The sequence below is a fragment of the Ranitomeya variabilis genome, chromosome 1 (assembly GCF_051348905.1).
Source record: "Ranitomeya variabilis isolate aRanVar5 chromosome 1, aRanVar5.hap1, whole genome shotgun sequence".
Taxonomy (NCBI): Eukaryota; Metazoa; Chordata; class Amphibia; order Anura; family Dendrobatidae; genus Ranitomeya; species Ranitomeya variabilis.
This window is the reverse complement of record NC_135232.1, coordinates 647,646,108-647,909,287: the sequence shown is the minus strand read 5'-3', so window position 1 is coordinate 647,909,287 and position 263,180 is coordinate 647,646,108. Positions and strand designations below refer to the sequence as shown.

Genomic DNA, 263,180 nt, shown 5'->3' with positions numbered 1-263,180 from the left:
ATGTGGCCCAGGTACTCGATCTCTCTCTTGAAGAGGTGGCACTTCTTTGGCTTCACCTCCAGGTTATGAGCACGCAGTCTTCCGAGTACCTGTCCAAGCAGGGCAAGGTGTTCTTCGAATGAGGCCGAAAACCCAATGATGTCATCCAGATAGATCAGGGTAGCCTCAAAATTTAAGTCTCCCAAACACTTTTCCATCAGCCGTTGAAATGTGCCTGGAGCATTGGAGAGCCCGAAGGGCATCCGGTTAAACTCGAACAGCCCCATAGGGAGGATGAAGGCGGTTTTCTCTTTGTCTTTCTCTGCCACGGCTACTTGCCAGTATCCGCTTGCTAGGTCCAGGGTGGAGAAGTACTTGGCTTTCCCCAATGCTGTCAAGGATTCCTCGATGCGGGGCAATAGGTACGAGTCTCGAACAGTGCAGGCATTGAGTTTCCTGTAATCTACACAGAACCGGATGGTCCCATCCTTTTTCTTGACGAGCACCACCGTGGCTGCCCAAGGGCTCTGACTACTCTGCACCACTCCTGAATCCAGCATCTGCCTCAGTAATGTTTTCACCTCTTGATACATCTTGGGCGGGATCTGCCGGTATCGTTCTCGAATTGGACAAGCTTCCCCAGTCGGTATCTCATGTGTGGTGGCTTCAGTACAGCCGAAATCTTCGGCGTGACGGGCGAATGCGGCCTGATTTTCCCACAGCATAGTTTCTATTGCTTGCACACGCTCAGGGACCAGAGCCTTCACATCCACTTCCATTTGATCAAGGATGACCCGTCCACTCCGGGGATGGCATCTCTTCGTCCCCCGCAGCAACTGCTAGGGTCCACCCCACACCTTCTTTTGCTGATAAAGACATCTCCTTCTGACTCACCACTTTACCCTTAGGTAGGTACACCAGGGCCAGATCTGTCCCTCGTGGCAAGGTGACCTCCCCGGGGCCCACATTCAAAGCTCTTATGGGGACATGTCCTCGCTGGACCACAGCTATAGTACGAGCTATCATGACTTCTTGGTCCACTCCTCCGCCTACCACAGGCTGAACAACCACTTCCAACCCATCAAGGTTGCGGTGAGTCCCCACTGGAAGGTATACTATAGTTTCTCGCTCGGGAGGTAGGATTACAGGTTCTTTACCAGGAGCCCTGATGACCCCTACCGTCTGATAAGATGGCACACTCTTCTGCGTCCCACAGACGCGGATCATTCGTTGAAGGCCTTCTTGAGTAGGCTTTTGTGTAGTAGCCTTCTTCCAATATCCAGGTCCCCATTTGGTAAACATAATCTGATCGAGTTCACGTAGGATGTTCATTCCCAGTACTACAGGCACATCTTCCTTGATAGGCTCAGGGACTAGCAGGATCCCTTTTCTCCCAACTTCTTGCCCAGAGATTCAAATATTCATCCACACGACCCCTGTGACCGGGATCAGTTGTTGGTTGGCAGCAAATAACCGGATCAATGTCTCTTTTTCTGGCTTGGCCAGGTCCTGGAAATGCTGCTGGAAATTCGCTTCTGGCATTGTTGTCACTTGTGACTCGGTATCTATCAGGCAATCCACTGGAACGCCTTCGAATTCAGCAAGAAGGATGGGGCTCCCAGCAATCAAGTGTCCCTTATGATATGGAGCGGCCTCTCTCCTCGCCTCCCCCGCAGAGTGCCGCACTACTCTTTGGGATGGTAGTTTAACTGCGGCTTCCGCTGGCCTTGAGTATAGTTCCGACAGTCTCTGGTAAGGTGCCCCCATCCTCCACATTCCCAGCATTGGATGCCTCCTCCTCACCAGGGGATACCTCGAGCCTGTCCTCGTGCCTCCGATGCCTGACGGGAGGGCACTTGCTCCCACTGATCCCTTATCGGTCGGGCTGAAGTATGGTTGCATGAGTACGGTGGGTCAGACTGTTGTAGTTCCCCCACTCTTCGCTTCATCTGGGTAAGTTTCTCTTGCACGTTGACAAGGGACCGCTGCAAGTCTTGCACCACCTGGACCAGCACCTCCTGATGGTTTGGGTCCCCTCTGGTATTGGCGCCCTGGACACGCATCACCCCAGACGCATAGCTTTCTTCTTTACTTTGGGCCACTGTTTCCGCCAGGATTTGACGAAACGTAAGAGCCGGATCTGCCCGGACCCGTTCTGACAGTGCTCGCCTCAAGGATGTGCTGTGCAGTCCCAGAATGAATTGCTCTCGGAGTATCCGGTCTTTAGAGCCCATGCCGCCAAATCCATCCACCTCCTTTCTCTGCACCTCTGCTAACACTTCTTGCAGTGCTGTTGCATACTGAGAAATTCCTTCTTCTTCCCACTGCAGCCTAGAGAAAAATTTGGCGCGAAGGTGTTCGGCGCTAGCAGTCTCGCCGTAGATCTATTCCAGGAACTTCACTAGCTCCTTCAGGGTACTGCGGGTGAGTTCTGGTTGTAGGCAGATGTTTCTATGGGCTTCTCCCTCTAGGGCAGATAACGCAATGTCCACTTCAAGGTCTGAGCTGATGTTATAAATCTTCAGGGTGCTTTGCAGCCAGGACACCCAGTCGGACAGTGGCATATTGTTGCCGTCAAACTTTGGTAGCACACTAAATATGGTGCCCATAGGGAGTGTCCTTGCAGGGGTTCCACCAATGCCCACAGCATCTCCATTAACATTAGCATTCCCGCCATTGCTGTCTGCTGCCTCCATCTTGGTGACAGTACCCTGCTCGCAGCGCCACTTGAAGTGATGGCCGGGGGACCACCACGGTGCAGGAAGACTACTGTACACAAGATGAGGTGCAAAAAACAAAGGGTAGATTTATTGGAAGGCAAGGAATGAAGGGAATGAGGAAGATGCAAACAGGGGTATACAATGGCAAAAGACAATTTACAAGAGTAATAAACTTTATCTTTTCCGTAAAATAGCACGGTGCTCCGACTATTACAGACTTAAAATATGTCTAACAAGCAAATGTAAACAATAAACAAGTGATGATGCTACTCTACGTATAACCTCCCTGGCCTTTACTAAGCAGGCCACACCGCTCCCGTGTTCTGACTATTGAAGCCTACTCTAGGCCCTGTAAGAGTCATGTCGGTCTGGTAGTCGGGAGCAGGTATATCTCGCCCAGGTATTTGTCCTATGTGAATTAGGCCGCTCAGTATCTTCAGGATACCGAGGGGTTAATAAGTGCAGGAATAAAGGCTGACCAGCTGGAGGGTTCAGGTGTCAGCCTGGGGCACACAGAATGCCTGTCTGTGTGAGACAAACGTGAGTGAGAGCTGTGCTCATTATCTGTGTAATGTTAGCTGGGAGGGAGAAGCCCCCCCAGTTGTTAGATAGCAACGTATTTGTTTAGTTAGCGCCGGACAGGCTAGGATTTATTTTTATGTTTTGTTTTCTGTATTTGCTTTCACTTTAATAAACCTGACCTGAGGTCAGTCAACTTGGAAACCTGCTGTCGCCTCAGAGTTCAATGCACAAACCACGTGACCTTTGACCCCAGCAAAGGCGATCCCGGAGTGTTTTGTCACATTGTGGTGGAGAACGCGGGCATCGCGTGGCACAGGCGACAGTATGGAAGACGTGGTGAAAGCCCTAGTACAGTCCACTGCCATACAGCAGCAGGCCACTGCGGCACAGCAGGAAGCTAATCGCTTGATGGCCGCACAGCTGAAAGAGTTACTGGACATGACGGCTGCAGACCACCAGCTTCTCCAACAGGTGGCGCAACGCTTGATGAGCATGCCTGAGGTTGACCCGGAAGCAGAGTCCAGGAGGATCCATGTGAGTCGATACTGGCAAAAGCTGACCGCGGAAGATGACGTCGAGGCGTACCTGACAACGTTTGAGCGGACGGCGTTGAGGGAGAAGTGGCCGAAGGCACGATGGGCCGATTTGATTGCTCCGTTTCTCTCCGGCGAGGCCCAAAAAGCTTACCATGACTTAGACCCGGAAGTCGCACAGGACTTTGAGAAGCTGAAAGTTGAGATCCTGGCCCGGCTGGGTGTGACGACGGCTGTCCGTGCACAGAGGGTACATCAGTGGACCTATCAGCAAGATAAACCGCCGCGATCGCAGATGTTCGACCTGATCTACTTGATAAAGAAATGGCTGCAATCCGAGGTACTGACAACTCCGGAGATAATCCAGCGGGTCGTTCTGGACAAGTACCTGAGAGTACTACCACCGGCGCTGAAAAAGTGGGTGAGCCAAGGAAATCCCGCGACAGCGGATCAACTGGTGGACTTGGTGGAGCGTTATTCCGTGGCGGAAGGACTTCCTGATGATACCGCTACTACCCGAACTGTACCTCCTCCTCGTGGAACCGGTAAGACTGTTCCAGGGACTGCGGGGGAAGGAAAATTGCCAAAAACTGTGGGGGAGGAACACGGGACTGCTCGCACCCCGAGATCAAGGGTGTCGGACTCTGGTTTCAATAGGGGGCTTGTTATGTGTTTCCGTTGCAATGAGAAGGGCCATGTTTCTGCGAACTGTCCTGTTACCACTGAACCCATGCAGTGCGACGTTACGGACTCTAAGAAACGCATGTCTTTGGTTACACGGGCTAGTAAGTGTGAATGCGGGTCAAAATGATACAGTAAAACATCTGTGTGAATTGTCTGTAGATGGGAAAAATGTTGTGGCATTACTAGACTCTGGAAGTGTGGTGACTCTAGTGAAAGCCAGTCTGATAGCACGTCCAACTAGTCCGTCTGACAAGTTTTCTGTAACGTGTGTGCATGGTAACACCTGCTCATATCCTACAGCGGTCATATGTATCTCCACTCCCTATGGGTCTGTGCAACACAAAGTGGGACTCGTTCCCGCATTGTTACAGGATATAATCTTGGGCAGGGATTTTCCTCTTTTCTGGCAGTTGTGGGAGAATCAGTTGCTCCTTCACGGTAGCTGTGACCGTGAATCTTCTCCCATGCTACCTGGAGGTCCCGAGCTCCTGGAGGAGACCCCACAGGAAGATGCTGCTGGGGAGATTAGTGAATCTAACCTTCAGTACCCCTTCTCAGTTATGGCGGGGGAAACTGGGGAAACTGAGGAAACTCAGCGAGAGGCGGAGGCAGACAGCCATCCCGCACCCTGCCTACCAGATTTGGGAGTCCAGTTGGATGACTTCCACAGCGAACAAATGAAAGATCCTACCCTGACTCAGGCTAGGATAAATGTAAAAATGATAGATAGCGTACCCGTAGAACCTGACACTAGGCTAGCGTACCCGTACATGGTTCTTGAAAATGATTTACTCTACCAGGTAGAAAAAAAAGGGGAAGACACTGTGCAGCAGTTAGTAGTACCCAAACCTTATCGGCGGAAGGTACTGGACCTGGCCCACGGACATATAATGGGGGGACATCTGGGGGTACAAAAAAACCACAGAAAGAATATTGCATTGTTTTGTGTGGCCTGGAATACACAATGATGTGCGTAACTATTGTGAGTCCTGTCCAGAGTGCCAAATCTCGGCACCTAAACCTCGGTACTGTAGTCCTTTGGTACCCCTCCCTATCATTGGGGTCCCTTTTGAGAGAATTGGGATGGATTTGGTTGGGCCCCTTCCCTGGTCCGCACATGGGCACCAACATATCCTCGTCATCATGGACTATGCCACTCGCTACCCGGAAGCCATCCCTTTGCGTAACACTGCTACCAAAACGATCGCCAAAGAATTGGTGCAAGTGTTTAGTCGGGTAGGAATTCCAAAACAGATACTCACCGACCAGGGGACTCCCTTTATGTCGAGGGTAATGAAGGAGCTCTGCAGACTCTTACAAATAGATCCGTTGCGTACATCTGTCTATCACCCTCAAACAGATGGGTTGGTTGAGCGGTTCAATAAAACCTTAAAACAGATGCTCCGGAAGGCAATAGACAAAGATGGGAAGAACTGGGATTACTTGTTACCCTATTTGCTGTTTGCCATTAGGGAAGTTCCCCAGTCTTCCACAGGGTTCTCGCCTTTCGAGCTATTATACGTCCGTCGTCCCTGTGGACTGTTGGACGTCGCAAAAGAAACCTGGGAAGGTCAAGTCACTCCCTTTAAAACGGTGATAGACCATGTAACGCAAATGCAGGACCATATTGCTGCTGTCATGCCCATTGTTAGGGAACATATGTTACAGGCCCAGGGAGCCCAGAGGCTAAGTTATGATAGAGGCGCCAAGGTCCGTACGTTTGCACCCGGGGATAGGGTGTTGATCCTAATCCCTACGGTGGATAGTACATTTCTGGCGAAATGGCAGGGCCCCTTTGAGGTCATGGAACGAGTTGGAGAAGTGAACTATAAAGTGCACCAGCCTGGTAAGAGAAAACCAGAACAGATTTATCATGTGAATCTGATAAAACCCTGGAAAGACCGCGCTGCCCTAACAGCGGATCTGCCCCGTCAGGTTTGCTCACCTACCGTACCGGAGGTGCAGATTGCCGAGAGTCTCTCTGAACGACAAAAATCTGAGGTTAAGCAGTTTTTGTTACAGAACCAACAGTTTTTCTCGGAAAAACCTGGCCAGACTAGGCTAGTGAAACATGAGATTGTCACAGAGCCTGGTGTCACAGTTCATGTGAAGCCGTACCGGATTCCGGAAGCACGCCGTGAAGCCGTCTCCCGGGAGGTGAAGGCAATGTTGGACTTAGGAGTCATTGAAGAGTCGCACAGCGCCTGGTCCAGTCCAATCGTGTTGATACCTAAGCCGGATGGCTCTATACGGTTTTGCAATGACTTTAGGAAACTGAATGCGGTTTCTAAATTTGATGCCTACCCTATGCCCCGGGTCGATGAGTTGATCGATCGGCTGGGTAAAGCCCGATACATTACGACCCTGGATCTAACAAAGGGGTACTGGCAGATCCCTCTGGCCGAGGCGGCCAGAGAGAAGACGGCATTTGCTACACCGGAAGGGCTGTTCCAGTATATCTACATGCCGTTTGGACTTCACGGAGCCCCAGCAACGTTCCAGAGATTGATGGATCGAGTCTTGAGGCCCCACAGGCAGTACGCTTCTGCCTACCTAGACGACATCATAATTTACAGCGTGGACTGGGAAGCTCACCTCCGGAAGGTACAGGCGGTGATTGATGACCTGAGAGACGCAGGCTTAACGGCGAACCCCAAGAAATGTCACATCGGCCTTGAAGAAGCCCGATACTTGGGCTACGTGATTGGCAGAGGAAGGGTTAAACCCCAGATCGACAAAATACAGGCAATTCAGGGCTGGCCGCAACCAGTGAACAAGAAACAAGTTCAAGCTTTCCTGGGCATTGCCGGCTATTATCGCCGGTTCATACCCAACTTTGCGGCCATGGCTACCCCCTTGACGGATCTTACCAAAGGGAGGGATTCCGTCATGGTAAAATGGACCTCAGCGGCTGAAGAGGCCTTCCACAGTCTGAAACAGGCTTTGTGCTCTCAGCCCGTACTAGTGACTCCTGATTTCAGCAGCAAGTTTGTGGTGCAAACTGATGCTTCTGATACTGGTGTCGGAGCTGTACTTTCCCAGGTAAGGGACGGAGTCGAACACCCGGTCCTCTACCTCAGTCGGAAACTGAATGTACATGAGCAGAGGTATGCCGTGATTGAAAAAGAGTGCCTAGCCATCAAATGGGCTCTCGACTCCCTCAAATATTACCTGGCAGGTAGGAAGTTTAGGCTGGTCACGGACCATGCCCCTCTCAAGTGGATGCATCTCCACAAGGACCGTAATAGTCGGGTAACCCGGTGGTTCCTTGCCCTGCAGGCTTACTCTTTCACGGTGGAGCACCGCCCCGGGGTGCAGGTGGGGAACGCTGATGCCCTGTCCCGAGTACACTGTTTCGAGAGTATTCTTGCTCGACCTGAGTGGTCTGAGCAGGGGGGGAGGATATGTAAGAGTCATGTCGGTCTGGTAGTCGGGGGCAGGTATATCTCGCCCAGGTATTTGTCCTATGTGAATTAGGCCGCTCAGTATCTTCAGGATACCGAGGGGTTAATAAGTGCAGGAATAAAGGCTGACCAGCTGGAGGGTTCAGGTGTCAGCCTGGGGCACACAGAATGCCTGTCTGTGTGAGACAAACGTGAGTGAGAGCTGTGCTCATTATCTGTGTAATGTTAGCTGGGAGGGAGAAGCTCCCCAGTTGTTAGATAGCAACGTATTTGTTTAGTTAGCGCCGGACAGGCTAGGATTTATTTTTATGTTTTGTTTTCTGTATTTGCTTTCACTTTAATAAACCTGACCTGAGGTCAGTCAACTTGGAAACCTGCTGTCGCCTCAGAGTTCAATGCACAAACCACGTGACCTTTGACCCCAGCAAAGGCGATCCCGGAGTGTTTTGTCACAGCCCTAACAGGTGCACCAAACAGGAACAAACTCACGGTGATGTTGGAGAATCAGCTCCAGTCCCAGAGGGCCCCCAGCAGTCTATACGGTGGTGTACACGGCTTTCTGTCAGCTCTGTGAAGCATGGTCTTCTCCTTGCTTCTGGATCCTAGGGATGTTCCTGGTAACTGTAAATCCCTTTCTCTGTATCTTCGTGGCTCTCTTGCAGCTATATCAGGACACAGTTCTTCTCTTTTTCAGCTGTCAGCGCAAAAAGTCCTCTCTGCAGCAGCCTCAGCTCACACACGCTGCTCCAGCTCCACACCTGCACTCTGCCAGACTAGTTCATTACAACGATTATTGCAGGGGAGAAGCAGAACATTCCATCACTCCAGACAAGGGGGTGCAGCCTCTTAAAGTGGCAGCGTGTTCCTACTGTCCATAACAGCACCACCCTCTTACAGCTCTATCTGGTTAATGGTAGAGTGGGTGTAGGTATGGCTTTGGCATACCTTGTGCTTATCGTTTTATGGCCTTTGAGCTTTTTAGTGTTTTGAATTGACTGTATCTCCAGATTTTTTAACTGAAGATTACTTGGCATTTTATCTTGCAGTGATCCTAGGTGTATGCATACCCCTTTTCTTTTTTTTACTGATTTTTGGCATGTTGGTAGCTGATTCAGGGTGTTGCCTACCTTCTCCCTGCTTTCTTCTATCTACAAATGAATTGCACTGTTGCAAAATTCAGATGCTACAACAACTAACTGAAGACAATCCCAGATGGGTGGCTAGCAGTTGCAGAATAGTTGACACAACAACATCAGATAAAGCCATTTTTTCCCCTAATAGGTGGTGTTCAGTGATTGCAAGAAGTTTGGCAGCTGCCCTTTCGGTAATGGGAGGCCCGTTTGGATGACATTGAGTGAAATGCTCTGCAATGACAAAAGTAGTGTGTTCACCAGAAATGACAACAATCTCAATACATTCTGCTTGGGATAATGCCATCCTGTATAGAAGAAAAATCATTGTTTCACATGAGAATGATTACTGCTACGTTAACATGCAGCACACCTTTGTTTCCTCCAGGACAACCGAGACACAAACCGGCCATAAGGATAAAATGCCACACTCTTTATCAGAAAGATACCAAATTGACATATAGCACTTCACATTAACTCCTTCTTGCCATGATGCCATTGTCTTCCCCCCTACAAATGCACAGTGTACACAGAAAGCTGCCAATCAGTGGTGTGGGCGGGGTTATACAGGGCTCAGCATTCTGAGCTCTGCTGGATCTGCAGCAAAGAATCAATGATTTATCAAAACTGCTGCACCTAGTAATTCAAGTGATACATTGCCGGAATTATGGGCTCTGCCCCTACATCATGCTGCTCTCAGATGGGATAGCACAATTTCGGAAAACCTTGTGACTAATTGTCTTTAAAGAATAACATATAAAAAATGATAATGATTTAGTTACTCTTTAAATACAGTGCTGTGACTACTGGGGAAGCTATTTGTTTGTTTTTTTTGTTTATTTTCTAACTTTCTACGACTTTTTGGGACCAATGGTCTGAGATTTGTCAGATTAAAATAAATGTATGCATATAGTAGAGCTTCAGCGGGTCTCATTCCTGCTGGCTCTTGACTTTTTGGAGCTGAACTCTAGAACAAGGATTTTTTTGTTGTCAAGGCCTGGCATTATCAGTTGCCTGCGTGCAGTCTCTGGGTGCAAATAAGAGTGCTTACACTCACCAGCAGCAAGCAGAGATTTTGCAAATGATAAGGAATTAATTACAAATATTTATTAAAGCATATAATGTTTTCCTTATGTAAAACCAAAACCCAAGAAAAAGAATGATATACCCCACTTCATGTAAATAGTAATAGTACATGTAAATAACATAAGGTATGTAGTTAACGCTATTTTGATCAAAAAAGCATAAAAGTCAGACAAGTTAGGACCGTCCCGGTGGGTAAATATTGTTGGAATGGCTTTTATGCTTTTTTTTGTTTGTTCGTTTTTTGTATTTTTTTTCCTTAGGTTTTGTTTATGAATTGGCCACAGTGTGAACATGATCTTACACTTATCACGTACAGTATATCATCTTATATTACAACTGAATTCATTGTTTTTCCCTATATAAAAGCAGTAAACTCCTGTGGTGCTAGACGTTCCATGCTTTCTTTTTTTCCATTATTCTACTTATTTTTTATATTAGCTTTTGTATTAGACATTCCAGATACATAGCGTACTGTAATAATTTCTGATAAGGAATCAAAGCAAATTCCTTGTTTTACAATATTCATTCCTTACGTTGTAGGCCACGGCGATGGTCAATCATGTGTGACACAGAGTTATTACTCTGAGGATGATCTGATTTCTTGGCAAAGAAGGGAAGACAATCCGAATGATTCAGCTTCCATTGATTCCTCTGCTGTCATGCGTTCCTAAAAAATCAATATTTTTTCCTGTACTGTGATGTATGAGAAAAGATTGTCAGGCTCCATAATGAATTTTGGCCTTGATATAAGCTTCTTAGCCCTTTGATGTGTGGTCGACATTTTTCCCATTTTTTTCTATATAAGTGTTATTGGTTTGATCATGCGATCATGCTCCTCACCCTGGCTTAGTTACCAGTATAAACACCTATGCTGCCCACAGTGACTGCCATGGCCTTGTGCCCGGGAAGCACTCAGATTATCGATAGATCCTGTTGGTTTTCTCAATAATGCAGACAGAGCCTTAAAGAGATATAACAAAACAAAATACAAAACAGCAGTACAGAGGAAGGGGGGTAAAACAGCATATTATTTGTGTATGTTCCTCAGGGACCTGATCCGAAATCCCAAAATGTACAACTAGATAAGAGAACAGAAGCAGCACTTAGTGAGAATGGTCTGTTTATTCACCCGAAGGCTCTAATGAGGGAAGAAACATTGCTATGGCTGAAGAAATGGAACATTCACACTGATTGCGGCTTCTACCTTCTTCTTTAGACCATAAAATGTCTAATGTTAGAGGGAATAATTGGCCCTTTCTTAGAGCTGTGGTGAAGTTCTGTTTTGAGACCTCTTAAAATATTTTACTAGGTTATAATATGAGCATGTAATATTCCCGGCAGGCACCATCAGCAGAATGCAAGCTGCCGTCAGTCTCTGCTATTGGAATCATTGCTTCTCATAAAGAGATATATTCCTATAAAATCATAAGGGACTTCTTATAATTGATAACCTTTAAAATTACTGTAAAAGGGGTTTAAGGTAATTTACTAGTATAGTATAGTGGAAAAGAAATTGCTGTCAGAGGCATATTATGCAGCCCCTGGACCACAATGCAAAAATTATACAAGGCCTTCTCCGCTACTGCCATTTGTCGTTAAAAGGAACCAGTCTTGAGATTCACACCGTCTGAACCACGGGCAGCATGAATCAGAGCCTGGCTGCATTATTGCACCAGTGTATGTTTTAAAGCTCATTCAGACGTCCGTGCAAATCAATCCTAGATCTTACCGCAATGCACAGACCCGACCCGATAGTCTCATGTATTTCTCTGAAGTTCTCCCGCTTGGGTCGGGAGATCTGCAGCCAGGCTGTGCATCGTGGCCTGATCTCAGACCGATTTGCATGAATGTCTGAATGAGCCTTTACTGTGAAATGCTGCAACGTTTCACACTTACTTTAAAAAGTCAGCAACAGACTACGCGTCTCAAATTACTAGTCCAAGATAGATACCTTGCGGCTTTTCCCTGCTTCACTCCCCATGACTGACAGGTCTATCTCTATATACACATACATAGGGAGAGCCCTGTCAGTCTAGGGGAACTCGGTGAGGAGAAACTACCTTGAATTAGTCTTCTAAGATGCATAAACCACGGACAACTTTTCAAATGATATTTTACTTGAAACTCCACAACCAGGGTCTGATTCTTGCTGCCCCTTACTGCTGGATAACGGCAGCATGTGGTAGTTTAGATTTTAGATTGCTGAGACTAGTTGTCCCTTTCCTGGCCACCTGGGTTTTGCTGAAATGAGCTGGTAGGTAATTAGCTCTCTGCTGGGAGCCATGGCATGGGGTCTCTCTTCTATATAAACCCAATTAGACCATATCTGGCTGCCAGTAATTCAACTTGGCCAAGACCTGGTCACTATGGTCCTTTGCTCCTGTGTTTTATTTTGTTTTTCTGACCTTGGTTTGCACTTCGACCACCTGCTTGCTTTACGATTTTGTCCTCCACGCAACCTCTTGGTATTGGTATCTCGTGACGATGCCTTTTGCCTCCAGCTTGCTCGACCGACCGGTCAGCAGCTGACTCTGTGGCCCCTGCCAGGGGTCTCCATGTAAGTCCAGATTCCTGTAAAGAGGTTAAAGGGTGAAGGCCAGGGCAACCCCCTATGACCTGGTAAGCAGAGTGGCTTGCTCTAAAACTGTCCTTTGAAGCTCTATTAACAGCTGCTTGGCTTCCTCGAACACTGCACCCATAATGGATGTATTTGGCAATTTATATCCCCCCTTTAAAAGCAGTGCCCAATTCTAGGCTGCCACTTCTATCCAAGTACAGCAAGTGTAAACCTCTTTATTCAATGCAAAAGGTTAAAAAACCGGAACATTTAAGAAAGTGAAAAAGATGTTTTGTCTCTCTTGGGAGAATATCTCTGTGTGCAGAATTATTATGCAACTAAATGCAAAACATCATAAATTTTCACATCTGAATTGTTTATTTTCATCTATTACAGTGAGAATAATAACCAAACGCAAAATGTACAAAAATACATTTCTGACATTTCAAAACAAATATCAGTGACCAATATAGTGATATAGCCGCCCTGCTTTTAAATAACAACCATAAACCTTCCTTCCATTCAGTCTTGTCAGTTTCTTAATCTGTTGATGATCAATTTTTTAGGGCAGCACCAACCACAGCCCCTAGACACTGACCAGAGAAGGCAGAATAAATTGTGATCTATTTCACCAACGTGTGAGGCGCTGTCTTTTATATCTTTAGCCACAGAAGGCAGAATAAATTGTGATCTATTTCACCAACGTGTGAGGCGCTGTCTTTTATATCTTTATACATTGGATTACATACCAAGAAGGACTCCTTGGCTGAGACGTGCGCTTTTTATATGGGTAATGTTGACCCTGCTTTTCCGATGAGGTGCTGTGTTCCACTGATTATGCTATAAACTGACCAGAGAGGTGACTGTTTTTCTTCATCATAAATCTCCATTTTAAGAAGGGCCCACTAGTTCTCAATAGCGTTTAGGTCCGGTGAGGAAGGGGCCATGTCATTATTCTTTAATCTTTAAGGCCTTTACTGACAGCCGAGCAGTGGAGACTTCAATGCTGCGATAGAGCATTGTCCTAATAAAAATTATGGTTTTCTTGAGCTTTGCAGACTTTTCTTGAACCACTGATTGAAGAAAGTGTCTTCTAAAAACTGGCAGTAGGTTTGGGAGTTGATTTTTACTCCATCTTCCACCTGAAAAGGTCCAACTAGAACATCTATAATACTACTACCAATAGCAGTACTCCACCTCCACCTTGCTAGTGTCTGAGAAGAAGTAGAGGTCTGTGCCTGTTACTAATCCAGAAACGGCCCATCCATCTGGTCTGTCAAGAGTCACTCATCAGTCCATAAAACCTATGAACAATCTGTCTTTAGATATTTCTTGGTCCAGTCTTGACGTTTCCACTTCTGTGTCTTTTTCAGTGGTGGTCGGGTTCAGCATCCCTTACCTCGGCCATGTCTCTGGGCACTGAACACCTTGTACTTCTGGGCCTCCAGAGAAGCTGCAGTTCTGGAATATGACAGCGCTGGAGGATAATGGCTTCCTGGTCGCTTCATGGCTGATTCTTCTCAAATCATTGGCATGTAATATGCATTTTTTTCGTCAATGTATTTTTGCCACCTTGTTAACAATTTGCATGCAAACCTTTTAACAGTTCTGTGATCATGCCCCAATATCCTAGCAACTTCCAATAGTGCTGCATCCCTCTGTAAGATGTAAGATTTAACAATGTTTTACTTTTCAGAATCCGTTAAACCTCTTTTGTAGCCCCCTTTGCCTGAAGAAAACAAGCTACTGTATTTTTCGGATTATAAGACACTCCGGATTATAAGACACACCCCAAATTTTGAGGAGAAAAATAGGGGTTTTTTTTAATAAAATGGTGGTGCTTCTTACAATCCATGTGTCTTATTGCTTACCGGGGGTGGTGGCTGCGGTGAAGTGGGGTCCCAGGGTCGCTGCTGTAGGTGGCAGGAGTAGGGTGATGCTGCAGGCCGCAGGTTGGGATGAGGGGGTGTTCCGATGTGCGGCGCGCCACTGCGGGTGTCCGGTGCTGCTTTGTGTCTCTGGTGCTGCTGCAGGGGGTCTCCAGTGCTGCTGCGGGGGCCTTCAGTGCTGCAGGGGCCCTGCCGACATTTTGTGAAAGGCCAGAGCCCCCTCCGTTCCATGGTTTTCTATGCGGTGGACTCCGGGAAAACAGCCGCCGGGGGCAGCGCATGCACAGATGGAGATCTCGGCACCAAAATCTCTGGAGATAAGATTTCAGCCCTGAGATGTCATCTCCCAAGATCTTGGTGCCGAGTTCTCCATCTGCGCATGCGGCAGCGATTTTCTCGGGGTTCACCGCATAGGAAACCATGGAACTGCGGGGGCTCTGGCCTTTCACAAAATGTTGGCAGGGCCCCCGCAGTGCTGGACACCCCCACAGCACCGCCGGGCACCTACAGCACCGTCAAGCACCCCCTCATCCCAGCCTGCGGCCTGCAGCAACGGTACAGGTAAGGTATATCCGCATTATAAGACACACCCCCATTTTCCCCCAAAATTTGTGGGAAAAAAGTGCATCTTATAATCCGAAAAATACAGAACCTAATAATTCTGTATCCTTAGGCCTCATCCTCCTCATTACACAAATACACATTACCTAATCTCCTTCATCTAATAAACATTCAAGTATATATAGCGCAGTATTTGAAAATCTGCATAAACATGATGATATGGTCAGATTCATGGCTTGCCTAAAAATTGTGCACAGAATGTATATCTATTCTGCACTATGTGTTCATTTTTAGACTCTAATAAAAATTTTGTATTTTTATAGATAATTGTCTTTTCTTTTTCATGTCAATTTTCCCCCACTGGAATAACATGCATGCACCAAATGTGCTACGAAGGGAACTCCTCTTAGGACACTTGGCACATCTTGGGCTGTCCATACGGCACCCACTGTGTTGGTGAAAATTTCCATTATAATACAGTAATACTTATTGGCACAAAATAGGGAAATTTGTGACCTTTTTTTTTTACAACAGTAAGCTGTCACAAATAGCTTAGTAAATCTTCACCTAGAAAGTTGTTTTATGTCTATAGCTCCTATGCAGAACTAAGTGTCTTCCTTGTTTCAGACTGCAGGATTAGACTATACAAGGGTAGTTTAGTGGTCTATAGCTAGACACATAGGTCGGCACATGAGCTGTAGGCATAACATTCATATTGATAAGAACATCGCCTCTATGTAGCAGAGCCGATTGGGCTATGACAGCTTCTAGTCTCCTATGAAGACTATAGAAGCATGCCAAAAGTAAAAAAAAAATGTTATTAAAAATATTTAAAAAAATATAAAAGTTCAAATCACCCCCCTTTCGCTCCATTCAAAATAAAACAATAATAGTAAAATCAAACATACACATATTTGGTATCGCCAAGTTCAGGATCGCCCGATCTATTAATAAAAAAAGGATTAACCTGATCGCTAAACGACGTAGCGAGAAAAATTGTCAAAACACCAAATTAAGTTTTTTGGGTCACCGCGACATTGCATTAAAATGCAATAACAGGTGATAAAAAAATTGTATTTGCACTAAAATGGTATAATTCAAAACGTCAGCTCGGCATACAAACAATAAGCCCTCACCCGACCCGAGATCGCGAAAAATGGAGACACTATGGATATCGGAAAATTATGCTATTTTTTTTTTTTTTTTAAGTTTTGATTTCTTTTTCACCACTTAGATAATAAAGAACCTAGAAATGTTTGATGTCTATGAACTCATAATGTCCTTGAGAATCATAAGGGCAGGTCAGTTTTAGCATTTAGTGAACCTAGTAAAAAAGCCAAACAAAAAACAAGTGTGGCATTGCACTTTTTTTGCAATTTCACCGCACTTGGAATTTTTTTCCAGTTTTCTAGTACATGACATGGTAAAACCAATGGTGTCGTTCAAAAGTACAACTCGTCCCGCAAAAAAACAAGCCCTCACATGGCCATATTGACAGAAAAATAAAAAGTTATGGCTCTGGGAAGGAGGGGAGCGATAACTGAAAACGCAAAAACGAAAAAGGTCCGGGGGTTAAGGGGTTAAAGACTTTTCTAAGCCTAACCAGTAGCCTGACATCACTGTATTAGTATTCATTTTTAATTTCCCACACGTTGTTACACACCTGTCCTGGGTATCTCATGCTCCGCTTCATTCCCCTGGGTCTGCTGCCCTCTGTTGTAATCCACGTAGGGCTTTGCAAGTTGCCAGACATGCCTCAATTACAGTACATCTGCTCCCTAGGCCTATTTAAGGCCCATTTAGACACACACCTGTGTCCTGGGACTGAGATGCTAGACCTCTCTTTTCTGTGCTTCACCTTCTGTGCATTCTGTGTTTTGATTTGCTTCTTTCTCGGCTGGGTTCCACTTCTTCCATCCTGCTGCTCATGAGATTCCCTAGGGTGCCCAGCATTTGCTGCCCACTTGCCTTCCTGCTTGCTGCATCAATGCTCTGGCCTGAGGCTTGTGCATGTGCCCACCCAGACCCGAGGCTTAGAGGACCCATCTGACCTGGTGAGCCTAACACAAGTCTTATCAGAGAAATCTGTTACAGCGTTTGTCCTGGATGCAGATGGTCAATCACACAAACCATCTGACTATGTGACTGCTCTTCACATTCTACGTCGTTTTTATTGTTACATTTCTGTGAATTTTATACAAATCAATGTAACAAAGGCACCAAAACAAACAGAAATTAATCATTTTTTTAGTTGTTTTTGCTTTGAGTGGGGAAGAATTGATGTGACAAGTTTCCAGAAACCGTGCTATTACCATTGGCAATGTACAGTGTATCGACCGCAAGCATTCATGTGTGTATTTTATATTTAGAAATTATTAGGTTCCATAATATAATGGTCTAAAAAAAGAAAGTTATTCAGTTATAAGAGTGTTATGACCTTACCTGATTCTGACGTACAATAGTAAATCAGAGGCTCTCTGTTTGGATACAGGCGTCCCTGTCCTGGTCATGTGGAACATATATGGCTTGTGGTACGGCTATAAAAGTACTTGTTCCCCAATAAACATGATACTTTTCAAGTCAAGCAACATCTAAAGCAGTGGTCCCTAACCTCAGAGATGGTCACAAGCCCCATCCAGCACCACCATGCACCCCTCACAGTGGTGACACCCCGAGTGCCCCCTCACCAGTATTATGGCTGCCACTCAGAAAGCACGCCCAGACCTTGTGCCCCTGTCCCTTATTGTATACTTACATCCAGGGATTTCCATCTGTCCTCTGTGCGGCATTTTGCGGCATTTTCACTTTACGCACTCCCACCTCACAATTGCATCTGGTTTCAAACACCCCTCTAACTGGCAATATCTAACTATCTCTAGTCTACCATATGTAGGGTATGTAGGGATCATAAATACTTGGGTGTTTTACCCTACACATGTTGGCTTCTCTAGATACCAATAACTATTGATTATATGGTTTGTGTATATTTCCTGGATTGGGCTCTATGTATACTTGGCAGCACCTTATATTTCTTGTAATATACTATTATCTAATTAATGTATTTGATTATTTGGATGCGCAAGCACTTTACAGTATACTGCCCTACAGGATCTAAATATATTTATCTTGTTATCAATTGTTTTTTATTACCAGTTATCCACTTTGGAAATATTACTGTTTAGTTCTTACATCCTTCTTTGTCTTCCCCGTTTTCTCTCCATTACATGTTCTTTTTCATCCCATGCACTTTGTGCTCCCTGTATGTACGTGGCACTTTGGTGTTGCTCTTTCCCCCATTGTAAATAACAATATTTTGCTTTTTACTTGTTATGTTTTTATGAATTATTCTAATAAAGATTGTTGATATTTTTGATGCACTCTTGCGTCCAATCTCTGTTTGGGTCCATATATCTCTTTCTACCATTCCCCAGCCAGTATATGTGCATCCAAATCTCCCCTTCAGTGCAGGTCTACTCACAAATGTCTCCATCTGGACACTTCTTCTTTATAGCCGTTTGCTAGACCTGGTGCTAATGCACAAAGTCAACAACTGCCACAACCCTCACATCATGGAGCTGTGAGCCACAGTTTTGGAAAAACTAACCTGAGGTATAAGACTTATGCAAATCAGGCTGAACAAGTACTGGGGGCAAGTCAGTGCACTTGGAGGCAGAAATCTAAGTGCATTAACACCCCCCAGTGCATTTTTAGCCTGATTTGCATATTGCTTCTACACTAGATTTTTCATGACTGGCACATTGACTCTCTACATAAAAGATTCAGCATAATTCGTAATGGTAGATACCACTCCCCTGGAAGAAGCTACACAGCGAAACGGCGTTCGTTGGGCGAGGGGAACGCTCTGCAGCAGTTAACTCCTTACACGCTGCAATTGCAGTACTATCCTGGGCATCCATTGATTGAAGGTAAAACACTTCTTGCTAAATTGTATTATACAGTAGCATGTTCCCACACACACACACACATATATATATATATATATATATATATATAATTCCTTCGGATGCACCATATTGAACACTTATTGATTTTTTTTCTGTGCTATCAGCACTGGAGAATACCTTAGCGGTCACATGCACCTTTCCTTGAACAGCACTTAATATTACTTTATGCAAAACTTGGTAGTGGAAAACATAATACATATTATTGTCTTTACCAAGTGGCCTCTTTCTTTTACGCCTTGGCATGCTGTCCTAAGTACCTAAGGCTTTAATTCAGTTGCTATGCCATACAAAGATGTATACATAATTTTACTGCTGTAGGACCACCCCCCTCCTTATTGGAGGCTTAGCTCCCTGACTTTTTAATTGATTTTATATGTTAAAGGGAACCTATCACCCCGTTTTTTTCGGTATGAGATAAAAATACTGTTAAATATGGCCTGAGCTGTGCATTACAATAGTGTAGTTTGTGGACCCCGATTCCCCACCTATGCTGCCGAAATACGTTACCAAAGTAGTCATTTTCGCCTGTCAATCAGGCTGGTCAGGTCGGATGGGCGTGGCTTCTTCCCCCAGATATTGCGTAGTTTTCCGTTGGTGGCGTAGTGGTGTGCGCATGTCCAACGTCCCCAATCCTGCACGGGGGGGTGAAAATAGCAGCGATGTCCGTTATTCCATTGGTGGTCGGTGGGCGCGGCCATCTTCCTTTGGCCGCGCGTGCGCAGAAGCGGCGCTCTGCTGGCCGCGGCTTCAGGAAAATGGCCGCGGGATGCCGCGCGTGCGCAGATGGAGATCGCGGCGGCCATTTTCCTGAAGCCGCGGCCAGCAGAGCGCCGCTTCTGCGCACGCGCGGCCAAAGGAAGATGGCCGCGCCCACCGACCACCAATGGAATAACGGACATCGCTGCTATTTTCACCCCCCCGTGCAGGATTGGGGACGTTGGACATGCGCACACCACTACGCCACCAACGGAAAACTACGCAATATCTGGGGGAAGAAGCCACGCCCATCCGACCTGACCAGCCTGATTGACAGGCGAAAATGACTACTTTGGTAACGTATTTCGGCAGCATAGGTGGGGAATCGGGGTCCACAAACTACACTATTGTAATGCACAGCTCAGGCCCTATTTAACAGTATTTTTATCTCATACCGAAAAAAACGGGGTGATAGGTTCCCTTTAATGTCACCTAATAAAGATAACAATTTTATTTCACTTTTCTGACCTCTCACTTCATTTTTCGCATGGTATCTACCATTACGAAATATTTTGAATCAAGTATCGAAGTGACTTTCTGCCTATGAAATTAAGGACCATGAGATTAACTTCTCTACATAAAAGGTATCATTTTAATTGGGGGACAAGGGCCTATATATCCATACCACTACTTCCATTAGTAAAAATGTAATCACAGGTTCCCTGTAAAAGGGTGTCCTTACCCTATTGTAGGAGCAATCTGTAATATTAAAGGGGATGTTCGGCCTTAGAATGACTGCAGACTTGCAGCCTGTATGATACAGACTTGTGAATTCTAATATCTGGCGCGCTGCACGCTGTGAGGTTTCTCTGGTGTGAGCGAAGGGAGCAGGCAGGCGCGTGACCACAAGTATATGATTTGCTTACATTCAGTCACATGCTGAATAGACGGGCACGGCCTCTCTCAATACAAGTGAATTGAGTGAGGAAGGATACGTCTAGTCTGAATGTTGCCGGAAGTATGCAGATCGCATACTTGTGGTGACATGACCGCGCTCATCTGGTACCAACAGTGGAGAAACCTCACAGTGTGTGTGTGATGTGAGGTTTCACAAGTCTGCAGTCACATAGAGTGGCTGCAAACTTGTAGCCTAAGGCCAGGCAACCTCTTTAAGCCTCACCAGCTGCGCAGGGAACTGTTATGCTGTGCCATTCAAGTGAATATTTTTTGTACTGTACAGTGTAGACTGGAAATCCTGCAACCTTCTTCATTCTGAGTTTTGGTAGGCGTCTCTGCAGTCGAAAACCCGCAACCAGTATCAGAAAGTGAAACTCAGGGGCATAACTATAGTTGATGGAATGGGTTACAGATGCACCCAGGCCCTGGAACCAAGAAGTTGCAAAAGGTTCCTTTGGCCTATATGAGAAGGTAAATGCTGTCTTCGTAGTGATTGCGATAGTTGGGGGCCCAGTACTGGGACCTCCAAGGCTTAAGTTACACCACTGGTGCTGTAATATCTTTGTGGCAAACGATCCCTTCTCATAGTGAGGAAATCTGGACAAGTCAATCACGCTTAGCAGCTATAAGATATTTGTACAGGTCACGTTCATATCAGAAAGGCACAACTTTGAACCAGATTATTCGTCCTTTGCTTGTTATCCATATGTCATAATTCATATCGAATGACTTAATGACAATTATCATAAAAAATGTGCCCCTTTACCCTGTCTGTGCATTTAATGAAGAAACAAAAAAAAAACACACAAAAGGAAAAATGCTGCAAACACAAGAATTCCTTAGGAATTAATCTTTTAAAGAAAATTGTTTTTTTTTGCATAATCATGATCCTTTTCAAAATGCAAAGAATCACACTATGTTAGAGAGAACTCATGGAACCGAGAAAATCCCCAAATAAACCACATATTAAATGTCCTTGAATTAGAAATAGGGTAATGTCTTGTCTCGTAATTGTAAAGAGAAGAACAGAGTCATTTACACTCTAGTGTGCCTACAGGTTCGCGACGGCCCGGCCGAGGAGGTTGTCGTGGTTGTGCCCGCGGCCACATTGGATGTAGACGGAGAGTCCTCATCTGTCGAGTCTACTTGGTCCTCTCGCTGGAGGCCGAGGGAAATGTGACTCTGCAGAGCTGCCGGTGTCAACCACTCTTTCGGTAGGCAACTCTGGAGAAAGGGTATGCATGAGCTAAAGTAAGCTAAACGGTTCACCCAACGTGGGATTTCCTTTCCACACAGCATCTGGAAAACAGTGTAAACCAGTATGAATGTCAAGCTTACACCCAATATGACAAGCAAAATCAAAATTGCAGGACTAGGACAGCAAAATGTATCTTTCCCCATGGTGTCCTCAAGTATGGGGCACAAAGTGTTATTCACAATTGCAGAGATGAGTTCATGGACATCCTTATATTATTGGCACCTTTATTTCACATCTCACATCGGCAATGGACATGTGATTATATGTAACACCGCTGTCTGGTCTGTTCATGCCTTTTCCACCCACCTTTTCCACCACAGCAGTAATCCAGTAAGACTCCCTCCCCCTGAATTAAAATGAGAAAGAAAAAGAAAACTGGGGGGGCATCGTTGTCATGTTTAGAGTCGGCCAGGGAGCTTAATGCAGATGAGTGTAGCGCCAGGGAGGTGGGGGTCACCATATGTCACTAACCTCGGCCAGAGCCGCAGAGAAATGATTGCAATTTTTGTGCATTAGGTGATAGGCGTTTCCCTTGTATTCCTTCCCCAGCTCCTCCATGATGTTATCAATGTCTTCTTCTGTGAAATCTGTTGTGCCAAGTGCTATAGCTTCCCTGTGGGGGACACAAATAAGAGCTGTGCATTAATTATGCCTCGCTGAAAAAAAAAATGTGTTGCATTCTAAAGTTAAGTATTGTAAAGCAACATTATTTGTTATGGCATATTAAAGGTTAATAGGATGATGACAAGAATGCTTTATGGATGAAAATGGTGGGTAGAAGAAGGGCAGGGTAAGTATGCATATTATTTCTGCTCCAATATTTCCAGTACTGTTTGCAGCTGTCCAGCTCTAGTGTGCACACCATCCTTGTCCTCCAGAGGCAAAGACTTCTTGTGACCCCAAGCTATAGGTCCTACAGGTGTTAGCACTCATCTAAGGTTAAAGTATTTGTCTGCTATTTCTCTGTGGTTTTGACACAGCTAAACCTGGAAGTAGTTGGTCCCTTAAGTTGCAAGGGACTAGAGTTGGGTTAAACTGAGGAGTGCTGGAGCCCTAGGAAATTTTGGATTTTTCCCTTTAACCTTTTGTTTTTTTGCCAGGACACATCCTCAGGATAGTCACTATTAGTAATGGCCAACAGACAGAGAGGGCAGATGGTAGACAAGATTCAAGATCTGAGTACAATCCAGGCCAGAATTGTTAAGATTACTCTGAAAAATGCATTTACACAAACAGAAACAGTAGAATCATTTCTACCCAAGAAGGATTTTTGAGGGAAAAGTATCTTAAAGAGAATCTTTCACCAAATTGTTATCTTGAAGCGCTGTGGAATACGTTGGCGCTATATAAATAAAGATTATTATTATTATTATTATTGAACTGGACACAAAATGTAATTGTAGCTGCAGAGTGGATTAAGACATTTTATTTTCAATTTCTCCGCTCCATTACAGAGATGTTAGTAATCAAAGTGTTTGTCACCCAATGACTTAACGTTTCTCAAATCCAAGTGGGCGTTACCAGACAGTTTTCACTGAGGGCGTGTACTTCTTCTCTCAGTATGATGCTGACCAATCATATGCAGTCAGCAACACTCAAAGGAAAGATGAACACTCCCCCACCATAGCTTAGAGCTGGTTTCTCAGTGTGTGAGATGTAATTATACAGCTCTGATCTCCTGGGCTACCCTCCTGCATGAGTAGGTAGTATAGCAGAGATGACAGTGCTATCAGACGATAGCAGGGAGCAGTACAAGCTCTCAGTGAAAACTGTCTAACACACACTTTAACTGAAAAAAGTTAACTCATTAGGTATACAATATATTGATTGCTAATATTTCCACAACAGAAAGACAGAATACAAAAAAAGTATTTTATTTTTCCGCTCAGCATCCACTCTTAAATCCTGTGTCCTGTTCAACATGAAAAATTTGATGATAGATCTTCTTTAGGTATGCTGGCTTTGCTGGTCTTTTGTGGAGGAAGAAAGACCAGTGTGCAACCTGGAGGCGAATCAGGAGAGCATATCTTATCTGTGGCCCTTTGACAGCAGCAGGAAGCTGGCGTTCGATGAGGATGAGCTAGGGACTAGCAGCCACGGCAGTGGGAAGACATGGTAGCTTTAGTACTTGTGTGCTATTCTCCTGTCTGTCTACACAACAGCAGTAGTTATAATATACAAAATCTTACTTGAATTTGAAAGTCTCTCCAAGTTCCACCGCACTTCCAGGTGTGATCTCAAAAATGCCACTAAAGGGGTAGGGATGTCCTCCATAGGCAAACTCTGTAATTAAAACAGTAGACAAAAAGTATAATTTAAGTAAAAATAATACACAGTGGTATCTGATCCACTGCATCAATATTTATGAGGGTAACTGCAGTAAACAATATCCCCATTCAGCATCATACCAAGTTTACTGTGAGGGGTCTTGTTTTTTATCTGTTAAACGCTTTTAAAATTGTGTACTCAATGGAAAACCCACTTAATACTTTTGGATCGGTGCAATGTTTATTAAGGAGATTTGCCTTCATGTGAACATATCTAAAATCAGCAAACGTATAGTATACACAGTTACTAATCAAATTTCAGGCAATGTTGCAGATAATATTATGAGGTTTGAGCCCTTCTTTTTTTTGAAGAAAGAAAAAAGTTTTGGACTGCATTCAGCTGTAACAGCTATTGATGACTTAATTTCAGAATGCTACAAAATTATTATTATTGTCATAGATAATATTGGAAATGCTAGTGATCTTTGCTGAACACAGAAGTATCACATACTGTTCAGTACCGAAAAGCACATTTTGCTTCCCACTTTGGGATCTCCTGATGAAGCGGGAAGCGAAATGCACATTGGGGTGCTGGACAGTGCATGGGACTTGGCATTCCATCATGGTGTTTGGTGGGTAACTTTGGAATGTGATCAGTATGGGAATAGGAGTATTGACAGTGACATAACTTGAACAGATTTAACCCAATTCAAAAGCCCAGAAGGACCCCTAACTATGTTCAATAGTCTTGTCACATGGGCCAAAGGAACCTTTTGGGCCATCCTAGGCTCCAGGCCTGGGTACGACTGCAGTCCCAACACCCAAAATTTTTACACCCCCTGAGTATTGATGATGTTGGGTTAAAGGGAACCTGTCACCCCCAAAATCGAGGGTGAGGTAAGCCCACCAGCATCATCGGCTTTTCTACAGCATTCTGTAATGCTGTAGATAAGCCCCCGATGTATCCTGAAAGATGAGAAAAAGAGGTTAGATTATACTCATCCAGGGGCGGTCCCGGGCCCAGTCCAGTCCGATGGGTGTCGCGGTCCGATCCGGAGCCTCCTATCTTCATCAGATGACGTCCTCTTCTTGTCTTCATGCTGCGGCTCTGGTGCAGGCATATTTTGTCTGCCCTGTTGAGGGCAGAGCAAAGTACTGCAGTGCGCAGGCGCTGGGCCTCTCTGACTTTTCCCGGCGCCTGCGCACTGCAGTACTTTGCTCTGCCCTCAACAGGTCAGACAAAGTATGCTTGCGCCGGAGCCACAACGTGAAGACCAGAAGAGGACGTCATCCTATGAAGATGGTAGGCCCCTGACCGGACCGCGACACCCATTGGATCGGACCGCCCGCCCAGGTGAGTATAATCTAACCTCTTTATCTCATCTTTCAGGATACATCTGGGCTTATCTACAGCATTACAGAATGCTGTAGATAAGCCCCTGATGCCGGTGGGCTTAGCTCACCGTCGATTTTGGGGGTGACAGGTTCCCTTTAAGTATTTGGATGTTTGCTCTTTCAGGGTAATTCACACCTAGAATTGTGATTAAATTACACTTATACGTGGATATGTTGCTACACCACATAGTGCAATAATAGAGAGTAATTATAGGTTATGGTTTGTGTAGTAGGTATTTAGCTATATACAGTATACATTTTTAATCAATGTCCAGAAAAGGACTTTGTAAAGAATAATATAATGGACGGTACCTAGAGAGAGCCTGAAACACGAGTATGAGAGCCAAAGCCGTCATCTCGGGGTCGGAGCGAGATGTATAGTAATCATGGAAGTCAATCCCAACCATATTAATATGCATGCTAATAACATGAGGAAACATGCTATAATTCTCGTTCTGGAAAATCAGCATTCAGCAGGATTGAAGGTCTCAAAAAAAAAACACAACACCAATTCATCAACCACCTGACATTAAGAAGCAGAAGGACCAATTTTGTTCCTTTATAGCATCAAGTTCAACGGTAAAGTGCAGTCTGAAGTGTTAGATATTGAAGCAACTGACATTAGCACAGCTGGATGAACTGCTGTATAAGAGGTCTTTAGAGAAAATGTGCCACTGGGCTCTTGATTGTTGTTAAAGTCAAGGCTTTTTATACAAAATTTCTGATGACTGCAAAAACATCAAGAACCGAAGTGACAAATTGTTTCCAACTGAAAGAGAACGCTGATGAGACTAAAGTCTTTTGTTTGGATTTGCCTAATGATACATGATGATACCACCGGAAAACTGATATACATTCAACAAGAATTGTAATTCCTATAAGTCTTACTAGGTTTGTGCAGAATTCAGCAGTCAGTCTACTGCAAAAGTCATAAATCTACTGATCTGAACTAGCTGTTTCTAGCAGAATAAAACGTCATCCGTCATATCTCCGGGATACAGCCATGAAAACCTCCAGAAGGATGTTACTTCTGACCCATTTTTTTCAACCCTATCATCCTTTTCTACTATCTAGATGTTTGTTTTAATCACATAATTGGTCTCATCTGTGTCTCCTTAATATACGGTGATCAGTCATAAAATTAAACTATGGAAAGTAAAAAACATTGATTATCTTGTCACAATAGCACCTGTCAATAGGAGGGATATCTTAGGTGCAAGGGAATAGTCAGTTTATGAAGTTGGAAAAGCAAACCTAGGTGTCTAAACAACCTTGACTAGGGGAACATCATTGTATATTGATCCTGCATCCTGATGCACCTAAGCATAACTGAAGGAGCTTACTGTTAGGACTTGCATAAAGAGTAGCTAGACTTTTTTTTAATTTAATTATCCTCTAGACGTTGCAAAGGTTTGATTTTTTTCTACTGTAATATACTACAATACCTTATTTTGCCTCCTTCTCTTCCAACCACTTCGTTTCAATTGGGTATTTTGTGCACAACTTTTTTTGTCTTTTTTTATTATTATTTTTCTGAATATTAAGTAATATTTCATAAAATATTTAGTTTTATTCATGGATCTCTTCATTTGGCCATCTCTTACATTGGTTGGCTATGTGTTTTGCAAGTTTTTGAAGTGCCATTAGTGTGAAATTGGTGTTTGAAGTGCCAATATTTTGATTTATTCACTTTGTTTCAGTGCTTATTTTACGCTTCTTTAGAAGCTGCTTTCAACTGCAACAGCAAAGACCTGTATATTATATTCAAATAATGTGTGTATGGGAATTCCCCTATCTGATTACATGGAAGAGGGGCCGCTGAGAGCCTCTGACATGGGAATTCATATGCTCAGACTGTTTGAATGTTATGTGCGGATATTTGTTAAGCAGCAGTGGAAAGCAGCTTTTAAACAGCATAAACTGGGCACTGAAACAGCACCAAAGCATAGTGTTTTGGAGAGAGGGAAGCAAAATAAGGTTGTGACACAGTTTTATAAGTGGTAAAGTCTATATTATCACACGGTGATTCAAACAGGTGCAGAGAGAACTCAAGTCCACAACACTTGGTGTAAATATTAAACGCAGCTTAAACAGTCTATAGGGAACTTCAGAGGAAAATGCAAACACGCAGAAAGTCTATGAAGCACAGTTATTCTTGAGGATACTTGACACGAATAAGTCCTTGTCTTAGTCCAAACATAGATAGATATGCTTATAAGGCAGTTCAAGCAATGTCTTATCTCAACCAGGAAGGCCTGGGTGATAATCTCAGGTTTAAGCAGAGCAGCAACAGCTTACATGTCCAGCAAATGCAGATGGAAGTAAACACGAGCAGCAGATGAAGGAGGATTACTGGAAACTGGTATATGCAGCAGGAACTCAGAGCAGAGTAGCAGGATAAACACACAGGTTCACAGGAGCAGGTATATAGCCAGGGAGTAATCAGAGGTCAGGAGCTGGATGCAAAGCAGAATACTCTAGCACAGACTGAAGGCTGGGGTGGAGTCTTATAGCAGGAAGACACAGTGCACATGAGACCAAATACGCCATCTTGGAAAAGGGCAGTAATGCACAAAAGGTAAAAAATGTTCAGAGTCCTGACATTACTCCCTCCTTAGAAGCAGCCTCAGGATGATCCTGGACCTGGTTTCTCAGGGAATCTCTGATGAAAACGAGAAATCTTCTGTTGGGCATTGATCTTCTCCACAGGTTCCCAAGAGTCTTCCTCAGGGGGATATCCCTGCCATCTTATCAGATATTGAAGCCGATTCCTGCGAATCCTGGAATCAATAATTTCCTCCACCACAAATTGTTCTTGCCCATCAATCACCACAGGCTGCGGAGGTGGCACAACACGTCCCTAGAAGGTATTAGGAGATACAGGCTTTAGTAAAGATACATGAAAAACTGGGTGTACCTTCATAGTCCTAGGCAGCTTCAGCCGGCAGGCCACAGAGCTCACAATACCGTTGATCTTGAAAGGGCCAATGAAATTCTGTCCAAGTTTTTGTGAAGGAACGTTTCACCTCAGATTCTTAGTTGCTAACCACACGGAATCTCCTACCTTGAACATGGGTGCAGATTTATGGAATCTATCAGCCGATCTCTTATAACGTTCTTGAGCTGTGGTCAGGGATTCCTTCAGAACCTCCAGATTTTGTCTCATCACAGTCAGCCTTTCCTCCACTGCCGGAACCGGAGAATTAACTGGAGACCTAGGTAAAATACACGGATGATAACCCAGATTGGCAAAGAAAGGTGTAAATTTAGTGGAGGCGCTCTGAGAATTATTATATGAAAATTCGGCTAACGGCAGAAACTCCAACCAATCATCCTGGAGATGGCTGACATAGCATTTTAGATATTATTCCAGCGTCTGGTTGGTATGCTCAGTCTGACCATTTGTCTGGGGATGGTAAGCGGAAGAGAGACAGACATTAATATTGAGTGCAGAGCAAAACCCCTTCCAGAATCTTGAAGTGAACTGTACTCCACGGTCAGAGATGATCTCATCCGGAACCCCATGCAACCGAAAGACATTCTGTATAACCAAGTTCACTGTATCTTTAGCTGAGGGGAGGCCGGTGCATGGAACAAAATGAGCTTTAGTCAGGCGATCAACTACCACCATGATTGTATTCATGCCCCCCGATGTAGGCAGCTCCACAATAAAGTCCATTGATATAGACCCCCAAGGGCGGGACAGAACAGGTAATGGTTGTAGAAGACCCGTAGGTGCCACATGAGGAGTCTTGTAACGGGCACATACCTCGCAAGAGAGAACATAGTCCTTGGTATCCTTCAGGCAAGTTGGCCATCAGAAGAATCGGCTCAGGAACTCTTGTGTCTTCTGTACCCCCCTGTGACCAGCCAACTTGGAGTCATGTACCAACTTGAGGATCTGCAGACGGACGACCTCAGGGACGTAGATACGTTGATCTCTGAACCACATGCCACCCTTAAAGACAAGATTAATATCCACAGGTAGGTTGGCCAGAAATACATCACCGTCATAGGCCTCCCTGCACTCCTTCCACAAGTCCTGATCGTGGATAACTCTGATGAAATTGGCATCAGATAGAATGGTCTTGGACAGGGCTCCAGGTACGGAATCCGCAGCATGGATTCGGGATAAAGCATCAGCCTTCCCATTACGAGAACCTGGACGGTACGAGATAACAAAGTTAAATTGATTTAAAAATAAGTTCCAACGAGCCTGACGAGGAGAAAGACATCTAGCGGATCTAAGGAACTCTAAATTGCGATGGTCAGTTAGCACTATGATCTGTTGTGCAGCTCCTTGCAGATGATGCCTCCATTCTTTGAAAGCCGCAATAATAGCCAGCAATTCCTTGTCTCCCACGTCGTAATTTTTCACTGCTGAGGTTAGTCTATGGGAAAAGAAAGCACAAGGATGTAGCAGACCCTTCTCTCCAGTTCTTTGGGAGAGATTAGCCCCCAAAGCATTATCAGAAGCGTCCACCTCCACAATGAATGAAAGTGTTGGATCTGGGTGTATCAACAGCGGTGCTGATGTGAAACAGATCTTAAGCCTATCAAAAGCTTCTTGAGCCTGTGATGACCACTTAAAGGGCTTTCCTTCTTTGTCAAGGAAGTAATGGGACGGACAATATCAGAAAAATTTCGAATGAAGCGTCTGTAGAAATTTTAAAAACAACAAAGGTACACCGGCGCTGTCCTAAACTGCTGTACTGTGTGAGCTGCTGGCACCCTGGCAGGTGGGATGTGCAAACCTGCCCAAATAAATGACCAACCAGAAATAAAACAAGAGACTGCCGCGCTCTAACACAGATGGATGAACAAATAACTGCGTAACACTGCCCACCTGGTTATGCTTGTGTTTACACGTGTCTGCACAGTCCCGGAGCTGAAGCAGCAACACCGGTTCGGTGTGCCCAGAGTCACTGGTGTATCCACTACCTTTGCTGGGTCATTGGCCCCTGTACATGCCCGTCTTCTACGGACAGGTGACGTCACCGCTCAACCACGCCCCCCGCACACCCCGCTCACACACGGCGGCGCCTTCGGCCGAGGCACACCGCCGATCAGCACACGCAAGCTTTCCAGGAGCCACCTACGGTGTTTAGGGAGGACGCTCCCCATCTGCAGACCCAGCAAAGGTAGTGGATACACCAGTGACTCTGGGCACACCGACCCGGTGTTGCTGCTTCAGCTCCGGGACTGTGCAGACACATGTAAACACAAGCATAACCAGGTGGGCAGTGTTACGCAGTTATTTGTTCATCCATCTGTGTTAGAGCGCGGCAGTCTCTTGTTTTATTTCTGGTCTGTAGAAATTTGCTAAACCAATAAAACGTTGGACCTCCTTAACGTTCTTGGGTACCAGCCAGTCAAGGATAGCCTGAATCTTACCAGATTCCATGTTCAGCCCCTGGGGATAGATGATATAACCTAAGAACTGTATCTCAGAACGATGGAACTCGCATTTCTCCGGCTTGATATACAGATGGTTCTCTTTCAGACGTCTTAAAACAGCTTTGACATGTTCTTCATGTTCCTGTAGAGAGTCAGAAAAGATTAGAATATCATCCAAATAGATCACCACAAACTGGTCCAACAAATTTGAAAATGTCATTAGCAAGGTGTTGAAACATTGCCGGGGCATTACAAAGCCCGAAGGGCATCACAAGATATTCAAAGTGTCCATACCGGCATCGGAATGCTGTCTTCCACTCGTCCCCTGGACGAATACGCACCAAATTATAAGCCCCACGAAGATCCAGTTTAGAGAACATCTTAGCATGGCGGACTCTTTCCAGTAATTTGGGAATCAGAGGCAAAGGGTAACGGTTTCGTACGGTTACCTTATTGAGTTCCCGATAGTCAACACAGGGTCTCAGGGTCCCATCCTTCTTATTTACAAAAAATATAGGTGCCCCTGCTGGTGAGGAAGAAGGATGTATGAAGCCTTTGGCCAGATTTTCATCAATATACTCCTTTAAGGCTTGAAGCTCAGGTGCCGCCAAAGGGTATACGTTACCAAAAGGAAAAGCTGTCCCAGGAAGCAGCTCAATGGGACAGTCATAATGCCTGTGTGGAGGAAGCTGATCTGCATTCTTCTTGTCACAGATGTCAGAGAACTCTTTATATGCTGGAGGTAAAGAAAATACCTGTACATGTGGTTCCGTAGCCGTGGACTCAGGGACAGCTTCTGTTAACGATGAGTTGCTCCTTGTTGGAAAGATAATCTCCTTGGTCTCCCAGTTGATACTTGGGTTCTGAGAACGCAACCAAGGAATGCCTAAAATCACAGGAAAATGAGAAGAAATTAGCAAGAAAGAAAGTTGCTCCTGATGATTAGGCTCCAACAAAATTTCAAGGGATACGGTCTCCTGATCCACAAGCCCGGAGATTAAAGGTGACCATCCACTGTTTCCATGGTAATTGGAGAGGCTCTTTGCTGAATTTCAATACCATGTTCCTTGGCAAATGCGATATCCATGAAATTGCCACCTGCACCTGAGTCAATCATAGCTGCACTGGAAATCCACTGTCCTGAACACAGGATCTTAATAGGGAGAGAACAGTGAGAGTTCTTCTCCTTCAGCTCCTTGGGGGTGAAGTCATAGAAAGTGAATGGAATACAGCGTTTAAAGGCAGGCTACATTCAGAGATGTCAGATTCATCATCACAGTTGTCATACTCCCCTACTGCTGATAGCACCTTGTTAGGCCGTCTAGGACACTTAGGACAATTGATTAAGAAGTGGTCAGACTGGCCGCAGTAGAAACATAGACTTTCACGAAGGCGATGCTCCCGGCGCTCATTGATCTCGCGCCTCTGAACGGAATCAATTTGCATGGGCACCTCCTCCACCCCCCGAGAGGTTTTACCTGCAGGCTCTTTGGAAGGAAGGGAAAAGTTAGAAATACGGTTATATGCAGCAAACTTCTCCTGCCTACGCTCAGAAAGGCGAATGTCTATGCGCACACAATGCTGTATAAATGTTTCTAGCTCTTGTGGTGACTCAGAGCGAGCTAGTTCATCTTTTATAATACTAGAGAGACCTCTTTTAAAAATAGGCAATTGTGCATAACTGTCCCAATTGGTATCTACCGCTAATCTCCTGAGTTCAGTGGCATACTCAATAACAGAACGTTTAGCCTGTTGTAAAGACAACAAAGCAGATTCAGCGGTTGCACGGCGATTAGGGTCATCAAACATTAATGCCATAGCGGCCAAGGAATCATCCAAGTTATTTAACCGTGGGTCACGAGACTCAATCATCGGATTCACCCAGGCGAGCGCTCGTGAGGTCAGTAGCATTATTACACACAATACTTTGGAGCTATCAGTAGGAAAACGGTCAGCATGCACATCAAAATATAGCATACATTGATTCACAAAGCCACAAAATTTGTCGCGATCACCATTAAATCTGAATGGGGGCAACTTAGGTGGGCTAGCTGGTGGCGGTTGCCCAGAGGGTAAAGTCATTTGTGCAGCTATTTGCGTGCTTATGTCCTGAAAAGCCCGTCCATACTGGGACTCTATGCCAGGAAGTTTGTTTTCCTGGGCTGCCATGCGGTTGCTTAAGTCCTGCAAAGTTTGTCCAAACACTTGTTGATTGTGTTCAAAGCTTCCAAACTTCTTTTGCAGACCTTCCACATCTTTCTGCAGTGATCTAATTATGGAAAACACCTGCTCTAATCTGCTTTCTGCAGTCATTGTTCCAGCAGTCTCCTTTTTTTTATGGCTAAAGTATCCTGTAATAATTATAGGGGATAACTCAGGAGACTCTTTGCGTGGAACAAGACAACTACAGGACACAGTTTTATAAGTGGTAAAGTCTATATTATCACATGGTGATTCAAACAGGTGCAGAGAGAAACTCAAGTCCACAACACTTGGTGTAAATATTAAACGCAGCTTAGCAGTCTATAGGAAACTTCAGAGGAAAATGCAATCAAGCAGAAAGTCTATGAAGCACAGTTATTCTTGAGGATACTTGACATGAATAATCCTTGTCTTAGTCCAAACACCAATAGATAAGCTTATAAGGCAGTTCAAATCATATCTTAGCTCAACCAGGGAGGCCTGGTTAATAGTCTCAGGTTTTTGCAGAGCAGAAACAGCTAACATGTCCAGCAAATGCAGATGGAAGTAAACACGAGCAGCAGATGAAGGAGGATTACCGGAAACTGGTCTATGCAGCAGGAACTCAGAGCAGAGTAGCAGGATCACCACGCAGGTATATAGCCAGGGAGTAATCAGAGGTCAGGAGCTGGATGCAAGGCAGAATACTCTAGCACAGACTGAAGGCTGGGGTGGAGTCTTATATCAGGAAGACACAGTGCACATGAGACCAAAGATGCCATCTTGGAAAAGGGCAGTAATGCACAAAAGGTAAAAAATGTTCAGAGTCCTGACACTACCTCTGGCTCTGGACATTCCCTGCATATGTAAGCTACACTCTCTATGTTATCATTAGTCTGCTGACTTGGAACTTAACCCTTGGTTCATTCCTCCTGGTAAGAACTGTGTTTTTGGAACTTTGTTTATGGACTTGTTTCTGGACTGTGAGTTGCTACGTAATCCTTCATTTACTCCCCCCCGGTGGGAGCTGTTGGAAACAACACCAGTAAAATACTTATGTGAACCTGTTTCTGAACTTACCTGTGTTTATGCCAAATCTGGGATCAACTTGTGAACTAGTTTCTGGACTTACCCGTGTTCATGCCACACCTGGGATGAACTTGTGGACTTGTTCTGGACTTCCCTGTGTTTACTTCATACCTGGAATTGACTCTTTCTGCACCGACAGTGTTTGGATCTGCACCACGTCACCTGTCACACTCACCTTTTGCTCACCTTGCTGAGGACTCTGCCTTAAGAATTCTGCCGATTTACTGTATATATTTCAAGGACTCGTTTCATTCCAGGACACTGTGGGTTATCAGTATATTGTTTTGGGTGTTATTGCTGTTGTACAAATACACTATTTGCACTAAAGAAACCCGTCTCTGTCTGTTCATTGCCCCATGCTATCAGAATCCTTGAGTTCCTACAATAGTATTACATTAATGTATGTTTCTATGTGCAGTGCAAAATTAGCATTATGTTTCTTTGGAAGAAAACATTTTGTCGAATTAATTCAGAATCTGACAAATAGTTCCCGATGAAATAAAAGGCATACAGAGGTCCAGTAGAGCCTCATGGAAGTCTAAGAGTCGCACATTAGGTACAATGTCTGATTAATTCAGACATGTAAGTGCATGAGCCGTTGTGCCAAGTACAGGATCTGTGGGGGTACTGTATGATGAGCAGTTTAAAAGAACACCAGAGAATATCTTTGGAAGGATGTAGTTAAATTAATTAACACTGTCCTGAAAAAGGAACTACCATATTTTTCGGACTATAAGACGCACCGTACCATAAGACGCACCCCAAATTTGGGGTGAAAATTGCAGAAAAAAAGATTTCTTATAAGATGGGGGTCCGTCTTATTGTCCGAATTTAAGATCTCTTACCTGAGGGCAGGCAGTGGCAGAGCAGGGTCACAGGAGGCATGGTGTCAGCGGAGGTGCGGTGATGCTGAGGCGCGGTGGGCGGTACGGCGTGCATGGTGTCCATGGGGAGGCTGTGGCGGCGGCAGATGTGCGGTCCCTTCCACATTAGAGGTGACGCCGCGGCCCGGTATTGAAGGAGTGCAGCAGAGCTGGGTGAGTCACGGTTTTCCCGGTGGCGGCGGCCGTCTTCCTGAGGCCGCACGTGCGCAGATTCAGTACTCTGCTTCCCAGGGCTTCAGGAAAATGGCCGTGGGAGGCCGCGCGTGCGCAGATGGAGATCGCGGCGGCCATTTTCCTGAAGCCAAAATCTGAATCTGCGAACTCGGCTTCAGGAAAATGGCCGCCGTGATCTCAATCTGCGCACGTTCGGCCTCCCGCAGCCATTTTCCTGAAGCCCCAGGAAGCAGAAAACTCAATCTGCGCACGCACGGCCTCAGGAAGATGGCCGCCGCCACCGGGAACGCCGTGACTCACCCAGCTCTGCTGCTCTCCTTCAATACCGGGCCGCGGCGTCACCTCTAATGTGGAAGGGACCCTGCTCACGCCATACCGCTCACCGCACCACATCATCCCCGCACCTCTGCCGCCGCCACACTGCCGGTAAGCCTGCATTCCAACTAAAAGACGCACCCCCCATTTTCCTCACAATTTTTTGGGGAAAAAAGTGCGTCTTAGTCGGAAAAATACGGTACTCCTTCCACCAACGGTACTTCCTTAGGTGATAGGCCAATCAATGCCTATGGTAAGATGTGTCGGCTTATAGATTATATTACCATGGCAACTAGAAACCACATAGTTGGGAAATGGAAAACCAATACTTTATCGATGGCCAAAGACAGATAAATTTAATTATGCTATGTGAAAAAATAGAAGCCACCAGATCCGATTCTCTGGAAATCTTCTGAGGTATTTGGAACCCATGGATCCAGACTCAGACTGATGGCGACGTTTCCAGAATAATGTCACTATCTGTATAAATTAAAACATGGATACTACTAATTGATGACTAGGACGTACGTCCTACACGAATTATAGAGTACGTCAACATAACCCCCAAAGCTATTACCCAAGATTTTACATTCCTTCCCTTTTTTTATTTATTTATTTTTTTGCTTTGTTTTGTTTGTCTGTTTTATTTTTTTTCCTTTGCCTTTATTATTAATACAATGCAGCTAATGTTATACGAATGTATATTTGTTCTTTCCAGCTAAAATTAATAAGTCAAGGATATTGCATTAATATTATTTACATTGATATACTTCCCCCTGCGAGGGGATCCTTGTACTTCATATTCCTTGTCATTCATGTTATTCTGATAATATCTGCAATAAAATTGTTGAAACTGTGAAGAGCGGAACAAAAATGGTTATCTCAATAAACCAAAAAGAATTTGTGATCAATATTGACCTGTCCATTCAAGGACATTTTAGCTATAGTGTGAAATCCTATTTTTTGTTTGTGAAACTGCCACTTAGGCGAAACTGTACTGTTTTGTTTGTTGTGAAACTATCACATAGCCGAAACTGTTTTTTTTGTCTTCTCTTTTCTCTCTTTGTTTAAACAGGCAAAACTTGTATAACCACTGAAACTACCTGTACAACTATATAAAGAGGGGATAGCACCTTGAAGGAAGGCGTGCATTCAGAGGCTTCCCAGTGATATACTATACGAGACGTGTCTTGTGTATTATTTCTGGTGATTCCCCACTTCCAAAGGCTGCTCCAACTGAGTGTGGTCCCGACATTTCCTGGCGCCCGAACAGGGACCCGAGGTCTGTGTACTCCTTCAAGAACACCGGCAGAATACGAACGAAAAGAGAATCTGGGATAATGGACGGCAGATGAATAAAAACCTGGCCAGGTAAGAGACACTGTTAGATCTCTTATATCTGCCCTGCACTGTCCGTAAGATTTTCTGTGTCGTGTCCTTTAGCGGGTAGTTCTAGTAGAGGAGGATACCTATAGCTCGGGTTCTTGAACTACTTAGAAATTGACCACCTCACGGAGTACGGCATTGAATGAGAGTGAATGTGAATAGAAGGTGTGTGGAAGTTGGGAATAGCCCTATAAGCCGCCCAGGGTGTTGAAACAGAAGAAGTGACTGTCCCACTGGGCAACGTGGTTGCGTCCTTTCGGGGAGACCTCCGCGCCTATGTTCAATCTCTGATCCTGTCTTTGACGAAAACCTGGTGACGGATAAGTGTATGATAGTATGAGCCCAGGACAGATAAATTAGCCTGGGACAAGATACGTTGTATTTTGATCCTCTGTCTGGTTGCATTTGTGTTGTTTGCTATAGGTGTAGGAATCAGGATTTTCTTACATCAACACGGTACGCAGAAGCCGTTAAACATCCTAGCTCCTTAGGAAGAAGGTAACGAAGTATTCTCATACCCAAACGCCACCTAGGGCAAGAAAAGAAAAAAGCTCAGGATAAGAAAATGGGGAATAAGCAAACAAAGTCGGAACCAGAAGAATTAGATATCTATCTAATATATAAAGCTGAATGTGTGTGTGTGTGTATGTATGTATGTATGTATGTATGTCCGGGATTGGCATCTGAACCGTAGCAGCTACAGCCACAAAATTTTGCACAGTCACACGTCTGGACCCCGAGAGCGTCATAGGCTATGTTGTGAGGTGAAATTTTAACCCCGCGCTTTCCAATTCACCAAACAATTTTGCCCCTATCTACATAATGGGGAAAAAGTGAAAGGAAAAGTGTTGGAGGCGTCGCAGCTACAGGCACAAAATTTTGCACAGTCACACGTCTGGACCCTGAGAGCGTCAAAGCTATATTGTGAGGTGAAATTTTAACCCCGCGCTTTCCAAGTCACCAAACAATTTTGCCCCTATCTACATAATGGGGAAAAAATGAAAGGAAAAGTGTTGGAGGCAAATTAACAGCTGCCAGATGTGAACAAGGGGGACTTAAAGAATGACAGCGATGGCACCAAAGAGTATATACTGTACAGTTGCTAAGGTGGGGCCCCAACATGGGATAATCACACCACCACGGGGATATGAACACACACACAAAATGCGCCACACACTACCACGTGCTCGAACACATATACCACCCTCAGTGCACATTTCACCACACATACACCAACCTCGCCACATAAAAGTAGAAACACAAAAGTCGCCGCTCAAAACTCGCCACGCGCAAAACTCTCCACATGCAAAACTCGCCACACGTGCAAAACTCGCCACACGCAAAACTTGCACACGCAGAAAAATTGCCACACGCAGAAAAATTGCCACATGCACAAAAGTTGCAACACATGCAAAAGTTGCCTCACACAAAACTTGCACATACTCAAAAGGCACCACACATAAAACTCGCCACGCGCAAAACTCGCCATGCGCAAAACTTGCTGCACACAACTTGCTACACTAACCTGTCACATGCAACTCGACACACAAAAAGTTGCTACACGCATGTCGCCACACAAAACTCATCTCACAAAAGTCCCTACATGCATGTCGCCACACGCAACTCAACACACACAACTTGACACACGAAACTCGCCCTAAAACACACACAAGTCTGGTATCCTTCAAAAATAAAAATCTGATTAATAAGCAGACAAACTACAAGAGCAACAAATGTACCATATAGGAATCCGGCAGCTGTCAGTCACATGACCAGTCTATTATGTGTATGTGTGAGCTAATATATACTGCCAGGGGGTGGGCTTACTGTTGGCTGGGGATTTATCAGGCTGCCATTTTAGCTTACAAATACTGAGGTAAAAATACTGACCAAATAACGTGTGAACGAGGGCTAATACAGGAGGAGATGGCATACAGCTATATACTATATACAGGAGATGACACACAGGTATATACTATTTACAGGGGAGATGACACACAGGTATATACTATATACAGGAGGAGATGACACACAGATATATACTATATACAGGAGAGATGACACACAGGTATATACTATATAGAGGAGGAGATGACATACAGGTACATACTACATACAGGAGGAGATGACATACAGGTATATACTATATACAGGAGGAGATGACACACAGGTATATACTATATACAGGAGCAGATTACCTACAGGTATATAGTATATACAGGAGGAGATGACACAGGTATATGCTATGTATAGGAGGAGATGACATACAGGTATATACTATATACAGGAGATGACACACAGATATATACTATATATAGGTGAGATGACACACAGGTATATACTATATACAGGAGATTACATACAGGTATATCTAATATATAAAGCTGAATGTGTGTATGTATGTATGTGTGTATGTCCGGGATTGGCATCTGTACCGTCGCAGCTACAGCCACAAAATTTTGCACAGTCACACGTCTGGACCCCGAGAGCGTCATAGGCTATGTTGTGAGGTGAAATTTTAACCCCGCGCGTTCCAATTCACCAAACAATTTTGCTCCTATCTACATAATGGGGAAAAAGTGAAGGGAAAAGTGTTGGAGGAAAATTGACAGCTGCCAGATGTGAACAATGAGGACTTAAAGAATGAGAGCGATGGCGACAAAGAGTATATACCGTACAGTTGCTAAGGTGGGGCCCCGACATGGGATACTCACCACACACGGGGATATGAACACAAACACAAAATGCGCCACACACTACCACGTGCTTGAACACATATACCACCCTCAGCACACATTTCACCACACACACACACCAACCTCGCCACATAAAAGTCGAAACACAAAAGTCACCACTCAAAACTCGCTACATGCAAAACTCGCCATATGCAAAACTAGGCTCACGCAAAACTCGCCACACGTGCAAAACTCACCTCATGGAAAACTCACCTCATGCAAAACTTGCACACACAGAAAAATTGCCACATGTACAAAAGTTGCACCACATGCAAAAGTTGCCTCACACAAAACTTGCACATACTCAAAATGCACCACACATAAAACTCGCCACGCGCAAAACTCGCCATGCACAAATCTTGCTGCACACAACTTGCTACACTAACCTGTCACATGCAACTCAACACACAAAATGTTGCTACACGCATGTCGCCACACAAAACTCATCTCACAAAAGTCGCTACATGCATGTCGCCACACGCAACTCAACACACACAACTTGACACATAAAACTCGCCCTAAAACACACACAAGTCTGGTATTGTCCTTCAAAAATAAAAATCTGATTAATAAGCAAACTACAAGAGCAACAAATGTACCATATAGGAAATACGGCAGCTGTCAGTCACATGACCTGTCTATTATGTGTATGTGTGAGCTAATATATACTGCCAGGGGGGAGGGCTTCCTGTTGGCTGGGGATTTATCAGGCTGCCAATAGCAACCAATCACAGCTCAGCTTCTATTTTGCTACAGTTAATTAACCTGAGCTCTGATTGGTTAATATAGGCAACAAAGACATTCTCAGTATAACAAAGCTAATATATGTTGTGAAATGCTTCTATTTGCTTAGTTTTTGCCTTTTAATAATTACATTTCTATCTATTTGTTTTGTGGTTTTTGTGTGCAGAATAAATTTTTGTTAACACATTCTATTTTGCTAACAGCAGTCATTAACCCGGGCGAAGCCGGGTAGTACAGCTAGTACTATCATAAAGGAGAGAAGTGGTGAAGATGCCACTAAGGGGCTGAGAAAGATTTTTAGTAAGTTTGGAGTTACTAAGGCAGAAGCCTTTAGTAGAAAAAAATGGGAAGGAATTCAGGAAAAAAAAAAGGCATAATCAGAGACAAGAAATGGATAGATCAGATCCAAGCGTTGATTGATGTCTCTAGGGTAGCAGAAAAAGAGGGATGGACATATAATCAACAGAATAAAAAGTGGTGTATTAGACCCGCAGGCTATGGAGAAAAACAAAATGTGGAATATAAGAACACCCCACCCCCATACCTTAACCCACATGCCCCATCTTTTCTCCAAACACCACCTCAAAGTTTAGCCGGACCAGGAGGATGGGTATGTCCGCACTGTGGACAACAAAATCCAGACTGGAGAAATGATTGCCTAGCCTGTGGTACACCTAGACATGGCGCTGTACTTGCCCCTGTTAGGGTAGTACCAAGACCCTTCAGGGAACCTGGTGCTGACGGAGTAATGGGAACTAGATATCACCAAACTCGACAATATTTCCCTTGGTCCCCCGCTGAAGGCATGTCTCTCTTGCATAACGCACCAAATCCCACCCAGTGTCCAGTTAGATTTGCACAATATATACAGCAAATTATGCAGACTCACGCTGGAGTTTGGGCAGATGGAGAAGAATTATGTAGAATGGAAATGACTCCTGGACTCTTCCAGGAGCTATTAGCAAATCTACAGGTACATAGGCCCCAGGCAGGAGATGGTGCCTTACAAACGATAGAATCAGGTACGCAATTTGTAGATCACTTAATGGTTTTCATGAGGGAAAAACAGAGGCAGAGAGGAACAACGGGAGTGGTGGCTCAGAAATCTGGACAATCAGTAGACGAATATTATCTAAGTGTAGAAAATAATTTCAGAGATGAAGGCATGGATCTAACCGCTTCAGGAATGATGAGGTTAGTTACAAAAACCTTTATAGATGGATTGTCTCCAAAAGTGAAGGAAAAGCTTAAGGCCGCAACCCCTGATTGGAGAACCTTGGAAGACCCACACCTGGCTAGACAGAAAGCTGTAGGGATAGAAATGGACTTAAGAGAAAATTCTAAGCCAGTAAGAATTGCACAGGCTAATACTGGCTCTGCTAATCAAAAGTTTACTTGTCATTACTGTAAGAAGCCAGGACATTTCCAAAGGGAATGTAGGAAGAGAAAAGCAGATATAGATTCAGGAACCTTTGTACCCAAAAATAGGATAAATAACCCAGCGCCTGATCAAACAGACAGCTCAGAATGACTGAAGGTTATGCAGGTCTCTCTTCCTTCTAGAAGACCAATAATACAAGTTGAGGTTGAGGGTAAAAATGTACCTTTTCTGATAGATACGGGAGCAACATCCTCCATTTTAAATCAAGACTTTTTACCATATCCTGACAATATATCCTCAAAGGTAACATATGCAGAAGGGTATGATGGTAAAATTCAGGCGTTGCCCTTTACAAAACCTTTAAATGTGAGCTTTGGCCCTAAAACCTTTGTATCCAAATTTTTATTTGCTAAAGGTGCACCTACCTGCTTGCTGGGTACTGATGTCTTAAGTAAAATGCACGCAAACATCCATTTTAGAGAAAATGGCACAGTTATGCTGACCATCCCTGAAGATGCAGAAACTCTGGAACAATATGTTAGAATACAGGCAATGGAGGATTTTCCCGAAATTTACACTCAACAAGCAAAAATTGACTTGTCTCGGGTTCCTGACAGCCTATGGGCAAAAGGAGACACTGATGTAGGATTCTTATCAGTAGCTCCTATACTGTTAGAAACTGCCCCGGGAACCATTTTACCTCAGCTTAGGCAATACCCCATCAGCGCCCAGCAAGAACTGGCGATTTCTCAACAAATTCAGGATTATGTGTTACAAGGTGTTTTGGTAGAAATCAGGTCACCCGCCAATACACCCTTATATCCTGTCAAAAAGAAAGTTTCCTCCAAAGAAACTATGGTGAAATATCGCATGGTGCACGACCTACGGGAAATCAATAAGGTTTTGGCACCGGTCACCCCTGTGATACCGAATCCTCATACCTTACTGTCTCAAATTCCCAGCACTGCTGCATATTTTACGGTAATTGACTTATCAAACGCATTTTTTTCTGTGCCACTACATAAGAACTGTTGGCATTTGTTTGCCTTTACATTCAAGGGTAAACAATTAGCATGGACAAGATTGCCACAAGGTATGGTACACTCACCAACTTTGTACTCTGAAGCAATGCAGACCGTGCTGAAAAATTTCACCCCAGAACCAGGAGTAGTCATTCTACAGTATGTAGATGACTTACTTATTTGTTGCCTTGATGAGCAGACGGCAGTTACCTCAACTGTTAATTTCTTAATTTTCCTAGCGCAAGAAGGCTGTAAAGTAAATAGACAGAAACTCCAGGCTTGTCAACAAACAGTCGTGTTCTTAGGTCACTGCATATCACAGGGCATCAGACACCTCACACCTCAACGTACGGAAGCCATACGTAACATGCTTGAACCCAGGAATCACAAACAGCTGCGTGCTTTCCTGGGTATTGTTTCACACTGTAGACAGTGGATCATACATGCAAGTCAACTCATGCAGTCTTTATATGACTGTATTGCCAACACGCCATATTCACTCAGTGATGAGGCTAAACAGTCATTTTCCTCTTTGAAAACAGCACTGGTATCAGCTCCGGCTTTGGGACTCCCAGACTACACTAAACCTTTTCAATTGATGGCAGCTGAGATATCCTCACATGCTACAGGGGTGCTCACACAAAAACATGGAAACAAACAGAGACCTGTGGCATACATATCAGCTCATCTGGACCCTGTAGCTAGAGCCGCACCTTCTTGTGTAAGAGTAGTAGCCGCAATTTCACTGTTATTAGATAAAGCTTCTGAGATTGTTCTTGATCACCCACTTCTAGTTCAGACCACTCATGATGTACATGGCATTCTTAGCCAGGTCCAACCTAAACATATTTCAATGGCCAGACACCTCCGCCTCCAATGTTCCCTACTACTGCCGCCCAACATTTCCTTTGCCAGGGTTCAGACTCTTAATCTCGCGTCTTTGCTCCCTTTAGAGTCTGAGGGGGGTACCATACCTGAGGAAACTGCACTCTCCAACTCCTTTGACCCATCAGAGTCAATGCATGATTGTGTACAATTAATGGAACAAGAGACTCAGGGCTTACGTAATGTACGTGACAAGCCACTCTGTAATGCTACATTTGAACTTTTCATAGATGGCAGTAGATATGCAGATATGAATGGACAATTTCATACAGGTTATGCGGTAGTAACTCAGCATGAAGTGCTGAAAGCAGAACCTCTCCCTGCTAATCAGTCTGCACAAGAAGCAGAACTTAAGGCATTAGTTGAAGCTCTAAAAATAGCCAAAGATCAGACAGCAAACATATACACTGATTCTAGATATGCACATGGCATTATTTTCGATTTTGGCGTAATATGGAGAGCCAGAGGTTATATGACTGCTTCAGGCCAACCTGTTAAACATGCCTCCCTCATTAGACAGATTCTGGAGGCAGCACAAGAAACTAAAGAAATAGCGGTGATAAAGGTAGCTGCACATGTGAGACTCGACACCGAGGAAGCCAGGGGTAACGATAAAGCCGACAAAGCAGCAAAACAGGCAGCACGTAAACCCTTACATCATGCCCACACACTAGATAGCTCTGAAGATGATGAGGAGAGATTGAAGGAAGCTCAGAAACAGGTAGACGACGAAGAACGAGGGCAGTGGCAGAAAAAAGGGGCAGAAGATCAGCAAGGATTATGGAAAAAAGGAACTTTGTTGTGTTTACCCAGAGCCTGGTACCCCGCAGTGGCGAGTGACCTCCACCTACCTACGCATGTATCGGCAAACGGTATGACGCTCAAGGTAAAAGAAAGGTGGTTGGCTCCAGGCTTTGGTAATTTCGCTCGGAACATGTGTGCTGCATGCGCTATATGCCTGGCACACAATCCAGGTCAGACCATTAAAACCCCAACCAAGCATCATGTAAGACCACTGTATCCCTTTCAAAGACTCCAGATCGACTACATCCAGCTTCCTAGGTACAATGGATACGAATATGTGCTTGTGTGTGTGGACATGTTCTCAGGGTGGCCAGAGGCTTATCCAGTTCGTAAAGCCTCAGCAAAAACTACTGCCATTAAAATAGCACATGAACTGATACCCCGTTAAGGCATGCCTGAGGTGATCGAGTCAGATAGGGGTACCCATTTTACTGGAGAAATATTCCAGAATGTTATGAAAATGTTGGGAGTAGAAAACCAGTTTCACACTCCGTATCACCCACAGAGTTCAGGTAAAGTGGAAAGATTAAATGGAACAATAAAATTAAAAATCCAGAAGGCCATGGCAGAAACAGGAAAGCCTTGGACCGAGTGTCTACCACTTGCCCTGTATTCCATCCGAAACGCCCCAAGGGGGAAGGCTAAGCTGTCACCACATGAGATTCTTTTTGGTAGAGCAGCAAATTTGGGTTGTTATTTTCCACAACAACTGATGTTGAATTCTGAGACTTTAACTGCTTATGTACAAGAATTACAAAAACGTTTAACTAAAGTGCATTCGCAAGTTTTTGCTTCCCTTCCAGATCCAGAAAATCTCGAAGGAGGCCACAAGTTGGAACCTGGTGATCAAATCTACGTGAAAAGACACACCAGAAAGACTCTGGAACCGAGATTTGACGGACCTTTCCAAGTCCTGTTAACAACTCCAACAGCAGTCAAGCTTGAAGGAAAGGCATCATGGATACATGCAAGCCATTGCAAAAAAGCAGTATAAGACTCATGATATTGATGTTAATAATGTTAACCTCAACGGAGGCATGGGAAAGATTGAATTCTCTAGCCCCTTTGAACAATAGATTCGTACAACATCATAGAAAATTAGTGCATGATTTGTTAAATAATACGCAACCCCTGGCAGATTGTTGGATCTGTACCCATTCACCAGTATCAGCCACAAGTATACCTTTTCTAGCAGTTCCCGTGTCAGCTGAAGAAATATTCGCTTGGCCTAATTGTTCAGACAACCTGGCCAACAACCAACCTGGCAATACTAGACTATGGAATACTACAATCGCCATACCAGTTGTGGGATGGGTAGAATTTCCTTGGTGGCAGGGCAATCTTACAGGAAAAATAGGCAACTTACAATATTTAGCACTCAGAGGAGGAGCATGGGTACCTAGGAATAAGACTGGATTAACTGATTTAGGACAGGTCCCCACTGAAAATCTACAGCTCAGTTTCAGTACAACCACCCCTTCCTCTGATGCTTTCAAACCTACAGTATTGGAAAGGTACATACATAATAGAAAATGGGAACATTCCGAGTTGTTCCCCCAAGGTGATGCAAACAGTTGTACAAGTAAGCCGGGGAACCTGGTTTGTAATGAATCCGATGAGTATGTCAACGGAATGCATGTATGTGGGAATCCCGCAGCCGGGTACTGTAGCCCCTTGGGACAAAAACCCTCTTGGTGTATGCTTCAGAATGTATCTAGTTTTGTGGATTTGGCTCACAGATTGGTATTGCAGCACTCAGCTTTGTGGGATCTGCCTGAGGGTACATTTTGGATATGCGGAGAAGGAGCATATAAATGGCTTCCCGTAGGTATAAAGGGTACTTGTACATTAGGACGCCTAACCCCGGCTACTTTCATAATTTCGAACAAACAAGTGAATATGCAAGCCATGCCCAAGCACACACTGTATAAAAGAGCTGCAGATAACTCACCACGTCCTTCGGGGAGGCCACATATAGTACAAATGGGAATTCCCAACAAAATTGCTAGTACCATTTTTATTTATCCTATGTTAACACAGATGTGGGATAAATTAGTTAGAGCCACGGATTATCTAGATGACCAGATTTGGGATATATTGGACATATTAAATACTAGTATAGCTGTACAGAATCAGCTTATAATAGTCACTAACCAACATACCCTGGTATTGGATTACCTAACTGCCTCACAAGGGGGTATGTGTCAAATCATCGGACCCACCTGCTGTCATTATATAGACCCGAATAGTACTATGAGTATGAGATTTAAATTAGAAGACGTACAACGACTCAGGGATCAGTATGACAAAGACAATGACCAAAATAAGGATAGCTGGTGGTCAGATACCTTTTCTTTTCTTAACCCGGCCAATTGGTTCAGGGGGATCGGTGGGTGGGTTACCGCGATTATGCAAAGCCTAATACATACAGTTATAGTTATTGTAATTATATATGTATTATTCAAGGTTGTACTCAAGGGTATCTCGGTATGCACAAATAAATTTTGTGTAATGGATGCGAGAATATAAAGTTTTTTTTTTGTAATATCACAAAAAGAATGACTAAAATAATCGTCTATATGACAAGGTTTTGAATGGAATATGTCAAAGGGGGGATTGTGAAGAGCGGAACAAAAATGGTTATCTCAATAAACCAAAAAGAATTTGTGATCAATATTGACCTGTCCATTCAAGGACATTTTAGCTATGGTGTGAAATCCTATTTTTTGTTTGTGAAACTGCCACTTATGGCCCCGTCTCACTAAGCGATTTACCAACGATCACGACCAGCGATACGACCTGGCCGTGATCGTTGGTAAGTCGCTGTGTGGTCGCTGGGGAGCTGTCACACAGACCGCTCTCTCCAGCGACCAACGATCAGGGGAACGACTTCGGCATCGTTGAAACTGTCTTCAACGATGCCGAAGTCCCCCTGCAGCACCCGGGTAACCAGGGTAAACATCGGGTTACTAAGCGCAGGGCCGCGCTTAGTAACCCGATGTTTACCCTGGTTACCAAAAAAAACAAACACTACATACTCGCCTTTCGGTGTCCAGGTCCCTTGCCGTCTGCTTCCTGCTCTGACTGAGCCGCCGTACTGTGAGAGCAGAGCGCAGCGGTGACGTCACTGCTGTGCTCTCACTTCTCACTGTACGGCCGGATCTCAGTCAGAGCAGGAAGCAGACGGCAAGGGACCTGACGGACATCAGAAGGCGAGTATGTACTGTTTGTTTTTTTTGGTAACCAGGGTAAACATCGGGTTACTAAGCGCGGCCCTGCGCTTAGTAACCCGATGTTTACCCTGGTTACCAGTGAAGACATCGCTGGATCGGTGTCACACACACCGATTCAGCAATGTCAGCGGGGCCTCAACGACCAAAAAAAGGTCTAGGCCATTCCGACACGACCAGCGATCTCACAGCAGGGGCCTGATCGCTGGTACGTGTCACACATAGCGAGATCGCTATGGAGGTCGCTGTTGCGTCACAAAACTTGTGACTCAGCAGCGATCTCGCTAGCGATCTCGCTATGTGAGACGGGGCCTTTAGGCGAAACTGTACTGTTTTGTTTGTTGTGAAACTATCACATAGCCGAAACTGTTTTTTTTGTCTTCTCTTTTCTCTCTTTGTTTAAACAAGCAAAACTTGTATAACCACTGAAACTACCTGTACAACTATATAAAGAGGGGATAGCACCTTGAAGGAAGGCGTGCATTCAGAGGCTTCCCAGTGATATACTATACGAGACGTGTCTTGTGTATTATTTCTGGTGATTCCCCACTTCCAAAGGCTGCTCCGACTGAGTGTGGTCCCGACAAAACTAAAAGAACATCAGAGAATGAGGTCATGCACTAACACCGCACTGAGCAAAATATTGGGGCAGATTTATTTATAGGCAATACTGTGTAATTCTTAGTGCAATCGTAGGCTAGACAGTCTTAAAATGTGCCAGGTTTATCATAGTGGTTCAGTCTGTTTATCTAATTTTAAGACTCTAGTCTAAAGATCCCAATACACATTAGATGGATGTCAGTCGAACAATGATTCGGCCAATCATTTGGCCGGCAACCATCTCATCTGACTCTCCCATACATGAGCGCTCATTTGTTTGAGTTACCTGTCTTCTCTATGAGCAAGCTGCCGACTGACACATCAACTGGTGGCTTATCTTTTGGGAAACAATGCGATTGACAGTGTGAAATCGCCATACCTGAGCGACACCTCCTCTGACCAACAGTTGGCTGGCGTCGCCATACACACTAGATTGCTGGCCATATCGGCGAGTTCGGCCACATTAGTGTAACATGTATGGGGGTGTCTTAATTTTACACCACCGACTTTATGCCATGATTTTGGTGCATTTTTATGTGCTTCATATAGTACCCCATTTTCAATGTGGTCACTTACCCTCATCAGACCAGACTTGTCTAGTAAATTTGATACAGGTAAAGGAATTTTTTTTTTTTAGAAAATTATGCCAGAATTCTGGTGCAATTATTTTGATAAATCTCTCCCAGTATATCTATTTTTTTCCAGGAGCGCTGGAGTAATAATGTACTATTTATCCAATTACTCACAAATAAGCCTTTAACAGAACGATGGCAGTAATGATAATGTTCATCATCAGCAGTAGTCATCTCCCACAATAGTATATGTTTGTAGAAAAGCACATCAGCTCTTTAATCTGCCAGATCCTACTAAAATAACAATCTTACAGCCAACCATACTGTCATTTTAGTGCCATTTAGTTGAAAAAGTCTTTACAAAATATCATTTATCTCTAAATCTGTGCCAGAAAAGCTACTGATCTCCACATGGCAAGCCTTGTCGCTTCTGATTCAATTTCTCAGATATTTTTCCCTGTTAACATAGTGTTTGACAAGAATTAGCAAATGTGAACATTGCAGTATCATATACCATCTGGAATCTAATAATAATATGATCACTTTTCTCAAATAAATTATCCAAATTTTGTCAGTAATCGGGCGGCTAATAATATGGGCAATCTGGACTGTTTATCCGGCCCTGAGGCTCCTGGGGGGCCCATAGCCAAATTACCCTCATGTGCGGCGGGCAGGAAGAGATCCCTGCAGCTCTGCTGCCTACAAGAGAAAATGGTAGCGGAGCTGCAGTGATCCGTCCTGCTTCCTGCCTGCGCTTCCTGTCTCACACAGCAGTCAGCAGCGCGACTGGATGACATCATTCAGCGCCGTGGCCGCTGTGCCAGTGAGGGGAAGCTGCTGTGTGTAGGTGGAGGAGAGGGCAATGATGGGGGAGAAGGCAATGATGGGGTGATGGGGAGAAGGCAATGATGGGGGTGACAGAGAGGGCAATGATGGGGTGGTTCGTGAGAAAGCAATGATGGGGTGGTGGAAAGGGCAATAATGGGGGGTGTGTGAGGAGGAAATGATGGCTGTGAAGGAATGGGCAATGATGGTGGTGGTGGTGGGGGAGAAGGCAATGATGGGGTGATGGGGAGAAGGCAATGATGGGGGTGACAGAGAGGGCAATGATGGGGTGGTTGGTGAGAAAGCAATGATGGGGTGGTGGAAAGGGCAATAATGGGGGGTGCGAGAAAAGGCAATGGTAGTGGTTGTAAGGACAATGATGGTCATGGTGGAACAGGCAATAATGGGGTGGTGGGGAGGAGGAACTGATGGACGTGGTTGAATGGGAAATGATGGGGTGGTGGGGGAAAAAACAATGTTGATGGTGGAAAGGGCAATGATGGGGATGATGGAGGAGGAAATGATGGAGGTGGTGCAATGGGTAATGATGGGGTGGTGAGGAGAAAGCAATGATAGAGTGATAGAGATGGTGGAAAGCGCAATGATGGGGGTGGAGGAGAGGACAATAATGGGATTCGGGGGAAGAAGACAATGAGGGGTGTGGGGGATTGGGAAGGGAGGAAGGGGGATTTATAATGGATTTAGGAACAGGGGGAGGTGTACGAAGACATTATTATCGCTTATTATGTTTAACACAGTCCCTTAGTATATAGCATACTCACTTATACATAGCACAGCTCCTTGATATATAGCGTACTCACTTATTATGTATAACACAGTCCCTTAGTATACAGTGTACTCACTTATTATGTATAACACCATCCTTAGTTACATAGTTTCCTCTTTTATCATGTATATCACTGTCCCTTATTACATACCATCCTCTCTACTTATTTATGGTGTTGTCCCTTATTATATAGCTTCCTCTGCTGTTATGTATAGTGCTGTCTCTTACATAGTGCATTCTTGTTATTTTTGTTATTCACAGTGCCCTCTTTTATTACATAGTCCGCTCTCTTGTTAGATATAAAATGACAGCTGATGGAGGAGTCGATCCAGTCCATCATCTCCTCCATTAGAAAAGAAGCTTTCCCATGCTCCATTAGCCATCATTGCATTATATATCTAACAAGAGAGGGAGGTATGTAATAAAAAACAGGGCTCTATATAATCCACTATATAAGGGACGGTGCTGTACATAGCAAGAGAGGTCACTGTATAAGGGACAGCAATATACATAATAAAGGAGACTGTGTAATATTTATATATACGTAGCTTTGTCGCCATAAAAGGACGAGGCCCAGACACATTTCTTGCACAGGGGCCCCAAGCTGTCAGTGTCTGCCCCTGAGCTGTGCTGTGCCGTGTGTCTTTAAATAAATGTGTGCTCCGCCATCACTCTGTACATGACTCCTCCTAACTCCTCCTTTCTAGTCCTGCCCTGCTCTCAGCTGAACTCTCTGGCTGGATTTGCATAAGGATGCCACGCCTCCTGGCTGACGTAGCTTTCCAGCCAGAAAGAGCAGTGTATACTGGGCCCGGCCGGAAGTAGTTGCACATGTGAGGGCAGCTACCGGTTGTTGGAGGCGGAGCAGGAGGAGCTGAGGCTGTGTGGAGACGCAAGAAGGTGAGCTGGGCCTGACAGTGAATTTTTTTTTGGGGGGGGGGCATTCAGACTTTTGCTATGGAGCCCCATGATTTCTATGTAAGTTCCTGCTCTTAGACATTGATAAGTGACTTCTGGATTGTGCAATAAAACACTGGAGCGATCTGACAAGTCACAATTTTTGGAAGTGCATCTGAACAGCAAGGTGGATTGCTGTTGAGGGGAGATAGAGAGAAAAAAAAATATCTATAAATCTTCAGCACAGCGAGTGTGAGCGAGCTGAGTGTGACCTGAGCGTAAGTGTGAACGGCGGTAAGTGTGTGACTTGTGATTCAGTGAGGAGGTATTTGGAAGGCCTTTAACAAATACCTGTGTGAATTTGTGTGAGTTGCTGAATTGGGAGTAGCTATATTCATAAGGAGTTAACTTAGGGTGGGGGCTCATAATTAAGGGGATATAAGGGGCAGCTGTTTGGGGCTCAAGTCCTTTTTGGAAGTGCATCTGAACAGCAAGGTGTTCAGCACAGCGAGTGTGAGCGAGCTGAGTGTGACCTGAGCGTAAGTGTGAACGGCGGTAAGTGTGTGACTTGTGATTCAGTGACTTTGGAATCAGGGAGTTTCCAAGGGAGGAATTGCTTCTGTTTTTTTTTTTTTTTTAAATTAATACTTTGTATTTATTTTTAATTAACGTTTCTGTGTGGTGCAATCCCCATTAGGAAATGTGCTCCACAATTGTTAATGCCATCCAGTGCACATCTTGCCACATGTATGCAGTCCTTGACCAGCTGGTCGAGGGTGCATACTGCTGTGCGAGATGTGAGCACATTGTGCATTTGGAAACCCAGATACTGGATCTAAATGTGCAGCTGGCAACACTGAGATCCATAGACAATATGGAGAGGAGTCTTCTGCTCACAGAGCAGACGCTCAATGGGATAGATGAGGAGGGGGATGGTAGGATGGAGCTGCAGGACAGTGTGGCAGTTAGCTGGGTGACAAATAGAAGGCGGGGTAGAGGGAAGAGTGCCAGGGAGGCTAGTCCTGATCTGGCACACCCCAATAAGTTTGCTAAGTTGGCAGATGAGGGGGGTGCCAGTACAGGGGTAGCACTGCTGCAGCCAGGCATGTCCTCTGAAAGCCGGAGGAGTGACTGCTCCAGTAAGGAGGGAAATAGGAGAACAGGGCAGGCCAGACAGGTGCTGGTAGTGGGGGACTCAATTATTAGGGGAACAGATAGGGCAATCTGTCACAAAGACAGGGATCGTCGGACGGTGTGCTGCCTACCTGGCGCTCGAGTCCGACACATCGCTGATCGGGTGGACAGATTACTGGGAGGGGCTGGTGAGGACCCAGCGGTCATGGTGCACATTGGCACAAATGACAAAGTTAGAGGTAGGTGGAAGGTCCTTAAAGATGATTTCAGGGAATTAGGCTGCAAGCTGAAAGCAAGGACCTCCAACGTGGTATTTTCCGAAATACTGCCTGTACCACGTGCCACGCCAGAGAGGCAACGGGAGATTAGGGAGGTTAATAAGTGGCTCAAGAATTGGTGTAGGAAGGAGGGGTTTGGGTTCCTGCAGAACTGGGCCGACTTCTCAGTTGGCTACAGGCTCTACGCTAGGGACGGGCTGCACCTCAATGGGGAAGGGGCAGCTGTGCTGGGGGAGAAAATGGTTAGAAGGTTGGAGGAGTGTTTAAACTAGGGATTGGGGGGGAGGGTATTCATTTTATAGGAGGGGAAGATAGTGCAGATACAGACCTGGGCACAAATAAGGAAGTTGGGGGTGGCGGTGGCATGGGGGGTGGGGTTAGAACAGTTAGTAATTTAAGAAAGAATAGAGGTACAGAGAGTAACATCAAGTGCATGTATACTAATGCCAGAAGCCTCGCCAACAAAATGGATGAATTAGAACTAATGTTGTTGGAGCATAATTATGACATGGTGGGGATATCTGAGACGTGGCTGGATGAGAGCCATGACTGGGCTGTTATCTTGCAGGGCTATAGCCTGTTCAGAAATGACCGTACAGATAAGCGAGGGGGAGGGGTGTGTCTATATGTAAAATCTTCCTTAAAACCCATCCTGCGTGATAATATAGGTGGATTTAATGAAAATGTAGAGTCCCTGTGGGTGGAGATAAGGGGAGGGGGAAAAAATAATAAATTACTGATAGGGATTTGTTATAAATCTCCAAAAATAATGGAAGCAATGGAGAATATCCTCGTAAAGCAAATAGATGAAGCTGCGACTCAAGGAGAAGTCATTATTATGGGGGACTTCAACTACCCTGAAATAGATTGGGGAACAGAAACCTGCAGTTCCAGCAAAGGTAATCGGTTTTTGACAACTATGAGAGACAATTACCTTTCACAACTGGTTCAGGACCCAACAAGGAGGGGGGCACTGCTAGACCTAATATTAACCAACAGGCCAGACCGCATATCAAATATAAGGGTTGGGGGTCACTTGGGGAATAGTGATCACAAAATAATAAGTTTTCGTGTATCCTTTAATAAGATGTGTAGTAGGGGGGTGACAAGGACACTAAACTTCAGGAGGGCAAATTTCCAACGGATGAGAGAGGATCTTGGTGCAATTAACTGGGACGATATCCTGAGACACAAAAATACACAAAGAAAATGGGAGACGTTTATTAGCATCCTGGATAGGACCTGTGCACAGTATATACCGTATGGGAATAAACATACTAGAAATAGGAGGAAACCAATATGGCTAAATAGAGCTGTAAGGGGCGCAATAAGGGACAAAAAGAAAGCATTTAGAGAATTAAAGGAAGTAGGTAGTGAGGAGGCATTAAATAAATACAGAAAATTAAATAAATTCTGTAAAAAGCAAATCAAGGCAGCAAAGATTGAGACAGAGAGACTCATTGCCAGAGAGAGTAAAAATAATCCCAAAATATTCTTTAACTATATAAATAGTAAGAAACTAAAAAATGACAGTGTTGGCCCCCTTAAAAATAATCTGGGGGAAATGGTGGATGAGGATGAGGAAAAAGCCAATATGCTAAATGACTTTTTTTCATCAGTATTTACAAAAGAAAATCCCATGGCAGACAAAATGACTAGTGATAAAAATTCCCCATTAAATGTCACCTGCTTAACCCAGCAGGAAGTACAGCGGCGTCTAAAAATAACTAAAATTGACAAATCTCCGGGCCCAGATGGGACACACCCCCGAGTACTGCAGGAACTAAGTACAGTCATTGATAGACCATTATTTTTAATCTTTAAAGACTCCATAATAACAGGGTCTGTACCACAGGACTGGTGTATAGCAAATGTGGTGCCAATATTCAAAAAAGGGGCAAAAACTGAACTCGGTAATTATAGGCCAGTAAGCTTAACCTCTACTGTGGGTAAAATCCTGGAGGGTTTTCTAAGGGATACTATACTGGAGTATCTGAAGAGGAATAACCTTATGACCCAGTATCAGCACGGGTTTACTAGGGACCGTTCATGTCAGACTAATTTGATCAGCTTCTATGAAGAGGTAAGTTCCGGACTGGACCAAGGGAACCCAGTGGACGTAGTGTATATGGACTTTTCCAAAGCTTTTGATACGGTGCCACACAAAAGGTTGTTACATAAAATGAGAGTAATGGGGATAGGGGAAAATATGTGTAAGTGGGCTGAGAGCTGGCTCAGGGATAGGAAACAAAGGGTGGTTATTAATGGAGCACACTCGGACTGGGTTGCGGTTAGCAGTGGGGTACCACAGGGGTCAGTATTGGGCCCTCTTCTTTTTAACATATTTATTAATGACCTTGTAGGGGGCATTCAGAGTAGAATTTCAATATTTGCAGATGACACTAAACTCTGCAGGGTAATCAATACAGGGGAGGACAATTTTATATTACAGGATGATTTATGTAAACTAGAAGCTTGGGCTGATAAATGGCAAATGAGCTTTAATGGGGATAAATGTAAGGTCATGCACTTGGGTAGAAGTAATAAGATGTATAACTATGTGCTTAATTCTAAAACTCTGGGCAAAACCGTCAATGAAAAAGACCTGGGTATATGGGTGGATGACAAACTCATATTCAGTGGCCAGTGTCAGGCAGCTGCTACAAAGGCAAATAAAATAATGGGATGTATTAAAAGAGGCATAGATGCTCATGAGGAGAACATAATTTTACCTCTATACAAGTCACTAGTTCGACCACACTTAGAATACTGTGCACAGTTCTGGTCTCCGGTGTATAAGAAAGACATAGCTGAACTGGAGCGGGTGCAGAGAAGAGCGACCAAGGTTATTAGAGGACTGGGGGGTCTGCAATACCAAGATAGGTTATTACACTTGGGGCTATTTAGTTTGGAAAAACGAAGACTAAGGGGTGATCTTATTTTAATGTATAAATATATGAGGGGACAGTACAAAGACCATTCTGATGATCTTTTTAATCATAGACCTGAGACAGGGACAAGGGGGCATCCTATACGTCTGGAGGAAAGAAGGTTTAAGCATAATAACAGACGCGGATTCTTTACTGTAAGAGCAGTGAGACTATGGAACTCTCTGCCGTATGATGTTGTAATGAGTGATTCATTAATTAAATTTAAGAGGGGACTGGATACCTTTCTGGAAAAGTATAGTGTTACAGGGTATATACACTAGATTCCTTGATAAGGCGTTGATCCAGGGAACTAGTCTGATTGTCGTATGTGGAGTCGGGAAGGAATTTTTTTCCCCATGGTGGAGTTACTCTTTGCCACATGGGTTTTTTTTGCCTTCCTCTGGATCAACATGTTAGGGCATGTTAGGTTAGGCTATGGGTTGAACTAGATGGACTTACAGTCTTCCTTCAACCTTAATAAAAAAAAATAATAATAACTATGTAACAATTTGACAACAACTGGAGCGCCATCGAGAACAGAATTAGAAAACGGCTGGTAAGTATTAGACTAAGGGCAGGGAACTTAGATTAGTGGCATTACTCCAGCTGCAAATAGAAAAAAAAACAAACACTGGAGTGGTGTTTTCCACTCGTCCAAAACAAGGAAAACAAATTTAGTGCTATAGAGGTTGCATTGAAGCCTGCTACACACATACAGTTGTGCTAAAAAAGTTTACATACCCAGGCAAAATTTTTGTTTCTTCGCTTTTTTTTCAGAGAATATGAATGATAATACTTTGTTTCAAGATGCACAATAAGGAGGCACTGGAAGAAAAATGTGCTGCATGGTCGAGTCACCAGAAGAAAGCCATTACTGCGCAAATGCCACAAATTAAAAAAAACTTCTGGAACAAGGTAATTGGAGTCATGAGACAAAAATTGAACTTTTTGGCCACAACCATAAACGTTACATTTGGAGAGAGGTCAACGAGGCCAAAGATGAAAGGAACACCATTCCTACTGTAAAGCACGGAGGTGGATCGCTGATGTTTTGGGGATGTGTGAGCTACAAAGGCACAGGAAACTTGGTCAAAGTTGAAGGAAAGATGAATGCAGCACGTTATCAGCAAATAATGGAGGCGAATTTGCACTCATCAGCCCGGAAGCTGCACATGGGAAGTACCTGGACGTTCCAACATGACAACGATCCAAAACACAAGGCCAAGTCAACATGTCATTGTCTACAGCAGAATAAAGTTAAGGTTCTGGAGTGGCCATTTCCGTCTCCTGACCTCAATATCATTGAGCCAATCTGGGGAGAGCTCAAGTGCGCAGTTCATGCTAAACAGCCCAGGAATTTACAGGAACTGGAGGCTTTTTGCCAAGAAGAGTGAGCAGCTTTACCATCTGAGAAAATAAAGAACCTCATCCACAACTACCACAAAAGACTTCAAGCTGTCATTGATGTTAGTGGGGGCATTACACGATATTAAGAAATGGGGTGTGTGAACTTGTCATCAAGGTCATTTGGATGTTTTGGGTTGTCATTGTGATTTAAAAAGAGAAATTACAATAGTTTGACAATAAATGGCTTCACCCAACCACTAACCATGAGTTGAGAAAAAGTTTTGGTGTTATCATTCATATTCTCTGAAAAAAGGCCAAGAAAGCATAAATTCTGCCGGGGTATGTAAACTTTTGAGCACAGCTGTAAGTATATTTGAATTTCACATACATACAGTCCAATCTCTTTACAGCACGGTATAAAGGTGGAGAAGCTGAGCAGAATGATATACAAGTTGTAGTAGAAGATTCCATCTAACTTGTTTGCTATTCATTTAAAGCCCTGAAATTTGTATGATCAAGACACCAGTGGGAGGTCCTACTCATTGATTGACAGTGATCTCTGCAAGCACAGTCATACAGGGAAACCTGTTAATCACTGAGTAGGACCACCCACTGGACTCATATATATACGTTTGGGATATAAATGAATTGAATTAAAGTTTTGCTGATCCTTTCCCACAAAAATGTACATCAATATAATCAGCTTCTCCTGCTCCATAACCCCAGATGCCATTCTTAACATGACAGCTTCACCTTTAACTACATTTCCATGCAACCTATACACCTGAAATAATCAAACCCCGCAGATGATGCTTTGTAACATTTAGATTTTTGATCGATTCCTTTTAGAAATAATAGTAAAGGTAAATATTAACTAAAATCTGAATGTGATGCAACTTTGTCACGTTTCTGTCGGGAACCCTGTCTGACCTGTCACAGTCCCGTGTACAAAAAAGAGAGGCATAAACAACTAGCCTTGTATTCAGGGGCACCGCAGACAAATGGAGCACAATTTATGTCAGCAACATTGAATAAATGACTGGGGAGTGAAGCTGTAATTATTTCACAAAGTCACCGACTTGACATTTCGAAAACTGTGAAGAAGGTGAATATAGATTAGTGGTGGTGGATGGGCAGCAGGCTGTGGAGACTCCGGATAACATGTAGCTTCAGGATTAATGTATTTCTCACTTTAATGTAATTACATCCTATGAGAAGGATGAAGGCACATTTACTACTGCGTTTAACTAAATTTCACCTTACGTTATCCATCTTTCCGTACCACTAAATCTTCCGCAGTGCAGCGCGACTTTATTTCAGCTGGGGGGGTGGGGTGACCATTACCATTAACCCCCAATCAGACAGACACCGGTAATTACCCATCCAGTCAATTATGAACAGCTATATTTTGTAATGATGGGAACAGTTTTACCAGGAAGAAATTGTTGCCATGACAATCAGAAATAAAACCTTTTACCGGGAGGGATTTGTAAAATTCTTATTTACTACAAATAATAGCCATGCCTTTTGGGTTGATTGCGCAAATGACTTTTTTTGCTCAATTGAAAAAATAAAAAAAACAGTAGGCCAGTAGGGAAGCAGAGTTCGCTGGTGGAATTATTGGTGCATTCAGTTTAACAATTTATGAAACCTGATATTTGGTATCCTGCTAGAAAAGTGCCCCCCCCCTCCCATTTACCTTAAAGGGAATTTGTCAGCCCTAAGGGGCTGCAGAACATATTATGTCATAATGGAGTATAAATAGAAAGGTATTAAAGTGCTTTATTAGAATTAGAAAAGTAGTTAGCCTAGCGCCCTAATACTCGTTTCACCCAGCTTCATCAGGGGACGTGTCCAGGAGTGAGTCCCACTGATGAAGTTAGGTCATGAAATGATTGATTCATAGTGTTCAGCAATTTTATAGTATAAATGTGGGGTCATTTTACAAAGGACAGAATGAAATAAAACAATCATAAATGGCCAACATGCAAATCTTTCACTTACCTCTCCCATAGATTTCTATTCCAGAATGAAACACTCCAATGCCCAATGTTGAGGTGTATTCATTAATCCAGTACTGAAAAAAAAAATAGTGATCAGTTGGTTACACATTAATAACCTTTCAATTAATCTCATCATTAGAAAAAGAAGGATTGTTCAGTGGTTTTGGATGGTAATTGTCACAGGGTTACGACAACAGAGTGGAGCCAGAAGACCGCATTGTCTGCTTGCTCCTACTCCGCCGCTGAGAAAAGGCACTTTTCCTTCATATTAAATGTGTATATTTCTTCTGGCAGAATAGGGGTTATTCAGCCATGTTAGAAATCCCTGTGCTCGCTTAGCCAATCGTTTTCCCCTTATAATCTGGGCTCTGCTACTAATCCTTGTCAGAGCTAGCTTTATTGCTGCATGGCTAATGGAGGGAATGGAGTTGGTATGAGAAGGATGCTGGGAAAGTTATTAGTGATTGTTGTTTGCTTTGTATGCGTGGTAATTCCTTATCCTTCTCTATTTTGTTTTTTTTTCCCGTTTCTGCACACCCAGGTGGATTCCTCTGTTATATGTGAGTGAATATTTTGTGTGTCTGGAGTTTTTCATTAACCCTTGTCTGTGTTGCCCTGTTTATTGGGTTGGTGTACCACGGTGCACAGTAGCGCCCCTTCTTCCATGGGTGGGGGAAGGGAACAGACAGAAGGGCCAACTTATGAGATAAGGCAAATGCAGACGCCCTGGCATCTTCACCATCTGAATGAAGTATCCCGGGGAGCAGGGCAAGCTAGGGTGCCCCCTAGTGTTAGAGCCAGGAAAGGAGCCCCTGGCCTCTGGTCACCCAACAGCTGTGTCGTGACATTAGTATTGGGAATAATGTCTAACTTTAAAGTTTTAACTTTTCAATGTTCAGCAAAATTATACCACCAGTTTTTATAGTAAAATTTTGCTGGTGGCTAGCAGCAAGTACCATAGAGTGATGGAGGTTTTGATTTGTGTTATGATTTTTCAAGTAACAAAAACTAAAAACAGTCCAGTACATCCTAACAAAAGAAAGCAGATGTGAACAGGTGCAAGCTGCCATGACTGCATCATACACAAACAAAAGGATACAGCAGCACTCTGTAAGAGCTAGGATGTATGCAAACGTGAATAGATGACATTTGGACTGCAGTACTGCTATACTGAATAGACATAAAAATTATGGCACTTAGTTCACAAATTAGCCAGTTTACGCATTTGTCTATGGGCTAATCTCCGTCATACATCAGGGTTGGTAATAATAATAATCTTTATTTTTATATAGCGCTAACATATTCCGCAGCGCTTTACAGTTTGCACACATTATCATTGCTGTCCCCATTAGGGCTCACAATCTAAATCCCCTATCAGTATGTCTTTGGAATGTGGGAGGAAACCGGAGTGCCCGGAGGGCAGAGCAAAGTACTGCAGTGCGCAGGCGCCGGGGCTCTCTGACCTTTCCCAGCGCCTGCGCACTGCAGTACTTTGCTCTGCCCTTAACAGGGCAGAAAAAGTACGCCGGAGCTTAAGCCGCAGCGTAAAGACAAGAAGAGGACGTCATCGAATGAAGATAGGAGGCGCCGGACCAAGATCGCGACGCCCATCAGACCGGACCGCACGGGGACCGCCCCTGGGTGAGTATAATCTAACCTCTTTTTCTCATCTTTCAGGATACATCTGGGGCTTATCTACAGCATTCCAGAATGCTGTAGATAAGCCCCTGATGCCGGTGGGCTTAGCTCAGATACAATTTTTGGGGTGACAGAGTCCCTTTAAACACCTTCCATTCAGCAATCTTTTCATTCCAACTACTAATGGAATCACAGTGAACTACAAGGTTCTTCAGCAAGATCCACCTTTCTCAGTAACCTAGGCATACTGAAAATGTAATTTACAGGAGTAAGCTATTAGGGAATGGTGTAATATTCACTTCTAGTTCTCTGTGGTACTTTTCACAAAGAAATCAATTACAGAAGGATTGCTAAACCGGAAATGTTCTGCTACCGTTCTACCTACATTTTACAGTAGTCAGGGTTTTTGTAACAATTGAAACATATATTAGGATTAAACACTATATAGGTAGTATCCATACATACAACATAAGAGCCAAGATAAGAGTTTAGAAAATCCTATTAAGAAACAAAACAGATAATTCATAATCCAATTATTCTTGCAAAGTGCCCTCTCTGGGCAAAGTACTGCAAAACAATAAAATAAGCATAAAGGTATTAAAATCATAGTTATAGGATTGCAACATAGAAAAATAAATGTCATCTTAAAGATTAATTTATCACATACACATACTTCAGCACATACTGAGAAAGCTCTAGACTATGGTTGGGGCGTGTTCTTTGCTTTGGGTGTTGCTGCCTTATGATTGGTCAGCATCGTGCAGGGAGAAGAAGTACACACCCTTAGTGAAAACTGTCTGATACACCCACTTGGACTTAAAAAACAACTCATTAAGTGCTAATTCTTTTCATTCCTAAGAGAGGCAACGTTAAACAAATGTTTTAATCTACTCTGCAGCAACTATTACATCGTGTGTTCAGTCAATTTGGTGAAAGGGCCTCTTCAAAGTGTTATCTGACCTTTTGAAAAACCCCAGAAATAACTTTATACTGGTCAAAATAGTAAATATGCAAATTTCATCTTTTAAACCCTTTTCACTTTTGAACCAACATTATTGCTGTGACCAGCTCTAAGTACTTGTGGCCAGCTCCTGGAAGTTGGGCCCTGACAATATAGGAAGTGATTGCATATCCTAGTGATATGCCCTGAGTTCCTATTGTGGGAAATCCCTTTGGGGCTCTGGAGAGCATTCTGCATAACCAACTTATTTATGAATTATTTTAAAAATATTAAGATTTGAGAGTCCTCAGTGGTTGATACCTTTTAATGGCTAACTGAAAAGAAGATAACAAATTGCAAGCTTTCGAGACTACATACGTCTCTTCATCAGGCATAGACTAACAGAAGACCTGAATAGTCTTGAAAGCTTGCAATTTGTTACTATCTTTTCAGTTAGCAATTAAAAGGTATCAACCACTGAGGACTCTTAAATCTTAATACTTTTCTATCTACTGGCTAACACTGTACACATATATATTTTTAAATAATTATTTTTATTATTTTTTAGGATTCTGTGTACCAAACAGTTTAGACAGTAGCAATTATCTAACGTATATATGGTGTTTTTGCTTGCATCAATCAATGACGTAGTGTGCCATGGCATTCTTCATATCTATATATATGTTCCTGGATGTACTTACCTTATCCCCAATAAGTTTAAAGACTTGATCTGAAATTCCATAATTCCACGTCAAAATCATGATCGTAATTATGTTCTTATTTTACTTAGTCGTGATAGTAACAGCCATAGTTTTTTTGTATTGTGATAGTTCTTGGATTATCTTTAATGAGTAAAATACTACAAAGCCAGTATAACATAAATCATGTACTATTTATCAGTATGCTATCAAACAGTCCTCTATATCTCAAATTATGGCACTTCAAAATAATCTTTCACCAACTGTGGACTTACATTACTTTGGCCACATGAAGAGACCCATGTAAATATGTTAAAAATTCAATCTTTATTTAGTCTATATAAAATAAAAACATAACCAGACCAAACATAAAACACAAACAGAGTGTCCAAGGAATGGATAGAGGAATCTCCAACCTATATACACTAATAATATATAGTCCAAAATGGATCAGATACCAGTAACCCTGCCTGATGCGATATAATCATTAATGTCTTAAGTACCGTAATCCCAAAAATGTGCAGGTAGTAATACACTACAAATGAAGTCACTGCTAGTGGAAAAAAGAGACAATGATACGCCCATTACTGGTTACGCTTGCGTGTCACGCGGCGTTCCAGGGAGCGCAGACTCAGAAGTGCCTTTTCATCCAGGAAAGAGATGGAAGCGTCAAGCGCCGTTGAGCAGGATCGACATCCGTACTTTCACTCCCTGTGGTGACGCGCTGCTATTTGGTTGGTGGGACGTTACTTAAATAGCCATCCTTTTCTCACTGGGTTACGCCCCTGGAAGAAGCTTATGGGCGAAACGCGCGTCGGGGCGCACTAGGAAGGATCAGTGGACTCTCACCTATACCTTATACCGCTACCTGTCTTTGGTCATTTTATCTTGTAAATAACTATGGCTTCTGCATTATTATGGCTGCATATGCCCATGTATGTTTGATATTTCTGTCACATGTTGTAAACAGTGTTTATTTACATAGTGTCTTGGGCATGTAGTGGCTGCAGGTGCTACGTAGTCAGACAAAATCCATTGTCTCTTTTTTCCACTAGCAGTGACTTCATTTGTAGTGTATTACTACCTGTAAATTTTTGGGATTGCTTAAGACATTAATGATTATACCGCATCAGGCAGGGTTACTGGTATCTGATCCATTTTGGACTATATATTATTAGTGTATATAGGTTGGAGTTTCCTCTATCCATTCCTTGGACACTCTGTTTGTGTTTTATGTTTGGTCTGGTTATGTTTTTATTTTATATAGACTATTTATCAGTATGTAGAATGCTCAGGAAGGCAGCGCAATAATACCAGATAACACATCACGCCAAGCTTCATGGTCTGGTGCTCCCTGATACGGGTAACATTCACAGCACCTGCTTAGCATTTCCGAAACATTGATAAATGACTTTCCACCAGCCATTTTAGTGTGATGATATTTCTTTTAGCCTGGGTGACTTTTTAATTTCACTGCCGGTATCTGAAGCGTAGCCGCTGTGCTAGGATACATCAGAGAACGAGCAGACAAAAGTATTGGGACACCTACACATTACACCTACAAGAGTTTCTATAACAAGCCATTTTAATTCCATTGATATGGAGTTGCCTCCCAGCCCCCTTTAAAGGGAACCTGTCACCCCGTTTTTTCAGTATGAGATAAAAATACCGTTAAATAGGGCCTGAGCTGTGCTTTACAATAGTGTATTTTTTGTCCCCTGATTCCCCACCTATGCTGCCGAAATACCTTACCAAAGTCGCCGTTTTCGCCTGTCAATCACACTGGTCTGGTCAAAAGGGCGTAGTGAAATGGCTGTTTCTCCCCCACCTCTTGCTTATCTTCCCGCCGTTGGCGTAGTGTTTTGCGCATGCGCAACTGCCGAATGCACTGCGCAGCGGCAGACAAAGAGCGCGATCTGCGCTATTCACCAGCTTTTCCGTCTTCCTGAGGCCGCGCGTGCGCAGATGGAGTGCTCTGCTGCCCGGGGCTTCAGGAAAATGGCCACGGGATGCCGCGCGTGCACAGATGGAGATCGCGGTGGCCATTTTCCTAAAGCAGAGATGCGAACTCGGCTTCAGGAAAATGGCCGCCGCAATCTCCATGTGTGCACGCGCGGCATCCCGTGGCCATTTTCCTGAAGCCCCGGGCAGCAGAGCACTCCATCTGCGCACGCGTGGCCTCAGGAAGATGGCCGCCGCCACGGAAAAGCTGGTGAATAGCGCAGATCGCGCTCTTTGTCTGCCGCTGCGCAGTGCATTCGGCAGTTGCACATGCGCAAAACACTACGCCAACGGCGGGAAGATAAGCAAGAGGTGGGGGAGAAATAGCCATTTCACCACGCCCTTTTGACCAGACCAGCGTGATTGACAGGCGAAAACGGCGACTTTGGTAAGGTATTTCGGCAGCATAGGTGGGGAATCAGGGGACAAAAAATACACTATTGTAACGCACAGCTCAGGCCCTATTTAACGGTATTTTTATCTCATACTGAAAAAACGGGGTGACAGGTTCCCTTTAAAGCTATAAGAGCCTCCAGTCTTTTGGGGAAAGCTTAGTACATTTTGGAGATGTCTATGGGAGTTTTTGCCCACTCATGCGGAAGATGATTTCTGAGATTACGCACTGGTATTGGACAAGAGATTCAGGCTCACAAACTCTATTCCAGTTCTTTTCAAAAGTGTTCATTGGGGTTGAGGTCAGGGATCTGTACAGCCAGGCATGTTCTTCCACACCTAACTGGTCCAATCATGCTTTTTATGGACCTTGCTTGTGCAATGGGGCACAGTCCCATTGCAGCAGAAAAGGAGCTTCCCTAAATTGTTACCACAAAGTTGGAAGTTACAATTGTACAGAATGTCTTGGTATGCTGAAGCATTAAAGTGGTTGTCCAGCCTTAGTGAACAAGTCTGCAGTCAGTGTACATGCATTCGGTCATGTGTTGACTAGACATGGATGACCTCACTCAATGCAAGTGTAAACATGCCTAGTCAGAATGTGGCTGGAAGTATGCGAATTGCATACTTGCTATCATATGACTACCTGATCTTGAGTCACATAGAGTGACTGCAGACTTGTATCCCAAGGCTGAACATCCCTTTGAGATTTGCGATCACTGGAGATAAGTAACTTAGTGCGACCCAGAGAAACATAACTCAATACATTATCCCTCCTTCACCAAACCTTACAGTTTGCACAATGCAGCCAGTCTGGTAACGATCTGGCATTTTCCAAACCCAGACTTGTCCATCAGATTACTTATACTGTATATAGGGGGCTCATACTGCACATAGGCGGCTGTGTGGGACTCATATTGTATATAGAGTGGCTCATGCTGTATATTGAAGGGTATGTGGGGCTCATACTGTACATAGGAGGCTATGTGTGGCTCATACTGTACATAGGTGTCTATGCGGGGCTCACATTGTACATAGGAGGTTTTGTGTGGCTCATACTGTACATAGGAGGCTATATGGGGCTCATACTGTACATACGAGGCTATGTGGGGCTCATGCTGTATATGGGAGGCTATGTGGGGGCTAATGCTGTATATAGGAGGTTATGTGGGATCATACTGTATATAGAGGTGGTTCATGCTGTATGTAAGGAGGCTATGTGGGGCTCATGTATATAGGAGGTTATGTGTGGGGATCATGCTACAGTATATATGGGATACTATGTGGGGCTCATACTGTACATACGAGGGTTTGTGGGTGCTCATACTGCATTCTCACCTACTGTATTCTCACCCATCCCTTGTAGATTGTGAGCCCTCGCGGGCAGGGTCCTCACTCCTCCTGTACCAGTTATGACTTGTATTGTTTAAGATTATTGTACTTGTTTTTATTATGTATACCCCTCCTCACATGTAAAGCGCCATAGAATAAATGGCGCTATAACAATAAATAATAATAATAATATGGGAGGCTATGTGGGGCTCATACTGTATATGGGAGGCTATGTGGGTGCTCATGCTGTATATAGTGATGTTATGTGGGGGCTCATAATGTGTATGGGAGGTTATGTGGGGCTCATGCTGTATATAGGGAGGCTATGTGGGGCTCATCCTGTATGTAGGGAGGCTATGTGGGGCTCATACTGTGTATAGAAAGGCTGTGTGGGGAACATGCTGTATATAAGAGGCTATTTGTCAACTCACACTGTACATAGCAGGCTATGGGGGGCTTATACTGTACATAGGGGGCTATGTGGAGCTCATACAGTATATGGGAGGCTATGTGGGGCTCATATTGTATATGGGAGGCTAAAATTTTAGTAGTGAATCACTCATTACAACATCATACGACGGCAGAGAGTTACATAGTCTCACTGCTCTTATAGTAAAGAGTCCGTGTCTGTGATTATGATTAAACCTTCTTTCCTCCTGACGTAGAGGATGCCCCGTCTCAGGTCTAAGAGTAAAAATGTCGCTAGAAAGGTCTATGGGGCTCATACAGTATATAGGGGTGGCTCATGCTATATGTAGGGCTTATGTTGTATATAGGAGGCCATGTGGGGCTCATGCTGTATATGGGAGGCTATGTTGATCTCATACTGTACATAGGAGTCTATGTGGGCGCTCATGCTGTATATAGGAGGCTATGTGGGGCTCATACTGTATATGGAAGGCTATGTGGTGGCTCATGCTTTATATAGTGAGGTTATGTGGGGGCTTATGCTGTATATGGGAGGCTATTGGGGCTCATTCTGTATATATGAGACTATGTGGGGGCTCATCCTGTATATAGGTGGCTATGTGGGGCTCATCCTGTATATAGGTGGCTATGTGGAGGCTCTTCCTGTATATTGGAGGCTATGTGGGGGCTCACACTGTTTATAGAGATGCTATGTGAGGCTCATTCTGTATATAGGGAGGCTTTGTGGGGCTCATGCAATATACGGGAAGGCTATGTGGGGCTCCTTCTCTATATAGGAAGGCTATGTGGAGGCTCATGCTGTATATAGGAGGAAGCAGGGTATCAATCAGTATATAGGAGGCTATATGGGACTTATGCTTTATATGGGAGGCAATGTGCAGCTCATGAAGTATATGGTAGGCTACGTGGGGCTCATGTTATATAGAGAAGTCTATGTGGGGGCTCATGCTGTATATAGGAGGCTATGTGGGGGCTTATGCTGTAAATAGGAGGCTATATGAGGATAAATACTGTATATAAGCGGCTATGTGGTGGCTCATATATTATATAGGAGGGCTGTGTGTGGGCTTATATGGTATACAGGGGGATGTCATCAAACTTAAATCTGCTCAATGTTAAGTGATACAATTAATATAAAATAATTATAATTGAAATATTAATATTGAGCAGAATTAATTTGAGACTATTGGTTCAGCCCTCCACAACAGTCACAGTCTCTCATGTGGTCCCTTGGGAAAATTAATTGTCACCCCTGCTCTAGTACATGTAAAGTCTTCCCCTTGCCATTTATGTTGACTTTTTTTGTGGAAGTGCTGAGATTTCTAGTGTCTACTTTGGTAGTTCACTTGGCGGTACATGGAGGTAGAAAACAGAAATACTGTCTCTTTAAATCTTCTGTTGGTTTATTATATGGCAACATAAACCAACAAGAAGGGGAAAGTAAACACAGCCCTGCAGGCAAAAACAGGAAAACAACAAAGAAAACAAAGTGCTGTAACAGAATCCATACATTTGCGGGTAGCAGCCCGCTCTGCAGCCACACGTTCAGTCTTTCCTACTCAGGAGACAAACCATTGGAGGTCCTCCCTCCAGTCCTGCTGAACAAAGACTGCCTCTGGAGCCCAGCAATTTAAGCTCCAGACCATGTGACTCCTCCCCCATGTGACTGAACTCATGACTGTGACATCACACAAAAGTGAAAGTTTAGCTGACAGCACAACTGACAAAAAAGGATGCCCGTCCTAATTCCACCGGACCCAAGTGGAGGAGTACATACCATAAATTGAAGTAAAGGACAGCATCCAATCCAGGTGAAAAAAATTCCTCTTTATTGTGCCAAATGCAACGTTTCAACCCTTAAGGTCTTTTTCAAGCTTGAAAAAGACCTTAAGGATTGAAACGTTGCATTTGGCACAATAAAGAGGAATTTTTTTCACCTGGATTGGATGCTGTCCTTCACTTCAATTTGTGACATCACACAAGTCTTGTCAGCACATAGTGGTGCCGACTCTGCAGGTGGAGATAAGGTGGACATCCTCCCACCCACTCTATTGATGTCCGCATAAAAACTTGCCCATTTATGCAACTTAGCTTAATCCTCACAGCACTTCGTGTGCTGGAGGAAAAACTCTGGGTTTTATATGACTGATGCCAGTAAGCGTAGTGATACATATCTCCCCTCCAGTACTTTACCAGTGACTTTGTCACACCACCTATCCCACTAAATAGCACAATAGTGTGAAAGTTTACATTGGACACAAGCATTATAATTAAGGATTGATAAGATGCTTTTGTGCCCACTATTTAAGATCTATCACAAGAACATAACCGCAATTCAAGAGCTTCAATCAACTTTACACAATCAGTTTTTCTTCATTAATCAAGCTGCGAAATGCAAATCTAAAAAAAAATCGATTCAATGATTACACTGTGAATGCAAATTAAAATGTGTTAATAGCAAATCTATTTGATTAAAATCTGTGATGAAAGGGCCTGATAGGAAGCAGCGAGACAGTGGTTCGATACTATGGAAAAAATAACATTCATGTGTCTTGTGTTTCATGTCCATTGACGTACCATTGTGTCCCAGATCGTGTGTCCGCAAAATAATCAAAAAGACTTCAGATTTTGATCTGAGTCATGGATCAGAATCACTTATATTGGTTAACGGGTTTGTGAAAATCATGGAGAGCCAACGGATATGGTTAGGAGAAGGTTTGCAAATGTAGGGGGGGCATACTAGAAAATCCCTGATGGTAAAAATAGGACACACTAAATAAACACTGATGAAAATCAGTCTGCTTTCTTTTCGCATGAGAGAACAATGGACCTCTGAATGAGGCCTTACAAGATCAGGGACACTCTATGAAGGCAGGTTTGATTTGAGCAACAACCCTGGACTCCATTTTTACTGTACATTTAACGCATTAAAAACAAAACCTAAAAAACAACATCGGAATTGCAGTTTATTTTCACCATTTCACCGCACTTGGATTTTTTTACCCATTTTCCAGTACATTGTGTAGTAAAATGAATGGTGTCATTGATAACTACAACTTGCTAAGCCAAAAATAAGCTGTCATATGGCTGGGTTGGCGGTGAATAAAAAAGTTATGGCTCTTGTAGCAAGAAGGTAAGGAAAAAAGAACATGCAAAAGGCTGAAAATCCAACAGTCAGAAAAGGTTTAATCCTTAGGCTAAAACAAATTTATATTGCATTTATTTTACTTGCTTATATTTCCCCATCATATTCCACAGCGCTTTACAGACATTATCATCACTGTCCCCATTGGGGCTCACATTCTACATTCCCTATTAGTATGTCTTTGGATTGTGGAAGGAAACCAGAGAACCCGAAGGAAACCGATGCAAACATGGGGAGAACATACAAACTCAGTCAAAGTCACCGTATTTGTTATGGTGGCCAAAATTTTTAATCTTTATTATTTTACATTATTTATAATATGCCTTAAGGAAGAAAAGTTGTTCAAGCTTAATATTAAATTTTCCTTTGCAATACTTGTACTTTTTCTTGTGCTTATGAAGCGAAGGCCGGGGGACCACCACGGTGCAGGAAGACTACTGTACACAAGATGAGGTGCAAACAACAAAGAATAGATTTATTGGAAGGCAAGGAATGAAGGGAATGAGGAAGATGCAAACAGGGGTATACAATGGCAAAAGACAATTTACAAGAGTTATAAACTTTATCTTTTCCGTAAAATAGCACGGTGCTCCAACTATTACAGACTCAACATATGTCTAACAAGCAAATGTAAACAATAAACAAGTGATGATGCTACTCTACGTATAACCTCCCTGGCCTTTACTAAGTAGGCCACACGGCTCCCGTGTAATGACTATTGAAGCCTACACTAGGCCCTAACAGGTGCACCAAACAGGAACAAACTCACGGTGATGTTGGAGAATCAGCTCCAGGTCCAGGGGGCCCCCAGCAGTCTAATATGATGGTGCGCATGGCTTTCTGTCAGCTCTGTGAAACGTAGTCTTCTCCTTGCTTCTGGATCCTAGGGATGCTCCTGGAAACTGTAAATTCCTTTCTCTGTATCTTCGTGGCTCTCTTGCAACTATATTAGGGCACAGTTTTTCTCTCTTTCAGCTATCAGCACAAAAAGTCCTCTCTGCGGCAGCCTCAGCTCACACACGCTGCTCCAGCTCCACACCTGCACTCTGCACAGACTAGTTCATTACAACGATTATTGCAGGGGAGAAGCAGAACATTCCATCATGCCAGATAAGGGGGTGCAGCCTCGTAAAGTGACAGCGTGTTCCTTACTGTCCATAACAGCACCACCCTCTTACACTTAAAAAAGGAACGGATGCGATACCTAGGCTTCTTGCCATTTCTGACTGATCGTAACTTGCAGCTTGTCTATTTTAGCAAAGTCAGCAGATCGCTATTGAATGTGGAAGGCCTGAAGCTCCAAACAAAAGTTAATATGTTTCTGACATGAATTCAGACTTATTGGATAATATTTATCAGTTTATCCACATCATTGAAACATGTTCAAGTGGGTGCAGAATAAAGTTCATCATTTGACAACTGTCAATCATAAAATAAAAGTTTTTGACAATACACGGACTTAAAGGTAAGTTATCATCAGAAAGTGACCTATTGTTTAACTCATATTTTTGTGTTAAATGTATATTTCGCAATATTTTATTTCCCTTCACAATAGTTAATAAAAACATAAAAATAGAAATTTTGCCATTTTCACACTTGCCAAAGGGACTATTTTAGACTCTAATCTCCTGTAGTTTCAGGTAACAACACATGTACATAGTTACAGTGCCTTGCAAAAGTATTCGGCTCCCTGGAACTTTTCAACCTTTTCCCACATAAAGGTACATAACATAAAGATACCAAATGTAAATTTTTGGTGAAGAATCAACAACAAGTGGAAGAATGGGCAAGAATTTCAGTCTCTCAATGTACAAAACTGATAGAGACATACCCCAAGCGACTTGCAGCTGTAATTGCAGCAAAAGGTGGTGCAACACAGTATTAAGTTAAAGGGGCCGAATAATATTGCACGCCCCACTTTTCAGTTTTTTAATTTCCCAAAAATTTAAAATAACCAATAAATTTCATTCAACTTGTTGTTGATTCTTCACCAAAAATTTACATTTGGTATCTTTATGTTTTAAGCATGGTATGTGGGAAAAGGTTGAAAAGTTCCAGGGAGCCGAATACTTTCGCAAGGCACTGTATAAGTATTCACGCACTGCTCAAAAAAATAAAGGGAACACTTAAACAACAGAATATAACTCCAAGTGAATCAAACTTCTGTGAAATCAAACTGTCCGCTTAGGGAGCAACACTGTTTAACAATCAATTTCACATGCTATTGTGTAAATGACAACAGATGGAAATTATTGGCAATTATCAAGACACACTCAATAAAGGAGTGGTCTTGCAGGTGGGGACCACAGACCACATCTCAGTACCAATGCTTTCTGGCTGATGTTTTGGTCACTTATGAATGTTGGTTGTGCTTTCACACTCGTGGTAGCATGAGACGGACTCTACAACCCACACAAGTGGCTCAGGTAGTGCAGCTCATCCAGGATGGCACTGTAATAATTATAGGGGATAACTCAGGAGACTCTTTGCGTGGAACAAGACAACTACAGGACACAGTTTTTTAAGTGGTAAAGTCTATATTATCACACGGTGATTCAAATAGGTGCAGAGAGAAACTCAAGTCCACAACACTTGGTGTAAATATTAACCGCAGCTTAAACAGTCTATAGGGAACTTCAGAGGAAAATGCAAACACGCAGAAAGTCTATGAAGCACAGTTATTCTTGAGGATACTTGACACGAATAAGTCCTTGTCTTAGTCCAAACATAGATAGATATGCTTATAAGGCAGTTCAAGCAATGTCTTATCTCAACCAGGAAGGCCTGGGTGATAATCTCAGGTTTAAGCAGAGCAGCAACAGCTTACATGTCCAGCAAATGCAGATGGGAGTAAACACGAGCAGCAGGTGAAGGAGGATTACTGGAAACTGGTGTATGCAGCAGGAACTCAGAGCATAGTAGCAGGATAACCACACAGGTTCACAGGAGCAGGTATATAGTCAGGGAGTCATCAGAGTCAGGAGCTGGATGCAAGGCAGAATACTCTAGCACAGACTGAAGGCTGGGGTGGAGTTTTAAAGCAGAAAGACACAGTGCACATGATACCAAAGACGCCATCTTGGAAAAGGGCAGTAATGCACAAAAGGTAATAAAAATGTTCAGACTCCTGACAGGCACATAAATATCCCAGCGTCTGACTCAGGCTGATACTGGGTGACTGTTTACTACTGTTCTTCCAGGCTCTTTGTAGCCTGCGCTGATCAGCAGCGAGCAGATCTTTCTGGGACTATGTCCTGCTTTTCCCATACTGGACATGCCCATGGGACGACCTCCCATTGGAGGTCGGGGGTCACATGCGCAGGTCCTGAAGCGGTTCCTGTTGGACCACTAGGAAGGTCCTTGAGTGCTAAAACTATAAATGGTTTGCATGGCTGCATGGCCATGGGTTAGTATCAAACCAATGTTATGGGCTCAGCGCCAGTGTGGTCATGGTTGTATGTGGTCAGGGTTTGGCTGAAATAAGCCCCTAGAATACCGGCACCTCCGGTGAGGAGTTTTTTGTGTATGTGGATTCAGGGCTGGAGTATAGCCATTAGAATTCCGGCTCCACCAGAGAGGAGTTGCTTGTGTGCTATTCTGACTGCATGACCACTGTTGGCTCTATTAGGTAGCTGTGATCTCCTGTGGGGTTAACAGGGCACGGCGTTCTCTTTTCATAGTGAATCTGGGAAGTAACAGAATTCGCTTATACCGCCATATAGTACCGCCTGTTACTAGCAGCAGGTTTCTCTCCTGCACGGTGGACCCTGGGTTGCGAACGCACCTACTGTCTCATATATATACTGTATATATTCGGTGCATTCCGCCAACCCTAACACCCCATGAGGTGAGATTTTGCATGGTGCCCCAGATCGATGTTGATTTCCCCAACAGTTGTCTCCTTCTCGCCCAGCGTCTTACGTATGGTTTTGTAGCCCATTCCAGTTTTATGCAAGACTATGATCTTTTCCCTGACATCCTTAGAAAGCTGTTTGGTCATACCCATGTTGTAGAGGTTAGAGTCTGACTGATTAATTGAGTCTGTGGACAGGAGTCTTTTATAAAGGTGACTATGTAAGACAGATGTCTTCAATGCAGGTAACGAGTTGATTAGGAGTGTCTAACTGGTTTGTACGAGCCAGAACTCGGTTGGTAGGGGATCAAATACTTATTTCTCACTGCAAAATGCAAATAAATTTATATAATTTATCCAATGTGATTTTCAGGATTTTATTTTTGATATTCTATCCCTCAGTTTTAAATTAACCTACCCTTAAAAATATAGACTGTTCGTGTCTTTGTCAGTGGGCATGCATGTAGAAAAGCCGCGGAGACACCATCACGTGTTTCTCAACGCAAGCAATGAATAGCCAGGTCTTTCACCAGGAAGGAACAATCACGGGAAGGGCAGCATCCAATAAAGGAAAACCACCTATGCCAAAACATGGTATCCATCCACAGGCAGCTGTTTCGGGGTATTTGCCCCTCATCAGTGTTCCTTCCCGGTGAAAGACCTGGCTATTCATTGCTTGCGTTGAGAAACACGTGATGGTGTCTTCGCGGCTTTTCTACATGCATTTGCATATTTCTGATAAGGGATGGGGGCAGTGTTCTGGATCACTACGTTGAGAAACACGTGATGGTGCCTCCGCGGTGTTGGATGTTTTGATCTCCACGAGGTCATTCATCCTTATGTTTATAGATTTGTCAGTGGGCAAACTTACAAAATCAGCAAGTGATCAAATACTTATTTCCCCCACTGTATACCGTACATAAATAAATACGTTTTGATTTATCGTATGTGCTACAGGTTATGAATATTTACTGTGAATCGCAGAATTCCACCTACCAATGTACCTTCATTACCCAAAGGTGAGTAATATCTGCCTTAATGAGTTTACTTGTCCAAGCATGCATCATAAAAAAGCAGAAGGAGATGCACTTATGTTGGATATTGCAGGGTGCCAATGAGGCCTCTCAATCTGGATTCTCACCTGGTATAAATAATGTGCTGAAGTCTTCTTTCCTGTAATTTTGTAAACTGTACAAGGAGAATAGTTCAGTAATGAAGTGTCGCCCACGCACGGCATTTCTAGAAAAAGCTTCGATATATAAATAGTGTTTCTTGGCTCCTTACAAGGTGACTTTTAGCTTCTTTGTGTTTCTTGCCGTAACTACATATTATGACAGTTGTTTATTCCAATGAGAACAGATGAAAATTGTGTGCACTCAACATAGAGGTAAATGACGGGAAGCCTGTAATGTCTTCCCTCTACACTACACTTAGGTGTATAATTACCAGTAGAGATGTCTCTCTGAAGTGAAAAGAGGGCACGGAAATAAATAATGCAATGCAGCACAAAATACACAGATTGGATGATGTCATGCACTTGGCATAAAATGTTCTCCCGGAACAAAAGGACAAGCACATTTATGATATATGAGACTGTGATCATCTGATGGAGACGAGGCATGGGATGAAGGCTTTCTTTTGAGATAAACTGCCAGTCGTGAGTATCTACAGCCTTTTTGTAATCCTCTAGAGCAGTGTTTCCCAAATTTCAGTCCTCACAGCCTCCAACAGGTCATTTTTTCAGAATTTCCATAGTATTGCTTAGGTGGTGGAAGTATCATAAAAGCATCAGGAATTCTCTCATCTGTACAGCACTATGGAAATCCTGAAAGCATGACCTGTGGGGATCCGTGAGGACTGCCGTTTGGGAAACGCTGCTCTAGAGGTTGTCCCACAACCTGTGCTCATCAGCACAGGGTTGAAAAATGGGCTTGTGCCATTGGGCATCGTCCTTTTGGTCACTCCAAACCTTTATGCATACCAGCCCATTTCTTTTTCTCTTTGGCAATCAGCCGTAGATTATGTAAACAATTATGGAGACTTTCAAAAAAGATATACTAGGACAGGTTGGAGTAATGTTCTTGGGTGAGGGTTCACCTTTATTAGTGGTGTTACGCCATATTTTTGGAGGAAGAGTGCATGGGTAAATTAGGCACACGTACATGTCGGTTCCAGTCTTCCCGCTCATGTACTATTGTGGCATATTCCCTTTCCATAGTAGATTTTAGTGTGATTTCATCCATTTTACGATGATGTCTATTTTAGTGCATTTTTTTTGTGTAGATATTGTATTCATGGTCGCTTTCCAAAAAATTGATGTAGGTAGGGCTGGAGAACTGTAAAAGATAATATATGAAGACAGAGCAGTAACCACAAGAATACCAGGGTACATGAATAATTATTACTATAAAAGAGCCTAAACCACCTGATCATCTGGTTTAGTAGAAATCTATTAAACGTTTACTTCCCCATTGGTTCATTAGAGATCACTAGATCAAGATTAAACCAATTAGTATATGAACCGGACTATATGTCAGATTTCTCAACCAAGGCAAAAAATACCCCTAAAATATACGGTAACTTTTATTTAATTAAGTAAAATTACCTATAGGTCAGGGTCAAGAGAATTAGAACAACACAGTCTTAACATTAATACAAAAGATGAACTAGGAGGGGTGAACTTTCCCTTCCTTACCCTACCTTACCGCTGAGGTTGGCACCCTAAGTTCGACATGATGCCCCCACACAATGTCGGCTCTCCCTTGTAACCCTAAAAGGAGGAACTAACAGAAACAACCGTCACCAACATCAATAATAAAGTGCTATTGTGCAATAAAGTGCAATACTTTAGTCTATATCACTACCAGTTCTTTGTATTTTTCAGAGATGATATGGCAATGATATCAACCCACATATTTTCAGTTCCACCATTTTTTCCTAATAGGTTCCAAGTATGAAGCTAAACCCATTAGAGCATATGTCGTAACTGATGCAGACAATAAAAGTGTATTATCCCATAAATATCATAGCAGTGGTCAGAAAGAAACAATGTACTCATCCGATTTAGTCATGCAGGCCCATTTTGACTCATTTTCCCCAGGATAGTAGACCAGGGTTCATCAGGGGAAGAAAGTGGCTTCTAGATGAGCTGCGTCTCATAATGACCGCTCACAATAAAGGGTTCCCATTATCATCAGGGTTTAGTAATGTTAAAGGGGTTTTCCATTATTTACATCTGGCGCTGTCGGAGCCACTAGCAGCTGATTGCTAGGGTTCTGGATATTGGACCACCACCAATTTAATATTGATGACCTGTAATGAGGTGGAAAATCCCTTTAATATCAGATAATTATATGAAGAAAAATAAAGATCCTGTGCTATAAGGTTTTAGCAGAGGAAATTACTACAAGAGGATTGGACATGTTTGGGTAAAGTATACATTGTATATCAAAGCTCCAGACAACAATGTCAGGTCTCGTGTAGGAAAGTGAAGAAGAAGAAATGAAAATGTAACAACGCACACAAGCTAGGAATTGGTTGGGGGTTTGTCAGGGATTTACAAAGATATAAGTTTATATGAATTTCCTGGATTGGAAAAATTGAATTAAAATCCTTATCAAATTACAACTCTGCGGTATAAAACAGCTTCAGTGATCTCATTGCTCATAGATCGGACTAACTAGAATATTTTGAAAAGTTAGATGTTAATTATTAACTAATTTAATATGAAGAATTAAATATACATTTAAGAACATGTCCAAGATGAAAAAAGAATAGAAACAGGTCCCCACTCATATCAGTAGGCTGTGTATGGAATTGCAACTCAAGCACATACAAATGAACATGACTAAGGTGTCATTCTAGACTTTTGTTATCCCAGGCAAAACCTTTTACAATTACTATGACAGAATATATACACTGCTCAAAAAAATAAAGAGAACACTTAAACAACAGAATATAACTCCAAGTAAATCAAACTTCTGTGAAATAAAACTGTCCACTTAGGAAGCAACACTGTTTGACAATCAATTTCACATGCTGTTGTGCAAATGGAATAGACAACAGATGGAAATTATTGGCAATTATCAAGACACACTCAATAAAGGAGTGGTTCTGCAGGTGGGGACCACAGACCACATCTCAGTGCCAATGCTTTCTCGCTGATGTTTTGGTCACTTTTGAATGTTGGTTGTGCTTTCACACTCGTGGAGACGGACTCTATAACCCACACAAGTGGCTCAGGTAGTGCAGCTCATCCAGGATGGCACATCAATGCGAGCTGTGGCAAGAAGGTTTTCTGTGTCTGTCAGTGTAGTGTCCAGAGGCTGGAGACACTACCAGGAGACAGGCCAGTACACCAGGAGATGTGGAGGTGGCCATAGGAGGGCAACAACCCAGCAGCAGGACCGCTACCTCAGTCTTTGTGCAAGGAGGAACAGGAGGAGCACTGCCAGAGCCCTGCAAAATGACCTCCAGCAGGCCACATATGTGCATGTGTCTGCACTAAGGTTAGAAACTGACTCCATGAGGATGGTCTGAGTGCCCGACGTCCACAGATGGGGGTTGTGCTCACAGCCCAACACTGTGCAGGACGATTGGCTTTTGCCACAGAACACCAGGATTGGCAAATTCGCCACTGGCGCCCTGTGCTCTTTACAGATGAAAGCAGGTTCACACTGAGCAAATGTGACAGACGTGACAGAGTCTGGAGATGCCGTGGAGAGCGATCTGCTGCCTGCAACATCCTTCAGCATGACTGGTTTGGCAGTGGGTCTCAGATTGCCAAAGCACTGCATGCATTGTCCAGCCTAAGGCTTCTTTCACACTAGCGTCGGGCTCGGCCCGTCGCAGTGCGTCAGGCCAAGGCTACCGACGCTAGCGTTGTATACGCCGCACAACGGGGGCAGCGGATGCATTTTTCCAGCGCATCCGCCGCCCCATTGTGAGGTGCGGGGAGGTGGGGGCGGAGTTCCGGCCGTGCATGCGCGGTCAGAAAAAGCGGACACGTCGCACAAAAAAACGTTACATGTAGCGTTTTTTTGTGCCTATGGTCCGCCAAAGCACGACGCATCCGTCGCACGACGGTTGCGACGTGTGTCAATGCGTCGCAATGCGTCGCTAATGTTAGTCAATGGGGAAAAACGCATCCTGCAGACAACTTTGCAGGATGCGTTTTTTCGCAAAAACAACGCATTGCGACGTATTGCAAAAAACGCTAGTATGAAAGTAGCCTAAGACACTCACTCCACTCTTCAATGCACCCACCAAGAGCAGAGGGGAATTTCTTAGGCTGGACCATACATGCAGTAATTTGTCAATCTAAGACACTCTCCCAACTCTTGGATGGACATGGACCCACTAGGGGCTGGAGGAGTGTCTCAAAATTTCACAGTGTATAGAGTAATTTGAGAAGCGGTCTGTCAATTTACATGCATGAAGTAAGGCTGTAAATTGGCAGAATCATATCAGAAAGGTTAGAAATGGCTTGGGGCTACCATATTTGCGATGGGTAAGTGTTGGCCTCAGAGAATTACACACCAGCAAATAAAAATTGCAGCACCCAACGGCTGCATAAATAATGAATAAATACAGTGGGTACGGAAAGTATTTATACCCCTTTACATTTTTCACTCTTTGTTTCATTGCAACCATTTGGTAAATTCAAAAAAAGTTCTTTTTTTTCTCATTAATGTACAATCTGCACCCCATCTTGACTGAAAAAAAGCAGAAATTTATTAAAAAAGAAAAGCTAAAATATCACATGGTTATAATTATTCAGACCCTTTGCTCAGTATTGAGTAGAAGCACCTTTTGCGCTAGTACAGCCATGAATCTTCTTGGGAATGATGCAACCAGTTTTTCATACCTGGATTTGGATTTGGAAATCCTCTGCCATTCTTCCTTGTGGATCCTCTCCAGTTCCATCAGGTTAGATGGTGAAGGTTGGTGGACAGCCATTTTCAGGTCTCTCCAGAGATGCTCCTTTGTTATTTTAGCTGTGTGCTTAGGGTCATTGCCTTGTTGGAAGGTGAACCTTTGGCCAAGTCTGAGGTCCAGAGCACTCTGGAAGAGGTTTTCATCCAGGATATCTCTGTACTTGGCCGCATTCATGTTTCCTTCAATGACAACCAGTCGCCCTGTCCCTGCAGCTGAAAAACACCCCCATAGCATGATGCTGCCACCACCATGTTCACTGTTGGGATTGTATTGGGCAGGTGATGAGCAGTGCCTGGTTTTCTCGACACATACCGCTTAGAATTATCACCAAAAAGGTCTATCTTCATCTCATCAGACCAGAGAATCTTATTTCTCATAGTCTGGGAGCAGGGCCGCCATCAGGGCATGACAGCCATGACTGGCGTATGGGGCCCGGTGAGCAGAGGGGGCCCGCATCGGGCCCCGTCTAATCTGCTCACCGGGCCCCCCCCTGCCGGCGCTGCGGGCCCCCCCCCTGCCGGCGCTGCGGGCCCCCCTGCCGGCGCTGCGGGCCTGCGGGACACTATTGACGTGCGGGCCCGTGCCCGCACGTCAATAGTTAACAGCCGCCGCCAGCCAGTCAGAGGCTGGCAGCTGACTTGAGCGGCCGCAGTGCGCAGTCGCCGGCGTCTGACGTCATTGTCAGCCGCCGGCGAGTGCGTCTTTCACCTGCGTGGAGGAAATGAGGTTCCCCGCCGCAGGAGCATGGCAAGGTAAGAACTTTTTTTTTTTTTTGAGAGCGGCGATCCCAGGGGGGGTGGGGCCCGGGGAAGAACGCTGGACACGCTGGGGCAGAAAGCTGGACACGGACAGAGATGCTGGACACAGGGACAGGGGGCAGAGATGCTCGACACAGGGACAGGGGGCAGAGATGCTGGACACAGGGGGCAGAGATGCTGGACACAGGGGGCAGAGATGCTGGACACAGGAGGCAGAGATGCTGGACACGGGGCAGAGATGCTGGACACAGGGGGCAGAGATGCTGGACACAGGGGGCAGAGATGCTGGACACAGGGGGCAGAGATGCTGGACACGGGGCAGAATGCTGGATACAGGGGGCAGAATGCTGGACACAGGGGGCAGAATGCTGGACACGGGCAGTATGCTGGACACAGGGGCAGTATGCTGGACACAGGGGCAGAATGCTGGACACAGGGGGCAGAATACTGGACACAGGGGGCAGAATGCTGGACACGGGGGCAGTATGCTGGACACAGGGGGCAGAATGCCGGACACAGGGGGCAGAATGCCGGACAAAGGGGCAGAGATGCTGGACACAGGGGCAGTATGCTGGACACAGGGGCAGAGATGCTGGACACAGGGGCAGAATGCTGGACACAGGGGCAGAGATGCTGGACACAGGGGCAGAATGCTGGACACGGGGCAGAATGCTGGACACAGGGGGCAGAATGATGGACACGGGGCAGAATGCTGGACAAAGGGGCAGTATGCTGGACACAGGGGGCAGAATGCTGGACACAGGGGGCAGAGTGCTGGACACAGGGGGCAGAATGCTGGAAAAAGGGGCAGAATGCTGAACAAAGGGGCAGTATGCTGGACACAGGGGGCAGAATGCTGGACACAGGGGGCAGAATGCTGGACACAGGGGGCAGAATGCTGGACATGGGGCAGAATGCTGGACACAGGGGGCAGTATGCTGGACACAGGGGCAGTATGCTGGACAAAGGGGCAGTATGCTGGACAAAGGGGCAGTATGCTGGACAAAGGGGCAGAGATGCTGGACACAGGGGGCAGAATGCTGGACACAGGGGCAGTATGTTGGACACAGGGGCAGTATGTTGGACAAAGGGGCAGTATGTTGGACAAAGGGGCAGTATGCTGGACAAAGGGGCAGTATGCTGGACAAAGGGGCAGTATGCTGGACACAGGGGCAGTATGCTGGACACAGGGGCAGAGATGCTGGACACAGGGGGCAGTATGCTGGACAAAGGGGCAGTATGCTGGACAAAGGGGCAGTGATGCTGGACACAGGGGGCAGTATGCTGGACACGGGGGCAGAATGCTGGACACGGGGCAGAATGCTGGACACAGGGGGCAGAATACTGGACACAGGGGGCAGAATGCTGGACACGGGGCAGAATGCTGGACACAGGGGGCAGAATGCTGTACACAGGGGGCAGAATGCTGGACAAAGGGGCAGTATGCTGGACAAAGGGGCAGAGATGCTGGACACGAGGCAGAATGCTGGACACGGGCAGTATGCTGGACAAAGGGGCAGTATGCTGGACACGGGGCAGAATGCTGGACACAGGGCAGAATGCTGGACAAAGGGGCAGTATGCTGGACAAAGGGGCAGAATGCTGGACACAGGGCAGAATGCTGGACACGGGCAGAATGCTGGACACGGGCAGTATGCTGGACAAAGGGGCAGAGATGCTGGACACGGGGCAGAGATGCTGGACACAGGGGGCAGTATGCTGGACACAGGGGGCAGTATGCTGGACACAGGGGGCAGTATGCTGGACAAAGGGGCAGAGATGCTGGACAAAGGGGCAGAGATGCTGGACACGGGGCAGAATGCTGGACACAGGGCAGAATGCTGGACACGGGCAGTATGCTGGACAAAGGGGCAGAGATGCTGGACAAAGGGGCAGAGATGCTGGACAAAGGGGCAGAGATGCTGGACACAGGGGGCAGAATGCTGGACACAGGGGCAGTATGTTGGACACAGGGGCAGTATGTTGGACAAAGGGGCAGTATGCTGGACAAAGGGGCAGAGATGCTGGACACAGGGGGCAGAATGCTGGACACAGGGGCAGTATGTTGGACACAGGGGCAGTATGTTGGACAAAGGGGCAGTATGTTGGACAAAGGGGCAGTATGCTGGACAAAGGGGCAGTATGCTGGACAAAGGGGCAGTATGCTGGACACAGGGGCAGTATGCTGGACACAGGGGCAGAGATGCTGGACACAGGGGGCAGTATGCTGGACAAAGGGGCAGTATGCTGGACAAAGGGGCAGTGATGCTGGACACAGGGGGCAGTATGCTGGACACGGGGGCAGAATGCTGGACACGGGGCAGAATGCTGGACACAGGGGGCAGAATACTGGACACAGGGGGCAGAATGCTGGACACGGGGCAGAATGCTGGACACAGGGGGCAGAATGCTGGACACAGGGGGCAGAATGCTGGACACAGGGGGCAGAATGCTGGACAAAGGGGCAGAATGCTGGACAAAGGGGCAGAGATGCTGGACACGGGGCAGAATGCTGGACACGGGCAGTATGCTGGACAAAGGGGCAGTATGCTGGACAAAGGGGCAGTATGCTGGACACGGGGCAGAATGCTGGACACAGGGCAGAATGCTGGACAAAGGGGCAGTATGCTGGACAAAGGGGCAGAATGCTGGACACAGGGCAGAATGCTGGACACGGGCAGTATGCTGGACAAAGGGGCAGAGATGCTGGACACGGGGCAGAGATGCTGGACACAGGGGGCAGTATGCTGGACACAGGGGGCAGTATGCTGGACACAGGGGGCAGTATGCTGGACAAAGGGGCAGAGATGCTGGACAAAGGGGCAGAGATGCTGGACAAAGGGGCAGAGATGCTGGACACGGGGCAGAATGCTGGACACAGGGGGCAGTATGCTAGACAAAGGGGCAGTATGCTGGACAAAGGGGCAGAGATGCTGGACAAAGGGGCAGAGATGCTGGACAAAGGGGCAGAGATGCTGGACACAGGGGGCAGAGATGCTGGACACAGGGGCAGAGATGCTGGACACGGGCAGAGATACTGGACACAGGGGCAGAGATGCTGGACACGGGCAGAGATGCTGGACACAGGGGGCAGAATGCTGGACACAGGGGGCAGTATGCTGGACAAAGGGGCAGTATGCTGGACAAAGGGGCAGAGATGCTGGACAAAGGGGCAGAGATGCTGGACAAAGGGGCAGAGATGCTGGACAAAGGGGCAGAGATGCTGGACACAGGAGCAGAGATGCTGGACACGGGCAGAGATGCTGGACACAGGGGCAGAGATGCTGGACACGGGCAGAGATGCTGGACACAGGGGCAGAGATGCTGGACACAGGGGCAGAGATGCTGGACACAGGGGCAGAGATGCTGGACACGGGCAGAGATGCTGGACACAGGGGCTATGAATGATGCTGGACACAGGGGCAGAATGGAGATATGGGGTATGATGAAAGACATGGGGGCATGACTGGAGACAGATGGGGCATGATTGGAGACACTGGGGGCAGAATTGGAGACAGATTGTGCAGGATCATGGGGCAGGATGGGGAGATCATATGGTGCAGAAAGGATACTCATGAGGGCAGGATGGGAGAACATATGGCTGACGCCAGGAATGAGACGCACGGGGGCCAGGATGGGGAATATTATTACCATAGGGACTAATTAAGGGATATTATTACTGCAGTGATGTATTTATTTTTTGAGGACACTGTTTTAAATGAGGGGGCGGTCCTGTTACTGTGTAGAGTGACACTATGTCGCCTCTTTTTCTTTATGCGGTGTGTTGTGAATTTGGATTCTGGGCTCCCCCGGTGGCCGCTTGTGGAATTGGACTTGTCATCCTCTTTCCTGTTTCACCTGGTTCCATCAGTAGTGGGTGTCGCTATTTAAGCTCATTTCTCTGGTGGTTTCTTGCCGGTCAACAATGTTATCTGATGCCTCTCAGTGCTTGTTCCTGCTTCTGACAACTACTAGATAAGTTGGACTTTTGTCCATGTTTCGTTTGCCTATTTGTTCCAGTTCACAGCTGAAGTTTTGTTACTGTGTCTGGAAAGCTCTCGTTGATCAGGGATTGCTACTCTGGTGTTATGAGTTAATGCCAGAGTTTAAGGTAATCTCTGGATGGTGTTTTGTTAGTGTTTTTCTGCTGACCATGAAAGTATACTATCTGTCTTCTGCTATCTAGTAAGCGGACCTCAAATTTGCTAAGACTATTTTCCTGCTGCGTTTGTTGTTTCATCTGAACTCACCGTCATTATATGTGGGGGGCTACTGTCTTCTTTGGAATATTTCTCTAGAGGTGAGCCAGGTCTTATATTTCCCTCTGCTAGCTATTTAGGTCTTAGGCCAGAGCTGGGCATCTAGCAATAAATAGGAAATGCTACCTGGCTATTTCTAGTTGCGCGGCAGGCTTAGTTCATGGTCAGTATAGTTCCATCTTCCGAGAGCTTGTCCCTCTATAGGCTTGCTATGATCTCTGCTTGCAGAGATCATGACAGTTTGACCGGCCAATAAAGTGTTAAAGACCCAGGTTGAGAAAGGAGAGTTATAAGAAGTCTGCTGGAATTTTTTTTTTTTTTTTTTTTTTCCCTCCAGTTTGCCTTGCTGCAGTCTTTTTTCTCTCTCTCCTCCTCATCTCTGTATGGCTCTGTGTGCACCTGACAATAATGGATCTTCAGAGTGTAACTGCGGGTTTGAATAATCTCATCACGAAAGTACAAAATTTACAAGATTTTGTGGTACATGCTCCAGTATCTGAGCCGAGAATTCCTTTGCCGGAGTTCTTCACAGGGAATAGAGCTAGCTTCCAGAATTTCCGAAATAATTGTAAGCTTTATTTGTCCCTGAAGTCTCGTTCAGCTGGAGACCCTGCTCAGCAGGTTAGGATTGTGATTTCCTTGCTCAGGGGTGACCCTCAAGATTGGGCCTTCTCATTGCCAGCAGGGGATCCTGCGTTGCGCGATGTGGATGCGTTTTTTCTGGCCTTGGGCTTGCTTTATGAGGAACCTCATTTGGAACTTCAGGCAGAAAAAACTTTGATGGCACTATCTCAGGGGCAAGACGAAGCTGAGGTTTACTGCCAAAAATTCCGTAAATGGTCTGTGCTTACTCAGTGGAATGAGTGCGCCTTGGCGGCAACTTTCAGAGAAGGTCTCTCTGATGCCGTTAAGGATGTTATGGTGGGGTTCCCTGTGCCTGCAGGTCTGAATGAGTCCATGACAATGGCTATTCAGATTGATAGGCGTCTGCGGGAGCGCAAACCGGTGCACCATCTGGCGGTGTCTATGGAAAAGACGCCAGAAAGTATGCAGTGTGATAGAATTCTGTCCAGGAGCGAGCGACAGAATTTTAGACGGAAGAATGGATTGTGCTTCTATTGTGGGGATTCTACTCATGTTATATCAGCATGCTCTAGGCGTACAAAGAAGCTTGATAAGTCTGTTTCCATTGGCACCATTCAGTCTAAGTTTATTTTGTCTGTAACCCTGATTTGCTCTTTGTCATCCATTGCCACGGACGCCTATGTTGACTCTGGCGCCGCTCTGAGTCTTATGGATTGGTCCTTTGCCAATCGTTGTGGTTTTGATTTAGAGCCTTTGGAGACTCTTATTCCTCTGAAGGGGATTGACTCCACCCCATTGGCTAATAATAAACCACAATACTGGACACAAGTAACCATGCGTGTCAATCCGGATCACCAGGAGATTATTCGTTTCCTGGTGCTGTATAATTTACATGACGATTTGGTACTGGGATTGCCATGGTTGCAGTCTCACAGTCCAGTCTTGGACTGGAGAGCAATGTCTGTGTTGAGCTGGGGATGTAAGGGTATTCATGGGGACTTACCTTTGGTTTCTATTTCGTCGTCCATTCCCTCTGAAGTCCCTGAGTTCCTCTCAGATTATCAAGACGTCTTTGATGAACCCAAGCTTGGGTCGTTACCTCCGCACCGTGATTGCGATTGTGCCATAGATTTGATACCGGGTTGCAAATATCCAAAGGGTCGTTTGTTTAATTTGTCCGTGCCGGAACATGCTGCTATGCGGGAATATATAAAGGAGTCTTTGGAAAAGGGACATATTCGTCCATCTTCTTCTCCCTTGGGAGCTGGGTTTTTCTTTGTCTCAAAAAAGGACGGCTCTTTGAGACCATGTATTGATTATCGGCTTCTGAATAAGATCACTGTTAAGTACCAATACCCATTGCCATTGCTTACTGATTTGTTTGCTCGTATAGAGGGTGCTAAGTGGTTCTCTAAAATTGATCTTCGTGGGGCGTATAATTTGGTGCGGATCAGGCAGGGGGATGAGTGGAAGACCGCATTTAATACGCCCGAGGGCCACTTTGAGTATTTGGTCATGCCTTTTGGTCTTTCTAATGCCCCTTCAGTTTTCCAGTCTTTTATGCATGATATTTTCCGCGATTTTCTGGATAAATTTATGATAATATATCTGGATGATATTCTGATTTTTTCTGATGACTGGGACTCTCATGTCCAGCAGGTCAGGAGAGTTTTTCAGGTTCTGCGGTCTAATTCTTTATGTGTGAAGGGGTCTAAGTGCGTTTTTGGGGTCCAGAAAATTTCCTTTTTGGGGTATATTTTTTCTCCCTCTTCCATTGAGATGGATCCCGTCAAGGTGCAAGCTATTTGTGACTGGACTCAGCCCTCCTCTCTTAAGGGTCTTCAGAGATTTTTGGGCTTTGCCAACTTTTACCGCCGATTTATTGCTGGTTTTTCGGATGTCGTTAAACCACTGACTGATTTGACCAGACATGGCGCTGATGTTGCTAATTGGTCCCCTCATGCTGTAGAGGCCTTTCAGGAGCTTAAGCACCGTTTTGCCTCTGCCCCTGTGTTACGTCAGCCTGATGTGAATCTGCCTTTTCAGGTTGAGGTTGACGCTTCGGAGATCGGAGCTGGGGCAGTGTTGTCGCAGAAAGGTTCCGACTGCTCCGTCATTAGACCTTGTGCCTTCTTTTCTCGCAAATTTTCGCCCGCAGAGCGGAATTATGATGTTGGGAATAGGGAGCTTTTGGCCATGAAGTGGGCGTTTGAGGAGTGGCGCCATTGGCTAGAGGGGGCTAAGCATCAGGTGGTGGTATTGACTGACCACAAAAATTTGATTTATCTTGAGACTGCCAGGCGCCTGAATCCTAGACAGGCGCGCTGGTCTTTATTTTTTTCTCGCTTTAATTTTGTGGTGTCATACCTACCGGGTTCTAAGAATGTTAAGGCAGATGCCCTTTCTAGGAGTTTTGACCCGGACTCTCCTGGTAATACTGAACCCACAGGTATCCTTAGGGAGGGAGTAATTTTGTCGGCCGTTTCTCCTGATCTGCGGCGGTCCTTGCAAGAGTTTCAGGCGGATAGACCGGATCGTTGTCCGCCTGATAGACTGTTTGTTCCGGATGATTGGACCAGTAGAGTCATCTCTGAGGTACATTCTTCTGCATTGGCAGGTCATCCCGGAATTTTTGGTACCAGGGATTTGGTGGCAAGATCCTTCTGGTGGCCTTCCCTGTCACGAGATGTGCGAGTCTTTGTGCAGTCATGTGACATTTGTGCTCGGGCCAAGTCTTGTAGTTCTCGGGCTAGCGGACTGCTGTTGCCCTTGCCTGTTCCTAAGAGGCCTTGGACACACATCTCGATGGATTTTATTTCAGATCTGCCTGTTTCCCAGAAGATGTCTGTCATCTGGGTGGTCTGTGACCGTTTCTCTAAAATGGTCCATTTGGTTCCTCTGCCCAAGTTGCCTTCTTCTTCTGAGTTGGTTCCTCTGTTTTTTCAGAATGTTGTCCGATTGCACGGTATTCCTGAGAATATTGTTTCTGACAGAGGTACCCAATTTGTGTCTAGATTTTGGCGGGCATTCTGTGCTAGGATGGGCATAGATTTGTCTTTTTCATCTGCTTTTCACCCTCAGACTAATGGCCAGACCGAGCGGACTAATCAGACCCTGGAGACATATCTGAGGTGTTTTGTCTCTGCTGACCAGGATGATTGGGTTGCTTTTTTGCCATTGGCAGAGTTCGCCCTCAATAATCGGGCCAGCTCTTCCACCTTGGTGTCCCCGTTTTTCTGTAATTCGGGGTTTCACCCTCGATTTTCCTCCGGTCAGGTGGAATCCTCGGATTGTCCTGGAGTGGATGCGGTGGTGGAGAGATTGCATCACATCTGGGGGCAGGTTATGGACAATTTGAAGTTGTCCCAGGAGAAGACTCAGCGTTTTGCCAACCGTCATCGTCGTGTTGGTTCTCGGCTTTGTGTTGGAGATTTGGTCTGGTTGTCTTCTCGTTTTGTCCCTATGAGGGTCTCTTCTCCTAAGTTTAAACCTCGGTTCATCGGCCCTTATAGAATATTGGAGATTCTTAATCCTGTTTCTTTCCGTTTGGACCTCCCTGCGTCCTTTTCCATTCATAACGTTTTTCATCGGTCGTTATTGCGCAGGTATGAGGTGCCTGTTGTACCTTCAGTTGAGCCTCCTGCTCCGGTGTTGGTTGAGGGTGAGTTGGAGTACGTTGTGGAGAAAATTTTGGACTCTCGTGTTTCCAGACGGAGACTCCAGTATCTGGTCAACTGGAAGGGTTACGGCCAGGAGGATAATTCTTGGGTCAATGCATCTGATGTTCATGCTTTTGATCTTGTTCGTGCCTTCCATAGGGCTCATCCTGGTCGCCCTGGTGGATCTGGTGAGGGTTCGGTGCCCCCTCCTTGAGGGGGGGGTACTGTTGTGAATTTGGATTCTGGGCTCCCCCGGTGGCCGCTTGTGGAATTGGACTTGTCATCCTCTTTCCTGTTTCACCTGGTTCCATCAGTAGTGGGTGTCGCTATTTAAGCTCATTTCTCTGGTGGTTTCTTGCCGGTCAACAATGTTATCTGATGCCTCTCAGTGCTTGTTCCTGCTTCTGACAACTACTAGATAAGTTGGACTTTTGTCCATGTTTCGTTTGCCTATTTGTTCCAGTTCACAGCTGAAGTTTTGTTACTGTGTCTGGAAAGCTCTCGTTGATCAGGGATTGCTACTCTGGTGTTATGAGTTAATGCCAGAGTTTAAGGTAATCTCTGGATGGTGTTTTGTTAGTGTTTTTCTGCTGACCATGAAAGTATACTATCTGTCTTCTGCTATCTAGTAAGCGGACCTCAAATTTGCTAAGACTATTTTCCTGCTGCGTTTGTTGTTTCATCTGAACTCACCGTCATTATATGTGGGGGGCTACTGTCTTCTTTGGAATATTTCTCTAGAGGTGAGCCAGGTCTTATATTTCCCTCTGCTAGCTATTTAGGTCTTAGGCCAGAGCTGGGCATCTAGCAATAAATAGGAAATGCTACCTGGCTATTTCTAGTTGCGCGGCAGGCTTAGTTCATGGTCAGTATAGTTCCATCTTCCGAGAGCTTGTCCCTCTATAGGCTTGCTATGATCTCTGCTTGCAGAGATCATGACAGCGGTGTAATGTAGAAGTTGGGAAAAATTAAGTAATGTGTTCTACAAGCGGAGCTCGAGATAACTCTGTTATTTCCTGCAGAGACGAGTCCTGGCTGGAAGACATGATGGCGGTCTGTGCTGGATGAAAGATGAAGGACTTCACCTAGAGACGTCACTGGTAAGTCAGTGTTACCTATACACTGACACTATACACTGTATACTATATACAGAGCTCCTGTGTATAATTTCACTAGTGATCACTGTATTATCTGTACACAGACACTGCATACTAAGTTCAGATCTCCTGTGTATAATGGCACTTATGGTGATAGTGTGGTGCTTTTTTTTTATTACTGATCAGAATTGTAGTATTCAGTCACTATGTGGTGGTAATATGTGGTCTGGACATGGTGTTGCGGTATTTGTCCCTTGTATGTGATATTATTCGATCACTGTGGTGGTAATATGCGGTCTGGTCATGGTGTAGCGGTATTTGTTCTTTGTATGTGATATTATTCGATCACTGTGGTGGTAATATGTCATCTGGTCATGGTGTAGCGGTATTTGTTCTTTGTATGTGATATTATTCGATCACTGTGGTGGTAATATGTCATCTGGTCATGGTGTGGCGGTATTTGTTCTTTTTATGTGATATTATTGGTCATTTTAAAAATTGAAAAATAAATAAAAATATACCTAAATTGTATTGCATATTTTAACAAATATTTAATAGGTTACAGCAGAGTAGGGCCTCACCAAAAGAGTCTACCGTGTTATGGTGGCGGCTTACAAAATCTTTTGGCCAAAACAAAAGCTGCCGGCTATATGTGTGATCTGGTGATGGGAACTGTTAGGGTATGTGTCCACGTTAAGTAAACGCTGCGTGTTTGACGTTGCGTGGGGCCACAGCGTCAAACACGCAGCGTCCAGATGTTCCAGCATAGTGAAGGGGATTTTATGAAATCCCGTCTCCACTATGCGTGGTAACACGCACCCGGCGGCCCTGCGACTCCGGACATGCGGCACGTCTTTTAAGATCGCAGCATGTCCATGTTCCTCGCGGCAGCTGCGCCGCCGCAAGCTATAACACAGGGCCCTATGTGTGGGGTGCGATGATCCCGGATGTGTGCAATGAACATATCCGGCATCATCGTGTCACAGTAGGGGGCGGGGCTTAGCGCCGAGCGGGTTTGCCGCTCCGACGCAACCGCCGGCCATCCTGAAGGTGGACACGTACCCTCAATGTGGGATTGGTGAGAAGTGGAGTTTTTCCAAGAGAGAGCGGTGGGACTGTGGACAGTTCGAGGGGTGGAGCGTGGAGGCGGGGCTGGGGTGGAGCCTGGGCGGAGTCTCAAGGGGGCCCCAAAAATTTTGCCAGTATGGGGCCCCGAAATTTATAGTGGCAGCCCTGTCTGGGAGTCTTTCATGTGTTTTTTAGCAAACTCTATGCAGGCTTTCATATGTCTTGCACTGAGGAGAGGCTTCCATTGGGCCACTCTGCCATAAAGGCCCAACTGGTGGAGGGTTGCAGTGATAGTTGACTTTGTGGAACTTTCTCCCATCTCCCTACTGCATCTCTGGAGCTCAGCCACAGTGATCTTGGGGTTCTTCTTTACCTCTGTCACCAAGGATCTTCTCCCACGATTGCTCAGTTTGGCTGGACAGCCAGATCTAGGAAGACTTCTGGTGGTCCCAAACGTCTTCCATTTAAGGATTATGGAGGCCACTGTGCTCTTAGGAATCTTAAGTTCTACAAAAATTCCGTTGTAACCTTGGCCAGATCTGTGAGTTTCCACAATTCTGTCTCGGAGCTCCTTGGCCAGTTCCTTTGACGTCATGATTCTCATTTGGTCTGACATGCACTGTGAGCTGTGAGGTCTTATATAGACAGGCGTGTGTCTTTCCAAATCAAGTCCTATCAGTTTAATTAAACACAGCTGGACTCCAATGAAGGAGTAGAACCATCTCAAGGAGGATCACAAGGAAATGGACAGCATGTGACTTAAATATGAGTGTCTGAGCAAAGGGTCTGAATACTTATGACCATGTGATATTGCAATTTTTCTTTTTTCATAAATATGCAAAAATGTCTACATTTCTCTTTTTTTTAGTCAAGATGGGGTGCAATGTGTACATTAATGAGAAAAAAATAAACTTTTTGGAATTTACTATGTGACTGCAATGAAACAAAGAGTGAAAAATTTAGAGGGGTCTGAATACTTTCTGTACCCACTGTACATGTTAAAACATTACATTTAATTTTGTTTTTAAAATTAGTGATGATATATTCAATATTCATGCAAAAATAAAAATTGCAACATATTTAAGTAAACTGTAGCTGTACGGAATGGCAGTTATCTTTTTTTTAATTATTGTTCTAGGAAATTAAACAAAAAAAATACATTTCCTCAGGAAACACTGTGATATTTTGGACATAACGGGAAATGTTTGGTAATCTAGAAAATGGTTCATTTTTATATTGGTATCATTCTGTATTTCTAGGATACTTCACTTTACATTGGGGGGTTTCTCTTTTTATATTTCTGTTCTGTTGTTTTCATGCAAAATAAATTGACCTTAAACCAAGGATTTTTGTGGCATTGGCTACTAAATTTGTAAAGTGTCCGTTGTATTTGATGGGTAGAACAAAATGGATTGCTATTCAATTCTGCACAGACAAAAATATACCTGATTATTACAGTTGTTACGCACCTGTCCAGGTATGGACTTTGCTTACATCACCTTGGTCAGCTAAACTCTGTTGTGCCTCAAGTCAGGCTTTGCAAATGACCTTTGCAATACCCAGATCCTATGGTACCAACGAACGGAAGTCAAATCACCAGACAACTAATCAAACTTTAAGAGCCTTATTCACCAAAAAAGATCTCCTTCAACACTCCGGGTTTACATTGGCCTTTTCCGTAATCTACTGCTCCCGTGTCACATTAACCTGGGAGATCTGGGGGTAGAAGATCACTGTGTATTGTGAATTGCAGATCTTCAATTTAGCCTGTGTGTTTGGAAGCCATATTGAATGAATTTGGTTTCCTTTGGTGCTAAAGAGGTTAATGAGCCTTTTTATGCTGGTCAGAAACATCCAGCTCCACTTCAGCTGCTTCTGATCTGGTCGTTAAAACCTGGCCAGACCCTCCCTGTCTTGCCAGTGAAAGCTCTGCTTCCTTGCTCTTAGGAGACCCTGTGCTGTATAGGAGTTTTTTGTTGCTATTGGAGATTCGTCTTCCTCTGCTGTGTGCTTATGCTAAGTGTTTGGAGAGATATTGTTGTGGAGGTGTTCTGTAGTACGTGTATTTTTATCTCCTGGCCCCTGTTCTTGTTTAGTTTATTCCTCCCTGTCCCTATCCTCCTCTCTATTGTTGCTTGGTGCTTTTGTATGATAGAGAGGTTTTTTATCCCAGTTTTGTCTTGTTCACCTTACATTACATTTTGGTCCCAAGCTCCATGGGGTGGGTGAGGGGACAGACCAGGGATTACAGGAGCATAGTGAGGTCGGAGTCTTGAGCCTCTCTACCATCAAAAATACCCCGAGGACAGAGATAGTTAGGGTCCCAGTTTCAGGGACTGTTGAGGCCCCCTCCCCTACTTAAGATCGTAACAGAGTGACATCAAGTCTCCAAGACGTTATTCATGTTGTACCAGATCTCTGGATTGTGCTATCCCAATACACATTTTGTATCATGCTCCAAAAACACATATTCTTGGGCTAACCTAACACCTCTGTTTTTGCCCCCATCCCATCCTTTCTACATTATTTCTCCCAAATTGATGTTACTTTTCTTGTTTTTCAGCAGTTTATTATTCTGTAACATCTGATTATGTTTGTACATGTTTCCTGTAAAATTGTAAAGCGGTATGGAATACAGGGGCTTTATTTAATTGAAGGCTACTTATATTATTTTTCCCCAAAATTATTTCATAATACATTGCATTTATGTTTCTTACAAAAAAAACATGGTTCACGGTTTATTCGTTGCAGTTTAGGTGATATATTTGGTAACCTCTGTATGGAAGGAGTGATGTCTTCCCTTTGTTCTGCTGCAAGCAGTATTGACCCAGCATCAGTGAACACGCATGTAATTCCATGTTGTTCCAGCTCATCTGTATTCTGCTCATCCATAGCATAGAGAATTCATTTTTGTTAATCCATTATGTACACAGTGAGAGGACAAATCAAATGTTTCCATAGGAAGCATGGGATGAATGTGACATGTCAGTTGGCTGGCTTCATTACATATTGTCGGCTGCAGATTATTCACCGTGTTAATTCACTTAGATAAGACTAAAGCTCATCACACATGGCTCACCGTACCAATCCGACATAAGGGTTCACTGTCACATCCACTACCAGGAGATGAGGAAATGCAATTAGGAAGTGACCAAATAATTAGGTTTCCTTATGCACCTACAATGATAGGCAGGTTGGCCGACCTCTGCCAAGATTAACCTATGCAGGGTTTGCAGACAACTGCATATCTATGTTCTCCATCTAGGGGCAAACACAACTTATAGCCTTATGTTCCCGTAGCAATCCACCAATAATTATGATATTAATTACATGCAATTTCAGGTTACGTGCATATGTTGGATTGCAATTTAGTGGCTCTACCCTTGAATTTCTTCCATGGATGTGTTGCTGCAGGTCTACAATTTATATGGACAAGGATTGGCCTCATGGTCATATAATAGGGCTAGCAGTCTGCATTTCCATGCTAATGATTTCCGAGGTGGATTCATTACATTAGGTGGAGCCTAATGTAAGTTCCTTGACCCCCAGTATTCCAGTATTATACTCACCAGCCGCCGTCTTCAACACTTCCCAACGCTGCTCCGATCCCTAGAAACCCTCTTTCTGACTGCCTGAAAGTCATAGGTAACGGTCACAAGCTCTCTCAGAAAGCCTCGTTCTCGCTCTCATAGACTTACATTGAATTGTGACATCCAGTTCACCCAGAAAACACTGGAATAATCCGGCAGGTCACAGCTTGCAGAAGACCAACCGAAGTAAAGCCGAGAACAAAAGAAGGTGGCAGCTGATAGGTATATGACGAGGGAGACCAGGGACAGGGAAATTAAATTAATAGCACTACTCCAGCGCTGGAAAAACAAACGCTGGAGTGGTGCATTAAAGAAGTTGTCAACTACTTGGACAACTTCTTCTCATGCCCCTCGCTTGGCCCCCATTAATTAACACAGCTTATTCTCACCTCCCATGCTGGTGGTGTTCCCACAATGTCTGCACTTGCGTTCCTGAGGCTCCTGTGTGGTTGCAGTGACATGTGATGCAGGGGCCCACACAGCGCTGGCGTCACTGTGCCTGCTGCCTCTCGAATTGAGGACAAAGAGGAAATCCGATATCAGCTGCAGCCCGGAGTTTCTCTCCATATTCGATTTGTCCGAAAGCGGAGACAGTGACGCCAGCGCTTTATGGGTATCGGCATCACATGTCACAACAGCAACACCGGAGCCCGAGACAAGAAGTGCCGACACCGACGGAACAGCGTCGGCACGGCAGGTGAGTATAGGATTTATTATTTTATGGGAGCCAAAAAGTTGGATTGAGAAGGGGTTGTCCTAGTAGTGGACAACCCCTTCAAGTCCGGCCCTGGAACCGCTGTGCCCTTGACTTGCTGTAAAGATCACAAATATATGTCCGCCCCTGTCTAATCTGCTCTGCAGCTATTCTGTTCGTCTCAGTATTAGACCTACATACTTAGCCTCAAGGGGCTGTTTTGCACATTTACATACTTGTTAATGTAATTCAGTTTTTCTTAAGTAGTCTGTATGACAGATCTTGGGTTCATTGCCGCTAGGAACTTCCTAAATTAGCTGTTTTTTTTAGTGTGAAAAATGTTGTGAACTCCTTCTCTATACGAGTGATCTCCAACCAGCAGCTACATGTTTCTTGCAACCCTCAGCTGTGTGACTTGTGGCTATAATAAGTTTTATTGGTGACATTACAGCGAAATGCTGCAGTTTGGTTCCATTCAGTGTGAATATGTCATAAAGGTGAATTCTTTCCAATTGTTTTTGACATTTCCATAGGAGATGATCTAAAGAAATGCTCTTTAAAGAGATTTTCTCATCATCCTATCTTCAAGAGTGCACCACTGCCCTGCCCCTAGTCTTCCAGCTTCCCGAGGTCAGTGCGCTCCTGGTGATTGAATGTTTTGACCAGCGGCATGGCTGAGCTGCTTTCCCAAACTGTGCCCTCTCCCAATCTGCAAGCAGTGACAGTTTTGCCTCTGTAGCATCGGAGGATCATAGGGACAATTAATCTGGACAGATTTGGCTTTTTAACAAAAAGCTTGCGCTCTTTGCCTAGGAGAACGTCAACCTCATAGTACAATGGTGGACAGTAACTTACGTAACGAGCAGGAAACTATAGAATTCAAAATTCTTCCTTTCTTGAGAACTTTTAATTAGAGGTAAATAGAAAATGCTACAAAGTTGCTTGTTTTTACAAAACATCCCATTTAAATGTGCAAAATGAAACTATTTAATATTTATGAATGTAATGTCACTCTTACTTTTTTCCCAGTTTACTGCAATGCAAAGCAGTATTGAATTGTGGATTCATTGCCGTTAATTCCAGCTGAAGAGAACCTTCATGGGTTAAAGAGGATGATGGGGGTATTCTCTTAAAAGTTCCGTATGAATTGATCAGTATGGTGCTACGTTGGAACAATGCCATACAAATGGTGAGTCCATAGGAGCGCTTATTTTCGGCTCTTTGTGCAAAATCAGTAAGACCAGTTATTGGATTTCTAATTATTAGGTTTGAGTCAACATTTAAGCTTTTGTGATTTCCTTACTTCCTCCGCCGCGGGTTTCCTCTGGGTTGATGCCTTAATTGTGTTTTCTAATTTTCGTCTTAAACCTGTTAAATGACATCCATTAATAGCTCTCTCGTCAGTCTCCATATGCACACTACTTACACAACATGCCGCCACTTTGGAAATGGTACAGGCAGGGGAAATGGGACATGGCTTAATAATATATTGCCAGCCCTCTTTTTCTGTACATTCTGTTATGAAAACCTAATAATTGATCATCCTGAATTATAAGAGAAATAATTTTTATTCTCTTCTGAAAACATACCTCTATTCAAACCTGCAAATTCTGGTTTAAGTGAAAGGGTCCAGATTAGTGATGAGCGAGTATTCTCGTTACTCGGGTTTCCCCGAACACGCTCGGATGGTCTCCAATTATTTCGGCGTGCTCGGAGATTTAGTTTTCATCACCGCAGCTGCATGATTTGCGACTGCTAGACAGGCTGAATACATGTGGAAATTCCCTAACAAACAGGCAACCCCCACATGTATTCAGGCTGTATAGCAGTCTCAAATCATGCAGCTGCGGTGGCGAAAACTAAGTTTCTGAGCACGCCAAAATTCTCGAAGACCACCCAAGCAACAAGTATACTCGCTCATAACTACTCCAGATACCTGGAATGTTGTATTCAGGGTCTCCACAATGTAGTCTTGCCTAGATTGATGGATTCAGCCGCTATACATCTAATGTGAAGCTTAAAGGAGTATACCCATCTCCAAAATCCTATACCAATATGTAGTAGGTGTAAAAATAATAATATTAGCAAATACCACCAATTAGAAATGTAGTAGAGTTCTTCTGATTCGCTACGTCGCTCACCCTATGTTCAGGTAAATTGCTGTAGCTTAGGTATCTGTTCCGCCGCGGCCGTCCGTCCTGCTGCAGCTCCTCAGTCCTCCTGTGCTGGTGGTATGGGGTCGCACTGGGTGTTCCCGGGCTTCCGTACCTCCCGGGGCATACACGGTCCGCGCTTGCACCTTGTGTCTCCTTAGGCTGCGGGCGCGCGCTTGCTGAATTCCTTTGTTCTTTTTCCAGGTGCCCTGACCCGGAAGTGCCCTCCTACTCTGTGTCTGGTGTCAGTATTTCTGGCGCTCTCTTCCTCACATCGGCGCCTGGTGACTCACTCTGGTGCATGCTCTGTACAGGTGTGTCTCTGGTCTCGGTGCTCATCTTTGAGTGCATACTCTGCTTTGTCCCGCACACTACCCGGTGCGTGCTTTGCTCTTCCCTGGTTTCCTGCACACTACCCGGTGCGTGCTCTGCTTCTCTCTGGACCCCGGTGAATTTCCCAAAGCGCAGTCTGCGCCATCTTGGTTTCTCTGTCTCTTACGAGCTGGTCCCTGATACTAGCTATTGCAGTATACCTTCACCCCAGGCCTGCTCATAACGCTCCCTGTATAGGGGGTGTTATCATCTGGTCTGCTAACTCAGGGTCGGTCGGCCCCGCGATCCAGTGGATTCACTCCACTCTTGGAACCATGACAGAATCACCAGGCCATGGATCCCGCTATTTCCTCTGCGGCTGCTCAAAAAGAGCTGCTAATATTGCGGGAGAATCAGAGCCAGATCATGTCCTTTTTAAAGTCCATCAAATCTCGGTTGTCCACCTTACAAGATGATGACCCAAGTTATGCTTTCCAGTTTGCAAAGCTTCAGCATGAGCTTGTTCAGCAGTGTGATACTCAGGCCCATATATTGGGTTATATGGCTTCGGTGGATGATCGTCTGCTCTCTCGGCAGTCTACTGCCATGGCTTCTGCTCAGGTCCTGTCCCGTGACTCTGGCACTTCTCACTCTCTCCCTAGTCTGGGTAAACCACCTCGGTATAATTGTGATCCCAAGCTATGTTGCAGATTTTTGAACCAGTGCCGTTTTCACTTTGAATTATTGCCTCAGCAGTGTCCTACCGAATGGTCTAAAGTGGCATTTGTGGTATCACATTGAGAAGGGGAAGCGTTGGCTTGGGTAAATCCACTATGGGAAGGTGATGATCCCATAACCTTTCAATTGTCCACTTTTTGGAGACCTTTTGCAGGGTTTTGGGGTTTTTGACGAGCCTGGTCGCGTAGCTTTGGCTACAGAATCCCTTTTTAATCTCCTCCAAGGCACCCTTACTGTTGGGCAGTACGCCATTCGTTTCCGCACACTATCCTCAGAATTGGGTTGGAATAACAAGGCACTGGTTGGGGCTTTTTGGAGGGGCTTGTCTGGTCGTTTCAAGGATGAACTTGCCGGTCATGATATTCCTACCTCCTTAGAAGATTTAATCTCTCTGGCTACGCGTATTGACTTACATTTTCAACAGTGTTCGCTCGACTCTGTTAGAGAGTGTAAGGTTAATCGTACCTCTCCTATCACCTCTAGGTCGCCCAGTCCGCAGCTTTCTGTGTCGCATCCCGTACCCACGGCTGAACCTATGCAGGTGCATCGGGTCAAGATGGCGCAGCAGTGTCGGAAAGAAAGAGTCGCACAAGGACTATGTTTCTATTGTGGCAGCGCCTCTCACTTACTTTGTTCTTGTCCGGTGCGTCCGAAAATCTCTTCCACCTAGGCCTCTGACTCTTTCGGTCCAGATTAATTTAGGTCCTAAGCAATACTCAGAACTGGCTTATGTGGATTCGGGTGCAGCAGGTATCTTCATAAGTCTCAAGGCGGTCAATAAATACCACATTCCGGTCAAGGACCTGGCGAACCCACGGTTAATATCTTCGGTGGACGGTAGACCCCTGCGTGAGACCGTAACTGAGGCTACTGAAGAGATAGAGCTGCAAATTGGAGCCTTGCACCCCGAGAGAATTGCATTCTACGTATTGCCTCACTTATCTCATGCCATTCTTTTCGGTCTTCCCTGGTTAAGGGCACACGAACCGATTCTTGATTGGTGGTCCGGGGATGTTCTGCGCTGAGGCCAGGATTGCCAGGATCGTTGTCTATCACCTGTTCGACCTGTCAGATATGCCCGATCTGCTTCCATTCCTGTTGGATTACCAGCCGCCTATTGTTCCTTCACCGATGTCTTCTGCAAGAAGGAGGCAGAGAACCTTCCTCCACACCGTTCTTACGACTGCCCGATTGACCTTATTCCTGGTTCTACTTCTCCCAGAGGTAGAATCTACCCTCTCTCTCGAGCAGAGACCCCGGCCATGTTTGATTATATCCAGGAGAATTTGGCCAAAGGCTTCATCCGGAAGTCTATTTCTCCTGCTGGTGCGGGATTCTTTTTTGTCAAAAAAAAGATGGCTCCCTTCGCTCCTGCATTGATTATAGAGGTCTTTTAATGTTATTACCATCAAGAATAAGTACTCTCTGCTGCTCATCCCTGAGCTGTTTGATCGACTACAGGGAGCCCAGATCTTCACTAAGCTTGACCTTCGCGGGGCTTACCATCTGGTCCAGATTTGCCCCGAGGACGAGTGGAAGACCGCATTTAATACCCGGGACAGTCATTACGAGTACCTGGTCATGCCCTTCAGCCTCTGCAATGCTCCAGCAGTTTTCCAGCAGTTAGTTAATGACATCTTCCGGGACCTCCTATATTCTTGTGTTGTGGTTTACCTGGACGACATCTTGTTTTTTTCTCCGGATCTTCCTACCCACAGAAGGAATGTTCATCAGGTACTGCTTCATGTGCGGGAGAATCAGCTCTACGCCAAGTTCGAGAACTACATCATTGAACAGACCTTCTTGCCTTTTCTGGGATATATTATCTCCGATTCTGGGCTTATGATGGACACGGAGAAGGTGTCGGCTATCCTTAACTGTCCATGACCTCAAGGAATTAAAGCCATACAATGTTTCCTTGGCTTACTACCAACAATTCATCCCTCATTTCTCTTCGTTATCTCAGCCAATCTCGTCTCTCATCCTTAAGGGGTCCAATCCCAAGGCCTGGTCGCCAGCAGCAGAGTGTGCCTTTGTAACCTTAAAACAGGCATTTGCGAAAGCCCCAGTGTTACATCGTCCAGAGGCCAGTAAGTCATTCATTCTCGAGGTGGACGCTTCATCCACGGGAGCGGGTGCTGTACTCTCTCAGAAGTCTCCCTCTGGTCATTTAGTTTACTGTGGTTTTTCTCCAGAGGATTCTCTACCTCCGAATGCAACTACTCCATCGGAGACAAGGAGTTATTGGCCATTAAGTTGGCATTGGAGGAATGGCAGTATGTCCTAGAGGGGGCTGTACATCCTTTTGTCATCTACACCATCCACAATAATTTATCATACATACAGTCTGCTCAAAGGCTTAATCCCCGACAGGCCAGGTGGTCCTTGTTTTTTGCTCGGTTTGACTTTCAACTCCTCTTTCGGCCTGGCATTAAGAATTCCAAAGCAGACACGTTGTCTAAATCTTTCCTGGTGGAAAATACTGAGGAAGAACCCTCTCATATTATCGATCCTTAGAGAGTCATCACCATAGCTCCGCTAACACTCCACCGAGTAAAACATTTGTGGCAGAGGCCGACAGGATAAAAATTCTTCACTGGGGTCACTCTAAATTCGTCAGCCATGCGGGTGTCAAGAAAACTATGGTCCTCATCTCTCTCTACTATTGCTGGCCTTCTCCTCGTCAAGATGTGAAGGACTTTATGGCTTCTTGCCCATCCTCAGCCAAGAAGAAGGTCCCTAGGCAACTTCCTTCTGGACTATTGCAACCTCTTCTGGTGCCCTCTGCTCCTTGGCAGCATATAGCCATGGATTTTATTACCGATCTACCGTGTTCATCGAATTGTATGGAACCTTTTTGTGGTTTTGGACCGTTTTTCAAAAATGGCACATTTTGTTCCGTTACCCAGTCTGCCTTCAGCTCCAGAGTTGGCGAAAATCTTCATTAATCATATCTTCAAGTACCATGGCTTCCCTCTACACATAGCATCCTATAGAGGAGTGCAATTTACGTCTGCTTCTGGAGAGCTCTATGCAAACTCATGAAGGTGACTCTAGACTTTTCCTCGGCCTATCACCCTCAAACTAACGGCCAGGTGGAACGAGTCAACCAGGTCCTGACTTCTTATCTTCGGCACTTCTGTAATGTCCATCAGGACATGGGTGGAGTTTGCTTATAACAATCATTCCAGTGAATCTTCTGCCAAGTCTCCTTTCTTCATCGTCTCGGGTCAACACCCTAACATGCCTCTCTCTTGTCTCGGGTGTGCCAGCGGCCAACGCCATGTCGATGGAATTCTCCCAGATGTGGAAAGAGACCAAGAGTTCACATGAAAAAGCCTCCTACAAGATGAAAAAACATGCTGACAAGAGGCGCTTGGACTATACTAAATTTTGTCCAGGTGAGAAAGTGTGGCTTGCATCCAAATATATCAGACTCAAGATTCCATCCTACAAACTGGGTCCCCGTTACATCGGTCCCTTTAAAGTTTTCAAGCAACTCAATGAAGTTACCCTCAAGTTGAGGTTGCCTGTCTCACTCCGTGTCCCCAACGCCTTCCATGTATCGCTTCTTAAACCCGTGCTCCTCAACCACTTCCATACTACATCCAATCATAATCCTCCATCAGTTAACTCTGGGGATGTTTTTGAGGTAAGAGATATTCTGACCATGAAAAAGGATAGAGGGAAAACTTTCTTTTTAATCGATTGGAAGGGTTTTGGTCCTGAGGAGAGGTCATGGGAGCCCCAGGAAAACATTCATGCTCCTCGTATCCTTGGAAACTTCCTCGCCAATCTTAAAAAGGAGGGGCGTAAGGGAGGGAGTACTGTTACCGCCGCAGCCGGCCATCCTGCCGCCGCTCCTCTGTCCTCCTGTGCTGGTGGTTTGGGGTCTCGCCGGGTGTTCCCGAGCTTGCGTACCTTCCGGGGCATCTGCGGTCCGCGCCTGCACTTTGTTTCTCCTTAGGCTACGGGCACGCGCTTGCTGGGATCCTTTGTTCTGTTTCCAGGTGTCCTGACCCGGAAGTGCCCTTCTCCTCTGTGTCTGGCGTCAGTATTTCTGTCGCTCTCTCCCTCACATTGGCACCTGGTGATTCACTCTGGTGCATGCTCTGTAATGGTGTGTCTCAGGTCTCGGTGCTCTTCTTTGAGTGCATACTCTGCTCTGTCCCGGTATTATTGCACCGCAAAGGCCCCATATATTGTTCTTGTGCAGGGGCCCTATTCTGCCTTTGTTCGCCACTGAGGCCAGTATCAAACTGCCCCGTCTCCTGCCTGATGTCCGTCCACTTCTCCAGACATCCACGATATATACTGGAGAACTTAACACCTTAGATGCTATGGTTGCTGATGATGATGGCATTTAAGTGGTTTAATAGGGCAATCCACTGTAAGTCACATTAAACCATGTTATGAGATCGCAGGAACCCAATAGGCCCATGGCAGAAGAAACCAATTCATACCTTTGATTTAGAGCACTAGATATGTATATAGACCTCTGCCTTGAAGACAGGACATCATTGTTTTTCTTCTGGAAAACCCACTAAATAATGTTGTATAGTTAAATGATATGCAATTTTGGGTTACATTTTTTAACACTGTGCAGTCAATGAATGGGTAACACTGTACAGATCTAAAGCCTCTGACAATTGAGAGTTTGCTGGATTGTAACTATCCAGTCTATTCAATAATCTGTGGTTTGCTGCAATGTATCATTGGAAGTGAAAAATATCAGCTGTTTAGCTCAGAAAGCAGTGGGATTGAATACTATTGTAGGCAACTCTTTCCAGGGACTAGGGCCCCAATTTATCAAAGCTTCTACGCCAATAAACTGGAGTAAAACACTTTAAAAAGCTGCAAAATATTTGCACAACATGGAGTTGCATAAAAATGGTGCATCTTTTCATAACAGTTTCGACCAGCTTAGCCGAAACAGGTATAAAGGAGGGGGCAGGAATAAGCACAGCTCAATGTAGGCCCCCCATGACTGTGCTTGGTCATAGGCATCTTTTAAAAGTTGGGCCCGGAGAATATGATTGGGTGGAAGGGGGAGTGTAGGGAGGGACTTTAGTGGGGGGGTGTGGGTATAATGGGAAAAGTGCAGGAAAAGTGTCAGTTGCTATCTGGAAGCCACAGTGAAGAGACCCACCCACCCTCCCTATGTATAATTTTGTTTTTTTCTTTATTCGGTAATGTTTTTATCTGGTTGTTACCGGAGGTTGGGGCATAGGAATGGATGGCGGTAGACGGGTATGTGAAGGCTGGCGATTAATTTGTCACAGTGGCGTTTTGGCAGGGGGTGGGGTTCTTGGAGTTGATGCTGATTCAGCAGGGAAGGAATTTTTAAGTAAAATTCCGGACAGTTTAAATGGTGTTTGTTGATCTGGCATTTTGGTTACGGGCTCTGGATGGGGTTTTTACCCTGGGAGCTGGTGGTGGTTAATTTTTTCCCGGAACGGGATTTATGGTGCCCTCGAGCTGGTGGTACGGCTGAGGGTAAATTGAGGTGTTTAAGTTCTTTTTGGTTTTGCCAAAATATTTTAAGCCAGAATTTTTTCCCGGTGGGCTCCAAGAACCCTCCCCTCGAATTTTGCATAATTGCATATTAATGTTTAAAGTAAATGTTTGTTATTGTTTTGTTAATAAACTGGCCGCTGTGGCCAAAATTATCCAAAAAGAATTATTGTGTCTCGTTTTTATTTAAAGTATGATGTTTTTTGTTCACGGGTTAGTGGGTGGTGGATGTTATGGGGTAAGAAGTAGCCATATTGGCCATACACGGTCATGGGATGGGCCAGAACAGGGCGTGGTGACACCAACTCATCTAATTCATGACAAGCTGTGGCATGCTTTATGCCGGAAATCTTACTCCAGTCCTTAGCTGGAGTAAGATTTGTGACAATGCGCACGCCACTTTTAAGACATGCCTGATTCATTAAGGGGTATTCATCTCTTAATGAATCCAGTGCATCTGATTGTAACATTACCCCCTTCATCAAGACTAGAGTGAACAATGCTGGTCTTGATGATATGGGGCCTGGGTCTTTATTTCTTTTTTTTAGCCTGTAATATTCCTGTTCACTGACCCCAAACAGAAATCTGAAAATGGTAAAGAAATTCTGTTGCAGCTGCATCCCCCTCCTCTCCCTCCACCCTGTCTATAACTAATTATTATGCTCTTTTTTGGGGGTGAGTGATGAGGATTTTTGTGCACTAATAGAACTTTTAGAAAGGAAAAGGGAGCAGGTTGCTTTGACATGAGAATGATGCATTTCCCCCATTATACACTATAATACAACGTTTTATATATTCATATGCAAGATTTTGGAAAAAAAAAAATCAGATATGTAGCTTGGCACAGGAATCAATTTGCATGTCTCTGTTATTGATATTGTCATTCAAAGCAATTAACTAAATAGAAAACCCAAGCACATTTATATTACACATTCCAGAAATACGATAGAAGAGACTAATATAATGAAGAATCCTCCTCTGCACAAAGCTAATATTCTCCCAGTGAGATTGGATCTGGAGCTGTCAGCTTCAATCACTGCAGCACAAAACCGGGCAGGTACGACGGGATTCTCATCTGTCACCCACCGGAATAACGCGGCAGCTTTAAAGTGACAGCTGTACCTTGTGACAGTACGTGTCTAAGGTCTCATTATTCAAGTTGTCCATCGATTGGTGATTTGTTTGCTTCATTGCCTATATTTCTATTTTAGTTTTGATGTTTGTGATTTTCTCATGTCTTTAAAACCTATCTGCACTCCATATATAATGGCTTTAGGATGGGATGTAGTATTGGAGCCTTGTTTGTGATCTGTCTAGCATTGCAATAAGATCACAAATCAAACATCTTATGTAGAGCAGGAGATGGATTTTCAGTTCGCAGAACCCATATTCTTGTGCAAAGCTAATAGGGCACTAATATAAAACTGCAAACGTGTTCTTCCACTTACCTTGTACTAGTGGTCTTCCACTGAGTTTTCAAAACTAGCCACTGGGAACTGATCTCTATAAAATAAAGAAACTCCCACCATACCAGTAGTCAGGACTGGAAGTCATGGACGCGCCTTTTAAATTTGGCACATCTAATTCCGGTGAACATCAGATTAGGACTGGCGTATGACGATTTGGTGTATGATTTGTTGTATGAGGCCCTCCGCACCGATGATATCAGTGGAAACAAGAATGTTCCAAGGAGAGATATACTGCTACCAGACATGTCTAAAATTCCTTTACTCCCCTCTACCATTTTAGCTGGAGCATTTGGCCAAGAGCTAAAGGACTAAGGTAAGGTGTATGGGCATCATAAAATAGTTTTCTTGCTGTTCAAGAGCGCATCACTCTCAAATCTTCCGGCATCCAGAAGACTGGGGACAATGCTGCTGGCCCAATCTGTGGACTCTCCAATTCTGCAAATAGAAGTAGCTTTGCCTCTGTAGCATCGAAGGAGTGCAATCATCTTGACAGCTTCATAGCAGTCTATCAGATTGTGTCTCAGCTACTAGACTGCAACCTAGATATGGGCTAATGCAATCGACTGTTGCTCTCCTAACTAGTATTATTGAAATCCACCGCACTCCCTGTGTGGAATATCTTAGAAACAAAAGGATTTTTTTAAATTTGCTAATTTATTCAAGTGAAAAACAGAAAATCAAATGTGACAGATCAAATAGTAGGCAGTATAAGCGACTGAGTGATTTGACGTTTCGACCCTCCCGGGTCTTACTCTAAAGTCGCACTTAATCCAGGATTTATGAGTGGCTCTTATGGTAGTGAGGATGTTATCCCTGTAGTGTCAAGGGGCAGGTACAGTCTTTTTGATACCAAGTATGGCCTGATAGTTGATTTCTCTCTGAGTATGACCTTGCTGAGGAATAGCAGCGGTGCATCAGCGTCTTGCTGCTGTTTGCATACGTGATTCAAATAGAAAGTTGGTATGTCACTGGAGACAACCTTTCTTGCAGGTGCCAATGTATCAGCCTTAAATTGCTGGTAAGTTGTATGTGGTTTAATGGATTTGCCAGTTCTGGATAAAGCCTTGTAGTGGGGTAACAGCGGCGCAACTGCGTCTTGCTGGTGGACATGTAGGCTTAGTACCCTTAGTGGATGGGGGATAGCGCTCCTGCGTCCTGTGGGAAGGCCACATTTACATTTATGCTCTCCTAACTAGAGCATGACAGTTTCATATATTTATATGAGGCTGTCACATTCAGATTAGGAGACCCGCGGCCAGTCCTTGCATTGTGGTCCAAGATCGGATCAAATTCCACCAAGATCTGCATGAGCCCTAAGGAGCAGTAAACAATAAAAAGCTCACTGTTCTTGAGAATGGAGAGGATTTTTAAAAATTACCTTACAGTTTCACCAATTAAACAAGTTATCCCATTTCAGAAAAGTTTTACTTAAAAACTTTTCTTAATACTAGTAGTATTAGCCCCTGGGGCTAATACTACTTATTCTTGTGACCACTCTATCGCCCTCTTACAAATTTGGGTAAGATGCCTTGTTTGTATTGTAATCAGTGTGTGTGCATAAAAGCTGAGTGAGTTTCTGGGATCCAGACAGACTCTTGATTCTTTCATCCAGCCACTGATTTTTCTGGATTGTGAGTCATAGGGAAAGCAAAAGAATTGTCAACGGATCTACGGGAAAAGGTAGTTGATCTGTAGAAAATTGTTCCGGATGCAAAGAAAAACCCACTAATAGCATCAGCTGAAATACAGGACTCTCTGAAAACTAGTGGTGTGGCTGTTTCAAGATGCACAATAAGGAGGCACTTGACAAAAAATGGGCTGCATGGTCGAGTCATCAGAAGAAATCCATTACTGCGCAAATGCCACAAAGTATCTTGTCTACAATATGCAAAACAGCACAGAGACATGCCTCAAAACTTCAGGAACAAGGTAATTTGAAGTGATGAGTTCAAAACTGAACTTTTTGGCCACAACCATAAATGTTACACTTGGAGAGAGGTCAACAAGGCCTATAATGTTAGTTCATGCTAGACAGCCCATGAATTTACAGGAACTGGAGGCTTTTTGCCAAGAAGAGTGGGCAGCATTACCATCGAGAAAGTAAAGAACCTCATCCACAACTATCACAAAAGACTTCAAGCTGTCACTGATGTTAGAGGGGACAATACACGGTATTAAGAAATGTGGTATGTGAACTTATGATCAGGGTCATTTGGATGTTTTGGGTTGTCATTATGATTTAAAAAGAGAAAACACAGTAGTTTGACAATAAATGACTTCACCCAACCACTAACCATGAGTGGAGAAAAAGTTTTGGTGTTATCATTCTTATTCTCTGAAAAAAAAGCCAAGAAAGCAAAAATTCTGCCGGGGTATGTAAACTTTTGAACACAATTGTACATCCTTGTCACGTGTATGTTTACTAACCTATCAGCATGGTCTATTGTATGTAGCCACTGCTCCCAATGTTTGTTTTTGATTGTAGCACTGACGTCACATCTGCAGACAATAATTGAGCTTTGCAGCTCTGCCCAAATAAATGACACAAGTCGATCAAAGCTGCTAAGTTCAGATATTGGGTGCAGCACATCAGCACTGCAGTCAACGGTCTGGTTTTTTAACTACTAATGGAGCTTGTAAGAAAAACATTTCTAGAAGCAGACAACCACTTTAAAACACCACTCCAGCATTTTCTTTTTTCACCTCTGGGGTGGTGCTTTAAATCTAAGCCCCCACCCCCTATCTTATACTCATGTTCTGGTATCTTCCCCGTTTTTTGGTGCCACTCCAGTCTCACGGCACCATCTTGTGAGCGCAGCTTCTGACTTCCCGGAAATCAGAAACTACGTCACAAGCTCTCAATGTAAGTCTATGAGAGCCAGAACGAGGCCAAAACAACACTCTCATAGACTTACATTGTTTAGTGACCTCTGGTTTGCTCCAGCAAGCACTGAAGCAGCCGACTGGTCACAAACTGCTCGAGACGAACCAGAGCAGTGTCAATAGAAGGGAAGATGCAGGAAGGTGAGTATGAAGGTGAGGCAGAGGACTTAGATTTGAAGCACCACTCCAGCAGTAAAATAAAAAACAACGCTAGGGTGGTACTTTTATAGAAACTTGAGAGTAGTTTTAACTGTGTACATAGACATTCAGTCATGGCCAAAAGTGTTAGCACCCTACAAATTATTCCAGAGAAGTAATTATTTCTCCAAGAAAATTATTGCAATTACATATGTTGTTATATACATGTTTATTTCCTTTGCGTGTATATAAACAAAATAAAAAAAACTGGAAAAAAGGCAAGTGGGTCATCATTTCACAAAAAATAAAAAAAAGTGGTCTAGACAAAACAATTGGCACCTCTACAAAATTGTGGGTAAACAACTTTTTTTCAAGCATGTGATACTTATTCAAACTCACCTGTGGCAAATGACAGGTGCGAGTAATATGAAAATCACACCTGAAACCAGTTAAAAAAATCAATTTCCAGAGATCTTCATCCACAGTGTACAACATAATCAATAAGTTTACAACCCATGGCACTGTAGCTAATTTCCCTGGACAAGGATGGCAGAGAAAAATTAATGAAGCTTGCAATGCAGGATAGTCCGGATGGTGGATAAGCAGCCCCAATCTTGTTCCAAAGAAATTCAACCTGTCCTGCAGGCTCAGAGTGCATCAGTATCGGTGTGAATTATCCAACAACATTTGACTAAAATTAAACGCTATGGCAGGAGACCTAGGAGGACCCCACTGCTGACACAGAGACACAATAAAGCTAGATTGCAGTTTGTCAAAATGTGCATGAGTAAACCAAACTCCTTTAGAGAAAGCATCTTGTGGACAGATGAGACCAAGATGGATCTTTTTTGGTAAAGCACATCATTCTACTGTTTACCAAAAACGGAATGAGGTCTGCAAAGAAAAGAACACTATACCTACAGTCAAATATAGTGGAGGTTCAAAGATTGTTTGGGCTTATTTTGCTGTCTCCTGCATTGGGTGCCTTGACTGTGTGCAAGGCATCATGAAATCTGAAGATTACCAAAGGATTTTGCATCACAATGTAGTGCCAGTATCAGAAAGCTGGGTTTGGGTCATAGGTCATGGGTCTTCCAGCAGGACGATGACCCCAAACATACTTCAAGAAGCACCCAGAACTGGATTGAAACAAAGTGCCGGAGAGTTGTGAAGTTGCCACCAATGAGTCTGGATTTAATTCCCATTGAACACCTGTGGAGAAATCTTAAAATTGCTGTTGGGAGAAGGCACTCTTCTATTTTGAGAGACCTGGAGTAGTTTGCAAAAGAAGAGTGGTCCAAAATTCCATTTGAGAGGTGTGAGAAACTTGTTGATGGTTATAGGAAGTGATTGCAGTTATTTATTTCAAAGGGTGTCCAACCAAATATTAAGATAAGGGTGCCAACAATTTTGTCCAGCCTATTTTGGGGGTTTTGAGTGAAATGATGTCCAATTTTCCTTTTTTTTCTTTTTTTTGTGTGTAACAAAACATGTATAATTTCAATTTTCTGGGAGAAATACTTAATTTTTTGGAACAATTTCCAGGGTGCCAACACTTTCAGCCATGACCGCAGCATGTAAATACAGTTTAATCCCCAGTAACTAATCAGGTCCTGCTTCTTCAATTACATATGAGAAATTGAAAATCAATACCCATTGCTGTGGTTGCTTATAGACCAGACAAAGGGAACTTGTCACTCTAATTATGCTGACCAAATCTTGGGCAGCATGAATCGGAGTCTGATTGCAGCCAAGTATGCTTTTTTCTGAAACACTGGAGCATTTCAGAGAAAGTATAGCTTGAAGAACCGACTGTGAATCATAGTGTCATGACTCTTTTGTTGGGTGTCCCGGGACCAGGGGTTCCTTCTCTATCTCTAACGCTAGGGGCACCCTAGCTTGCCCTGTTTCACGGATTACTTCTGATGGTGAAGACGCCGGGACCACATGCCTTGCCTTAGCTCCTGAATCCCCCCTCAGTCTCTACCCTTCCCCCAATGGATGGGATTTAACCAAAGTAGGAGAAGAAAGGGAATTATCACGCACTCAAAACCTAGTAACAGGCACAGATAAATCCACCAACCTCCTACTCTAATAACCACCAACAACAACCTCCAGCCATGCAGCATTAGCTATGCTCTGACAATGAGTGCTAGCCAGGGCCCAGTTTATATAGGAGATAGGAGTGGCTAACAGTGAACAGCCGAGAGCCTAAACTCTCCAGGAGCTCTCAACTGAAAAGATTAACCCATGCACTGCCAAAAGAGATTTACACAAGGTGAAGTGCTTCTAATTAGTGCAGGAGTAGGAAAAATCAGACGCTGCGGTCTTCTGGTTCCTCTCTGTTGCGGTAAACCCGTGACACATAGGGAGAGATATGACTAGTCTGGTGTGGTTTACTACTGGATTCTTGCCGCAACATTCTAATTGATTGACAGGTATCTCACATGTGTGTATATAACATGAGACATGTCAATCAACTGGAGAGGCATGGGAGAAAGCGGCTCTTCCAATTTTGTTTTCTCTGAGACGTTTCAGAGAAAAACATATCTCACTGCAATAGTGCAGCCAAGCTCTGATTGATGCTGCACATGATTTGGACATCATTAATCAAAGGATAGGTTCCCTTTAATAATCTCCTATATATTTTCTTATTCCAGTGATGTTTGGTAGTAACATGAAAACACCCATCATATGCGATTCTCCTGTACTGTTGACAGATTTTCAACTAATTTTCATCCGTGTGCCATCTGTGTCTCTTTTTGTACGTCAATGTGACATCCATGTGCGATGCATTTTCACATCTACATTAAAAGTGTATATGATCAAATGCAGAGCTCTAGGTCTATATTACCCATATTGTGTCTCCTCTTATTCGCGATGTGACCGCAAACCCGACGTACGTTTCGCGAGTATAAAGACTCAAGGAAGCCTCAAGGAGTCTTTATACTCGCGAAACGTACGTCGGGTTTGCGGTCACATCGTGGACAAGAGGAGACACAATATGGGTAATTAACCCTTGATTTATTGATATCTTATGCTACTTATGGCTGATACATTGTAGTTGTTTTTAGCAATGCATGCTAGCACTAAACATGGTGATAGTTATAGGTGGAACTGATTAGTCTTGGTACAAACAAGTGACTAACTGATTGTCCTACCTGTTTAAGTTACATTGCTTATGTGCATTGCTTTCTACATGTATGTGCAATTATTTAGCATAATATGTTGTCCTGATCCACCCTGTGACTGTTACTACTCTTTTTTTGGGATCACGCTATTTTATCATATCCTATTGTATGTATTTGTATTTAGTCTGTGGTAAATATCTACCCTTAATAAAATATTTATATTTTGAGATACATTGTGACTCAAGTTCTCCTCATATTTAATTTTACATGAATGTTGGCCTGAACCAACCCATTTCGGTAAGATTGGCTGACCATCTAATTTGTATGGGTATGTACTGACTGTAGATGCCGGGAGTAGAGGGAAGAATTGGGCATGTTGGGTCTGTCTCACAGGAGAGGCTCCATGAAAAGTGTCTGGCTGTGGCTTATGCTCTTCCTTCCGACTGAGAACATATATGCTTTGCTAAGCGTTCAATATTTTTAAGTTGTAAGACAGCCATAAAATACATCTCCATCACGTAACACTTTGTGGTCCTTCTCCAGTAGGGAGAGAGGGAAATGTTGACTCCTGTTATAGAGGAGAGTTCTGAGTGGGGAATTGTACCATGGCAGCCACTTTTCTTAACAGCACACTTAACACCTTTAAAGTGAATCTGTCAACAGGATTTTGCCTAGTAGACTACAGACAATGTCATGTTGGTGTTGTTACATGGATTAAAATGATATCTCAGGTGAAGAAATCCGTCTTGTAGTTCTTATGCAATCAGTGTTAGAAGTTTTAAGTTAATGAGATTTTCATGCTCTGGTGCGGAACTGTAGGTAGAATCTTATCTTGGTGCTCTAGGGCAGGCCAGAGAAACCAAGGAAAATCCTGCCCACATGCTGCACCGAAGCACAAACTGTCTGTCTCTCTGTCTCTATGATGAGGAACATCTTTGTGCTTTGGGGTGGTGTCATGGTCTGCTGAGTTTCTGGGATTAGGTGGTTTTAGGATTAACCTGGATGGCCTCACTCTGGGATTCTGGGAGGCTTCTTATAGCCTCATTGTGGGGCCATTCCCTGTCGCTTATACTCTAACCCTTGGCCGAGTGTGTGTGACCCTGTTGTGCCTGTGTCTGTGCTTTGTGCCTGTGCTACTTTATGCTCGTCTGGTTCTGATCTGGCTCTGTCCCCGTTTAGAGTTCTGTCTGTCCCTTTTTTTACTGCGCTGCTATCTCCGTATATGACTCCTTGCCTACGTTCTGACTATTCTCTGCTCGCCCCTACTGTACCGCGCTGCCCTCTCCATGTATGACCCCCGTTTGTACGACTTGAGTTTTCCTCTCCTCTACTTCAGGGTGCCTGTAGAATCCTGCACTTATCTCCAGTAGCAGGACGCTAAGCCAACCTGCTCAGCCGTGGCAGCGCGCCGGTGCTGACAGGATCCTGATAGGTGGCCTGTGGACAGGTATTTCCTTGGTTTCTCTGTTCTAGAGCAGGAAGAAAAGACTCTGCCTACAGTCCAACCCCAGAGCACAAACATCTCATTATCTGAAAACTTCTAACACTGATTGCTGTTATGATCCCAGTGGTAGAGGATCTCTGATATTCCGGCAAGATAGCAAAAACATAAATACTGCTCTAGGGAGGTGGAAACTGGGCTAACCGCATACCTGATCCTAACACAAACTAGAAGCAGCTGGTGAACGTGCCTACGTTGGTTCTAGACGTCTCGAGCCAGCCGGAGAACTGACTACCCCTAGAGGGAAAATAAGACCTCACTTGCCTCCAGAGAAATTGAACCCCAAAGATAAAGAAAGCCCCCAACAAATAATAACGGTGAGGCAAGAGGAAAACACAAACGTAGAGATGAACTAGATTCAGCAAAGTGAGGCCCACTAGTCTAGATAGGCAGAAAATAGATAGTGGACTATGCGGTCAGCAGAAAACCCTACAAAAACATCCACGCTGAACATTCAAGAACCTCCACACCGACTGACGGTGCGGAGGGAGAATATCAGCCCCCTAGAGCTTCCAGCGAGCCAGAAAATCCAATATTAAGCAAGCTGGACAAAAACACAGAAAAATGCAAACGATCCAAATTATTCAAAACGTACTTAGCTTTTCTTGCATGAGACAGACTGAAAGGAATCCGGAGGAGACCATATAGGTCTGGATACAACGATGCCAGGCAAGAGACTGAGTCCAGAGGAGACTTAAATAGGGAACACCCGCTGCTTAACGACACAGCTGGAGCTCAAGCCTGCAACAAGACATGCCTAACACAATACCGTTAGTGACCACCAGAGGGAGCCCAGAAACACAGTTCACAACAGATTGCATAAGAACCACAAGACGGATTTCTTCACCTCAGGTATCATTTTAGTCCATGTAACAAAGCCAAAATGGCAATGCCTGTAGTTTGCTGACAGGTTCACTTTAAGTGTGATAACTTATTGATAAAAAATAACATTTTTGGAACAAGTTGCTCCAGTTGCCTTGACGAGAGTTGACTCTGAGCGTCTCGTCAAAATGAAAATCTTGTAGAAGGTAATCATTGCCAACATAAATGAATATACTGTTGAACAGAGCTTCCACCCACACAGCGCAGCCTAAATAAAGGATTGACTCTGTGCTTTCAAGGGTACAGAAAATTAGTAATGATCCTGAGCAGAGCCAGTCTCCTAGGGCTGGATTATTCTAGAATGCAGTTACTCTGGATGTACAGCCCTTCTCTGACAATAATATGTTGTTGCCCAGATACATTGCTTCTCATTAAATGCGAGAAGCCTGGCAGTGGGACAGTTTACAGCAGTACAGTCACACAAATAATGTCATGTGTCTAAGAATAGAGTGAGTTTTATTAATGACGCAAATTAAGCAAAGCCTCTGGCAACCAAGTTTCACAAATCAAAGAAATTATTTATATCTCCGCATAAAAAAGTGCCCTCTGTATCCATTATTAGAATAACTGGCATCATTTTTATTTCTAAGCAACCTGTGAGCAAAACAATATGAAAAAAAAATATATATATACAGTATATTCAACACTTTCAATTCCTCCGTCCCCCGACACCTCCTCCCTCTCCACTCATCGCGGCCGAAGACTTTGCCTCATTTTTCAAGCAGAAGATCGATAACATCAGAGACAGTTTTGGTCGACAACCCCCAGAGCTTTATACATGCCTCAATCACACCTATCCTCAAAAAGCCCTCTCTTGACTCATCCTCTGCATCTAGCATTCACCCCATATCACTTCTCCCCTATGCCTCAAAACTACTGGAACAACATGACCATCTTGAACTGTCCTCCCACCTCTCTTCCTGCTCACTCTTCGACCGCTTTCAATCTGGCTTCCGGCCGCATCTCTCCACTGAAACTGCCCTAACTAAAGCCACCAATGACCTATTAACTGCCAAAGCCAAGCGACACTACTGTGTCCTCCTGCTCCTAGACCTGTCCTCTGCCTTTGACACAGTGGACCATTCCCTACTATTACAGACCCTCTCATCTCTTGGCATCACTGACTTGGCCCTATGCAGGATTTCTTCTTACCTAACAGACCAGACATTCAGCGTTTCCCACTCGCAAACCACCTCGCCCCCTATCTGTTGGAGTCCCGCAAGGTTCAGTCCTAGGGCCTCTGCTCTTCTCCATCTATACCTTTGGCCTCAGACAGCTCATAGAATCCCTTGGCTTTCGGTATCATCTCTATGCCAACGACCCTACTAACCATAATCCCACAATGTCTGTCTGCTATTTCATCCTTCTTCTCCGCTAGATTTCTAAAACTTATTATGGACAAAACAGAATTCATCATCTTTCCCCATCTCACTCGACTCCCCCAACAGACCTATCATTAAAGTAAATGGCTGCTCACTCTCCCCAGTCCCACAAGCTCGCTGCCTCGGGGTAGTCCTTGACACTGATCTCTTCTTCAAACCACATATCCAAGCCCTTTCCACTTCCTGCCGACTTCAACTCAAAAATATTTCCTGGATCGGTACATTCCTAAACCAAGAATCTGCAAAAACTCTAGTTCATGCCCTCATAATCTCCCACCTTGACTACTGCAACCTCCTGCTCTGTGTCCTCCCCTATAACACTCTTGCACCCCTCCAATCTATTCTAAACTCTGCTGTTCGACTAATCCACCTGTCCCCCCGCTAGTCCTCAGCCTCTCCCCTCTGTCAATCCCTGCACTGGTGTCATGATCCATTCCAGGGTTTAATCCTGTCTGCCATTTTTCTGGGCAGATCATGTCAAGAGTTAACTTTGCTCTGCCTCATTCTGGGTTCAGGTTGGTTTGCTATTTAGCTCCTATGCATCCTGCTGGCAGTGTCACCTATAGTTCTGCCTTCGGCGTGTGAACCGGACTCTGGTAGCCCTTGATTAGTCCTGCTGTGATCCCTGACTTGCCCCATGTCTGTTGACTCCCTCTGTCTGCCCTTTTCCCAGCGTCTCCCTATTTGTCAGTTTGATTCTCTGGTTTCTGACTTGGCTTGTATTCGGACTTGCTTCTGCCTTCTGACTTTGTCTTATCCGCTCCTGACCGTTGCTGAACCTCCTGGCTTGTTCCAGACCACATGTACTTCTTATCCCTTTAGTACTTCTGCCTCTGTTTATTGACTCGGCTTGTCTGACCACTCTCTCGCCACTTGGTGGCACCTGTGCTACTGCTCTGTGGTGCTTCTCTGTCTACGCAGTTTCACTTCCCTCTCAAGCTCCCTCTGGTGGAGGTTGCGCTATACTGCACCTCAGCAGCATTACAACTGGCTCCCCATTACCTAACGACTCCAGTTCAAAACCGTAACCATGACATACAAAGCCATCCGCAATCTGTGTCCTCCATACATCTGTGACCTCGTCTCCCGGCACTTACGTACATGCAACCTCTGATCCTCACAAGATCTCATTCTATACTCCCATCTTATCTCCTCTTCCCACAATCGCATACAAAATTTCTCCAGCGCATCCCCCATAGTCTGGAACTCTCTACTCCAACATATCAGAGTCTCGTCTACCGTGGAAACCTTCAAAAAGAACCTGAAGACCTACCTCTTCCGACAAGCCTACTTCTTTCGACAAGCCTACAACCTGCAGTAACCACAGATAGACCAAATCGCTGCATGACCAGCTCTACCCTCGCCTACTGTATTCTCACTCATTCCTTGTAGATTGTGAGCCTTCACGGGCAGGGTCCCCTCTCCTCATGTACCAGTCATGACTTGTATTGATTAAGATTATTGTACTTGTTTTTTATGTATACCCCTCCTCACATGCAAAGCACCATGGAATAAATGCCGCTATAATAATAAATAATAATATGTATACAGCTCTGGCAAAAATTAAGAGACCACTGCAAAATGTTCAGTTTGTCCGATTTTTATCATTATAGGTATATTTTTAAGTAAAATGTAAATTGTTCATTTATTCTATAAACTTCTGACAATATGTCTCCGAATTTCCAAGCAATAAATTTTGTATTTTTCTCTGTATTTTTCTCTGAAAAGGAGAAATGGTCAAAATAAAAAATAAAAAAAAGAAAACAGGGCTTTCAAACCTCAAATAATGCAAAGAAAACAAGTTCATAATCATTTAGAAACAACAATACTAATGTTTTAACTCAGGAAGAGTTCAGAAATCAATATTTTGTGGAATAACCATGATTTTTAATCACAGCTTTCATGCGTCTTGGCATGCTTTCCACCAGTCTTTCACACTGCTTCTGGCGCAAAAATTTAAGCAGTTCTTCTTTGTTTGATGGCTTGTGACTATCCATCATCCTCTTGATTACATTACAGAGGTTTTCAGTGGGGTTCAGGTCTTGAGATTGGGCTGCCCATGACAGAGTTTTGATGTGTATAACAACGTAAATGAGTAATTGGAAATGTTACTAAAAAGTTCTCTGTTTTCAGTTGCACTTTTTTAATAGCGGTTCTTATACAAAATCCAAACAAAACTTTTCCTACCCAGTCAACCCATTCATTAAAAACACTAACACACCCTGTCTCACTTTGGAGATCTCAGTTGGGCATCTATAGGGTAATAATGACCACAGTCGGGCTATTGGGCAAGCTTGGCTTGGCTGGCAGCTGTCTCCATCAATTCTACCATATAGATGCCTGTTTGGTCAAGTGATTTGTTTTGTGGGAACAGGGAAAAGTAATTGATTATCAAAATGTAATGCGGTATCTTAGGTACAATCATATATACTGTACTATCAAAACTAGATGAGACATATGGGTTTTGGATGCAAAATCTTTTTCTTGAACCATCAAATTCTTGTAAAGTTAGGAGACTATGGCAGCATGAATAATAGACACTCTGTGCTACTGTATTATTGTCTATCAGCAATGCTTTATAGGAAGTTTTTTCTTGTACATTCTCAATCCGTAAGGTATAATATAGGCATGCTTTTCCACCTGATCTGACATTATGCATACTCCAGGCCACATTCCATCTAGACATGCGTAGCCTCACTCAATTCACTTGTATTGAGTGATGCAGCACATGTCTAGTTGGAATGTGGCGGAAGTATACATTGTGTATAATTGAAGTCACAAAACCGCTTGACCTCACCTCCAGTAACGGAGAATCCACACATCACGTGCATAGAGTGATTGCAGACTTATGTGAAAAATCTGGACAACCCCTCTAAGGGTAAACATTATATGGTATTATGAGTGCATTAGCCTGGTAAAACCTCTGAACATCAGAATAAAATAAAATAATATAATTCTAAATAAAATACTACTAGACCGATAAGCCAATCAAAAGTGTACTTGGAAAATCGTGCATTTTGGGACAGTTGATTATTTTCAGGGTTTATTTTTCAAATTTTTAAATTCAAAGTTGTATTTTAGTCTAAAACATAATATTCTGCTGGTAGCAAGTTATTAAAGACATGAAAAAACCTAAATATATGCATGTAACAAAACTCTGATGCCTTTAAATAGTTCATGCTGCATTTCTTAAGATCAGTGGTTTTCCGCAGAGAATTCATTGCAGCACTCATTACATAGTAGGACAGGAATTATGCTGTCTGTGAAGTAAAATAATGCACATGTGAGTCAGCCATGGGAGAACTGCAGAAGCTGCAGTTTGCTATGCGAATTAGGATGTTCAGCAATTATTTATTACCTATAGACACTTTTTTGAAACTTAAAGGAAAATTGCAAAAAAAATGCAGTTCTTATGTGACTGCGTCTTTTATGAAATCAAGTATGTGATCTGCTTACTGAAGACCTATTTACCTCTGTGACAAATACCTAAAGTATCTACTGGAGTCTATAAGGAAGAAATCCATGAATGCAAGTACTGAAAAAATTCTAGTGTCTTGTAATGAATATAGGAACCTTGCTGTGTTAGTTAGCTGTTCATACATTTGCTTATGAGACTATAAATTATGTTGCGGGGTCTTGAAGAATCTTCATTTCTTGCATTAGATATATTCAAGGCACTATCTCCTAGCTCTGAAGGTTGGCTGCAAATTCTTTAGTAGGGAAGCCCAAATGTTAGCAAATGTATTGCCCCCTATTTTGAAACCAAGCCATACAAACAAAAAAAATTGGTTATCTCATATGTGTTCTATAATCATGGTGGATCCAGGTCTTCATCTTGGAAATATGGTCTCTAATTTAGTGGATTGAATAGAGCTTAATTTGTCAGACCAAACCTCTTTTTGACGGTTGCATTAAGATATTTGTCTTAAGCTAATAAAGATTAGACTTATGTTGGTTGAACCCGCTGATATCGATGGATTTAGTGACTGATTGTCAGGAGAGATGTTGATCAAACATGTCCAATTTCAGAATTTTTCCCCTAATATGGGTCAATTAGCATCTGTCTCTTGGGTTTTTTGCCTTCCAACATGTTAGGATATAGTTTGAATTGGATGGATTTATGTATACTTTCAACCTTAAAAACTATAACCCCTTTAAGTTTTATTAATAAAGTATTACTTTAATCGAGATATCAGGGAGATATAAACACTGTCTAAAAGACAAAGGTCTGAATTCATCAAAGCTTTCCTGCCCAATAAGTAGCGTAAAAACTTTGAAAAGTCAAAAAACTAAGGAACAACTCAGAGTTGCAGCAAAATTTAGTGACTTTCGGTGTTTTAACGCCAGTTTCTCCCAGCTATGCCAAAGAGGGTGGAGCTGGGGATGTGGCTAGCTGATAATGGGGTAAGCTCCATTCCTGATTCACCCCTAGAGCCACTATAAATCTGACATATCCCTCCAAAACATCCGTGAGCAAGAGCACAAGACTTTCCAAGTCTAGCACAGACGCTAAAGGTGACCCAAACAGCGTGGACCATTTCCTGGGCTCAAACTCTCTAACCCAACTCTGGAACACAAGGTCTAAAATGGCACCGGTTGAGCAGCCAGACATGTCACTTGGAAGACATATACAAGCGTGAACTTCAGACGCTCAAATCAGACTTCACTACCAGGGTGGAGGAGGTTGAGAAAACACATTTATTTATGCTCTACAAGAACTACAAACACACCTAGAAGTCAGTCATCCTCTACCACTCTACGAAGCTGAAGGACATCGCCTCTGGAATCGAGGATCTCGAGAATCGCAACAGATTGAATAAAATCCATATTTGTGGATTATCTGAGGCCATCAAAAAAGTTAAAGAATCCATCATGGCCGCTGCAAAGCAGAAAGGGATTATTGACTTCCATGGTTCTCAAATATCGCTTTTGCGGGACCTCACAAGGCACATGCTACAGCTGAGGAGGGCATTGAGGCCTATATTGTCCTTACTGAAGGAGAAAGACGCTTTGCAAATGGGGGTTCCCCTTTCAACTAATTGCATCAAAAGACGGAAAGTTAGCGATATTCCGTAAATTGAAAGACCTCACCAACTTCTTGGGGACTTTCAAATTCTGTAATGACCTACAACACCTTATCTCGCAATCGCACCTCCTAGATGGCAAGATGCCTCATGTCCGAAGAAAGAGAAGCATGCCAGTGTACCAGCTAAAGACACTTGAAGAGTCTTCATATTTGGCATCTTTTAGTTCTGCTTTCTTGACCTTAACTACATAGGCCATAAAATCTGTGTATATTTAGTCCTATACTGTTACTTATATTGTTGCTAATCATATATTACACTACCTAGCCCCTACAATGGTGATCCCCTATTGCATGATACATTTTAACTTCTTATCTTCCTACTCACTGTTTTTTGTTTTGTTTTGTTTTTTAATATCAGCATCTGGTTTCATCCGGAAAATAATTTGAGGATTTTTTTTTGTTATTTTCTCTCTTTTTTTGTTGGGTGGGGAGAAAAAAGAGAGGAGAAGAAAAAAAAATCCTCTCCATCTCTTCTACACCTTGGAGTACTGTGTTAGGGTACCGTCACACAGTGCCATTTTCATCGCTACGACGGCACGATTCGTGACGTTGCAGCGTCGTATGATTATCGCTCCAGCGTCGTAGACTGCGGTCACACGTTGCAATACACGGCGCTGGAGTGATAATTTCATGACGTATTTGCGAGGTAGAAGCCGTTGGTTACTGTGCGCACATCGTATACAACCTGGGTCACACGATGCAATCATGCCGCCACAGCGGGACACTAGACGACGAAAGAAAGTTTCAAACGATCTGCTGCGACGTACGATTCTCAGCGGGGATCCGGATCGCAGTAGCGTGTCAGACACAACGATATCGTAACGATATCGCTAGAACGTCACGAATCGTGCCGTCATAGCGATGAAAATGGCACTGTGTGACGGTACCCTTATTGTTGCGTTTAGAGTTCAAGGTGGACAGCAGGATTTTCCTTCCTGGTATTGGCTTCCTCTCTTCCACCTGGTGCCGGCGTTAATCACCATTTAATTACAAACATATGGCTTACGGGGTGTTAAACCACTACCTCTCTCTTTCCTGCTTAACCTTCTACTCCTTGTCTTCTCCACTTCTCGCCTAGAATGGTTTAACAGTCTCAACGTCCTTATAACGCTGATCCAAAACCAATATGGGTTAACTTACATTTTGCTAGTTTAATGTAAAGGGGCTCAACCTACCGGAAAAAAAGAGGGCAAATTGCTTACTCCAATCATAAACAACGAGTTTTAGTTCTAATCCAAGAGACCCATTTTCAATCTAATAAGTCCACAAAAAAAGAGCACAACAATGATCCGCACCGCTGCAGCACCTGTATCCGCACACCTGTTTCAGGTATCCAAACCACTGTTAGGCATCACTGCCTGGGCTCATGGGTGCTAACCCAATGAAAAAATATCACAAGTGTCCATGCATAAGGAAGGAAATGAGGGTGGCATTCACCGTCCCATAAAATCAACTTTATTACAGAAATTTAAAACATCCAGGACAGGAGAGTCACAAGTGGAGCTGAAAGGACGACGATCGTTCCGCGCAAATGCACTTCTACAGGTCTTCAAAGACTCGTAGAAGCACATTTGCATGAAACGATCATCGTCCCTTCAGCTCCACATGTGACTCTCCTGTCCTGGATGTTTTAAATTGCCATAATAAAGTGGATTTTATGGGATGGTGAGTGCCACCCTCATTTCCTCCATTTTCAATCTAACTCAGTTCCTGATCGTGTCTCTAAATATTATCCGACCTGGTTCCACAGTACAAACTCTGATGCCAAATCTAAAGGGGTGTCTGCCACAAATCCTTTTTTCCTGTAGTTCTAACTTCTCAAATTGATAAATTAGGCAGATATGTCTTTCTACAATTATCCTGGGCCTCTCATAGTTTTGTGATTGCTAACTGTTACATTGAGTCACTTCTCACGGCCAAGCTGTGTGTCAGGATAGTCATGTAGTCAAGGAGTCCAAGGTCAGAAGCCAGAGGGGTATGTCATAAACAGAAGGAAGAGACAAAGGCATAGTCAGGTAATGTTTCGAGGTCAGAATCCCAGGAGGATAAACAGAATGCAAGGCACAGACAGACAATCCACACGTCAAAACAACGCATCCGGAGGCATCCGCATACATTCGCATGGCCTGCGTACCCAATGTTAAAGATAGGTATGCAGGACGCATGCTTACGTACGCGGAGCTGAATGGAAGAGATGCGGCGGTGGGCTTAACGGAGGAACTACGCAGCCCTGCGCAGATCTGCCCAACGCAAATGTGAAACCAGCCTTTTTGGGTGGCAATTTCATTTTCCCTATTAACCCATGAAATTATGTATCTACAGGTAAGTCCATTCATTCTGTCTCATCGATGCAAGGAATCAAAAGACAATTATGCAGAATGAGGTTGTGTGGAAGATTCTTCATCCAGCGACATTGGACTGTATGTTTTAGGCTCTAATGTGAGGCCCAGCTACACATGACATCTAAATCAAAACTTTCTCCAAGACACGCTTTGCTTCAAAGAACTCAAGCAATCTATACAGAATTTTATATCTGACAGTGAAGGTGACCCCACCTCCTACTTAATCAAGTGGGAGGTACTTAAGGGTATACTTTAGGGTATCCTGCGGGGTATCCTTATCTCAAATGGCAGATGCCTTAGGCCATGTGCACACGTTCAGGATTTTTCGAGTTTTTTTCGTGTTTTTTCGCTATAAAAACGTGATAAAAACGCGAAAAAAACCACTTACATATGCCTCCTATTATTTACAGGGTATTCCGCATTTTTTGTGCAAATGTTGCGATTTTTTCCGCGAAAAAATCACATCGTGGAAAAAAAAGCAACATGTTCATTAAAAATGCGGAATTGCGGGGATTCCGCACACCTAGGAGTGCATTGATCTGCTTACTTCCCGCACGGGGCTGTGCACACCATGCTGGAAGTAAGCAGATTATGTGCGGTTGGTACCCAGGGTGGAGGAGAGGAGACTCTCCTCCACGGACTGGGCACCATATAATTGGTAAAAAAAAAAGAATTAAAATAAAAAATAGTCCTATACTCACCCTCTGATGGCCCCCGAAGTGTTCCCGCCTCTCCGGTGCATGCTCTCTCTTCCGTTCCTATAGATGGTGTGGTTCAGGACCTGTGATGACGTCACTGTCTTGTGATTGGTCGCGTGACCACTCATGTGACTCACGCGACCAATCACAAGCCACGACATCATCACAGGTCCTGAACCACACCGGCATCTATAGGAACGGACGCAGCTGAGGAGATCGTCTGGGTGAGTATAACCATTTTTTATTTTTTTTTATTACTTTTAAACATTCTATCTTTTACTATAGATGCTGCATAAGCAGCATCTATAGTAACAAGTTGGTCACACTTGTCAAACAGTATGTTTGATAAGTGTGACCAACTTGTCAGTCAGTTTTCCAAGCGATGCTACAGATCGCTTGGAAAACTTTAGCATTCTGCAAGCTAATTACGCTTGCAGAATGCTAAAAAAAACGCGAAAAAAAACGGGAAAAAAACGCAAAAAAAAATGCGGATTTCTTGCAGAAAATTTCCGGTTTTCTTCAGGAAATTTCTGCAAGAAATCCGGACGTGTGCACATACCCTTAAGAAGTAACAATCTGCAAAGATAATTTCACTCTCTTCTCAAATCACTCTATTAGAGCACCAACATCAGTGTCATCCCTCACCCTCTATCTATGCTAAACTCTCTACCACCTGACATATACTCCTGGCCATTCTTGATTAAAAAAAATCTCAATGTACAATAGAACACGTTAAAAGTCACTTTTACCCTTTAATTAGCAGAAGTGGCAAATTACTATAAAATACTCTGCATGCACGCACTTTAACCACTTCCCACCCCAAAGTTCTTATGTCACACATTACAGTTCTCCCTAAACCTGAGAAGGATCCCTCACTCTATAGCAGCTACAGTGGGGAAAAAAAAAAGTTTTAGTCAGCCACCAATTGTGCAAGTTCTCCCACTCAAAAAGATGAGAGAGTCCTGTAATTGACATCATAGGCAGACCACAACTATGAGAGTCAAAATGAGAAAACAAATCCAGAAAATCACCGTGTCTGATTTGTCAAGATTTATTTTGCAAATTATGGTGGAAAATAAGCATTTGGTCACCTAAAAACATGCAAGATTTCTGGCTCTCACAAACCTGTAACTTCTTCTTTAAGAGGCTCCTCTGTCCTCCACTCATTACCTGTAGTAATGGCACCTGTTTGAACTTGTTATCACTCCAAACTCAACTATGGTGAAGACCAAAGAGCTGTCGAAGGACACCAGAAACAAAATTGTAGCCCTGCACCAGGCTGGGAAGACTGAATCTGCAATAGGCAAGCAGCTTAGTGTGATGAAATCAACTGTGGAAGCAATAATAAGAAAATGGAAAACATGCAAGACCACTGATAATCTCCCTCGATCTAGGGCTCCACACAAGATCTCACCCCGTGGGGTCAAAATGATCACAAGAACAGTGAGCCAAAATCCCAGAACCACATTTGGGGACCTAGTGAATGACCTGCATAGAGCTGGGACCACAGAAACAAAGGCTACCATCAGTAACACACTACGCCACCAGAGACTCAGATCCTGCAGTGCCAGACGTGTCCCCCTGCTTAATCCGGTACATGTCCAGGCCCATCTAAAGTTTGCTAGAGAGCATTTGGATTATCCAGAAGAGTATTGGGAGAATGTCATATGGTCTAATGAGAACTGTTTGGTAGAAACAAAACTCGTCGTGTTTGGAGGAGACAGAATGCTGAGTGGCATCCAAAGAACACCATACCTACTGTGAAGCATGGGGGTGGCAACATCATGCTTTGGGGCTGTTTCTCTGCAAAGGGACCAGGACGACTGATCCATGTACATGAAAGAATGAATGGGGCCATGTATCGTGAGGTTTTGAGTGCAAACCTCCTTCCATCAGCAAGGGCATTGAAGATGAAACATGGATGGGTCTTTCAGCATGATAATGATCCCAAGCACACCACCAGGGCAACGAAGGAGTGGCTTCGTAAGAAGCATATGAAGGTCCTGGAGTGGCCTAGCCAGTCTCCAGATCTCAACCCCATAGAAAACCTTTGGAGGGAGTTGAAAGTCCATGTTGCCCAGGGACAGGCCCAAAACATCACTGCTCTAGAGGAGATCTGCATGGAGGAATGGGCCAATATGCCACCAACAGTGTGTGCCAACCTTGTGAAGACTTGCAGAAAACGTTTGACCTCTGTCATTGCCAACAAAGGATATATAACAAAATATTGAGATGAACTTTTTTTAATGACCGAATACTTATTTTCCACCATAATTTCCAAAATAAATATTGCCAAATTAAACAAGGTGATTTCTGGATTTGTTTTCTCATTTTGATTCTCATAGTTGTGGTCTACCTATGATGTCAATTACAGGCCTCTGTCATCTTTTTAAGTGGAAGAACTTGCACAATTGGTGGCTGACTAAATACTTTTTCTCCCCACTGTATCTCCCGATATATCTAATTTGCGCAGATATAAAGTTATATGCAAAGCAAATTTCTAATAGACTGCAGTCCCTCTTGCCCTAGATGGTAAACCAAGACCAGGTACGGAATGTACCTGGCTGTGAAGCCACAGATAACACTATTCAGACTTTCTCTCTCATAGATGGAACCAGGCGATCTGGCTGTGGTGACACAAGGGTCACTGGGTGCTTTCTTCTGCTGGTCTAGCTGTCTTTTGAAAAATCTCGCTGAACACCTGTACTCCTTCCCCGTGGGCAGGACACTACGCAGACAACACTGAGAGAGGGTACCACACTCCAGTAAGAATTTATTGGGCCACTAAAAGTTATAAGCATATATTACATTTCCAGCAAAGACACAAAATGGTGCAAATGACAGCATCTCATCCTTCCGCTGGCTCGCTGGGGATTAGAACTCTCACATCTTTGGGGCATCTAGGGACAACTACCCCAACCAGCAGCACCCTGCTTTTGGTGGCCCCACAGATAGGAGGTAGCGGCAGGCTTAGGAAGAGGTATGTGGATAGGTGACCTGATTGTCCCAACCTGAGTTATCTATCCAAACGACCTTGTTGGCTCAGTGTTGGGCAGTGAAGCAGATCTGTGTTCCACCAGTTGGAACCATGGTCCTTGGGCTGATGTCCTGTAGAATCGCACCGGTGACAGGAGCAGGGACATTTTATAACCCTCATCATTTACTGAGCAAAGCAAAACAATCGGGTGTAATGGGAGTAATTGGATGGGATGGCTCTCCCAGATTTCCTTCATTAAAGCTGTGCTTCCCTAGGCACTTGCATCTTCGATCTATTTCATCATACTATGACGAAGAAATGGGTTGAAGTAGAAACTTTTCACTCTAAATATAACCCCCTTGCTTCAATATGGACAGCAAACAATACTAATGCAAACTTTAATACCCTCCCATTCCTCAATAAAAATCTATCAATTTTTCTTAAAAGACACAATCAACTATTATTTATCTTTTCTCTTCTCATGGCCTTCTGACTCCCCTTTATTATAATCCCTCCCTCATTCCCACCTGGCCTCTATAGACTAACCTTTCTGAATAACCCAAAGACCAACGTAGAATATGACATGGTCTCCTGCCCAACCAATGTATAGTCCCTTACATACTGTTTTCCAAATTCTAATGTTCCCCTAGACTCATGGTTTTATAAAATCTATGTCCGCACAAGCCAACATTTTTAGGCCCCTGATCCCCTTTGAAGGTTTCTGCCTATTAAAGGATCCTCCACACCACACCATCTCGCTGCTGTATGGGATTTTTCAGGACTACAAAACTTCTAATATCCACTCCATCTTTGCAAAATGGTACAAAGAGCTAGGACGATTCCTTTCATTAGAGAAATGTTCCAAAATACTTCTCCTCACGCATAAATCCTCATTCTGTTCATTGTCACAGGAGAGGAACTACAAAATCCTAACTAGGTGGTATAGATGCCCCTTGGCTATCCAAATAATATTTCCCTCAGCCTCAGAAACGTGTTGGGAGTTGTCTCAATGAGACGGGTTCTTATTCCCACATATGGTGGTCATACACCAATATAAGACATTTTTGGGAGTCAGTGTTTTAACTGTTCAATAAAATCTCTATAACTAAAATAGAGTTATTTATGGCCTTAGCACTTCTATCTTTTAGTGATAATATAGCTACTGGCTTTAAAAAGGGGCTGCTTAAACACTTCCTGTCGGCAGCTAGGAGACTCATCCCTAGACATTGGAAACAAAAGGAACCCCCTACTTGTGCAGAATTTGTGACTAAGCTAAATAACACCCTTGGAATGCAGGAACTAGCTGCTCAAGTCTCAGGTACAGTGGACAAAGTTTTAGGCACTTGGGCACCTTGGATCATGATCAGAGAGTCACAGGAATTAACAACTTGGTTGACTCCTACACAAAGTCTTCTGCCTCCATATCATCTTACACTTTCATTTCCAGACTGGTATCCATCTAGGTGTGAATCTCTTCTCCCCCTCTCCTTCTTTCGCAATCCCATATACTTCCCTTAGTCCCCTCCTGTCCTAATCCTTCATTAGATTTTCCCAAAATCTGACCTTCCTCCCCTTTCCCCCTTTGCCCAATTCGTCTAATTTCTTCTTTCTTCCCCTCTCTTTTTATATTTGGTCAGAACACAAAGTTCAATAAGATTGTTTGAGATAGTTGTTGTTGTCTATAATATACAGTAACTGGAGATGTATCCTTCTGTCCAAAGCCTCCGGCGCATGCTCAGGAGTCAGCGCATACCAGGACGTTGGTTGGAGCAGCAGGATCTTCACCGGGAGAGAGAGACAGACTCTCCACCTGGGCGTAGAATGGGTCCAATAGCTAGTGAATGTACAATGTGAACTCCAACTACATTGTATAACTGTTTTTATTATTGCAGTTCAACTTTTTCACTTCACTTTCCTATTATGATTTACACTCTTAAACTAAATACAACTTTAATTTACCCTAAAGAAGGTGGGGCTGGGGCCGGACGGTAGCGCAGCGGGATGGCAGCACAGAGAGACCACAGCTCATCTAATTTATGTCACCACAGCTCATTTAATTCATAACCTGCTGTGCCATGCCCAATACCAGAAATCTCACTCTAGTCTCTTACTGAAGTGAGATTTCTGGCATGGGAGGCGCATGCCACTCTTTACGCACTCCGGATTCATGAAGAGGCGTACACCTCTTCAGGAATTAGGAGTGTCTGTCTCCACCACGCCTAATCATCATGATCGGTGAGCAAATCACTGGTATTGATAAAACGGGGACAATGTCTTTGTTGTCCATAGCAGCTTTTATTTCATATTCAGTTTATTTTTTAGATTTTTTTTTATATAAACCCGTCCCATATAATTGCCCCGTTGTCTCGTGTAAGATGTATAAAAACGTGCATAGTGTTAGAAAAATGCAAAAAAAATAAAATGTGGAGAATGAAGGATGGAAAACAATCGAACAGGTTAACAATAATTAAGGATAACACACTGTCTGCGTAATTGGATTTACTTCAGCTGATTATAACTTCCCACCTGATTCATGAGATTCAATAGAAAATGCGTCATAATTCCTCAATGAGACATTCAATATAACAAAATAACACTTTTTTTTTTTCAATGTAACACTTCAGGCAAGATTGATACTTTTATGTACGATCTGGATTCTGACGGCTTGGACAGGTACTAGTGTGGCCAGGTCCTTAGATCCTTTATGGTCATAAGTTATGACATTATGTTATGTTATGATGTCAAGCTTTGATCACGATCTACATTATCATGCGTTGCATCTATACTCTCGGTGAAAGAGTAAGGTGGGCATCTACAGTATATTAAGTAATGGCCCTTTCTGATGGTAAGCCGTCAATGATGGTCAGCCGTCAAGCTGCTTATAGTCATGGCTGAAAGTGTTGGCACCCTTGAAATTAGTCCAGAAAATGATGTATGTCTCCTATTATTGTAATTACACATGTTTTGTTATACACGTTTAATTCCTTTGTATGTATTGGAACAACATAAAAAAAAACTAAGAAAAAAAGGCAAACTGGACATCATTTCATGCAAAACCCCAAAGATTTCTCCACAGGTGTTCAATGGGATTTAGATCCGGACTTATTGGTGGCCATTTCAGAACTCTCCAGCGCTTTGTTCCCATCCATTTCTGGGTGCTTCTTGAAGTATGTTTTGGGTCATTGTCTAGGGAAAAACCCATGACCTAGGAGGCAAACCCAGCTTTCTGACACTGGGCACTACATTGCAACCCAAACTCCTTTGGTAATCTTCAGATTTTGTGATGCCTTGCACCCAGTCAAGACACCCAGTGCCAGAGGCAGCAAAATAACCTCAAACCATCTTTAGACCTCTACCATATTTGACTGTAGTTACTGTGTTCTTTTATTTGAATGCCTCATTCCAATTTTGGTAAACAGTAGAATGATGTGCTTCATAAAAAAGCACTACTTTGGTCTCATGTCCACAAAAAGCTTTCTCAGAAGGACTTTGGCTTACTCACGTACATTTTTGCAAACTGCAGTCTAACTTTTTTATGTCTCTGTGTCAGCAGTGGGATCCTCCTGGGTCTCCTGCCACAGCATTTCATTTAATTCAAATGTCAGCAGATAGTTCACGTTGATACTGATGCATCCTGAGCCTGCAAGAGAGCTTGAATTTCTTTGGAAATTGATTGCGGCTGCTTTTCCACCATCTGGACTATCCTGTGTTGCAACCTTTCATCAATTTTTCTCTGCCGTCTACTTCTAGAGAGATTAGCTACAGTGCCATGGGTTGTAAACTCCTTGATTTTGTTGCACACAGTGGACAAAGTAATATCAAAATCTCTGGAGATGGACTTGTGACATTGTGATTATTGCTATTTTTCAACAATTTTGGTTCTCAAGTCTTCAGACAGTTCTCTTCTCCTCTCTCTGTTCTCCATACTTAATGTGGCACACACAGACACACAATGCAAAGACTGAGTCAACTTCTCCCCTTTTTATGTGATTTTCATATTGCCCATAACTGTTACTTGCCAGAGGTGAGTTTGAACGCGCATCACATACTTGAAACAAAGTTGTTTACCCACAGTTTTGCCAACAATTTTGTCCTGCCCATTTATGTGGTTTTGTGTGAAATTATGTCCAATTTACCTTTTTTGTGTTGTTCAAATACACACACAATTTCAAGGGTGCCAACACTGTCGGCCATTACTGTATATGATCAAGAGTAGATTTATTTATGACTCAATCTCTTGGATGATTGAAATGACTTAGTTGAAGAATACATTTTCCCTTGGTGAACACCACCAGAATTTCACAGATGAGGCTACAAAATGGAAAAATAGAAACCTGGTTTACAGTAGAGTAACAAATTTAATGATGAAAGCTCATTCTTAGCAAGAGACATTGATTATCGGAACAGAACCACGTCTCTCAAATGAAGTAATGGGATTACATTGCCTCTTGGCTGCACGCTTTAGGGTTTCTTAATTTTATTAGACCGATGCTTTAGACTGATGTAATTGCTATTGATGTCAAAATCATCCACATGACATGAGTATTTGGAGATCATCTCGGATCTCATTTGACGCTCAGAGGTGCAACAACTATTTCACAGTTAACTTTGTGCTCTGAAGATATATATATAGTTCAGCTCAGAAGTATTTATGTAGCTACAGAATTTAGTCTTAGCACACCAGTGGATCATATCTATCAAGATGTGATAGAAGTGTGGACACTCAGCAATAATTCAAGTGGTATCATAAACCTATGCACTGAATGGGTATTCCAGTAAGAATAAGACACGGGAAAAAGTGCTAGATCCTTGGGAGGTCCCATTGGTTGGACAGCGATTGACTATCTCAGGCAGTCAGTCCCATAGGGCAGTGCACATACTTTACTTCTGGCGTTCAGTGATGGTCTCAGTGGTGGTCCCCCCACCGATCCTTTATAAGGAAAGTCAAGTACCATGATTAGTGCGCTGTACGACAGCATGTTGATGATGACTTTAAGCATAACTGTTCAGGAATTACCAATTTCCATATTCCTTCTGTTTTTACAAGCTGAAAACTAATTCTACAAACTAACCATCAATATTATCACGCAAGCATTTTTAATACTACAATGAAGCATGCCCCATTTTTTCATGCTGGAGTTTTTAAGACTTGCCTCTATCAGACATGGAAGGCATGGGAAGAGTCAGCAGGTCTCCAATAGAAGTCTACAGGGAGAACCAGCACAAGGGTAAGATGGAGCGCTCAACCACCTAAGGCGTTAGGAGAGGCACACAATTTAATTAACATAGTTATATAAAGAGGGCAAACATCAGGTGGCAGATTATGTGTATATACATACTGTATATACAGAGCAAATAAAAGAGCAGTAGGTATATGGAGAACTGAAGACGCTAATAAAGAAAAGTGGTTGTGTGGCCGTCCAGACCTAAAGGGGATGATGGGACTTGATGCAAATGAGTATGTCATGGAATTGGAAGACTAGAGTTTGTGGGAACTCATTTTGGCAAATACACTGCTCAAAAAAATAAAGGGAACACTTAAACAACAAAATATAACTCCAAGTAAATCAAACTTCTGTGAAATCAAACTGTCCACTTAGGAAGCAACACTGTTTGACAATCAATTTCACATGCTGTTGTGCAAATGGAATAGACAACAGATGGAAATTATTGGCAATTATCAAGACACACTCAATAAAGGAGTGGTTCTGCAGGTGGGGACAGATGAAAACAAGTTCACACTGAGCATATGTGACAGACGTGACAGAGTCTGGAAACGCCATGGAGAGCGATCTGCTGCCTGCAACATCCTTCAGCATGACCAGTCAGAGGTAGCCTGACTGCCATTAGGTACCGAGATGAGATCCTCAGACCCCTTGTGAGACCATATGCTGGTGAAGTTGGCCCTGGGTTCCTCTTAATGCAGGACAATGCCAGACCTCATGTGGCTGGAGTGTGTCAGCAGTTCCTGCAAGATGAAGGCATTGACGCTAAGGACTGGCCCCCCCGTTCCCCAGACCTGAATCCAATTGAACAAATCTGGCGCATCATGTCTCGCACCATCCACCAATGTCACATTGCACCACACACTGTCAAGGAGTTGGCGGATGCTTTAGTCCGGGTCTGGGAGGAGATCCTTCAGGAGACCATCTGCTGCCTCATCAGGAGCATGCCCAGGCTTTGTAGGGAGGTCATACAGGCACGTGGAGGCCACACACACTACTGAGCATCATTTCCTTGTATTGAGGCATTTCCACTGAAGTTGGATCAGCTTGTAACTTCATTTTCCACTTTGATTTTGAGCATCATTCCAACTCCAGACCTCCGTGGCATATTAGTTGTGATTTACGTTGATAATTTTTAAGTTTTATTGTTCTCAACACATTCCACTATGTAATGAATAAAGATTTACCACTAGAATATTTCATTCAGTGATATCTAGGATGTGGGATTTTAGTGTTCCCTTGATTTTTTTGAGCAGTGTAGATAACCGCTATCATGCTGGACTTCAGGGAATGATTGTAGGGCTGATATTCTGTAACCACTGTCTTAGGGATCAGTGGATCTGGCCTATCCGCTATCTGTGGGCACCACATTATGGCTCCATATAAATCACAGGCTTTACAGATTGTAAGGTTTAAGGGTAATTTTGTGCCATTCCCATCACATGAAATTATTACATCTAAATGATGCAGCTGTATAAAACCTTAGAAAGATTTTAACTTTTGCATTATGGCCAACATTTTTTAAACTAAGATAAATGTTTGGGCAGAATAAAATAGCCAATATGCCTGACAGCTGGAAGTATGGGTATCCATGACCCGGCAAGCGGAGCCATATCTTATTTAAAAAAAAACATCTTTTTGAAATGGGACAAGGTAGAGTCTTGTGGTCTACAAACCAATGCCAAGCCTGGGTTAAATTAGCACACGACTTTGGCATTAATAGCTTAGTGTTACCATAAACTTGCGTGCTCTTTTGCCCCCGCATATAAGCATCATGTACAGAAATCACTGCACTTACACGTCTAGGCTGCTATAAGTAATGCACATAACCGTAGTCATGTTTCTTTTATCTACAGAGATGTTGGCATCTTTTTTTTGCTCTTATTAAACAAGTTATTTTGTAAAAGTGCCAGCAGGAAGTGCGGCCATACTAGATGTCACTTATGAATTAGCCTCATAACAAGTTTAGTATTGATTTAACCTCACATAACTTTGGCCTGACCAAATCAGCTTCCATTCTGCGTTGAAAATGGGATAACTATAACATTGTTAGTGTTGTCAGAGTATAGCACAGTTGCAAAGGCAGACATACCATTGGTGCAACCTGCACAATCGTAATGGGGCCCAAGAGGTAAGGTGGCCTCTACCACCTCAAAAGCAAGTGGAATTGTGCATTATGATGAGCTACTGGACTGCAAAGAGCCAATATGTATATATTTTTTTGTTCAGGGGCCTTCTTTTACCTGTGACCACTCCTGCATAGTTGTCTGCCTTGGAGGATGATTGGAGAACTGAATTGAAGTTAAAAGTGGTATCAAAACTATTTTATTAAAGTGGTTGTTTCACCTAAAAAACCTTCTCTATCAAAAACAGGAAAAAATTATTTAACTGCTTAAGCAAAAGTAGTATTATATAAAGTACCAGTCAAATGTTTTTTACACTCCTGTTCCTCAAATGGTTTTCCTTGTTCTTATCGGAATGCGAACATTGTGGATTCAGACTTAAGGTAGCAAAACCACTAAGAAACACATGTGGAAACAAGGAGTAAAGAAATGCAAGAACCATACCTGAATATATGTTATTAAAGCTTCAAAGTACCCCTATTTTACTATGATGACAGCTTTACACCCCTTGGCATTCTCTCACGCAGTTTCATCAGGTTTAACTTCGAATGGCTTACAATGAACAGTTATGCCTCATCAAGAGTTAGTCTGTGAAATCACCGGCCTTCAGACTATTTAGTGTGTTTTGCAGAGAAAGTGTTGGAACACAGTTTCATACAGATATGAGCCCTAATCCACAACTGTACTTGCGCTATATAAAATGCATAGATTAGACACCAATGTAATATGATTACCTGTAAAATAGGAGTAAGCTGTAAGCTTTATGGGATTTGGTACTAAATGAATGCGGATAGAGATGTCTCGATCTGAACTGGAGTCTAAAAAATATAGAAGGGGGGGGAGGGGGGGTAGTAGAACTTAAAACTCTGGGTAAATAAAAAGCTGCTAAGAGGTAAACTCTTGTATATAAATGGACATATCAAAGCAAATACTCTGATGGACAGGTAAATGCTGAGAATAAAGAACGTTTCCCCTAATTGAAAAAATATATATATATATCCACGTGCAATGGGACAATCTGGTGGCTAGACAAACAAACTAAAATACAAAACTGTAAAAGTTTGCTACCTGTTTCCAGGTACAAGTGTAGCTTGATCCAAAAAGTACCCTGATGAAGGAATCCGTTGTTATTCCGAAACGCGTTGGTTGTTTTTTGGCTTCTACAGTGTTCCGTACTGCTCACAGGGGCACCACGTGACCCACAAACGCTACGCAGGTCCTGCCAGCTGCAGTGAAATTAAGCATTGCGCACCGATCTCCTTACTTCCTACCGCTCGAGCGCCTGTCACCGGCCGGGTCAGTGCGCTCAGGACGCATACACCAGTCTTCAACCAAGGAAGCGAAGATAAGTATATGAAAGCCTTCTTTTTATTAACAGCAAGGTTGTTTTTAACACTTTTTGGATCAAGCTACACTTGTACCTGGAAACAGGTGCCTAACTTTTAGGCTGCTGTCACACTAGCAGTATTATACATCAGTATTTGTAAGCCAAAACCAGGTGTTGGTGATAAATGCAGAAGTGGTGCATATGTTTCTGTTATACTTTTCCTGTAATTGTTCCACTCCTGGTTTTGGCTTACAAATACTGATGTAAAATACTGACCAAATACTGCTAGTGTGACAGCAGCCTTACAGTTTTGTATTTTAGTTTGTATGTCTAGCCACCAGATTGTCCCATTGCACGTGGATATATATATATTTTTTTTTTTTTCAATTAGGGGAAACGTTCCTTATTCTCAGCATTTACCTGTCCATCACAGTATCTGCTCCCTCCTTTTTTGATATGTCCATTTATATACAAGAGTATACCTCTTAGCAGGTTTTTATTTACCCGGAGTTTTAAGTTCTACTAACTACCCCCCTCCCCCTCCCTTTCTATATTTTTTAAACTCCAGTTCAGATCGATACATCTCTATCCACATTCATTTAGCACCAAATCCCATAAAGCTTACTCCTATTTTACAGGTAATCACATTACATTGGTGTCTAATCTATGCATTTTATATAGCGCAAGTACAGTGTTTTTCCTTCTTGTAGTATAAGTATTTCCCTATGTGGTTTAGGGCTATACTTGCAGCTGATTTTGTGCATCCACAATAGCGCCGCTACATATTAAATATATTCTAATCCACAACTGTTTTAAGCCAAGAACCACTCAACCAAGTAAAGAGAAATGACTTTATTTTAGGACATGAAGGCCAGTAAATCTGGAAAATTGCTAGTACCTTGAAGGTATACTCAAGTGCAATCATGAAAACCATCAATCCTTATGATCAAACTGGCTCTCATTAGGAACATCGTAGCAAAGGAAGACCAATAATTATCTCTGCTGCAGAGGATAAGTTCATCAGAGTTACCAGCTTCAGAAAGCGCAGCAACTCAAATAACATAAATGAGGCACAAATCGAAGTAGCAGACACTTTCCAAACATCAATTCTTTAGAGGAGACTGTGAGAAGCAGTGCTTTATTGTAAAATTACTGCAAAGAAGCCACTACCAAGGACCACAAACAAAAAGAGACTTTTGTGGGCCAAGCAACATAAGGACTGGTCTTTAGATCAGTGGAAATGTGTACTGTCGTCTGATGAGTGAAAATTTGAGATTTTGTTATTAAATGCCATATCTTGGTGAGATGCTAAAAAAGTTAGTAGATGGTTTCTACATGTGTGGTGCTCACAGTTAAGCATAGTGGGAGAGATAAGATGGTGTGCTGGTGCTTTACTGGTGACATTGTTAATGATGTATTCCACATCCATGGCACACTGCATTCTGCAGTGACATGCCATCCCATCTGGTTTTCACTTAGGGCATCATCTGTGTTGCAACAGGACAACAACAGGCTACGTAGAGGCTATGTGACCAAGAATGAAAGGGATAATTGTTGTCTCAGATGACATAGCCTCCACAAGCGCTCAATCTCAACCCAACTGAGATGGTTTAGGGTAACTTGGACCACAGAGTGAAGGTAAAGCAGTCAACAAGTGACAGCACCTCTATGAGCTTCTTTAAGACTGTTGGAAGCCATTCCAGGTAACACTCTTATGAGACTGCTTAACACATTGACCGCCAATGTCATTATTGCCCCCAATCTGCTGAAGACATTACTGAGACGCAAATGGAAAGTCCCTAGGATGCTAATATTGTTCATATAATACTGTATAATTTTAATTAATTGGGGAACGTGTATATCAGTAGGCAGCAATGAAAGAATAAACTCAGCTACTGATATATCAGTGGGCAGCGGCCAATGTGTTAAGAGAATGCCAATGGTGTAAGGTGTATAAAGATGTTATCAGAGTAAAAAAAATGGGGTACTTTAGGAATCTAAGGTTTAACACATATTCTGGTCTGGTTCTTTACACTTTGTTTCTACATATCTTCCTTTGTGGTTTTGCTTATTTCAGTCTGAATTACCAATTGCTACAGACTACTGTGACTTTACTACCTGCGACGCCACTTCGAAATAATCATGACATCTCAGGACCTCCTAATCTGGTGCCGTGGATGCCTTCAGATAGTATGAAGTTTTCAGTGCTCTGTTCCACCTGCTACATAGTATCAACATATCCAATGGACCAAAGTACTGAGAATTGTTTTGATCAACTGTACTGTACACCACAATATTGGAGATGCACTCTGTAGGGCATTATATTCCATTTCCACCTATATACATACTTGGTGTAAAAGCAATAAGATGGTTGGAAATGAAAAAATGCTTGTTAGTTATAAAATGGTTTGGTAGTGCAGCCACAAAGTTATGTCCATGGTCATGTCCATAAAACAAGAATATGTACAGGCCTCCCAGCTGAACCCTCTGAACGTTGACTTTCTCCAAATTTCACAGATAATAGCCTTATTTGGAACTGACTTTAGAGCCAACCACTTTCCACAAGGGTCTACTCTTATGGGTTTATTCACAACATATGCCTATTAGACCACATTCATAACATTTCCTTCATATGGAAAGATGAAATTTACAATTAAAATTTTACTCATACATTCTGTATGGATGGCGAGTGGGCCTCAGTCCCAATCTTTTCCTTTGGTGGATCCATAGAACCCTCCAGTCTAACACTGCATATGTTCTCACTAATTTATGACAATACCCATTACCACAACTTCCACGGCCGTATTTAGTGCTTAATTGGCTCACAATTGATGACCAGACACGTGCTATTCTTTATATACAGTTGGCAACTCCCTCGGTATCAGTCACAAGCCCATCTGTGCTTGGCATAAGCACCAATAGACTTCTCTATTTAACCCACTTATGACAGCAGTGACTCCAAAATTATATTATTAGTGCATATATCTTGCAAACAGTTACTTACAGAAGATGAGATGGGCGAGGTCTAAAACAATCTAAAGATAATATAATTTTTTTTTCATAATATAATCATATAATACAATGGGCGCAAAGGACATATATAAATTTGGATGTATTTGTTGGGAAAAAAAAGCTGTCGATTGCATATAAAACTTTATAGTTGACCCTCACAGATGCCGCATTTGACCTCATAGGAGCAGACACCCCTAGCTAGCCAGAAATAGGCAAGCCACAAAACAATCTTTTTGGTAAATTAAGACAACATTGCCTAAAACAAATCTGATCTGTAGGTATAAATTATAGATTAATAGCGGTTGGCACAAGTGAACTTAATAGCTGCCATGATTTATAGGACCGATGAATGATTGCCACCCATAGTGTTTTATTTCTGTAGACCACAATCAATCATTACAATTTATTTCATAACCTAATTCATCAGTAAAAAAGCCAAGAGATGTTTTACAAACTAGGGAAAATTCTCACTGACATCAACTGAAAAAACAAAGCAAAACTACAAATAACTGTAATGAATGGACCCGCATATATATTTCAGGAAACCTAGGGATTTTGAATCAGCAGGCAAACAAGCAAGCGAGAAGGGTGCTGCTCTCCAAGAAAGAGCTGCAGCATTTCAGCTTTCCACCTATAGAGAGGTTGAATATTTAACACTTTGATGACACGGGTGGCATACAGGACTTACCATATCATAAACATTTAGTATCACCGGTTCGTTTGCCATCGTGATGCCGATCGTTTTTTTCTGGTTTTCCCAGGATTGTAAATTCCTTCTGGTCAATACTGCAATGGGTTACAGAAGAAAAAGGATGTTTTCATTCTAGGTCCTCCAAACAAACCATTCGGAGGTTTTTTTTCGCCAAAGTTATGCAGATATCAGGTTTTGATCTCATGCTGTACCCCTGGGGTGTAACTGGACGCGTCCGCCAAGTCAGGCGTAAACCTCAACTTCTACGTTCTGCAATTCATTTCCCAAAAGAACATAGTTCAGTGCAAAAGAATACTGCAGAATTTGCTGCAATGATATATGCCAATGACCTTTCCGGTGCTTAAGGTTAGCTCGGCATTGGAAACCATGCTGCTTCTCGCTGCATTCTCCAAGGTACTCGGCATCAGTTGTAGAGGTTATCTCTTCCGTCTGGCTGCTACCAGAACACAGATTGCAGGGAGGTTGCGTCTTGTATAAGGCAAGTATAGCATTCAATCAGATAGGCTTCTCTGGGATTCGTATCCAGTGTTTATCACTGCTCGTGGGAATACTGACAGACCGGAGAACCGTTGGTGCTGATGCTGCTTCCTGGGTAATCAGGGAAATACCTAACTCATGGCTTAGGATGTAAGAAGCTGGCGGGGAAAGGGTTTGAGAAATTCATGCAGCTTCTGAGCAGGAGAAGCAGTGTGACCCTGGTGCTGCTATAGTGCAGAAGGCGTAGTAGACATAAAAAAATATAGGGACAGGATGACTTCATCTACATAGAAGGAGGAGTCCTGGCCATCTGCCTAATAGATGTGAATGGAAGCTGCAGGGAGGCAAGTTACATCATACAGCATCCCCAGGCCTCCAGAGATGGAGGAGGTACCATGAATAGTGCATGTGAGCCATTCATGAGTTCCCTCCTTATTAACTTCCAGCACATGGAATTCCCTAATGAGATTCCCACAGTGAGAAGGATTCTTGCTAGTCTGGGATAGGAGACGAAGATTAACTGCTTCTCTGCCAGAGAATGAGAAAGTACCATTACATCGTGGCTTAATCTAATAAACAAATTGGAATGGGACGAGAAGAATGTGATGCAGAGAAAAATATTTAGAATTGAGAGTCCTCAATGGTTGATACCTTTTAATGGCTAACTGAAAAGATGGTAACAAATTGCAAGCTTTCAGGACTACTCATGTCTCTTCCTCATGTGATGCAGAGAGTAATGTCAAGTGTCATTTCCCAAGATTAGATCTTTGGGCAAAGGTCTAATGATCAAGCTCAGGGTCACCAACTTGACTTTTTATGTTTTCTGGACAACTTATCAAAAAATCACGGACAGACAATATTTTTTTGCTGACACATTGTAAAACCATAATAAAACATTATGGTTATACAGTAAATATCTACAGTCCATCATTCTGATATGAAGACTGCATTCACTATAAACTGTAAAATAAAAATTACAGTAAAAATAATTTGTATATGTTTCTACAGTTTAAAAAAATTGCAGACCCCTTACATTTTTTTTACGTACAGGGAAATAATTGAACAATTTTTATTGACTGTCTTGAAATTTCTGGATGGTTGTCAACCCAGATCTGGTTCTATTTGTGTATTTGTAGACAATAGTGAAATAGATACTATTGCATGCTAAAATCATAGTTTGTTCATGATGGGCGTAAGGAAGTATGTGTATTCAAAAGTTGGTACAAATGTTGGCAAAAGGTTTATTGTGCGGCTTATATATATACCGGGAAATTAGCTCCCACTGATGACATCACTTTTCCTGTCTTCACTGTCCTTGTGCCTGCTCCAGCACTGATTGACTGGATGTCCTGGTACTGATCTATGTCTACTGTTAAACTCCCAGTCATCTAAAATAAATAATCACATCAAACATGGCAACATCTTTTTGTAACTAGTCACTCTTTATAATCAACACTATCTGGCACACCTGACCAATGTTGGCACTTTACACAATGGGCCGGGGCACGCCTGCCCCCAGCCCGTCGACAGAATAGAAACCAGCAGTGCCCATGCACCTCCACTGGCTCTTCCCAAGCAACCACTGGTCCACCTTTACCAACCTGTCACCAAAGTCCATTAGACCAAGAATCAAACCGTTACGTTTGCGCCTCCCCCCACAGATGAAAAACCAGGTAATAAGAAATTGTGGTTAGCTTGCCGGAGATGATCGCTTCTGCTACAATCCAGCCTTACTACAGTATGTAACAAAACTTACAGTAAGGACTGAGTCTGTGGGTTTGGCTTTGCCCCGTAAGGTTGGGTTCCCACAATGTGAAAATACAGTAACATGCCAGCATAGTGCTCGAGTCTCATACACATGCTGTGGAATATATCCGCAGCGTAAATTAACAGGAAATACAATTTACAATAGGGCGTTCAAGTGTGTACAAATGTAACGTAAGTACTACAAGAAATGTACCAGACTTTTAAGATTAAAAATATTATTTTTATTAGACACCTCCAAAAACGTTTTAGAAAAATAGGTAAAACAGAAAAATGCACATAAAAGGACATTCAATTAAGAGGCGTAAATCCAAGACGAATATTCAGACATACTGGCAGGATTTAACATACTTTGCATGAATAAATAGTAATAAAGTATACACTGACATGTAAAAGGGTAACAATGTTTTGAACTTTTGACTTTCAGGCTCCATATCTCACCATCCACTACTGCTTCGAACATGAGTCTGCCATCACTTTATAGAAAATCTTCTTGGCTATCTCATACATAAATTTGACTTGTAACTATTTAGCATATAATTAGTTATGCAGATTCTTGTCATGTCACTACATTGCTACTGTTTTGATCCTGGTGGTGGAAACATCTTTTTCTTCCTGAATACTACAAAATACAACCTGTTCTCATATTCCCTAATAGCTCAGTGTGTTATTAGGTTGATTCCCATGTGAAAGGCCACTGGTTCGAATTCTGGTTCGATTTCTCAAGAAAAGACATCATCCATCTCATCGATAACCATCTCTTGGCCCAGAAAATTGCCAAATTGTATCATGACATGACAGTTGGAAGAATTTAAAATGAAGCCTGTCCAAAATGACATATAAAATGATGGTAGTCTCGAGTTCAAAGCTGTAGTAGATGATGAGATATGGAGCCTGAAAGTCAATGTCACAGGTTTACTGCCAGAAGACCACATCGTTTGATTTCTCCTACTCCTGCACTGTTTAGAGGCACTTCACCTTCATATTAAGCGGTGTAAGTTTCTTTCAACAGTGCAGGGGTTAATCTGCTCAGTTGAGAGCTCCTGGAAGCTTTCCTGCATTAAGGCCCTCAGCTGTGCACTGTTAGCCACTCCCATCTCCTATATAATCTGGGATCTGGCTAGCACTCATTGTCAGAGCAAGCTTATGCTGCATGGCTGGTGGTCGTTGGTGATTTTTATTGGAGAAGGTGTTGGGTGGATTTATCTGTGACTGTTGCTAGGTTTTGAGTGTTGCGTGTTTCCTTTTATGCTCCTACTTTTGTTTAACCCTACACTACACTCCCCGGTGCATTCCTTTGTTGTCTGTGTGAGTATATTTGTATATTTTGTATTTTTCGTTATCCCTTTTCATATTACTTTGTTAGTCTGGTTTGTGTATTACGGTATACTACTCTCCTTCTCCCTGGGTGTCGGAAGAGTACAGACTGAGGGCAGATTCAGGAGCTAAGGCAAGGTACGTGGCCCCGGTGTCTTCACCATCAGAAGTAATCCGGGGAACAGGGTGAGCTAGGAGGCCCCTAGCGTTAGGGACAAGGAAGGAGCTCCTGGTCCCGGGACACCTGACAACAGAGTGGTGACAGTAAAAAGTTCAAAACATTGTTACCTTTTTGCTTGACACTATAAAGCTATTCAATCTACCAGTATTTACATTCAAAGCTACAAAGCAGATAAAGCCATATGAACCCTTGTCAAAGTATAAGCTAAAAGATGCGTCAGGGTGAGTGCAGCCATCCATTTACAGGTTAGGCACGTATTGGTACATACTGCTTTATCTGTGTGCTTAGGTCAATGTGCATCATGGCTAGATTTTAACCCTATTGGGCTATTAATGTTTTTGGGTTACTCGTAGGACCCAGTGCTACTTTACAAATTAGCCATACTTTAGATATATGTCTTAGCTATAAAGGAAACGACAAATGCTTTAAGGGAGCCTGCCCAAACTGACAGTATAAAGTAAGCACATCGCCTTGTAGAGGATACGAACACTATAAATACTTACCACCAATACTTTTCAGTCGCCTCTTCCATTCTGCAGAAAATTAACTTTGTTCTGATATGCTAAATAGGGTGCTTGGTGCCTCCTTGTCATAGCCGAGCTGTTTAGACCACTGATCCTCACACTCCTTTTGCATATTGCCGCTTCCCTTTTGATTGACTGATCTGGCTTGCCTAGAGCAAGCGCTAATGCAGCGCCCCAGAGTCCTGGTCGTTGCAGTAATGTCACTCTGCCACTAAGGGGAGTGATGTTACGTCTGACTGCACTAACCAGGTAACACTCACACTACACTTCACACTCCGGCCACCAGGGGGAGTGGTTCTATCTAGTAGGCCACTCCTCACACTCTGGTAAAACTGGGGGTTGGACAGGAAGACGGGGAGAAGTAACTAGGAAGAGCTAGAGAGAGGACCTGTCAGGGATGGGGTCCTGACAGATTCCCAAGAAAGGACAAAAAGTGAGAAGAAACAGGAATACAGCAAAGAGGCGATAGGACCAGAAGGAGTCGTGCTGTAAGATCGAGGCAACATCCTTCTGAGGCACAAACAGTCGATGGCCGGAACGCCGAGAAAGTAAGGGACTTTAAGCATTACTTCAAACCACGGCAGGGCAGCCAATTATAGGTTGGCTGTCTCACTTAAACACCTAAGCAGACAACGGAGGCAGCTGTGGGAGAGGGGCGACTCTAGAGTCCCGGAAGAACTCCAGGCCTACCCCGTCATACGGGTGCGTCCTAGCCATATCATCTGGGGGACGGAGAGAACGAACATCAGAGACAGACAGAATAAGTTGTGAGGACTATCCTGGGGTGCTCAGCATGGAAGGACTACAGCACACAGGCGCTAGAAGGCAGACACTGATTCCCACCTGAAAAGGGAGCTCCGGATGTGCCGTTGGACCGGCCGGTCTCAGCCAGCCCTGTTAACAGTACTCTGGATTGGGTACCTCCAAACCTTCAGTAAACAAAAGGTAAAGAGACTGCAACCTGGTGTCCTCGTTATTTACTGCGACCTGCACCGCACCATAACATCGTCACCATACCTCCACCTTCATTGTACGCCTCTCAGCAGGGTCACGGACCGGGTCTAGCCACCGTGACAACCCCAGAGCAGAGACCCAGAGGCCCGGTACCGGGTACCCCTCGGCCCTGCACCAGTGGGGGCGCTACAACTTGGCGTCACGAACAGGATCTACTTAAGCCTGAGGAATCAGGTCATGTGTGCCTTGGAACTGTGATTTGTTGTGCTTGGACTGTGACTTATTGCAAAGACTGTGCATTGCCAATTGCTGCCAAGGGTTCCCGCCACAATTCGCCATTGCCGCGCACGGAGGGAGGAGCCTTAGCTTCGTGGGCGGAACCGGTCAAAAGAAGCATGGAACGAGAAAGCGCGGTAAAGTGCCAACCCCGGAAGAGAAACTGCAACCTCCAGCAGGTTAGTGGGAGGAAGGGACAGCCATGTCCGAGTCAGGGGAAGCAGAGGTGGCGGTCGCAGTCATGAACGCAGAGGCAGCTCCGGTCCCCTTAACGGATGTAGCCGCGGCCCTAATATCGCCACCGGTGGCCGCAGAGCCCGCTGCCCCCATCAACCAGTCGGACACTGCCGCTACCACAAAGGCCATAATGCCCTTCTCTATGCCATACCTGCCCGGAGCGGCCTGGCTCCCGCGATACTCCGGGGAGTCGCACACATTAACTGATTTTAAAGAGGGAATCTGCAGCCTGCTCGAGTTCTATCCCCTGACGGAGCCACAGAAGGTTCATATGATAATCGGCCAACTCTTCGGGGCGGCTTTGAGGGAAGTGAAGTCCTGGCCCGCCGCGGATAAGGGAACTGCACAGCAGGTTTTTGCAAAGCTCAAAGCCACCTTTGATACCCGCACTGCTACAGAAATTAAACTGACTTTCTATGGATGCAAACAGAGACCGCAGGATAGCTTCCGGGACTATGCCCTTAATCTCCAGGAGGCGCTGCGGGCCATTAAGCAGAGTGACCCCGGCAGCATGCAAGATGAGGATAAACTCCTGAAAGAGCGGTTCATTGAGGGGCTCCTGTGCAGTCACCAAAGGGGCCAATTACACTTCCTGGCCATGCAGAATCCAGACTTGACTTTTGCGCAATTCAAGGATAAAGCTATCCAGGCGCTGCAGGAGCGACAACCCAGCCGCACAATACCACCCAGGCGTCCTGCTCTCACATACCACCAGGAGGTGGCGTCGGATGCCCCAGTTGCCGCCGAGGCCGATGCCCAGAGCCTAGAGGACGACTCCCCTGCAGGACTCCGCCTCCAGATGCAGGAGCTGACCAAGAGCGTTGCTGCCCTGGCCCGGACGGTGCAGTCCCTACAGGAGGCCCCCAAGGAGAAGATCCCGCTGGCCTCCAGACCAGAAGATGTCCCCTGGATGCGACAGAGGAGGACTCCACCGACCAGAGGCCGGGACAGCGATCGCTTCCATCCGGACGGACGACCCATCTGCCGCCGCTGTCACCAGGTGGGCCACCTTGCAAGGTACTGTCCTTTACACGAGCAACCCCTGGGGCAAAGGGCCAACCCCCAGGAGTAGGACGATCAGGCCCGCAGCATTGGAGAGCCAAATACGTTGGAGGGCGACCAGTTCTTCCTGTTGTGGTCGACGGTATCCCCATGAACGCTCTGCTGGACACCGGTTCTCAGGTGACGACTATGCCTTACGGGCTTTATAAACGGTATTGGGAGGACACCGATATTACTCGTGGCCCCGATGACGATTTCACCATCATAGCCAGTAATGGTCAGCCGTTGCCACAAGTGGGATATAAAGAGGTCACCATCAAGGTGGGGCGGGTGGAACTGAAGGCCCAAAGGATTGTAATTGTTGATATTGACCGCCGTGAATGTAATCCCATGATGACCATCGGTACTAATGTTATAGAAAATTGTCTTGCAGAAGTTATTGTTTTGTTGCAACAGGTAGCAGAAACCGCTGGCCATAGTGAACAACGCGCCCTGCAAAAAGAAATCAGAGCTCTGATGCAGAGACAGCAGGTAGAGCTGACTGGTGGTGAGATTGGTCGTGTCACTGTGAGTGATTCAAACCCCATCGCGATACCCCCCAGGAGTGAGATGTTAATATGGTGTCGGGCAGCCATAGGCCTCAGGGGTAAGGACTACCAGGCCTTGGTAGAACCCGTATACTCAGACAATAGGCCTACTATCCTGACAGCCCGGGGGGTGGTCGACGTCCGCCAAGGGAGGGTGCCCGTACGTGTCCTCAATTGTGGGGAGGAAGAGGTTCACCTCACCAAGTATGCCACGCTCGCCAAACTGTTCGTTGTCAATAATAGTGTGATACAGACACCTGAACCCTTGGTCTAGTCAAACGTGGCGGAGGACAACGGTTCTGCAGGGCACTCGAAAGATTGGTGTCAGGAATTGCATGTGGGCACTGACTCTACCCCAGCCCATCAGAAACAGGGGGCCTACAGGGTGGTTCACGAGTACGAGCAGGTATTCAGCAAACACCCCTTAGATTTTGGACAGGTGAAAGGGATCCAACATCACATCCCCACGGGAGATCACCGGCCCATAAAAGAGAGATACCGCCCTGTACCCCCAGCTCATTACCAGTGTGCCAAGGACATGTTGCGAGAAATGAAGGAGGCTGGGGTGGTGAGAGATAGTTGTAGCCCCTGGGCAGCTCCATTAGTCCTTGTTAAAAAAAAGATGGCACAATGAGGATGTGCGTTGATTACAGGCAGTTGAATCGCATTACACATAAGGATGCATACCCACTGCCCAGGATAGAGGAGTCTCTGGCTGCCTTAAAATCTGCTAACTACTTCTCTACCTTAGATCTCACCAGTGGGTGCTGGCAGGTTCCCGTGGCGGAGGCGGACAAAGAGAAGACGGCATTCACGACACCGATGGGTCTCTGCGAATTCAACTACATGCCCTTCGGATTGTGCAATGCCCCGGGGACGTTCCAGAGGATGATGGAGTGCTGTCTGGGGCACAAGAACTTTGAAACCGTACTGCTGTATTTGGATGATGTCATTGTCTTCTCTAAGACCTACGAAGACCATCTGAAGCACCTGGCTGAGGTGTTTGAAGCCCTGTCCAACTTTGGCTTAAAGGTGAAACCGTCCAAATGTCATTTGCTGAAACCAAAAGTGCAGTACTTGGGCCATGTGGTGAGCGCCGAAGGAGTGGCCCCAGACCCCGACAAGGTCATGATGATCCAGGACTGGCCAAAGCCCGGCAACCTCCATGAAGTCCGGCAGTTCCTCGGGCTGGTAGGCTATTACCGGAGGTTCATTAAGGACTTCACCAAGAAAGCCGCGCCCTTGAAAAACCTGTTGGTGGGCCAATCAAAGAAGACCAAGGGGAGGAACACTGTTATGGTTCTCAATGGCAAGAGAACATAGCCCAGCAAAACATAATTACTAGCTCTTGGAAGGATGGAAACTAAACTGACCATGAACTAAACCTGCCGCACAACTAACAGTAGCCGGGTAGCGTTGCCTACGTTTTTTATCCCTAGACGCCCAGCGCCGGCCGGAGGACTAACTAATCCTGGCAGAGGAAAATATAGTCCTGGCTCACCTCTAGAGAAATTTCCCCGATAGGCAGACAGAGGCCCCCACATATATTGGCGGTGATTTTAGATGAAATGACAAACGTAGTATGAAAATAGGTTTAGCAAAATTGAGGTCCGCTTACTAGATAGCAGAAAGACAGAAAGGGCACTTTCATGGTCAGCTGAAAACCCTATCAAAACGCCATCCTGAAATTACTTTAAGACTCTAGTATTAACTCATAACATCAGAGTGGCAATTTCAGATCACAAGAGCTTTCCAGACACAGAAACGAAACTACAGCTGTGAACTGGAACAAAATGCAAAAACAAACGAGGACTAAAGTCCAACTTAGCTGGGAGTTGTCTAGCAGCAGGAACATGCACAGAAAGGCTTCTGATTACAATGTTGACCGGCATGGAAGTGACAGAGGAGCAAGGTTAAATAGCGACTCCCACATCCTGATGGAAACAGGTGAACAGAGGGGATGATGCACACCAGTTCAATTCCACCAGTGGCCACCGGGGGAGCCCAAAATCCAATTTCACAACAGTACCCCCCCCTCAAGGAGGGGGCACCGAACCCTCACCAGAACCACCAGGGCGATCAGGATGAGCCCTATGAAAGGCACGGACCAGATCGGAGGCATGAACATCAGAGGCAGTCACCCAAGAATTATCCTCCTGACCGTATCCCTTCCATTTGACCAGATACTGGAGTTTCCGTCTGGAAACCCGGGAGTCCAAGATTTTTTCCACAACGTACTCCAACTCGCCCTCAACCAACACCGGAGCAGGAGGCTCAACGGAAGGCACAACCGGTACCTCATACCTGCGCAACAATGACCGATGAAAAACATTATGAATAGAAAAAGATGCAGGGAGGTCCAAACGGAAGGACACAGGGTTAAGAATCTCCAATATCTTGTACGGGCCGATGAACCGAGGCTTAAACTTAGGAGAAGAAACCCTCATAGGGACAAAACGAGAAGACAACCACACCAAGTCCCCAACACAAAGCCGAGGACCAACCCGACGCCGGCGGTTGGCAAAAAGCTGAGTCTTCTCCTGGGACAACTTCAAATTGTCCACTACCTGCCCCCAAATCCGATGCAACCTCTCCACCACAGCATCCACTCCAGGACAATCCGAAGATTCCACCTGACCAGAAGAAAATCGAGGATGAAACCCCGAATTACAGAAAAAAGGAGACACCAAGGTGGCAGAGCTGGCCCGATTATTGAGGGCAAACTCCGCTAAAGGCAAAAAAGCAACCCAATCATCCTGATCTGCAGACACAAAACACCTCAAATATGTCTCCAAGGTCTGATTCGTCCGCTCGGTCTGGCCATTAGTCTGAGGATGGAAAGCAGACGAGAAAGACAAATCTATGCCCATCCTAGCACAGAATGCTCGCCAAAATCTAGACACGAATTGGGTTCCTCTGTCAGAAACGATATTCTCCGGAATACCATGCAAACGGACCACATTTTGAAAAAACAGAGGAACCAACTCGGAAGAAGAAGGCAACTTAGGCAGGGGAACCAAATGGACCATCTTAGAGAAACGGTCACACACCACCCAGATGACAGACATCTTCTGAGAAACAGGAAGATCCGAAATAAAATCCATCGAGATGTGCGTCCAGGGCCTCTTCGGGATAGGCAAGGGCAACAACAATCCACTAGCCCGAGAACAACAAGGCTTGGCCCGAGCACAAACGTCACAAGACTGCACAAAGCCTCGCACATCTCGAGACAGGGAAGGCCACCAGAAGGACCTTGCCACCAAATCCCTGGTACCAAAGATTCCAGGATGACCTGTCAACGCAGAAGAATGAACCTCAGAAATGACTTTACTGGTCCAATCATCAGGAACAAACAGTCTACCAGGTGGGCAACGATCAGGTCTATCCGCCTGAAACTCCTGCAAGGCCCGCCGCAGGTCTGGAGAAACGGCAGACAATATCACTCCATCCTTAAGGATACCTGTAGGTTCAGAGTTACCAGGGGAGTCAGGCTCAAAACTCCTAGAAAGGGCATCCGCCTTAACATTCTTAGAACCCGGCAGGTAGGACACCACAAAATTAAACCGAGAGAAAAACAACGACCAGCGCGCCTGTCTAGGATTCAGGTGTCTGGCGGACTCAAGATAAATTAGATTTTTGTGGTCAGTCAATACCACCACCTGATGTCTAGCCCCCTCAAGCCAATGACGCCACTCCTCAAAAGCCCACTTCATGGCCAAAAGCTCCCGATTCCCAACATCATAATTCCGCTCGGCGGGCGAAAATTTACGCGAGAAAAAGGCACAAGGTCTCATCACGGAACAATCGGAACTTCTCTGCGACAAAACCGCCCCAGCTCCGATTTCAGAAGCGTCGACCTCAACCTGAAAAGGAAGAGCAACATCAGGCTGACGCAACACAGGGGCGGAAGAAAAGCGGCGCTTAAGCTCCCGAAAGGCCTCCACAGCAGCAGGGGACCAATCAGCAACATCAGCACCCTTCTTAGTCAAATCAGTCAATGGTTTAACAACATCAGAAAAACCAGCAATAAATCGACGATAAAAGTTAGCAAAGCCCAAAAATTTCTGAAGACTCTTAAGAGAAGAAGGTTGCGTCCAATCACAAATAGCCTGAACCTTGACAGGATCCATCTCGATGGAAGAGGGGGAAAAAATATATCCCAAAAAGGAAATCTTTTGAACCCCAAAAACGCACTTAGAACCCTTCACACACAAGGAATTAGACCGCAAAACCTGAAAAACCCTCCTGACCTGCTGGACATGAGAGTCCCAGTCATCCGAAAAAATCAAAATATCATCCAGATACACAATCATAAATTTATCCAAATAATCACGGAAAATGTCATGCATAAAGGACTGAAAGACTGAAGGGGCATTTGAAAGACCAAAAGGCATCACTGTTGTGAATTTGGATTCTGGGCTCCCCCGGTGGCCGCTTGTGGAATTGGACTTGTCATCCTCTTTCCTGTTTCACCTGGTTCCATCAGTAGTGGGTGTCGCTATTTAAGCTCATTTCTCTGGTGGTTTCTTGCCGGTCAACAATGTTATCTGATGCCTCTCAGTGCTTGTTCCTGCTTCTGACAACTACTAGATAAGTTGGACTTTTGTCCATGTTTCGTTTGCCTATTTGTTCCAGTTCACAGCTGAAGTTTTGTTACTGTGTCTGGAAAGCTCTCGTTGATCAGGGATTGCTACTCTGGTGTTATGAGTTAATGCCAGAGTTTAAGGTAATCTCTGGATGGTGTTTTGTTAGTGTTTTTCTGCTGACCATGAAAGTATACTATCTGTCTTCTGCTATCTAGTAAGCGGACCTCAAATTTGCTAAGACTATTTTCCTGCTGCGTTTGTTGTTTCATCTGAACTCACCGTCATTATATGTGGGGGGCTACTGTCTTCTTTGGAATATTTCTCTAGAGGTGAGCCAGGTCTTATATTTCCCTCTGCTAGCTATTTAGGTCTTAGGCCAGAGCTGGGCATCTAGCAATAAATAGGAAATGCTACCTGGCTATTTCTAGTTGCGCGGCAGGCTTAGTTCATGGTCAGTATAGTTCCATCTTCCGAGAGCTTGTCCCTCTATAGGCTTGCTATGATCTCTGCTTGCAGAGATCATGACAGTTTGACCGGCCAATAAAGTGTTAAAGACCCAGGTTGAGAAAGGAGAGTTATAAGAAGTCTGCTGGAATTTTTTTTTTTTTTTTTTTTCCCTCCAGTTTGCCTTGCTGCAGTCTTTTTTCTCTCTCTCCTCCTCATCTCTGTATGGCTCTGTGTGCACCTGACAATAATGGATCTTCAGAGTGTAACTGCGGGTTTGAATAATCTCATCACGAAAGTACAAAATTTACAAGATTTTGTGGTACATGCTCCAGTATCTGAGCCGAGAATTCCTTTGCCGGAGTTCTTCACAGGGAATAGAGCTAGCTTCCAGAATTTCCGAAATAATTGTAAGCTTTATTTGTCCCTGAAGTCTCGTTCAGCTGGAGACCCTGCTCAGCAGGTTAGGATTGTGATTTCCTTGCTCAGGGGTGACCCTCAAGATTGGGCCTTCTCATTGCCAGCAGGGGATCCTGCGTTGCGCGATGTGGATGCGTTTTTTCTGGCCTTGGGCTTGCTTTATGAGGAACCTCATTTGGAACTTCAGGCAGAAAAAACTTTGATGGCACTATCTCAGGGGCAAGACGAAGCTGAGGTTTACTGCCAAAAATTCCGTAAATGGTCTGTGCTTACTCAGTGGAATGAGTGCGCCTTGGCGGCAACTTTCAGAGAAGGTCTCTCTGATGCCGTTAAGGATGTTATGGTGGGGTTCCCTGTGCCTGCAGGTCTGAATGAGTCCATGACAATGGCTATTCAGATTGATAGGCGTCTGCGGGAGCGCAAACCGGTGCACCATCTGGCGGTGTCTATGGAAAAGACGCCAGAAAGTATGCAGTGTGATAGAATTCTGTCCAGGAGCGAGCGACAGAATTTTAGACGGAAGAATGGATTGTGCTTCTATTGTGGGGATTCTACTCATGTTATATCAGCATGCTCTAGGCGTACAAAGAAGCTTGATAAGTCTGTTTCCATTGGCACCATTCAGTCTAAGTTTATTTTGTCTGTAACCCTGATTTGCTCTTTGTCATCCATTGCCACGGACGCCTATGTTGACTCTGGCGCCGCTCTGAGTCTTATGGATTGGTCCTTTGCCAATCGTTGTGGTTTTGATTTAGAGCCTTTGGAGACTCTTATTCCTCTGAAGGGGATCGACTCCACCCCATTGGCTAATAATAAACCACAATACTGGACACAAGTAACCATGCGTATCAATCCGGATCACCAGGAGATTATTCGTTTCCTGGTGCTGTATAATTTACATGACGATTTGGTACTGGGATTGCCATGGTTGCAGTCTCACAATCCAGTCTTGGACTGGAGAGCAATGTCTGTGTTGAGCTGGGGATGTAAGGGTATTCATGGGGACTTACCTTTGGTTTCTATTTCGTCGTCCATTCCCTCTGAAGTCCCTGAGTTCCTCTCAGATTATCAAGACGTCTTTGATGAACCCAAGCTTGGGTCGTTACCTCCGCACCGTGAGTGCGATTGTGCCATAGATTTGATACCGGGTTGCAAATATCCAAAGGGTCGTTTGTTTAATTTGTCCGTGCCGGAACATGCTGCTATGCGGGAATATATAAAGGAGTCTTTGGAAAAGGGACATATTCGTCCATCTTCTTCTCCCTTGGGAGCTGGGTTTTTCTTTGTCTCAAAAAAGGACGGCTCTTTGAGACCATGTATTGATTATCGGCTTCTGAATAAGATCACTGTTAAGTACCAATACCCATTGCCATTGCTTACTGATTTGTTTGCTCGTATAGAGGGTGCTAAGTGGTTCTCTAAAATTGATCTTCGTGGGGCGTATAATTTGGTGCGGATCAGGCAGGGGGATGAGTGGAAGACCGCATTTAATACGCCCGAGGGCCACTTTGAGTATTTGGTCATGCCTTTTGGTCTTTCTAATGCCCCTTCAGTTTTCCAGTCTTTTATGCATGATATTTTCCGCGATTTTCTGGATAAATTTATGATAATATATCTGGATGATATTCTGATTTTTTCTGATGACTGGGACTCTCATGTCCAGCAGGTCAGGAGAGTTTTTCAGGTTCTGCGGTCTAATTCTTTATGTGTGAAGGGGTCTAAGTGCGTTTTTGGGGTCCAGAAAATTTCCTTTTTGGGGTATATTTTTTCTCCCTCTTCCATTGAGATGGATCCCGTCAAGGTGCAAGCTATTTGTGACTGGACTCAGCCCTCCTCTCTTAAGGGTCTTCAGAGATTTTTGGGCTTTGCCAACTTTTACCGCCGATTTATTGCTGGTTTTTCGGATGTCGTTAAACCACTGACTGATTTGACCAGACATGGCGCTGATGTTGCTAATTGGTCCCCTCATGCTGTAGAGGCCTTTCAGGAGCTTAAGCACCGTTTTGCCTCTGCCCCTGTGTTACGTCAGCCTGATGTGAATCTGCCTTTTCAGGTTGAGGTTGACGCTTCGGAGATCGGAGCTGGGGCAGTGTTGTCGCAGAAAGGTTCCGACTGCTCCGTCATTAGACCTTGTGCCTTCTTTTCTCGCAAATTTTCGCCCGCAGAGCGGAATTATGATGTTGGGAATAGGGAGCTTTTGGCCATGAAGTGGGCGTTTGAGGAGTGGCGCCATTGGCTAGAGGGGGCTAAGCATCAGGTGGTGGTATTGACTGACCACAAAAATTTGATTTATCTTGAGACTGCCAGGCGCCTGAATCCTAGACAGGCGCGCTGGTCTTTATTTTTTTCTCGCTTTAATTTTGTGGTGTCATACCTACCGGGTTCTAAGAATGTTAAGGCAGATGCCCTTTCTAGGAGTTTTGACCCGGACTCTCCTGGTAATACTGAACCCACAGGTATCCTTAGGGAGGGAGTAATTTTGTCGGCCGTTTCTCCTGATCTGCGGCGGTCCTTGCAAGAGTTTCAGGCGGATAGACCGGATCGTTGTCCGCCTGATAGACTGTTTGTTCCGGATGATTGGACCAGTAGAGTCATCTCTGAGGTACATTCTTCTGCATTGGCAGGTCATCCCGGAATTTTTGGTACCAGGGATTTGGTGGCAAGATCCTTCTGGTGGCCTTCCCTGTCACGAGATGTGCGAGTCTTTGTGCAGTCATGTGACATTTGTGCTCGGGCCAAGTCTTGTAGTTCTCGGGCTAGCGGACTGCTGTTGCCCTTGCCTATTCCTAAGAGGCCTTGGACACACATCTCGATGGATTTTATTTCAGATCTGCCTGTTTCCCAGAAGATGTCTGTCATCTGGGTGGTCTGTGACCGTTTCTCTAAAATGGTCCATTTGGTTCCTCTGCCCAAGTTGCCTTCTTCTTCTGAGTTGGTTCCTCTGTTTTTTCAGAATGTTGTCCGATTGCACGGTATTCCTGAGAATATTGTTTCTGACAGAGGTACCCAATTTGTGTCTAGATTTTGGCGGGCATTCTGTGCTAGGATGGGCATAGATTTGTCTTTTTCATCTGCTTTTCACCCTCAGACTAATGGCCAGACCGAGCGGACTAATCAGACCCTGGAGACATATCTGAGGTGTTTTGTCTCTGCTGACCAGGATGATTGGGTTGCTTTTTTGCCATTGGCAGAGTTCGCCCTCAATAATCGGGCCAGCTCTTCCACCTTGGTGTCCCCGTTTTTCTGTAATTCGGGGTTTCACCCTCGATTTTCCTCCGGTCAGGTGGAATCCTCGGATTGTCCTGGAGTGGATGCGGTGGTGGAGAGATTGCATCATATCTGGGGGCAGGTTATGGACAATTTGAAGTTGTCCCAGGAGAAGACTCAGCGTTTTGCCAACCGTCATCGTCGTGTTGGTTCTCGGCTTTGTGTTGGAGATTTGGTCTGGTTGTCTTCTCGTTTTGTCCCTATGAGGGTCTCTTCTCCTAAGTTTAAACCTCGGTTCATCGGCCCTTATAGAATATTGGAGATTCTTAATCCTGTTTCTTTCCGTTTGGACCTCCCTGCGTCCTTTTCCATTCATAACGTTTTTCATCGGTCGTTATTGCGCAGGTATGAGGTGCCTGTTGTACCTTCAGTTGAGCCTCCTGCTCCGGTGTTGGTTGAGGGTGAGTTGGAGTACGTTGTGGAGAAAATTTTGGACTCTCGTGTTTCCAGACGGAGACTCCAGTATCTGGTCAACTGGAAGGGTTACGGCCAGGAGGATAATTCTTGGGTCAATGCATCTGATGTTCATGCTTTTGATCTTGTTCGTGCCTTCCATAGGGCTCATCCTGGTCGCCCTGGTGGATCTGGTGAGGGTTCGGTGCCCCCTCCTTGAGGGGGGGGTACTGTTGTGAATTTGGATTCTGGGCTCCCCCGGTGGCCGCTTGTGGAATTGGACTTGTCATCCTCTTTCCTGTTTCACCTGGTTCCATCAGTAGTGGGTGTCGCTATTTAAGCTCATTTCTCTGGTGGTTTCTTGCCGGTCAACAATGTTATCTGATGCCTCTCAGTGCTTGTTCCTGCTTCTGACAACTACTAGATAAGTTGGACTTTTGTCCATGTTTCGTTTGCCTATTTGTTCCAGTTCACAGCTGAAGTTTTGTTACTGTGTCTGGAAAGCTCTCGTTGATCAGGGATTGCTACTCTGGTGTTATGAGTTAATGCCAGAGTTTAAGGTAATCTCTGGATGGTGTTTTGTTAGTGTTTTTCTGCTGACCATGAAAGTATACTATCTGTCTTCTGCTATCTAGTAAGCGGACCTCAAATTTGCTAAGACTATTTTCCTGCTGCGTTTGTTGTTTCATCTGAACTCACCGTCATTATATGTGGGGGGCTACTGTCTTCTTTGGAATATTTCTCTAGAGGTGAGCCAGGTCTTATATTTCCCTCTGCTAGCTATTTAGGTCTTAGGCCAGAGCTGGGCATCTAGCAATAAATAGGAAATGCTACCTGGCTATTTCTAGTTGCGCGGCAGGCTTAGTTCATGGTCAGTATAGTTCCATCTTCCGAGAGCTTGTCCCTCTATAGGCTTGCTATGATCTCTGCTTGCAGAGATCATGACACATCACCAAATACTCAAAGTGGCCCTCGGGCGTATTAAATGCGGTCTTCCACTCATCCCCCTGCTTAATTCGCACCAAATTATACGCCCCACGGAGATCTATCTTAGAGAACCACTTGGCCCCCTTTATGCGAGCAAACAAATCAGTCAGCAGTGGCAACGGATATTGATATTTAACCGTGATTTTATTCAAAAGCCGATAATCAATACACGGCCTCAAAGAGCCATCTTTCTTAGCCACAAAGAAAAAACCGGCTCCTAAGGGAGATGACGAAGGACGAATATGTCCCTTTTCCAAGGACTCCTTTATATATTCTCGCATAGCAGCATGTTCAGGCACAGACAGATTAAATAAACGACCCTTAGGGTATTTACTACCCGGAATCAAATCTATGGCACAATCGCACTCCCGGTGCGGAGGTAATGAACCAAGCTTAGGTTCTTCAAAAACGTCACGATATTCAGTCAAGAATTCAGGAATCTCAGAGGGAATAGATGATGAAATGGAAACCACAGGTACGTCCCCATGCGTCCCCTTACATCCCCAGCTTAACACAGACATAGCTTTCCAGTCAAGGACTGGGTTATGAGATTGCAGCCATGGCAATCCAAGCACCAACACATCATGTAGGTTATACAGCACAAAAAAGCGAATAATCTCCTGATGATCCGGATTAATCCGCATAGTTACTTGTGTCCAGTATTGTGGTTTATTACTAGCCAATGGGGTGGAGTCAATCCCCTTCAGGGGTATAGGAGTTTCAAGAGGCTCCAAATCATACCCACAGCGTTTGGCAAAGGACCAATCCATAAGACTCAAAGCGGCGCCAGAGTCGACATAGGCATCCGCGGTAATAGATGATAAAGAACAAATCAGGGTCACAGATAGAATAAACTTAGACTGTAAAGTGCCAATTGAAACAGACTTATCAAGCTTCTTAGTACGCTTAGAGCATGCTGATATAACATGAGTTGAATCACCGCAATAGAAGCACAACCCATTTTTTCGTCTTAAATTCTGCCGTTCACTTCTGGACAGAATTCTATCACATTGCATATTCTCTGGCGTCTTCTCAGTAGACACCGCCAAATGGTGCACAGGTTTGCGCTCCCGCAGACGCCTATCGATCTGGATAGCCATTGTCATGGACTCATTCAGACCCGCAGGCACAGGGAACCCCACCATAACATCCTTAATGGCATCAGAGAGACCCTCTCTGAAATTCGCCGCCAGGGCGCACTCATTCCACTGAGTAAGCACAGCCCATTTACGGAATTTCTGGCAGTATATTTCAGCTTCGTCTTGCCCCTGAGATAGGGACATCAAGGCCTTTTCCGCCTGAAGCTCTAACTGAGGTTCCTCATAAAGCAACCCCAAGGCCAGAAAAAACGCATCCACATTGAGCAACGCAGGATCCCCTGGAGCCAATGCAAAAGCCCAATCCTGAGGGTCGCCCCGGAGCAAGGAAATCACAATCCTGACCTGCTGAGCAGGATCTCCAGCAGAGCGAGATTTCAGGGACAAAAACAACTTGCAATTATTTTTGAAATTTTGAAAGCAAGATCTATTCCCCGAGAAAAATTCAGGCAAAGGAATTCTAGGTTCAGATATAGGAACATGAACAACAAAATCTTGTAAATTTTGAACTTTCGTGGTGAGATTATTCAAACCTGCAGCTAAACTCTGAATATCCATTTTAAACAGGTGAACACAGAGCCATTCCAGGATTAGAAGGAGAGAGAGAGAAAGGCTGCAATATAGGCAGACTAGCAAGAGATTCAATTACAAGCACACTCAGAACTGAAGGGAAGGGAAAAAAAAAAAAAAAAATCTTCAGCAGACTTCTCTTTTCTCTGTCAATTAATTTAACCCTTTATGGCCGGTCAAACTGTTATGGTTCTCAATGGCAAGAGAACATAGCCCAGCAAAACATAAGTACTAGCTCTTGGAAGGATGGAAACTAAACTGACCATGAACTAAACCTGCCGCACAACTAACAGTAGCCGGGTAGCGTTGCCTACGTTTTTTATCCCTAGACGCCCAGCGCCGGCCGGAGGACTAACTAATCCTGGCAGAGGAAAATATAGTCCTGGCTCACCTCTAGAGAAATTTCCCCGATAGGCAGACAGAGGCCCCCACATATATTGGCGGTGATTTTAGATGAAATGACAAACGTAGTATGAAAATAGGTTTAGCAAAATTGAGGTCCGCTTACTAGATAGCAGGAAGACAGAAAGGGCACTTTCATGGTCAGCTGAAAACCCTATCAAAACGCCATCCTGAAATTACTTTAAGACTCTAGTATTAACTCATAACATCAGAGTGGCAATTTCAGATCACAAGAGCTTTCCAGACACAGAAACGAAACTACAGCTGTGAACTGGAACAAAATGCAAAAACAAACGAGGACTAAAGTCCAACTTAGCTGGGAGTTGTCTAGCAGCAGGAACATGCACAGAAAGGCTTCTGATTACAATGTTGACCGGCATGGAAGTGACAGAGGAGCAAGGTTAAATAGCGACTCCCACATCCTGATGGAAACAGGTGAACAGAGGGGATGATGCACACCAGTTCAATTCCACCAGTGGCCACCGGGGGAGCCCAAAATCCAATTTCACAACAGAACACCCCATTTGATTGGAACGAGGGGCTGGAGGAATCCTTCACTTGCTTAAAGTCGGCACTGACGGGAGAAGAGGTACTGGCCTACCCCGAATACGACCAACCGTTTGTGCTGTACACGGATGCCAGCAATGTAGGATTGGGAGCCGTGCTGTCCCAGGTCCAGAAAGGCAAGGAGAGGGTAATCGCTTACGCCAGCAGGAAACTTCATCCCACGGAAAGGAACCCTGACAACTACAGTTCCTTTAAGCTGGAATTCCTTGCCATCGTCTGGGCAGTGACAGAGAGGTTCAAACACTACCTGGCCTCAGCGAAATTCACCGTCTTCAGGGATAACAATCCGCTAACGCATCTGGATACCGCCAAACTCGGGGCCTTGGAGCAGCGGTGGATGGCCCGGCTGTCCAACTATGACTTCACCATCAAGTACCGGGCAGGACACAAGAATGCAAATGCCGATGCCTTGTCTCGAATGCCCAATTTGCCAGAAACGGGGGAAGACCCGGAGGCACTTGAAGAGGTGGAGCTGCCTGCATTCCATCGCCCCAAAGCCACTCAGAACTCCCATCATGTGAAGAACAGGCACAAGAATCAACCGGATGCCACGCTGAATCCCCTGCCCCATCACGGATGGGCGGAAACCCAGGATGGTGACCCCGCGGTCCGTCGGGTGAAAGAGCTGTTGACGCAGGCAGGATTGCATCCCGGCCCAGATGATCTACAGGAGACCCAACAGCTGTGGAAGGGGAGAAGCAAACTGTTTATCCATGATGGCAAGCTGTGCCGGAGAAGCATCGACCCACGTACTCACGAATTGGTATGGCAGATAGTAGTGTCAAGGCAAGATGCGCCCATGGTTCTAGGAGCCTACCACGATGGAGCCGGACACTTCGGGTGGAAGAAGCTGGAGAGGCTACTCCGAGGGAGGTTCTATTGGATTGGCATGAAGAGAGCCATTGAAAAGTAGTGTCGAGAGTGCGGTCCATGTAGCCTACGCAGGAGGGACCGTGGCAGCCAGCGGGCTCCCTTGCAGCCTATCATCACCAGGCGGCCGCTCGAACTGGTCACGCTGGACCATGTGAAGCTGACACCTAGCCGGTCAGGCTATGTCTACGCTCTTACCATTGTGGATCACTACTCCAGATTTTTGGTGGTTGTGCCTGTCAAGGATCTAACGGCCAGGACGGCCGCCAAGGCCTTCCAGCAGTACTTTTGTAGGCCCCATGGCTACCCGGAGAAGGTACTGACCGATCAGGGACCAGCATTCGAAGCGGAGGTGTTCCAAGAGTTCTGCCAACTGTACGGGTGTAAGAAGATCAGAACCACACCATACCATCCCCAAACCAATGGGATGTGCGAAAAGATGAACCAGGTGGTGATCGACTTACTAAAGACCTTGCCCGTAGAGGAACGGAGCCTGTGGCCAACGAAGTTGCCTGACTTGGTGGACATATATAATCACATCCCAGTAAATTCCACCAACTGCACTCCAGCATACCTAATGCGAGGAAGGTCTAGCAAGTTACCCGTTGATCTGGACATGGGGGTCCTAACCCCCGAAGACACCTCGCCAGATGCCGATTGGGATACCGAGAGGCGGCAAAAGTACCGCAAGGTACAAGAATGCGTGGAAAGAAGCCTTGTTCAGGCCAGGCAAAATCAGGAATGGGACTACAACCAGCATGCCCCTGCAATTCCTTTGCCACCAGGTGAGCACGTACTCAAACGAAAGAGGAGGCTGCACAAACTCGACGACCAATGGGAAACAGAACCGTATACCGTCCTGCCATCCGATTTTGACAACACGAAGGTTTGCCTCATCAGCAAGGATGGAGGGGAGACCTTGACGGTGATATCCAGGGACCACCTTAAAGTCTGCCCTGATAAGCTGAGAGCGAGGGAAATGGATCCAGGAACCTCCCCACCTGTAGAAAAGGAGAAGATGATCCACACTGTCCTTGGTGACTTTCCCCAGTCCTGGACTCAGATAAATCAGGCCATCGTGGTACCTGTTCTAACGTTCCCCCAGCCAAACCCACCAGAAACAATGGTGGTACCAGATCATCCGGCCCCGCAGCCTCAACAAGCCCTACCTGAAGATGCTGTGCCGACCGCTGAAATAGCAAATCCTCCCTCTGCTATCGGCGAGCCTGCCGTACCCACTGTTGGTAGCAGCAGCCCTGAGAGCTCTAGCCTGCCAGTGCTACCCAGACTCACTAGAAGTGTAGCCAGAAGACAGTGCACTACACCGGCGGTAGCAAGCATAGCGGGCCCTGGTAGGTCAATAGCGACCACTGCCCTGCGAAGGTCCACACGCAGCACTCAGAATCAAACTCCCCTCCGCTACAAAACTTGGAGGTATTAATGAGGGCTGCTATTTAGTTGAAAATGTTTGTGTGCATATCTTCTGTTACAGGTTTTAAAAATGGACAACGGAGTAATGGACAGTGAATTGCTCCAAAAACTTCTAAAAGGGGACCCCTTTGTTTACCCGGGGTCCCCGCTGTTTCAACCACTGAACTGAGAGTCATAAACTGTGCATGACCTAACTTTCGCAACGTTCAAGAAGTCCTCACCTCCCATAAAGGGAAGCACTGTTACGTTTAATTGTGTATGATATTTCAAATTGTTGTGTGTTTCCTGTTAACATGTATTGTTGTTCTTGTTTTCCCAGTCCGGGAGTACTGGATTTAACCGGGGGAGAGTGCAGCGCCCCAGAGTCCTGGTCGTTGCAGTAATGTCGCTCTGCCACTAAGGGGAGTGATGTTACGTCTGACTGCACTAAAGGAGTTCACCTGACCAGGTAACACTCACACTACACTTCACACTCCGGCCACCAGGGGGAGTGGTTCTATCTAGTAGGCCACTCCTCACACTCTGGTAAAACTGGGGGTTGGACAGGAAGATGGGGAGAAGTAACTAGGAAGAGCTAGAGAGAGGACCTGTCAGGGATGGGGTCCTGACAGATTCCCAAGAAAGAACAAAAAGTGAGAAGAAACAGGAATACAGCAAAGAGGCGATAGGACCAGAAGGAGTCGTGCTGTAAGATTGAGGCAACATCCTTCTGAGGCGCAAACAGTCGGTGGCCGGAACGCCGAGAAAGTAAGGGACTTTAAGCATTACTTCAAACCACGGCAGGGCAGCCAATTATAGGTTGGCTGTCTCACTTAAACACCTAAGCAGACAACGGAGGCAGCTGTGGGAGAGGGGCGACTCTAGAGTCCCGGAAGAACTCCAGGCCTACCCCGTCATACGGGTGAGTCCTAGCCATATCATCTGGGGGACGGAGAGAACGAACATCAGAGACAGACAGAATAAGTTGTGAGGACTATCCTGGGGTGCTCAGCAGGGAAGGACTACAGCACACAGGCGCTAGAAGGCAGACACTGATTCCCACCTGAAAAGGGAGCTCCGGATGTGCCGTTGGACCGGCCGGTCTCAGCCAGCCCTGTTAACAGTACTCTGGATTGGGTACCTCCAAACCTTCAGTAAACAAAAGGTAAAGAGACTGCAACCTGGTGTCCTCGTTATTTATTGCGACCTGCACCGCACCATAACATCGTCACCATACCCCCACCTTCATTGTACGCCTCTCAGCAGGGTCACGGACCGGGTCTAGCCACCGTGACAACCCCAGAGCAGAGACCCAGAAGCCCGGTACCGGGTACCCCTCGGCCCTGCGGCAGTGGGGGCGCTACACTAATTTGGAGTAATGGAGGCAAATGCTGTCAATCAACAGAGAGGGAGGCAGATGCATGCAAGACAAATAGAAGGAGCAATGCAGTGAGTCGCTCAGCCAAGGGTACACCGAGCACCCTATTACCATATTCAATCAAATTACATTTTCTGGAGATCGGAGACAGCAATTAGAACACTACGGTTTTTTATAGGGACTATATCCTCTACAAAGCTATGTGACTACTTTCAACTGACAAACCCCTTTAAAAGGATTTTACCGCTTCATAAAATGGAAATCAATTTATGATCAAAGGGTGCTGACTTCTGCAGGCACTCACTGATTTCAGTGGATATCCCATAAACAGTCAATATGGGAATATCTCTTTTAATATGTGACCATATGAATACAATTGTAATAAAAGCCTTAGTAGCAAAATTAGGGTGAAATAAATTGGAGCGGCCCCCAGACGCAGGACGACGGGTCACTCGAATCCGGGTCTCTCTCGGTTCTGAGGATGTCACGGTGGCCCGACTCGGTCCGTGGTCCTGCTAAGGGGCGCCCAATAAAAGGTGTAGGTGGTGGTGTAGGTCGCAGTAAATAACGAGGACACAGGATTGCAGTCTCTTTACCTCTTTACTGAAGGCTTCGGCATCCACAATCCAGAGCACTGCTAACAGGGCTGACTGAGACCGGCCGGTCCGAAGGCACATCCAGAGTTCCCTTTGCAGGTGGAAATCAGTGCCTACCTACTAGCGCCTGGGTGTTGTAGTACTTCCCTGCTGAGCACCACGGGATAGTCCTCACAACTGTCGTGTATGTTTCTGTTCTTTCTCTCCATCCCCCAGATGATATGGATAGGACGCACCCGTATGACGGGGTAGGCCTGGAGTTATTTTGTAGGGACCCTAGAGACGCCCCTCTCCCACAATTGCCTCCGTTGTCTTCATTAGGTGATTAAGGTGAGGCAGCCAACCTAAAATTAACTGCCCTGCCATTGGTTTGAAGTAATTCGTAGAGCCCAATACTTCCTCGGCGTTCCGGCCACCGGCTACGCGCCTCAGTAGGATGTTGCCGATCTCGGGGCACGACTCCTACTGGTTCTATCGCCTTTGTGCTGTGATCTCGTTTCTCACTTCTCCACAATATACTTCGCTTCGTGTCCTTTCTTAAGATGCCGCCGCAATGAAGTGCAGGCACGGCTCCGTAACGATCTGTCCTTTCGCTAGGCCTCTGTCAGGATCCCACCACTGACAGGGACCCCCCTGAATCTTCCCAAGCAACGCTCTTCTCTCACTAGATGTTACCTGGGCAAAGCCCAGTCAGCTTCTCACTAACTTCCTATCCAACCCCCAGTTTTACCAGAGTGTGAGGAGTGGCCTAATACATGGAATCCTTTGCTCCCCCTGGTGGCCGGAGTGTGAAGTGTAATGTGTGACTGTGATACCTGGTCAGGTGAACTCCTTTAGTGCAATCAGACGTACCATCACTCCCCTTAGCGGCGGAGCGACAGTACTGCAACGACCAGGACTCTGGGGCGCTGCACTCCCCCCCAGTTAAATCCAGTACTCCCGGACTGGGAAAGAAGAACAACAATACATGTTAGCAAAAGACATACAAAATTTTGAAATGCAATAAACAAGTAAATTTAACAGTGCTTCCCTTTATGGGAGGTGAGAACACTTGAACGTTACAAACAGGAACATATTTACATAGTGCTTAAGATTTTAAATAACATTTATTAAATAACTGACTATAAATAACCATTATTACCCAGCCGGGCATTCTATCTACTAAGTGCAAATTCTGAACAATAATTTAACTTTTCCTTTAAGGGCGTAAGGCAGGTACCCACTAAAGGCATACTACAAAACTAATAGTGCAAATCAATATTTTCCTGAGCTCTCTTTCTCCTATGCAGGACTCTCTCGTCTACCCCCACGGGCCTACTGCATCTTTCCTTGGCTCTCTATCATTAGTTCCGATAATCACTTTAACTTCAATTTTTATTCACATGTCATTATCAACATTTCGATTCCTTATCATTATCTTTCTAGCTACATACTACTATGTAAAACATCATTACTATCCAACTTTCTTAAAGCAACATTATATCTTGCTAATTGCAACAGTGAACATTCCCTTTAAGAGGGACATTTCAAGTCTCTTTGAGGTAGTGCAACTCTCAAGTTGCAAGTCTGCAGTGAACAAGAGCTTCTGCGCTGTATCCAGGAACAGTCTCTTCAAAAAGCTCTTTCCTTTGTAAAACCAGTAGGGGGCACCTTTAAGAAGGTGCAACTATTTACAGCAACAGTTTGTGAATCATTCACCGTCCATGATTCGGCAGTCTTTTAAAACAGCGATGCAAAACAAACATAAGGCATTAGGGACCCCGGGTAAACGAAGGGATCCTTTTAAGAACTAACCCTGGTCGGGTTTTAGCAGCAAGAACAGGAAAAAACAATTTGAAAGAACTATATACAGTTTCATGGCTCCGAGGTTTACTCTTGCTCTGGTGGCCGTAGCTCCACAGGTAGCAATGGGCGGGGCCATCTGCCCGGATACCTGTGGCTACCAGGTGTTGTACCAGGAGCTCCCTCACTCCAGACAGGGGTCTGGGTACCCACAGTTTTGGATCCTGAGATGGCCTGGGCACTAACCATCACCGCGGTCAGTTCTCTAGCCACCACAGTGGCGGTGGTGGCAATAGTGCAGGTCGTAGTCTTGACGATGGTGCACGTCGGGGTAGCAACGGTGGTCTTTGTGGTAACCGTAGCCCGGCTACAAGGGGGCGCCACTGCCACGGGAGACACCTTCCATGGCGCTTCGGGTGTAGGTGCTACTAAGTCTTGCTATTTGTGCACGTTTAGCGCGAACCAGCCCTTCTCCCCGAAGTGCCTGGTATAGGTGACAATGTCTCCCGGGTAAAGATCCCAGTCCGGGTGGCCTTCTCTAAGATGGGACTCCACATCTTGTCGGTTCACAAAGACCTCGGCATACAGGTCCGGTTCTTTCATGAAGCCCCACGGAGCCTAAAGGTTACAACGGTGCCCTGCCTACGCGGGGTTTGGTGGGTGGTGTGGTCCTTGCGGGCCCGGTCCTTCACTGCTAGGTCCCGCTGGTGATGGGCCTCCCGCCGGGCCTGGTACTCCTTCTCCTCCTTCTCCCATCGTTGGTCTAGCTGGGCCTGGTATTCCTCCCAGCTAAGGGCCTCCACCATCTCCCCTTCATGTGTCTTCACCCCGGGGAACCCCATGAAGTCTGATCCTGGGTTCAACCAGCGGCATACGGTCCGCTCTGCATAGACCTCTCCCGCCAAGGCGATCGGCGAGATCGGGACCATGAGGAGGTGCTCCATACCCATGGCCTGATCCCAGGGTGCAAGGCACTGGAGTCTATGGGTCCCAGGGGGAGGTGGTGCTGCGACGGGGCCTATCAGCAGGTCCTCTGCTAGCAAGGCAGGGTCGGCAGGCTTACCGGTCGGTGCGGCGTCCTCCCTCGCAGCTGGCTCCGCTGGCGGTGACGTCGGTGGAGACATCGGCAACAACTCGGGCAGCGGTACAGGAACCGATGTTGGGGAATCCTCCGCAGGCGTCTCCTGGGATGAGGCCTTGGTTTCCATCCATAGTTGGAGAAGCTGCCCAATCAATTCCTCCATCTCGATCTGCAGGAGGCCGGTTCCAAGCGTGGAGACCTGGCTGCTGTGCTCTTCCGGGTAGCTGGGGGAGTCCTCTGCTTCAACCCCGCATTCTGGGTCTGAGCGGCTGGCCATGGCGTCCTCCACGTGGCTCACTTCCTGGTCTTTTTCCCGCTCTCTCCTTTGTGGGCGGTTTCGCTTTCTTTGTCTCCGCCCTCCATTGAGAATCAGGAGGCGGATCTCGGCTGCTGATGGACAAGTCCTCACGGTACAGAGATATTTAGACTGGGCGGCCATTGTTCTTCGCGCTCTTCAGTTTGTTCACGCCCACAAATCCACGCCCTTCTTCTCCTGCACTCCGCGTTGCGCTGTAATGGCGGCGGTTTTGGCGGGAACTTTTGGCGGCAAATAGCAATACACAGTCTTTGCAATAAATCACGGTTCAAGCACAATTCAATCACAGTTCCAAGGCACACATGACCTGATTCTCCAGGCTTAAGTAGATCCTGTTCATGACGCCAAGTTGGAGCGGCCCCCAGACGCAGGACGATGGGTCACTCGAATCCGGGTCTCTCTCGGTTCTGAGGATGTCATGGTGGCCCGACCCGGTCCGTGGTCCTGCTAAGGGGCGCCCAATAAAAGGTGTAGGTGGTGGTGTAGGTCGCAGTAAATAACGAGGACACAGGATTGCAGTCTCTTTACCTCTTTACTGAAGGCTTCGGCATCCGCAATCCAGAGCACTGTTAACAGGGCTGGCTGAGACTGGCCGGTCCGAAGGCACATACAGAGTTCCCTTTGCAGGTGGAAATCAGTGCCTACCTACTAGCGCCTGGGTGTTGTAGTACCTCCCTGCTGAGCACCACGGGATAGTCCTCACAACTGTCATGTATGTTTCTGTTCTCTCTCTCCGTCCCCCAGATGATATGGATAGGACGCACCCGTATGACGGGGTAGGCCTGGAGTTATTTTATAGGGACCCTAGAGACGCCCCTCTCCCACAATTTCCTCCGTTGTCTTCATTAGGTGAAAAAGGTGAGACAGCCAACCTAAAGTTAACTGCCCGGCCGTTGGTTTGAAGTAATGCGTAGAGTCTGTTACTTTCTCGGCGTTCCGGCCACCGGCTACGCGCCTCAGTAGGATGTTGCCGATCTCGGGGCACGACTCCTACTGGTTCTATCGCCTTTGTGCTGTGATCTCGTTTCTCACTTCTCCACAATATACTTCGCTTCGTGTCCTTTCTTAAGATGCCGCCACAATGAAGTGCAGGCGCGGCTCCGTAACGATCTGTCCTTTCGCTAGGCCTCTGTCAGGATCCCACCCCTGACAGGGACCCCCCTGGATATTCCCAAGCAATGCTCTTCTCTCACTAGATGTTACCTGGGCAAAACCCAGTCAGCTTCTCACTAACTTCCTATCCAACCCCCAGTTTTACCAGAGTGTGAGGAGTGGCCTAATACATAGAACCCTTTGCTCCCCCTGGTGGCCGGAGTGTGAAGTGTAATGTGTGACTGTGATACCTGGTCAGGTGAACTCCATTAGTGCAATCAGACGTACCATCACTCCCCTTAGTGGCGGAGAGACAGTACTGCAAAGACCAGGACTCTGGGGCGCTGCAAAATAATGCTTCTTTAAAAACTGGAGTCCCACAAGTATGAGATATCAGACATGCAGTATGTAGGGGGTTACCAGCAGACTTGTATCTGTCATCAAACATTGTGATGCTTATTCTGTAGTTTGTGCTCATTTTCTAGACCAAACCACGAACTTCCATTGACTCTTCAACCTACCTTTTTGTCCTGATGAAGAGACTGTGTGTGATCTTGAAACGCGTTGACCTGTAAACCTTTTAATAAAATCCATTGATTTTATCCTGCAACTCAGTCCTTATCAGCAGCGCAGTTGAAGATACCTCCTTCCTTCTTTCCATTTACTCTTACCTAATGGTAGATGCCAAGGGAAAGGATTGGGCATGCTGAACTTAAAAATGTCCAATCATTTGTTCCCACATGAGATAAGTCACTGCTAGAGGAGTATGGTAGCAAATTATTAATCTGTTCTCATTCAGAACACATGCATGCAAATGTATGGGGCGTCAGGGAGAGTAATAGCTGTCAGTTGATATGAATCCCGCTATTGAAGGTGTTTGGCTACCCATAAGTAGTTGATAGTAAGTGTAAAGGGCTTATCCGATTACTTTATGTTTCTGCAGATTTGTGAATCCTCACAACGCGCGTGCTGCGCACTGTGAGGATTCCCGTTGCCGACACATTGAGTCGGCGGTCAGGTGCGATTTACATACTTCCGGCCACATTCCAACTAGAGATGTCCAGCCTCGCTCAAAACATCCGCATTGAGTAAGGCTGTGCACGTCTAGTTGGCATGTGACCACATGTATGAAAATCACATACTTGCGGTCACACGTCTGCCTCTCCTGATGTCGGCTTGAGGAATCCTCCCATCACGTGCTTAGCTCAGTTACTGGCTGCACTAACACTGGGAGCAGTATGAGACACAGCGATGGACCTGGGGAGGGTGGGGAAGATTATTTGTTTATTTTTAATACTTAGAGTGTTAAGTTTTGCTTTTCTGTTAAGAAGTGTTATTTGGCTTTTTCTCATTGACCCATAGGCCATATCAATGTCACAAAGACTTTCATCATAGACACAAATAAGAATAACCGATCTAGCTAGAGACAAGGCCTATTTTCAGCCTATTCCACTATAATTATAAGGCAGAACGTGTTAGCTTCTCTCTCTCACCCTTTACATCAAGCTGAGCTGGTTATGGTTTTAAATTACCAGTGCTTTGCAATCTGCGACTTATATGACTGCAGATTTTGCAGGGAAATGGGAATGCAATATCTCTCTTCATTCTGATGTGGATGCTAATTCCTTTCCCTCATGCCAAGCAGAAAAAAAACAACAAATCATATCTTTGCTAAGAACATGAGCCAGCAGAGAGGATTGTCTTTGAGAGTCATTTTTCATTTTTATTTAACTCCTGATACACACAGACATGCACTGACATCCAAAACTCTAAACTCTAAAATCGGAAAACACTGTAACAACTTTGTAGTAGCGGCTACTTTCCTTTAGTTTCCTTCACCGCCTAACTGCGAGGCCAAGAATGTATCCCCTAATAACAAATATGCTTATATTGATACAAGAAGACTATAGCAACTAATAATGATGACTCCATTAGATTATACTGATCGTGTGCGCAAATCAGAGAATGAACCCCGCCGACGTAGCTATTTGTTCTTTAGCCTTAATGGGGTAGGATGAAATGTTGAAACTACACCGTTCCTGTCCTTGATTTGTGCCCGTTCTTGGGGTTCAGCCACTTTGAATAGCATTGGGCTGCTATACCACAAAATGCCCATGGACAAGAGTGTTAAGGTGTGAAACAACAAAATACATTCAAAACCACGCAAAAATGTCAAATAAGTTACTTTATTGCGTAGAAAAGAATGACATACAGTATTAAAATAACATACAGAACAAAATAGACATCTAGCTGAGATGCTTTAATGATTCTTGCATGGAGCAGGGGGTTGGACATGATGACCCTGGAGGTCCCTTCCAACTCTAACATTCAAGGATTCTATGATTAAAAAAGGCGATTTAATAAGACAGGGAGGATGTAACAAGATGGTATAATACATTATCAATTCAAATATAAGAAGTGCACTGTGCATAAAAATTCCTGAATATGTAATATGATAAATAAATATAAAGTATAATGTCCTATGACATTATTATTATTATTATTATTTATATAGCACCATTAATCCCATGGTGCTGCACATTAGACGGGGTTACATCAAAATACAAATATCACTTACAGTAAACAAAACTAACAATGACAGACTGATACAGAGGGGAGATGACCCTACCCTTGCGGGCTTACATTCTACAGGATTATGGGGAAGGAGACAGTAGGTTGAGGGTTGCAGTAGCTCCGATGGTGTGGAGGTGGCCGTGTGGTCATTACAGGTTGTAAGCTTCTTTGAAGAGGTGGGTTTTCAGGTTCTTTTGCAGGATCCAAATGTGGTCGATAACCGGACGTGTTGGGCACAGAATTCCAGAGGATGGGGGATATTCGGGAGAAGTCTTGGAGGCGATTGGATGAGGAGCGAATAAGTGTGGAGGAGAGAAGGAGGTCTTGGGAGGACCGGAGATTACGTGAGGGAAGATATTGAGAGATTAGTTTGGAAGTATACGGAGGAGAAAGGTTATGGATGGCTTTTTAGGTCAGTGTTAGTACTTTAAACTGGATACGCTGGGAAATTGGGAGCCAGTGAAGGAATTTGCAAAGAGGGGAAGCAGGAGTGTAGTGAGGAGAGAAATTAGTCGGGCAACAGAGTTAAGGACGGACTGGAGGGGTGCGAGAGTGTTAAAAGGTAGGCCATAAAGGAGGATGTTGCAGTAGTCGAGGCGGGAGATGATTAGGGCATGCACAAGCATTTTGGTAGAGTGAAGGTTGAGGAAAGCATCTGGCTCCAGCCTATTAATGACGCCCTATGGCGGGCTGCCCAGTGCTAAAATGCATCCTGTGTGAACAGAGGCCACAGTGTACAGAACCATTTGGGCCCAACTGCATCCTGCAAAAAATATACGTGCAAAACTAAACATATAAATATATGTAAGGTATTAGTTGATATTCTGGCCATAATATGCAAGCCGGCAACCCGCGCCAAGGGTCCTTACGTTTTGCCAGTCCTACGCTAGTGGACCCAAATAAAATAGCAAATGCACAGGTGCACTACCACTGCACCCTGCTTGTGCATTTGTATTGAGGCCTATTTAGACAGGTAAGCATCTCTGCCTGTTTTTGGTGTATTCTCTTTAATTTTTCCTTTTTTGGTGTTTTTCATGTTAGCGTAGGACTGGCAAAACGTAAGGACCCTTGGCGCGGGTTGCCGGCTTGCATATTATGGCCAGAATATCAACTAATACCTTACATATATTTATATGTTTAGTTTTGCACGTATATTTTTTGCAGGGTGCAGTTGGGCCCAAATGGTTCTGTACACTGTGGCCTCTGTTCACACAGGATGCATTTTAGCACTGGGCAGCCCGCCATAGGGCGTCATTAATAGGCTGGAGCCGGATGCTTTGCATTCCTTGTTTGAACACGCCACATACAGAGTATGTATCTCAGTGCATTGGTGTACCACACGGCCAAACCCTTATTGAAGGCTGGGGCTGTTTCATTAGGTATTGCACCTGTGCATTTGCTATTTTATTTGGGTCCACTGCACCCTGCTTGTGCATTTGTATTGAGGCCTATTTAGACAGGTAGTTCAGATTTGTCCTCATTGAGCTTGAGGAAGCGAGAGGAGAAGAAGGAGGATATGGCTGATAGACACTCTGGGATTCTGGAGAGCAGAGAGGTGACATCTGACATAAACAATAATATAATAAACATATAATTATATCAAAAGTAGAATTAAATACACATGCAGGTAGTGTAGAAATATAGTGTAGACAAATAGCATTAATTATAGGTCATGCTGGAGAAAGCATTGTTCATCACCAATTTGCTCATAGATGGTTGGGAGAAGTTGCTTTTGGATATTGTGTAGATCCCATTCTTTATTCATGGAAGTGTTCTTAGGAAAAATTATTAGTAAGCCCCCTTCATGGATGAAAAACAACTCCACACATGAATGGTCTTAGGATGTTTTATTGTTGGCAAACACAGGACTAAAGGGATGTCACAGTGTAGAGCAGTGTTCCTCAAGTCCGGTCCTCAAGAGCCACCAACAGGTCATCTTTTCAGGATTTCCTTAGTATTGCACAGGTGATAATTGCATCACCTGGACAGGCAAGCATTCAATGACCTGTGCAATACTAAGGAAATCCTCAAAACATGACCTGTTGGTGGCTCTTGAGGACCGGAGTTGGGGAACACTGGTGTAGAGGGATCATCAGTAGAAGGATCATCATTATTCTCCTTTTCATATGGAAACTCGAGAAGCAATGGAATGAAACTGAAAGGGAGAAGATACAGATTAGATATTAGAAAAAAACTTTTTGACTGTGAGGGTGATCAATGAGTGGAACAGGCTGCCACGAGATGTGGTGAGTTCTCATCCAATGGAAGTCTTCAAACAGAGGCTGGACTGTGTGAGATGGTTTAGTGAATCCTGCATTGAGCAGAGGGTGGGACACAATGACCCTGGAGGTCCCTTCCAACTCTAACATTGTATGATTCTATGACTCATGGTAACGCTCACTTTTTATTCTCCGCAGTTATTCTTGTAAATGCACCAAATAGTCTGAAGGGAGTTTCATCAGAGAAATAACTTTATCCAAGTCCTCTACCATCCAATACCTGTACTTCCTGCAGAATGTCAGCCTGTCCTTGATATTTTTCTCGGGGAGAAGTGGCTTCCAGGGCCGGACTGGCCATCGGGCACTTCTGGCAAATGCCAGAATGGCCGGTGCCAGTAGTGGGCCGCTGCACTGTTCTCCCCCTCCCCCTCGCCAGTGCCGCCGCCGCCACATTTAACAATACCGGCGTCTATGACGCCGGTATAGTTCAATGCAATGATGGAGGAGAGAGCGTCTCCTGACGCTCCCTCTCCCATCATTCCCCGCTCTGCCTCTGACAGTACACTGCGGGTGCGCGATGATGTCATATCATCGCGCACCTGCTGTGTCCTGGGCAGACTGCAGCTGCCGAGACAGGAGCAGGGAGCAGCGCAGGCAAAAGGAAAGGTGAGGAGAGTGGGTTTTTTTTAACTGGACTGTGGGGCCATTATCGGGGGGGGTTGGTGGGGGAGAGATGAGATGTGGGCTGTGCTGTATATATCCCTGTGTGGGCTGTGCTCTATATATCCCTGTGTGGGCTGTGCTGTATATACCACTGTGTGGGCTGTGCTGTATATACCCCTGTGTGGGCTGTGCTCTATATATCCCTGTGTGGGCTGTGCTGTATATACCCCTGTGTGGGCTGTGCTGTATATACCCCTGTGTGGGCTGTGCTGTATATACCACTGTGTGGGCTGTTCTGTATATACCCCTGTGTGGGCTGTGCTGTATATACCCCTGTGTGGGCTGTGCTGTATATACCCCTGTGTGGGCTGTGCTGTATATACCACTGTGTGGGCTGTGCTGTATATACCCCTGTGTGGGCTGTGCTGTATATACCCCTGTGTGGGCTGTGCTGTATATACTCCTGTTTGGGCTGTGCTGTATATACCACTGTGTGGGCTGTGCTGTATATAGCACTGTGTGGGCTGTGCTGTATATAGCATTGTGTGGGCTGTGCTGTATATACCACTGTGTGGGCTGTGCTGTATATACCCCTGTGTGGGCTGTGCTGTATATACCCCTGTGTGGGCTGTGCTGTATATACCCCTGTGTGGGCTGTGCTGTATATACCCCTGTGTGGGCTGTGCTGTATATAGCACTGTGTGGACTGTGCTGTATATACCACTGTGTGGACTGTGCTGTATATACCACTGTGTGGGCTGTGCTGTATATACCCCTGTGTGGGCTGTGCTGTATATACCACTGTGTGGGCTGTGCTGTATATACCCCTGTGTGGGCTGTGCTGTATATACCCCTGTGTGGGCTGTGCTGTATACTACTACGCGGGCTGGGCTGTATACTACTACGTGGGCTGTGCTATATTATGCAGGCTGTGCTATATACTATGCAAGTTGTGCTATATACTATGCGGGCTTTGCTATGTACTATAGGGGGTATATTATATTCTATGGGGGAGGCTGTGTTATATACTATGTGGCTGTGTTATATACTATTGGGGGGTATATTATATTCTGTAGGGGAGGCTGTGTTATATACTATGGGGGTATATTATATTCTATGGGGGAGGCTGTCTTATATACTATGGGGGGCTGCATTATATTCTATGGGGGGCTACATTATATATTATGGGGAGGTGGGCTGTATTATATTCTATGGGGGGCTGTATTAGATTTTATGAGGGATGATTGCATCATACTCTGATGGGGCTGCATTATATTCTATGGGGAGGTGGGCTGTATTCTATTCTATTCGGGGCTACATTAAATTCTATGGGGGGCTGTATTATATTTATATTCTATGAGGGGTGATTTCATCATACTCTATGGGGGGGCTGCATTATATTCTATGGGGGGTTACATTATACTCTGGGGTGGCTGCATTATACTCTGTAGGGTGGTGGCTGCATTATACTGTATGTGGGCTGCATTATACTGTATCGAGGACTATGGGGAATACTTTATACTATATGAAGAACTATGGGGTGCATTATACTATGGGAAGTGAATTGTACTACATGGATGACTATAGCGGTGCATTATACTATATGGAGCACTATGAGGAGTGTATTATGCTCTGTGGAGGACTGAGCAGTGTATTTTTATTTTTTTTTAAGAAGTTTTTTATTGAAGGGTATAATATTCATGTACACAAACTATGCAATACATAGATCAATGTATTAGTATGCAATACAACATCTCTTGGGCATCCTATAATGAAAACATGTAAAGTTGCAATCAGGGTCCATGAGATCAATAAAGTCAATAGCATTACATAAATGAAAAGGAAATAACCTTCATTTTTAACTTATTTTGTTTCTTTGTTTTTCTTTTCTTCTTTTTTTTTTTAACACCAAAATAAAAACAAAAGAACAAACAAATAACTTTACATTCTTGGAATCACATTAATCTCCTAGTAACAGTTATTAAGTGTATTGTCGCTTCAGTCACACCCTAACATGTCCTCCATTTCGAATCGGGGGATCTCCTACCAGTATCCTATTTATATACCATGGGGACTGTTCAAAACAAGCCATGAGATGAGTTCTCATCTCCTCAGAGAACATATCAATAAAACTCTCCCAAGTATCAAAAAAGCGAGACACCATGTGATCGTCACCCAACTGCGCCTCTATCCATTCCATCCGAAACACCTGTTTTAATTTATTTAAGAACATTGTCAACGTAGGAGGATCTGCCGTTATCCATTGTTGTAAGATACATTTTTTCCCCACCATGGACACTATAGATATCAGACGTTTGGCCCCTCTTGTGATTCTTGATCCCTCCCCCGGCCATATTCCCAATATCGCCCACTCTGGCGTACAAGGCATATAATTTAGGAGATGGTCCAGACAAAAGTTTTTCACCTCACTCCAAAATCCCATAATAACCGCACAATCCCAAAACTGGTGGTAAAGGTCAGCCCCAGGAACCTCACATTTCAAACAATTAGCAGATGGAGATAAGCCCATGAGAAACGAACGATGTGGGGATACATATGTGCCATGGTACACTCTAAGCAACATTTCCCTATAAGAAGAGGCCGGTAAAGCCTTCCAAGCATAAGACATTGCTTTAAGGATATGTTCTAAAGTTAAATCTGGAAAACGAGTAAGCCAACGTGGAAGGCCCGTTTTTCGTTTAGTGTAATCCAATTCCCCTCTCAACAAGCTATAAAATCTAGAAGTAGAGTGAAATAATAAAGACCCATTTCGTAACATGGTGTCTAATGGGTTCTCCCAATCAAGCTCCGATAACCGTTCTCCTACCCCCGTAGCATAAACCTCCAAAATTGCACAATTCGCAAGACAGCCCATTGTCAGAGGAAGATGTCTCCGAGAATGAGTCCAGGAGTGTGGTCTACGTGTCTCAAAATCCATTAAAGAACCCACTGTCACCGCCCGAAACCTAGTGCTCCAATTCTCCACCCCACGTCTCAACCCCACATCTCGATTTCCAAATATAGGCAGGAAAAGTGAGGAATGTGCATTAAGTAAAAATTTATGACGTAACCTATGCCAGATCATCCACATCACCATAATCAAAGGATTGTCCATCACTGAGGAGGGTAACAGTTCCTTGTGTGTATGTAGGAGATATAACAAATTGGTATGAGGTATCAAATTCTGGTCTAAATGAGTGTTAGTGTATATAGAAGTGTCTTGAATCCAGTCTTTAAGATAACGAAGCAACGCCGCTAAGTTATAGTTCTCCAAATTTGGAAAATTAATGCCTCCATTCAATATGCGCTGTTCCAATATAGCCATGCTAATAGCATGATGCTTCTTTCCCCAAATGAAAGTACGAAACATACCATTAATTAGCCGCAAGTCACTAGAGGAAAGCAATATTGGAAGAGACTGTATGAAATATAAAATCTGCGGGACAACCACCATTCTTAACAAATATGCCCGACCTAAGTATGTAAGCGTTAAATGCTGCCATCCTTCTAGTTCCCGTTTAATTTTTTGGATAAGAGGAGAGAGGTTACTTCTCTGGAGATCATGAGGGTTCCGCGTTATGAGCACCCCCAAATAAGGCAAAGCTTCCCTACACCATTCGAAGGTATACAATCCTGCCCATGGTGGCTTGCGCGCGGCACGTAAATTAAGTGCCTTAGATTTAGTTGGATTAATCGAATAACCAGACATAGTCCCCAATTTATTCATAAGGGCCATAATTTCAGGAAGGGCCTCCTCTGGGTTAGCAATGTATAGCAAGATGTCATCAGCAAATGCCGTGAGCTTAAGGCACAGTCTCCCTACCCGTATCCCTTTAAACAATGTCAAGGACTCCAAAGCACGTATAAGAGGATCAAGGGCGAGGTTGAATAAAATAGGGGAAAGTGGGCAACCCTGACGGGTGCCTCTAGTTAGTTCCACCCCCTCTGTTAGTTGTTGGTTAACTATAATTTTGGACGTAGGTGAATTATACAATAATCTGATCAGTGTCGCAAATCTCTCGCCAAATCCCTGCTTTTCTAACACCGCGTGTATCCAATGCCACTCAACACTATCAAATGCAGCCTCTGCGTCCAGACTCAGCAAAATGTTGGGAGAGTTCTTATTTCTAGCTGAAACTATGGTGGCAGCAATGGCCGTTCGAATCGCTATAGTCGAGTGTCTGTTACGAGTAAAACCATATTGGTTAGGCGACAAAATCTCAGTGAGAAACGTCTGAATTCTATTAGCCATAATCTTTGCCAACAATTTATAATCCAGATTTAACAAGGATATGGGCCTGTATGATGTTATCTGTGTTGGGCTCCTTCCTGGCTTTAAAATTAGGGAAGTCAATGCAGAATTAAAAGAAGTTGGGGATGTGCCCCCAAACAAATAATGATTGAATAGATCCTTGAGGAGAGGAACTATATCAGGAGAGAGCAATTTATAATATTCTGCAGGCAAACCATCCGGTCCTGGTGACTTACCATTTGCCAATGCTTTAATAGCAGAAGTTATTTCCATTAGTGTGATAGGCACCTCCAGAGAAGCACGCTGAGAGTCTGTCAACCTAGGTAATTGCAAAGAATTTAAAGAATGTGTTATAGAGGAGATGTCCCCTCCCCGTGTGGAGTAGAGAGCCGTATAATGAGCATGAACCGCCTGTAATATGTCTGAGCTATTAGTCAGGTGGGATCCTGATATGGGGTCCACTAAAAGCGGGATTTTCTGTCTGGGACCTTTTGGATTTGCCAACCTAGCCAGTAAGGTTCCTATTTTGTTACCCCATCTAAAGAAATGTTGTCTAGTAAAGTCTACTTTCTGTTGGGCTATCTTAGTCAAGTGTGCATTTAATAACGATAAAGCATCTTGCCATTGTGACCAATCCTCTGGAACATTAGATCCCAGATACCGTCTATAGGCCAATATGGCCAATCCCTGGAGGTCTCTCGTTTCCTGTCCCGCTTTACGCTTCTTCCCTGCCACATATGCAATAATTCTCCCCCTCATGACTGCCTTGCCCGTCTCCCACATGAGTACAGAGTCATCCCAGTGCTGTATATTATCATCCACAAAATTACCCCACTCTTGTTTGAGGAATGACTCAAACTCTCCACTTTTAGACAAGTAAGCTGGGAATCTCCATGAGCCCGGCGGACGCGGATCACGACCACAACGAAGGAGTAAAGTAATAGGAGTATGATCAGAAATCCCAGCATCCCCTATTGCTGCTTCCATCACCTCCGACACAAGAGACTCTCCTACCAGAAACATGTCAATACGTGAAAGGGATTTATGTGCCTTAGATATGCAAGTGTAATCTCTTTCCGTCGGGTGTAGCACTCGCCATATATCTACCACAGGAGTGTCACGCATGAGATTAGTCAAGCCAGGTCCCGGTCCAAAGTAAGGAGCAGGCAAGGTCGCAGACCTATCTAATTGCGGATCTAACACAGCGTTAAGGTCTCCCCCCACCACTAAGTTAGGCAAGTCCATTGTTAAAATCATCTGAGAGACAGATGCAAAAAAGGCGGCGTTATCGGCATTAGGAGCATATATGTTTAACAACGAGTAAGGGGTATCTTCAATAGTCACTTTCATAAGAAGGAACCTGCTCTGAGGGTCAGTCACCACGTCCCCCGCAGTCACCCGCAAATGCCTAGCAAAGACTATGGCCACTCCACGCTTTTTCGAAGAGTATGTGGTAGCATAGGTCTTACCCAACCAGTTATCCTTCAAATGTAATGTGTCCCTATGTGACCAATGGGTTTCTTGTAGAAACATAACATCGGGCTTAGCTCGTTTGAGTGCTTGTAGTACCCGACGCCGTTTTACCGGTGAGTTGAGGCCCGCTACGTTCCATGATAAGATTTTTAAAGGATTACCTGTCTCTTTTCGGCCATGCATATACGAAGTTGTCATCATGGAGGATAGAAATGACAGAGAGGCAAAGCCTTTTCAATGTATAAGAGCACATAGGGTCTCGGAGTCCCAGCTGCTCCGCAACCCTCTGAAGTAGATAGGTGTGTGACATCATTAGCAACAATACACTTATGCAAAATTACAACAACCAATTTCTTATTATCATACAAGATTAATTTTAACCATAGTATAGTCAATATCACTATATAACTCACATTTCTTGCCATTTTAACTTATTTAAAGAAGGAACTATCAGTTTCATATCTAGTTTCACCCTAGATGTTAAAATGTGCTTTCAAGTGTCTGGGGGAACAAGGTCTCGTCTTAGCTGATCTAAAGCAATCTTAGGGTCGTCAAACAACTTTGTCTCTGTACCCAATGTTACTCGGAGCCTAGCCGGGTAAGCCAGAGCAAAACGGACCCCTTGATCAATGAGGAACCGACAGACCGGGCCAAACTCTTTTCTCCTCCGAGAAACAGCTGCTGAGAAATCCTGAAACACCAAGATCTTTGACCCTTGGATAGTGACATCTCTAAGGTTTCTGGCTGCTGCCAGAACTCTCTCCTTGTCATGATAATGAAAATATTTAGTAATAACCGGGCGAGGTCTCGCACCAGACTCTCTCCTCTCTGGTCCCACCCGGTGTGCCCTCTCAATTTGTCTAGAAGAACCAGGTTCCAACCGGAGGGCCTCCATCAGATCCACCGTTAAGAACCGAATAAGATCCGCACCCTTGCAACTCTCAGGAATGCCAATAAACCTAAGGTTAGATCTCCTACTACGATTCTCCAGGTCCTCAACCTTATCTAACAAAGAACCAATGAGAATCTTTTGTGCCTCCACCGTGGTTTGGGTATTCACTACAGTGTCCTCCATATCACTAATCCGCTGCTCAGCTTCAGTAATCCGAGTTGTATTTGCCGACACAGCAGTCACTGTTGCCTCTAGGGCCTTATTCCAAGTTTCAAATTTTTTGTCAAAATATGGGAGAAGAATATTTGATACTGCTTGAGCCGTAGCAGTATGAGGTTCATGTGGGAGCTGTGAGTCAGATGTGTCCTGCGACCCCTCACCCGGCCACAACCGATCCAGAGACCCCCCAGCTGAAGATCCACCCTCCCTTCTACTCTTATTCTTATGTTTAGTGCGTCTGGATGTAGACTCTTTCTGTGAAGAAGCCTGTGTTTTTTCCAAGTATTTTTCCATGATGTTGTTGCACAAAGGCCTCCCCTCCACCCAAGGCCCCAGTAGTTGACTTTAGTTTTGGACCCACTATTCTCCGCCCTCACTATCACCCAGACTTGTGAGATTGAGGTCCAAAATCCGTGAAAGTGTAAGACCACAATAAGAATGAAGATTATGAATCTAATAAAATAGCATCTAAAAAGTCTCAGGAAATATGAACGGTCTATGACTATGGGCAGAATAGCAAATGTTATCAGGTATGCATATTATAACCAAAAGAAGAAGGAAAAATAAACATTAGGCGCAATAAATTTGTGCAATGTAATGACAAAGATCTGTAGCACCACTAGGTGGCGTTAAGTGGTAGCAATTCACAGAAGTGTGGCTCCAAGCATTGTCCATAGCAAGGAAAAGAAGGGAAAAGCAAAATTAATTATGAGCTAACAGTCAATAACCTCCTGCTTTTCCTCCTAATCTGCCATATTACGTGGTATTGAGGGGTTGTTCCTTCCTCTCCCTTCCCCTCAAAGCCCCACTCCAGAAAGTCCCCCAAAAAAGAAGTTGTGAGGGGAGGAAAATTAAAACCAAATAAGTTTGAAGAGAAAAAGAAAAGAAAAATAAAAATTAAAAGAAGAAGTACAATAATAATAAAATTAACTCTGCCTGCGCTTCCCAAAACTTAGGAAGTCCTTGTCCTCTCACCAGGGAAGTTCCAAAAAGAGTTCACTTCAGGCTGGGTCAGGGTCTCAGCAATAACAGTGGGGTCTGTGAGCCACACCACCAGCAGCCAGCAAGGGTCTCTGCCCTGACAGCCACCCGACCACCTTTGGTAACGACTGCCAAATGATAGGGCCAGAGATCCAACTACTCACTGAGGCCAGAGATGGCGGGAAGGCACCTCCACGTCCTCACCGCGATGTTCCGGCGTCTCCGGTCTGAGCCCCCGACTGCCGCCTCGCCCGTCAGATGCTCTGCTCTCGTGGACTCGTCTCAGGCTAGCCGGATCCTTCTGGTAAGTGCGGTAATCAGGCGCAGCACCCTCATGCCTTCCGACTCCTGTACTTCCCTCCGTGGGACCGCAGCCTCTCCGCGACTCCCTCCTTCACCCTCCAGCTGCCACCAGAACAGAGTCGCTCCAGCTTCTCAGATCCTATCTTCCGGTCCGGTATCACCGGACACCTTTAGTAAAGTGATCAGGGCGGCTGTTCTTTGCCCCAGCTCCTCGTGGACCACCTTCAGGGCACAGGTTAGGCCTCACCTGCCAGCGAGGACAACAAACGGCAGGGACTCCCGGGTAAGAAAATGCGCCGATCCCTGCAATCCTCTCCTCCCGGAGAATCGCCTCCAGCGTAATCAGCCAGCACACGAGGGCTATATGCAAGGATGGCTCCGGATAGATCTTGCACTGACAGGGAGCGCTGCTAAAACGCGGCCATCTTAGTTGGCTCCGCCCCCGGAAGTCGAGCAGTGTATTTTAATATATGGAGGACTATAGGGAGTGTATATTATATAGGGAGTATAGTATACTATATGGAGGACTGTGGTGCACATTATAATATATGGAGGACAATGGGGTGTATTTTACTAAACAAGTAAAATGCTGCATATTCAGATTGTTTTTGCCAGAACAAAAATCATTGTTCTCAGCAGCACATCGCCAGCGTAAACTGTAGATGTGCTGCTGATAACATGATACTGTATGGTGATCTGTTAGTGATCGTTCTGTCCCATCATTCTGTCTCAGACGGTGGAAAGAGGCCGGGAAACAAGCGTTGAACAACTTCAGTATGGTCGATCAAACTCATTTAGCGGCCTGAACTCAGCGCATGTAAATAGAACCGAAATGCTTTTGTGTGATGTGCAATATGTTAGTATTTCGGGCCCCATTTTAAACTTTGCCTAGGCGTAGGGCCCCACTTTGCCTAAAACTGGCCCTGCCTACAAGTGTACAAAGATATTATACAGTCACCATGTGACAAGTGGGCCTGTGTAACTTCAAATGCCAGGGCTGAATTTTAGTCCCAGTCCGGCCCTGGTGGCTTCTTTGTCAATTTTCACACTATCATAGGAACTTTTCTGTCACAAAAGAGAAGCATGCAAAAAAACGTCTCCTGGATTATCAATGATGCTTAGAAGACATACATGTGGAAAGAAAGCCCTAAGGAACTCAATGCTAGTGTGTATGAAGTCGATTATCTCTGACCAGAATGGGGTGAGCTTAGGACAGGACAAGATAGCCTGGAATCAGAGATCTGAGTCAGAGATTATTATTATTATTATTATTTATTTATATTAAACCATTAATTCCATGGTGCTGTACATGAGAAAGGGGTTATGTACAGAGTTATAGATATCGTTTTACAGTATACAAATTTACAATGACAGACTGGTACAGAGGGGAGAAGACCCTGTCCTTGCGGACTTACATTCTATGGATTGATGGGGAAGAGACAGAAGGTCGGGGGTGCAGCAGCTCTGGTCGTGGTGAGGCGGCACCTCTGGTGGTGATGAGGCGGCAGCTCGGGTGGTGGTGGAGTGGCAGAATGGTTATTGCAGGCTGTAGGCTTTCCTGAAGAGATGGGTTTTCAGGTTCTGTCTGAAGGATCCGAGGGTGGCGGATAATCGGACGTGTTGAGGTGTGGAATTCAGAGGATCGGGGATATTTGGGAGAAATCTTGGAGGCGGTTGTGTGAGGAACGAATAAGTGTGGAGGAGAGTAGGAGGTCTTGGGAGGATCGGAGATTACGTGAGGAAAGATATTGGGAGATTAGTTCAGGGATATAGGGAGGGGACAGGTTATGGATGGCTTTGTAAATCAGTGTTAGTAGTTTGAACTGGATTCTTTGGGGAATTGGGAGCCAGTGGAGGGATTTGCAGAGGGGAGAACCAGGGAAGTAGCGAGGAGAGAGGTGGATTAGCTGGGCAGCAGAGTTGAGGACAGACTGGAGTGGTGCAAGAGAGTTAGCGGGGAGGCCACAGAGGAGGGTGTTGCAGTAATCGAGGCGGGAGATGATGAGGGCACGCACAAGAGTTTCGGTAGATTGTGGGCTGAGGAAGGGACGGATTCTGGCAATATTTTTGAGTTGGAGGCGACAGGAGGTGGCAAGAGTTTGGACATGCGGTTTGAAGGACAGGGCAGAGTCGAGAATTATATCTCCAAAGTAATAACAATATCTAAATTTAGGGAATATTTTAACTGTGTGAACATGTAGTCCCTTAAAATGCTTTTATTAAATATATCTTAAAATTCAAAAAATCCCAGTGACATGTAGCAAAAAAACAGGATCAGAAAGTGCACCTATCCTAACAATATCACTACACTTCGCTCCTCTCCCTGCCTGGCAGTGGAGGTTGGCACCCTGATAGAATCGATTCTGGCGCCCCCACTCAACGGCGTCTATCCACTGCTCACCCTATAAACCACCTATGATCTACAGGTGGGAAAACAATGAGCTTGTAAAAAGAGATGAGGTATAGTGTGGAGAGAACAGCAACAAAAATTAGGTGCACAGAAAAAAGTCCCCAATATTGTCCAAAATATTTTGATACATATGGGACAATAATGACAAGGGGAATAGTAATACAATATACAATGGTTCAAGAAAAAAATGATAATATATAAACCAACACTGCACATGAACAGCCTATCTCAGCCAAAGGTAGAATAAGCCCAATATGAGCCTAAATAGCACAATTCGTGTAGTTTTTAACCCTATGGCATACGACTTAAAGGGAGGGTGCCGTGATTTTAGTTTTTGTATTAATAATTATTGATTATACAATCAATTATTTTTAATACAAAAGTAAATGTACCTCTTTCATACTTTTTTATTTATTCACTTTTACATTCACCACTGGAGGCCGCCATTTTCATTAGTGTAGGTGTGAGTGTCTGGGCACGACACTTGCACACCTCACTTACGGCAGCCATGTACATAGGAGCCAACGGTCGGGCCCCGACCCCATCTCCTGCCTCTCAGCTGTGACTTGGCCACGCCCACTGAGCTGGCACGTCACAGCTGTGAGAGGAGATCGCGGCCATTTTGTTTATTTCCCTCTGCCATCGCACACACAGCTCAGTGCGTGCGATGGCAGAAGCTGCCAGGGAGAAGCTGCTGCCGAGGGTCCAGGGTAAATATCTGCAGCGAGGAGCTGTGATTGCAGCCTGTACTTAGTATTACAGTACAGGCTGCAATCACTGCCGACCTGTTCAGAGCAGAGCAGGGAGATCGTCCCACTGCTCTGCCCTGAACATGACTCAGCACTTCCTGAGAGAGGATGGAAGGTAAGTACAGAGTTTTTATTTTCTTATGCATCTACCACTGCTGCCAGCCCCTATATACCACCTAGCACTGCCTGCCTGCCTCTGTATACCCCTGCCTGCCTCTGTATACCCCTGCCTGCCTCTGTATACCCCTGCCTGCCTCTGTATACCACTGCCTGCCTCTGTATACCACTGCCTGCCTGCCTCTGTATACCACTACCTGCCTGCCTCTGTATACCACTACCTGCCTCTGTATACCCCTGCCTGCCTCTGTATACCCCTGCCTGCCTCTGTATACCACTGCCTGCCTGCCTCTGTATACCACTGCCTGCCTGCCTCTGTATACCACTGCCTGCCTCTGTATACCACTGCCTGCCTCTGTATACCTCTGCCTGCCTCTGTATACCACTGCCTGCCTGCCTCTGTATACCACTGCCTGCCTCTGTATACCACTGCCTGCCTGCCTCTGTATACCACTGCCTGCCTGCCTCTGTATACCACTGCCTGCCTCTGTATACCACTACCTGCCTCTGTATACCACTACCTGCCTCTGTATACCCCTGCCTGCCTCTGTCTACCACTGCCTGCCTCTGTATACCCCTGCCTGCCTCTGTATACCCCTGCCTGCCTGCCTCTGTATACCACTGCCTGCCTCTGTATACCACTGCCTGCCTCTGTATACCACTGCCTGCCTGCCTCTGTATACCACTGCCTGCCTGCCTCTGTATACCACTGTCTGCCTGCCTCTGTATACCACTGTCTGCCTTCCTCTGTATACCCCTGCCTGCCTCTGTATACCCCTGCCTGCCTCTGTATACCACTGCCTGCCTCTATACCCCTGCCTGCCTCTGTATACCACTGCCTGCCTGCCTCTGTATACCACTGCCTGCCTGCCTCTGTATACCACTGCCTGCCTGCCTCTGTATACCACTGCCTGCCTGCCTCTGTGTACCACTGCCTGCCTGCCTCTGTGTACCACTGCCTGCCTGCCTGTGTGTACCACTGTCTGCCTGCCTCTGTGTACCACTGTCTGCCTGCCTCTGTGTACCACTGTCTGCCTGCCTCTGTATACCACTATCTGCCTCTATATACCACTGCTACCTGCCTCTATATACACCTACCACTGCTACCTCTGTCCTGTGTAGCTAATCTTGTCCTGGGTAGCTAATCCTGTCCCGTGTACTGTGTCCTCAGCAGTCAGTATCACACAGGACAGGATTAGATACACGGCTCAGCAGTCGGTATCACACAGGATAGGATTAGATACACGGCTCAGCAGTCAGTATCACACAGGATAGGATTAGATACACAGCTCAGCAGTCAGTATCACACAGGACAGGATTAGATACACGGCTCAGCAGTCGGTATCACACGGGACAGGATTAGATACACGGCTCAGCAGTCGGTATCACACAGGACAGGATTAGATACACGGCTCAGCAGTCGGTATCACACAGGACAGGATTAGATACACGGCTCAGCAGTCGGTATCACACAGGACAGGATTAGATACAAGGCTCAGCAGTCAGTATCTAATCCTCTCCTATGCACTCCTCTCCCCCCTGCGTGTCTTTCCCCATTGTGGTTTATTATTTTTGCTGTGGGAGATGAGGGAGTCGAGGATTACGCATTCGGTATGGTTTAAAAAAGATTAATAAAGGACTTTATTCTGGCCGAGTATTTACAATACAACTATAGGATTAGTAATGGATGGGTGCCTTATAGACGCCTCTCCATTACTAAGCCGTGGGCTTGATGTCACCGGACAATATGAATGTGACATTAACCCCACAAATATGAACCCCACTTGCTACCGCTACAGGGCAAGTGGAAATTGCCAGGCAAAGCACCAGAAAAGGCGCATGTAAAAGGCGGCTGAGAGCTGATGTTTTTAGCCTGGGGGGGGACAGTATCCATGGCCCCTTCCTAGGCTATTAATGTAAGCCCGCAGCTGTCTGCATAATATTTGATGGTTATTAATTATAGGGGGCCCCACGTCTTTTTTTTGGGGGGGTGTCCCCCATTTTAATAGCCAGTAAAGGCTATAAGTATACAGTTGGGAGCGTGTGAGTGTGAGCACACCCTCCCACCCATAGACCAGTACACTGCTCTCCTGAAATACTGTGCTCCTGTCACCCTGCTCCTTCCACCATACGTCTCTCACCTCCCTAGAGCAGCACAATACCATATGGATCACGTATAATGCCGCTATATATATATTTATCACATATTACTCCCATAAAGACCACACATTATGCCGGGATATTATAATATATATAATATCACACATTATGCCGCCAAGTATTGTGTGATCTATGTGATGGTATTATATGTGATCTATATGGCAATATTATGTTTGATCAGTGTTGTGGAATGATGTAAAAACTAAATGACGGTGGTATATGAGAACTATATTGTGGGATTATGTGTGATCTATGTGGCAGTATTAGGTGAGAATTATATGGCGGTATTATGTGTGATCTATATGGTGGTATGTGAGAACTGTATGACAGTATTGTGTGATCTATTTGATAGTATTGTGTGTGTGATCTATATGGCGGTATTATGTGAGATCTATATGGCGGTATTATGTGAGAACACTATGACCGTATTATCTTCAGAAAGCGGGCCCATTCTATGGTGGTTCTGGCTGAGCACCTGCCCGCGGGTCTGGGGTAATAGAGGGGCAGCATGACCTCCAGTTAGGTGCAGTCAGGGCTGGTGAGGCAGCTGAAGAGAGGGGTCTCATTTTTATCATTACTCTATGGCTACATTTCCCCCAGCGTCACCCCGGCCTGCGCCTGTCGTCTCACTTTCACACATCGCCAGGACAGGATGGAGAAGACAGGATCTGAGGAGGGGAATGGGGTCTTTGCATGCAGAGTCTGGATCAGAACAGGCCATCAATCCGCAGAAATGTTTCCTGGATTTCTGTGGAGCAGACGGTCCATCCATGTGTATAAAAGACAGCGCTCTATGTACAATCCCTGGCTGCTCCGCGCACTGAACAGGGTGCCCCCCATAGACCAGCACACTGCTCTCCTGAAATACTCTGTGCTGCTGTCACCCTGCTCCCTCCACCACATATCTCCCAGAATCCTTGCTGCCTGCCATCCTCGGTGACTGTCTACTTGTCAGTATAAGGCTGCGGTCACACTAGCAGTATTTGGTCAGTATTTTACCTCAGTATTTGTAAGCCAAAACCAGGACTGGGTGATAAATACAGAAGTGGTGCATATGTTTCTATTATACTTTTCCTCTATTTGTTCCACTCCTGGTTTTGGCTTACACATACTGAGGTAAAATACTGACCAAATACTGCTAGTGTGACGGCAGCCTTACTCTGCAGTCACCAACAAAATGGCTGCTCACTGTGTTCCTGAATCCTCTCATCCCCTAGCAAACACATAGAAGGGAAGGAGAGGAGACATCACACAGGTCAGCAGACTCCGCCCATAATTACTGCAGTGCTGTAATGGGAGCTAGTTGTACACTAGGTTTTTCTGAAATTTCAGCAGCTGCTCCCCCTAGTGTTTAAAAGTGGAAATTCCAAAACTTTTCAAATTATTTTTCATATTTTACTAAATTATAAACAAATGAAAATATTTTTTAAGAAAATTTAAACATTAATTCTTTACATTTTTACAATTGCTGTAAAAAAATTTTTTTTGATGGCACCTTCCCTTTAAGGCTGTTAACTTAAGACAATAGATAATTAGCAATAGCAGATAGCCAATAATGTACAGTCTGATATCAATGTGAAGCTATTACGGATAGCAAGCAGGGGGTCATATCCCCAGATTGAAAAACTTAGCTTCCCAGCTTCTAAGTAGTCGCCTCGACGCATTTCCCCGAACTACGGTTCATCAGGAGGCAGTCAGGATAGGAACCATTAATACAGAGATGCAGGTGCTGTGATGTTCAGCAGACCTGAAGATCCAAGGGGAGGGGAGGTCTTTATACCCATGGAAAGGCTTACACTGGTCAGTAATCACCTGCCAGTGAGGCAACCTCCCCCCTCATCTATTTCCGAAATAGCACCGGGTAATTCACCAGTCCAAAGATATGGACTAACTGATATAGATGTGTCTATAACCATATGTGGGTCCCTCCCCCACAGCTCAGAATAGATCGTTGATAACCATACAGATAATTCATAACGTACCGGAAGTGTATGCGCTAAGTAGCGTCCTTCAATTCATGCGCGCCATATGTTGTGAACGGCGCCATGTTCTCTGTTCCGTCTGAGCAGGCGCTGAAATGACGTAATAGCGCATGCGCACAATAATTAAAGGACAAGCTGCCCGGAGATGTACGGCACATGACACAAGTCGCCGATCATAATCTCCAGTGCGCAGGTGCGTATAGTACGATAGAAAAAACGCTATTTAGCGGTACAACATAGCCTTTCAAGCCGCCAGCAATAGTTCATAGTGCGCAGGCGCATATCATGCGATAAAAGGATGCGCTACTTAGCAATTCAATAAAATATGGCCTACCACGTACAGCGTCATACTAAATTTCATTTAATCAGACCTAACAGGGGAAGGGGGACAGTAATATCCTTTAGTGCCGCCCCTACGCCATACAAAAATGTGTCAACCACAGATAGTGGCAGAAGATACAGACACACGTAATGTTACTGTTTTAAAGGAGAAGTGTACAGATAACAATAATAATCCTCTATCTCTAGTAGAACAAGAGAGAACAACTTTGACAAAGCCCTTTTAAAACGCGAGGCAGACTGGATCTTTCGTATGCAATCTGTATCGCCGAGGGGACTTAATGAGTCTCTGACCTATACCTGCTTTTTATGAGATTTAGTTGTTCATCTATATAAATTTCGTTTGTGTTTTGTGCCACTGTATATATGAAAGGGACAAACTGTTTTAGGGACTGTCATAAAAACTGCATTTGATATATTGCAGTAGTCTATTGTCGTGACTAATATTTAAAGACATTTTTGTTTCCCTTATCTTCTGTAATGTACCGGTTTATTTTTGTTTTAATTTGGGACATGTTATATGACTATTGCCTCTCTTGTTCTACTAGAGATAGAGGATTATTATTGTTATCTGTACACTTCTCCTTTAAAACAGTAACATTACGTGTGTCTGTATCTTCTGCCACTATCTGTGGTTGACACATTTTTGTATGGCGTAGGGGCGGCACTAAAGGATATTACTGTCCCCCTTCCCCTGTTAGGTCTGATTAAATGAAATTTAGTATAACGCTGTACGTGGTAGGCCATATTTTATTGAATTGCTAAGTAGCGCATCCTTTTATCGCACGATATGCGCCTGCGCACTATGAACTATTGCTGGCGGCTTGAAAGGCTATGTTGTACCGCTAAATAGCGTTTTTTCTATCGTACTATACGCACCTGCGCACTGGAGATTATGATCGGCGACTTGTGTCATGTGCCGTACATCTCCGGGCAGCTTGTCCTTTAATTATTGTGCGCATGCGCTATTACGTCATTTCAGCGCCTGCTCAGACGGAACAGAGAACATGGCGCCGTTCACAACATATGGCGCGCATGAATTGAAGGACGCTACTTAGCGCATACACTTCCGGTACGTTATGAATTATCTGTATGGTTATCAACGATCTATTCTGAGCTGTGGGGGAGGGACCCACATATGGTTATAGACACATCTATATCAGTTAGTCCATATCTTTGGACTGGTGAATTACCCGGTGCTATTTCGGAAATAGATGAGGGGGGAGGTTGCCTCACTGGCAGGTGATTACTGACCAGTGTAAGCCTTTCCATGGGTATAAAGACCTCCCCTCCCCTTGGATCTTCAGGTCTGCTGAACATCACAGCACCTGCATCTCTGTATTAATGGTTCCTATCCTGACTGCCTCCTGATGAACCGTAGTTCGGGGAAATGCGTCGAGGCGACTACTTAGAAGCTGGGAAGCTAAGTTTTTCAATCTAGGGATATGACCCTCTGCTTGCTATCCGTAATAGCTTCACATTGATATCAGACTGTACATTATTGGCTATCTGCTATTGCTAATTATCTATTGTCTTAAGTTAACAGCCTTAAGTCGTATGCCATAGGGTTAAAAACTACACTAATTGTGCTATTTAGGCTCATATTGGGCTTATTCTACCTTTGGCTGAGATAGGCTGTTCATGTGCAGTGTTGGTTTATATATTATCATTTTTTTCTTGAACTATTGTATATTGTATTACTATTCCCCTTGTCATTATTGTCCCATATGTATCAAAATATTTTGGACAATATTGGGGACTTTTTTCTGTGCACCTAATTTTTGTTGCTGTTCTCTCCACACTATACCTCATCTCTTTTTACAAGCTCATTGTTTTCCCACCTGTAGATCATAGGTGGTTTATAGGGTGAGCAGTGGATAGCCGCCGTTGAGTGGGGGCGCCAGAATCGATTCTATCAGGGTGCCAACCTCCACTGCCAGGCAGGGAGAGCAGCGAAGTGTAGGGATATTGTTAGGATAGGTGCCCTTTCTGATCCTGTTTTTTTGCTACATGTCACTGGGATTTTTTGAATTTTAAGATATATTTAATAAAAGCATTTTAAGGGACTACATGTTCACACAGAGTCGAGAATTACCCCGAGGCAGCGGATTTCAGATGCAGGAGAGAGCGTGATGCTGTTTACCATAATAGATAGATCAGGTAGGGGGGATAAGCGAGATGGGGGAAAGATGATGAGTTTGGTTTTGTCTACATTAAGTTTTAGGAAGCAAGAGATGGAGAAGGAGGATATGGCTGACAGACACTCTAGGATTCTGGACAGCAGGGAGGTGGCATCTGGGCCAGAGAGGTAGATCTGAGTGTTTTCCTCATACAGTTGGTACTGGAAGCCATGGAATTTTATGAGTTGTCCTAGGCCAAGGGTATAGATGGAAAAAAGTAGGGGCCCTCGGACAGAGCCTTGAGGGACTCCAACAGAGAGAGGGCAGGATGAGGAGGTAGTGTGGGAGTGGGAAACGCTAAATATGCGGTCGGAAAGGTATGAGGCAATCCAGGACAGGGCAAGGTCTTAGATGCCAAGGGAAGAAAGAATCTGTAGCAGTAGGCAGTGGTCGACTGTGTCGAAGGCAGAGGACAGGTCGAGAAGGAGGAGGATGGAGAACTGTCTGTTAGCTTTGGCTGTGAGTAAGTCATTAGTAATTTTGGTCAGGGCACTTTCGGTGGAGTGGTGGAGGCGGAAGCCAGATTGGAGGTTGTCAAGGAGAGAGTTAGATGAGAGGTGGGAGGAAAGTTGACCATGGACATGCTGCTCAAGGAGTTTTGAAGCATACGGGAGCAGTGATATGGGGCGATAGCTGGGCATGGCAGTTTGGTCAAGGTTAGTTTTTTGAGGATGGGTGCGATGGTGGCATGTTTGAAGGCAGAGGGGAAGGTACCAGGAGATAGCGATAGGTTGAGTAAGCTCTCCTTCAGTGATGTTGGAGAGGGAGGTTATTAGGAAAGGGCAGAGGTCTGTTATATTGAGTGGTTGGGGTGGTGGAACAGTAAAGGTTTGCCTTGTTTGGTCGATCTTGTTTTTGAAGTAGGTGGCAAAGTCCTCGGAAGAGATGAGGGGAGTTGGAGGTGGCAGTGGTGGACGGAGGAGAGAGTTAAATGTGCTGAACAGTTGTTTTGGGTTGTAGGATAATGAAGATCCAAGGTTTGTGAAATAAGTCTGTTTAGCAGAGGTGAGGGTTATGGTGAGACATGAGAAACCCATTATTTTCAATGTACACTGTGTTCCAAATTATTATGCACAAAGAGTTTAGGAGTGATAAGGTTAGAATTTTTTTGTTTGTCATTTAAACTCATTGATGGTGATGTGTGTCAGAGCTCTTTATATCACTGAAAGCAATTGCAGATACCTGTGCAAATTAGTTTGGCAGATGTGTCCAAATAAAGGCAAGACTACTTAAGAAGGCTGTTCCACATTATTAAGCAGCCTACATTTTTTGCCAAAATGGGAAAGAAAAAGGATGTGTCGGCTGCTGAGAAGCAACAAATTGTGGAGTATTTAGGTCAAGACATGACTACAATCAACATTGCAAAGACCCTTCATCGTGATCATCGCACAATCAAGAAGTATGTAGCTGATTCCCAGCACACACGTATGTGTGCTGATAAGGAAAAATTGAGGACTCTTTCCAACAGGCAATTGCGTAAAGTTAAAATAGCAGCTGCAAAAATGCCTTGTCATAGCAGCAGACAAGTTTTTGAAGCTGCTGGTGCCTCCAGCGTCCCCAGAACAACAAGATGTGCGGCGCCCCCACTGCCGCAGGGCCGAGGGATACCCGGTACCGGGCCTCTGAGTCTCTGCTCTGGGGCTGTCACGGCGGCTAGGCCCCGGTCCGTGACCCTGCCGTGGGGCGCACAGTGAATAATAGGTGTGGATGATGGTGGGGATGCTGTGGTGGTGCGGTGCAGTAAATAACGAGGACACCAGGTTGCAGTCTCTTTACCTCTTTACTGAAGATCTCTGGGTCCTCAGTCCGGAACACGGTTCACCAGGCTGCGCAAGTCCGGCCGGTCCAATGGCACCTCCAGAGTTCTCTTCACAGGTGGAAATCGGTGCCTTCCTACTAGCGCTATGTGTTGTGGTCCTTCCCTGCTGTGCTTACGGAAAGTACCCCACAACTGTTGTGTATGTTTCTGATGTTCCCTCACAACTTGATTAGATGATGTTCTGCTAATCCTCCGTCCCTCCCTGATGTTCTGGTTGGGACGGCACCCGTTTGACGGGTAGGCTCGGAGCTCTTCCGGGACCCTAGAGTCGCCCCTCTCCACAAGTTGCCCCCCAAGACTGCATAGGTGATATGTGTTAGACAGCCCGCCTTAGACTGACTGTCCTGCCGCGGTTTGGAGTATTGCTTGAAGCTGAATATTATTCTACTCCCTCCCACCGGTAGTGCGCCTCAGTAGGATGTTGCTTCGGTCTTACAGCACGACTCCTACTGGTATTTCTCCTTTGCGTGATCTCGTTTCTCACTCAGCACAATCTATCTCGCTTCTAATCCTTTCTTGGGGACTGCCGCTACCCGGAGCAGGCACGGTCCCGTTACGTTCTTTCTTGTTGCCAAGCCTCTGTCAGGATCCCACCCCTGACAGAGACCCTACTGTATCTTCCCCCACAACACCCTCTGCCACAAGGTGTTGCCTGGTTCCAACCCAGTCAGCTTTCTGATCTAACTTCCTGCCTGACCCCCAGTTTACCCACTATGGTGGGGAGTGGCCTAATGAATAGCACCCTTAGCTCCCCCCGGAGGCCCAGCTGTGAAATGTATTGGTGTCTGTGATACCTGATCAGATGAACTCTTTCAGTGCCATCAGACGCACCATAGCTCCCCATAGTGGCGGAGCCACAGTACTGCAACGACCAGGACTCTGGGGCGCTGCACTCCCCCCTGGTTAAACACAGTACTCCGGGACTGGGAAGAAAACAACAATACAAGTTAGCAAAAAGACATACAGTTTTGTTGAGTGCAATAACAATAAGTATACTTGAACAGGCTTCCCTTTATGGGAGGTAAGGACACTTGAACGTTACAAACATGGTTAACGTTATAAATTACAGGCTATAAATAACTCCTGTTACCCAACCGGGTATTCTACTAAGTGCAAAATTGTTGAACAATAATTTAACATTGCCTTTAAGGATATACACTCTGAACCCACTAAAGACCTTCCTATAATCACATTATAAGGTAGTTTAACTTTTTCATTCCCCTTCTTTAGATCTGCAGGACCGCCTGTCCTATCGGCACCAGACCTTCTGCCTCTCCTTTCAATTACAGGACCGCCCCGTTCAGCCAGGGCCTACTGCCTTTTCACTACTATACACAGTATAGAACATAACATTACTTTCAGTTTAAGAGCACTGAGCCATCTCTACATGACTCCTATGAGGACGCAGGGTTTACCTTCTATCCTAACTATCTATCAACATTATCAAAACATTTCCTATTGAACATTAAGCCTTCTCATTATCTTTCTTTCTATCATGCATGCTGGACACCATGTCTATTCCTACGGGCCCACTGCATCCTTCTGCTATCTTTCACTTTTTCTTTTTAAAGAACATCATCAGTATTTCTTCACAATTAACTAATTAAATACATATAACTTTCTCATGTAAACATTATCATCTCTTTCTTTGGTCAAGACATTATTGCTTCCTATCTTAAGCAATATCACAGTTTAAGCGCAACAAATGAACATCCCCTTTAAGAGGGGACCAAGTCTCTACGAGGTAGCACGCCTTCTCAAGCTACCAGTCCATACTCAGCAAAGGTTCCAGTGTGGTATCTTCACAAAGAGTCCTTCTTTAAGTAAAACCAGTAGGGAGCGCCTTTAATAAGGTGCAAACTATATACAAGAAGTTCGGATCATGCACTGTTCATGATTTCAGCAGTTCTGTAAACTTTGTGCAAAAACTTGGAAAACAAACAAGAAAACAAAACAATAGGGATCCCAGGTCCACAGAAGGATCCCTTTAAGAGTTAACCCTGGACGGGTTCAACAGCAAAAAATCGGGAGACAAACAATTAAAAACTATGTACATCTTTAAAGCATTATGCTTACTCGTTTTTCGGGGAGGAAGATGGTTTCCTCCCGGGCATCACCAGACCAACGGGTCGTCCTGCTGGTTCAAGGATCGGGTCCCGCCCCAACAACGACAGGATCCCTCGCCGGGAGGTTCTTTTTACCGAGGATCCAGCACGCCCCCACGGTGCACGGTAGGTTCGGGTCCCTCGCCGCTCCACCGGATCAGGTTCCGTTGTCTCTTTGGCGGGAGGTTTATCTTCGGGAGTTACAGCGGCGGCCTGGAGGGCAACGCACCGCTGGACGCCCCGCGCCATCCAGCCTGCTTCGCCGGTTGCTCTCCTCCACCTGGTGTAAGTGACGGCATCACCCGGCTCCAGGTCGCGATCAAACCTTCCACTGCAAGGTTCCACCTCCTCTCGGTCCACGTGGACTTGTAGCGGCTCCCCGATCTCCTGGATAACCCCGCGCCCATGTCGGGGGTTGAAGGAGACCACTACACCCCAGTGGGACAAGGGGGGCTCCTCAACAGTGGTTAAGTCAACCTGGGTTACCGGTTGTGGTCGGGCTCGCCATGCAGCCATCAAGCGCCGCAGGTGCTCGGCCTCAGGCATGAGCTTCAGGCCCGGTGTCTGCGGCACACTTTCAGCCGCGACCGGGTTGAGAGGAGCAGGGGACATCGGAGACAAGCAGACATCCGTGGGCTGGCCCAGCCGAGCAGTCACACGGGCATCGGCCTCCAGGCGGGCAGCGATCCGCCGGGCCTCGGCTGCGGCCATACACTCTTCCGACGGCGGCCGGGGGGGTCGGCCCATCGTTGGCTCCGTCAGGGTCAGCTCCCGCAGTGACGGCGTATCCTGAGCCACCTCGGGCTGTCCAGTCTCTCTCCGGGTTCGACCATTCCCGCGCGGTGCCTTCGGCGTCGCCATCTTTATCTCCTCTCCAATGTCTTCTTCCCGCGGTCTCTTTCGTGGGCGGCCCCGTCTCCATGGTCTCCACCCTCCAAACAGGATCAGGAGGCGGACCTCAGCTGTTGATGGACACGTCCTCAGGACACAGAAATATTTGGACTGGGCGGCCATTGCTGTTCGCGCTCTCCAGCTTGCCTACGCCCACTTCACGCCCCTCTTCTCTTCCTGCGCTCTCCTCAGCGCTGCAATGGCGGTGGATTTTGGCGCAAATGGCGCAGCACAGTCCTTGCAATAAAGTACAGTCCAAGCACCATAAATCACAGTTCCAAGGCACACATGACCTGATTCTTCAGGCTTAAGTAGATCCTGTTCGTGACGCCAAGTTGCGGCGCCCCCACTGCCGCAGGGCCGAGGGATACCCGGTACCGGGCCTCTGAGTCTCTGCTCTGGGGCTGTCACGGCGGCTAGGCCCCGGTCCGTGACCCTGCCGTGGGGCGCACAGTGAATAATAGGTGTGGATGATGGTGGGGATGCTGTGGTGGTGCGGTGCAGTAAATAACGAGGACACCAGGTTGCAGTCTCTTTACCTCTTTACTGAAGATCTCTGGGTCCTCAGTCCGGAACACGGTTCACCAGGCTGCGCAAGTCCGGCCGGTCCAATGGCACCTCCAGAGTTCTCTTCACAGGTGGAAATCGGTGCCTTCCTACTAGCGCTATGTGTTGTGGTCCTTCCCTGCTGTGCTTACCGAAAGTACCCCACAACTGTTGTGTCTGTTTCTGATGTTCCCTCACAACTCGATTAGATGATGTTCTGCTAATCCTCCGTCCCTCCCTGATGTTCTGGTTGGGACGGCACCCGTTTGACAGGTAGGCTCGGAGCTCTTCCGGGACCCTAGAGTCGCCCCTCTCCACAAGTTGCCCCCCAAGACTGCATAGGTGATATGTGTTAGACAGCCCGCCTTAGACTGACTGTCCTGCCGCGGTTTGGAGTATTGCTTGAAGCTGAATATTATTCTACTCCCTCGGCGTTCCGGCCACCGGTAGTGCGCCTCAGTAGGATGTTGCTTCGGTCTTACAGCACGACTCCTACTGGTATTTCTCCTTTGCGTGATCTCGTTTCTCACTCAGCACAATCTATCTCGCTTCTAATCCTTTCTTGGGGACTGCCGCTACCCGGAGCAGGCACGGTCCCGTTACGTTCTTTCTTGTTGCCAAGCCTCTGTCAGGATCCCACCCCTGACAGAGACCCTACTGTATCTTCCCCCACAACACCCTCTGCCACAAGGTGTTGCCTGGTTCCAACCCAGTCAGCTTTCTGATCTAACTTCCTGCCTGACCCCCAGTTTACCCACTATGGTGGGGAGTGGCCTAATGAATAGCACCCTTAGCTCCCCCCGGAGGCCCAGCTGTGAAATGTATTGGTGTCTGTGATACCTGATCAGATGAACTCCTTCAGTGCCATCAGACGCACCATAGCTCCCCATAGTGGCGGAGCCACAGTACTGCAACGACCAGGACTCTGGGGCGCTGCAGATGCAGGGTCCTTCAGAGGTGCGTAAGCCATCCTATCGACCACCTCTATCCACTGCACACAAGCAGAAACAGCTCCAGTGGGCCAAACGATACATGAAGACTGACTTCTAAACTGTTTTGTTCACCGATGAGTGCCGTGCAACGCTCGATGGTCCAGATGGATGTAGTGGAGGATGGCTGGTTGATGGACACCCCATGAAAACACGGCTAAGGCGCCAACAAGGAGGAGGTGGAGTAATGTTTTGGGCTGGAATCATGGGGAGAGAGATTGTCGGCCCCTTTATGATCGCTGAAGGGGTAAAGATGAACTCCATAATCTATGTGGAGTTTCTAAAACAACAATTACTGCCATGGTTCAATAGGAAGAACCGTGCTTTCCGCAGCAAGATCATTTTCATGCATGATAATGCACCGTCTCATGCTGCAAAAAACACATCTGCATCTCTGGCTGCTATGGGCATAAAAGAGGACAAACTTATGGTGTGGCCACCATCTTCCCCTGACCTCAACCCCATTGAGAACCTCTGGAGCATCATCAAAAGGAGTGTCTATGATGGCGGGAGGCAGTTCACATCTAAGCAACAGCTCTGGGAGGGTAGTATGTCCACATGCAAAACAATTGAAGCAGAAACCATTCAAAAACTGACAAATTCAATGGACGAGAGAGTTCAGAAGCTTCTTTCGAACAAGGGGTCCTATGTGCAAATGTAACATCACCTAGAATAAAGTTTTCACTTGAAAACTGTTTGATTTCATTTTGTAATAAGCTGATAATGCTTATAACTTCACAATTGACCTTTTTTTTTCAAAATAAAAAAAAAAAAGGTTGAAAACTCTGCTGTGTATGATAATTTGGAACATGCATTTTGAGTGTTTATTTTTTTTTAAAAGATACTGTTTTCATAGGCAGTTTGTTCCAAAACATTGCGATTATACTAGAATAGTAGATGACTGGAAAATAACAATGACTGCAATTCAGATACGTAATTTAGAGAAAATATGAGGAAATATTATTTGCATAATAATTTGGAACACAGTGTAGTGGGAGTATAGTATACTCTATCAGTGTTTCCCAAACTCCAGTCCTCATGGACCCCAACAGGTCATGTTTTCAGGATTTCCTTAGTATTGCACAGGTGATGGAAGTATCAGGAGTTCTCTCACTTGTGCAGCACTATGGAAATTCTGAAAACATGACCTGTTGGGGTCCATGAGGACTGGAGTTTGGGAAACACTGCTCTATATAATAATGTCTTGTATTAGAACACCTATAGAGCTTACCACCAAGGACAGGAAGGACTCCATTACCTCTCCTCAATCATTGTCTTCAATATCCGGTAGATCCAACCTCCATTTAACCATGGCACTAGTCAAAATCAATTGTACCACCAATCAGTTAGAAAGTGCAGTATAGCAAGGTAGGACTGTAGTTAAATAATAAAAAATAACTTTTAATTAAACCTATTAAAAGAGCCCTCGGGCCCAAAGAACACACATAAATACCCAAAGCAAAACACATAATATACAAATACTAATAAAGACGCTCCATCTGAGCGCTGTAAAAATTCTAACACGGTGAACAAGAAACACCTTTTCTCTTCAACACTATTCACCATAGAAACTAAATACCCTTAGGCCTTTTCACTGCTACAATCCGCATACATTACTCGATTAAAGCAGATCTAATGGAAGCAGGTAAAGATTAATGCCTAGGTACAAACAAACAGGAACAATCTCACCCAAGATGCCCCTTCGTTCCTTTACAGCGTGGAGTGGGATGGTCCAATACGCCCATGCTTAATGAGGAAGGCGCCCTGCGTGCCTGTTCAAAGCCTCATTCCTCTGGACTGCATCCGAACTCTAGTCGCATCCACCCTCAATAGAGATTCTCCCAACCTTCCCCTGACGAAGCCGTCCTTGTAACGGCGATACGCGTTGGGTTCTTTCCCACGCTGATCCCTGCCTCTCTGCCTTTCTCACCCAGCTGCAGCACTTTTTACCCTCGCTGTGCCACATATGGACGCTGCATAATATTGCCTACTCAAGGGCTGTGGTAACCTTTTTTGATACTATGCGCATTTAGGTTTCTGTGTACCATTCTTTTGGTGGCCGCAGACTTAGGCACAATATCTGTTTAAGCCTTACACCAGAGGTTTATTACTACTGTATTGGCATACAGGTACATATTATATTTAAGCCTGTATATGCTCAGACAAGGTTGTCAATGTATTCTATATACTTTTTGTTACCTATTTGATGTTGCCTCTAGCTGTGACGTATATAGTGACTGCTTACTTTTCTAGCTCCGGGTGATGTTATATTTTATTTATTGTGCAATTTTCTAAGCACTATATGCATGTGCTTTTGACCTTTATTATCCTGGCGGGATCACCCTTGGGATTTGTGTTCCATATATAATCTTTTTTAAATGTTTTTACTATTGTTGTATCAATAAAAGTTTGCCTTTTATATATTTATCCAGTGGTGTGCATTCCTAAAGAGAGGTCCTCTCTTTCTTCTTTTGTTTGCCATGTTGTGTTTCCACTCTTTTGCACCCCTTTGCTCTAGATTTATGTGATAGTCGTGTGCCAGTGTCCCATATACATATCAACCTTGTGAAGACTTACAGAAAATGTATGACCACTGTCATTGCCAACAAAGGATATATAAAAAATATTGAGATGAACTTTTGTTAACCCCTTTCTGACATTGGACGTACTATCCCGTCGAGGTGCGGTGGGCCCGTATGACCACCGATGGGATAGTACGTCCAGCGCGATCGGCCACGTTCACGGGGGGAGCGCGGTCGATCGCGGCCGGGTGTCAGCTGACTATCGCAGCTGACATCCGGCACTATGTGCCAGGAGCGGTCACGGACCGCCCCCGGCACATTAACCCCCTTAACCCCCGGCACACTGCGATCAAACATGATCGCAGTGTTCCGGCGGTATAGGGAAGCATCGCGCAGGGAGGGGGCTCCCTGCGGGCTTCCCTGAGACCCCCGGAGCAACGCGATGTAATCGCGTTGCTCCGAGGGTCTCTTACCTCCTCCTCCCTGCAGCAGGCCCAGATCCAAGATGGCCGCGGCATCCGGGTCCTGCAGGGAGGTGGCTTCACTTAGCCTGCTCAGAGCAGGCGCCGGGAAGCCTCCAGGAGCTGTGCACGTCAGATCGGCGATCTGACACAGTGCACAGCAAAGTGTCAGATCGGCGATCTTACACTATAACCACTATAACATCATGCCCCCCCTGGGGCAATGTTATAGTGTAAAAAAAAAAAAAAATTCACATGTGTTAAAAAAAAAAAAAATCCCCCCAAAAATGCAAAAAAAATATATATATATTGTTCCTATAAATACATTTCATTATCTAAATAAAAAAAAAACAATAAAAGTACACATATTTAGTATCGCCGCGTCCGTAGCGACCCTACCTATAAAATTGTCCCACTAGTTAACCCCTTCAGTGAACACCGTAAAAAAAAAAAAAAACGAGACAAAAAACAACGCTTTATTATCATACCGCCAAATAAAAAGTGGAATAACACGCGATCAAAAAGACGGATATAAATAACCATGGTACCACTGAAAACATCATCTTGTCCCGCAAAAAACGAGCTGCCATACAGCGTCATCAAAGAAAAAATAAAAAAGTTATAGTCCTCAGAATAAAGCGATGCAAAAATAATTATTTTTTCTATAAAATAGTTTTTATCGTATAAAAGCACCAAAACATAAAAAAAAGATATAAATGAGGTATCGCTGTAATCGTACTGACCCGAAGAATAAAACTAGTTTATCCATTTTACCAAACGCGGAATGGTATAAACGCCTCCCCCAAAAGAAATTCATGAATAGCTGATTTTTGGTCATTCTGCCTCACAAAAATCGGAATAAAAAGCGATCAAAAAATGTCACGTGCCCGAAAATGTTACAAATAAAAATGTCAACTCATCCCGCAAAAAAACAAGAACTCACATGACTCTGTGGACCAAAATATGAAAAAATTATAGCTCTCAAAATGTGGTAACGCAAAAAATATTTTTTGCAATAAAAAGCGTCTTTCAGTGTGTGACGGCTGCCAATCATAAAAATCCGCTAAAAAACCCACTATAAAAGTAAATCAAACCCCCCTTCATCACCCCCTTAGTTAGCGAAAAATTAAAAAATTTAAAAAATGTATTTATTTCTATTTTCCCATTAGGGCTAGGGTTAGGGCTAGGGTTAGGGTTAGGGCTAGGGTTAGGGCTAGGGCTAAGGCTACAGTTAAGGTTGGGGCTAAAGTTAGGGTTAGGGTTTGGATTACATTTACGGTTGGGATTAGGGTTGGGATTAGTGTTAGGGGTGTGTCAGGGTTAGGGGTGTGGTTAGGGTTACATTTGGGATTAGGGTTAGGGATGTGTTTGGATTAGGGTTTCAGTTATAATTGGGGGGTTTTCACTGTTTAGGCACATCAGGGGTTCTCCAAACGCGACATGGCGTCCGATCTCAATTCCAGCCAATTCTGCGTTGAAAAAGTAAAACAGTGCTCCTTCCCTTCCGAGCTCTCCCGTGCGCCCAAACAGGGGTTTACATATTGGGTATCAGCGTACTCAGGACACATTGGACAACAACTTTTCGGGTCCAATTTCTCCTGTTACCCTTGGGAAAATACAAAACTGGGGGCTAAAAAATAATTTTTGTGGAAAAAAAATTATTTTTATTTTCACGGCTTTGCGTTATGAACTGTACTGAAACACTTGGGGGTTCAAAGCTCTCACAACACATCTAGATGAGTTCCTTAGGGGGTCTACTTTCCAAAATGGTGTCACTTGTGGGGGGTTTCAATGTTTAGGCACATCAGTGTCATGAATCCCAATGGCTAGGGATAGCAAGGGACAAGCAAAGTAATACAAAATATCGGACGAGCTCTAGGGTGATGGAACCTGGGCTGACCGCTGCCCTACGCCTGACAAACGCAACTAGAGATAGCCAGGGAGCGTGCCTACGTTGGTTCTAGACGCCACGCACCAGCCTAAGAGCTAACTAGTACTGCAGAGAAAATAAAGACCTCACTTGCCTCCAGAGGAATGAACCCCAAAAGGTATAGTTGCCCCCCACATGTATTGACGGTGAAATGAGAGGAAGGCACACACATAGAGATGATATATATAGGTTCAGCAAATTGAGGCCCGCTGTAAACTAGAAAGCAGAACGATACAAAAGGGGTCTGAGCGGTCAGCAAAAAACCCTAATCAAAAAACCATCCTGAGATTACAAGAACCCATGTGCCAACTCATGGCACATGGGGAGAACCTCAGTCCACTAGAGCTACCAGCTAGCATAGAGACATAATAAGCAAGCTGGACAAAAAAAACAACAACTGAAAATCAGCACTTAGCTTATCCTGAAAGATCTGGGAGCAGGTAGGCAGGAACCAAACAGAGCACATCTGAATACATTGATAGCCGGCAAGGGAATGACAGAAAGGCCAGGTAAAATAGGAAACACCCAGCCTCTGATGGACAGGTGGAAACCAAAGGCCGCAACCCACCAAAGTCACCCAGTACCAGCAGTAACCACCAGAGGGAGCCCACAAACAGAATCCACAACAGTACCCCCCCCTTGAGGAGGGGTCACCGAACCCTCACGAGAACCCCCAGGGCGATCAGGGTGAGCTCTATGGAAGGCGCGGACCAAATCAGTCGCATGAACATCGGAGGCGACCACCCAGGAATTATCCTCCTGACCATAACCCTTCCACTTAACCAAATACTGGAGTTTGCGTCTGGAAACACGAGAATCCAAGATCTTCTCAACAACATACTCCAATTCTCCCTCCACCAGCACCGGAGCAGGAGGCTCAACCGAAGGAACAACGGGCACCTCATACCTCCGCAACAACGACCGATGGAACACATTATGAATAGCAAACGATGCTGGGAGATCCAAACGAAAAGATACAGGGTTAAGAATCTCCGAGATCCTATAAGGACCGATGAACCGAGGCTTGAACTTAGGAGAAGAGACCTTCATAGGGACAAAACGAGAAGACAACCACACCAAATCCCCAACAAGAAGTCGGGGACCCACGCGGCGACGGCGATTAGCAAACTGCTGAGTCTTCTCCTGAGATAACTTCAAATTGTCCACCACCTGGTTCCAAATCTGATGCAGCCTGTCCACCACCACGTCCACTCCAGGACAATCCGAAGACTCCACCTGACCAGAGGAAAAACGAGGATGAAACCCCAAATTACAAAAAAAAGGAGAGACCAACGTGGCAGAACTAGCCCGATTATTAAGAGCAAATTCGGCCAGTGGCAAAAAAGCAACCCAGTCATCTTGATCAGCAGAAACAAAACACCTCAAATAAGTTTCCAAGGTCTGATTAGTTCGCTCCGTCTGGCCATTCGTCTGAGGATGGAATGCAGACGAGAAAGACAAATCAATGCCCATCTTGGCACAAAACGTCCGTCAAAATCTAGACACAAACTGGGATCCCCTGTCAGAAACGATATTCTCCGGAATCCCATGCAAACGAACCACGTTCTGAAAAAATAAAGGGACCAACTCAGAGGAGGAAGGCAACTTAGGCAAGGGCACCAAATGAACCATCTTAGAAAAGCGGTCACACACAACCCAGATAACGGACATTTTCTGTGAAACCGGGAGATCAGAAATAAAATCCATGGAAATGTGCGTCCAAGGCCTCTTCGGGATGGGCAAGGATAACAACAACCCACTGGCCCGAGAACAGCAAGGCTTAGCTCGAGCACACACTTCACAAGACTGCACAAAGGTACGCACATCCCTAGACAAGGAAGGCCACCAAAAAGACCTGGCCACCAAGTCTCTAGTACCAAATATTCCAGGATGACCAGCCAACACAGAAGAATGGACCTCGGAGATGACTCTACTGGTCCAATCATCGGGAACAAACAGTCTTTCTGGTGGACAACGATCCGGTTTATCCACCTGAAACTCCTGCAATGCACGTCGCAAGTCTGGGGATACGGCGGACAATATTACCCCATCCCTAAGGATACCAGTAGGCCCAGAGTCTCCAGGAGAGTCAGGCACAAAACTCCTGGAAAGAGCATCTGCCTTCACATTCTTTGAACCTGGCAGGTATGAAACCACGAAATTGAAACGAGAAAAAAACAACGACCAACGAGCCTGTCTAGGATTCAAACGCCTGGCAGACTCAAGGTAAATGAGATTCTTGTGATCAGTCAAGACCACCACACGATGTTTAGCACCCTCAAGCCAATGACGCCACTCCTCAAATGCCCACTTCATGGCCAAAAGCTCCCGATTACCCACATCATAATTGCGCTCGGCGGGCGAGAATTTTCTAGAGAAGAATGCACATGGCTTCATCACCGAGCCATTAGAAATTCTCTGTGACAAAACCGCCCCCGCTCCAATCTTGGAAGCATCAACCTCAACCTGAAAAGGAAGTGAAACATCTGGTTGACACAACACAGGAGCAGAAGAAAACCGGCGCTTAAGTTCCCGAAAGGCCTCCACGGCCGCAGGAGACCAATCAGCAACATCAGCACCCTTCTTAGTCAAATCAGTCAAAGGTTTAACAATACTGGAAAAATTAGCAATGAACCGACGATAAAAATTAGCAAACCCCAAGAACTTCTGAAGGCTCTTAACAGATGTAGGTTGTGTCCAGTCACAAATCGCCTGAACCTTGACGGGATCCATCTCAATAGTAGAAGGAGAAAAAATGTACCCCAAAAAAGAAATCTTCTGGACTCCGAAGAGACACTTTGAGCCCTTCACAAACAGAGAATTGGCCCGCAGAACCTGAAACACCTTCCTGACCTGTAGAACATGAGACTCCCAGTCATCAGAAAACACCAAAATATCATCCAAATACACAATCATAAACTTATCCAGATATTCACGGAAAATATTGTGCATAAAGGACTGAAAGACTGACGGAGCATTGGAGAGTCCAAAAGGCATTACCAAATACTCAAAATGGCCCTCAGGCGTATTAAATGCGGTTTTCCACTCATCACCCTGTTTTATCCGCACCAGATTATACGCACCGCGAAGATCTATCTTAGTGAACCACCTAGCCCCCTTAATGCGAGCAAACAAATCAGTCAATAATGGCAATGGATACTGATACTTGACTGTAATCTTATTCAGAAGGCGATAATCAATACAAGGCCTCAGGGAACCATCTTTTTTTGCCACGAAAAAAAAACCTGCTCCCAGAGGGGACGAAGATGGACGAATATGTCCCTTTTCCAAGGACTCCTTAATATAATTCCGCATAGCAGTATGCTCTGGCAGTGACAGATTAAATAAACGACCCTTAGGGAACTTACTGCCAGGAATCAATTCTATAGCACAGTCACAATCTCTATGCGGAGGGAGCGAATTGAGCTTAGGCTCCTCAAAAACATCCCTATAGTCAGACAAAAACGCAGGGATCTCAGAAGGAGTAGATGAAGCGATTGAAATCGGAGGTGCATAATCATGAACCCCCTGACATCCCCAGCTTAACACAGACATTGTTTTCCAGTCCAGGACAGGATTATGAGTTTGTAACCATGGCAGACCAAGCACTAGTACATCATGTAAATTATACAGTACAAGGAAGCGAATCACCTCCTGATGAACGGGAGTCATGCGCATGGTCACTTGTGTCCAATACTGCGGTTTATTCATAGCCAATGGTGTAGAGTCAATTCCCTTCAGAGGAATAGGAACTTCCAGAGGTTCCAGACTAAAACCGCAGCGTTTAGCAAATGACCAATCCATAAGACTCAGGGCAGCGCCCGAATCCACATAGGCATCGACGGAAATGGAAGACAGTGAAAAAATCAGAGTCACAGACAAAATGAACTTAGGCTGCAGAGTACCAATGGCAAAAGATTTATCAACCCTTTTTGTGCGTTTAGAGCATGCTGATATAACATGAGCTGAATCACCACAATAAAAACACAATCCATTTTTCCGCCTATAATTTTGCCGTTCACTTCTGGACTGAATTCTATCACATTGCATAGTCTCAGGTGCCTGTTCAAAAGACACCGCCAACTGGTGCACGGGTTTGCGCTCCCGTAAACGCCGATCAATCTGAATGGCCATAGCCATCGACTCATTCAGACCTGTAGGCGTAGGGAACCCCACCATAATATCCTTAATGGCCTCGGAAAGACCATTTCTGAAGTTTGCAGCCAGGGCGCACTCATTCCACTGAGTAAGCACCGACCATTTCCGAAATTTTTGACAATATATTTCCGCTTCATCATACCCCTGAGAGAGGGCTAATAAAGCCTTTTCAGCCTGAATCTCCAGGTTGGGTTCCTCATAGAGCAATCCCAATGCCAGAAAAAATGCATCCACATTGAGCAATGCAAGATCCCCTGGTGCCAATGCAAATGCCCAATTCTGAGGGTCGCCTCGCAGGAAAGATATTACAATCTTGACCTGTTGAGCAGGGTCTCCAGAGGAGCGAGATTTTAAAGAAAGAAACAATTTACAATTGTTCCTGAAATTCAGGAAGGTAGATCTATCTCCAGAAAAGAACTCTGGAATAGGAATTCTAGGTTCAGACATGGGAGTGTGAACAACAAAATCCTGTATGTTTTGAACTTTTGCCGCGAGATTACTCAGGCTGGAAGCCAAACTCTGGACATCCATGTTAAACAGCTAATATCAGAGCCATTCAAGGGTTAAGAGGAGGTAAGAAGCAGCTAGACAGCAATTAAGGGCTAGGCAGCAAAACTCTGAAGGAAAAAAAAAAAAATTTCCCTTAAACACTTCTTTTTCTCCTGCTTCAGCCCAAACAATTAACACTTTGTGGGCCGGCTATACTGTCATGAATCCCAATGGCTAGGGATAGCAAGGGACAAGCAAAGTAATACAAAATATCGGACGAGCTCTAGGGTGATGGAACCTGGGCTGACCGCTGCCCTACGCCTGACAAACGCAACTAGAGATAGCCAGGGAGCGTGCCTACGTTGGTTCTAGACGCCACGCACCAGCCTAAGAGCTAACTAGTACTGCAGAGAAAATAAAGACCTCACTTGCCTCCAGAGGAATGAACCCCAAAAGGTATAGTTGCCCCCCACATGTATTGACGGTGAAATGAGAGGAAGGCACACACATAGAGATGATATATATAGGTTCAGCAAATTGAGGCCCGCTGTAAACTAGAAAGCAGAACGATACAAAAGGGGTCTGAGCGGTCAGCAAAAAACCCTAATCAAAAAACCATCCTGAGATTACAAGAACCCATGTGCCAACTCATGGCACATGGGGAGAACCTCAGTCCACTAGAGCTACCAGCTAGCATAGAGACATAATAAGCAAGCTGGACAAAAAAACCAACAACTGAAAATCAGCACTTAGCTTATCCTGAAAAATCTGGGAGCAGGTAGGCAGGAACCAAACAGAGCACATCTGAATACATTGATAGCCGGCAAGGGAATGACAGAAAGGCCAGGTAAAATAGGAAACACCCAGCCTCTGATGGACAGGTGGAAACCAAAGGCCGCAACCCACCAAAGTCACCCAGTACCAGCAGTAACCACCAGAGGGAGCCCACAAACAGAATCCACAACACATCAGTGGCTCTCCAAACGCAACATGGCGTCCCATCTCAATTCCTGTCAATTTTGCATTGAAACGTCAAACAGCGCTCCTTCCCTTCCGAGCTCTCCCATGCGCCCAAACAGTGGTTTACCCCCACATATGGTATATCAGCGTACTCAGGACAAATTGTAAAACAACTTCTGGGGTCCAATTTCTTTTCTTACCCTTGGGAAAATAAAAAATTGGGGGCGAAAAGATAATTTTTGTGAAAAAATATGATTTTTTATTTTTACGGCTCTGCATTATAAACTTCTGTGAATCACTTAATGGGTCAAAGTGCTCACCACACATCTAGATAAGTTCCTTAGGGGGTCTACTTTCCAAAATGGTGTCACTTGTGGGGGGTTTCAATGTTTAGGCACATCAGGGGCTCTCCAAACGCAACATGGCGTCCCATCTCAATTCCAGTCAATTTTGATTTGAAAAGTCAAATGGCGCTCCTTCGCTTCCGAGCTCTGCCATGCGCCCAAACAGTGGTTTACTCCAACATATGGGGTATCGGCGTACTCAGGACAAATTGTACAACAACTTTTGGGGTCCATTTTCTCCTGTTACCCTTGGTAAAATAAAACAAATTGGAGCTGAAGTAAATATTTTGTGAAAAAAAGCTAAATGTTCATTTTTATTTAAACATTCCAAAAATTCCTGTGAAACACCTGAAGGGTTAATAAACTTGTTGAATGTGGTTTTGAGCACCTTGAGGGGTGCAGTTTTTAGAATGGTGTCACACTTGGTTATTTTTTATCATATAGACCCCTCAAAATGACTTCAAATGAGATGTGGTCCCTAAAAAAAAATGGTGTTGGAAAAATGAGAAATTGCTGGTCAACTTTTAACCCTTATAACTCCCTAATGAAAAAAAAATTTTGGTTCCAAAATTGTGCTGATGTAAAGTAGACATGTGGGAAATGTTACTTATTAAGTATTTTGTGTGACATATCTCTGTGATTTTAGTGCATAAAAATTCAAAATTGGAAAATTGCGAAATGTTCAAAATTTTTGCCAAATTTCCGTTTTTTTCACAAATAAACGCAGGTAATATCAAAGAAATTTTATCACTATCATGAAGTACAATATGTCACGAGAAAACAGTGTCAGAATCACCGGGATCCGTTAAAGCGTTCCAGAGTTATAACCTCATAAAGGGACAGTGGTCAGAATTGTAAAAATTGGCCCGGTCATTAACGTGCAAACCACCCTTGGGGGTAAAGGGGTTAATGACCAAATACTTATTTTCCTCCATAATTTGTTAAACAAATCTTGCCTAATCAGACAAGGTGATTTTCTGGATTTGTTTTCTCATTTTGACTCTCATAGTTGTGGTCTACTTATTTTGTCTATTACAGGGCTCTCTCCTCTTTTTATGTGGGACAAATTGCACAATTGGTGGCTGACTAAATACTTTTTTCCCCACTGCATATTAGCATCAAAGTCATGGAATACTTACTTAATCATAAATGGATCACAGCAAGGCTGGCCTGCTGAATTCAACAAAGACAGGATAGAAGAGATTTCCTAGTCCTCTCCTTGCTTAGTATTAACATTTCTCTTTGGGCTTGTACCTACTGACTTCTATTACATATGTCCGCTCAGTGGATTACATTTGCTTAGTCAGACCCATTTGCTTAGATTCAGTTACTTCTTCTTCAATAAAGGTACACCTTGCAGTTACCGACAATGACCGATATGGTGGCCACACATGTTAGTACCACTGCATTCACACAGAGGACTTAGGGGAGTCAGACCCCCCCAGTGACCATATCCTATGGATAGTGATACAAAAGTCCATTCAATCTCCTTTATATATTGGCCAGAATATCAGAAAATCCTGTGCAATAGTCTTTTAAACCACAGCAGTGTGCACCTATACATAAGTCGGGCTGTTATAGAAATGCTCTCTGACTTTGTGACTTTCCTTTATTGCTGTATACAAACAACAGTACTAGTTTCGGTATACAGTATCTCATGTGCATATATCCAATTTTGTGTCTGACATGCCAGCAACTAAATCTAATATAACTTGTCCCCAAAGAAAGTCTGCATAACACTGATACATGACAATTCATTCGGTACTTAGATCTGCAGCAGACAAATAGATAATGGTTATTTACCTGCTAATTGCCAAACCAGATTATAATTATGAAATTATAAAATATTGCATGTGTCTCCAGTGTTTGCAATATCCTATTTAAAAGATGAAATCAACAATTACACCAATACATCAGGCTAGAGAAATAAATTTCTTTAAAAGGAATCTGTCTCCAGGTTTATGCCACTTAAGGCCCCGTCTCACTAAGCGATTTACCAACGATCACGACCAGCGATATGACCTGGCCGTGATCGTTGGTAAGTCGCTGTGTGGTCGCTGGGGAGCTGTCACACAGACCGCTCTCCCCAGCGACCAACGATCAGGGGAACGACTTCGGCATCGTTGAAACTGTCTTCAACGATGCCGAAGTCCCCCTGCAGCACCCGGGTAACCAGGGTAAACATCGGGTTACTAAGCGCAGGGCCGCGCTTAGTAACCCGATGTTTACCCTGGTTACCAAAAAAAACAAACACTACATACTCGCCTTTCGGTGTCCAGGTCCCTTGCCGTCTGCTTCCTGCTCTGACTGAGCCGCCGTACACTGAGAGCAGAGCGCAGCGGTGACGTCACTGCTGTGCTCTCACTTCTCACTGTACGGCCGGCAGTCAGTGAGAGCAGGAAGCAGACGGCAAGGGACCTGACGGACATCAGAAGGCGAGTATGTATTGTTTTGTTTTTTTTACATTTACGCTGGTAACCAGGGTAAACATCGGGTTACTAAGCGCGGCCCTGCGCTTAGTAACCCGATGTTTACCCTGGTTACCAGTGAAGACATCGCTGGATCGGTGTCACACACACCGATTCAGCGATGTCAGCGGGGCCTCAACGACCAAAAAAAGGTCCAGGCCATTCCGACACGACCAGCGATCTCGCAGCAGGGGCCTGATCGCTGGTACGTGTCACACATAGCGAGATCGCTACTGAGATCGCTGTTGCGTCACAAAACTTGTGACTCAGCAGCGATCTCGCTAGCGATCTCGCTATGTGAGACGGGGCCTTTAGTCTGAGATCAAACACAGTCAGGTTCAGGTCCTGCTCTGCCCTTATCTGTTTTGAGGCCTGCTGGCACATAGCAACAGTGCCAGCTCCAGGTTTTTGTGAGTCCCGGGCAAAAGAGTCTCAGTAGGCCCCTTTAACACATGCCGTGATTCAGCACAGTGGCTCAGTGGTTAGCACTGAATGGTGGCTCAGTGGATAGCACTGCAGCCTTGCAGCGCTGGAGTCCTGCGTTCAAATCCCACCAAGGACAACATCTGCAAGGAGTTTGTATGTCCCCCCCTGTTTGCATGGATTTCCTCTGGGTTCTCCGGTTTCCTCCCACACTCCAAAGACATACTGATAGGGAATGTAGATTGTGAGCCCCAATGGGGACAGTGATGATAATGTGTGCAAAACTGTAAAGCGCTGCGGAATATGTTAGCGCTATATAAAAATAAAGATTATTATTATGATGCACAGATACGGCAGAGAAATATAGGTATAGTACAATGCCAAAGATTTCACTTCTCACATTACATGAGTGATATCTATTGTAAATTCTACAATAGCTCAGAAACTGGTGAATTCTCGCAGCACACAGTGCGTGACCTGGGGGGGATTAAAAAGTTTTAATTTTAGACCTGACAGTATAGTCCTCCAAATGGTATTATAGGGACCACATAGTCCTCCACCTTATGGGCACCACATAGTCCATATATTGCCCCATACAGAATAATGGGCCCCATATAGCACTCAGTACAGAATAATGGGCTCCATATAATGCTGTGAACAAAATAATAGGCCCTATATAATGTTCCATGCAGAATAATGGGCCCATATAATGCTGCATACAGCCCCATATAATATTTTATACAGAATGTGCCCCATATAATGCTCCATACAGAATGTGCTCCATATAATGCCCCATACAGAATGGGCCCCATATAATTCTCCATAGAGAATGGGCTCCATATAATGTTCCATATAATGCTCCATACCAAATGGGCCCCATATAATGCCCCATACAGAATGGACCCCATATAATTCTCCATAGAGAATGGGCTCCATATAATGCTCCATATAATGCTCCATACAAAATGGGCCCCATATAATGCTTCATACAAAATAGGATGCATATAATGCTCCATAGAGAATGAGCTCCATATAATGCTCCATATAATGCACCATGCAAAATGGGCCCAACATAATGCTTTATACAGAATGAGCCCCATATAATGCCCTATACAGAATGAGCCCCATATAATGCTCCATAGAGAATGGGCTCCATATAATGCTTTTTATAGAATGGGCCCCATATAATATTTCATACAGAACAGGCCCCATATAATGCTCCATAGAGAATGGGCCCCATATAATACTCCATACAGAATGGGCCCCATGTAATGCTCCATACAGAATGGGCCCCATATAATGCTCTATACAGAATGGGCCCAATGTATATGCTATATATACAAGTGTACATAAAGCATTTGAAAAACAACAATGAGTAAGCGATATGACATAAAACCAAATATACTGTTAAACATGCTTATTTCGCACATTTTTTTAATCAGGACTCTTTACCAGATGCGATACTTAAAGAAAAATGTCATGATATTTTCATATAAAATGTAGTGGTTTATTGGATTGTCCACAGAAAAAAAACACATTGCAGGAAAACATAAAATAATTAAAATAGTTACAAATAGATTGTCCATTTGTCCATATCAGCATTTGTTCCACATCTTTCCCAAAGTTCTGAATGGTAAATGGTGTCTGTCCCTGGTAGAAGTCATCCTTGTTAACTCACATACCAGCTGTTCATTTCTTCTGTGTGTAGTCTGTCTGGAGTCTGTAGAGAATGAAGGAGAGAAGAGGCCCAAGGTGACAGCCCCACGTGACAATCCCCTCCACCTCCTAAGAGACGTGATTATATATGTCCCACAGAGCACATGTTCTCCCTATATGGTGTTAACTTATACTCTGAGCTATATATACAGTAATAGCTTTTGTAATGTCAGCGAGAGACAATGTGCTCAGTACAGAAATGAGAATAAGAATAATTCAATTAGTAATTAATATTTAACAATTCCCCCTTTTGAGGGTGACAGACATTGATTGGAACCCTCAAAGTAAATATATTGATAATAAGATCTTTTTTTTTCTTTTCTTCTTCTTTAGCAAAATCATTTAATGTTCATAATAATAATAATAATAATAATAATAATATTGTTATACGCACTCAATAACATAATGATATGTAAATTCATGTTATGGTAAGCCATGACTAATATTCATAGAAAATATATAATTATACTTCCCTATACATAATTGAAGCATTTCAGGTCCGATCATCATCTGATGTTATCTGGTCTTCATCTTGATGTCTTCTTCTTGGTTCTTTTAAAACAATCTTTATTATAATTCTTTTGAAATAGATGATAGCATGTAGATATTGTAGAAACCATGTGTCATGTGTCAATCAAAGTCCATAAATTCAAGTGTTGATAGGAAAACAAAGTCCATAAAAGAAATGTAGCTTTAATATCTGTGCAGTGTCACCTGGACACACCTGGACTTACATTGGCTCGCATTGGAAATCATCTGGAATCCTTCCATATCATCCGCACTGGTCTTGGAACAGGCGTGACGTCTTTGGTCTGCACAGCAAGGGTTAAAATGACTCTTTCTTCCTTAGTGCACAGGACACATGTCAAGATTGTAGTGTCCTGACAATTACCTTATTGTTCACCTGCTTTCATGGAAGTATTATAGGTGATAGGAAACCACTGGAACATGAGAAAACATAATAACACAATTCATCTTAGCGTCATAGGATCATCATCCTCTCCAGTTATGGTTGTCAGTTTAGATACTGTACTCATAGTTGTCAGTGATGGATACTGCAGTTGTGGTTGTCAGTGATGGATGCTGCAGTCGTGATTGTCAGTGGTGACATGATTTGTATTTGACACAGTCTATTATTACTCAGAAATCATATAGCATTGTTACCTTGTGGAACTTCTGGATAGTGGCTTTTGTCTTCTTGCAACTGTTAAGCTCAATTGAATTTTGAAATATGAAAAGTATTTATTAACGTAACTTCAGTATCTTGATTGAAGTCTTCATTCCCTATTCTATATCAAATCTGGTAATTTTCCTAACCTGTAATATCACAGCGTACCATAGCAATCAGTAATATCCATATAATTATTATCAGAATATTAATATGGAATTTATATTTAGAAAAATAAAATAATACATTATTAACCATATTCTTCATGTGATAGAACATTTTTATGTTATAGGTGTAATTTCTTTTTGAACCCATAGATGTCAGTGTGTCTTTTATGTAACAAATGTTTCCATCTTTATTACTAAAACTTTATTAATAAACTATATTTATTAGACCAATAATATGTAAGAATGTATAGCCATGAACCAAAACAAGAATATATATGAGTGAGTGAAAGAATTGTTGTATTTAACTCAGAATTTAAACATTTCTCTTATAATGAAACCATATGATCACTATATTTAATGAAGCAATATTCTTGTACTGGACATTACTTTATTAAATATTGATTTTTTTCTTCTTGTGATAAAAAATAAAAATTAAGAATGAAGTAAGACTGTCATGATCTCTGCAAGCAGAGATCATAGCAAGCCTATATAATGACGGTGAGTTCAGATGAAACAACAAACGCAGCAGGAAAATAGTCTTAGCAAATTTGAGGTCCGCTTACTAGATAGCAGAAGACAGATAGTATACTTTCATGGTCAGCAGAAAAACACTAACAAAACACCATCCAGAGATTACCTTAAACTCTGGCATTAACTCATAACACCAGAGTAGCAATCCCTGATCAACGAGAGCTTTCCAGACACAGTAACAAAACTTCAGCTGTGAACTGGAACAAATAGGCAAACGAAACATGGACAAAAGTCCAACTTATCTAGTAGTTGTCAGAAGCAGGAACAAGCACTGAGAGGCATCAGATAACATTGTTGACCGGCAAGAAACCACCAGAGAAATGAGCTTAAATAGCGACACCCACTACTGATGGAACCAGGTGAAACAGGAAAGAGGATGACAAGTCCAATTCCACAAGCGGCCACCGGGGGAGCCCAGAATCCAAATTCACAACAGTACCCCCCCCTCAAGGAGGGGGCACCGAACCCTCACCAGATCCACCAGGGCGACCAGGATGAGCCCTATGGAAGGCACGAACAAGATCAGAAGCATGAACATCAGATGCATTGACCCAAGAATTATCCTCCTGGCCGTAACCCTTCCAGTTGACCAGATACTGGAGTCTCCGTCTGGAAACACGAGAGTCCAAAATTTTCTCCACAACGTACTCCAACTCACCCTCAACCAACACCGGAGCAGGAGGCTCAACTGAAGGTACAACAGGCACCTCATACCTGCGCAATAACGACCGATGAAAAACGTTATGAATGGAAAAGGACGCAGGGAGGTCCAAACGGAAAGAAACAGGATTAAGAATCTCCAATATTCTATAAGGGCCGATGAACCGAGGTTTAAACTTAGGAGAAGAGACCCTCATAGGGACAAAACGAGAAGACAACCAGACCAAATCTCCAACACAAAGCCGAGAACCAACACGACGATGACGGTTGGCAAAACGCTGAGTCTTCTCCTGGGACAACTTCAAATTGTCCATAACCTGCCCCCAGATGTGATGCAATCTCTCCACCACCGCATCCACTCCAGGACAATCCGAGGATTCCACCTGACCGGAGGAAAATCGAGGGTGAAACCCCGAATTACAGAAAAACGGGGACACCAAGGTGGAAGAGCTGGCCCGATTATTGAGGGCGAACTCTGCCAATGGCAAAAAAGCAACCCAATCATCCTGGTCAGCAGAGACAAAACACCTCAGATATGTCTCCAGGGTCTGATTAGTCCGCTCGGTCTGGCCATTAGTCTGAGAGTGAAAAGCAGACGAAAAAGACAAATCTATGCCCATCCTAGCACAGAATGCCCGCCAAAATCTAGACACAAATTGGGTACCTCTGTCAGAAACAATATTCTCAGGAATACCGTGCAATCGGACAACATTCTGAAAAAACAGAGGAACCAACTCAGAAGAAGAAGGCAACTTGGGCAGAGGAACCAAATGGACCATTTTAGAGAAACGGTCACAGACCACCCAGATGACAGACATCTTCTGGGAAACAGGCAGATCTGAAATAAAATCCATCGAGATGTGTGTCCAAGGCCTCTTAGGAATAGGCAAGGGCAACAGCAGTCCGCTAGCCCGAGAACTACAAGACTTGGCCCGAGCACAAATGTCACATGACTGCACAAAGACTCGCACATCTCGTGACAGGGAAGGCCACCAGAAGGATCTTGCCACCAAATCCCTGGTACCAAAAATTCCGGGATGACCTGCCAATGCAGAAGAATGTACCTCAGAGATGACTCTACTGGTCCAATCATCCGGAACAAACAGTCTATCAGGCGGACAACGATCCGGTCTATCCGCCTGAAACTCTTGCAAGGACCGCCGCAGATCAGGAGAAACGGCCGACAAAATTACTCCCTCCCTAAGGATACCTGTGGGTTCAGTATTACCAGGAGAGTCCGGGTCAAAACTCCTAGAAAGGGCATCTGCCTTAACATTCTTAGAACCCGGTAGGTATGACACCACAAAATTAAAGCGAGAAAAAAATAAAGACCAGCGCGCCTGTCTAGGATTCAGGCGCCTGGCAGTCTCAAGATAAATCAAATTTTTGTGGTCAGTCAATACCACCACCTGATGCTTAGCCCCCTCTAGCCAATGGCGCCACTCCTCAAACGCCCACTTCATGGCCAAAAGCTCCCTATTCCCAACATCATAATTTCGCTCTGCGGGCGAAAATTTGCGAGAAAAGAAGGCACAAGGCCTAATGACGGAGCAGTCGGAACCTTTCTGCGACAACACTGCCCCAGCTCCGATCTCCGAAGCGTCAACCTCAACCTGAAAAGGCAGATTCACATCAGGCTGACGTAACACAGGGGCAGAGGCAAAACGGTGCTTAAGCTCCTGAAAGGCCTCTACAGCATGAGGGGACCAATTAGCAACATCAGCGCCATGTCTGGTCAAATCAGTCAGTGGTTTAACGACATCCGAAAAACCAGCAATAAATCGGCGGTAAAAGTTGGCAAAGCCCAAAAATCTCTGAAGACCCTTAAGAGAGGAGGGCTGAGTCCAGTCACAAATAGCTTGCACCTTGACGGGATCCATCTCAATGGAAGAGGGAGAAAAAATATACCCCAAAAAGGAAATTTTCTGGACCCCAAAAACGCACTTAGACCCCTTCACACATAAAGAATTAGACCGCAGAACCTGAAAAACTCTCCTGACCTGCTGGACATGAGAGTCCCAGTCATCAGAAAAAATCAGAATATCATCCAGATATATTATCATAAATTTATCCAGAAAATCGCGGAAAATATCATGCATAAAAGACTGGAAAACTGAAGGGGCATTAGAAAGACCAAAAGGCATGACCAAATACTCAAAGTGGCCCTCGGGCGTATTAAATGCGGTCTTCCACTCATCCCCCTGCCTGATCCGCACCAAATTATACGCCCCACGAAGATCAATTTTAGAGAACCACTTAGCACCCTCTATACGAGCAAACAAATCAGTAAGCAATGGCAATGGGTATTGGTACTTAACAGTGATCTTATTCAGAAGCCGATAATCAATACATGGTCTCAAAGAGCCGTCCTTTTTTGAGACAAAGAAAAACCCAGCTCCCAAGGGAGAAGAAGATGGACGAATATGTCCCTTTTCCAAAGACTCCTTTATATATTCCCGCATAGCAGCATGTTCCGGCACGGACAGATTAAACAAACGACCCTTTGGATATTTGCAACCCGGTATCAAATCTATGGCACAATCGCACTCACGGTGCGGAGGTAACGACCCAAGCTTGGGTTCGTCAAAGACGTCTTGATAATCTGAGAGGAACTCAGGGACTTCAGAGGGAATGGACGACGAAATAGAAACCAAAGGTAAGTCCCCATGAATACCCTTACATCCCCAGCTCAACACAGACATTGCTCTCCAGTCCAAGACTGGATTGTGAGACTGCAACCATGGCAATCCCAGTACCAAATCGTCATGTAAATTATACAGCACCAGGAAACGAATAATCTCCTGGTGATCCGGATTGATACGCATGGTTACTTGTGTCCAGTATTGTGGTTTATTATTAGCCAATGGGGTGGAGTCAATCCCCTTCAGAGGAATAAGAGTCTCCAAAGGCTCTAAATCAAAACCACAACGATTGGCAAAGGACCAATCCATAAGACTCAGAGCGGCGCCAGAGTCAACATAGGCGTCCGTGGCAATGGATGACAAAGAGCAAATCAGGGTCACAGACAAAATAAACTTAGACTGAATGGTGCCAATGGAAACAGACTTATCAAGCTTCTTTGTACGCCTAGAGCATGCTGATATAACATGAGTAGAATCCCCACAATAGAAGCACAATCCATTCTTCCGTCTAAAATTCTGTCGCTCGCTCCTGGACAGAATTCTATCACACTGCATACTTTCTGGCGTCTTTTCCATAGACACCGCCAGATGGTGCACCGGTTTGCGCTCCCGCACACGCCTATCAATCTGAATAGCCATTGTCATGGACTCATTCAGACCTGCAGGCACAGGGAACCCCACCATAACATCCTTAACGGCATCAGAGAGACCTTCTCTGAAAGTTGCCGCCAAGGCGCACTCATTCCACTGAGTAAGCACAGACCATTTACGGAATTTTTGGCAGTAAACCTCAGCTTCGTCTTGCCCCTGAGATAGTGCCATCAAAGTTTTTTCTGCCTGAAGTTCCAAATGAGGTTCCTCATAAAGCAAGCCCAAGGCCAGAAAAAACGCATCCACATCGCGCAACGCAGGATCCCCTGCTGGCAATGAGAAGGCCCAATCTTGAGGGTCACCCCTGAGCAAGGAAATCACAATCCTAACCTGCTGAGCAGGGTCTCCAGCTGAACGAGACTTCAGGGACAAATAAAGCTTACAATTATTTCGGAAATTCTGGAAGCTAGCTCTATTCCCTGTGAAGAACTCCGGCAAAGGAATTCTCGGCTCAGATACTGGAGCATGTACCACAAAATCTTGTAAATTTTGTACTTTCGTGATGAGATTATTCAAACCCGCAGTTACACTCTGAAGATCCATTATTGTCAGGTGCACACAGAGCCATACAGAGATGAGGAGGAGAGAGAGAAAAAAGACTGCAGCAAGGCAAACTGGAGGGAAAAAAAAAAAAAAAAAATTCCAGCAGACTTCTTATAACTCTCCTTTCTCAACCTGGGTCTTTAACACTTTAAAGGCCGGTCAAACTGTCATGATCTCTGCAAGCAGAGATCATAGCAAGCCTATATAATGACGGTGAGTTCAGATGAAACAACAAACGCAGCAGGAAAATAGTCTTAGCAAATTTGAGGTCCGCTTACTAGATAGCAGAAGACAGATAGTATACTTTCATGGTCAGCAGAAAAACACTAACAAAACACCATCCAGAGATTACCTTAAACTCTGGCATTAACTCATAACACCAGAGTAGCAATCCCTGATCAACGAGAGCTTTCCAGACACAGTAACAAAACTTCAGCTGTGAACTGGAACAAATAGGCAAACGAAACATGGACAAAAGTCCAACTTATCTAGTAGTTGTCAGAAGCAGGAACAAGCACTGAGAGGCATCAGATAACATTGTTGACCGGCAAGAAACCACCAGAGAAATGAGCTTAAATAGCGACACCCACTACTGATGGAACCAGGTGAAACAGGAAAGAGGATGACAAGTCCAATTCCACAAGCGGCCACCGGGGGAGCCCAGAATCCAAATTCACAACATAAGACTAAAAATGAAAAATAAAAATTAGAATTAGAATAAAAATAAGGCCTTTATATGTTGATGATAAATGCAGATTATGTCTCAGTAACACATTCCCTTAATATTTTCATTGTCTAGATGTTTTTGTATTTGTCATAACCTTGTATGACTAAAATATTGAAATTATGCAACTTTGCATATAATACCCTTCATTAGAGTAAAAAAATGACTTTTATAATGCTTAATGTTATTATACCCAATAATACCTTATTAATATTTCTTATTTATTAAAATGTGTTAAGAAGGGGCATTGATGAAATGTGATGATGTAATCAGGATCAAAAACACATTTCCCCTTAATATAAAAAAAATTATTTTATGAAAAAAATTCATTTGTAAAAACCAAAATTAAAATAATTAATTATTTTATAATTGTCATATCAGCCTTATGCCATATATTTGTCTGAAGATGTGTACTCATCTATGTAACAATTAAAAAAAACATTGAATACCATAAAATTATCATTTAGAAAAAATGTTTTAAATGTAGATTTTCTTGATAAACCATATTGATGTCTGATTGCACTTATTCACTATTAACTAAATCAAGAAATAATAATTACTACAGAAATATAGAAATATATGTTGAGTAGATAATATTTAAATATACTGTATCTTAATAATCTAATAATTTAACTGAATCACATTATTTCCCATAAACACAAGTTTTTTTTGCTTTTTCCATCATACCATGAATCATGAGGCATCCCATACATACACATACCACGTTATTCTTACGTTAAATTCACTCTTAACAGCTGCTCATACTCTCATCTGTCATCTGTCACTCAGACTGTGACACACATATAACACTTTGCAAACCATTCTATAGATCGAAAGACTCATCCATAAGAAACTTGAGCCTTAGTTCTAACTATATATTTGGTGCAGGGCCTGCAACTGAATCCATTTGCCTTGCAAAGGCTGAGGGCTACTCAAAAGTTCTTCTTACTGAGATTACCAGCTTTAAACTGAAACGGGTGTATGGTATCCTTATTATTAGCCCACAGTTCAGATGTCACCTGTTGTGACATATCAAGCCATGCAGTAAATTTATATTATATATATTATTACCATGCAAAGAAAACAAATTCTAGATTATTAGTTATGTATTATTTCTTTTAAGTGTTAAATATATAAAATCATGCAATTATTATAACTTCCTGTGTAAATAAAGACATAAATCCATGTAAGAGGTTTTTTTTTTGTTCAATTCCTGCTTTGAAATGAAAATTCTAAGGAGAAATAAAAGATAAAATTTAAATATCAAATTCATACAGAAACAAAACAATTTAAATGTTATACATATGTATATATTTAATATACCATATATACTCGAGTATAAGCCGAGATTTTCAGCCTACTTTTTGGGGCTGAAAGTAACCCTCTTGGCTTATACTGGAGTCATACCCAGGGGTTGGCAGGGGAGGGGGAACGGAGCTGTGTAATAATATTCACCTGCTCCTGGCGCGGTCCCTGCATATCTTTTCCCCGGCACCGGCAGCTTCTTCCTGTAGTGAGCAGTCACATGGTACCGCTCATTACAGTAATGAATATGGACCCCACTCCCATAGGGGTGGAACCGCATATTCATTACTGTAATGAGCGATACCATGTGACTGCTCACTACAGGAAGAAGCTGCCAGTGCCGGGGAACAGATGCGCAGGGACCGCGCCAGGAGCAGATGAGTATAACTTAGTGCGCGATATTCACCTGCTCCCCGTTCCACCGTCGGCGCCGCTGCGTCTTCCGCATCCTCTGCAGTGACGCTCAGGTCAGAGGACACAATGACGCGATTAGTGCGCGCCGCCCACTGCCTAAACGTCAGTGCAGAGGACGGGAAGACACAGCGGCGGTTGGTGGTGGAACAGGGAGCAGGTGAATATAGCAAGTGCCGGGGGCCTGAGAGGTGAGTATGTGATTTTTTTAATCGCAGCAACAGCATATGGGGCAAATATCTGTATGGAGCATCTTATGGGGCCATGTGCAGCATTATATGGGGCAATTATCTGTATGGAGCATCTTATGGGGCCATGTGCAGCATTGTATAGGGCAATTATCTGTATGGAGCATCTTATGGGGCCATGTGCAGCATTATGTGGGGCAATTATCTGTATGGAGCATCTTATGGGGCCATGTGCAGCATTATATGGGACAAATATCTGTATGGGGCCATGTGCAGCATTATATGGGGCAAATATCTGTATGGAGCATGTTATGGGGCCATGTGCAGCATTATATGGGGCAAATATCTGTATGGAGCATCTTATGGGGTTATGTGCAGCATTATATGGGGCAAATATAGGTATGGAGCATCTTATGGGGTTATGTGCAGCATTATATGGGGCAAATATCTGTATGGAGCACCTTATTGGGCCATGTGCAGTGTTATATGGGGCAAATATCTGTATGGAGCATCTTATGGGGCTATGTGCAGCATTATATGGGGCAAATATCTGTATGGTGCCATGTGCAGCATTATATGGGGCAAATATCTCTATGGAGCATCTTATGGGGCCATAATCCACGTTTGTGAAACATTATACGGGGCAAATGTGTCTATTGAGCATCTTATGGGGCCATAATTAGCATTTGTGCAGCATTGTATGGGGCAAATGTCTGTATGGAGCATCTTATGGTGTCATAATCAACATTTGTGCAGCATTATATGGGGCCTATTTTAATATGCAGCATCTTATGGGGCCCATCATAAACTGTATGGAGCATTATATGGGGCATATTTTGTATGGAGCATCTTATGGGGCCATCATGAACTGTATGGAGCATTTTATGTGGCTCCTGATTTAATATGGATATTCAAAAACACTTAAACTACTGATGTCTCAATTAATTTTACTTTTATTGGTATCTATTTTTATTTTTGAAATTTACCAGTAGCTGCTGCATTTTCCACCCCAGGCTTATATTCGAGTCATTAAGTTCTCCCAGTTTTTTGTGGTAAAATTAGGGGGGTCGGCTTATACTAGGGTCGGCTTATACTCGAGTATATACGGTATGTATTTAATGTTATTCTAAGTATTATTACTGGAGTAAATTTTAATTATTTCACTATACATATAAAAATACAGTTATACAATCTCTATTTATACAAATATGCTATGTACTGTATACTGTATGAATATGTATCTACAAAACTATAGAACTATATAATTATACTGTTTAAAATAATTACCAATTACTAAATAATACATTGTATAACACATTTCCACAAATCTAATATAATTACATTTTTAACCAATTTCTAAACCAAATTTTATCTCCCTGTCAATAATGTCTTGAAAAGCTTTATTTAAAATTGTCATTTTTAGACTTATGGATTTTTTGAAAAGCTCTGATAATGGAGTCTTCAGCTTACCTCCCATGATGTGGCTCTCTGAAGACACCTGTTTGTATCTGTCAATTTCCACCATTTTTACAGAGAGATCTGAACCTTCAGCTTTTAACTGTTTTAGTGCAACTTCAGTGGAGTCTTGAATCTTTTGGTAGGGCTTATAAGAAATATGTAATTTTCTTCGTACTTCATAGATTTTATTTTGGGGATAACTCAGTTTTGGAGGTTTTGATTTTGGCTTCTGATTAGATTTTACTCTGTTTTCAAAAACTTAGTACGATTTATTTTCTTTTCAAGATTCTCATGTTTTCTAGAAAAAAATCAAGGGATTGCGCACATTCAAATAAAAAATCTTTTTGTGATGCAATATCATGAGATATAGAATTTAGGAATCTAAATTTGTTTACAAAACATTTTATCATGGATTATGTATTGAAATTTGTAATGACCGTTTTGTACAATCTTTCAAATATGGACATGAATGTAAAAGTACATTCTTTCCGGCCAATCCTTAATTTTAGAAGAATATCAATATCTGGATAATTTTCTTTTAATCCACAGAATATCAGAATTTTTAATCTTTCTATATCGGTTATTTCTTTGTGGAACTCATCATTCTGCATTTTCAATGAGAACCGCCTGGAAAAAGTTACTGGAAGCCACATTTTAAACAACTGATTTTTCTCCTCATTAGTCAAATCAAACTTATCAGTAAAACTCTCAAATATCTCTGAATTTCTGCACACATGGATTTTGTGATCATATGCAGAAATGATTTTGCATAATTTTAACAAGTTTTTCCTAACTTTAATTTGGAGGAGTTGGGCCTCTGAGTTGTCTTCTATTTTTAGTGGTCTTTGTACATCTGTTCCTTGTACGTCATCTTCGTCAGTTCTCATGTCTCCTTCTACATTTCCTCCATCTTGTTTTACATCATGAGACACAAGGTCACCTTGAGTGGCCATTACAGACACGTGTCTTACATCTTGTTCACTCTCCACATTACAGTCAATCTTGGGAACATCACTAGTATCATCTGATACTACTTTTACAGTCTTTTTTGGATTTCTCTGACACAAACTTGTGAAATACGTCAACCAAATGTAAAATATTTTTCAATTTCTCTTTTTCTCTGGATATTAGCTTAGAATCTATGTTTAGATTTGCTATCTTGCATTCTTCATATAAGGAAAGCCAAACTTCTAAACTTCTAAATTAGACTTGTCATTTAAACTTAAAAATTTCAGCTGACTTGACTTGGAATATGAATTAATTAAATCCATTTTTCTTACCTTGAAATCTCTCAACTTGTAGTTCCTTTGTTGGACAACGCTGGGCTTTTGTCATCAGCACGTCTGGCACTTGTAGTACTTCCAGTACTTGTCAATCCATCTGGCACCTGTTAGTCCTTACTCATAGATTCTATGTGATCCTTGTGACTTGAATTTTTGTAGTGGAATTCCTGAAAACTTGCACAATTGACCTTTAGCGAAGCTCTTCTCTTCCCCTGTGTGCAAGGAGAAGGAAATCCGCGCACAAATAGCACAAAAAATCAGATGTGGCTGGCTCTCCAATGTTAAATATGCTTATTTCGCACATTTATTTAACCAGGACTCTTTACCAGATGCGATACTCTTAAAGAAAAATGTCATGATATTTTCATAAAAAATGTAGTGGTTTATTGGATTGTCCACAGAAAAAACCACATTGCAGCAAAACATAAAATAATTAAAATAGTTACAAATAGATTGTCCATTTGTCCATATCAGCATTTGTTCCACATCTTTCTCAAAGTTCTAAATGGTAAATGGTGTCTGTCCCTGGTAGCAGTCATCCTTGTTAATTCACATACCAGCTGCTCATTTCTTCTGTGTGTAGTCTGTCTGGAGTCTGTAGAGGGTGAAGGAGAGAAGAGGTCCAAAGGTGACAGCCCCACGTGACAACCCCCTCCACTTCCTAAGAGACGTGATTATATATGTCCCACAGAACACATGTTCTCTCTATATGGTGTTAACTTATACTCTGAGCTATATATACAGGAATAGCTTTTGTAATGTCAGCTCCCAATTTCCCAGCATATCCTGTTTAAATTACTAACACTGACCTACAAAGCCATCGATAATCTTTCTCCTCCGTATATTTCCACACTAATCTCTCAATATCTTCCCTCACGTAATCCCTGGTCCTCACCCAATCGCCTCCAATATTTCGCCCGAATATCACCCATCCTCTGGAATTCTGTGCCCCAACACATCCGGTTATCCACTACTTTTGGATCCTTCAAAAGAAACCTGAAAACCCACCTCTTCAAAGAAGCTTACAGCCTGTAAAGACCACACGGCCACCACAACACCATTGGAGCTAGCGCAACCCTCGACCTACTGTCTCCTTCCCCATAATCCTGTAGAATGTAAGCCCGCAAGGGCAGGGTCCTCTTCCCTCTGTACCAGTCTGTCATTGTTAGTTTTGTTTACTGTAAGTGATATTTGTATTTTGATGTAACCCCTTCTCATGTACAGCACCATGGAATTAATGGTGCTATATAAATAAATAATAATAATAATAATAATAATAATAATGTGCTCAGTACAGAATTCAGAATAAGAATAATTCAATTGATAATTAATATTTAACATATACAAATTCCAGTATAACACCAATATGTTCAGTATATAAAAAATAAAGTACAAGATGCATGAAAATGGCGGTTCTCGTGCTCATATCTGAATACTTGAAGTTCAGTCACTAATCTAGTATAATAGAAATAAGAGAAACAAATTAAAACCATATAAAACCATTAAAAACACAACAAGTATTAAAAATAGATAAAATATCTAGCTGGCAGCAGAATAAAATCCCCACCACGCATATGAAAGCCAGGAATCTATCAGAATGTTCTATGTTCTACTTCTCTAGAACGGATAGCAATGCTTCTGCAGGTGAGCTGGTTGAAAATAGTGACATCCACTTTAGGCCCAGGAATGGGGGTAAAAAAAAGTACCCTGGTATTTTATTCAAAGCGAGCAGGAGCAAAAGAGATCAACCTAAGGTAGTGAACCTTTCCTCACATTCCTTGAGCAATGAACAACTTGAGTTATTGGAGAAGGGACTAGTTTTCATCAATCCAGTTTAGATCCATTCACAGCTGTGAAATATATTCATCTTTTTGCAAGAAGGTTTAAAAAAAATAAATAAATAAAACTACATTGTAAACCCCATTCTGATTAACTGTTTCCAAGGGAAACACATATTTGTTAGACGCCTTGCTACACTCATCAAGAGAGCTTTAAACTAGAGAAATATGGGATGGTAAATATACAGCCAGGAAGAAATATTCAGCTAATGAATGCTTTCGAGAACCTCGCTATTAGAAGTGAAAATAATGAGCAAAAACAACAAATTCTCAAGGAAAATAGAGGAGCAAGAGAAAGCGACTACAAACTAAAATGTGTCTATACAAATGCACAGAGCATGGGAAACAAACAAGGAGATCTTGTGAGGATCGGAGGTTGCGAGCAGGTAAGTACCGGGAAACTAGCAGACGTATGGAGGAGAAAGGTTGTGGATGGCTTTGTGTGCCAAGGTTAGGAGTTTGATCTGGAGTCTTTGGCCAATGGGGAGCCAGTGAAGGGATTGATTGAGGAGAGGCGAGAGATAGATGGATTAATCGGGCAGCAGAGAATAGGATAGATTGGGGGGGGTGAGAGTGTTAGAAGGGAGGCCACAAAGCAGGAGGTTGCAGTAGTCAAGGTGGGAGATGATGAGGGCATGCACTAGTGTTTCTGCAGGTTCTTGGTTGAGGAATGTGCAGAGATATTTTTGAGTTGGAGTAGGCAGAAAGTGGACAGGGCATGGATATGGGGTTTGAAATAGAAATCAGAGTCAAGGTTTACCCGAAGACAGCGAGCTTGCGGGACTGGGGAGAGTGGGCAGCCATTGAATTTGATGGATAGGTCTGCTGGGGCTGGTTGAGTGAGATGGTGTAAAGATGATGAATTCTGTTTTATCCATGTTAAGTTTTAGAGATCTAGCAGAGAAAAAGATTTAGCACTATAAAGTAAAGCCATGTATAACACTAATGCTGGCGCCCCTGCATGGTGTCCCCTTCTCCCTCCATGCAGGAACGTCGGCTTACTCACCGCCCTGGTCCGGTGGTGTAGTTCCCTGGCATGCTCCTGCTTCCTGTTGTGCGTGCTGCAGCTCCCAGCAGCGCGCCTAGTGTGTGTTTGCACTCCCTTGCTCTTAAAGGGTAGCATGCGCATATTTATGAATGCCCTTAGCCTGTTGCTAAGAGGCATTTAGTCTAATTAGTACATCTGCTGTATGACTCCCAGTCAGTTGCTGGGAGTCATCCTGTATAAAAGATTCCCTCTCCATTAGAAGAGTTGCCAAGCAGTTGCAAGAGTTTTGTCATTAGGTAGTGTAGTGTTCTAGGTCCCCTGGTCCTGGTGTGGCTAGTGTCCTGAATCAGAATCCCTGGTCCCAGTCTGGCCAGTGTCTGAACATTGTCACCCGGTCTAATCCCTGACCCAGTATCCTAGACCGGTGTGTCCTAACCTAGCCCTAGTCCATGTCAGTGAACTTGACCCCTGGGTCAGCAGCTACAATACTGGGTTTTGCCTAGGAGTGGTACCTCACGGCTATCTGCAGCCCAGTCTGTCCTCATCATCAAGAGCTCCAGTGAACACCAGGTAGCTGCTTAGATATGCCCCTTCCTTGGCTTGCCCCACCCTGTGGCATGGTGGGTTCAGAAAGCCACGTGTGCCACCATAGGGTGTATCACCAAGGCCATAATGGCACCATGATGCTGATTAGTTTGTTACCTGCTGTGACGGAATCCAGTCTGTGGTTTTTGAATAATCATCTAAAGCTTTCATATGACATTTTCTGTGCATCGGGGCAGGCCTAGGGGGTAGGGCCTTTTTCTTCTTCTCCGCCCCTCCAGTAGCCTCCTCTGTATCTTTTACAGGTCACAGAGACCAGCCTCCTTTTTAAAATTCTGTGCCGCTGCCATGATTGAGGTGGGTGGCATATGCACAGAGTGATTCTATGTCTAGTGTTCAGGTCTTCAATAACATGGCATGCGCAGATCATGATTTTGGTTTAATGAAGAAGTCATTGACCTGATATCTTGAACTGCGCATGTGCCGCCACTGGCTCTATTTTCTTGAAGATTGGCCGTAGACCTGTAAAAAAAAATAGAGGAGGCTGGTGGAAGGGCAGAGAAGCAGTATACCCTAGACTTGCCCCAATGCATAGAAGAAGACATTAGATAAAAATTTTGGAGGATAATTATTCAACAGCCACAGATCGGATTCCTTCATAGCAGATATTAAATTAATTAGCATCACAGTGTCATTATGGGCATGGCTTTAGCTTGGCTGATTATCAAAAATGAGGGGACCCCATGTTTTTTCTTAATTATTTATTTAAATAATAAAAAAAACTGCGTTGGGATCCCTCTATTTTAGATAACCAGCCAAGATAAAGCTGACAGCTGGGGGCTGCAGCCTGCAGCTTGAGCTTTACCTGTTCTGGTTATCAAAAATAGAGGGACCGCACATCTTTTTTTTTTTTTTTAATTTCCACAGTGTGGCAGCCTATCACAGCCATGCCAATACTTGTTATGGCTGTGATTGAGCCGAAAGTGCTCACACCGGATAAGCTTGCAGCACATGGTCCCAAGTGAAGATTATGGGTAAGACCTTTGTATAACAGTATTTTCCCTGCTGATCATGCTCTATTAACCCCTTAACGTCCGCCGATACGCCTTTTAACGGCGGCCGCTGAGGGTACTTAAACCACAGCGCCGTTAATTAACGGCGCTGTGGAAAAAGTGAATAGCGCCCCCCAGAGTCGGATTTTCTCTGGGGTCTTGGTTACCGGAGGTAGCCGAGACCCCAGAGAACATGATTCGGGGTTTTTTTACCGACCCCCGTGTTGTGATCGCCGGTAATTAACCGTTTACCGGCGGTCGAAAAAAAAACAAAAACGTGATTTCCCATTTAATTTCTCTGTCCTCCGATGTGATCGCACATCGGAGGACAGAGAAATGGGGTCCCCGATCGCCCCCGATGGCCCCCCGATACTCACCTGTCTCCCCCGGTGCTCCTCGTGGCTCCCGATGGGCGCTGCCATCTTCTTCCAGCAAAAAAAATGGCGTGCGCATGCGCAGTGCGCCCGCCGGCCGGCACCTGGGAGATCTTTGGGGCCTCGGCTGCCGGGGGTAGCCGAGACCCCAAAGAACATGATCGGGGTCGGTTTTTACCGACCCCTGTTTTGCGATCGCCGGTAATTAACTGTTTACCGGCGACCGCAAAAAAAAAAAAAAAGCTTTGTGTAATTCTCTGTCCTCTGATGTGACTGATCGCACATCAGAGGACAGAGAAATAGGGGGATTCGGGGACCCTATCATACTTACCGGTGTCCTTGGGTCCTCCTGTGTCCCATCCTGCCCGCCGGCTTCTTTCTATGGAAAGAAAATGGCGGGCGCATGCGCAGTGCGCCTGCTCTCTGCTGCCATCTGCCGGCCGGCAGGAGAGAGGAGTTGGGGCTAAAATTAGGGTTAGGGTTAGGGTTAGGTCTAGGGTTAGGGCTAGGGTTAGGGCTAGGGTTAGGGCTAGGGTTAGGGCTAAATTTAGGGTTAGGGTTGGGGCTAAATTTAGGGTTAGAGTTGGGGCTAAATTTAGGGTTAGGGCTGGGGCTAAATTTAGGGTTAGGACTAGGGTTAGGGTTGGGGCTAAAGTTAGGGCTAGAGTTAGAGTTGGGGCTAAAGTTAGGACTAGGGCTGTGGCTAAAGTTAGGGTTAGGGTTGGGATTAGGGTTTGGATTAGGGTTGGCATTAGGGTTACGTTTGGGATTAGGGTTAGGTTTGGGATTAGGGTTAAGGTTAGGGTTGGGATTAGGGGTGTATTGGGATTAGGGTTAGGTTTGAGGTTAGGGTTGAGATTAGGATTAGGGGTGTGTTGGATTTAGGGTTCTGATTAGGGTTATGGTTGTTTTGGGGTTAGGGTTGCGATTATCCTTAGGGTTGTGATTAGGATTATGGATCGGGTTGGCATTAGGGTTAGGCCTCTTTCACACGTCAGTCTTTTGGCGTTAGTTCGAAACCGCCATTTTCGTCAAATAGCGGATCCGCCATTTTTTTGGGCGGTTCCGCTATTTTCCAATAGACATGCATTAGCGACGGATTGTGGCGGATGGTCGTCCGTTCCATCCACCATGCGACGGATCCGTCGAGATTTGGTGGACGTCATCTAGACATTGACGGCCATTGTAACGTTTTTTGTCTGCGCCGAAATGGCGGTTCGCGACGGATCCGTCACGTTCGTCATTCCATAGAATGGCCGCCTATGGGCGACGGATCCGTCGTTACCGTCATTTCGGTGGATCCGTCGCCCCAATCCGCTTTTTCAATTGCGCATGCTCCAAAAAGTAGATACTTTTCCCAGACAACCCCCAAGTAACAGATCCGTCAAAAAAACGGATCCGTTAGAACCGTTTTCTCAACAATTGTGACGGATCCGTCGATCCGTCACTATGTCGGAGCTGACTGATGCCAAACAACTGAAGTGTGAAAGAAGCCTTAGGGGTGTGTTGGGGTTAGGGTTGGAGTTAGATTTTGGGGGTTTCCACTGTTTAGGTACATCAGGGGGTCTCTAAACTCCACAGCCAATTTTGCACTCAAAAAGTCAAATGGTGCTCCCTCCCTTCCGAGCTCTGCCGTGCACCGAAACAGTGGTTTACCCCCACATATGGGGCATCAGCGTACTCGGGATAAATTGGACAACAACTTTTGGGGTCCAATTTCTCCTGTTACCCTTGTGAAAATAAAAACTTGGGGGCTAAAAAATCTTTTTTTGTGGAAATAAAATTAAATTTTTATTTTCACAACTCTGCATTATAAACGTCTGTGAAGCACTTGGGCATTCAAAGTTCTCACCACACATCTAGATAAGTTCCTTGGGGGCTATAGTTTCCAAACTGGGGTCACTTGTGGGGGGTTTCTACTGTTTAGGTACATCAGGGTCTCTGCAAACGCAACATAATGCCCGCAGACAATTCTATCAGAGTCTGCATTCCAAAATGGCATTCCTTCCCTTCCGAGCTCTGCCATGCGCTCAAACAGTGGTCCCCCCAACACATGGGGTATCAGTGTACTCAGGACAAATTGGACAACAACTTTTGGGGTCCAATTTCTCTTGTTACCCTTGTCAAAATAAAAATTTGGGGGCTTAAAAATCTTTTTTGTGGATAAAAATGTTTATTTTTATTTTCACGACTCTACATTATAAACTTCTGTGAAGCACTTGGGCATTCAAAGTTCTCACCACACATCTAGATAAGTTCCTTGGGGGGTCTAGTTTCCAAAATGGGGTCACTTGTGGGGGGTTTCTACTGTTTAGGTACATCGGGGGCTCTGCAAACGCAACATAACGTGTTGTGAATTTGCTTTTTGCTCCCTCTAGTGGTTACTAGTTTTTTGACTCTGGTTTTTCTGTCATTCCTTTTATCCGCACCTGGGTCGTTAGTTAGGGGTGTCGCTATATAAGCTCCCTGGACCTTCAGTTCAATGCCTGGCAACGTAGTTATCAGAGCTAGTCTGCTGTGCTCTTGTCTACTGATCCTGGTTCCAGTTATATCAGCTAAGTCTGCCTTTTGCTTTTTGCTATTTGTTTTGGTTTTGTATTTTTGTCCAGCTTGTTCCAAATCTATATCCTGACCTTTGCTGGAAGCTCTAGGGGGGCTGGTGTTCTCCCCCCGGACCGTTAGACGATCGGGGGTTCTTGAATTTCCAGTGTGGATTTTGATAGGGTTTTTGTTGACCATATAAGTTACCTTTCTTTATTCTGCTATCAGTAAGCGGGCCTCTCTGTGCTAAACCTGGTTCATTTCTGTGTTTGTCATTTCCTCTTACCTCACCGTCATTATTTGTGGGGGGCTTCTATCCAGCTTTGGGGTCCCCTTCTCTGGAGGCAAGAAAGGTCTTTGTTTTCCTCTACTAGGGGTAGCTAGATTCTCCGGCTGGCGCGTGTCATCTAGAATCAACGTAGGAATGATCCCCGGCTACTTCTAGTGTTGGCGTTAGGAGTAGATATATGGTCAACCCAGTTACCACTGCCCTATGAGCTGGATTTTTGTATTCTGCAGACTTCCACGTTCCTCTGAGACCCTCGCCATTGGGGTCATAACAGTTTGCCAGGCCAGTATTAAATGTTTAATGCATTGCAGAAGAGGGATTATAAGAAAGAAGATTCTGAGTTTTTTTTTTTTTCTTCTTCCCCTTTACCTCAGAGTGGCTATGCTTGCTGCAGACATGAATGTCCAGACCTTGATTACAAGTGTGGACCAGCTGGCTACTCGTGTGCAGGGCATACAAGACTATGTTATCAGAAATCCTAGGTCAGAACCTAAAATACCGATTCCTGAACTGTTTTCCGGAGACAGGTTTAAGTTTAGGAATTTCGTGAATAATTGTAAATTGTTTTTGTCCCTGAGACCCTGTTCATCTGGAGATTCTGCTCAGCAAGTAAAAATTGTTATTTCGTTCTTACGGGGCGACCCTCAGGATTGGGCTTTTTCGCTGGCGCCAGGAGATCCGGCATTGGCTGATCTTGATGCGTTTTTTCTGGCGCTCGGTTTACTTTATGAGGAACCCAATCTTGAGATTCAGGCAGAAAAGGCCTTGCTGGCTATGTCTCAGGGGCAGGACGAGGCTGAAGGGTATTGCCAAAAATTTCGGAAATGGTCCGTGCTGACACATTGGAACGAGTGTGCACTGGCCGCTAATTTTAGAAATGGCCTTTCTGAAGCCATTAAGAATGTTATGGTGGGTTTTCCCATTCCCACAGGTCTGAATGATACTATGGCACTGGCTATTCAAATTGACCGGCGGTTGCGGGAGCGCAAAACCGCAAATTCCCTCATGGTGTTGTCTGAACAGACACCTAATTCGGTGCAATGTGATAGAAAAACCGCAAATTCCCTCATGGTGTTGTCTGAACAGACACCTGATTTAATGCAATGTGATAGAATCCTGACTAGAAATGAGCGGAAAATTCATAGACGCCGGAATGGCTTGTGCTACTACTGTGGTGATTCTACACATGTTATCTCAGCATGCTCTAAACGTATAGCTAAGGTTGTTAGTCCTGTCACCGTTGGTAATTTGCAACCTAAATTTATTCTGTCTGTAACTTTGATTTGCTCACTGTCATTTTATCCTGTCATGGCGTTTGTAGATTCAGGTGCTGCCCTGAGTCTCATGGATCTCTCATTTGCTAAGCGCTGTGGTTTTACTCTTGAACCATTAGAAAATCCTATTCCTCTTAGGGGTATTGATGCTACACCATTGGCAGCAAATAAACCGCAGTATTGGACACAGGTTACCATGTGCATGACTCCTGAACACCGCGAGGAGATACGTTTCCTGGTTTTACATAAAATGCATGATTTGGTTGTTTTAGGGCTGCCATGGTTACAGACCCATAATCCAGTCCTGGACTGGAAGGCTATGTCAGTCTCAAGTTGGGGCTGTCGTGGTATTCATGGGGATTCCCTGCCTGTGTCTATTGCTTCTTCTACGCCTTCGGAAGTTCCGGAGTATTTGTCTGATTATCAGGATGTCTTCAGTGAGTCTGAGTCCAGTGCACTGCCTCCTCATAGGGACTGTGACTGTGCTATAGATTTGATCCCAGGCAGTAAATTTCCTAAGGGAAGACTGTTTAATCTGTCGGTACCTGAACATACCGCTATGCGTTCATATATCAAGGAGTCTCTGGAGAAAGGACATATTTGTCCGTCTTCTTCCCCTCTTGGTGCGGGATTCTTTTTTGTGGCAAAAAAGGACGGATCTTTGAGACCTTGTATTGATTATCGGCTTTTAAATAAGATCACTGTCAAATTTCAGTATCCTTTACCGCTGTTGTCTGACTTGTTTGCCCGGATTAAGGGTGCCAAGTGGTTCACCAAGATAGACCTTCGTGGTGCGTACAACCTTGTGCGCATTAAGCAAGGTGATGAATGGAAAACCGCATTCAATACGCCCGAAGGTCATTTTGAGTACTTGGTGATGCCTTTTGGGCTCTCCAATGCGCCTTCAGTTTTTCAGTCCTTTATGCATGACATTTTCCGGAAGTATCTGGATAAATTTTTGATTGTTTATCTGGATGATATTTTGGTTTTTTCTGATAATTGGGATTCGCATGTGGAGCAGGTCAGGTTGGTCTTTAAAATTCTGCGTGAAAATTCTTTGTTTGTCAAGGGCTCAAAGTGTCTCTTTGGTGTACAGAAGGTTCCCTTTTTGGGGTTCATTTTTTCCCCTTCTGCTGTGGAGATGGACCCAGTCAAGGTCCGAGCTATTCTTGATTGGACTCAGCCCTCGTCAGTTAAGAGTCTTCAGAAGTTCTTGGGCTTCGCTAACTTCTACCGTCGTTTTATCGCTAATTTTTCTAGCATTGTGAAACCTTTGACGGATATGACCAAGAAGGGCTCCGATGTAGCTAACTGGGCTCCTGCTGCCGTGGAGGCTTTCCAGGAGTTGAAACACCGGTTTACTTCGGCGCCTGTTTTGTGCCAGCCTGACGTCTCACTTCCCTTTCAGGTTGAGGTGGATGCTTCGGAGATTGGGGCAGGGGCCGTTTTGTCGCAGAGAGGCCCTGGTTGCTCTGTTATGAAACCTTGTGCCTTTTTCTCTAGGAAGTTTTCGCCTGCCGAGCGAAATTATGATGTGGGCAATCGGGAGTTGTTGGCCATGAAATGGGCATTTGAGGAGTGGCGTCATTGGCTCGAGGGTGCTAAGCATCGTGTGGTGGTCTTGACTGATCACAAAAATCTGATGTATCTCGAGTCTGCTAAACGCCTTAATCCGAGACAGGCCCGCTGGTCATTGTTTTTCTCCCGCTTTGATTTTGTTGTCTCGTATTTACCTGGTTCAAAGAATGTGAAGGCCGATGCTCTTTCTAGGAGCTTTGTGCCTGATGCTCCTGGAGTCGCTGATCCTGTTGGTATTCTTAAAGATGGAGTTATCTTGTCAGCTATTTCTCCGGATCTGCGACGTGTGTTGCAGAGATTTCAGGCTGATAGGCCTGAGTCTTGTCCACCTGACAGACTGTTTGTCCCGGATAAGTGGACCAGCAGAGTCATTTCCGAGGTTCATTCCTCGGTGTTGGCAGGTCACCCGGGAATTTTTGGCACCAGAGATCTGGTGGCCAGGTCCTTTTGGTGGCCTTCCTTGTCAAGGGATGTGCGGTCATTTGTGCAGTCCTGTGGGACTTGTGCTCGAGCTAAGCCTTGCTGTTCTCGTGCCAGCGGTTTGCTCTTGCCCTTGCCTGTCCCGAAGAGACCTTGGACACATATCTCCATGGATTTCATTTCTGATCTTCCGCTATCTCAGGGCATGTCCGTTATCTGGGTGATATGTGATCGCTTCTCCAAGATGGTCCATTTGGTTCCTTTGCCTAAGCTGCCTTCCTCTTCCGATCTGGTTCCTGTGTTTTTCCAGAACGTGGTTCGTTTGCACGGCATCCCTGAGAATATTGTGTCAGACAGAGGATCCCAGTTCGTTTCCAGGTTCTGGCGATCCTTTTGTAGTAGGATGGGCATTGATTTGTCGTTTTCGTCTGCTTTCCATCCTCAGACTAATGGACAGACGGAGCGAACCAATCAGACTTTGGAGGCTTATTTGAGGTGTTTTGTCTCTGCTGATCAGGACGATTGGGTGACATTCTTGCCGTTGGCTGAGTTTGCCCTTAATAATCGGGCTAGTTCCGCCACCTTGGTTTCACCTTTTTTCTGCAACTCTGGTTTCCATCCTCGCTTTTCTTCGGGTCATGTGGAGCCTTCTGACTGTCCTGGGGTGGATTCTGTGGTGGATAGGTTGCAGCAGATCTGGAATCATGTGGTGGACAACTTGAAGTTGTCACAGGAGAAGGCTCAGCGCTTTGCCAACCGCCGCCGCGGTGTGGGTCCCCGACTACGCGTTGGGGATTTGGTATGGCTTTCTTCCCGCTTTGTTCCTATGAAGGTCTCCTCTCCCAAATTTAAACCTCGTTTTATTGGGCCTTACAAGATATTGGAAATCCTTAATCCTGTATCTTTTCGTCTGGATCTTCCTGTGTCGTTTGCTATTCACAATGTATTTCATAGGTCCTTGTTGCGGCGGTACATTGTGCCTGTAGTTCCTTCTGCTGAGCCTCCTGCTCCGGTGTTGGTTGAGGGCGAGTTGGAGTACGTGGTGGAGAAGATCTTGGATTCTCGCCTCTCCAGGCGGAGGCTTCAGTACCTGGTCAAGTGGAAGGGCTATGGTCAGGAGGATAATTCCTGGGTGGTCGCCTCTGATGTTCATGCGGCCGATTTAGTTCGTGCCTTTCATGCCGCTCATCCTGATCGCCCTGGTGGTCGTGGTGAGGGTTCGGTGACCCCTCACTAAGGGGGGGGTACTGTTGTGAATTTGCTTTTTGCTCCCTCTAGTGGTTACTAGTTTTTTGACTCTGGTTTTTCTGTCATTCCTTTTATCCGCACCTGGGTCGTTAGTTAGGGGTGTCGCTATATAAGCTCCCTGGACCTTCAGTTCAATGCCTGGCAACGTAGTTATCAGAGCTAGTCTGCTGTGCTCTTGTCTACTGATCCTGGTTCCAGTTATATCAGCTAAGTCTGCCTTTTGCTTTTTGCTATTTGTTTTGGTTTTGTATTTTTGTCCAGCTTGTTCCAAATCTATATCCTGACCTTTGCTGGAAGCTCTAGGGGGGCTGGTGTTCTCCCCCCGGACCGTTAGACGATCGGGGGTTCTTGAATTTCCAGTGTGGATTTTGATAGGGTTTTTGTTGACCATATAAGTTACCTTTCTTTATTCTGCTATCAGTAAGCGGGCCTCTCTGTGCTAAACCTGGTTCATTTCTGTGTTTGTCATTTCCTCTTACCTCACCGTCATTATTTGTGGGGGGCTTCTATCCAGCTTTGGGGTCCCCTTCTCTGGAGGCAAGAAAGGTCTTTGTTTTCCTCTACTAGGGGTAGCTAGATTCTCCGGCTGGCGCGTGTCATCTAGAATCAACGTAGGAATGATCCCCGGCTACTTCTAGTGTTGGCGTTAGGAGTAGATATATGGTCAACCCAGTTACCACTGCCCTATGAGCTGGATTTTTGTATTCTGCAGACTTCCACGTTCCTCTGAGACCCTCGCCATTGGGGTCATAACAATAACGCCCGCAGACCATTCTATCAAAGTCTGCATTCCAAAACGGCGCTCCTTCTCTTCCGAGCTCTGCCGTGCACCCAAACAGTGGTCCCCCCCACACATGGGGTATCAGTGTACTCAGGACAAATTGGACAACAACTATTGGGGTCCAATTTCTCTTATACCCTTGTGAAAATAAAAACTTGGGGGCTAAAAAATCTTTTTTGTGGAAAAAAAAATATTTTTTATTTTCACGACTCTGCATTATAAACTTCTGTGAAGCAGTTGGGCATTCAAAGTTCTCACCACACATCTAGATAAGTTCCTTGGGGGGTCTAGTTTCCAAAATGGGGTCACTTGTGGGGGCTTTCTACTGTTTAGGTACATCAAGGGCTCTGCAAACGCAACATAACGCCCGCAGACCATTCTATCAAAGTCTGCATTCCAAAACGGCGCTCCTTCCCTTCCGAGCTCTGCCATGCGCCCAAACAGTGGTTTACCCCAACATATGGGGTATCAGCCTACTCAGCATAAATGGCACAATAAATTTTGGGGTCCAATTTCTCCTGTTACCCTTGAGAAAATATAAAATTGCAGGCTAAAAAATCATTTTTGAGGAAAAAAAAAGGATTTTTTATTTTCACGGCTCTACTTTATAAATTTCTGTGAAGCACTTGGGGGTTTAAAGTGATCACCACACATCTAGAGAAGTTCCTTAAGTGGTCTAGTTTCCAAAATGGGGTCACTTGTGGGGGTTTCTACTGTTTAGGCACATCAGGGGCTCTCCAAACGCTACATGGTGTCCGATCTCAATTCCAGCCAATTCTACATTGAAAAAGTAAAACGGCACTCCTTCTCTTCCAAGCTCTGCGGTGCGCCCAAACAGTAGTTTACCCCCACATATGGGATATTGACGTACTCAGGAGAAATTGCACAACAACTTTTGTGGTCTAATTTCTCCTGTTACCCTTGTCAAAATAAAAATTTGGGGGCAAAAAGATCATTTTTGTAGAAAAAATGCGACTTTTTATTTTCACGGCTCTACGCTATAAACTTCCGTGAAGCACCTGGGGGTTTAAAGTGCTCATCACACATCTAGTTAAGTTCCTTAAGGGGTCTAGTTTCCAAAATGGGGTCACTTGTGGGGAGTTTCTACTGTTTAGGCACATCAGGGGCTCTCCAAACGCGATATGGCGTCCAATCTCAATTCCAGCCAATTCTGCATTGAAAAAGTAAAACGGCACTCCTTCTCTTCCAAGCTCTGCGGTACGCCCAAACAGTGGTTTACCCCCACATATGGGGTATCAACGTATTCAGGAGAAATTGCACAACAACATTTATGGTTAAATTTCTGTTTTTACACTTGTAAAAATTAAAAAAAATGGTTCTGAAGTAAAATGTTTGCAAAAAAAAGTTAAATGTTCATTTTTGCCTTCCACATTGTTTCAGTTCCTGTGAAGCACGTAAAGGGTTAATAAACTTCTTGAATGCGGTTTTGAGCACCTTGAGGGGTGCAGTTTTTAGAATGGTGGCACACTTGGTTATTTTCTATCATATTGACCCAGGGCCGGACTGGGACTAAAATTCAGCCCTGGCATTTGAAGTCACACAGGCCCACTTGTCGCATGGTGACTGTATAATATCTTTGTACACTTGTAGGCTACAAGAAGTGAGGGGAGTGTAACACGACTATATAACATATAATTACAGCTGTATCCAACATTACAGCTCAGCCCCCATAGACTATAATACAGCTCAGCCCCCATAGAATATAATGCAGCACAGCTCCCATAGAATGGAATGCAGCCAGCCCCATAAAATATAATGCAGCACAGGCCCATAGAATGGAATGCAGCCAGCCCCATAGAATGTAATGCAGCACAGGCCCATGGAATGCAGCCAGCCCCATAGAATATAATGCAGCACAGGCCCATGGAATGGAATGCAGCCAGCCCCATAGAATATAATGCAGCACAGCCCCATAGAATTTAATGCAGCACAGCCCCCATAGAATATAATGCAGCACAGCCCCATAGAATATAATGCAGCACAGCTCCCATAGAATGGAATGCAGCCAGCCCCCTAGAATATAATGCAGCACATGCCCATGGAATGGAATGCAGCCAGCCCCATAGAATATAATGCAGGCAGCTACCATACAATATAATGCAGCACAGCCCCATAGAATGTAATGCAGCACAGCCCCATAGAATGCAATGCAGCACAGCCCCATAGAATATAATGCAGCACAGCCCCATAGAATATAATGCAGCACAGCTCCAATAGAATGGAATGCAGCCAACCCCATAGAATATAATGCAGCACAGGCCCATAGAATGGAATGCAGCCAGACCCATAGAATATAATGCAGCACAGGCCCATGGAATGCAGCCAGCCCCATAGAATATAATGCAGCACAGGCCCATAGAATGGAATGCAGCCAGCCCCATAGAATATAATGCAGCACATGCCCATGGAATGGAATGCAGCCAGCCCCATAGAATGTAATGCAGGCAGCCACCATACAATATAATGCAGCACAGCCCCCATAGAATGTAATGCAGGCAGCCCCCACAGAATGTACTGCAGGCAGGCAGCCCCCATAGAATGTACTGCAGGCAGGCAGCCCCCATAGCATGTACTGCAGGCAGGCAGCCCCCATAGAATGGAATGCAGGCAGGCAGCCCCCATAGAATGGAATGCAGGCAGGCAGCCCCCATAGAATGGAATGCAGGCAGGCAGCCCCCATAGAATGGAATGCAGGCAGGCAGCCCCCATAGAATGGAATGCAGGCAGGCAGCCCCCATAGAATGGAATGCAGGCAGGCAGCCCCCATAGAATGGAATGCAGGCAGGCAGCCCCCATAGAATGGAATGCAGGCAGGCAGCCCCCATAGAATGGAATGCAGGCAGGCAGACCCCATAGAATGGAATGCAGGCAGGCAGCCCCCATAGAATGGAATGCAGGCAGCCACCATACAATATAATGCAGCACAGCCCCCATAGAATGTAATGCAGGCAGCCCCCACAGAATGTACTGCAGGCAGGCAGCCCCCATAGAATGTACTGCAGGCAGGCAGCCCCCATAGAATGTACTGCAGGCAGGCAGCCCCCATAGAATGGAATGCAGGCAGGCAGCCCCCATAGAATGTACTGCAGGCAGGCAGCCCCCATAGAATGTACTGCAGGCAGGCAGCCCCCATAGAATGGAATGCAGGCAGGCAGCCCCCATAGAATGGAATGCAGGCAGGCAGCCCCCATAGAATGGAATGCAGGCAGGCAGCCCCCATAGAATGGAATGCAGGCAGGCAGCCCCCATAGAATGGAATGCAGGCAGGCAGCCCCCATAGAATGGAATGCAGGCAGGCAGCCCCCATAGAATGGAATGCAGGCAGGCAGCCCCCATAGAATAGAATGCAGGCAGGCAGCCCCCATAGAATGGAATGCAGGCAGGCAGCCCCCATAGAATGGAATGCAGGCAGGCAGGCAGTCCCCCCCCCCCCCAATAGCTCCACAATCCACTCATCACTCTTTGTTAAAAAAAAACCAAACACTCTACTCACCTCTCTCCTCGTGCCCCACGCTGCTCTCCTCTGGCTCCGGTCTCAGCAGCTGCAGTCTGCCCGGCGCCCGGTCACACTGCAGGTGCGCGATGATATGACGTCATCGCGCACCCGCAGTGTCAGCGGCAGGCAGAGCGGGGAATGATGGGAGAGGGGGCGTCAGCGGACGCTCTCTCCTCCATCATTGCATTCAACTGTACCGGCGTCTATGACGCCGGTATAGTTGAATGCGGGGCCGGGAGTGTGCCGCAACAGCGGGGGGAAGAGTGCCGACAGCGGCACACTCAAGCGGCCCACTACTGCCATCGGCCCTTCTGGCATTTGCCAGAACTGCCCTATGGCCAGTCCGGCCCTGTATTGACCCCTCAAAATGACTTCAAATGTGATCCCTAAAAAAAAATGGTGTTGTAAAAATGAGAAATTGCTGGTCAACTTTTAACCCTTATAACTCCCTAACAAAAAAAAATGTTGTTTCCAAAATTGTGCTGATGTAAAGTAGACATGTGGGAAATGTTATTTATTAACTATTTTTTGTGACATATCGCTCTGATTTAAGGGCATAAAAATACAAATTTTGAAAATTGCAAATTTTTAAATTTTTTTGCCATATTTCCATTTTTTTCATAAATAATCGCAAGTAGTATCGAAGAAATGTTACCACTAACATGAAGTACAATATGTCACGAAAAAACAATCTCAGAATCAGCAGGATCCGTTGAAGCGTTCCAGAGTTATAACCTCATAAAGTGACAGTGGTCAGAATTGTAAAAATTGGCCTGGTCATTAAGTACCAAATTGGTTCTGTCACTAAGGGGTTAAAGCGACATACAGTATATACTTTTATTTTCCTTAGTGATATACACCTCTCCATTGTTGATTCCTCACTTGCATGTGACAATACCAGGTGACTATGTAGCACTACCATATATACAGGTGTATATGAGGCACTCAGTGGTTATATTTTCATGGGAGATATGTACCAGTGGCGCATTAACTGTATAGCATCTGTGTTCAATTCAGATGTTAAGATATTCACAAAGATTTTAGCAATACGTCTGAATCAGTGGTTGCCTTATATGATCCACAAAGATCAAGTGGGATTTGTCCCTTTTAGACAAGGCGGTGACAACACCACAAGGGCAGTTGATCTCATAGAAATAGTTAAAAAATCTGGGGAACCTACTCTTCTCCTGAGTTTGGACATTGAGAAGGCGTTTGATCTCTTTATGCTTAAGGCCCTTGGGCCATATGGCATAGAAAGCCCTTTTTTAAAAGCTGTAGAGGAATTATATTGTAGTCCCTCAGCTATGATACCGCTCTGGCAAAAAGTAAGAGACCACCACATCAAAACCCTGTTATGGGCAGCCCAATCTCCAGACCTGAACCCCATTGAAAATCTCTGGAATTTAATCAAGAGGATGATGAATAGTCACAAGCCATCTAACAAAGAAGAACTGCTTAAATTTTTGCGCCAGAAGCAGTGTAAAGACTGGTGGAAAGCATGCCAAGACTAGAGATGAGCCACCTCCCTAGTGTTCGGGTTCGGTTCGTCGAACAGGGAGGTGTTCGACGAACTGTTCGTCCAACGTTCGACGAACACCGTCGAACCCCATTGAAACCAATGGCAGGCAAACACAAACACATACAAACACATGGAAAACACATAGAAAACACCTTAAAAGGTGTCCAAAAGCTGACAAACTGCTCAGTAGTGTTGAGCAATACCTTCCGATATTCAAAAGTATCGGTATCGGATTGGATCGGCCGATATTCGAAAAATATCGGATATCTCCGATACCGATACCCGATACCAATGCAAGTCAATGGGACCAAAATATCGGAATTAAAATAAACCCTTTCTATCCTTGTAGGTTCATTCTACATGAAGGAAAACAACTAAGAATAATGTAGGATGTATTGGGGGAGGTGGAGGAGACAGGCATAAAAGCATAGAGGTTTAGCCCAATCAAATGGAATAGCAGGAATTATATTTTTTTTTTAAGACGTTCGGAGTTACAAAGATATTGACTATGTTAAGCTTCTTTATATTTTGTCAGATATTGATGTTTCACTCATTCCATGCTCTTCACCTTTTTTACTTCTCCGACACTTTCTTCTTCATCATCCTCAGCAGCAGCATCTTTTACATCTACTTCTTCTTCACCTTATTCATCTTCTTCTTCACCTTCTTCCTATTATTCTTTTTTGTTACATTCTTCATATTCTTTTTATTAAACTATTCTTCTTCTTCATATTCTACTTCTTCATCATATTCTTATTTGTGACAGGCATACCTGTAGTTGTTATCTATAAAAGTTTGAAGATTACACCTTCCGGTCAGCCTGTCACAAAAGAGTTACAACAGGATTTGTCCGTGTTCAGTTTGGCCTGCAGCAGCAGGCTTTTTCCAGGGGCACCACGAGGAGGAACAGACTCACCCCCATACACTGCTTAGTCTTCTTCTGCTTATAATTTAGATAATATCTTTTGCTCTGATGTTTAGTCTTATGCTTAATGTTCTTCTGCTCTTTGTTCTGCAGCTTCTTGTTCTTCTGCTTCTCGGTCTTCAGGGTCGTCGTCTCCAGGGTCGTCGTCCCCAAGGTCGTCGTCTCCGGGGTCATCGTCGTCGTCTTCGGGATGGTCTTCAGGGTCATTGTCTCAGGGGTTGTCGTCTCTGGGGTCGTCATTTTAGGGATGGTCTTCAGGGTCGTCGTCTTCAGGGTCTTGAATTTGGAAATGTAGCAGAAGGTACAAGAAGGCTGAGGAAATGCCGAGAACCAGCTGACGGTACTGGAACCCGGATGGCTACCCGAAGGTCCAAAAGCCAATGGAACTACCGAGGACCAGCTGACGTTACTGGAACCCGGTTACTAAGCAGGAGGTACCCGTGCCAGAATGCACTACCAAGGACCACCTGACGTTGGTGGAACTCGAATACCCAGAAGGAGGCACTGCGGAACCAGCCTTGATTGCCAGTTTCCGCAGCCCACATAGGAAGCACCAAAACTGCAGGCACCATAGAGTTGGCTAACCCGACTGCAACATGACAGGACAACGTATTGGAGGCAAAGTGACCTTGACAATACCTGGAAACAGCTGGCGTGCTGGAACCAGGCTGGGCAGGAGGGAGTACCCGTGCCAAAGACACTTCAGAGCAGCAACTGGCGGTGTTGGAGCCCAGGGATTACATGACAAACAGAGTGTAGGCTGAGGCCTAATTGGAGCAAGTTGAAAGGGTACCTTTAACCCCCCAGGCGTTAGCAACTAGAAGAGCCACCTTGTGCAGCAGTAATGCTGCACAAAGAAGAGGTGGCTCTTTTAATTATGCTCCTTGCACACGCTGAACGAAACACATAACATTTTGCCCCTCATACCGTGAAACCATCACGGAGGCGGGACTTTCCTTCTTAATGAGACGCAGCACAGCTGTCATTCATACCCCCTTGGCGCTGGGCACAGCCTCCTGAGCATTGCTTGTTTGTGTACCGGAGTCTATGCTGTTATGTTATCCCTTGGCCATGCGCAGTTAGCGCTGCCCGTCTTCTGACATAATTTGATGTCAGCCTGTGTGGTCACGCTGCCCGAAATCACGCCCCGCAGTGTCTTCTGATTTATTCACACTGCGGGGCTGGGTGTTGTGAATTCTGCTCTTGGGTTCCCTCCGGTGGTTGTTGGTAGTAATGCAGTTGTCCCTGGGTTGCAATCCTGGGCAGGTGTCCCTGCTGATTGCAGCTCTGACTGGGATATTTAGGTGTGCAGGATTCATTAGCCCTTGCCAGTTGTCCATTGTTCTTGGAGGTTTTGCATCTCTGTCTGGTTCCTCCTGCCCTGCTGCCAAATCAGCTAAGATAAGTGTCTGGTTTTGTTTCTCAGCACACATGCTGTGTGCTTTACAATTCAGTACTATTCATGGTTTTTTCTTGCCCAGCTTAGACTGTGTTTGGATATTTCAGTCTAGTTGGATTCTCAGGAGATGCAGATATACATTCCATGTCTTTAGTTAGATGGTGGAATTTTTGTATTATCTGCTGTGGATATTTTTAGGGTTTTAATACTGACCGCTTAGTATTCTGTCCTATCCTTTCCTATTCACTGACTTCAGATTTATTCACACTGCGGGGCTGGGATTCATGGCCTTGCGCAGTAAATATCTTCTCCTCTCACTCATGTCCTTACGCCTTCTTCAGACTGTGCGGCGTCAGCTGATCCCTAATCACATGCCACGGCCATGATGCCGCATAGTCTAAAGAAGGCGGAAGGAGATGAGTGAGAGGCGAAGATATGCACTGCGCATGCCCATGAATCCCAGCCCCGCAGTGTCTTCTGATTTATTCACACTGCGGGGCTGGAATTCATGGCCTTGCGTAGTAGATATCTTCGCCTCTCACTCATGTCCTTATGCCTTCTTCAGACTGTGCGGCGTCATGGCCGTGGCATGTGATTAGGGATCAGCTGACGCCGCACAGTCTGAAGAAGCACTGCACATGCCCATGAATCCCAGCTCCGCAGTGAGAATAAATAAGACACTGCGGGGCGTGATCTCAGGCAGGGCGGCCTCACAGGCGCAGCCAGCCTGACAACAAATGATGTCAGAAGATGGGCAGCACTATCTGCGCATGGCCAAGGGATAACATAACAGCGCAGGCTATGGGACAGATTCAAACAATGCTGAGGAGGCGGCGCCCGGCGCCAAGGGGGTAGGAATGACGGATGAGGGAGATGAGTGAGGGGCGAAGGTATGCACTGTGCAAGGCCATGAATCCCAGGCCCGCAGTGTGATTAAATCAGAAGACACTGCGAGGCCAGATCTCTGGCAGCGAGGCCGAACAGGCGCAGTCATCCCGACACCAAAATGATGTCAGAAGACGGGCAGCGCGAACTGCGCATGGCCAAGGTTGAACATAGCAGTGAAGACAAAAGAAAAAATCCAGCTCACCATAGTTGTAGTCCCTGGAGGCTCGGAGCATGGAAACACTGTGTCAAGGCGTGAGGAATGCAGGAAATTAAAAAAAAAAAAAAAAAAAATGACTTCATGACTAAGGGTGCTATGTCACCAGAAACGCGTAGATAGTGTTTTTAATTATATTGTGCTGTTGTTTTATCCTCTATTTTTTGATATGAAGTGAATAAAGTACCAAGACTTTGCTTTTTCACCACCTCGTTGAGCTGGATTTTTTTTTTATTTTGAACATAGCAGTGCAGGCTCCGGGACAGATTCAAACAACGCTGAGGAGGCGGCGCCCGGCGCCAAGGGGTAGGAATGACGGATGTGTTGCGTCTCATTACGAAGGAAAGTCCCACCTCCAGGACGGTTTCACTGTATGAGGGGACACATTTTATAAGTGTTAAGTTCAGCATGTGCAAGGAGCATAACTAAAAGAGACACCTTTTCCTTGGGCAGCATTACTGCTGCACAAGGTGGCTCTTTCAGATACAATCGCCTGGGGGGAGGGGACAGGTTCTCTTTAATATCTGTTGTAGTATCAGCGTGGCGGTCGCAGGACACATTGCCGGATACACAGCAGGGGAGCAGCTGGCGTTACTGAACCCCACTAACACAGGAGTGAGTGTTTGTCTCTGTGCAGACGGCACTTCCGAGCAGCAACTGACGGTGTTGGAGCCCAGGGTCAATCAAGGTGTAGGCCGAGGCCTAATTGGAGTAAGTTTAATATCTGATGTAATTTGACTGTGGAGGAAGCAGGACACATTGCCGGATACACAGCATGGGAGCAGCTGGCGTTACTGAACCCCACTAACACAGGAGTGAGTGTTTGTCTCTGTGCAGACGGCACTTCCGAGCAGCAACTGGCGGTGTTGGAGCCCAGGGTCAATCAGGGTGTAGGCAGAGGCCTATTTGGAGTAAGTTTAATATCTGATGTAATTTGACTGTGGAGGTAGCAGGACACATTGCCGGATACACAGCAGGGGAGCAGTTGGCGTTACTGAACCCCACTAACACAGGAGTGAGTGTTTGTCTCTGTGCAGACGGCACTTCCGAGCAGCAACTGGCGGTGTTGGAGCCCAAGGTCAATCAGGGTGTAGGCCAAGGCCTAATTGGAGTAAGTTTAATATCTGATGTAATTTGACTGTGGAGGTAGCAGGACACATTGCTGGATACACAGCAGGGGAGCAGCTGGCGTTACTGAACCCCACTAACACAGGAGTGAGTGTTTGTCTCTGTGCAGACGGCACTTCCGAGCAGCAACTGGCGGTGATGGAGCCCAGGGTCAATCAGGGTGTAGGCAGAGGCCTATTTGGAGTAAGTTTAATATCTGATGTAATTTGACTGTGGAGGTAGCAGGACACATTGCCGGATACACAGCAGGGGGGCAGTTGGCGTTACTGAACCCCACTAACACAGGAGTGAGTGTTTGTCTCTGTGCAGACGGCACTTCCGAGCAGCAACTGGCGGTGTTGGAGCCCAAGGTCAATCAGGGTGTAGGCCAAGGCCTAATTGGAGTAAGTTTAATATCTGATGTAATTTGACTGTGGAGGTAGCAGGACACATTGCTGGATACACAGCAGGGGAGCAGCTGGCGTTACTGAACCCCACTAACACAGGAGTGAGTGTTTGTCTCTGTGAAGACGGCACTTCCGAGCAGCAACTGGCGGTGTTGGAGCCCAGGGAATGCAGGAGAAGCAGAGTGTAGGCCGAGGCCTGCACTCGAGTCAGTTTAATATCTGTTGTAGTGTAAGCGTGGAGGTAGCAGGCCACTTTGCCATATACACAGCTGAGGATCAGCTCACGTTACTGAAACCCAATAACACGGCAGCAAGTGTTGACTGTGCAAATGGCACTTCCGGGCAGCAACTGGCGGTGTTGGAGCCCAGGGAATGCAGGAGAAGCCGAGTGTAGGCTGAGGCCTAATTGGAGAAAGTTGAAAGGGATCCTTTAATCCGCCCAGGCGTTTGTAACTGAAAGAGCCACCTTGTGCAGCACTAATGCTGCACAAGGAAAAGGTGGCTCTTTTAATTATGCTCCTTGCAAACGCAGAACTAAACACTTATAAAATGTGTCCCCTGATACCGTGAAACCGTCCCGGAGATGGGACTTTCCTTCGTAATGAGACGCAACACAGACGTCATTTCTACCCCCTTGGCGCCGGGCGCCGCCTCCTCATCGTTGTTTGAATCTGTCCCGTAGCCTGCACTGTTATGTTAAACCCTTGCCATGCGCAGTTAGGGCTGCCTGTCTTCTGACATCACTTGGTGTCAGGCTGACTGCGCCTGTGCGGCCGCGCTGCTCGAGATCCCGCCTCGCAGTGTCTTCTGATTTAATCACACTGCGGGCCTGGGATTCATGACCATGCGCAGTGCATATCTTCGCCTCTCACTCATCTCCTTCCGCCTTCTTCAGACTGTGCGGCATCACGGCCGTGGCATGTGATTAGGGATCAGCTGATGCTGGCTGCTCTGCTGACTTGCAGACACTGCTCCTAGACCCTAAACTATTAACTGGATTAGATGCAGTGAAAATAGAGATACACAGGCGGTATAGTTTGTTTCACAGGCGGGCTACTCTGCTGACGTGCAGACACTGCTCCTAGGCCCAAAACTATTAACTGGATTAGATGCAGTAAAAATTGAGATACACAGGCGGTATAGTTTGTTTCACAGGCGGGCTTCTCTGCTGACGTGCAGACACTGCTCCTAGGCCCAAAACTATTAACTGGATTAGATGCAGTAAAAATTGAGATACACAGGCGGTGTAGCTAGCTTCACAGGCGGGCTACTCTGCTGACGTGCAGACACTGCTACTGCGGCGCCCCAGTGTCCTGGTCGTCGCAGTGATGTCATTATCCTTTCAGGGGAAGAAGTGATGTCATGTCTGAACGCAATGAAAGACAACCACATTCAGGTATCACACACATGCAACATGTTCACACTCCAGACCAGAAGGGGGAGCTCTAAGCCTGTTTAGAGTGAACTCCAGTATTTAACATCCTGGCTGGAGGAAGTCAGGGTTCAGTTCACTTCCTCTCAGACGGACAGAGGAGTAAGAAGCAGAGGAGCTGAGCGGCAGGCCTGCTACAGTTCCTGGGAAGAGACACAGAAAGCCGAACATACTGCAGCACGTGTGCAGGGAAGCATAGCAAAGGAGAGAGTATCAGAGAGGAGATTAGCAATGGGAACAGGCTGCCTCCTTCGGAAGCGCAGAGATCCGGTGGCCAGCACACAGTGGAAGTAAGTGCTCTACGCCTTGCTTCAGAGACTGGCAGGGCAGGTGATTCCAAGTTACCTGTCCTCCCTTGTATACCCAAGAGGCACGGTGACACCGCTCAGAGGCCGGGGCGTACTAGAGTCCCTAACCAAAGTCTCAAGTCACCAGCCATACGGGTTTGTTCTATCCGACCACGGGGAACAGAGAAAGAGAGATAACATCAGTGAGGACCTTACTGGCTAATGCACTAAGGACCTACTGTATAGTGGCGCATAGGAAGGCTACTGAATTCCCACCTGGACAAGGGGACTCTGGAATTGCCTTCAGACCGACCGGACTCTGCCTGCCCTGTCATCTGGCACTCCGGGCTAAGGAAACCATCTGAAGTCTTCAGTAAACAAGGTAAAAGACTGCAAACCCGTCTCCTCGTTCTTTACTGCACCTCTCCTATATATAAACTCTTTTACTGGACACCCCTGAGGGCCACGGACCGGGTCAGCCAACGTGACATCCCCCGAACCAAAGGACCCGGTGCTGAGTACCCTATTGCCCTACCCTGGGGGCGATCCATCATGGCATCACTAACAGGATCTACTTAAGCCTGCAAAGCAGGTCATGTGTGCCTAAAAGGACTGTGAGACTGTTGTTGAGATTTGACGCCAAAATCCGCCATTGTGGAGTGCAAGGGGAGAAGCCATACCTTCGTGGGCGGAGCCGGCCGAAAAGAGCGCGAAGGAGGAAGGCGGGTGCCGTGCTGCTGCCTGGAAAGCCGGAAGTGAAGACGTCGTGTAGCAGAGCCGCAAGAAAAGACGCTGCAAAGTGCCGATTCTGGAGAGGAGCCCTGACTTCTACCAGGCTAGCCGAGGGGAGGAAAGGCCATGTCTGACCCGGGAGGAGAAGTAGCGGCGGGCGCAGCAGCAGACCTAGAAGCGCCCGCAGGCCTAGCGATACCCCCAGACCCCGCGATAGGCGCAGCCGCAGGCCTTGTACCGCCGCCGGGTCCCGCAGAGCTCTCCGCTTCCATCAGCCAGCTGGTCACCACCGCGACTACTGCGGCCATCATGCCTTTCCCCACGCTGTACATACCCGGAGCAGCCTGGCTCCCGCGATACTCTGGAGAATCGCATACGTTAACTGACTTTAAAGAATTTGCAGCCTGCTTGAGTTTTATCCCCTGACAGAGCCTCAGAAGGTTCATATGATAATGGGCCAACTGTTTGGAGCGGCTCTGAGAGAGGTGAAGTCCTGGCCAGCTGCGGATAAAGGGACTGTGCAGCGGATCTTTGCAAAGCTTAAAACCACTTTTGACACCCGCACCCCTACAGAAATCAAATTGAAATTTTATGGGTGCAAGCAGAGAAAGCAGGATAGCCTATGGGACTATGCCCTTAATCTCCAGTGACACTTCATAGGTTATCACCTTGTCTGATTATCCTCTCTCTCAGATAGAATTGTCGGTGCTCCGTAGAGGTTTAACATTTGTCCCCACACACAAGGTAGACAAGTTCACCCTCATCGAGGACTTGTATCTTTTTTGCAGGAATATCACTTTTCAAGTAATGTATAAAAGACCTAATATTTTGCAGACTGTCCCTCAGGATGAACGCCAAGTTCTTCATGACTTGGTGGATCTATTGGAAGAGAATCAATCAACGGCTCCCAACAACAGGTTTCCATACAGGGACAAATCAACAAAGGCACCCTCCTTTTCATTGGTCCCGGCTGTTAAAATTTTCTATGAGCTGGTGAAACGCGACATAGTGGCAATGTCCCCTCAGGTTAGTACAGCTCCTAACCTTTACTTTGCAGAGCGACGGACCATTTCAGACTTGAGCAACAATGGGGCCTTTATAATCAAGGAGGCAGACAAGGGGGGCAATGTTGTCCTGTGGCCCACCGACATGTACCAGGAGGAGGCCGTTAGACAATTGAGCAACAGAAGATTTTACAGCAAATTACCATCAGGTCCCACACAGGTATTTGTATCCAAATTCCAGGCCTTGTTGTGTAGAGCTAACCAATTTGACATCATTACCTCCAATGAGAAACGGTACATGTGGGTGGAGGATCCCATCATTGCCACGTTTTACATGCTGCCCAAAATCCACAAGGACGACAAAAAGCCCCCTGGTCGTCCTATTGTCTCAAATATAGGCAGCCTATGCGAAAAAGACTGCAATTATATTGATTTCTTTTTGCAACCTATCGCAGTGGCATTACCCTCATACGTAAGGGACTTGGCCCATTTTATTGAGATTGTTCGGGACATTGTTCTATCCGCTGAATTCCATTTGGTCACATGCAATGTGGAAACATTATATTCCAACATCAGCCATGTTGACGGGATCAATGCGCTGTCTTTCTTTTTTGATCAACAGAAACATGAAGACTCTAGACATCACCTGTTTTTGCTTGAACTGTTGAGATTTGTTCTATACCACAATTTTTTTCTTTTTGACAGGACTTTTTACCTCCAGGTGTCCGGCGTGGCCATGGGGGCTAAGTGTGCACCAGCCTATGCCAACATCTTTTCAGGCTGGTGGGAGGAGAACGTGGTATATCCCTCTGTGACATTCAAGGATAAGGTGCGTCATTGGCATCAATATATCGATGACGTGTTCTTTCTATGGCTGGGCAAGTAGAATGCATACGATTTTTGCAGGACTTGAATGTTAACACCTATAATATTCCCCTCACACACTCTATGTCCACGGCCTCCGTCACCTATTTGGATTTGAAGTTTTCTGTAGAGGGCAACCATCTGGTCACGGATCTCTTCCGCATGGCTACAGCCACCAACTCACTACTTGAATATAGCAGTGTCCATTCTGCTCATACAAAGGTGGGTGTACCAATCAGTCAATTTTTGCGTGTCAGACGTAACTGCACGCATGATACTGACTTTATATCACAGGCCCGGGATCTCACTAACCGTTTCAAGCAAAGAGGGTACCCCAAATGAGTGATATCATCGGCCTTTCAAAGAGCACGCGGGAGGACCAGTCATCGTTATTGTCTCCAAGATCACGGAACTCGGACAAGGCCATGAGATTTGTCACAGATTATAATACCAGTTGGCCTCAGGTAAAGAATATGATCTTTCGGCATTGGCCTATTCTAAGGACCGATGCCCAGACAGCTGAGGTCACAAGTGACAGGCCACTACTTGCGACAAGACGGGCCCCAAATCTACGGGACCTTTTAACAAGTAGCCATTTTTCCAGACCTACCATTAGACTAAACAGGGGCATTCTCCTTAAAGGGTCGTTTCCTTGTGGGGACTGCAGTGTATGCTCATTTATGATACCTACAAGGGACACCTTTCTCAATCCGGTTGACTCGACTAGCCACTCTCTCAAACATTACATCAATTGTAAGAAGAGGGACGTGATCTATGTGATAATATGTCCTTGTGGCAAGCCGTATGTCGGACAAACTTCTCAGCAACTGAGAAAGAGAATCCAGAAACACATGTCTACCATCCATCTGGCGGACACAGACCAACGGAAGGGCAAGCCCCTTACCCCGGTAGCTGCACATTTTTTGGCAGCCCATGGGGGGTCTACCTCTAACACTAGGGTTGTGGGTTTGCAAAAGGTCCCCTATGGCGGTAGGGGAGGTAATCCACGCAGGCTACTGCTTCAGATAGAATCCAGGTGGATTTTCACCCTTCGGTCTGTAGCACCACAGGGTTTGAATGAAGAACTTTTATTCTCGGGGTTTCTAGGTTGATAATGGACCCTCATTTATGAACATGCCTACTCTTTATGCTCCCCACTTATTGTTGCTTGCATATCTAATGCACTGTGGGTTATTATTACTATCATTATTTTCATGTTTGTTTCTATTCTTATTTCCAAGGGCTTCTTCTGTCCATCCAACATCTGGGGGCAATTTGCCTTCCGTCAAGCCGTAGGACCTTATATGTCCCAATTGGCATTTACGGTTCCCATGGTCATCATCCTGGACTCTACAAGCGAACGTTTGGGTTTCAAAGGATTTTGGACTCCGCCATTGATCATCTGGGAATTTGGCTACCTTGATGACTATGAACTATGTTGCATTGATTCCTGAATTTTGAGTTAAACCAAGTGGATTGGCCCAGGCTTGCCGCCATTTTGGGAGTCTCAGCGCACACATATCAAGATCTAGACTGTTGTGAATTCTGCTCTTGGGCTCCCTCCGGTGGTTGTTGGTGGTAGTGCAGTTGTCTCTGGGTTGTGATCCAGGGAAGGTGTTTCTGCTGATTGCAGCTCTACTAGGTATTTAGGTGTGCAGGATCCATTAGTCCTTGCCAGTTGTCCATTGTTCTTGGAGGGATTGCATCTCTGTCTGGCTCCTCATGCCCTGCTGTCAATTCAGCTAAGATAAGTGTCTGTTTTTTTGTCCCTGCAGCACACATGCAGTGTGCTTTACAATTCAGTGCAATTCATTGTGTTTTTGTCCAGCTTAGACTTTGTTTGGATTTTTCAGTCATGCTGGATTCTCTGGAGATGCAGATATACATTCTATGTCTTTAGTTGATGTAGAATATTTGTATTATCTGCTGTGGATATTTTTAGGGTTTTAATACTGACCGCTTAGAATTCTGTCCTATCCTTTTTCTATTTAGCTAGAAGTGCCTCTTTTGCTAAATCCTGTTTTCTGCCTGCGTGTGTCTTTCCTCTTATACTCACAGTCAATATTTGTGGGGGGCTGCCTATCCTTTGGGGTTCTGCTTTGAGGCAAGATAGAATTCCCATTTCCATCTATAGGGGTATTTAGTCCTCCGGCTGTGTTGAAGTGTCTAGGACGTGTTAGGTACACCCCACGGCTACTTCTGGTTGCGGTGTCAGTTTAGGGTTTGCGGTCAGTACAGGTACCACCTACTCCAGAGAAAGTCTCATGCGGCTCCAAGGTCACCAGATTATAACAGTACAACTGGCCGACAAAGAGTTAAATGCATCTCAGAAGAAGGGAAGAAAGGTGTTGAGCCATTTTTTTTTCTGTAGCCTGTTTTGTCTTTCCTTCCCTCTTTTCCTCTGGGTGACTGAGGAGTCTTGTGCTAGCATGGATGTTCAGGGATTAGCTTCTCGTGTAGACCAGCTTGCTGCTAGGGTACAGGGTATTTCTGATTATATTGTTCAGACTCCGGTTTTAGAGCCTAGGATTCCTACTCCTGATTTGTTTTTTGGGGACAGGTCCAAATTTTTGAGTTTTAAAAACAACTGTAAACTGTTTTTTGCTCTGAAACCTCGTTCCTCTGGTGATCCCATTCAGCAGGTTAAAATTGTCATCTCCCTGCTGCGTGGCGATCCTCAGGATTGGGCATTTTCCCTGGAATCTGGGAATCCGGCCTTGCTTAATGTAGACGCCTTTTTTCAGGCTCTAGGATTATTATATGATGAACCAAATTCTGTGGATCAAGCGGAGAAGACCTTGTTGGCCCTGTCTCAGGGTCAAGAAGCCGCAGAATTGTATTGTCAGAAATTTAGAAAATGGTCTGTGCTGACTAAATGGAATGAGGATGCTTTGGCGGCAATTTTCAGAAAGGGTCTTTCTGAATCTGTTAAAGATGTTATGGTGGGGTTTCCCACGCCTGTTGGTCTGAGTGATTCTATGTCTCTGGCCATTCAGATTGATCAGCGCTTGCGGGAGCGCAGAACTGTGCGCGCTGTGGCGTTGTCCTCAGAGCAGATGCCTGAGCCTATGCAGTGTGATAGGATTCTGTCTAGAACGGAACAACAAGGATTCAGACGTCAGAATAGGTTGTGTTTTTATTGTGGCAACGCTTCTCATGTCATTTCAGTCTGCCCTAAGCGTACAAAGAGAATCGCTAGTTCAGTTACCATCAGTACTGTACAACCTAAATTTCTGTTATCTGTGACCTTGATCTGCTCATTGTCGTCATTTTCTGTCATGGCGTTTGTGGATTCAGGCGCCACTTTGAACTTAATGGACTTTGAATTTGCCAGGCGTTGTGGTTTCCCCTTGCAGTCTTTGCAGAACCCTATTCCTTTAAGGGGCATTGATGCTACACCTTTGGCTAAAAATAAACCCCAGTTTTGGACACAGGTGACCATGTACATGGCGCCAGCCCATCAGGAAGATTGTCGTTTTCTGGTGTTGCATAATTTACATGATGCTATCGTGCTGGGTTTTCCATGGTTGCAGGTACATAATCCGGTGTTGGATTGGAAGTCTATGTCTGTGACTAGTTGGGGTTGTCAGGGGGTTCATAATGATGTTCCTTTGATGTCAATCTCCTCTTCTTCCTCTTCTGAAATTCCAGAGATTTTGTCTGATTTTCAGGATGTATTCGATGAGCCCAAGTCCAGTTCCCTTCCACCGCATAGGGACTGTGATTGTGCTATTGACTTGATTCCAGGCTGTAAGTTTCCTAAGGGCCGACTTTTCAACCTGTCTGTGCCTGAACATACCGCCATGCGGAGTTATGTTAAGGAGTCTTTGGAGAAAGGGCATATTCGGCCATCTTCTTCACCGTTGGGAGCGGGATTTTTTTTTTGTTGCTAAGAAGGATGGCTCCTTGAGACCCTGTATTGATTATCGCCTCTTGAATAAGATCACGGTCAAGTTTCAATACCCTTTGCCTTTGCTTTTCGATTTGTTTGCTAGGATTAAGGGGGCTAGTTGGTTTACTAAGATTGACCTTCGGGGGGGCATATAATCTTGTTCGTATTAAGCAGGGTGATGAATGGAAAACTGCGTTTAATACGCCCGAAGGCCATTTTGAATACCTTGTGATGCCATTCGGGCTCTCTAATGCTCCATCTGTTTTTCAGTCCTTCATGCATGATATCTTCCGGAATTATCTTGATAAATTCATGATCGTATATTTGGATGACATTTTAATTTTTTCCGATGATTGGGAGTCTCATATGAAACAGGTCAGGATGGTATGTCAGATCCTTCGTGATAATGCTTTGTTTGTGAAGGGGTCTAAGTGTCTCTTTGGAGTGCAGAAGGTTTCTTTTTTGGGCTTCATTTTTTCTCCCTCATCTATAGAGATGGATCCGGTTAAGGTTCAGGCCATTCATGATTGGATTCAGCCCACATCCGTGAAGAGCCTTCAGAAATTTTTGGGCTTTGCTAATTTTTATCGCCGTTTCATTGCTAAATTCTCCAGTGTGGTTAAACCCCTGACCGATTTGACGAAGAAAGGCGCTGATGTGACGAATTGGTCCTCTGCGGCTGTCTCTGCCTTTCAGGAGCTTAAACGCCGATTTACTTCTGCCCCGGTGTTGCGTCAGCCAGATGTTTCTCTTCCGTTTCAGGTTGAGGTTGACGCTTCTGAGATTGGGGCAGGGGCCGTTTTGTCTCAGAGGAATTCTGATGGTTCCTTGATGAAACCATGTGCCTTCTTTTCCCGTAAGTTTTCGCCTGCTGAACGCAATTATGATGTCGGCAATCGGGAGTTGTTGGCTATGAAATGGGCGTTTGAGGAATGGCGATATTGGCTTGAGGGAGCCAAGCACCGTATTGTGGTCTTGACCGATCATAAAAATCTGATTTACCTCGAGTCTGCCAAACGGCTGAATCCTAGACAGGCTCGATGGTCCCTGTTTTTCTCCCGTTTTGATTTCGTGGTCTCGTATCTTCCGGGTTCTAAGAATATTAAGGCTGATGCCCTCTCTAGGAGTTTTTTGCCTGATTCTCCTGAGGTCCTTGAACCGGTCGGCATTCTGAAGGAAGGGGTGGTCCTTTCTGCCATTTCCCCTGATTTACGACGGGTTCTTCAGGAATTTCAGGCTGACAAACCTGACCGCTGTCCAGTGGGGAAACTGTTTGTTCCTGATAGATGGACTAGTAGAGTGATTTCTGAGGTTCATTGTTCTGTGTTGGCTGGCCATCCTGGTATTTTTGGTACCAGAGATTTGGTTGGTAGGTCCTTTTGGTGGCCTTCTTTGTCGCGTGATGTGCATTCTTTTGTGCAGTCCTGTGGGACTTGTGCGTGGGCCAAGCCTTGTTGTTCCCGTGCTAGTGGGTTGCTTTTGCCTTTGCCTGTCCCTGAGAGGCCCTGGACGCATATTTCTATGGATTTTATTTCAGATCTTCCGGTTTCCCAGAGGATGTCGGTTATCTGGGTGGTTTGTGACCGGTTCTCTAAGATGGTTCATTTGGTGCCTTTGCCTAAATTGCCTTCCTCTTCTGATTTGGTTCCGTTGTTTTTTCAGCATGTGGTTCGTTTGCATGGTATTCCGGAGAATATTGTGTCCGACAGAGGTTCCCAGTTTGTTTGGTTTTGGCGGGCCTTTTGTGCTAGGCTGGGCATTGATTTGTCTTTTTCCTCCGCATTTCATCCTCAGACAAATGGCCAGACCGAGCGAACTAATCAGACTTTGGAAACTTATTTGAGATGCTTTGTGTCTGCTGATCAGGATGATTGGATAGCTTTCTTGCCATTGGCCGAGTTTGCCCTTAATAATCGGGCTAGTTCGGCTACCTTGGTTTCGCCCTTCTTTTGTAATTTTGGTTTTCATCCTCGTTTTTCTTCGGGGCAGGTTGAGCCTTCTGATTGTCCTGGTGTGGATTCTGTGGTTGACAGGTTGCAGCAGATTTGGGCTTATGTGGTGGACAATTTGGTGTTGTCTCAGGAGGAGGCTCAGTGTTTTGCTAACCGTCGTCGGTGTGTTGGTTCCTGGCTTCGGGTTGGGGATTTGGTCTGGTTGTCTTCCCGTCATGTTCCTATGAAGGTTTCTTCCCCTAAGTTTAAGCCTCGGTTTATTGGTCCTTATAGGATTTCTGAGATTATCAATCCGGTGTCTTTTCGTTTGGCCCTTCCGGCCTCTTTTGCCATCCATAATGTTTTCCATAGATATTTATTGTGGAAATATGTGGTGCCCGTTGTTCCCTCTGTTGATCCTCCTGCCCCTGTGTTGGTCGATGGGGAGTTGGAGTATGTGGTTGAGAAGATTTTGGATTCTCGTTTTTCAAGGCGGAAGCTTCAGTACTTTGTCAAATGGAAGGGTTATGGCCAGGAGGATAATTCTTGGGTTTTTGCCTCTGATGTGCATGCTGCTGATTTGGTCTGTGCCTTTCATCTGGCTCGTCCTGATCAGCCTGGGGGCTCTGGTGAGGGTTCGGTGACCCCTCTTCAAGGGGGGGTACTGTTGTGAATTCTGCTCTTGGGCTCCCTCCGGTGGTTGGTGGTGGTAGTGCAGTTGTCTCTGGGTTGTGATCCAGGGCAGGTGTTTCTGCTGATTGCAGCTCTACTAGGTATTTAGGTGTGCAGGATCCATTAGTCCTTGCCAGTTGTCCATTGTTCTTGGAGGGATTGCATCTCTGTCTGGTTCCTCATGCCCTGCTGTCAATTCAGCTATAAGATAAGTGTCTGTTTTTTTGTCTCTGCAGCACACATGCAGTGTGCTTTACAATTCAGTGCAATTCATTGTGTTTTTGTCCAGCTTAGACTTTGTTTGGATTTTTCAGTCATGCTGGATTCTCTGGAGATGCAGATATACATTCTATGTCTTTAGTTGATGTAGAATATTTGTATTATCTGCTGTGGATATTTTTAGGGTTTTAATACTGACTGCTTAGAATTCTGTCCTATCCTTTTTCTATTTAGCTAGAAGTGCCTCTTTTGCTAAATCCTGTTTTCTGCCTGCGTGTGTCTTTCCTCTTATACTCACAGTCAATATTTGTGGGGGGCTGCCTATCCTTTGGGGTTCTGCTCTGAGGCAAGATAGAATTCCCATTTCCATCTATAGGGGTATTTAGTCCTCCGGCTGTGTCGAGGTGTCTAGGACGTGTTAGGTACACCCCACGGCTACTTCTAGTTGCAGTGTCAGTTTAGGGTTTGCGGTCAGTACAGGTACCACCTACTCCAGAGAAAGTCTCATGCGGCTCCAAGGTCACCAGATCATAACACTGGACTCTACAAATGTTTTTTCAGTTTTTTCTGTTTGCCCGTTTTGCACCCTGGGCAGCCCCTTGTTTTCCACCATAGGTGCCATATGGCGTTCTACCTGTCTCTCTGTTCCACTTTATCTGGGTTACTATGAGCTCCTTAGGGTATTATATTTTATTTACCCGAGATATAATAAAATATCTTTCTTTTGAGCATTCTTTGCTCTTATTTGTAAATTTGTTTGCTCAGATGTACAGGTGTCGCTTTTTTGAGGCCCTGTTGCTTTAGGCAGGGACTTGAGTTGGATACCGTTTATTTCAACAGTGACATACTTTAATAATTTTCTTGCCTTTGTGCAGGGTTGATATCCTTCATATCATGGTTCATACCCTTGTATGGTTTTTGGGTACTCTTACCATCCAAAAGGGCTGTGATGTTCACATTTTTTTTTTTTTTTTTTTTACTTTCAGTGGATGGGGGACTCATATCTGCCATCATCTATTCTTATGGTGGTGTTTCGTATTGTCTCCTCCTCTCTTGCATTTTGTGAAGGCTGGCGTTTTTCTACCCGTGGGCCTGTGCTTAATGTCCTATACCTTTTAGGCATTGTGCTATTGGTTTCCTTCACTTTCCTTACTCGGGAGGCTAGTGCTTCCTATGTTTTCTATAAGACTTTTAAAAAAACATAAAAAAAATGAAAAAAGGAAAGGTGAAGAGAAAAAAGGGGAAAAAAACAAAGAATTGTTCTCTCAGGTGCCACACTAATGGACTCTGCTGTCCGTATATCTATGATTAGCAGAGTTCATATATAAGGCTAACAACTAATCGCTTCTATAGCATGGCGATGAAGCAGCATTTGCATGCTATAGAAACTGTCAGCTCTGCACTGACAAACTTGCCCATCATGCACTGCACATGATCAGCAACTTTCCTGGTCTGATGACCAGAATGTTGTCATGACAACATTGGGTCACCATATCAGTCCCACTCAGAGATTTACATACTTTTCAAGCAGTCATTTTAAATTTCATATGGGCAGGAAGACGTCATAGAATTCCAAAGTCAGTAATGTTGGCTGATAAAAAGATGGGAGGCCTAGCGGCTCCTAACTTTGTTCATAATTATTGGGCATCGCACCTCTGCACAATCCCACTGTGGTCTTCTAACCCTGCCTATACGAAAATGGATGGAGAATGAAAAATTATGGTTAGCCCAAGCTCACCCCAACTCCATAATCTGGAATGGGGTTTACAATCCCCCTTCAATAGACCTATTAGGTCCAATGATGCATACCAGAAATATATGGGGGTCTGCTCTGAAAAATTCAATATGACATCAGCGAATTCTGCTCTTACTTACTTCCTTTTCCATCCGAATTTCCCTAAGAGTTTACCCCACTCATTTACAGAGGTATGGACTCAATCTAGCTTGTTTAACTTCGCTGACATAACTATAAAATGCATTCCTATCATGAGCTGAAAACAAATTTTTCCTTCCATTCTCTTACATTATTTCATTATATTAAAATTAGGCACTTTGCCTCATCATTATTCCACGGTCTGCAGACCTCCATTCCTACCTCCTTCGAGAGACTGTGCAAGAATAGTTCAACAACAAGAGGTTTAATATCTAATATTTATAATATTCTACAGGCTCTAGACATAGATTCCCTAACTATAGACTTTTATATGCTCAAATGGGAGGAATATTTGGGTAAAACACTGACCGTGGTAGAGTGGAGAAATGTTTGGTCCAGAGCAGCCAAGACTGCATCTTGTATTTCATACAAAGAAAATCAGTACAAAATCCTTCATCTCTGGTACCATACACCTGATTTTTTTTTTCATAAAATGGACCCATCTATTCCTTCCCTTTGTTGGCATTGCGTCCTGTCTAGAGGTTCTATTTTTCACATTTCTTGGGACTGTCTACTGAATAAACTGTTCTGGGTGATAGTCCAACTCCTCACTAAGCAAGTTTTTGGAGTGGATCTACCATTAAGTCCTCAGCTCTTTCTATTAAATATTTTCCCTGAATCCATATCTAAGAGATCCATTAGATTGCTCTTACATATGTTAACAGCAGTGCGCTGTTTGATTGTCTACCACTGGAAACAAACCTTTCCACCTTCCCAACTAGATCCATATTCTCACATCAAGGATATCAGGAACTTAGAGTACCAATGTAACAGGCCAGATTAACCCCCCGCCCAGAATATACTCGGGGTTAAACTGGCCAAGGCCAGTTTATACCCCTCTCGGTCAGAATATACCCCGGGTATATTATGGCCTAGGCCAGTTTATACCTCTCCGGGTCAGAATATACCCCAGCTGCTGTAGATCAGATTTTTTTTAGGCTTTTGAGAACCATTGAGTGATATACTCAAGATTGGCTCAATGATATCGAGGTCAGGAGACTGAGATGGCCTCTCCAGAACATTCATTTTGTTCTGCTATAGCCAATGACAGGTCGACTTGGCCTTGTGCTTTGGATCATTGTCATGTTGGAATGTCCAAGTACGTGCCATGCTCAGCTTCCGGACTGATGATTTAAATTTTGCATCCAGTATTTGCTGATAACGTGCTGCATTCATCTTTCCTTCAAATTTGACCAAGTTTCCTGTGCCTTTGTAGCTCACACATCCCCAAAACATCAGCGATCCACCTCCGTGCTGTACAGTAGGAATGGTGTTCCTTTCCTCAGAGGCCTTGTTGACCTCTCTCCAAATATAACGTTTATGGTTGTGGCCAAAAAGTTCAATTTTGGTCTCATCACTCCAAATTACCTTGTTCCAGAGGTTTTGAGGCTTGTCTCTGCGTTGTTTTGCATATTGTAGGCGAGATACTTTGTGGCATTTGCGCAGTAATGGCTTTCTTCTGGTGACTTGACCATGCAGTCCATTTTTCTTCAAGTGCCTCCTTATTGTGCATCTTGAAACAGCCACACCGCTAGTTTTCAGAGAATCCAGTATTTCAGCTGATGTTATTTGTGAGTTTTTCTTTGCTTCCTGAAGAATTGTTGTGGACAAAATTTTTGTTGGTCTACCTGACCATGGTTGTTTTTACAGAGCCCCTGATTTTCCATTTGTTAATCACAGTTTGAATGCTGCTGATTGGCATGATCAATTCCTTGGATATCTTTTTGTATCACTTTCCTGTTTTATACAGTTCAACTACCTTTTCTTGTAGATCTGTTGACAATTATTTTGCTTTCCCCATGACTCACAATCCACAAAAGTCAGTGGCTGGATGAAGGATGCAAGAGTCTGTCTGGATCCCAGAAACTCACTCAGCTTTTATGCACACACACTGATTACAAGCAAACAGGTCACAGGTGAGAATGTTACCTTTAGTAGCCATTCAAACGTTAACTTCTGTGCATGTTATCAGGCCAAAATCACCAGGGTATGTGAACTTTTGATCAGGGTCATTTGGATGTTTTGGGTTGTCATTATGATTTAAAAAGAGAAAACACAGTAGTTTGACAATAAATGGCTTCACCCAACCACTAGCCATGAGTGGAGAAAATGTTTTGGTGTTATCATTCATATTCTCTGAAAAAAGGCCAGGAAAGCAAAAATTCTGCCGAGGTATGTAAACTTTTGCGCACAACTGTATTTTCCTCATTGTGTTGCAATGTTCACCTTTGCTCAGATTTTACCTTATCTGATTGACATTGCCATAACTGTACAAATGATGAGAAAAATGGCAGAAATTTTATAATAATATACATGTATATTGCCAAAACATGTGTTAAGAAAACAGTAAACTCTTATGTACACTCTTTGAGAAATCTTATGTTAGTGTGATTTTTTATGACCCTGTGGCATATTTGTGATATATTTGCGATTTATGATGTAAGCTCTGTGACTCACACCCTCTCCTCTTCCCTCTTTTTCTCATTTGTTTATCAGCAAAATGAATGCCTGATACTTTGAGTGCGGCGCATGCGCCATGTATTCGGCACCATGTAATCGGCGCCATTTTCATGTGGCCTGGGGGCACACGCAGTCTCTATTTTATGCACTTATTGCGGCACACACACAATAATGCTCTTGCTAGGAGTACACGTAATCTCCGGCTACCGGATATACACGGGTGTACTCGACGAATGGATGCCGCAACCTTTTAGCGTGTCGACAGCCCCAACTGTTAAGTATCAGAACAAACTAAATAAGATATATAAACGGGACTAACTGCACCC

At 44.7% G+C, this 263,180-nt stretch overlaps 1 protein-coding gene across 1 annotated transcript; it reads right to left on the bottom strand.

The window, feature by feature from the left end:
• Nucleotides 1–21,520: 21,520 nt before the first annotated feature.
• On the bottom strand, nucleotides 21,521–139,744 carry LOC143815245 (deubiquitinase DESI2-like). The gene is made up of 5 exons (XM_077294331.1): nucleotides 138,861–139,744; nucleotides 59,205–59,277; nucleotides 24,131–24,224; nucleotides 22,413–22,554; nucleotides 21,521–21,982 (listed from the first exon to the last, which is right to left on the bottom strand). The coding sequence occupies exons 1-5, from the start codon at nucleotides 138,897–138,899 to the stop codon at nucleotides 21,719–21,721; spliced, it is 612 nt and encodes a 203-aa protein (XP_077150446.1). The 5' UTR covers nucleotides 138,900–139,744; the 3' UTR covers nucleotides 21,521–21,718.
• Between the last annotated feature and the right edge of the window lie 123,436 nt (nucleotides 139,745–263,180).

Excerpts from the sequence above, each read along its gene's own strand:
- LOC143815245 (XM_077294331.1), bottom strand. The coding sequence starts at position 138,899 with ATGGCAAACGAACCGGTGATACTAAATGTTTATGATATG. Across the intron at positions 22,555-24,130 it reads GGAGAGACTTTCAAATTCAA|GGAAGCTATAGCACTTGGCA; the intron begins GTAAGATTTTGT and ends TGTCCCCCACAG. Across the intron at positions 21,983-22,412 it reads TCTCTGCGGCTCTGGCCGAG|ATGCTGTGTGGAAAGGAAAT; the intron begins GTTAGTGACATA and ends ACTGTTTTCCAG.